Source organism: Ceratotherium simum, chromosome X (genome assembly GCF_057802395.1).
Source record: "Ceratotherium simum simum isolate JZ-2026a chromosome X, ASM5780239v1, whole genome shotgun sequence".
Taxonomy (NCBI): domain Eukaryota; kingdom Metazoa; phylum Chordata; class Mammalia; order Perissodactyla; family Rhinocerotidae; genus Ceratotherium; species Ceratotherium simum.
Window position 1 is genome coordinate 33,358,098 of NC_141940.1, and position 288,358 is coordinate 33,646,455.

General features: G+C 37.2%; 2 protein-coding genes, 1 non-coding gene and 1 pseudogene across 8 annotated transcripts; 2 read left to right on the top strand and 2 right to left on the bottom strand.

Annotated features, from left to right (window-relative positions):
- Window positions 1–34,115: 34,115 nt before the first annotated feature.
- LUZP4 (leucine zipper protein 4) lies at window positions 34,116–70,626 on the bottom strand. The gene is made up of 9 exons (XM_087426418.1): window positions 70,542–70,626; window positions 56,527–56,658; window positions 55,254–55,372; window positions 52,129–52,715; window positions 46,428–46,580; window positions 45,544–45,571; window positions 40,614–40,666; window positions 35,591–35,711; window positions 34,116–34,468 (listed from the first exon to the last, which is right to left on the bottom strand). Exons 1-9 carry the CDS (start codon window positions 70,624–70,626, stop codon window positions 34,373–34,375), a joined length of 1,374 nt encoding a protein of 457 aa, XP_087282544.1. The 3' UTR covers window positions 34,116–34,372.
- A 38,556-nt stretch (window positions 70,627–109,182) lies between these two features.
- LRCH2 (leucine rich repeats and calponin homology domain containing 2) lies at window positions 109,183–211,217 on the top strand. Of its 6 annotated transcripts, none has more exons than XM_087426456.1 (22): window positions 109,183–109,615; window positions 138,695–138,839; window positions 140,440–140,566; window positions 145,353–145,458; window positions 145,541–145,677; window positions 158,001–158,134; window positions 162,334–162,421; window positions 162,727–162,838; window positions 163,039–163,136; window positions 163,230–163,288; window positions 165,583–165,690; window positions 169,518–169,595; window positions 171,452–171,517; window positions 179,468–179,516; window positions 179,595–179,711; window positions 186,688–186,732; window positions 190,113–190,163; window positions 192,333–192,390; window positions 193,152–193,264; window positions 193,445–193,582; window positions 193,737–193,814; window positions 208,422–211,217. In XM_087426456.1, exons 1-22 carry the CDS (start codon window positions 109,198–109,200, stop codon window positions 208,539–208,541), a joined length of 2,445 nt encoding a protein of 814 aa, XP_087282582.1. In that variant the 5' UTR covers window positions 109,183–109,197; the 3' UTR covers window positions 208,542–211,217. The 6 variants fall into 6 exon arrangements, with proteins under 6 accessions (XP_087282582.1, XP_087282583.1, XP_087282584.1 ...); XM_087426457.1 differs by having other exon boundaries at window positions 169,539–169,595; XM_087426458.1 differs by lacking the exon at window positions 190,113–190,163.
- On the bottom strand, window positions 185,129–185,398 carry LOC101402227 (ATP synthase F(0) complex subunit f, mitochondrial pseudogene; annotated as a pseudogene).
- On the top strand, window positions 190,505–190,633 carry LOC147911810 (small nucleolar RNA SNORA35). The gene has a single exon (XR_015550762.1). It is a non-coding gene; the product is annotated as a small nucleolar RNA SNORA35 (small nucleolar RNA).
- Window positions 211,218–288,358: the final 77,141 nt, after the last annotated feature.

The window sequence follows — 288,358 nt, forward strand, 5'->3', positions numbered from 1 at the left end:
TTTCTTCTTCAGCATGAATAAATTGGTAGCTGTCCTAGAGAGCATGCTTCTGAAGCCAGGTGCCGCCACTTAGCTTAATGTTTCATGATGTGTCACCCAGCAAATTATGAGTTGTTTGAATTAATTTCCTCCAAACAGCTGAGCTACAGCTTTTGTTCTATTGATGTTTGTCTCAATTCCTGAATGTGTGTTGCTTCCAGACAGAGAAAAAATTGCATGTCTTATAAAGAAATGTCATTAACTCAAAGAGCCTAGCCTATAATTAGAAGGTTTGAGGGTATGTTTTTTTCATCCAGTGGAACTACTCTTGATGGTTTAAACTCTTTTGCCAGTTCTTAACTCTTTTCTACCTCCTTTGAATATAATATGCCATACTATTATCCTCATATCTGTAAAATCAGGTTATATTGAGTTTCAAAAATAAGGACTTCTTTTTACATTTGGTCATACAAATATTGACTGAGCACTTACCATGTGTCTCGGTTACACCCTTTAGGAAATAGAAGCAGCATAGATATTGGCCTGGCTCTCAGTGAGTTTCTAATCTTTCTGGGGATTCAAGATAAACATTTATAAAACAATTAGAGACCATCCTATGTTTTAATATATGTATTACATTGAATATAATCAAATGCCTCCCAAATAATGTTGACCTCTAGAGACTGCTCACTCTGCTAGTGAATAGAGTAACCGGTGAGGTGGATACTTTCCCTTCCATAAGAGCACAGGGGCTGTTCTGAGCAATCTTGGCCATCTGTCTGTCTTACAGTGCTCTGTTCAGTTTCATGTGGCTAGGTAAGAGGAGCCACAGGGCATTCTCATCTAGGAATTGTACACGAACTTCACCCCCACACACACACACACACACACACATACACACATCAATCTTGGCATTGGAGCTTATGAGTATGTATTTTTCTTCTATTATTTTTGCTTTTTTGTTGTTATGGCTTTTATTCTCTCTTTTTTAAAATTTTTCTTCTATTATTTCATCAGCATGTTTGACCTTTCCTCAATCGGAGTGTTAAGATTTAGAATGGGTTTTGGGATAGAAAGAGAAGTAAAATGGCCTTTTGCCCCCTCTGCTTTTTTTGGTTGTTTTGTTTTCTCATAGAAAGACAAGCTTTACTTCAAAGCAACCTCAAAAGGTAACAGTCATTAGCACCACAACTATAAACCAGTAGAAAAGAATAAACACTTACACATACGTATTTAATAAGACATCAGCACGAGTCACATCAATTCCTGTTATTTCTCCCACTCCCTGCTCAGCTTTCTTTTCTGTTTGAAGATGAAAAGGTAGACTTGAAATTGCCCGTGTCTTTTTAACTCAAACATGCACTAATTTCAAGAAAGGGAGCATCTGGTGGCCACTGTTTTACAGGATCAGCTACATTATTAAAATAAATTTCTTCATTACTATGCCAGTTAATTTAGTAACTTTCTTGATTTTTTTTTCACATTTTTAAACAGACTATAAAAGTTTCTTATGTTGAAAGTAATGGAGATGATAAAAGCCCCGCCTCCATTACTTAGGAGACATACTTTCAATTATTATTCACAATTGCCATGTGGAGGGATAGATCACCTGTTTTTGGAAGCACTGGCTAGGTGGGCATCAGTACTACAGGCCAAGAAAGTGGGAATTCTGGGCAGCTTATGTAGGTACTAGATGCACTGGGCAGCCAGGTGCTTGTTTTCTTACTTACTTATAAGTCTACCTTACTCCGCATACAGAGCTGCTAGAAAGTCTTCAGACTGCCCCGAAACCATTCTTGTAGGAATGCCGCTGTCATTTGCATGCAGCCGGGCAATTAAGCATTACTGGGTCCTTTCACCAAACGCCATATTAATCAACGCCAAATCCTCAACAGGTAACAAGTCTTGGGGGATGTAAGGAAGAAATATCAATGAGGTTTGGAATGAGTCAGCAAAGACTACTTGGAAGAGAAGAAGAGGCCTTAAAGCATCAGTAGGATTTGGCTGGAGAGAAGAGGTGGGCAGGGCAGTCTGCAAATGTGCTGGAATGGGTCAATGTGTTTGGTAACATAAAAGTCCATGCTCATTGCTAGGATACTACAGAGACTTGGTGCTCCTGTCTTTGTTGATATTGAAGTCGAGCCAAGGAAACTCAAGACTGTGTTTTCTACAGCTGAATTTTAACTTATTACTAGTGGAAAAGATGCAGACAGAAGTGACAGCGTTTCCAATAAAGAGAACAATGCCCAGGGTGCCTGCTTAAGGTCGTGCAGGCTGCACCCTGCACCAAAGGCGTTGGGTGGATGCGCAGGAGGTGGGGAAATCCCACTGGCCCAGGCACTTCTGGAAACTGTGCCATTTTGTAATTGATCCGCTAAGAGGGGACTTCCCTCCCCCCCCCCAGTTCGTCTGCCTACAGGAAGTGCCATTTTGTAAGTTGCCAGAAGCACTATATGTGCCAGTAGTGGCCCTGGCAATGCTATAGACTTGTAGAAGATTGCTTTAGAAAAGATTAATCTTGCCTGCTATCTTTAGGCAGAAAAATAAACCATCAGTAATTTTCTTCCCTATTAAAACTTTTTTGTAGAAGATCCTCTGGCTTTGTTGGACAACACATTTTAGTCTCTTAATATTTTTCTCCTCCTTTCATTCCATTGGGACTAATAATAACAATCATAATAATTAATAACTTATGCCATACTGGTGGAGAAATTAAAGCCAAAATGAAAACTAAGGAACATCCAACTAAAGTCAATTATGGTCTCAGTAGCTGGTTTCATATTTAGTAGTTGGACCTCTTATAGAAAGAAGGAAAATTCAAGTGGTACTACTTCTAGGAACTTGTCAGGTCATACGATGTCAAATCTAAGCAATGAAATATTTATTGCTGAAAAGAGATTCAGAAGATTTGATTTCTAGTCTCAATATTTACTAAGTGTTGTTCTTGGGCAACTCACTTTCTTTTTCTGTGCCTCAGTTTACTTGCCTGTAAAATAACTGGGTTATTTCTAATGTTCCTTCCAGCTCCAGAACTCTATTTTATTATTATACTGAATTCAGTTGATGCCATTAAATAGAACAGAAATAATAATCACCTGGTCTAACTGTCCTTCAATATATAAAATAAATGCATCCCTGGATTTTTTTTTTTTTTTTGGTAGAGCAACCTTGAACAAAAGGAATTCTGATTTGCTACTCTCTTACATCCCATAGCTGAAGATGTATTCCTGGGACATGACTTTTTCAGGTCACATTCCCAGCTTTGGAAAAAAGGTGGCCCAAAAAGAGCAGCTTGGCTTATAGCCTAGTTGCATAAAAATCCCAGATATCCTGGCAATCATGCTGGTTTCCCCTTCTGAAGATTCGGTTACATCATCCGAGGTGCAGATGATGGACCATTCCTCTTACCTGTAAAACCCTCAATTTTTGTACCTTTGCCGTGTCTAGGTAGAACTTTCCTCTGGTCAATACATAGTATCATCACCGTGGATGTCCCCAGTGCAAGCAAAATCCAACAATTCTCCTCCTTTTCCCATAAAACCAAGGAAGGAAGAAATAGAAGAAAGGAAGGAAAGGAGGGAGAATAACTGCAAATCTTTGTCCTGGGTTTCTTCTTTTCTCCCCATAACTGCCCCTCAGATCTCACCTGAGGACATAAGAGCCATGTATTCCCACTGCTATTCTGGAGTCTGTTTTTAGCTATACTTTTGACGGTACCAGTAGGCTGTGGGGCTTTGAAGAATTTTGAATCAGCAATTCTTCAATTAATGCATTTTATATTTATTCCCTACTTTATACACTATGCTATGGAAAAATGTGGTATTAAAGTTTTCTTATAATGAGGCCTAATTGTACCATCTGGAGTAGAGTGATAGTAAATGACTTGCTCAAGGTCAAAGAAGGTATGATTTGTCCAAAGAGAAGCCAGAAATAGAACTGAGGTCTGCTGACTTTCAGTTTAGTTTAGCATCCAACAAAGCATATTCTCTTTTCTCTGCACATTTTATCTCCAGTGGTTTGCCATGGGCACAGAAATTAGATAGCCTACAAATCTAAACAGTAGTAAAATGGTCAGAGGTAGTAAAATAGGCTCCATGGGGAACAAAACGTATATGTCATCATCAGTAACAAAACACAGCGATCAAGTTCACATTAGCAGCAGAGGCAGTCTACCTTTACCCTTCCTCAGGCATCTTTTTGTTACAGAGAGCACGATTTTCTGTTAGTTTCAGTCAAAAACGTATTTTGAATGAAAAAGTGGTATTGCCTTTATATTTGTGCCTGTGATTGAGGTAATGAAGTATGGAGTTCGTTTGTGAATGTTTTGAATGGCAACGTCTCCTTGAAATTATTTTTGCTGGGAACTCAAATGAACATTCTTTCAAAATAGTCACACTGTTGTAATTGGCAAACCTCTGAGACGGTATCTTGGGAGGGAAACAACATGTAGTTGGAAAGGAATATAAAATTCATAGACTTACAACCCGAATTATCCATTTCATCTACCATATTTTCATGTTAAAACCATCTCCAGATGGGAAGACAAGATCTTAAAATCTTTAATTGTGAAAAATATCTGTTAATCTTAGACACTGGAAGGACATTACAATTTTATTACATCTTTTGTTTGCCCATATCTTATTACCTGTTTATTCAAAATATGTCTCATTGTTTTTATCGTAAGACATACTTGACTATTTTTATAAGTTTCTTTAAAAGTCTTTTGGAGGAAATAATGGGTTAGTCCCCCACAGGATCATGACATACCTCTTGGTTGTAGATCAGGCCTCAAGTCTATTTAAGGATGGTTGCATTACTAAACCCTAAAATTGCTGCCTGATTCCTGATCAACTTCAGAGATTTTAAATAATTGATTTCAACAACTAGACTTATGCCTCATCTTCTAACAACAAATACACACCTCTGGGGATAATCTTTCCTAACGATAGAGAGAAGTCTTTCAGTTATGGAGGGTAGGGAAGGTGAGGTTTTCTTCTTAGAAGCACTGGCTGTGTTCAGAAAGATGAACTCTCTGAAAAGAACTTGATTCTAAAGTGTTCCGTCTTTGCAAACGCTTTTAGGAGTTTTTTTCCCCCCTCCTTTACAAAATGCCATCAGTTCCTCAGAAAATGGCTTTCTTCTAACCTCTGGAAATATACCATACTGGGATCCCACGGGTGATTGCCTGGGTCAAGCTAAGACAACCTAGAGGCCAAATGCTGCTGTGAGTTTTTCTAATCATGCAGGGCCGTAGGAAGAGAGCATGGTTACTTCCACTCAAAATCAAGTAATGGGGACACACAAAGCAAGTCCAATTTCATCGGAAAGTTAAATAGAAGGAGTTTGGTTTTTTCCAAATTAATTTTCCTAACCCAGACTACATGAATCAAAATGGGATGTGATGTTACCACAACAGCTCTAGTGTGTCAAAGACCATGAGACTGCTGTTTGCTCATGCTTCAGAGAAAATATTATCTCTATATTTCATATAAAACTCCGAAAACAACTTATTCTCAATAATGTGCTTGGTTTTCTTCTTTGAAAACTGAATTCAGTGGATAAGCTTCTCTCTTCCAAATTTTATTTTTGATGATTTATCTCTTCTGTTTCTAATAACACATTTCATCCCAAAACACCAACATATTTTTGGTCTGCCAGTCATCATAATATTAACTATGTAAAAAGAAAAAGGTACAAGGCTGGTCAAATACTTCATCCACTTTCAACAGTTTTAGAAAAGTTGATAGAAGAAAGAGTTATGAGTGAGATCATACAGTATTTGTCTTCCTCCCTCTGACTTGTATGTGGAGTATTAAAAAAAAAACACAAACAGACAAACACATAGATACAGAGGACAGATTGGTGGTTACCAAAGGGGAAGGGGGTGGGGGGAAGGTGAAATGGGTAAAGGGTGTGAATCGTATGGTGACAGATGAAAACTAGACTTTTGTGCACACTGTATATACAGAAGTTGAATTATAAATGTTGTATACTTGAAACTTATATAATGTTACAATCTAATGTCACCTCAATAAAAAAAAAGATTATGCTGTTTAGAAATATTGCTCTAAGTTGTTCTCTAAGTTGTTCTCATTTGGGCTAGTGGATCAAAAGAAAATTTGTTGAACTTAGCAAATAATAAATTGTGCTTGTGTTTACTCTCATGCTCCATGAACTGAATTTCAATAGGGCTATAATATTTAAAGATTCACTGATGAGAGAGTTTAATGACTAAGTTGAGATATGCCAACCAGAGAAGTCCTAGATTGTTAATTATCACTAGCTATTAGCTGGTGGTTGCTGACATTAGTTTATTGCCATATATATTTTGTTTTGTTTTGTTTTTTTTAATTATTTTCTTTTTTTTTTTTTAAAGATTTTATTTATTTTCCCCCCAAAGCCCCAGTAGATAGTTGTATGTCATAGCTGCACATCCTTCCAGTTGCTGTATGTGGGACGCGGCCTCAGCATGGCCGGAGAAGCGGTGCGTCGGTACGCGCCCAGGATCCGAACCCGGGCCGCCAGCAGCAGAGTGCGCACATTTAACCGCTAAGCCACGGGGCTGGCCCCTTGCCATATATATTTTGGAAGTGTATAAGATAATGTGTATTCTTCTCTTTTGATTTTTTTCCTTACAAGTCAAAATTACAACCAGATTTCATTTACATATTTTCCTACTCCCTCTTCTCTACCATCTTTAAATGCCCAGATATCTTGGGTCAACTTCTTCTTCAGGTATTCCAACTCACTTTGATTAGCAAAATCAACAAACACCATTAAGCATCTCCATGGGCCAGACACTGTGTTTGGCACTTTACATGCATTAGCTCATTTGATCTTCACAACAAACCTGCATAGCAGGTTCTGCAATTATCCTCGTTGCATAGTTGAGGAAACTGAGTTACAAGGATGTAAAGCAATAGGCCCAACGTTACATAACCAGTAAGTGGCAGAGTAGGTTTTAACCCCAGGTCTGACTGATTCTAAAGACAGATCTTTCCATAATCGTTGCAATGCTTCTCTTCTCTTACCTCCTAAGGTACCATCATTTGCGCTATGCAATTTTATACCAAATTGTTTTTTAAAAATCCACTGTATATTTACTCTTATCTCCCTTTGTTGTTAGTGCTGTCAAGTCAATTCCAGCTCCTAGTGATCCTGTATATGGCAGAGCGGAACCCTGCTGGGTCTTTTTGTGCCATCCTCTCACCTTCTGGCGCTATATCAGACAGTGCCCCGCTGCTATTCACAGGGTTTTCACGGCCAATTTTTTCTGAAGTGGATGGCCAGGTCCTTCTTCCCAGTCTGTCTTAGTCTGGAAGCTCTGCTGAAACCTGTCCACCACGGGTGACCCTGCTGGTATTTGAAATACTGGTGGCATAGCTTTCAGCATCACAGCAACATGCAGCCGCCACAGTATGACAATCGACAGCTGAGTGGTGTGGTTCCCTGACCGAACGAACCCAGGCAGGAGTATGTATGTAAGTATGTAAGTATGTAGTGAGATCACTACATACTTTATCTGTGCCTATTTCATGGTTCTTATGCCTGTCTGCCTTGTATTTCGGTCTTTTTGGTACATGCCTTCTGCTTTCTAGACTTATAATCTTCTCAGGGGCAAAAACTCATTTCTGGTTCATCTTTCTATTCCTTAAAGTGTCTTGCACCATGCCTACCATATTCAGCAACCATCAAAGATTTTTAAAATGAATAAATCAAATCTACCATCCCTTTGACAAATGTGGAAATAGATTCGCTGCAAGTATTTATATGACTCTAAGATCATACTGCTAGTGCCTGGCAAAACCAAGTCTAGAACCCTGTTATTCTGATTGCTATGCCAATGGTTTTTCCATGAGATCTTGTTTCCCAGCTTGTTAAAAATGAGTATGGGATTTCTCTGAGTGAGCACAATCCATCATTTGCCTTCAGCTGAAACTCGTGTTGACTCCCTATGGATCCGTTGGGAATATACCCACTGTGGGAACCAGTACAAAGAACAAACACAAAGCATAAAAAGAAGGGAGAATTATTCGCTCCCTCTTAGTATTCTTGGCTAGAATATTTAGTAGTGATAAGACAGCTTTAAGCTTAAACACTGAGAGGCAAGTCAAATCATAACAGTGTAGGTGTTTGGGATACATGGTAAGGAATAGGTCAACCTCTGCCAAAGCTTGACTTAACTCTATGTGAATGTGTGTACAATTATAGATAATATGAAATATTGTCCTGAAAATTAATGGTTACAAAGATTAAATCAAATAACTCGTAAGCCTTTAGCAAATGCAGAAATGTCTTCTGCAAATTTGATTATAGGACATTAAGTGAAAATATTTTAACATTATATTATAGAAAGTGATCATCAAAGAAACATTTGCTGAGTGCCTAATTTGTGCTAGGATATGCAAATTGAAAGACAAGAAGCTAAAGTCCCTGCCCTTATTAATTTATAATCTAGTGTCAGGAACAAGACATGTCCATAAACAGATGACTACAAAGGAGGACAGAGGAGATGACTGTGAAGTCAGCATAAGAATTTGGCCTTTAATCGTGGTCAGTGGGGAACATTAAATGCTTTTGAACAGATTTGTGACATATGTACGTACGGTGATCTTTTAGGAATATTAATCTGACATAGGTGTGCATTGATTGAAGGACGAGAAAATAGGTATAGAAATACCAATTAAGAGATTATTGTAGTAATCAATATGTGAGGTGAGGAGAATGCGGACTAAGCCGAGAATGAAGGGCAATATAAGTAAAGGGGCAGACCTGGGAGAGATTATAAAGCCATAATCTACATGACTTGATGATTAAATGGATCTAGAGAGCGAGATGTTAAAGTTGATGCCACAGAGAGAAGTTAGCTCTTTATGATTGACTTTATTATATTTGTTACCCTGATTGGTTTGAATCTGCTGTAAGGCAGAGACTTTCACTTATTATCTTTAAATTCCAATATTCTAGCACAAATTAGACAGTATTGATCATGTATTTTGATCTTCACAATAGGAAGTCCTTATTACAAAGAAAGGAAAATGGAAGACTTCATGATGGTAAAAGATTGTAAACGGAACTTGAACACCCAGGGATGTGTAGCACAGTGCTGAGTATGTAGTAGATGCTTAACAAGCACTTGAACTGAATTTAATTGTTGGTGTGGTAAAAAGATTAAAGTTCTGTTGATTTTATTTCTAGCTCAACCAAGAAATAGTCATGTGACTTTGGGAAAGTAATTTAACCTTTCTATATCTCCACATCCTGTTGGCATTAAGGACATGTAATAATCCTTCCAACTCTCATAGTCTATGACTTGATTCTAAATCTGATTTCGTCACTCACCAAATCCTTTTATGCACCTGTGCTTTACTTCCAGCCCCTACCTCATCCAGGACCTGGATCTGCAGTGAGCTACCGAGACTAGATTTCCCCTCTATTTCCCCATGCTCCAAAACACTCTCATCTCTCTTAATTTGACACCATCTCTCAATCCTCCCACCTCTTTAGTCAAAACTCTTTTTTCCTCAGTGCTAATCTCAAAAAGCAGAGCAACCTGATCCAACAATTTCATACTAAGATATGAAAGACTGATCACCTGGAAGGTCCTCACAGGTTCTCAAACTTTACAAAAGGGATCTTATTATTCTGAGATTTCAGGCAAAATGGCAAAATAAAATAATAAAGTTTAGGAGAGAGAGATTTAGCAAGACAGGCCTTTTAATCTTATTATATAAACCTGGCCCTGTCATACAGATGGGCTCAGATTCAGGAGTATAGAGTTTTATACAAATCATGGAAAGCAGAGTAGAAAGGTGACCATATTTCTAGTGTTCATTTTAGGCCACCCCTCTTCATTTAGGCCACCCAATCTTCATTTCTCCCACTGCCTGACTTCTATCAACAGTTTAACAAATGTTTATTTATCACCTATTCTATATCATACAGCATGTTGGTAGTGGTGTTTTAAATATGAGTAGAATATGGTCTCTTCCCTCAAGGACCTAACAGTATACTATGAATGACAGACATCTAAACAGGTAAGTACTTAGAAATATATCAGCGGACATTTTACCCAACTTGGGGAGTTCAGGGAGGGCTTTCCAGAGCTCAAGCCTCACCAACTTTTTTTTTAAAGATCTGTAAACCAGGGCCAGTACATATCTTCATAACTTCATATACAATCAGCGTTTCTGAAATGTATGTCCTGGACGCAAGGCATAGATACTTTACTTTTCCAAACCATACTGGTACATGTAACTTGCTGAAGATTATTTTAACAATGGTGTATATCACCAAAGCCAGTTACTTAATTGTTCTTACAATGAAGTGTGAAAGGATATGACTTCATTCTCTGTTTCACTGGGTATTTTTAAGAACCTGGCTCTGGATAAATAGTTCTGTACTATCCAGTTTGTCTCAAAAAGGCAAAACCATTAATTTCCATTAATTCTGGCCTTCTTTCCTGACCTTCTATAAACCCTGGCTTTAGTTCATTCAAACAGTACATCAGTCGAAGAATTAAAGAGATTTTATAGTCTAGCAGAAAAAATCCTGAAAGCCTTTTATTTGGTGGTTGTCTCCCAGTTAGGTGCAAAATAATCAGAATGAAAACATATGTCGTGCTGTCCTTCTGTTTAAGCGATTAAACTGAACTTCGTCTGTACAAAAGCTAGTCGAAGTTCAACTGAACTGTGATTATAAGAAAAGCCTTGGGTGTTTTTGGAGACTGCAAAATACATGGGAAAAACCCTCCAAGTTCAATGTATTCTGCAAGGGACTATCCAATTCCAAGGGCAAAATGTGGGAGCTGCATGTGCACAGAGAGCACGGTAGCCAAACCTGCTCCCGCAGCCACCACCGTCCTCTAGCCTAGCAAGCCTTGGGTCCAGGCCAAACAGACACTCATCGGGGAATAAATGGTCTGATCTGTGAACAGTTTGCACTATGTAACTGAACCTGTTGAAAGAGAAAGCCAGCAATGGACTTATCCTTCTTCCATCATTTTCATGAAAACTGCCAGTTACTGAAAGATTTCTATGTGCAAGTGTGTTCTTTAGATGCACATATGCACATAATCAAAGACACAAGCCTTTGGACCTCCATATTGATACCACTGCTCCTAGCCTCTCGAATTTTTTAAGTGCTAACTGGCTGTAATTGGTACCAGACACTTACAAATATAAGTATTTTATACTTGTCAGTGTTTCCTTTGCACTTAAACCGAGGCTACTTGCTGGTACTCTGACGCCTTGCTGGCTGGCTGTTGGTCACACGAGCAGCAAACATACAGATGAATATACCATGAAATGACTTGGGGGCACTGAAGCAGATGTGCCTGTGAGCATGAGTGACAGTACAGACAGCAGGGAGCAAAGCTGCTAGTAGGTGGGCTGACTCAGGCTGGAATGAAACTCTGCTTTCCCTGTGAGACATGATGTGCTCCAGAAGCTTTTAAGAGATTCTAGACACAATGCTAGACTCTCCCTGTCTCCCACCACCGCTTCTCAAAAGTTCCCTCCTCTTGCTTTCCATCCTCAGTCCCCACTCCCACCCAATATACATTCACATAATTGTTCTGTCTCTGTCTCTATCAACTTCTCTCTTTCTTTCTCTCTCCTCCAACTTCTCTCTCTTCATTCCCCCTTCTCTCCTCTCCCCTCTCTCTTTCACACATACACACACCTATGCACTAGGGTCTCCAGATACCTACTATGCTTCCCATAAATCTACCAACTTTGAAACCCTGCCAAAATCCCAAAATATTACCCATCAGCAAATTCTGGGAAGACAGTTCTTGGGTATAATTTCTCTAACCTGCCACCATGCCATACTGTGCAGTTGACTGAGGCCTGTGTCACCATAGGCTTTCCTAATACTCTTAGAGGAGCCTCAGTGATCTGATATTTTTACCATCATCATCATGATCCTTTGTCATGTATGGAGTGGTCTTGAGATGGAAAAGTTAAAGAGGAATAACAGCATTGCACCAGTGTTTTGAATGTGTACTTTGCTATCTACCAACACTGACAAGATTTTTATTAAATTCCACTGAATAATTTTTAAGAGGAGAGAAAAAGTATTGTGTTTGGTGGTCAAATGTCTCTTTGCCCCGTGGTGCTGCCACAGAAAACACTTGAAGCCCCGTATCTCATCGGGATTCCTCTTTTAGTCTGGAAAAGGGACTTAGTGGACTGCGACCATGGTGCCATCTATGGCTCTTCAGAGCACCTTTGTTTCATAGTTTACTGAGGCACAGTCACAAAAACGGTTGAAATGACTGATTCTAGACACAAGTCATCCTTTATTGACTGCAGCTCAGCAATGACTCAGGGAAATTGTAATTAACAATAACACTATTACTGCTTACTAGATGCCAGCACTGTTCTAAGTGGTGTACATGCATTATTTCATTTAATCCTTACAACGGCCCTATGAAATATATAGTAATTTTATCACCATTGTACAGATGAGGAAACTGAGGCATGGAAAGGTTAAGTGGCTTGCCCAAGGTTACACAGCTAATAATTGGCAGAGGGAGGATTCAAACTAGGCAATTTTGCTCTAGAGTAAAAAGACCCTACCTAAAAAAGACCTGAGACTCAAGTACATCTATCCTATTTACCTAGAGCAGCCCTCATGCCATGTTTGCAAAGTCCTTTTCTTTGACCATTGGCCATATGTCTCAGGGGCCAGTTTGCAAGATATCCTTATCTTCAAGGCTTCCTTTGATGTTCATTTGACTCCACCTTCACGTGGAAAGGGGATTTTGGAGGGACAGAGTTGGGGGAGCAAGTGTCCTTTGCCAAAGACAACATCTACTCTCTACTCCTTTGTCTCATCGTCCTCTGAAGAATATCCCTCCTGGTTTTCTTCTATTCCTATGTGAACCTTCAATTAAAAGATTATCCATAGAGATTTAAATGAAGTTTCTGAACAGCTCAGGGCTTGTGAATTCACCTTCATTTGAGGTATGGCCCAAAGACCACTTGTATCAGAAGCATTTGGGGACCTTGCTAAAAATGCAGATTCCACCTGTCCCAGACCTACTTTATTTCTAATGGTAGAATCTATAAATCTGCATTTGTGAAATTCTTCCTAGGTGGTTCTGATGGACCTAAAAATTTGAGAACCAGCACTCCAAACCAGCATGGTTTTGTGTATAAAAGGAGTAATGGCCTTAGGAACTGATGACCTAGTGGACCTGGCTTTATAACTAATTTCCTGTGTGACTTTGGGCAAATCAATTAATTTCTTTGGGCCTCAGTGTTCTCATCTGTAAAAAGGGACGGATCTCTTCTTCCCATCCTCTCAAAGTTGTACAGATCAAATATAAATGTGTGTGAAAGTTCTTCAGAGTTTTATAAAAATAACACACATTATTATTATTAATATGGGTGGGGTCAGGGAGAACAGACTGGAGAAGGAATGCTGTTGGCAAGGACTGAAGGGAGGAGAATCCAGTTTCTTTCTTTTCCCATCAGAGTCCAAACAATGGGTTATAGTATTGTGGAATTTCAAGGTTCTTTCCAAGTCGAAACCTCCCCTCCATCCTTCATGTGTTCGCAGTTTACTGTTAACAGTGAAGAAGGCTCCTCTCTTCTGCAATACTCCTTTAGGTGAAAAACCTGTCTTAGCAGGTTGAGGTCAGCTCCAGGTTCTGATCAGTGCCCAATGCGGCACTGTCAGTCGGAGGGACACTGCATCGTTCCCTTTACTTATGAGGGGCAAATGCAATTAAACAATAGTTATCTGTATAGTAGTAAAGATGGAGGAACAAAACTGATATTTTTGCTCTCATTCATGATTAGGCTTAGGAATAGTACACGCCACAGGTAGTCATCTTAAAAGACCCAGAAAGAATTGTTCATTCTTCATGCTTAATGAGTCCAGACATTTGTTTTGTTTCTGATATAAATAGGGGGATCTATTTATTTTCAAGGTGCATTATCCTACTGAGGCCCCCTTCCCTACCCCCCCACTCTCCGAAATTTTAGTCAAAGGATTTCAACACTTCTAAGATTCAAATTGGGTCTAGGGTTTGTTCCAAACATCTGGCTTTCAATTTCTGAATGCCTAGGTCATTCCTGCCTCTCGGAAAAGAATGTCTGCCCCTTCTTGTCCATTCCCTCAGTGCTCCATCTCAGTGACTTTCTTTTCTGCTATTTTGACTTTCCAACCAGAAAATGGATTTCATTAACTTTAGCTTGCAGAGCAGAGGCTGTACCTGAGGTGACCCCAAAAGTCATTCAAATATTCCAACCAAAGGCAGGCAAATGCTGTATGGGAAATCACAAAGAGGAGGAAAAAAGAGAGGAGAGATGAAATCAGGCTTTGACGAGCAGTTCAGCCAGGCCAGCCCCTTGGAAGGGAGCCAGCGTTGGTAAAGCAGCAGCAGCTCTGGGTTTCACAGTCAGTCTGGAATGCGCTTCAATACAACCCAGCCTCCATCTCGTTAGAGGCCTAGCGTTTGATGATTCAGCTGCTTCCCGGCTGCCAGGAGAGATTTGGCCAACTGTTTGAAAAACACTGTCTGCCCCAGACCACACTTGTTTTTATTCTCTGCCTGTTGTCAGGGGCCTCTTCTGAAATGGAACACCTCAGGAAATCAGACCCAAACTCTGAGGAGTTTATGCTGCCTCTTGTGCCCCCTTTTCAAAGGCAATTATACCAAAATAGAGATTGTTTGTAGCAAAGTGCTTTCCTAGTGATGTTGAAAGCAGACAACATGTTATCAGGAAATGATCTCTCATTAGATCTCCTTTAGATCAAATGAAAAACATAGTGTGCTAGTAGACTCATCAGACATTAAAGGCACAGCTGAGATCTGCCATTGCTGAACTCCCCATATATCAGTTTGTTCAAAGATGCAGGTTAAAGGGTAATGGAGACACGTATTTTGGGAAAGAGTTGAGCAAGAGCCTCGGCTGTAGGCTGGACTCTTGAACTCTACTGTTTGCTTCTGAGAAGTCCCTTAGAGCTGCAGGCCCAATTTTCTAACAAAGAAAGCTGATCCTCAAAATGGACTGGGTTGCCTCATGCAGAAATAAACATATTACCTTCAGTATAGCTTAGCGGTTAAGAGAATGGTCTTTGGTGTTAGACTGCCTGAATGTGTAGTTCACCTACGCCACTTATTAGTTCTGTGAATGTAGGAAATTTAATTCTGTATGCCTCACTTTTCTCATCTGTAGAATAATAGTACCTTCTTTATGGGGTTGTGAGATTTAAAGGGTAAACGAGTTGATACATGTAGAGTGTTTAGAATAGAGCCTAGCATATGATAAGCCCTCAATAATAGGGTTAACTATTAATGTTAGTAAGGCCCTGAAGGTATTCTAGCCAAGATACACTATATGGCACAGTGACTGAGAACACATTTTTAGTAAGACAATCTTGAGTTTGAATCCTAGTTCCACCACTTACTAGCTGTTTGGACTTGGGTAAGTTACCTAACCTCTGTAAGCCTCAGTTTCCCCATCTGTAAAACGGAGATAATAATTGTAGCATCATAGAGTTCTTGTGAGGGTTAATAAACTATGTAAAATGCTTAATGCAGTGGCTGGCCCATAGTAAGGTCCCAATAAATGATAAATAGTCATATAATATGCCTAAGACTCTTTGACTCTAGAAACACCATATCTGTTTTTATTTTTTAGTCTTGGCTCTATTTAAATACTGGATAATATTTTAAAGATTTAAGATTTTAAATATTTAAACATTTATTTAAGATTTAAATATTTATTTAAGATTTTAAATATTTATTTAATAGTTAAGATTTTAAAGATTCACTCTCTGCTAAGAGGTCCTTATATACAAGAAGCAGATTGAAAAGCTATTATCTTTCTCCATTAAAAAAATTAGTGATGATGCCTTTATTAGCTCCTTGCTCACGAGGAAGCAGAGTTACCCAAGTGAGTAGGAAATGGAAAATGGAACTCCTCTCTCCTCAACCCTCAGATGTTTTAATGGTCTCAGTAATCACTTGGGCCAGTCAACTGAAAAGGGAACCAGCTGGGAGCAAAACCAGGGTAAACTGACAATTACAAAATTCCTTCATTTTATGAAAATGCCTGGTTATTTGTCAGACTTTTGGCCCACTCAGTATCTCTCAATCTATCTTTTATTCCTCTTGAATGGTGAAAACCAGGGTGGGGAGGGGAGGGGAAGGAAAGCAAGGGAGAGAAATATATCCCTGGCCCTCAAACCTCACCTGTAGCTGGCATGGAAAGTGGACTTGCCTTTCCAGAGAAGATAGTGTGACCTTGCTGAGAAAAGAAGCCAGTCCAAACAGTTGCGATGATTCTGTACTTCTCTCGTGCTCTGGCGTGTTCCTCGGCTGGGCAGCATCATGCCTTAGAAGAAGAAAACACGATGCCTCCTTTCTCTTGCACCTGCTGTGTGAACATGCAGAAGGTCCCATATTCTCCCATGTTCTTCAAGCAATAGATACATTGAGTTTGGGGAGGACGGCATTGCTTTAGCTTCATCCTGGGGCATGAAAAGTAACCAGACCCAAATCGACAGATTCTCAAAGAATGATTTAATGTGTCACTGGAGAACTTGTCGCTACAGTATTGTAACCCGACTTTTTGCCTGAATCTAAAGAATTGCACATGTAAGTCCTGGCAAGGAACACCGTTGCATGTGGCTGTGGTTCTGCAAAGTCCAAATTAATTCTCTCCTCTCTTTTCCTTGATTTCTAGTGTGGTTTCAAAGCAGCTTCAAGAGAATTCCTGACGTCTGATTAACTTTGCCCTCATCAGGCCCTTAACTCTCTTGCCCCCACCCCCTTCATCTTTAGCATCATCACCAAGTCTGAGAAGACAGAGACACAGACAGTTAATCCCTTTTGGAAGCCTTGCCTTGCTTCTTACAGACAGTCTTTAACAACCACTTGTTTTAAGTTTCAAGAAGGAAACAAAAATATATGCAGGAGCCATTTTCTATTAATACATAAGAACAGTAAAATACTATAAAGTGGGTTCTCAGAATTTTAACAACAAAAAGCATTGAAGAATACTTTAATAGTCACTATAAGCAGCAGCCCACTGGACTGTAATTCTTTTTTATTTTTATTTTTTGGTGAGGAAGATTGGCCCTGAGCTAACATCCATTGCCAATCTTCCTCTTTGTGCTGAGGAAGATTGTCCCTGAGCTAACATCTGTGCCCATCTTCCTCTATTTAGTATGTGGGATGCCACCACAGCATGGCCTGATGAGCGGTGTACAGGTCTGCGCCTGGGATCCGAACCTGTGAACCCCAGGCTGCCGAAGCGGAGCGTGCCAACTTAATCACCAACTATGCCACCGGGCCAGGCCCTGGACTGTAATTCTTAATAGTTACTTATTGGGTACAACAGATTACAGAACAGAATATTCTGGTAGAGAAATTTCTACAAGAGTCAATTTCAAAAACCAATCTGGGGTGCAAAGTAAAGCTTGCTGGGCTCTCGTAGAAACAACATAAGCAGGTCCTGTTGGCAGTGGTTTAAAGAAGAGCGAGGCATGTATGGACAGAAGACTTATGGACAGCCACACTTGTCCACATGGGGTGGGAGAAGAGGAGATTGGTTCTCAAAGGTAAGGTGTCTTCCCTCTCAGCTCTGTGGGTCCAAAACCTTGAGAGTCAACTTACTCAAGAATGATTGTGACCCAATAACTGACTTATACCATTCCAAACCTGAACTGCATCAAAATCCAAGCCTGAACTGCCTATTTTCTGCATAGGATATCTCCTTGGTAGGGAGATCTATTCATAGAGACAATTTACTGGATAGATTTTATATCACAGTATAATTTAATGATATAAAATCAGAATAAAGAAACTAAGGTAGCTCTAAGAGATCTTGTCACCAGCCTAATGGAACAACCTCTACCACCTAAATATTTCTTGCCAGAGCTGTGCCCAGTTATCTGAAGTCAGAAAATCCTCTCCCTGGAAAGTGCTGGAGATACTTAATGTAAACAGACATATAGTAACCAAGCAAAGAGGGGTCCCTTTTTGAACTTATGCCTGTCTCACCTTGAGAAGTAGGCAAAGACGAAAGGACTAGTAGGGACTTGCAAAAGAGCAACAGCTTTATAAGTGGAGCTGGAAGTCCAGCCCATCTCAGTGCTGGGTATGCAACAGGTCTTTCTTTCACTTTGAGTGGACTGGTCAATTAGTTGACTTAGTAATTCCTTTTCTAAACCATTTCCACCCCAACCACACATTATTCATCACTTCTTCTCACACACCGCCCCCCCTTCCTTCCTTCCTCAGGTGCTTCTTGACGATAGTATTAGGCACTATTAGTTACTAAGTTGTGAATCCAGAAGTCTGCAAGCATCTTTTTTTCTTACTATTTCCAACTCTGTTTATATGATTTTAAGCCAATGCACACCCTGGGTCTGAAGCAGGCTCTTTTCCAAGAGACATCAATCTGTTCACATCACAGAGGGACCTTTTCCTCAAAGACCATTCAAGTGAACTCACTTGTACTCTACTACAGCTTCCCGAGATGTCTAAATTACTCTTCCAAAGTTCCTTAGAATAGTTAGTACGGCTACCTCAACATCATGGAAATGTGAATTTCAAATCATTGCAGTATAAAATTTATTACTCTGAAATGTCAAGACTTTAAAACAGCAGTATCAAATAGGAGCCAAATAAAATTATTAAATCAGGAAGACAAGCATAATTTATGTAATTCACGTGAGAGAGGAGCTGGATTCTTCTCCTTAAGTAGCCAAATGTGATGGAAAGAGGACTAACAGTAGGAGCAGGAAGGGAAACAGACATAAATATAATTCATTACATATCCATTATGTTCCATGTCATTTAATTTAATTTCCACATGAAGGCTGATATTTGGCTGTGCAGCAGCTATGTATATATCAATATAGTCAAACCAATTGTTTTCAGCAGGTGTTGTTCTTATTGGTCAGTGCCTGTGCTCTACCAGTTGTTAAATACTTGAAATATCATTTAAAACCACACCAAGCCTACAAAATAGGTATTAATTTTACAAAGTAGTTATTTTTGTCTACATTTCAAAGAAAGTCTCAGAGAAATTAAGTGAATCTACCGCAGGCAGTGGAGCTTTATGTGAACTATCTCATTTACCCCTTTTTGAATGCCCTGTGTGGGTTATTATCCCAATTTTACAGATGAGGAAGCTGAGGCTCAGAGAGATTAAGTAAATTGCCCCCACACTGCACAGGTGGAACAGCAAGAGCTCAAATTCAAGCCTAGATCTATCTGACTCAGAGGTCGTTTCATTTCATTATACCACGCTGCCTTCCAAGGTCTTTGTGCTAAATTGCCACTGAGCCAACTCTATGTCCATAGGTAAAATGTTCTGAGTTCCTAATTTTGTATTGTTGGTCTCAGTGACCAGCATAACCATCTATGCAAAGGTCTAAGTTAAGGTCTTTGTTTAAGGATTCAACAAGGCATTTGTGTACACTCTGGTCATTCTCATATGGAGAGTGCTATCTTTAGATGATCAATTGCAGCATTTTCCTTGAGAAGTTCTCCTTGTACAAAGAGAGGAGGAAGAGCTCAACAACTTTGACTGGGTACTCAAAAGTGTGGCTTCAGGAATTGAGCTTGTTGAACTTCCCAGGATGCCAAAGAATTTTTTGACTTCAGTGTCTATAGTGCCCAACATCGCTTCTGAAGACTTTTCTCTTCATTGTTTTGCACTAGAACCAAATTTTGAGAAGTGTTGTAATATATAGTGAAGTGGAGACTAGATAAGCAATCAACATCAGAAGACCTGAATTCCAGTCACTGTTCTTCCAGTCCCCAGCTGCAGGTGCTCAGGCAAGAGGTTCCCACTCTCTTCATCTCTCATTCTTTAACTCATTCTTTAACTCTCATAGGGTTATTTTAAGTATCAAATGAGAAGATGATGGCAAAGTTATTTTTAAGCTATTTTCATTTAGAAATACATTATTGCATTCAATATTTGACTAGTTACAGAATTCCTTGAAAACCATAGAATTGTAGCATGGAAATAAGTATTAGATATCTACTTCAGTGGTTATAAAAATATTTTATAAATAAAACACTTATTTCAATAGAAATCTTATTAGAAAGAGCAATAAATAAGAGATGGAAGCAGGATTCAGCTGCTCTGGTTGAAGCAAAGGTGGGTGTTCTCAATTCCCTGCCAATTCTGCTCTTCTTGACCCTCATAATGTCTCGTGAAGCCCCTGCTCAGAACCCTAGGTTCTCACAGAAATTCTGTTTGAAAATCACTTATATAATTCACACCCTCATGTTGAGATGGGCCTGAGATCCAGAGAAGGAAAGGGATTTGCCTAGTGCCATCCAACTCACAGAAGGGAGAGCTGGGACTAGGAAGCACATAACACACACATAATATGGCAATGTATTTTTCTTCTATAGTGGTAATTTCAATTAGGAGATAGGCAAGGATATGATGTTGGACATAAATTATCTGAATTAGGGTAAATACACTTTAAGTAGGTTGTTTTGATTCAGATATTTTGATGTGAAAGTATTTTGGTCATAAGAAGAAACAAACAAACAAAAACCTTTTCAGCTTAAATAAAATATTGTCGGGGCCGGCCCCATGGCTTAGCGGTTAAGTGTGCTCGCTCCGCTACTGGCAGCCCGGGTTTGGATCCTAGGCGTGCACCGACGCACCGCTTGTCTGGCCATGCTGAGGCCGCGTCCCACATACAGCAACTAAGAAGGATGTGCAAAACTATGACATAAAACTATCTACTGGGGCTCTGGGGAGAAAAAGGGAAAAAAGGGAGGAGGATTGGCAATAGATGTTAGCTCAGGGTCGGTCTTCCTCAGTAAAAAGAGGAGGATTGGCATGGATGTTAGCTCAGGGCTGATCTTCCTCACACACACACACAAAAATAAATAAATAAAATATTGTCAAGCAGCTTGCTCAATGTCTTTCCCACTCTATGTCCTCTTTCCCAAAGCTTACCTCATCCCAAACACTAGTCATATCAAATGGCTGGTCAAAAACCTTCAAAAGGTTCTCATTTTTTGAAGTCAGTTTCATATTTCATTAATTTTTCTATGAACTTTATCAAAGTAAGTTCAAAGTAATATATGCACACAATAACAAATGAAGGCATGTGCAAGTATTTGTAATGAAAAGCAAGTCTCCCTTCCCATTCCCCAGTGCCACTCTCTAGAAGCAACTAATTTTAACAGTTTCTATTTGTATTTCCTGAATGGAACCAAAGCCAGTTTCAAACTACCTTGGATCACAACATTCATTATGCACTGGAGTAGAAGGGCTTACAAGCAACAGTTGCCAGCTATAGTGTTCTTCCTGTTTACATCTCTCTCTGGTCCCCCAAGATTGAGAATCCTTAAGGTTAAAGCTATGGTCCTCTATAATACCCAAAGATGAGCCCCATCTTAATTCTTAGGAGACAACAGTTGAACTAGGCCCTAGACTGTCTTATTTATTCTTAGATTCCGAGGACTTAGCACATAGTAAGTACTCAATAATTGTTTGTTGAGGATTTAATTAATTAATTAGTTAACCAGCAAAGATCTTAGGAAGCTAGTACAATATCACCTCACTAAATTATTTGCCTCAATTCCATGACTGCAGCACTGTTGGCAAACACTGGGAGTGACCAAGACAGTCTACTCATATATTATCATTCCTATGGCCCTAAGCAACTAGCCTGGAAGGAAAGACACAGAAACCTGTGCATGGAGGTAGGTCCTGACACTGACCTTGGCTCAATCCAGGAATCAATTAACAAGTAATAGCTGCCATAACAACACTCATTTATTATCTAATATAGTACCTATAGGATCTGGGATAAGCACCTGACGTGTTATTGAGTCCTATCTACAACTCTATGAGATACGTACTATTATTATCCCCATCACTGATGAGAAAACTAGATGCAGAGAGAGAATGCATCCTGACCAAGGTAATATAGTAGTGTAAAGTGATGGAGGGTGGCGGGTGGGTTCAAGTCTAGACAGTCTGACTCCAGAGCCTATGTTCTTTATGTTTTAAAAGCATATACATGGTTTAAAAGCACATACTATAGTGTCTTTCACATAGCAGATGCTAAATATATGTTAATTCTCTTCTGGTCTTACTGGGAACAGGAAATATTGGGACAACCATAAGTCAGGGAAGTAAAGAAAGGAAAGGAACTCAAACACTTAAATACAGAATCAGATCTTATTGAGGGGCAAACATGGAGTTAATACTATTATTCTTAATCACCTTCCCCACGTCCCACTCTCTTTAGCATCTCCCCTCCCCCCTTGAAAGCCATCCAGTTTGATCTTCAAGTCAATGCACTAGAGCTGGCTGCCTTCCTGCCAGGACTTCATCCAAAACTACACCCACACAAGCCATGTGTCTGCTCCCTCCTGTATCTTATTAAAGGCCATGTTGATGATCCAAACAGAATGGGAAAATTATGTTTGGGGAGAAGACTGTATGCCTGGATACACTTGGCTAGGGCAAAACTTGCCTGTCTGTAGAAGTTTTCTGAGGCTCCCTCCAATAAAAGAGCGAATTTTGCTTCCTATCCTCTCAGGGTATTATCTGTAATAAACTTGCATTTTGTTGCACTTTATACTCTCCAAAGAACTTTTGCAGATGTTATTGCATGTGATCCTCACAACAAACTTGTGAGCTAGGCAGAACGTTCATTCAGTAAGTATTTAAGGCATCCTACTATGTGCCAGGCCTTGTGCTAGGCCTTGCCTTAAGCATATGAATAAGGTTAACTCCTCCTCATCCTTCCAGTCTCAATACAAATGTCATCTTTTCAGAGAAGACTTTGCCCCCCCCGCCATGATATCCTGCTTGTATCCATCATAGACTTATCAAAATTTAATTAAAGATGTATTTGTTTATTGTCCAGCTTCCCTACTTGCACTGTAAGCTTCAAGAGAGTTGAGACTTTGTCATGTTCCCCACTGAATCCCCACACATGGCACAGTGGGGAAGAGTTCACAGTCTGATAAAGGGAAACAGACTAATAGACACTAATAAGCATAATAAGCTAGTGCTGATACCTTGGAAAAAGTCTGTTTAGAGCAGGGGCCTAACCACAGGAGGAACAAATTCTACTTCTATGTGTCAGAAAAAGCTTCCCTGATGGAGTTACACTTGAACTGAATGCTGAAACATGATCAGGGAACAAAGATGGATAAATGCTCCCCCAAAGAGAAAGCAACATAAACAGTAACTTGGAAGCATAAAACAGCATGCCACATAGGAACTGCGGGTATTTTGGTAATTTCTAAAGCATGTAAGAGTGAAGTGAAGAGTGTGAGTTGGTGAGAGATGAGCTTGAAGAAGTAAGCAAGAGCCAGGTTAGCAAGAGGAGCTTGAATGCTGTACTACCCAGTTTGAACTTTATTCTGCTCACAATAACAACAGCTACCATTAATTGACTACTTCCATTCACAATAATAATAGCTACTATTTATTGAGTACTAACTTTGAGCTGAGTACTTTACATGCATTTCCTTCTTTAAAAAAACTCTTTATTATGGAAAATTTCACACGTATGTAAAAGTAGAAAGAGTGATATAATGAACTTCCATGTACCCATTACTGAACTTCAACAATTATCAACTCATGCCAATTGTTCTGGTTATCTATTGCTGCATTAAAAAACCACCCTCCAAACTTAGTGGCATAAAATAACAATGATTTTATTATATCCCATGATTTGGGGGGCCAGGAATTTGGGCAGGGCAATTCTGCTCCTTATAGCACTGACTGAGGCCACTCAGTATTACTCTGCTGGTGGATGTGCTGGCCTAGGGGTCCAAGACAGCTTCGCTCCTATGTTTGGTGGCTTGATGGGAATGGCTGGAGGGCTCAGATGAGCTAGAATGTGGACTAGAGTACATAAATGTCGCCTCTCTGGCATGGCGGTCTCAGAGTAGTTAGACTTCTTGCTGGGTTCTCCCTGAGCAAGTGTCCCAAAAAAACTAGGTGGAAGTTTCATGACCTTTTCTGAAGCTTCATGACCTTAGAAGTCACACAGCATCACTTCTGCCACATTGGTTATAAGGGAGTTATGAGGCTTGCTAAGATTCAAGGGAAGTGGAATTTGATTCAATCTCTTAAATGTTGCCTCTGACAACCAATCTGCTTTCTGTTTCTATGCTTTTACCTATTCTGGATATTTCACATAAATGGAATCAAGTGACCTTTTGTGTCTGGCTTCTTTCATTTACCATAATGTTTTCAAGATTCATCCATCTTGTAGCATACATCAGGCCTTCATTCCTTTTTATGGCTGAATAATATCCCATTGTGTGGATATACCATGTACCACATTCATCAGTTGATGAACATTTGAGTGTTTTTTTCCACTTTTTGGTTATTATGAATAATGCTACTATGAACATTCTTGTATAATTTTTTTGTAACCTTTTGTGTCTGACTTCTTTCACTTAGCATAATGTTTTCAAGATTCAAGAAGTGTTTGTTCAGGGTCTCATCTTAAAGTGGGGAGGCGCCAAGGTCACACTGTAGAAGAGCATATGAGATGGGAAATACTATTGCAGCCATATTTGGAAAACACGATCTGCCACACCAATCGTGTTTCATCTATGCCCCCCTCTCTACCCTCCCCACTGCCATGAACTATTTGGAACTAAATCCTAAACATCACATTTTCATCTGTAAAAATTTCTGTATATAAGGACTCATTTAATCCTCACTTTGCCCCTATGAGCTTAGACATTTTTGTTGCCATTTTATGAAGAAATTGAAACCAAGAGAAGTTTGATTCATTTGTGAAGAATCACAAAACTAGTAGGTGGTTCAGGCAAGACTTGAACCTAATATGTTTGAATCTAGTGCCTATGTTCTTTCCCTATTGCTAGTTCATAATAGGGAGCCCTGAGGGATTTTAAATGGGGAAGTAATATAATCAGCTTGGCCTATAGAAAAGATCTTCCTAGTCACACGTAGAAGGTAGATTGGAAGGGGCCACAGTTGAGAAAGAGAAACCAGCTAAGAGGCTGTAATTAGTCTAGGCCACCGCTTCTCAAATTTCAATGTACTTATGAGTCATCTAAAGATCTTGTTAAAATGCAGATTCTGTTTTGGTAAATTTGGAGTGGAGCCTGAGATTTTGCATCTCTAGCAAGCTGCTATTTGGCCACAGAGCATATTTTAAGTAGCAAGGGCCTAGGCTAAGGATGATGAGAGCCTGAACTAGGAGAAAAGGGGGTAGCAGAGAAAAGAAGAATCTATAGGTATCAACAGGTATACCACCCCCATTTTCCAGTTGATTCATAGGGAGGGTTAAGTTAACTCAAAAAGTATATATCTAGTTAGCAACTAAAGCTATGACCAGAACCCAAATCTGCCGATTTCTCATCCTACTTATTTGGCCACCAAGGGAAGTCACACAGTACAGCTAAAAAGCAGTAGTGTTGCGAGTAAAATTAAACAATGAAAGTCTTTTACCAATGCATTACACACATAATTTTATTCACATTTGCTCTATCTCAAATTTGTCTCCCTTAAAATGGTGTATTTAACTATATTAAGTTAAAATACAGCAGCATTTTATGGTGTTTAGTTAAGAGGACTATGATAGGGCCGGTCCCGTGGCTTAGAGGTTAAGTGCGCGCGCTCCGCTGCTGGCGGCCAGAGGTCCGGATCCCAGGCACGCACCGATGCACCGCTTGTCCAGCCATGCTGAGGCCGTGTCCCACATACAGCAACTAGAAGGATGTGCAGCTATGAGATACAACTATCTACTGGGGCTTTGGGGAAGAAGTAAATATACAATAAAAAAAAAAGAGTACTATGATGTACAAGAGTTACGCTGCTGAGTCACTGGGCACTTCTATCCTGAGTTTGACTGAGGGAAGACTTTATAGATATAGAGGGGGTGAGATTTGACCTGGATCTCACAGGATGGGAAGGATCTAGACACAATGAAGGAATGAGGAAGGCATTTGCAGAGGTAGAATGGTGGGAATAAGATCCAGAGGCAGGAAAATACATAACGTGAACTGCATATATGAGTTACATGGTAAGCCTCTGCTCACTCTTCCCAAAAATTCAGTTATCACAAAAAGAGGAACCACAGGTGGACTTTTCTGTACCAGTTGTTTGGGAGAGAATTCCTATTGCAATAGAATGCCTACCATTCGGGGAAGTGAGAGGTGGAAGTAGGGTTGGGGATAGGATGTGAAGTGACACCAAAGAGATGAATATCATATCCATATATCCATCTGTCTATCTGAATGGGCATGTTTTTAATGAGTGACTATCTCACCCCTGGGAGAGGAAGGAGGCTCTCTAGCTATTCTGTTCAGACCCTGACCCCCCTCCCCATGACCAGAAAACATTCACAAATGCAAGGGCTCTATGTTTAACTATTTGAGGAACTGCCAGATTGTTTTCCAAAGTATCTGTACCATTTTACAATCCCACCAGCAATGTATGAGGGTTCCCATTTCTCCACACCCTCACCAACACTTGTTATTGTCTGTCTTTTTGATTATACCCATCTTTGTGGGTGTGAAGTCGTATCTCATTGTGGTTTGGGTTTGCATTTCCCTGATGGCTAACGATGCTGAATATCTTGTCATGTGCTTATTTCCAACTGGCTCTTGAGAGCTGATTATCAGCATCTCTTCCCAACTCTGGTAACATAGAGTTACCATATGACCCAGCAATTCTACTCCTAGGTACATACCCAAGAGAATTGAAAACATGTTCACACACCCAAAATTATACAGGAATGTCCATGGTAGCATTATTCATAATAACCAAAAAGTGGAAACCCCTAAAATGTCCACCAACTGATGAATAGATAAACAAAATGTGGTTGATATATGGTATAGCCATACAATGGAATATTATTCAGCCATAAAAAGGAATGAAGTACTGATATACACTACAAGATGGATGAATCTTGAAAACATTATGGTAAGTGAAAGAAGCCAGACACAAAAGGTCACATGATTCCATTTATATGAAATCTCCAGAATAGGTAAAGCCATAGAAACAGAAAGCAGATTGGTGGTTGACAGTGACTAGGGGAAAGGTGAATGGGAAGTAACTGCTTAATGGATATGAGGTTTTATCTTAGAGTGATGGAAATGTTTTGGAACTGGATGCACGTCATTAAATCGTTCAGTTTAAAATGGTTAATTTTATATTAAGTTCACCTCAAGGAAAAAAACACAGAGCCTGCTGAGGCTGGCTCCAGCATACCACTGCCTGAAGACTTTCTCCCTCCAAAGTCAGGAAGATCCCACTGTTCATGCCTTATGATAGCCACATACCACCACTGAGGCAATGAGTACAGAAATGACTAGCAACTTGAATGGGAAGAGGGTGAACCCCTGGAGAGCAAAAGTTCAATAATATCTCAAATGTATTATTCCATCACCTCTGTCTACCTTCCTACTCAATTTATTATTATCTTACTTAATTCTCACAACAACTTTATATATGGGGAAATTGAGGGCCAGAAATAACCTAACCAAGATCACACACAGCTAGGAACTGGCAGAGATGGGATTTAAACTTTGTTCTACCACAGCCTGTGCTCCTCCATTCAAACAGAAGCCTAGGGTAGCCGTGGGAGTGGTACACAGCCATGTTCCTTGGGTACCCCCAGGCCATGGGGAGACCTCTACGATGAGTATGGCTGCCTGCCAAAGACTTCAGTCCTGTTCCAGAACTGGTGGCCTTGGGGCCTTCTGAGGAACTGTAGGGCTGTGGGGACTGCCTAGCTGTCAGAAATAATCTGATCAGGACCATGGGGCTTGCTCTGATCTGAGGCTTCCTTTGGCATTTTTTTTTCAGAAAATTCAAAGAGGAATTTAAATATTTCGGGGTGTTGTAGGGAACTGAGATACATATTGCTTCCAGGGACCTAAAAGATTTATCTTTTCTAAAGACCTCACTTACCAGATGAAGAAACTGAAGCTTATAGAAGGGAACTGACTTGCCTAAGATCACACAGTTGGTTCAGTCAAGAACAAAGATGAGATGAGGAAGTCACTGGAAGAAGTTTGTCCTCATCCTCAACCTCTCCATTTTCCACTCTTCCCTTTCTTATGTTCCTTCCTAAGTTCTCTAATCAGGATGTGCTTTAATAAGAGACAGTCTAGTATATTTATTCAAACCAACGTATAATAAGGTATACCCTTTGTTTGTTTGTTTGTTTTTGGTGAGGAAGATTAGCCCTGAGCTAACATCTGTTGCCAATACTCCTCTTTTTGCTGAGGAAGATTGGTCCTGGGGTAACATCTGTGCCCATCTTCCTCTACTTTATACGTGGGACGCCTGCCACACCATAGCTTGATGAGTGGTGCACAGGTCTGTGCCCGGGATCCGAACCAGTGAACCCCAGGCTGCCGACACAGAGTGCACAAACTTAACCACTATGCCACTGGGCCAGCCCCAAGGTATACTCATTTTTTTTTTTAAACCCTTTATTATAGAATTTTCATGTATATTACTTATTTATAAATTATATATAATTATATTTTACTTATTTATTTGTTTGTTTGTTTATTGCGGGAATATTTTAAAGTAAGTCCTAGACAGCAAGGTATATATTCTTAAAGAAAAGCAGTATGATATAGCAAAACACAAACAAACATAAAGCTTGCACTGTGCTGAAGGTAGGGGGCCTAGGCTTGCTTTACTTAGATCTGCTACTAACTAGCTATATATGGTCATGGGAAAGTTGTTTAAGCCCTGTCTCAGACTTCTTTCCCTAAGAGAGAAAAAAACTAAAGTTTATGACTTTATAACATTAAAATTCTGTGACTATTCGGATTCCTCTAGGGATAACCAAATTTTAAAAGGAGACAAGTGTTTAACGTACCTCAGTCATCTGGCAAAGAAAAGTGGTTTTGGGGAGCATTAGTTAGAGCTGTGGGGAAGGGAGAGTAATTGTTCAGAGGTCTTAAAAGTTACTCTTTGAAGGCAGCTGCCACAGAAGGCTGGCCTTGAGTACGACTACCAAGTGTGGCTCTGGGAAACACAAAATTATGCCATCATTCCTCTTTACCACTGGACTTTCAAGATTAGTTGTTTAAATAGCCTGAAGATCACCTGTCTGAATTAAACTGGGAAATTGTGCTGTATGGATAAAATGTTCTCCAGCTTCAAATGAACGTCTATTTTCAGAAGTATCCAAACACTTCACAACTTGTTTAACCATAAGGGTTTCTTCCTCCATTCCTCCTTCTCTCCCTCCCCTTTCCCTCCTTTCCTTCCTTCCTTCCCCGCTCTTTCCCTTCCCCTTCCTCCTCTCCTCTTCCCCCTCCCTCCCCCTCCCTTCCTTCCTCTCTTCCTTCCTTCCTTCCCTCTCTCTCTTTCTTTCTTTTAATGGGGTTTGCAGGTTAGTGAAAGGCTATATTTTAGAAGTTGAATGCTGCCATCTGCTGGTTGAGGGGCAGCACTCAGCTGGAGCAAGGAAAGATTTCTGCCAGACCCACAGCAAAAAACAAAGGAAAAAAACCACACAACTAAACGCACCAGATATACAAACCAAAAAGCAACTTAAACACCTTTAGGACTTATTATTTTACCCAAGAACGCATTTATTTTTTTCTGATATAAGTAAAATGTTATTATTTCAGAAAATTTGTAAAATCTGGAAAAGTGGATACGGGAAAACACCAATTTACTATTGATCCCAAATTCTAACATATGATGGGGCATCTTTCCCAACCTTTGTTTAATGCATTTTTTAAAATACTCATATTTTCATTCAAAATGTAATTTTTTTCATGACTCTGACTTTCATTCAACAAATATTTTTATTAACACCTTCTATATACCAGGTACTTTGTTAGGCACTGGAGATAAAACAGTGAGAAAAAAATTCAAGGAAGTCCCTGCTTTGTCTCTTGTGTTTACATTCAAGGGTAGGGGTGACAGTAAACAAATGAAGATACAATTAAACTTTAGATAACGATAAGTACTGTGAAGAAAAAGAAAGCATGATAAGGGGACAAAGTGACTGTAGTGCTATTTTGGATAGGGTGGTCATGGAAGGTCCCTCTGAGGTGGTGGAAGAAGTGACATTTGAGCAGAAGCCAGAATGACCAGAGGGAGGAAGCCACACAAATGTGTGGGGCTAAAGTCTTCTAAGGGTAAAAGTGTTCTAGGCTGATGGAAAAGCAAGTGCAAATGTTCTGAGGCAGGAGCAAATGCTCTGAGGCAGGAGCATGCCTACTGTGTTAGAGGCACGACAAGGAAGCTAGTGAGGCTGGAAAGGGGTGTGGAAGAAGAAAACAGGAAGGAAATAAGATAAGAGAGCATAGCCAGGGATCAAATAACAAAGAGGCCAAATCAGGTACAGACAACTGTTTAGTGTTTTCCCCCATTTAAACCCATTTAACATAAAAGAGCCGCAGCTTGAAGGATGGGTAGGATCCACAGCAAAGGAGCAAAAGAACATCGCAGAAAGAGACGACAATATTGAAGCAAAGACATGAATGCTATAGAGGCTAAGAGTATGGGCTCTGTAGAAATAAAACCACACACATATAGACAGCTAATCTTCAACAAAGGAGCTAAGAACATACAATGGAGAAAGGAAAGTCTCTTCAGTAAATGGTGTTGGGAAAACTGGACAGCCACATGCAAAAGAATGAAAGTAGACGATTATCTTACACCATACACAAAAATTAACTCAAAATGGATTAAAGACTTGAAGGTAAGATGTGAAACCATAAAACTCCTAGAAGAAAATATAGGCAGTACACTCTTTGACATAGGTCTTAGAAGGATCTTTTCGAATACCATAACTACTTGGGCAAGGGAAACAAAAGAAAAAATAAACAAATGGGACTTCATTAGACTAAAGAACTTCTGCAAGGCAAAGGAAACGATGAACAAAACAAAAAGACAACCCACCAACTGGGAGAAAATATTTGCAAATCATATATCAGACAAGGAGTTAATCTCCATAACATATAAAGAACTCATACAACTCAGCAACCAAAACACAACCAACCTGATCAAAAAATGGGTAGAGGACATGAACAGACATTTTTCTGAAGAAGATATACGGATGGCCAACAGGCATATGGAAAGATGTTTAACATCACTAATCATCAGGGAAATGCAAATCAAAACTACACTAAGATGTCACCTTACCCCCATTAGAATGGCTATAATTACCAGGACAAAAAACAACAAATATTGGAGAGGAAGTGGAGAAAAGGGAACCCTCATACAGTGTTGGTGGGAATGCAAACTGGTGCAGCCTCTATGGAAAACAGTATAGACATTTCTCAAAAAATTAAAAATAGAAATACCATATGACTCAGCTATTCCACTACTCGGTATTTATCCAAAGAACTTGAAATCAACAATTCAAAGAGACTTATGCACCCCTATGTTCATTGTAGCATTATTCACAATAGCCAAGACATGGAAGCAACCCAAGTGCCCATCAATGGATGAATGGATAAAGAAGATGTGGTATGTATATACAATGGAATACTACTCAGCCATAAAAAAGACAAAATTGTCCCACTTGCAACAACATGGATGGCACTTGAGGGTATTATGTTAAGTGAGACAAGCCAGACAGAAAGACAAAGACCATATGATTTCACTCATATGTGGAAGGTAAACAAATACATGGAGAAAGAGAACAGATTAGTGGTTACCAGAGGGGAAGGGGGTTGGGGAGTGGGCATAAGGGGTAAAGGGGCACATATATATGGTGACTGACAAATAATAATGCACAACTGAAATTTCACAATGTTATAAACTATTAAGACACCAATAAAAAAAAATTAGGAGATTAAAAAAGAGTATGGGCTCTGCAATTTGAGAGATCTGGGTTCAAATGCCAACTCTGCCATTTCTAGTTGTATCATGATCTCCTTCCCAATCAACAACAGACTGTAATCAGTTGGTACATGCCAGACTCTATCTCTAGGAAATCTAAGATCAGATGAGGGTGGTTGCATTGATAGAGTGCTGCAAATGCAGCCAAGCAGAGGGTCCTCCCACCATCCACTATTATATGCTGGATAGAGTATTAGAGTGGAAATGCAGTAGAGGGGAGAGGGAAGATGTTTGACGCGTAAAAAGTAAGAAGCAGATGGGGCTGGCCCAGTGGCGTAGTGATTAAGATCATGCGCTCCGCTTTGGCAGCCCAGGGTTCCCAGGTCCGGATCCCAGACACAGACCTACACACCTCTCATCAAGCCATGCTGTGGTGGTGTCCCACATACAAAATAGAGGAAGATTGCCACAGATGTTAGCTCAAGACTAATCTTCCTCAGCAAAAAGAGGAAGATTGGCAACGGATGTTAGCTCAGGGACAATCTTCCTCACCAAAAAAAAAAAAAAACAAAGCAGAAAGGCTGAAACAGATAAAGAGAAGGAGACGGTGGTAGGCTCTATAATCTTACCTGGTCTTGAGTAGGAATTTTACTTACCACTAAGGAGTAGTATACTGTATAATCTCAAACTTGAGCATGCATCACACAGATGGCTGGGACCCACAACCAGAGTTTCTGATTCAGTAGGTCTGGGGTTTGGCTTGAGAATTTGCAGGTTCCCAGGTGATGTTGATGATGCTGGTTTGAGAACCTCACTTTGAAAATTAACGCTATGATTGATGCCAAATTAGGCAAAATAGAAAATTCAGTCAGCCTGTTTCTTTGTTCATGTACTGACAAATTGGCTACAGTGTTTATCTCTTGGCATTGACCAAATTGGCTGTTCATGCTCCTGTACTTTTAATGTGATTCAAGGGAGAGAGGGAAAGAGTTGTGAGTTATATGGCTGCTGCTTAATATAGAAAAGAGACCATTTGGAGCTTGGAAAATACTGCTAGATTCATTGACTTATGCTGTTTCTTTTTACCCATTATTATCCATCAGCAAGCAAGACATTGAAAACAGTATATCTAGCCCATACTCTCTGTTGATGAGGATATGAGAAAACAAGCTTTTTCATATTCTGTACATATTCTGTACAGCAGTTTATCAACACGTGTAACATTCTAAATAAGCACTATTTTATCTAGCAAGTCTACTTCTAGAAAATGATCATATGGAATGAATCGGAGATGTACTGCAAAGATACAGGTACGTGGATGCTCGTCACAAGTTTAATTTACAAAAATTCAAATTACAATAGCCTAAATGTCTAGCAATGGGGAACTGGATAAATACTGTGGAAAGCTTTGCTATGGAAGAAATCTTACTGTCAAGAAAATAAATATAAAGTAGATATTATAGCTGTTATGTGTGTGATTTAGCATTTTGTATTTTCTAAAATTTCTTCAATAAACATATATTGTTTTTGAGATCAGAAGAAACAGTCTATCTCCAAATCACTTGATACAAATTACATTACAAAGCTTCATGGACATTGTCATTCTCTATATTCAAAATTAGGACTTTGCAGCAAAGCTACAGCAAAGTATACAGACCTTAAGCTAAACTGATGATTGTTTTGCTTTTCAACACTATGTTATTAGTAAGACAGTCTTTACCATCTGTTAATTTGGATTACAAAGCAATAGCACAAATGAACCAGACTAGAATCCAACTTTTCCTAAATTTCTATACTGTGTTTCATTTTCCTTGCACAAACAACTATTAAATGTGAGGACAGAACTTATTAAATTAGGCTAAAAACCACCAGCCTTATATGGAAGTACCAAATAAGTATAAATCAATATTTTCAGTGTACTATAACAACAGACTTAGCTGGACACAGTTGAGTTCCAAATTACACTTTAAAAATGTCTGTTTCAAGATCATTATTACTTTAGACCCCAAGTATCAATGGACAGGAAAAAAGTCACATTTATATTTAAACTTTATTAACGTAATATGTTCACAGAAAATGACAGAACAGTTTAAAATTCTTTTAAATTCATGTCAAAAATAAAAGCATAAATTCCTAAAAAAATGTAAAAGCTTGGATACAAATTTAGCATTTTAATAATCAAAGAGTAGATGCAATCTTACTGACTGACTTTTGAGGCACAGAATACTTAGTCATAAAAGATACTTATCAATTACCTCTCTCTACTGACAAAATAGAGTCTACTTAGGATTTCATATGTGGGTTCTAGAGCTCAAGGAACATCTTAAACCAGAGAAACAGATTCTCTAATGTTGAAAAGACATGTAATTCTGAAAACATAGCTGTTTTCCTAAAATCTCTTATTTTAAGTCACCTTCCCTCTTGCTCGCCTTTCTGTTCTTTTATGCAAACAAAGCTAAACATTTTTTTCTTTTATGTAAACACTTAGTTTTGACAGATTACTCACATCAAAGCTTACATAAGGAAAAATATATTAACGAAAGCAGTAAAAAGTTAAATATTGAAATATATATATGCTCTTGAATAAAACTCACTACAATACCCCTGTTAACAGCAAACCTTTAAGACCAAACTCTTTGGTCTCCAGAATTGACAATTGATCCCAGTCTTTTCTTCATTTTCAGCCTAGAGAATCTCTCATTGAGTGAAAGCTTAGTCTGTGAAGGAGAGAAAAGCTATGACTTCGAGGGGTTAACAATCTTACAAAATACTCATGAAACTTGATTACCAAAGGTAGACAGGGGATGGTTGGAGAAGACTGAGTAACAGGAGGAAGTCTGAGTTTGAAGAAACTGCACAGAGCTCTTCTCTGTGATCCTAGAAGCATGAAGTAGTTTGCCTGATCTATGGTATACCACTGAGGCCACCTGTTGGTTCTTACAGGCTAAATAGTGGCATCAAAGGGTTTTAATTGAAGAGGCGGGAAAGAAAGTAGACTATTACCCACAGAGTAAGTGGGTAAGCTTCCACAGTGGGGTGAGGGTCAGGTTTACTTCTATGGAGTGGAGATTATGCTTCAACTATGCTAACTTCCAATTGGTGCTATTAGTCTACAACCAGCTGGAACACCTCAAAGATCTCCCAAGGCATAACTTCCAGTTTCGTTCTTACATAGACTGCCACTGAGCCTAAGTTTCTTTATCCATCTTCAAAAAATACCCTTTTCAACACCACCCCAAAACTTAAATCAGAAACCAGATTGATACTGCTCTGAGGCACAGGTGGTCTATATCCATCATTATATATTGCCTATTTTCCACTTATATGTCAAATACTTTTATGCAGAACACAATTAATCAAAATATGGATGGAATAGGGTGCTCCGGTTAATTTAACCTGTTGCTATCTGAAGGTTGGCAGATAATTCTTTCAGTTTCAACCCCTGCTGTGAACATCTTTAAAAATACATTAGTGTATTTTTTTTTTTTGGCTTTAGTACATTGTCTGGTAAACACAGCTGTCTTCTTGGCAAGCGAGAACCATATTGAGCCTTAAGGCCACCACAGATGTAAACATATAGTAGATTGAATTAAATCCATGTTTAACTCAAGTTCATTTAAAAGATAAGTAATTAAGGTCGCCTTATTTTCTTGACCTTTGTGTCTTTCACAAAAGTGAAATACAGGGAAGAAATTTCCTGTGTATTAAGGTCTCCAAATAAGCTCTGGTTAACCACATTTTTTCCTATACGTAAAAGATACACTTGTATATACCTAAAATAGACATGAATTCTTTAACATCTCATGAACAAGCTTATTGTACAATTCTATTACATTTACCTGATTACCCATTGCTTGAAAGTTGTATTTCAGGTGTATTCCTCTGGGCTGGCACAGAGAACTCTTGGTTGTAGTATGTTTAGTCGTTAGGTGTAAAGCTTTAACCCCACATCTCATATATCTGTCAATTAAGCATAATATTCAATAAAAATATATTTGACAACCACTAATTAGATGAACATTGGGCCATTCAATTTAACCTCTTGAGGTCTCATTTCCACCAACTATAAAATGGAGAAGATATATTCAAGATTCTTCTTCAATGCAATCCCAATCAGAATCCCAATGACATTCTTCACAGAAATAGAAAAAAGAATACTAAAATTTATATAGGGCAACAAAAGACCCCGAATAGCTAAAGAAATACTAAGAAAAAAGAACAAAGCAGGAGGCATCACAATCCCTGACTTCAAAACATACTACAAAGCAATAGTAATCAAAACAGCATGGTACTGGTACAAAAACAGACACACAGATCAATGGAACAGAATTGAAAGCCCAGAAATAAAACCACACATATACGGACAGCTAATTTTTGACAAAGGTGCTAAGAACATACAATGGAGAAAGGAAAGTCTCTTCAATAAATGGTCCTGGGAAAACTGGACAGCCACATGCAAAAGAATGAAAGTGGACCATCTGCTATCACCATTCACAAAAATTAACTCAAAATGGATCAAAGACCTGAAGGTGAGACCTGAAACTATAAAACTCATAGAAGAAAATATAGGCAACACACTATTTGACGTTGGTTATAAAGGAATCTTTTCAGATGACATGCCTACCCAGACTAGGGAAACTAAAGAAAAAATAAACAAGTGGGACTTTATCACATTAAAGAGCTTCTATAAGACAAACGAAACCAGAATCAAGATGAACAGACAACCCACCAGCTGGGAGAGAATACTTGCAAAACATACATCTGACAAGGGGTTGATCTCCATAATATGTAAAGAACTCACACAATTGAACAACAAAAAAACAAACAACCCGATCAAACAATGGGCAGAGGACATGAACAGACACTTCTCCAAAGAAGATATACAGATGGCCAATAGGCACATGAAAAGATGTTCAACATCACTAATCATCAGGGAAATGCAAATCAAAACAACACTAAGATAGCACTTCACGCCCGTTAGAATGGCTATAATCACCAAGACAAAAAATAACAAGTGTTGGAGAGGATGTGGAGAAACAGGAACCCTCGTACACAGCTGGTGGGAATGCAAACTGATACAGCCTCTATGGAAAACGGTATGGAGATTCCTCAAAGCCTTAAAAATAGAGATGCTCTATGACCCAGCCATCCCATTACTGGGAATCTATCCAACGAACCTGAAATCAACCATCCAAAGAGGCTTATGCACCCCTATGTTCATTGCAGCATTATTCACCATAGCCAAGAAGTGGAAGCAACCTAAGTGTCCCTCGACTGATGATTGGATTAGGAAAATGTGGTGTATATATACAATGGACTACTACTCAGCCATAAAAAAAGACAAAATCGCCCCATTTGCAACAACATGGATGGGTCTGGAGCGTATTATGTTAAGTGAAATAAGCCAGAAAGAGAAAGACAAACACTGTATGATCTCACTCATATGTGGAATATAAACCAACACATGGACAGAGAAAACTGTACTGTGGTTACTAGGGGCAGTGGGGGTGGGCACAAGGGGTGAAGGGAGTCATATATATGGTGATGGACAAACAAAAATGTACAACCCAAAATTTCACAATGTTAGAAACCATTAAAACATCAATAAAAAAAAATAAAATAAAATAAATGAACCTTCAAGGTTCCTTTTAGTATTAAGATTCCAAGTACTGAATCTGGGAGTGTTTGTATAGCATTCAAGAGGATCACATGCATGCATTAATCTAGCCTTTTTTATACTGTCACTTCAAAGCCATTAGATGAGTTTCTTTACTGTTTAAATGCCAAAGCAGGTTTGCTATTATCTAAATATAGTCATGTCTATAAGCATTTTGGAACAAAAGTAGCCAGAGCCTCCAGATAAAGAGAAAACAAATTAGTAGTTGCTCAGGGCTGGGAGAGAGGGAGGAAGGGAGTGGACGGGGAGTGACCAGTAATGGGTATAAAGAGTCTTTTGGGGATAATGAAAATGTTCTAAAATTAGATTATATAGTAATAGTGACACAACTCTGTTAATATACTAATAGCCATTGAATTGTATATACTAATAGCCATTGAATTGTATACTTTAAATGGGTGAACTTTATAGTATGAAAATTATATTTCAATTAAGTTGTTACAAAAAAAAAGAGCACATGGATACAAAGGAATTAATACAAAAAGCACCCTGGCTATCCAAAATTTTCATTCTGCCATGTTGCAGGGATATCCTCTATATAGGGCCTCCTGAATGGCTGCTAGTGGGTCTGGTTCTTGCTTTGTCTTACTGTAATCACTCTTCATGTAAATAACAGTACAGAAGATTTTTAAAAAAATGGATGGCTATGGGCCGGCCCAGTAGTGTAGCAGTTAAGTTTGCATGCTCAGCTTCGGCAGCCCGGGGTTCGCAGGTTCGGATCCCGGGCGTAGGCCGATGTACTGCTTGTCAAGCCATGCTGTGATGGCGTCCCATATAAAGTAGAGGAAGATGGGCACAGATGTTAGCCTAGGGCCAATTTTTGTTGGTAAAAAGAGGAGGATTGGCAACGGATGTTAGGTCAGGGCTAATCTTCCTCACACACACACACAAAAATGGATGGCTAAATAATTCAAGGGAAAATGTTCACCACATGTAGTGTCTTAGTCCATTCAGGCTGCTATAACAAAATATCACAGACTGCGTGGCTTATGAACAGCAGAAATTTATTTCTCACAGTTCTAGAGGCTGGGAAGTCCATGATCAGGGTGCTGGCCTGGTTGGGTTCTGATGAATGCCCTCTTCTGACTGCAGATTGCCAACTTCTAGCTGGGTCCTCATGTGGTGGAAGGGGTAAGGGAGCTCTGTGGGGTCTCTTTTATAAAGGCACTATAATTCCTTTGGCTCCACCCTTATGACCTAGTCACCTCCCAAAGGTCCTACCTCATAACAGCATCACATCCAGCAATAGGATTTCAACGTATGAATTTTGGGGGGACACAAACATTCAGACCATACCATGTGGTCACACTTTATCAGAGGTAGAGAACGACAAAAGCCCAAATGCTGTGTGGTTATCTTAACATTTTGTCAGTTAAGTTGCTGTAGTCAGTGGTTTTAAATGTCAGGTATTTTTTCACTGTTTTTTTTTTCCCTGATTATAAATATTGTTCCTACTAGGACCCAACTGGATGAAAAACAGTGTTTAATTTGGAAAAAAGAAAGCGAGTGCTCTGAGTAATTAAATAAATATTGGTTTCCTAATTAACTTTTAGTCATAATTTCTCTTGCCCTTCTTTATTTTCTTTCATATCATAGAACATATACATGTCTTTTGGTTTATTGAACACAATATATTACATTCTTAATTTTAAAATCAGATAAGTGTAACATTCTAGATGTGGTAGTCAGAATTCTAAAAATGGCCCCCAAAGAGTTCCCTCAAGACTGTGAATATGATGAGATATCATACCCATGAATATATTACCTTACCTGGCAAAAGACACTTTGTAGATACAATTAAAGTTACTAATCAATTGACTTTAAAATAGGCAGATTATCCTGGATTATCTGGGTTGGCCTAATCTAATCACATAATTAAAGCAAAAGAAGGGGCAAAAGAGGAAGTCAGAATGATTTAAAGAGTGAGAAGGACATGACTTGCCACTGCTGCTTTGAAGATGGAGTGGGCCATGTGAGAGGGAACTCAGGCTGCCTCTAGAAGTAGAGGGGCCCCTGGCTGACAGCTGGCAAGGCAACAGGAACCTCATTCCCACAGTCTCAAGGAACTGAACTTCCCTAACAACTAAAATGAACTTGGAAGCAGATTCTTCCCCAGAGCCTCCAGATAAGATTGCAGCCCAGGCCCAGCACCTCGATTTCAGCTCCATAAGACCCTAGGTAGAGAATCAGCCAAGCACACCTGGACATCTAGACTACAGAACTATGAGATAATAAATGGGTGCTGTTTTAAACTGCTGTTTGTGGTAGTTCGTTTAAGCAGCAATAGAAAACTAATACACTAGGCTTTTAAAGATTTAACCTCGTCTTTACTTGTACTTGTGGAGAGACAATATGGTAGACAAGAAAGCCCACAGATTTTATAGCCACAAACAAAATTTGAATATAGCTTCTACCACTTATTAGTTGTATGACTTTCAGGAAGTTAATATATTCGATTGAGCGTATTTTATTCATCTGTAATATGGAAATGTTCATACCTACTTCACAGCATTGTTGGGGATTAAATTAAATCACAAATGTAAAAGTGCTCAGCACAGCGCCTAGCACATAGTAGGCACTCAGTAAATGCTAGCTATTATTATTAATCTGCTTCTATGTCCACAGTTCTTTCATCCCTTCCACAGATGCCTTTGCTTAGGCCCATTTTAAAGGGAGTATAACAGTATTCTTCCCTTTCCGGCTGTAGTTCTGAAAGGAAACACAGATGCTCCCGATAATCATCACCAGGCAAAGTCCTCCATGATTGAAGCTGAGATCATTTGGAACACTGAAGTTTACTTAGTATGTCTAGTATATATTATTATTAAAGTGCAGAAGAGTTTTAATCTTAAGATTGAAAATGAGGAAAAATCTTCATGGCACCAAATTCTTCAGAGTGACAATTCCTGCATGCTTTAAAGTAGAAAGGATACAACATCGAGACATTTACACTCACCATAGGAAAATGATGCATAGAAATCTCAAATGTAAAAATAAAATCAAGCCAGGCAGTTTTACTTATGAATTTTCTGGTTCTATATTTGGATTGTTTACAGAAATTGTTATGGATAGCTCAGAATCAGATTCTAGAGGCCCCCTACTGGAAGCTACGTTTATTCATTTTTGTTTCATTTTCGCCCTAAGAATAATTAAAGTTAGTTGTACAGATGTCTGTCTGCAATTACCTTTCAGATCTTCGATCGTTTTCATAGAAGCTGCGATCATTTTCTGGTGATATCTATGGGAAAGGTGGAAACAAATCACGCAAAAGCCTTCCTTACTTCCTTACTTCCTTACTCAGCACAAAGTGCTTATTTTCTACACTGTAAGTTGAATAACAATTTCAGTGACAATATTCTCTTTGTTTGATCCTTGGTCTAACATTCAATTTCAGATTTTTCTCCCCTATTCACAGATGCAAGAATGTCAAAGACAGTGGACCCTTAGAAATCAAGCAGTGCAATCCCCTCACATAACAAATAAGAAAATGGGGATTCAGAAAATTCAAATGACTTCCCCAAGGCCTTATAGCTAGTAGTGACCCAGAAGAAAACTCAAGATCTAGATGTGGCCTGGATCCACACACTGCTTGCCTGGATCAAGGGGAAAGATAATTGTAGATAAAATCCACAAAGGGTGTCCTTATGATCTTCATATAATAGGCCTGTGACCTTGACTGTATTCAAGATAGCTAAGTGAAATGGAGAACTATATTATCCTAATAACTTAATTTTAGAAAGTCTCACTTCTACCCTAATCAGACATTTCAGGTGAAAGTTAGGATTTTTTTTCAATAATTAACTTAAATCTCTTATTCACGTAATTACTTTGTAAGTGATAACATAGGTTACACCTACATGTGGTCAATGAAATAAAACAAACATAATCAAAACATTCCAGTCAAATGTTAATTGGCCTAGATCACTCCATAACTGAACTGGTTTCAGTGCATTCCAGCTATATGTAGCTGGTATTTGGTGGTCCAGCTGTTTTTATATAAAGTCCTAACTACAGTTATAGTTTGCAGGTGGATTTGGTATTAAGAGCCTTACAAATAATATAATAGCAGCCAAAAAAGCCATAGAACCAGTAGACTATTAAAACACAATAACACATGGAGGTATTCTTGAAAGTTAACATTTACAGATCAAATATTCTCTTATTGGAAAATTCACTTTTAAGTTGGAAGTACCTGTTAGTGTTTACAAGTAAACATGCTACTTGGGCCGGCTCCGTGGCTTAGCGGTTAAGTGCGCGCGCTCTGATGCTGGCGGCCCGGGTTCGGATCCCGGGAGCGCCCCGAGGCACCACTTCTCCGTCCAACGTGAGGCCGAGTCCCACGTACAGCAACTAGAAGGATGTGGACCTATGACATACAACTATCTACTGGGGCTTTGGGGGGGAAAAAAAAAAAAAAAACATGCTACTGAAGGCAGCCTTGAATTTGAGATGGCTGTGTGTCTAATAGCAATGACTCCATGAGTTAAACAGAGCCTCATGTACTCTCACCCCATACTCTACTGACAACACTAGTTAACAGGGTCCTTGCTAAGAACTAAAGAAAGATAAAGATACCACTAGAATGGAGGTAAAGTTTATATGGAACCAGGTGGCTATCATGACAGATTATCCAGGGGCTTAACGAGATGGTACAAAAGAAAAGTAGGAGAAATGAGAATAGGAGCCATAGAAATGGAGAAATAAGGGCAGGAACTAGAACTGGAAACTATTGGAAGAAAGGGATTTGATCTAATGTGATTATTTCTAAAATAAAGTGGTCAATGTCATTTCCTTCCTTAACGTCAATAGTTCTGCATTGTCCTCAATATAGAATCCATACTCTAACATGGCACACAGGCCCACCATGATCTGGCTCCTGACTCTCTATCTCTCCATGCTCACTTCTCAATAGTTCTGCCCACACACTTGACACTTGAGCTCAGTGATTTTCTAACCATTTTTTAAGTGGAAGAATCCCTAGTTCTAACAAAATCTTATTTGGTATTTCAGTATGCAAAATATTGAAAAGCAAAACTGCCCTCATTGGCCCCTGAGGCACCTCTTCACAACCCCTAGAACTCTGCAGTACACAGCTTGAAAACTAATGCAGTTTGACCAAACTAAGCTAATTACAGTTGTGGGGGATCAGAGTTTGCCACCCCAAAATGTGTCTCTCTCGCATGATCATTTTTTGGAACAAAAGACTCAGGAAGAAACTTCGACCTTCCTCCTAACTGCCCAAAAGAATTAAAGATAGAGGCCTGTCCCAGGGAGGAGTTATCGCCACAGATAACTCTAGATGTGGTAGACAGGAAGGCACTAGCAAGCCCATTTTTATCAAAGTTTACTTTCGGGTCTCATTGTCTATAAATGGCCCAGCAAACATTTGTTTACCAAATATTTGCTTTTCCAGCTCCATGTGAATCGCCTTCCTTCCCTTTGAAGTCCCAAACCATTACCCCCAACATCCTCCTTTGTCCTTAGCTGAAGATGGTATTTAAGGTAGTGGTTTCCGCCATTTTGGCGAGTTACTCAGTTTTCCTGGGTTCCTCCCATGTATACATGTCATTAAACTTTGTTAGATTTTCTCCTGTTATTCTGTCTCATGTCAATTTAATTCTTAGACCAGCCAGAAGGACCTAGAGGGTAGAGGAATAGTTCTTCCTCCCCTACACAGTTTACCAAATATGCCGTGCTTTCTCTCACTTCTATACCTCTACACACGATGTTTCCTCTGACTAGAATGCCTTTTCCACCTTTTCTGCTTTGCTTACTCCTACCCAGCCTCTAGGACTCAACTCAAACACTGTCTCCTCTAGGATGCTTTCCTTGACCTCCCTAACTGGTTTGGGATTCCCTCCCCTATGCTGCCATAGCACCTTGGGCATGCTTCTATCTAAGAATTTATGCTATGCCTTTTTCTTTCTTTCATTCTTTCTTTTTCTTTCTTTTTTTCTGGGAGTAAAGATTCTTTCTCAAGTACATAGCACATTTCTGGCATATAATAAGAGCTCAATAAGCGTTGAATGAATAAATAAAATACGACAGAGAAGTAGAGGAAGAAGGGGACTAAGAAAAGGCCATTGAATTTGACAACAAGGAAGTAATAAAAAAACTTTTGGCAGCTGGCCTGGTGGCGTGGCAGTTAAGTGCATGTGCTCTGCTTCGGCAGCCTGGGGTTTGCAGGTTCGGATCCCGGTCGCACACCGATGCACTGCTTGCCAGGCCATGCTGTGGCGGCATCCCATATAAAGTGGAGGAAGATGGGCACAGATGTTAGCCCAGGGCCAGTCTTCCTCAGGAAAAAGAGGAGGATTGGCATCGGATGTTAGCTCAGGGCTAATCTTCCTCACACAAAAAAATAAAGAAATAAATAAAACTTATGATAGCAAAATTTAGTAGAATGGTAGGAACTGAAGTCAGATTCAAGAAATGAATGGGCAAATAGAAACACCTGTGAGGTTTTAACTGTATCTGGAAGCCTATTAGAGATTTTGTTTCTATTTAAAGAATATTCATATTTGCCCCTATATTCCCATGGGATTTTTCACTTCACATTGAAAATCTCTTGAATATTGAATGAGCTTATATATATACGTATATGTGTGTATTTATGTATGTGTGTGTATGTATAATCTGAATCACATAAAATTAATTAGAATGTAAGAACTTTTAAAATGGCATGTATTTTCAAAGTAATCATGTCAATATGGCTATAATGAACATTTGGTGATAATGAATAATTTGATATAATCATTATCATAGTAATGACAAAATAATAAGAACTCCAATTTATAGAATGCTTACCACAATCTGATCTCTATCCTAAAGTGTTTACATATGTTTCAATTAGTCATCACAACAACCTAGGAGGTTGTGGGAGATCAGAATTGGCCACTTCAAAATATGTCTTTTTACCTTGGTTATTTTATTGATAGACTGGGAGGGTCCTTCCTAAGACCAAGCATTTACATTTACAAGGGAAATCTCCATTTGTAAAGGTATCTCCCTCTCTGTGCCAGGAAGAAGGGGGGATGACCTTATCTCTAGAAACTCTTATCAGTGCAGAAGATGAGGACTTAAATCTGCATACTCTTGTTCACTGTGCCTTTCTGGTAATCTCCCATAGCTGATATCCCCCACCCCTAACATCCTCCTTTGTCTTTAGCTGAAGGTAGTATTTAAGATAAGAACCTCTGCCATCTTGTCAAGAAACTCAGTTTCCCTGGTTTCTCCCATGTATACATGTTATAAAGCTTTCTTTGATTTTCTCCTGCTATTCGGTCTCATGTCAATTTAATTTGTAGCCCAGCCAGAAAGGACCCAGAGTGGGTAGAGGACTGTCTTCCTCCCCTTCAAGGTCAATATTATTCCTTTTTTATAGCTGAGAAAACAGGCTCAAAGGGACTTGCCCAAGGTGCCTCAGCTACCAAGTTTAATCAAATCTAAGACACTATGATTGTAAAATGCACTGTTATTTTATGTACCACTGAAAAGATTTTATTTTTATTTATTTATTTATTTTTTTAAATAATTTTATTTATTTATCTATTTTTCCCCCCAAAGCCCCAGTACGTAGTTGTATGTCATAGCTGCACATCCTTCCAGTTGCTGCATGTGGGACGCAGCCTCAGCATGGCCGGAGAAGCAGTGCGTCGGTGCGCGCCCGGGACTCGAACCCGGGCCGCCAGCAGCGGAGCGCACACACCCAACCGCTAAGCCACGGGGCCGGCCCATGAAAAGATTTTAAAAGTTTTCAACTTAATGATGATATACCATTGAATGTAATACACTTCCTGATTTCACAGATATCAAAACCTGAAAAAAACACGTGTCTTAGAGTTGATCAAATATGGTATTAAGTGGTAGAAAAATGATTCCATTCAAGTGTAAATCCAAAGCCCCTGTCATTAACCACTATACCATACTACTTAGATCTCTTTAGACATCTTATAGAGGGCCTTCATTCTAATCTCATTTACAGGAAAAGAAAATTAAGATTGAGAGCAGGGGAGGTGACTTGTTCAAGGTCATACACACAGCTAGTAAGTAAATTAGCCAGGAAGGGAAGCCAATGCTCTGAGACCCAAACTAGACCTCTTTACACTATGTTACATTGCCATTTAAGCTAGCCTGTCTTTTCCTGTAGGTAAAAAGGTACTGGAAAAAATACCAGAGTGTCATGTGTAGGAATAAGTATCAAGTGTTTCATATAGGAGCTACATCTACTCAACAAAACATTTCATCTAAATACTTATGTCAGACACGTGTTCTACATTAAAGATGAAAGTTTCCAGCAAAATGGACTTAATTGGTTTAATCAATATACTGTTCACTTCATTTCTTGTAATTGCTGTTCATACATCTTCAGTAAGTAAATAATAAAAAAAATAAAGACAATGTCTTGGAGATTCAATGGTTGTAAAAGATTGTTAAAAATAATACATGCTATTAATAAGTTTTATTTGTACCATCCTTTCTCACTTTTGTCTAATGCCCACTTAGAAGCTAAATAATTTAAGGTAGGATAGGGAGTAATAAAAGGGAAACAGGAACCTTTTGCAAGCAACTGTATTATAAGACTGGAAACACTTGACTCGTGTAGACATATATGACATATATGGCTTCTTCTTACATTGATGTTGGTAAACAGGTCTTAAAATGTATTAAAGTGAGGCCGGCCCTGTGGCATAGCGGTCAAGTGCGTGCGCTCCGCTGCTGGCGGCCCGGGTTTGGATCCCGGGCACTCACCAACGCACTGCTTATCAGGCTATGCTGTGGTGGCGTCCCATATAAAGTGGAGGAAGATGGGCACAGATCTTAGCCCAGGGCCAGTCTTCCTCAGCAAAAAGAGGAAGATTGGCATGGATGTTAGCTCAGGGCTGATCTTCCTTACAAAAAATAAATAAATAAATAAATAAAATATATTAAAGTAATTATCAATATAAGTAGATACCAAAACTAACTACTAGAAGAAATGAAGGCTGCAAAAAGAAAGCCTATTCAAATGAAAACAATACGTAAAAAGACACGGATTCTGTGCTATAAAGTTGAAAGTGCTGATACTTACCCCTCGATTCATGTTTATTTGATGATTTCTTTGCTGCATCCCTCTGTGGTAGTATTCATTCCTTTTTTTCATTTTAAAAGACCTGGTAAGAATCATAAATGGTGATACTTTAAAAAGCAATCTTTTATTTTGAAAGAAATTACTATTTAGAATATATGTCTTCAAGCAATGTTATTTTATTACACATATTTATATATCTGATTTAAGACTGGACACAAGATGCAATTAAAATCCAGAATAGCAGTTTGATAAATGATTTTCAGCTTAGGTGTGAATTATTACTTCCTTTATGCATAACAAAGATCAGAAGTTAACCAGGCATATGGTTGAATATTTTTATTTAAAATTTTTTTCAGGAGTGATGTCAGCAAAATGGCTGTTATGGACTAAATTTTTTTTTTTTTTGTGAGGAAGATCAGCCCTGAGCTCACATCCATGCCAATCCTCCTCTTTTTGCCGAGGAAGACTGGCCCTGAGCTAACATCTATTACCAATCCTCCTCCTTTTTTTTATTTTCCCCTTTTTCTCCCCAAAGTCCCAGTAGATAGTTGTATGTCATAGTTGCACATCCTTCTAGTTGCTGTATGTGGGATGCCACCTCAGCATGGCTGGACAAGCGGTGCATCGGTGCGCGCTCAGGATCCGAACCCGGGCCGCTAGTAGTGGAGTGCTCACACTTAACCGCTAAGCCACGGGGCCGGCCCCTGTACTGAATGTTTTTATTCCCCCAAAATTCATATGTTGAAGCCCCAACCCCCAACATGATGGTATTTGGAGATGGGGCCTTTGGGAGGTAACTAGGCTTAAACGAGGCCATGAGAGTGGGGCCCTCATGATGGGATTAGTGTCCTTATAAGAAGAGGAAGAGACCAGAGTTTGCTCTCTCTCTGCTAAGTGAAAACACAGAGAGAAGGCAGCCGTTTACAAGCCGAGAAGAAAGCTCTCACTAGAACCTGACCATGCTGGCACGCTGATCTCAGACTTCCCGCCTCCAGAACTGTGAGAAATAAATTCCTGTTGTTTAAGCCACCAGTCTGTGGTATTTTGTAATGGCAGCCCAAGCAGACTAAGACAATGGTGGACTAGAAAGCTACAGGCCCTCCTTCCCTGACAGAAACACTGAGTTGAAAAAATATACAGACTAGAATACCTCTGTGAGAACTCTAGAGACCAACTGAGAAGCTACAGCACCCAGGACACTGTATAACCACAAAGGGATTCCAGTGAATGGGGTAGGAATAGTCATGGCATTTAGTGCACCCACTTGTGTCCCTTCCCCTATGCAGCATAGCACGGAGCAACCGAGCGGAAATCCCCTTACTGGGGCTTCTCCCTTGAGATGGAAACTAAAGAGTGGACCATGCATCCAATGTTCTGGTTTCTCTAGCGGTTGCTTGAGAGGCTGGTTTCTGTCTCACGAAACTCAGAGCATTGATGGGACTGGGGCCAGAGTTTGGAAGCCATTGAAAACAGAGGCAAGCGCACATTAGAGCTGCAGTTCTGCAGACAGATGCCAAGGGGAGCAAGAAATCATAACCGGTTTGAGAGGTCTCAGAACTTCCAGATGGGCAGATTGGTGGTCTTCCCCTGCATGAAGCCAGTATGCAAAGACTGGGAAAGCTGTTTGTTCTTTCAAATACCCAAATCCCAGCAAAAAATTACAAGGCATACAAAGAAAGAGAAATTTCTTCCAATCAAAGGACCAAAATAAACTACAGAAACCAACTTCAAAGAAACACAGATCTATAAGCTGCCTGACAAAGAATTTAAAATAATGGTCATAAAGATGCTCAATGAGCTAAAAGAGAACACAGATGCACAACTAAACAAACTCAGGAAAATGATGCATGAACAAAATGAGAATATCAGAAAGAGATAGAAGCTATAAAAAAAGAACCAAACAAGGGCTGGCCCTGTGGCACAAGTGGTTAAGTGCTCGCACTCCGCTGCGGCGGCCCAGGGTTTGCTGGTTCGGATCCCGGACGCGCACTGATGCACCGCTTGTTGAGCCATGCTGTGGCGGCGTCCCATATAAAGTAGAGGAAGATGGGCACGGATGTTAGCCCAGGGCCAGTCTTCCTCAGCAAAAAAAAAGAGGAGGATTGGAAGATGTTAGCTCAGGGCCGATCTTCCTCACCAAAAAAAAAAAAAAAAAAAGAACCAAACAAATTCTGGAGGTGAAAAATACAGTAACTGAACCGAAAAATTCGTTAGAGGGGTTCGACTTGAAGACAGGTCATTTGAAATCATCGAGTCAGAGGAGCAAAAAGAAAACTGAATGAAAAAAAACGAAGAGAGCCTAAGGGACTTATGGGACATTAACAAGCAGGCCAATATATGCATTATGAGAATCCCATAAGGGGAAGAGAGAGAGAGGGGAGCAGAGAGCTTATTTGAAGAGGTGGAAGCAACCCAAATGTTGCAACCCAAATGTCCATCAATGGATGAATGGATAAACAAAATGTGGCACATACACACAATGGAATACCATTCAGCCTTAATAAAGAAGGAAATCCTGTCACATGCTGCAGCATGGATGAACTTGGAGGAGATTATGCTGAGGGAAATAAGCCAGTCCTAAAAAGGACAAATAATGTTGAATTCCACTTACAAGAGGTATCTAAAGTAGTCAAATTCATAGAAACAGAAAGTAGAATGGTGGTTTCCAGGGGTTGGGGTGAGGGAAAAACGGGCAGTTGTTATTTAATGGGTATAGAGTTTCAGTTTTGTGAGATGAGAAAGCTCTGAAGATCTGTTTCACAGCATTGTAAATATACTTAACACTACTGAAGTGTACAATTAAAATGGGTTAAGATAGTAAATTTTATGTTGTGTTTTTTACCACAATTAAAAAAATAAAAAAACAATATTCATTTTCATGAACTCATAAGACATTTTCAGTTGATATAGATCTTTAGCCATGTAGTCCCAATTTCTCCTTTCACATATTAGGAAATTGAGACCCAGAAATATTAAGTAACTTGTCCAATGTCACATACTTAGTGACAGAGTTGAGACATGAAGTCATGTCTTCATGTTCTTACGTTGCTTCCACTCACTCATGCTACTCCATTACAGGCCAATTTCTTAGAAAAACCCAGACCAGGTTCTCACCAGAATCTTCTTCCAAGAAATAAGAAAAACACTAACTGGGTAACAAATGGGGCTAGGGAAAAGTGAAGAATTTAGGGAAAAAATAGGGAAATCAAATAATCAGTCTGAAAAGACCTCTGCTTTCAGAGTGATATATAGTATATTAGGGATTTTAGACTCAAAGATCTGATTTGTCAATTATAATCAAGTTTGAATCTATTTCCAGAATTACTTGGAATGCTAGAGTGGTAATGAGATGTCAGTTGTCACTCTACAATGGAGTTTAAATGGCAAGCACTCCAAAACTAAGTACTTCATTTCCTCTGAAGCTATTGTCTGTGTTTAGAAAAGCTTTCAACAGGTAGACAGCCCGGCTAATGTAAAGATATGCAGATTTTCCCACTCATTTCATGTAAGTTACTCAGCCAAAGAAGGCATCTGACTGTGGATATAATTACCACATCAGGAAAAAGGAGCAAAAGCTGAAATTGTTATCAGGTATTTTGGGGGCTTCAAAAATCCAAATTCACAGCTTATTGACAATAAATCTTGTTTCGAGTTTTTGCGAATCATATTGGTTTTTCAAAATTGAAAAAAATTATTGTAAATCCTCATAAATAAACATTATTCTAAAAATGCTATCATATTTTATTCCAGGTGTTTGCCTAACTACCTGTCTTTTATTCAGACCACGGTAGGCTTCTACGCTGATGACTTGTTTAAGGCAGAAATGTACTTAGCGTTTCTGGTTTGTCTTTATCTTCTGGTGAAGCTGACCTAAGGGGAAAATTCTGTGCCAGGGCATGAAATTACTGAAGTCTTCATTTTATGCTTGGTGCAGAAGCCAACTCCAGGTCCGAAGGATATTATTAAACCTAACTGGTCAACTTATATATATTAGAATGGAAAGTTACGGAGTAGAAGAATTAATCTCCAAGGGATCAATTAGAAAAATATAATAATTTTCTGTACTTTGTGTTCTTTAGTTCTACAAGAGATAATTTTAACCTTAGCCAAGCAAGTACTACTTATTTGTGCTGAGAATACAAAAAAAATTATAACAATAGAAGATAAAGGAGAAAAAAACTGAACAGAATTTTTCATTATATTTGAAAATGTACTTGTAAAATAACAGAAATATGTCATTGAAAAACAATGTAAATGGAATTTCAGTGCCTTAGTGGAACTGTTATACCACTTGACAAACAAAAATTGATGTGTAAAATGAAGTAAAATGTGAAAATCCCTGATAAATGCAAAAATATGAATAGCTTGTCATCAATGTTAAACATATTTTAATTTTTTATAGCAAATTATTTGTATACTATTAATATAAGTAGAGTGGGGCTTTTAGCATTAAAATAGTGACTATATCAGGCACTGTCTATATACACAATAACCCACACATACATTTTGGAAATAATTTTTTAGCTGAAATCAGCCATTCTGTGCAGTTGATAATATGAGCTAAAATATCTGACTAGACATTTATAGGCAATGCAAACTGAAGGCAATTACTGAGAAATTCAAACTAAAAATAAATTTTTACTCAACTATCTAACCAATCACAATAACAATCTTATGGCTTTTAAAACTTTGACTATAATATAATAAGTATATTATATTCAAAAGATATTCAGAAGGTTAAGGTTGCATCTATACATAGAATAGCATCCTGTCCTATCGTGTGATTTGAGGAAAGCAGAGAAGTTCAGCTGTCCAAAGATACACCTATCATTTCTCTGCTGAGGAGTCTCTGAAGACTCTTTAGGAAGGAGATAGAGAAGGGAAACACAGAAGTTCATTATCAAAGATTATATATTATCAACCTAGCACAGTTTGTTGTTAGATTAGCTAGCCTAGCAGGTTGGAAGTTTCAAAGGGAATGGGACACTGAGTCAATATAGATATATATTTGGTTTTTTTTTTGTGAGGAAGATCAGCCCTGAACTAACATCCGTGCTAATCCTCCTCTTTTTGCTGAAGAAGACCTGCTCTGAGCTAACATCTATTGCCAATCCTCCTCCTTTTTTGTTTCCCCCAAAGCCCCAGTAGATAGTTGTATGTCATAGTTGCACATCCCTCTAGTTGCTGTATGTGGGACGCAGCCTCAGCATGGCCTGAGAAGCGGTGCGTCGGTGCGCGCCCAGGATCCGAACCTGGGCCGCCAGTAGCAGAGCACGCACACTTAACTACTAAGCCATGGGGCCGGCCCAGCCAATATATTTTTATTGTGGGGAAGGCTCTAGGAAAGGCTGAGTACATGGGGCTTTGCCAGGGAAAGCCAACCTAGATGGAACAGTTTAATTAGGGCACATTGGGAAACTGGATGATAGCTAGAGGACATTAGCAAGTTGAAAGAATATTGATGCCATGTACATATTACCTCCATTCTATTAATATTTTTGTCCCAATACAATGTCTGTTATAAAAAATACATATTTAGCCATCAAAATATAGATATATAAAGCATGCCTTTACATTTCCACGTCACTCAACACACTGTACTAATGATTAAGTATTCATTATGTTTTTACCTGTCAAATTCAGACTCAATTCTGGGTGATGTTTTGAATCTTCCTACTGGTGAGTGTCTTCGATATCTCCCTGATTGGCCATGAGATCTCTCTGACTGACCATGAGATCTCTCTGATAGGACATAAGATCTCTCTGATAGGACATGAGATCTCTCTGATAGGACATAAGATCTCTCTGATAGGACATGAGATCTCTTTGAGTGGTCATGATATCTCTCTGAGTGACCATGAAATCCCTCTGAGTGGCCACGAGATCTCTCTGAGTAGCCACGAGATCTCTCTGAGTAGCCATGAAATCTCCCTGATTGACCATGAAATTTCTCTGATTGGCCACAGGATCTTTCTGTGTGGCCACGAGATCGCTCTGATTGGCCACAAAATCTCTCTGATTGGCCATAAGATCTCTTTAATTGCCCTCGAGATCTCTTTGACTGACAATGAGATCTCTCTGAGTGGCCTTGAGATCTCTCTGAATGGTGTCGATTTTCTTCCCGTTGGCGTTGAGATCCTTCCGATTGATGCTGGTTCTTCTCTGATTGGCCTCCATTCCTCTCTGCTTGGGCCTTAGACTTGCCATTGCACTTATCCTGCAAAGAGCCGCAATTTTGTGAAACAAATGAAACATATACCCCATGATTTCATTGAATCATAATGATATTTTGTCAAGACCATTTCTATGGGCAACTATTTTTTTTAGAATACCACTGCCCCTACTTTTATAGACTAAACAGTTTTCAAAACTAATTTGCAGAAAGCTCTGATGTTTCATGTTGTTGGCATAAATAATATTATGCATATAAAACTTTAATAAAATGTTTAAAATATGGAAAATTAGTTGCTTTGCATATTTGAATATATTCCAAGGTCATGTTCTACTTATCATTTTCTGGATCTATGTTTTACCTAAAGGAACAATAGATTCTGTAACTTTATAGTTGAGGAGAGACAGAATATTTAATAATAATTTGCAGCACAAATCCTTAGAACAAAAGGAAAGTGTTCAAAGTCATACTATTTATTCTTCACCCTCTCAGGATCATTAAAAAGAAACTATCTCTTCAATATAAATTAATATTTAATTCTAGAGAGAAAGATAAATAAGTGAGGGGAAAGGTAGTTATAAAGAAAGCAGAAAGTTGTCTTAAAACTGTTCAAGTAAATTAGCCTGGCAAGAACTCAGCCTCTCTACCTTTTCAATTTTTAAACCAAAAGGGGAATGGAGTGAATAGCCAAATGGAAATAATGAAACCTTTGACAAATCTCTATGATGCTACATAAATGTAAGAGGATAAAGTCATATGAACTATGCTGAGAAATCAACCTTTCCACTAGTAAATATTGCCTGGCAAACAAAACATGCCCTAGATCTGGCATTGTGACTTTCTAGTATAACACTACCAGAAGCTGGAAGCAACTGTTAAAAGGCAGGGGAGGTATCTGCATAAAGAATATTATTCACATAAAACTTTAGTAAAATAAAAAATATGACAAACTTGTTGCTTTGCTAAAGCAAAAAACCCATAGTCACTGTCCAGCTTTTCTACTGTAAAACATAAATAAGAAGATTGGGTGGAAAGCACATGTACCTCTTCTTTTTTCTAAGTGACCAGTGTTGGGAGCATAGTGGTGAGTGAGCAGAAAGGATTGAGATTCATCTCCTAAAGACCCATATGCACCCAAGTACCTTTCTAAACGAGCTTGTAGTCTTTTTGCAAATGTTTATGTAAGAAATATTTTCATCAACTTAGATACTACAGATTTCTACCTTTAGAAAATGAAATACACATTAGTTTTCTTTCCTTATAAACAACAGAAACTCTCTATCAAAAAGAATTTTGTAGAATAAATACAATTGTGTCCTACTGATACTAAGATTAAATCTTGTGAAGTATAAAACTAGCTTATTAGGATTTAAAAGTATGATTGAAAATTGTTATTCAATTTATTGGTGAAATAATTATGCTTAAATTTTAATATATTTCTTTACTGCAGAGTATCTTTTTCTGGTGAATTCTGCCATAATGACAGTCTCAAAAGTCTCAAAAGTATGAGAGAAAGATGTTTTCAATTTGAAAATATTATTTTACAAAATTTTCAGTTCATTTATGCATCTCAGACTGTAGCAGACGTAAGCTCATGTCCTTCTTTCAAAACATTATCAAAAACCTCCTCACCCTACAGATTAAATGTTATCTCCCCCATCAAACTTTCTGAAGTCCCCCCAATCAGAATGAATTACTGCATCCCCACAATATATAACTCACACCCTATTAGAACATGCATTGCAACCTGCCTGGCATTAAATTTTTTCTTATCTTTCTCTACCATCACCATGTATAATATTTGAAGCATGGCTGTTCTAGTACCTTGCATAGTGCCAAGTGATTAAATAAAAATTTAATCAATATTTGCTAAATCAATTTAAATTAATTGTCTAAATATTTGAAAATGCAACATGTTCCCTTCCAAAAAAAAGATTTGCATTTACATAATTTGGCAAAAACGGTGTAAGCTCCCAGATCCACCATTTTTTACTAAATGACCACATAACACCTTAAGAAGAATCAGTTGATAGGCCAAGCTGAAACAGTAGCAGCAACGATAGCTTATGAATCTGGATATGAGCACTTCTCAAATTCCTATCCAGTGACTGGCTCGACTGTACAAGTTTAGAGGTGATGGATTTGTACAACTATAATATATCCCACATCTTGGTTCCAGAGTGTATTTCATAGCCTATATCATCTGACTTCTAGTTCTTACAATTCATTCACAAGGCTACTAAAACTGTTTCTATACTATTACTTAAGACCAAAGATTCTATATGAGGACAAAAATGAGAATAATTATACAAGACAAATCATGAAACCAATAATCTATTTTGGCATTTTATAAATTCAAAATTTCTAGTGATGATTGAAAGTAGCAAAAATTAAATGTTTATTAAAACAGTTACAGGGGAAAAACCAATTAACAAATATTGAACTCAAATTATGTTCAAGCCACCATGGGAGAATACTAAGAAACAATCCCTGCTCTCAATAAAATTTAAAATAATCCTTAATATTAAGAAATATATTAAATTTAGGACTTTTTATATTGGTTAATTCTTGGTATCTATTTACCTGCTTAATTAAAGCCTGCCTGTTTAAAGGGCTTTGTCCAGACTTGAATCCAGAAGATTCTTGGTATGGCTTTTTATCATGATTTCTTTCTTCAACCTCCTTTCTGAATTTTGAGCATCCTTTGGAAAATAATTATTTTCTGTATTTTCAGTCAGTACATTCAACATATCTTTCAGAAGTATTATCTGTGATCTCATTGTTTTAAAGCTATGCACTGGGTTTTGCAAAACTTTTGTTATTTCATTAATCTGATATTGTGTGAGAGTCTCACTGCATTCTAGAACAGTCTTTGCCATACTATTTCTATTTGCATACCTTAATATGGTAGTCTTCTCTGTATACAATACCTAAAATTTGGTTCCATATGCCACCAAAGCTGGGGCATATTATCTGAAATTAATTGAAAGAATACTCTAATAGAAAAAGGAGAAACAGAGAGAAACTCTCTGCTTTGTACTAATCATGTGAACATTTGCCTCAATCATATGTTTTGCTTTGGGTGTAAAGACAGCTTAAGAAATGATCAAAGAATACGGATCTCCAAAAGGCTCACAAAGTTCACTTTTATGTTTAGTTATAAACATGAGAATGGGCCACCTCACCATTCTTAGTAGCTCTGCCCCAATAATAACCGCAATTCTCCTTTTCTCAGAACCTGCTAAGCCACTGAAGGATTCAAACAAGGACTGTACTGAAGCTGGGTAGGCAACTGGCAGGAGCTTAGAGTATCCACAATGTCAAGAGGGTTCCAACCTGTTGACTAGACCATGGAGATCCTTAACTGTTGAAACTTCTCTACTATGGCAATCTGCAGTGCATTCATATTAAAATATGCACACTGCACTGACCAATGTGATTAGGGATACAAAAAACTTTCTTCATGTTCTTCTGCACTCCCTTTGCCCTACAGCACTCATTTTGTCAAAATGTGGATGCCATGGTGCCCAGATTATTAACCATGCCCTTAACCTTCCTGTATTGCCTCCCAAAAGTGGAATTGAACCAACCAGCCAGGGTGTGAACAAGTACAAGACATTTCTTATTCTCATCCTGCTCTCCCTTAAGGAAGTAACTCATATAAATTAAAAAAAATTTTTTTCATTTGTTATGGAATAAATTCTTACCAACTCTATATGCCTACATTTCCAAGAAAAATAAAACTAGCAACATAATGCAACTTTAGAACACATTCCAAGATTGTGAATTTGCTTGCCTAGTTACTCAAAAATATTTTAGAATCTTTTTACCACGTGTGATTTTTAGTATACTTTACCTTTCTGCCGGCGACGCCTACGAGCATTTGATCGCCCTCTTGAAACTGAGCTCTTTTCTCCACAGTTCTGTGTCTCATTCTTTCCTTCTTCAGTGCTTGTATCTTCTATCTTTCTAAGGATTATAATGTCATCTGTATTAGAAAACACATAAAAAATGAAAACAATGGAAAAAGCCGAATTACAACAGTGTGTCTCAAGTGAATAATCTATATTTACCTTATCATATTTCAGGACATTTTAAAAATCAGTAGCCCTGAAAAGTGATAACACTATAATAATAATGAACTTGTAAAACCATAACAAAGATCAAACAATGCAGACATTTTAGGATTAGTTTCCTGGAACAACAAAGAGAAAAATTCCTATTAAACATATTTATAGTAACTTGATTTATGCAAAAATAAAATACTTTCAGAGTAAAGTAGCTTAAGGGGGAAATCATTTAAATAAATGATTTTACTAAACATTATTTTAGTTTCAGAGAAATACAGAGCAATAGTGTCATCCCTGATTAAATGTAAGTAAATGTGGGCCCGGTGGCTTAGCAGTTAAGTGCCAGTGCTCCACTACTGGCAGCCCGGGTTCGGATCCCGGGCGTGCACCAATGCACCGCTTCTCCGGCCATGCTGAGGTGGCGTCCCACATACAGCAACTAGAGGGATGTGCAACTATGACATACAACTATCTACTGGGGCTTTGGGGAGAAAAAGGGAAAAAAAGGAAGAGGATTGGCAATAGATGTTAGCTCAGGGCTGACCTTCCTCACAAAAAAAAAAAAGTAAGTAAATGCTAGATCATTAGCTGCATTTATTTTCTCCAAAAATAAGAAAGGAAGCAATGATGACAGATGTTCACAAGAGATACCAAACACGCAAGGAACCAAGATTAGTGTAGCAGCAGGAAGCAATCAGACTTTACTTTGTAGTCAGGCATGTTCTTATGCACCCATGTAGAGAGCATTTACATGGCATGATTTGAAGCATGAGAGACAGGTACCACCTGCTCTAAAATATCTCTCCTAATATCTGGGATGGAAAGGTTTAAAGGTGGGATGTTCTATCAGTGGATGAAAGCTTGCTTAGGTCAAGGTATCTTTAGAAATAAGCACAAGCTAGGCATCTGGAAGGAGCTAGAGATATTAGAAGAAAGAGGGCAAGCTGAGAAGGGTGCAAAAGAGGAGGCAGTTGAATATCAAAGACTAACCACTCCTTTATTATTTTGCTTAGTACTAGTCCTGCCTCAGGTCTCCAAAAACGTGATTCTGATTTTCTTTGAAATGGCTGACATCTCCAAAGGTAAAAGTCAGGGTAAAGCTCAACAATCAATTGAGTATTATTTCTTGACAATCCCATCTTGAAAAGCTTTTTTTTTTTTTTTTTTAAGATTTTATTTATTTTATTTTTTTCCCCCCAAAGCCCCAGTAGATAGTTGTATGTCATAGCTGCACATCCTTCTAGTTGCTGTATGTGGGATTCGGCCTCAGGATGGACGGAGAAGTGGTGCCTCGATGCGCACCCAGGATCCGAACCCAGGCCACCAGCATTGCAGCGCACGCACTTAACCACCAAGCCACAGGGCCGGCCCTTGACAATCCCATCTTAAGCCTTTGTTCTATTTGCCTCTCAGCAGCCATTGGTTGTAAGATCTCCCACAGATATAGTCTTTAATTTTCTGTTCCTTGTATTCTTTATGTATTCCTTTTTTTGTGTGTGTGTGAGGAAGATGGGCCCTGAGCTAACATCTGCCAATCCTCCTCTTTTTGATGAGGAAGTCTGGCCCTGGGCTAACATCCATGCTCATCTTCCTCCACTTTATATGGGACGCCGCCACAGCATGGCTCAACAAGCGGTGCGTCGGTGCACGCCCGGGATCCAAACCGGCGAACCCCGGGCCGTCGCAGCGGAGTGCACGCACTTAACTGCTTGCGCCACTGGGCCGGCCCCTTTTCTTCTCAATTTTTTCTCTATTCTTTCCCCCGTAGTCTACATTTAAAGTCTGTACAAATCTCTGTACAGATTTTTTTCTTGTACAGTATAAAGGAGTGCACTAACAGAACATCAGGATACCACAGGAAGATTTTTTAATCTCCAAACCCTCCCCACCATCAGCCCTGAAACAATCACCACCCAGTTTACAGGGACCCAGTGAGAGGAGTGACTTCTTAAACAGGAGAGCAAAATTTCAGACAGGAGAAAGTGAAGAGCAAGATCCTTCCTGAGTTGCTGCCTTTCACAATGACATAAGGGAGTGCTCTGCGACCAGTCTGTCCTGTGGCACTCATACACAATTTGCAGTGACTTTTAATTTTTCCTGTCCTCAGAGTCACCAAAAATAATGGCAAGCTCTGTCTTCAAATCATATAAGGATTAAATAAAATAGAATATTTCTTGGGGCTCCTGCAGACCTGAGGTACAGTTGAGAAACATTTATCTAATGCTTTATGACAGGAATGGCTGAATGAATAGACTAAGTAGGTTAATAATAACACCTTTAAATTGAATAGTACTTTAAAGTCTGCAAAGCACTTCCACATAAAAGCTCTTGGCACAGTACCTGGCATATATGAGACACTCAATAAATGAAATGATAAATGAACACACATTTATTGAGTGTCTTGATACATGCCAGGTACTCTGCCCCCACCCTTAAAGTTCAGCAGAGATGATCCTCACTTTATAAAGAAGGAAACAGACTCAGGAAGATTATAGATAAGTCATATAATCAGGGCACAAAATTAATATGATAACAAGCTGGGACAGATTCTAAGTCCAAGATCCTTACCACTACATTACACTTCCTCCTTCAAAAGCTCAGCTGTCCCAAGAATTAGGACAGCATCACCCAGGCTAGTGACGATTCATTTGCATATGATATTCCTATTAAAATAGCATTTTCCTTTCAATTCTATTTGAAATTAATTGCACAAAGTCAAGTTTAGCATTTAAGTAGTATAACAGCAACCTCTAATCCAGTATTCAAGCATCCACTTTGCCCTGTCCTCTCGATTTCTTCATCCTAAGATTTGGTATGCAACAATTATTAGGCTTGTTCTGAACCACACGGTGCTATACAAGAAAGCTATGGCATGGCTTTAAATCCTGTTAGTGGCCTCATTTGCCCAAAAGGACTTAAGTCACTTGAAATTTCAGTCAAACCACCTGCGACTCACATAAACCTTTTCAACTCATGAATGAAATATATAAAATGGCTCCAGAAATACCTCGAGTCCTCTTCTCCCATAATCAAATCCTTCTCAGTTTACTTTTAAGCTTACACATAACATTATAAAGACTTCATTCTTAGTGTCATCTTGACAGTGCCACATTAATGTCACAGGATTTTTTGAATCCTTTCCTTTTGAATATATTACTATTTGGAAGCATTTTCCCATCTCACTCTGACCCAATCCAAATATCATATAACTCCCTAGTACTATGAATGAACAAACATCAGAGAAAGAATAGCAAATAGTAGTAGTATTACAGAAAGCAGAATGTTGTACATTCCATATAAGATGAGCTTTTTATAAAAATGTCATTCTCAAATAGGCTTTATAGAGATTGATTGTCACAGTTCACATTCAACAAGTTGGTATAAGTCTCATATCTGCTACCTGGCCAACAGCATCAAGATACTTTGACTTACAGTAGTTGTTCTAGAAGAGGGAAGACAGAAATATACTCTGGGGGCCGGCCCCGTGGCTTAGCGGTTAAGTGCGCGTGCTCCGCTGCTGGCAGCCCGGGTTCGGATCCCGGGCGCTCACCGACGCACCGCTTCTCCGGCCATGCTGAGGCCGCGTCCCACATACAGCAACTAGAAGGATGTGCAACTACGACATACAACTATCTACTGGGGCTTTGGGGGAAAAGAAATAAATAAATAAAATTATAAAAAAAAAAAAGAAATATACTCTGGTATCCATCCAAGTCTACAATAAAGAGACTCTCTGGGTCAATAATACATTATTTTCCCACTTATTTAGCCTTACTCTGAGGCTGTTCATTACCCTAGACTACAAAGGATTTTGTTATGGTGTTGACATTTAAGTTTTCTTAAAAATGGTTTCTTCTTTCACCACATTTAGACCCATAAGGGATAGCACTGGCTTCTCTTTAAACTATCAGCAGCCCTGTAATATGGGTTCAGGTTTAATGACTATACTCTCAGCCTCTATATACAATTCACTTAACTAATAGGAAATTCAATTTTATCTTTGGTATTTTTCCATTTTTGTTATATTTATCCCCAAATTGAATTTCATGTCAAGGGGTCACTTGTGCAAGGGAAGACAAGCACACCAAAGCAGAGTGCAGAAAAACAACCTATGTAATAGACAGCAGGAGTTTGTCCTGACAGTCAGTAACACAGGTAAATGAAACTCTGTTTAAAAGATGAAAAGGATATCATGGGTATATTTTAGACTTGAAAGTAATCATTCACACATTTGTTTCATTTAAACTGTCTCTTAAATCACTTTTCCTGAAATAAGACTAAAATATAATTACAAATGAGAGAACTAAGGCCCAGAGAGAGGAAGTGATATGCCCAAGGTTAGCTAATGGCAGAACTGGGATTAGAACATAAATCTCCTAACATGAAGAGTTTTGAAAGTCATGCTAAGATTTTCAAATGCTATTCTATGGTCAGTGGTTCTCTCTCCTGGCTGTTCATCAGAATTACCTGGGGAGATTTATTTTAAAACACAGAGTCCCTATCCAAGATTATGATTCAGTAAGACTGGATGTGGGATTAAGTATTTGTATTTTTTTAAAAAGTCCTCCAAGTAACTCTAATGTTTAGCCAAAATTGCAAACAACTGTTCTGAGCAACGGAGAATCTTCAAAGAGCATAGGAGTGAGATTATCAAATTGATGGTTTGGGGAAATATCAATTTGTGATTGCAGAATAGAGTGAGACTACAAAAAGAAAGACTAGTTATTTTGGGGTAAGCAGAGGGATGGCAATAGTCCAAGCATGAAGAGATAAAAGTGTATACTAGGGTGGTTTCAGGGAAAAAGTATAAGAAGAAGTAGTCCTCTCTCTATCCACCTCAGATGCAATGGGAACATTGACTACAGGGGCCTCCACAGTCTCATTCTCTTCTACCCATACCCTTACAAACACAAAGCTCTTCCCCTAGAGCTCACAATATTCTCACTAAATCACCAGTTATCAAAGACCTCCCCAGGTCACAAAAGAAATGAGGCCAAATTGAGACGGAGGAGGAACCCATAGAGAGATATTCTTAGAACTATAGCAGGAAAAAAAAAAAAAAGGCGGCGGTGGCAGAGAAACACCTCCCTGGAAGTACTTATTATATGCAATAGGAAAACAAAGGCAGTCATACTGTTCATTTCAGTATAATTCATTATTATGTGGTATAGTAATAAAAATATGAAAGCTAAAGCAGCTCTGCCTCTTACTAGTCAGACCTTGAGAGTCTATAAAAGGGAATAACTATTTAAATTACAAAGTTATCTTATATATTAAATAAAAATGCAAATGTAAAAAAAAAAAAGAACTATGGCAGGGGAGACAACTTCCTAGAATTCTCAATTTGACCCTGAAATACATTATTGTATAAAATATTATTATAAATGGCTGTTGCAATCCAAATATCAGTGCACCAAATCGACTTTTGTGCATTACCCTAGAAACCTATTCACCCTTTATATTGTTCCTACGGGGGGAAATTCTTTATGCATCCAACAGCTGGCATACAAATAAGATACTGGGATATAACAACACATTTGTCAGCTGGGAACTGCCTGTATATGATTAAGTACCAACTGAATAACATAGAGACTAAATGCTCCAGGATTGCAGAGAAAAGACAGACTACTGTGTACTGGGATGGCTGCAAAATCCTTGTGGCAAAGGTGGGTAAGATGGATTGGATTTGAATGAGGGGAATGATCTGGGCACTCCAAGAAAGAGAAACAACACAAGAAAAGACCTGGAGCCAGGAATTAATATAGTATGTTCAGGAAGAAGATCAGTTTGGCTAGAATGGAAGATTAGTGCTGGAGAATTATGGGGGAAAGATTAGACAGATAAGGTAGATGATAAAAAGCCTTGAGTGTCAAGAGCTAAGACACAAGTAGTGAGGGTTATGGATGGGGGTGAGGGTAGAATCCCCTCTAGCACAGTGCCATGTCAATCTACCAGATAACAAGCACTTACTGAGAGCATTCTATGTGCTTCGCAATATGCCAGGTATCACATGAAACTGGGTAATTGATCAATGCTTTTTAAATAATAGAGAATTTATATTGTCACTGCACAGCTATTTGAAAGGAAACTTCATCTTTTGAAAGGAAATCATCATCTTTTCTATCTAATAATTTTTTTTTTTAAGATTTTATTTATTTATTTTTTCCCCCCAAAGCCCCAGTAGATAGTTGTATGTCATAGCTGCACATCCTTCTAGTTGCTGTACGTGGGACTCGGCCTCAGGATGGACGGCGAAGTGGTGCCTCGGTGCGCGCCCGGGATCCGAACCCGGGCCACCAGCATCGGAGTGCGTGCACTTAACCACCAAGCCACAGGGCCGGCCCTATCTAATAATTTTTATTTCATTTGATTGTCTTTAGAAACTAAGTCCTTGTTTTAAAGGGAACTTGTTTTAGCAAAAACTGTAGAGCTGCCTAGACCACAAAAGGAGGATAGTCAAAGGAAACATGAATGATGGGTACATTTAATATAGCATTCAACCTTTAAAAGCAAATATGTTTGTTATTTTACAAGTCAAGTTCTGCATGGGTCTCAATAATACAAAAGAGCTTTGTATAGTACAGATCATTTATCTCACCTCTGGCCAAATGCTGACTATTTCATTTCTCTTTGCACTTAGAACACTGATATGGTGTCACCTCAGGAGAAGCCTGTATGGCATAGTACTCGTCTAAACTAATGCAGGGTTCAGACATCAGTATTTAAAATACCAACTGCATGGGCTGGCTCCATGGCTTAGCGGTTAAGTGCGCGCACTCCACTACTGGTGGCCAGGTTCAGAGCCTGGGCGCGCACCGACGCACCGCTTGTCCGGCCATGCTGAGGCGGCGTCCCACATACAGCAACTAGAAGGATGTGCAACTATGACATACAACTATCTACTGGGGCTTTGGGGAGAAAAAAAGGAGGAGGATTGGCAATAGGTGTTAGCTCAGAGCTGGTCTTCCTCAGCAAAAAGAGGAGGATTAGCGTGGATGTTAGCTCAGGGCTGATCTTCCTCACAAAAATAAATAAATTAATTAATTAATTAATTAAATTAAATACCAACTGTGATGAAAGTCAAGAGAGTAGGAAATTTTAACCTTGAAGGTGCTTCAGATGCAAAAGGGAGGAAAGTATGCTTCTGCTATATAATCTTGAACATCCATTCTATGCTAGATTTTCCAGAGATAAACTTAGTATTTGGGATTTCATAAATATTTCATATCAAATTCATAGATATTCAAACTGAAATATAATTGAAAAAATGGTATTAGAAAAAGATATCTATGCCCCCAACATAAAAATGTACCATGAGACTGAAAAAAGATCTTAGGTGTGGCCTAAGTCAAAGTAACAATGAATTTAGCAATGACATTCCTTTAATTCTTTTTATAAGTGGTTACTTATTTGACTGATAGGTAACAAGAGAGTCTCTATAGTCCCTTCCAGCTCGAAAATTCTATTAATAAGATTAGAAAATTTAAGAAAAAAACTGTGTAGTGTAAGAAGTATTTCTGCTTCATAGAAATTCTCTTAGATACATGGTGAATGTTTAATAAATACTTTAATTGAACTGATTTGGCACTTAATAGCTACTGACACTAAAAGATTTTCTCATGTGTATGCATGTGGCCTGTAAAAAGTACTTAATTTTTCTATTTTGAGTTTTTTTTTTCCTTTGAGTATACAGATGTATGTTAAGTGGATCAGGATTAATAGATGGTTTCACAGCAGAAAAAAACCCTGGGAAACACCAGAGCTCTTGATTTTTCAAACGTAATGGTTATTTACAATCTTATTTAAAAACTCAATTACTTTTTTAAAGTTTCAATTATTTATAACCTTAGAATGTGTTGCAGGGTTTTTTTAAGTGAAATCATACACAATTTTAATCCCTGGACTTTGTAATTCCAGAGACCACCATTTGACTTGTTGCATTGCAACGGAATTGTACAATAATACCTACAGCTAGAAATCAAAGATCTTATTAGCTATGATTTAGAGATGAAATCCAATTGCTGCTCAGCCTTTCCATAGAGAAGAGAAAACAAATCCTTTTGAACCCGGGTAAGATGTGTAAGGACTCTTTCAACATCGTCTATGAGGTTATGGAGAAGGTGTCCTTAATGCTTCGTTCATGCTACTCTCTGTAATGATATTCCTCACTGAAGCTATCTAGAGAACACTTAGGAGAACCATTTGGTCCAGGCCTCACCAAAGAGCCTCAAATTTGAATTCTTCACCTAAGTAAGATATACTTAATCTCATAAATATACTGTCAGAATTGAAGAAAGACAACATTCCTCATACAGTTTAAAACAGATCACACTGTTTGAGGTACCATATGAATAATTAAATTTTTATATAAATTATATAATTAATTTTCTTGTGAAAAGCATAATTATATTGCTGTGTATTTTAAAAAGTGTTGAAAGCACTATTTTATTATTTAGAAACATTTAAAATACAGCCCAATTTTTGTAAACACCTTTTTGAAATTTTTTAAAATACTTAAAATACTAGAAACCTCAAAAAATGTGACTTAGGTTCTTAACTTCTGAGAGACTCTGACTCTACATACTTCCAGAACACTTTAAACAACATATAATTGCACGTATTTACTTAGCTGCCTCTCCAACTAGATTATGAGCTACTTGAAAGGAGCCTATGGTTTATTTATCAGTATACTAAGTGCCTAGCACAGTGCTTAATACAGAGTGGATGCTTTATAAACATTTGTGGATCTATGATCCAATACATCTCACAAGCAGAAAGCGTTCCTCTCTTTCAAACTACAGTACTTTTGCCTTAGTCTCCTTTAGATAGAAGTGGTGAGGGGTCGGCCCCGTGGCTTAGCGGTTAAGTGCGCGCAGTCCGATGCTGGCGGCCCGGGTTCGGATCCCAGGCGTGCACCGACGCACCGCTTCTGAAGGCCGCGTCCCACATACAGCAACTAGAAGGATGTGCAACTATGACATACAACTATCTCCTGGGGCTTTGGGGGAAAAAAAATAAATAAATAAAATCTTTAAAAAAAAAAAAAAGAAGTGGTGAATAGGGCAGTGCAGTTCCCATTAAGTTCTTGCTGTTGCCAGTTCCAATTTTAGTCTTATTTTTGCCTTTTATTTCTAAAAGAAACCTATAATACTTTCTGCGAATGTTTACTAGGGACAAGAAGGAAAATAAATTTGTAGAGCCTTTTTCTATTTTAGTACATCTTATTACAATGGAAATAATAGCCATAATACATAAATAAATAATATAAAATTATATATGTAATATATAAAGAATATAAAATTGCTTTTCTAATGCATACGTGTTGTTATCCAAAGACAAAGATATGTATTGTCAAAAGTATTATTTTCACTTTAATAAGAACATGGAGAAATTTATTGGAAAAGTATGGATTTTTCATCAACTCATAGAAACATGTACTTGCTCTTTATGATGTATTTTTCTTGGCTTCAAACTGGAAGAGCTTTTAATGACTAATCAAAAGTTTTGCCTATTCCCCCTGAAAAGATCAAAACCTGTACTCCCATTTGTCTGAAACGGTATAAATAGGGATATGGAGAACCAATGTTTAAGAGCATGAAATAGTGACCTAAGATTTTTTGCAACCCTGTGATTACAAGATTTTACTCTCACACACAACCTCCTACTAACTTACCGTATTCAATTCAACATCTTTTCTCAGCATTTCAGCTATGATTTGAGCCAATCTTTTCCAAACCAGACTCTCCAACACCCTCCTAGCTATAATCATCTACTTAAATGACAGTGCCTCCTAAATCCCTTGAATCTGCTATTGTCCAAGTTACATCAAACAACCACCCCCCTCAGCCTCCCAGAGCTTGACGTTATCTATTGTTTAAACCCCATCTTTCAACCGGATGTGTGTTTTTTTTTTTTTGGTGAGGAAGATCAGCCCTGAGCTAACATCCATGCCAATCCTCCTCTTTTTTTTTGCTGAGGAAGACTGGGCTAACATCTGTGCCCATCTTCCTCCACTTTATATGGGACACCGCCACAGCATGGCCTGACAAGTGGTGTGTCGGTGTGCGCCTGGGATCTGAACCCAGGTCGCCAGCAGTGCAGTGCATGCACTTAACGGCTACGCCACGGGGCACCCCTCAACCCGATGTTTTTTCATCTCTCTCAAGTCTACTATATCTCTAAAGTTCCAAATCTAGAGAGAGAGGAGGTAACTACGCCAACAAGCCAAATTGCTAGCTACCCAAAAGTGAGGCCTTAGACCCACTTTCTGAAGGACATACAGCATACATTTACTCAACTTTTTCCATGTCAGGCACGGTACTTTGTGCACACTATCTGTATTATCTCATTTAATCCTCGACAACTCTATGATGCAGATACTACTCAACTGAGGAAACTCAGGCTCCAAAGGATAAAGCAACTTGCACAAGGTCACACAACCATTGAACTTTTGGGATCAGGCCACTCTGCAACTGTGGCCCCTATTTCTCTGCATTTTGAGAGAAACCAATTGCTTTAGTTATTTATCAATTTATATTTTTACCCCTATAAGCAGCTGCTAAAACACCAATCAGTGAAATCAACACAAAGAAAAGTGCAGGAGGGAGCGGCTCCATGGCCTAGTGGTTAAGTTCGGTGCACTCTGCTTTGGCAGCCTGGGTTGGGTTCCTGGGTGCGGACCTACACCACTCATTGGTGGCCAGGGTGTGGCGGCGATCCACATACAAAATAGAGGAAGATTGGCACGGATGTTAGCTCAGGGTGAATCTTCCTCAACAATAACAACAACAAAAAATAGGAAGTGCAGGGAGCATTAGGTTTTACCTCAGTGCTATAAATTCCCCTTAGTTTTGGGATTATCCCCCCATTCAGGGTCCCAGTGACAGGGCAGGGCCTAGAATAAGGCAAGTCAGGCACGCACCTCAAGCATAAAATTTAAGGAGGCTCCAAAAAACTCAGTATCTGAGATAAAAATAATATTTAACACAATATTTTCAAAAATAAAAATCAATGCAAGAACAATCCCTGAAGAACAAAATAGCAACAACAAAAAAAGACCAGATCAGACCCTGTACTTGTACAACCTTGTCTCACTTACCTCACTCTAATTCCTTTATTTATGAAAAAAAATTATTTACAAAAACAGGTGACCAGCCAGACAGCTGTAGTTTGTCCATTTGATTTTTAAAAATATTTCATTAAAATTTTATTTAACTCAATCACTGATTTTTGGTGCCTCCTTAAATTTTGCATCCTTGGCAAGTGCCTCACTTGCCTCACCATACTCCCAGCCCTGTCTAGTGACCAAATATTTTTTTTTTTTTTAAAGATTTTATTTATTTATTTTTCCCCCAAAGCCCCAGTACATAGTTGTCTGTCATAGTTGCACATCCTTCTAGTTGCTGTATGTGGGACGCGGCCTCAGCATGGCTGGAGGAGTGGTGCCTCGGTGCGCACCCGGGATCCGAACCCAGGCCGCCGGCAGCGGAGCGCACGCACTTAACCGCTAAGCCACGGGGCCGGCCCACCAAATATTATTTTTTAAAAGTCATTTTAATGCCACAAAATACTTTGGAGCTCATGTTGGAGCTGGGGGTGGGAGGTAAGCAGCAGTCTGGAATCCAAAAGGACTATGTCTTAGAACAGTAAAGCCTGCTGATACCAATCATGAAATAGATTGTTAACACCTTAAAAAAACAAAAACAAAAACAAGAAAATGTCTTAGGTGCTTTTCATGGCCATTCCCCCTCAAAGGTAAGGGGGGAGTGTAGGTAGCTTCCTCAACCTCATAAAAGGCATATATAAAGAACACACAGCTAAAATGATGATTAATGGTAAAAGACTGAAAGTTTTCCCCCTAAGATCAAAACAAGTCAAGGATGTTCGCTCTCACCACATTTATTTAACATTTCACTGGAAATTCTAGCCAGGGCAATTAGTCAAGAAAAAGAAATAAAAGGCAACCAGATTTGAAATAAAGAAGTAAAACTATCTCCATTCTCAAGTGCCATGATCTTGTATATAGAAAATCCTAAGGATACACACACAAAAATTAGAGCTAATAAACAAGTTCAGCAAGGTTGCAGTATACAAGATCCATACACCAAAATAAGTTCTATTTCTATACACTAGCAATAAACTATCTAAAAATGAAGTTAAGAAAGCAATTCCACCAAGAAGACCATTCAATTGGGGAAAGAATAGTTTTTTTAACAAATGATTTTTGAAACAACTGGATATCCACATGTGAAAGAAAAGTTGAATCCTACCTCACACCATACACAAAAAATTGACTCAAAATGAATCAAAGACGTAAATATAAAAGCTAAAACTGGAAAACTCTTAAAAGGAAACATAGGAATAAAGCTTCATAATTTCTTAGATATGATACCAAAGCATAACTGACAAAATAAAAAATAAATTGTACTTCATCAAAAATAAAAACTTCTGTGCTTCAAAGGATGCTATCAAGAAAGGGAAAAGACAATCCACAAGATGGGTAAAATATTTGTAAATTGTATATCTGAGGAGGGTCTAGTATCCACAATATACAAAGGACTCTGACAACTCAACAATAAAAAGACAAATAATTCCCTTTCATTTCAAAAGTCTACCCTCCCTGCTCTGCTGCCTCACCCTCATTTCTAAGGTCCACTCTGCTTGCTCCCTATCACTTCAGAGGTCCTCTCTGATTGCAATGCGCTGCTCATTTCTGAGGTCTGCCCTCACTATTTACTCTTCCACTCTCATTCCTAAGGTCCACTCTCCCTGCTCCTCCCTCTCCCCACTTCTAATAATTGTCCTCACTACTGTTCCTTATCTTATGTTGTAGGTCTGAACCCCTGCTCCTTCCTCCTCATTTCTAAATTCAGTCCTTCTTCTCTCTCCCCATTTCTAAGGTCAACCCTCCCTGCTCTGCGCCCTTCCATTTCTAAGTTTGGCCCTCCTTGCTCCTTCCCTCCATACTGGAGGTCCGCCCTCACTGCTCTGCTCCTCCCCCTCTCATTTCTAAAGTCGCCCTTGCTGTTTGCTCCTTCCTGCATTGCTAAGGTTTTCTCTTTCCCTGCTCCGCTGTCTCCCCACCCTACCCCCACCGCCGGCGTTTCTAAAGTCAGCCTCCCCCCTCTGCTCCCCCTCCCTCGTTTATGAAGCCTGCCATCCCTCCTCTCCTCCCCCTCCCCATTTCTAAAGTGGATGATAGCATGCAGAGGTCTGAGATAAAAGACTAGAGGGCGCCAGCAGAGGGAAATGGTGGTCTAGCGTGAATAAGCACCAACCAAAAAGCAAGCAAGCAAACACGCCAGCCCTTTGCCCAGTCTTGCTGCCGACTGTCACTCCTTGCAAACTAGCCTAAGGCTTGCTCCTCCTACCCCTGGAACCTAGTCACTTGTGACACGTGCCCAGACTGTGAGAGGGAATGTGGCCCATTGCCTGCAGTGTGTGGCCCCACGTGTGTGGGGGGTAGCTTACCCTCATTCCTTAGGAGAGTAAAATATACGGAGAGAGCCGGCTTTTTTCCCCCCTCCTGCCCCCTTCCAACAATCCTTAGTCCCCACTCAATTTCCGTCAGCCTCGGCCAGTTTCCCACCTAAGAAGAGAGGGTGGGAAACAGGGGAAAAGAGGAGCAGAGGGGAGGGGCAGGGCTTCATCTCAGTGGGGCGGTTGCTGAGCACCGAGGGGAAGCCACCCCACCCAGGGGTGTGTGCCTCGGAGTGACACTCCAAGCCTGCCCAATGGCGAGCTCTCCTGCTCAAAGCCAGCCAGTCCAGACTAGGGGGACAGGGATCCGGGATCTACATACCTAGAGACATATCTAGAAAGGTCATCTTTCCCCCATTTTGGGGGTCTGTCAGCACCTTTCCAGAAAGGTTGGAAACCGAAGCCATCTCCTCAGTGTAACTGCACCACACGCTGAGCTGGACTCTTGTAGTGCCCCTCACTGCCCGCTAGGGGTCCTGGTGAAACTCGTCCTCCAATCACAGTCTTTCTCTTCGCTGTTGCTAAGGCCTAAGGGGTGGAGCTTGGTATATACCCCTTCCCAGGTCTCCTATCAGGAACTTGGTTCACAAAAACAAAAAAGAAGACGACCCGCCAATTTCTTTCCCGCTCTTTCTACTGTCTCTTCTCTCGTGCATCTGCCGCTCAGTCAGCAACAGCTGTTTTTTTTCTGTGACCTCTTGACCTTTGCCTTTCATAGCTCTTAGAAGAACCCATTTCTCCTCTTTGCTGTTGGCATTCCTGGCAAATAAAACCTTGTGTTCTTCATGTGATGTACTGGTTCTCTGCTTCTCTCACATTTCAAGAGCTACCACGAATCTAGCAGTTAAAGTATGATAGGAAAAAAATGCTCTAAACCCTTTGCAGAATATAAAAGTCCCTCCATAATCTAATCTCTGCTGATCTCTTCAGACTCATCTTTCAGTACCCCACCACATGGAACGACTTGAACTTTCTAGAGTGTGCTGGTAGAGCTGCTTCCTCTGCCAGAAAATACCCTTCACACGTCTACAATTATTCCCTAATTTTTCAAGTCTTAAATGAATTTTTCTTGATAACTTAGGCGGATTTTCTCCATTAAGTCTTATATATATTTTGTAGATACTAGTATCCCAGAGCCTAACACAATAAGGAGCTCAGTATTTGTCGATGGACTGAATTATAGCACCAAAATTAATATTTTGCATGTATTTATTGTCTTCAGGCAACCATATGTGCCTTGAGAAAAAGATTTATTTATAGATCTTTAGGTCCCTGGTGTTAAGTAATGGTTTAACTACAACAAATAGTAAAATAATTTACATTTTAAAATCGCCTCAGACATTTATGATGTGATTTCCCTAACAACTTGAACAAGTTTTCAGCTCTCAAAATTTATTAATTTGATTTTTATTTCCTCTGAAGAACCAGTGACACATAGGATTCCCCTAACATTTAAAAATAGCATGTACTGAGGCATATATTTAGGAGACAGGAAGAACAATTATATTTTTTTTAAGAAATGTCACGGACACACCTTTAGGGAAGTCATCAAAAAGTATGTGGCATTGCAAAAAGTATGTGGATGCAATAAATATTTTTGAAGGAATAAATGTAAAGTCATTGGGGCTAAACACCCCTTTCTGTCTGTCTCTTCCTCTCTCTCCCTCTCTTGTTCTCTTTCTTTGAATACTTTCTCGTTCTCTGAATGTCAGCTGTCTTTGTTTATTTGTGTACAGAGGTTAAATGTGGTCATTCCTCCTTTACCCTATATTATCATGGTTCAAACGATGACAACTGAATGGCCCAGAATCTGATTGTCCCAGCTTAGGTGAGGGCATAGACTTTTTGACCAATTAACTGTGGCCAGGATCATACATAAAAACATAGCTGCAAGAACTCATTTGTGTGTGTGTGTGTGTGTGTGTGTGTGTGTGTAAGGGGAATTTTTCAGAAGGGGAGGTTGTGGGTTTCATAGATGTCTCAAGAAGTAACAACTACATTAGCAACCTGGCATAAGAGTAGTACATGTGGAAAAAACAGGTGATTTTGATGACTAGTTATTCATAGGAATCAGCAGTGGCATGTGGTTGTCAAAAAAATCAAATGATACTTCAGTTTTTGTAGTGGACTTTTGCTTTTACTTCACCTATTAAGAAAATGAAGCCTCTTTCTATTTTTGTGAAAATCTAGCCATTAGAATCTTATTAGGAGGTAGAGCCTGCCTCCCATTACAGACCAAGAAAATTTCAGAGAAACTAGACCAAAAACGTGTGACCTAGACTTGGCCAATCAGATACACTCACCCTACATGGAATCTGGCATTAGAACAACACAGAAGCAGGGGCAGTGTAGAATTCATTCTGGCCACAGCAGCCAGTTTCTAGGGGCAGCAATGACAGTGGTGCAAATTCCAGTATCTATGTATGGCAGTGGTGGCCTCATCAGATTAATTTTAAGGTGTGATTTTAGCTGCAATTCTGAATTTCTAGCCTCCCTTGGTTTCTGCCCTTTTTCTTGAACCTGGTTCTCTAGAGTCCCTGGCTATTCCTTGAGCTACCCAACTGACTTTCAATAAATTCCTTCCATGCTTAAGGCAACTAGAGTTCGTCATATTCAACTAAGAACTCTGTTCCTACTGACATCAATAGAAATATCCAGTATAAGGGAAATAATACATTGAGTTTTGCTTTGGTATTGGCCACCAAATATTAACTAATGAACTAGATTAAAATCAAGGAAAATAAACAAAATTGGTGAGGAGATTTAAATCATGTCAAGTGAAGCAGGATTGAAGAAATTGTGGATGTTTTAGCCTATAGAACAGAAATCTCAGGGGACCATAATTATTTTCAAATAATCCTATGGAAGAGCAGCGAATTTATTATTCGGTATAGCACTAGAGGGCAGCACTAGCCCAAGTGCATGGAAGTTACAGGAAAACTGATTTCTGCATTATACAGATACATTCTAATAATTAAAATTGCAATAACGGGTCAAAACTACAACAATGGAATAGCTGCCTTGAATTGAGGCACTTGACACTGGAAATATTAAAGCAGAAACTAGGTTACTGACTACTTCAACGGGTTAGATTCAGTGACCTCTGAGGTTCCTTTTAAGTCTGAGATTATGGAAAAAAGAAACACATAGTGACTTCTCTGGCCAATTATTTCAGTCACATGATTTAGAGACGATTATCAGTTGCTCAGTTTTTTAAAACAGTAAGTAGGCATGATAATGAAGGAACAAATAAGTAATCATTCCCACCTAGAGAGGTGATAGCAATACAGAAGATTTTATTTTTTATTTTTGTTATTTTTGTGAGGAAGATCTGCCCTGAGCTAACATCTGTGCCCATCTTACTCTGTTTTGTTTATGGGATGCCACCACAGCATGGCTTGATGAGTGGTGCCTAAGTCCACGCCCAGGATCCGAACCAGTGAACCCTGGGCCACCAAAGTGGAGCACGTGAACTTAACCACTATGCCACCAGGCTGGCCCCTGTAGAAGATTTTATGTACCCAGAATGGAGATTAAGCACTATGATATTGCACTAAAAAATTAGGTACTAATTTACATATACTTAACTATCCTTTCTTAGGCAGATTTCCCTGGTAGAGTACAATAACAAATTACCTTGATTTATTTATTTATTTTTTTTTTTTAAAGATTTTATTTATTTATTTTTTCCCTCAAAGCCCCAGTAGATAGTCGTATGTCATAGCTGCACATCCTTCTAGCTGCTGCATGTGGGACTCAGCCCCAGGATGGACGGAGAAGCGGTGCCTCGGTGCACGCCCGGGATCCGAACCCGGGCCGCCAGCATCGGAGCGTGTGCACTTAACCACCAAGCCACTGGGCCGGCCCAAATTACCTTGATTTAAAGGGTAAGTTCTTTAGGGAAAAAGCTCTGTTATATTGTTCTTAACAGATACTTTTAAGAATAAAATAATTCCTATTGCTAGGTTATATCTTTTTTAACATAAGCATAATTTATTATTTAGTTGGTAATTAGTTGATCCTTGCGTAACTAAATATATGTCCCTGCAATATTTATGGCAAGGTCCTATGTCTTCCTTTAACAAAATAAACTTTTGGGCACACCCTGCTTCCCCGGCCCAGTGTCGCAGGTCGGATCCCGGCTGCGGACCAAAGCAACGCACCACTTATCAAGCTACATGGCAGTGTCCCACATACAAAATAGAGGAAGATGGGCACAGATGTTAGCTCAGGGCCAACCTTTCTCACCAAAAAATAAATAAATTAATTAATTAAAAATAAATAAATAAACTTTTAAAATTGTACATTTATTTTTTTCCTCTTTTTTTTTTTTAATTTTATTTCATTTATTTTTTTGTGAGGAAGATCAACCCTGAGCTAGCATCCGATGCCAATCCTCTAATATATATATATAATATATATATAATTTTGGTTTTTGCTCATTCTCCTAAGATTTATAAGGGTTTGCTTATGTAACTAAAAAAATATTTACATGCATGGTTTTAAATGTCTGTCTAATATTGTTGATACTTAACCTAAGTGACACATCTTTAATTTTGTGATTATCGCTACAGCCCTAGCAGTTGACATTCTTTTGGGGGTAATTTTACCCAGCTTTTTAAAAACCATTTTGTGAAAGGTTTTTGCTTACCATCTATTGATATGTTCTTGTGATTTTTCTTCTTTAGCCTGTTGATGTGGTGGATTACATCAATTGATTTTTTAATCACCTGCTTTACTAGAACACAATTCAAACATCTTGTTTCCTTGGAATGATTTCTTTGAACTTAGGTGCTGAATTTTCTGCAAGAAAAAATGTGGATTATGATCTTGTAGAAGTTATGTTCTCATGTATATTTCAAACGTAAAGTTTCTGAGAAGACTTTCATTTAAAGAATAATATTTCTAAAAATATTATTAATTATACTGTTAGTTTTTTTATTGATGTCATAGTAGTTTATAACATTGTGAAATTTTAGTTGTACATTATTGTTTGTCAGTCACCATATAAATGTGTCCCTTCACCCCTTGTGCCCACGCCCCAATTCCCTTCCCCTGGTAACCACCAAACTATTCTCTCCGTCCGTGTGTTAGTTTATCTTCCACGTATGAGGGAAATCATATGATGTTTGTCTTTCTCTGTCTGGCTTATTTTGCTTAACATAATACCCTCAAGGTCCATTGATGTTGTTGCAAATGGGACGATTTTTGTCTGTTTTTATGGCTGAGTAGTATTCCATTGTATATTATACCGAATCTTCTTTATCCAATCATCAGTCGAGGGACACGGGTTGCTTTCACTTCTTGACTATAGTGAATAATGCTGCAATGAACATAGGGATGCATAAGGCTCTTTGGATTGTTGATTTCACGTTCTTTGGATAAATACCCAGTAGCAGGACAGTTGGGTCATGTGGTATTTCAATTTTTAATTTTTTGAGGAATCTCCATACTGTTTCCATAGAGGCTATATCAGTTTGCATTCCCACCAGCAGTGAATGAGGGTTCCCTTTTCTCCACAACCTCTCCAACATTTGTTATTTTTTGTCTTGGTGATTATAGCCATTCTAACGGATGTAAGGTGATATCTTAGTGTAGTTTTGATTTTCATTTCCCTGATGATTAGTGATGTTGAACATCTTTTCATCTGCCTATTGGCCATCCATATATCTTCCTTGGAAAAATGTCAGTTCATATCCTCTGACCTTTTTTTTTTTTTTTTTTTGTGAGGAAGATCAGCCCTGAGCTAACATCCATGCTAATCCTCCTCTTTTTGCTGAGGAAGACTGGCTCTAAGCTAACATCTATTGCCAATCTTCCTCCTTTTTTTCCCCAAAGCCCAGTAGATAGTTGTATGTCATAGACGCACATCCTTCTAGTTGCTGTATGTGGGACGCCACCTCAGCAAGGCTGGAGAAGCGGTTCATCGGTGCACGCCTGAGATCCAAACCCGGGCTGCCAGTAGCAGAGCACTCGCACTTAACCACTAAGCCACGGGGCCGGCCCTGCCCAGTTTTTGATCGGGTTGTTTGTTTTTTTGTTGTTGAGTTGTGTGAGTTCTTTATATATTATGGAGATTAACCCCTTGCTGGATATATGATTTGCAAATATTTTCTCCCAGCTGGTGGGTTGTCTTTTCATTTTGATCCTGATTTCCTTTGCCTTGCAGAAGCTCTTTAGTCTGATGAAGTCCCACTTGTTTATTTTTTCTTTTGTTTCCCTTGTCTGAGTAGACGTGGAATTCAAAAAGATCCCTCTAAGACTGATGTCAAAGAGCATACTGCCTATATTTTCTTCTAGAAGTTTTATAGTTTCAGGTCTTACCTTCAAGTCTTTGATCCATTTTGAGTTAATTTTTGTGTATGCTGTAAGATAATGGTCTACCTTCATTCTTTTGTGTGTGGCTGTCCAGTTTTCCCAGCAGCATTTATTGAAGAGACTTTCCTTTCTCCATTGTATGTTCTTAGCTCCTTTGTCAAAGATTAGCTGTCTGTAGGTATGTGGTTTTATTTCTGGGCTTTCACTTCTGTTCCATTGATCTGTGTGTCTGTTTTTGTACCAGTACCACGCTGTTTTGATAATAATAGCTTTTTTATTTATTTATTATTGTGGTAAAAAATGTTTAACATAAAATTTACCATCTTAGTCATTTTTAAGTACATTTTTAAGCTCAGTAGTGTTAAATATATTCACATTTGTGCAACAAATCTCCAGAACCTTTTCGTCTTGCAAATCTGAAACACTACGTCCATCAAACAACTCCATTTTTCCCTCTCTCCCCAGTCCCTGGTTATTACCATTCTATTTTCTGTCTCTATGAATTTGACTACTCTAGGTACCTCATATACGTGTAATCGTACAGTGTTTGTCTTTTTGTGATTAGTTTATTTCCCTTAGTATAATGTCCTCAAGGTTCATCCATGTTGTAGCATGTGACAGGACTTCTTTCCTTTTTAAAGTAGAATGATATCCCATTGTATGTACATACCACATTTTGTTTATCCATTTCCATTGATGGACATTTGGGTTGCTTCCACCTCTTGGCTCTTATGCATAATGCTGCTATGAATATGTATGTGCAAATATTTCTTTGAGACTCTGCTTTTAATTCTTTTGGGTCTATACACAGAAGTCAGATTACTGGATCATATGGTATTTCTATTTTTAATTTTGGGGGGAAACTCCATAGTTTTCCATAGCAGTTGCACCATTTTACAATCTTGCCAACAGTGCATAATTTCTACACCACCTCACCATTTGTTATTTTCATTTTTTTGATGGTAGCCATCCTAATGGATGTGAGGTGATATCTCATTGTGGTTTTGATTTGCATTTCTCTGATGATTGGTGATGTTGAGCATCTTCTGTGCTTGTTGGCTATTTATAAATCAGCCCCTTTATTTTTAACTCACCATTTTCAAACTCAATAGAATTATTGCAAAGCAATGGCATTGATTTTTTACTGGTATGCAGTAGAACTACAAGGCTTTTTCTACTGGTATGCAGATTTCAATAGTCAATTTACATATGAAATATTTTTTGCATCTAGTTTTAAAATTTATTTTGTTTAAACTTTAAAATTTCTATTGTATCTGATATAAACCCTTTGCAAGTAAACCGTCTGTCACATTAGAAAGTATATGTAAAATATAGGGTACAGTGTCTAGCGTGTAAAGAAATATAGTAAATATTATTACGCTACTAATCAGTATTTAACAAACTTATTTTTTCTTAGGGGATTTTTACAAAACATACCTAATTTTTCATGTGAATATTTTCCATGGTTGAAAATTTAAAATAGGGTTAGAAAAAGATTCTTGTCACAAATAAATATATAAGAAATTAAGATATTAATGAAGAAAATAAAGTTATGTAGGGGAGGGAAAGTTTTCCTTGACTCTCTTAGGGACCCTAGCTGGGTCTGAAAATTAAACTGACAAAGACAGATTAACAGGAGAAAAGCATACAAATTTATTTAATATAAGTTTTATAGACATGGGAGCCTTCATAAGGAAATGAAGACTCAAAGAAACAGTTAGATCTGAGTATTTTATACTTGGTTTGATGAAGAGTGGACAGTCATAGGAAAATACGGTAGGTTAAGGAGTATGAGGTGTTAAAAGATAGACTGAGGCATATTAAAAATCTTAAGAGTTCATTTAAGCATTTATCCATTTGAATCCAGCAGCACCAAACCACAAGTTGTTGGGAGCATTCAGCTGACAGGAGTCAGAGAAAAGATTCATATAGAGAAACAAAAAATGCAAATTATTTGATTGGCTATAGCTTAAAGCCTAGCTGGCTTTTTGAGATTGGTTGTCCTTAACATTTTGATTTCATAACCTTGAGGTATTTATAGGCTTAGACTTTGGTTTGCTTATGTAGGCCACCGGGGCATTAGAGCCACCTCAGTCTAACGGCCTCCTTGTTTAATTAATTTAACAGGAGTTAATTACAGTAAAGTGGGGGAAACTTAGCGAGGCTTGATTGTTAGGATTCTTCTTGGCATCCATTTGTCTTCAGAGATAAGGATGGGTCTTTCCTCCGTGTATAGAGAGGTATAGAGGAGGAAAACTTTTCCCTTCTCTTTTAGGTTCTTTGACTGGTCTAATAATTAAATTGATATAAGACAGATTAACAGGGAAAAAACAAACAAATTTTGTATGTATGGGAGCCCCATAAAAATATGAGATGCAGGGCTGGCCCCGTGGCCTAGTGGTTAAGTTTGGCGCACTCCACTTCGGTGGCCCCAGTTTGGCACGTGGATGCGGACCTACACCACTCATCGGCGGCCATGCTGTGGCAACAACCCGAATATAAAATAGAGGAAGACTGGCAACAGATGTTAGCTCAGGGCAAATCTTCCTCAGCAAAAAAAAAAAAAAAAAAGAAAAGAGAGAGACCCTAAGGGCAGCCAGGCAATTGAGGTTTACATAATATCCTGAGCTAAGGAAAGGGTAGGGTTCTGGAAATACAAAGGAAAGGAAGGCCATTCACAGGAAGGCTAGAGGAAATGTTTGGAAAACAAAGGTTGCCTTGTTATGCAGACAAGTTTCTTGGGTAAAAAGGTATCTCTGGTAATAGCTCTCTTCCTGGTACAGGCCCCCTTTCCAGTGTAAATTTAGTAGTTGAGGGGGAGGTAAAGAACTTTTCCTGAATCTGCTGGGTTTTGATTGCCTTTAGCTCAAACTAATCCTTATGCCAAAGGGACATATTTGGGGGTGGCAAAATTTGCTCCCCTTCAGAGGGCATGTTTCACATGAGGGTTTTATGACCTTTTGGGGGGAGGTTCAAAGTGCTCTTCCTGCTTCTGCCGCTTTTGAAACTGGGGGCCAACTTGCTTTAACTATATTCAGTTAGTTGTCTGCAAAAGTAGTTAGATAATGCATTACTAAAGCCCACCCTATAGATAACATCTCTGAGCTTGGGTCACCATGGTAACAGGTGGAGTGCTTAAGTTTTTCAGGAACTGAGAGTTGACTCCTTGTCTAGTTCAGGCTGGTTAAGACCACTGACTCATCAACTGGGCTTGCACGAATGACTGATAGGTGACCCTTTGACGCCAGGGAGCTGAAAACTCCACCCTCAGATCATGCTAACACCACTATTTTGTGAACATGCATCCTATGAGGAGCTATGAAGCTTGACTATGCTTATGCAGATCATCTATTACCTCACTTCTCCTTACGTCTAATCATCTATTCCCACACTCAGACCATCCTGCCCCTCTATCTCATAAGTATCCCTAATCCCCATTTTGGGGGAGGCGGATTTGAGACATGTTCTCCCATCTCCTCTCTTGGTTGCCTTGTGAACAAACCCTTTCTCTGCTGGAAATTCATCGTCTTGGTGATTGGCATACCGTGTGGTGGGCAAAATGAGCCTGGTTTCATAAGATTTTCTCAAATTCCTTCAGCTTAAAATATTCAATATGCCAAAGTGCAGTATTTGGGGGTAGTGTGTCTTGAATTCCATCAGTTATAGATATTCATTCACAAATACAAGTTTGCAAAATGGCATCTTTGTAAATTAGTTATAACATTGAGGTGTAACACATTTAAGACCAGCACTATATCTGAAATATATATTTTTGTGGTCAACATATGTAACACCATTTTTTGCCTCACTAAGATTATTTTAAAAATTGCCATAATGGCATATCCTGTGTACAGAATAGCAAAAGTAAGATTTTAGAGGTTACGCTATATTTTATTGAATCCAATTTGTATAGAAAACCATAGATTTTAAAGTTGAATTTTTAGAAAGTAACACTTCCTAGGGGGATACTTATAAGTTATTTTTCTCTATTTTTCAAAAGAAAATGTTTATTAAAATCTTGAAGATAATTTAATTAGGTTACTATTATTTCAATCAGATATGTTACTTTTATTATCTCCAATCTGATGTCAGAAAAATAATTTATTCAGTTTATTCATCTTGGCATTATCCGTTTTCATGATGGCAAAGGAGTATTTACTTTCAAACCCTGGAATTCCAGTCACATAAAGCATCAACTTGTTTTTAGATATCATAATGGCTTTTATACCGTGATACCAAAAAAATATATCCCACGGTAATAACTAAATATCACAACTGAACAGTATGGAATTTTCTTAGCATGTGTGACTTTGAAAATGCTCTTTTGCTAGGAATGTGAAAAAGCAAGTCTGCCTCAAATGGTGCTACTAATAAGCATCACATTTGCCATCTAAGTGTTTTTAATAGTGTTTTGTACGTGTAAAAGTAGTGACCTTTTAGTAAAAAGCTTAAAATTAATCTTCATCAAAATGGAGGTATTCTGAATATTATTAGTTGCATTACAAAATAATGTAATTATACACTGCACAGTGAAGGGAAGTTACAAGAAATTGTCTCTCTTATGTGCATTTGGATAATTCAAGCCTACATTTTTTTTCCTGGGTGGAATTGTAGCTCTTCTAACTCATTTTCTTCCAGATCTCTCTTTTGTTCTATACCAAGTAGGCCTAGCTTAAAAATAGGAATAATAATTTTTTTGAAATACAGAATTTTACAATGGAAAAAGAGCCCTGAGAATGGTCCAGTCCAACCCTGTCATTTTAGAGACAAAGAAACTTAGCTTCAGAGAGGTGAGCTATTTGTCCCACAATATATAGCTAGCAATTGGCAGAGCAAGACTAGAGAACTAGTTTTCTGAGTCACAATATATTGTCTATCAAGGTAATCATGATAGAGGAAGGTGGTGGGATATATATATATTTTTTTAAATTTTCAAAACATACATACAGCATCTTAAAATTTAGAAACTCACTAAGAAATTTAAATTTAGGGTGATAATTTTGCTGCCATTTTGAAATACCTACCCTTAAATAAATGGGAAGTGAAAATAAATGCATCCAAAATATGCAATTGGGCTAAGAATCAACTAAGCTTGTTCCCTTTCTTATCTTTTGTATTTTATTCTGTGGTATTATAAATATACATTTCATAATTATATTTGCTAGATCAATTCACAAATCTTCACAAAGTCATGGTAAGGTTTTTCATAGACAGCATGCTTCACATGTTCTCATCTGTTTAAAGCTATTGTTTGCTTCTTTTCTCTTTCCACTACATTGGGCACGGTGCCTCTCCTCCCCCAGCCCCAGCCTTTTTTTCTCATTAAGATTGCAGGTTCATGAGTTCCATTATTTAAGCTCAGATAGAGAGGAGAGATGTAATTGAGGTCCTTCCTAGAGTAGATCCCAGAAAAATATGCATTTCCTTTTTTTTTTTTTTTTTTTGGTCCCTCATCTTTCCCATGTGATGAATAGGAATAGTTTGTGGCATGTCCCCCTGTGCTCATACACTTTGATACACAGCTGGTGAATTGTTTAGCACTCTGCATGTAGCCTGACCTGTACCAACACCCAGAGCTGGGGCCAGGGCACATAGCATCTGTCATAGTTCCATGCAGAAAATGCACAAAGCTGAATTTGGAAAGTGACAAAAAGGATAAAAATGTCTAAGTATCAAATATTCAAATTCCTTTCTGTCAATCCACTTTCTATATATATGGGAAATCTTATATTCCCATTATCCACTTAACTACAACTTCTAATTGATTAATCAGGCTATTTTGCTGTCTTTCACTTGGAGAAAAAAATGAAACATCACAATAAACCTGTTCTTAAAGATTTTTTTCTATTTGTTGACAACACAAGTAAACAAATACACAAATTCACCTTCTATGCCTAGACTGCTGGAGAGTGATTATTGTTCAAAATGATAATCCCAAAATGTACCACATATCAAGCATAAAAAAGCTTAAGTTTTGTTTTTTAGTAATCCAATTCAATTGAATTTGGCTGTATTAATTCAAGAAAGAAAAACAATATTCTTTAAATATTTTTATTGAACAAAACTTTGAACAGAAATAAATTTAGCTACATTTCATCAGGAAATAAATTTGGTCAAGACATCCTATTTGGTTCAGGTTTCATACTTTAGTGTCTATCATCTCTGAAGCCACCTTTCAGACATGGTATTTAAAAAATTTCATTCCTATAAAGTTCAAAGAAAATATATTTTTTAAACAGGAAAAGAATTTTTCAGTTCTGCCATATTTTTCAACTGTGATGTCAAATATCTTATGTTTTGGGGGTAAAAGATTGCAATCACTAGGAGATCTATATCCCTCATTAATGTGACTGCTTCATTTTCTGGGCTGAATCCTGTCTGTTGCTCTCCTGCATTCAGATATTCAGATAAATTATCTACTTTCACAAGCTCAGTGAAGCATTACTAGCTGGATACTTAGGCATATTCAGCAACTCTGAAATTTTCTTAGGAATATATGAACTCTTTGTTTGTTAAGAATCTTCTTCAAATGAGTAGGAAGGAACATTTAGTGGTTTCTCTACTATTATACGAAATACCACATAATAATAATCACAATTATCTTCTTTGTTTCATTAAACATTCCACTGAAAATCCATTCCTGCTCAAGTACTTTTGTTAAGTAATATTCACCATTTGTTCTGATTTTTAATACAAAAAGGGTTTCCCATAATTGCAGCTTTACATACCAAACTGATGTTTTAAAATAGATGCAGCATCTTCTGGTTTTCGTATTTCAGAACACAGAAACAAGTAACAAATAAAGAAAGGCACTGCAACGCCTTTAAAAGTTATCAAATCAAAACTCAGCTTTACCTTTTGAATCTAACTTTAAGATCCCTTGGGTTAATTATTTGGTTTTGATAAGAGCCAATGCTCGCTTTTCAGATGTTGCTGTTGTTTTACTTTTGTGACTCATAATTCTGCAGTAGCACATGTAATGATTTTTGTGCACATACTTTGGCATTAGTACTATCTAGCTAGTAAATGATACTGTCCCTAGGACATAGCAAAATATTACCAACTCCCCCACCTGCAAAGGCTTCCTACAGGCCTTCCTCTTCCCCTAAAAACTGGTGGATTGTTTACAGCTACAGTAGGGAAGGAAAAATAATTTTATCCCTACCCTTCTGAGTTTTGGGCTGACACACCCTCTAATAAAAGACAAATGAACATGAGAAAAACAAACAGAACTTTATTAACATGTATACTTCATGTATACATAGGAGATAATCAGAAAAACTGAGTAACTCCCCAAGATGGCTCAAGCCACCACCTTAAAAACCATCTTCAGCTAAAGAGGAAAGATGTTGGGAGTGAGGGGAAACCAGTTATGGGAAGTTACCAGGTAAGCACAGGAAACAAGGGTAAGATTTGTTATGTAGATTTAAGTCAGAGCTTTCTCCACAGATAAGCTTCTCAAGTATTTTAGAGTCATCCTTCTCTTCCTGGTACAGAGAGGGAGACACCTTTACAAATGGAGATTTCCTTTATAAATGCAAATTTCCCTTACAAAAGGATAACTTCTACTCTGTTTTCAGAGCTTCTCCTAGATCTGCTGTTTCTCAAAATAGCCAGCTCAAAATAATCCTTATACCAAAGAGGTATATTTTAGGGTGGCATATTCTGCTACGCTTTACTACCTTAGTCCAGTTTGTGTGGGAGAATGCAAAGTATATTTAACTCCACGTGAGTTTGACTACTCTTTGTGAACCGTATATTCAATTTTAAATATGTTACTGTAAGTGTTCATCTGAACATTTTGTGTTCAAATGAAAAGCCTGTATACACATACACAATCACTAAATGTATACCAGGTTTTTCAGGGAAAAAAGAAAAAAAAAAAGTCAGTGATGGAACTGTACCCCCTGAACAGAAATTCAGCTCAGACCTCTCCAATGCTCTGCCTCTAGAGGTAACAGAGAGCAGGTTCTCTGGGTGTATACACTTCGGAATGAGAGGGAATCATTGGCACAGATTCCCCTGGATGCACAGTTGTAAAGCTACAATTGCACATTTTATTTAATTTGTTGTTATTAATACAGAAAGACAAAATACAGGACCACTTAGTTCTATAGAGACACAAATTAGCACCTTGGATTGTCATCGGAAACAAATATCTGAACTGAGTACATTATAGTTTACTGTTGTTAGATGCTCTACATTGTCAATGCCTAAAAGCAATCAAGCTACTGTGTCTGGTATTACTGGAAACTTTTGTATGATTTTCAGAAATATGCTTAAGAACCATGCCTATTGGTAGAGGGAAAGAAGAACCCAGAGAATGTTGTTTCCATATTAACACATACAGAAAGGAATGCTCTCAGCTGGAAGCATCATTTCATGTGCTTCATTCATTCATTCATTTATTCAACAAATACATATTGAGCTAGATACTGCTCTAGGTTGTGTGGATATAGCAGTGAATAAAGAACACAAAAATCTTTGCCCTCGTAGAGCTTACATTCTAGTGAGGGCAGATGGACCATAAGCAAAATAAGTAGGTAAAATAAACAGTATAGGTGATAAGTGCTGTAGAGAAAAAAAAAATGAAGGAGGATAGGAAGTTGTGTGTAGGGGGAGGTTATAATATTAAATAGGATGGTTAGGAAACACCTTGATGAGAAGTGACATTTGAGCAAAGGCCTGAAGATGAGGGCATCAGCTATGGAGAAATCTGGTGGAAAAGTGTCACAGGAAGAGGAAATAACCAAATGCAAAAGGCCTGAGGTCGGGAGAGTGGTTGATGTGGTAGGGGAACAGGTTAAAGTAGACTGAGTACAGTGAGAGAGAAGGAATAGAGGGACACAGTGTCAGAGTAGTAAGGGGGGAAAAAGGGAAAATTGTGCATGGCTGTGAAGAAGCCATCATAACATTTTTGGCTTTTTATGTGATTAAGCTGAGAAACCATTCGCAGGGTTTTGAACAGAGGAGTGAAGTAGTGATTTGACTTATGTTTTAAATATGAATCACTCTGATTGCTGTGTTAAGAAAAGACTGTAGGGGCCGAGAGTGGAAGCAGGAAATAGGGATACCAGTTATGTGCTCTTACAATAACCCAAGTGAGAGATGATGGTAGCTTAGAACAGGATAGTGCAAAGTGATAGGATTTGGAGTATATTTTGAAGGAGCAAAGTTGGATGTGGAGTGTGAGAGAAATGGAAATATCAAGATTGTCAAATGTTCTACATATTTTAAAGTTATTCTTCACTTTAAGTGTTAGAAACATTTCTTAAAAGTTGCATATGTAACTGATTCACATTTGAAATCTATCAGAGTAATTTATTATTTACAAGAAACACAGTGAATCTATTAAAAAAAGACTTTTTAAATAATTTATTCATTCTCTAATTTCTGTTTTTGGTGTCGTTGTTTATATATGTTATTGAGTTTTCTAAAAGCTGGATACACCTGATTTTGCATAAAATGTAAGGTCTATTTATTTATTTTATTTTTTCTAGCTTTAGTGAGATGTGATTGACAAAAAATTTTATATATTTATGTTGTGCAACATGATTTTTTTTAAAGATGTACAACACGATGATTTAATATGCATATACATTGTGAAATGATTACCACGATGAAGTTAATTAACACATCCATCACCTTACATAGTTACCTTTTTTGTGTGTGTATATGGTGAGAACACTTAAGATCTACTCTCTTAGGAAATTTCTGGTATAAAATATGGAAACTTGTTAACTATAGTCACCATACTCTACAACAGATCTCCATAAATTATTCATTTTATAACTGGAAGTTTGTACCCTTTGATCAACATCTCCCCATATCCTCCACCTTCCAGCCCCTGCCAACCACTGTTGTACTCTCTGGTTCCATGAGTTCAACTTTGTTAGTTCCACATATAAGTGAGATCATACAGTATTTGTCTTTCTGTGTCTGGCTTATTTCACTTAGCATAATGTCCTCCAGATTCATCCATGTTGTCACAAATGGCAGAATTTCCTTTCTTTTTATGGCTGAATAATATTCCGTTATATATGTGGATGGATACCACATACCACATTTTATTTATCCATTCATCTGTTGACAGACACTTAGGGTGTTTCCATATCTTGGCTATTGTGAATAATGCTTTAGTGAATATGGGTGTGCAGATATCTCTTTGAGATAGTGATTTCATTTCCTTTGGATATTTACCCAGAAGGGTGATTGCTGGATCTTACAGTAGTTCTATTTTTAATTTTTTGAAGATTTTCTTTAAATTGTTTTTGTAATGGCTGGACCAATGTAAGATACTTTTAATTTCTTCCATACCTTTTGAAAATAAGAAATACTTTTCTTGAATGGAATTATAGAAGTCCATTCTCAATGGCAGAGCATCAATTCAAGTATATTCATGTTTTACATAAGATGGCACAGAAAGAGTCTAGCTGGCTGCTTAGGCTGTATCTTACAGGATGTTTATACATGGTAAAAGGGGAGGGGAGGAGAGTCACAATGCATATAGAGTTTACTTATCAGGGACTTGCGAGGCAATGTTCATGATAAAAAACTTGCTGGATAAAAGTCTCCTTTGGTATAAAGGAAGCATGAAGGATTGAATTAGCTTAATGGGCTAGAGTAATCTAATTATAATAAGCAGATGCATCCATTGCTTCTACAGGGATCGAGCTGTCAAGAAGAATGGAATCCTCCTTCAATCCTCTCAATTGCTTGGCACTGGAGAGATGGACAAATTGCTATACTCTGAGTCCCTTACTTTATATATATCTCCTTATCTGTCATCTAAACTTTTTTTCCATTTCAATTTTTCCTCATGAAAGACATGTTTAAATGGCTTTAATTATAGTTCATTTTTATATTTAAAAATGACACTTTCTTTTAAAAGGAGTGCTTCTGACTTAGGGAACCCCTAGTCCAATTGTCAACATGTTCAGAAATCATCTCTTACATGAGCTATTTTCCTGGGAATGTTTCCCGGGTGATTAATTTTATTCATTTGGTTGTGATTCTTTTAATTTTTCCGTTCAGACTGTAACATTCCTGATCTCATCTAAAAATTTTCGGGGTATATTGTATTTGGAGCCTATAGTTCTATTGACCGAGTACAATTCACACAGAGCCATCTATTTTTTTAAATGTATATAATGCATTTCAAACCACTAAAAGAGTAAGACTTTCATATTCTTAATTTTAGCTAAATACATCCTGAGTTTCTGCCATGTCTTACCCACACTAAGGTATATTCAAAAGCTGTTCCTTCTGGGATTAGTCACATCTCACTGACTTCACTCACTGATTAACTAACTGGCTGGGTAAAGGGCAGTTGCTTTCAAGCAGGCCAATGAAGTATTTCCATGCATTTAACCAATTTCTCAAATTGTAATATGAAACCTGCCAAGGAAGGATTATAAGTTGAAATCAGGACAGATTTCTTTAGTTTCAACCCACTACATTAAATCTTGTCTTGCCTCAAATTAGTTAGCTTCTTCATGCTGAAAGGATAACCAAAAAATGTTAGAAGTTTCGAAGTTAAAAATATAACCACTTTATATTCCTCTAAAATAAAGAACACAAAACAAAATGGCCATTTGAGGACATCAATAGAAGTTCTTTCCCATTCTTTAATTAACATTTCTATGATTACAATTTATATATACTACTTAAATTTTGTGATACTATTTTAGATTACCAAATGCTGTCATGTTTTTACCTTTTCTGTACCAGAACCACTAGCTATACTTTCTAATACTTGAAAAATTATAATGCTGTGGATTAAAAAAAATTTGGCTAGTTTTTATATAGAGAGTCCTTTGATAATATGTTCCTAAAGGTAGAGAGTGGTTTAAACTCGTTTTGAAGTTCAGAAACTGAACATTACCTAAGTACTGTGGTTGACCCATTATATTTTAATGCACAAGCCTTTTAATGATGAATTTCCAAACCACTCTATGGGAGTTACCATGGACACTAAGAGGCACTCCACTGTCAAATCAGATGGATAGAAAAACATTTCTTTTAATATATTTCAGGTATCTGCAGACTTCCAGAACTGGTTCTGTCACAAATAAATGGGACTTACCCTTAATTTATCAGACATTTTCTGACAGCATTTCAGCTACACCTTTTTGTTTCATTCTTTTCTGCCCTCTACCTCAGTTCGTATTTTATCTTTCTGAAAAACCTTACAGTGAAGACACATGATAATTTCCTAAATGTTAGTTAGCTCTGACAATAAGGCCTGTATTCAGGATTAGACTGGCTCATCAAAAAAGGAGAGATTTGCTTAGTGTGTCTCCTCTATAGGGAGACCTATTCAACCTTGGGGAGAAAGACTTATTTCCGCCTACGCCCTTTCATTTGGTAAGTGTAAGCTGCATGCATTCTCCTTGTTGTATTTTATGATTGTTGCTATACATGCTCTAAAATAACAAATTTAAAATCTATTCATGTTCTTGAGAGGCTCTTTTCTGATAGGTATTCATTATGTAATTCATGTGACAGACTTATGAAGCCTATTCTTCTATGAAGAGGTTTGATACATTGATGGAATATCATTATTCTACTATTTTTACCATAACATGTATTTTGCTTTCTAAAATCTCTTTTAATTAAATGTTATGGAGTGAATTTGGGGCAAAATAGAGTTGGCTCTCTACTTATTACAGAATAATTAGACATTTTCATGTATTATCAAGTATTTCTCAAATATTTGAAAAAATTTATATTCACGTACTACAATTTTGCTTCTGTAATAGAGTTCTAAAGCTGATCTATGATGTTGAGCTAACTCAAGTACTGTCAAACGTTTATGTCTTTTCCTCATTCTAGTCATTTAATTATTTTTACCTTTGGACAAACTAAAATTTTCATTACTATTAGGCCTACACAAATTTAAATCCTATTTCTATGAACCACTCTATGTCTCTTTTTAGAGATTAAGCCATAAAATATACATAATTGAGCAAAGTGTTGTATAACTTTATTCTTTGTCTTACCATATCAATTACCTTTATTTGGACCACTTGTTCAGAATTTCACCTATATTGGCAAGACTATTGTTTGTTTTCATCTCTATAGCAAATGCCCAACAGATACATTAGGAAAATAGGCAGACAGCTGGTAAACAGACTCCTTCCCTGCCTGGGGGCTGACAAAGCAATTCACCAAATCCATCTTTCCCTAGTTCGTTTCACATCATCACTATTTATAAATTTTCTGCTTTTGCCCTCTAGGGATTTGAGCAAGTCCAATACATAAAAGAAGCTGAAACCCAACTTGTACTTCATCAGTTTTGATATTAGTTGACAGGGTTTTCCTTTACTAAATTCTGTAGCATGCTTCCTTGTTTTGGATTGGTTCATCTTCCTTTTATTTTTAATTATATCGTACAACTCCAATTTCAAAGATTATTATGAAGTTTGTAAACAATGTATTTCCTAATACGCTGAATTATACATTTTCAGCATTAATCTCAATACAATATTAGAGTTTTTAAAATGACATTTTTATTAATCTTTTTAGTTTGGATGAAATCAGAATCACAGTTACAGAAACACAAAGAATGTTGAAATCATTACCAAGTGTTGAGGTAAGTGGCAATCTCATGCAAAGGAGGACAAAAGCCAGGGTCAGTGATGTCTAGCCTGTAAATTACATTAGAGTAGGGAGATAAGGTGATGCTCCAGAGCCAAGAGCAACAAGGCATCATGATAATAATGACAGCCACTATTTGTGGACCCTGACTATGTCCCAGGCATTAGATTTGTTACATAGTTATCTGTTTTAGTACTAACACCAACAATAGGGTAGGTATGTGCCAGAGTCCCCATTTTATGGATTCGTTATTCAATCGACAAATATTAACTGAATAATAACGATGTGCCAGGCCCTAGGGATATTACAGTGAACAAGACTCTTGTCCTCACGGAGCTTATGATCTAGTGGTGATGAGCCACTTACTGAGTCTTAGAAAGGTTGTATAACTAGCTCAAGATCAGTCTGTGTGGCTCCACATCCACACATTTACCTTCTACTTTGTATTAATGATGGCTGTGAAGTGGTAATCAGAAAGCAGGTGGTAGTCACAGGAAACTGTGCCAGATATCAAAGCCAGTTGGACACTAGATAAGCAGGTAGGGTTCCAGAACATTGCTGCTGAAAGTCAGAGCAAGAGACTGTTCTGTGTACTCAGGAAATTATCAGAAAACCAAGTAGTCAAATGGGACAATGAGTGCATGTTAATGTATACCATATCGTTATTAGAGTTTAGTGGCTCACAAAAAGAGATATAAAACAATACAAACTAATGAAGAAAAAATCTGGACATTCGCAATGTTCTTTGCAGGCTCTTATTTCTCATCTAGTAGCTTAACTGTTAGTTTTCACAGGGATTTGTCCTAGATCCTCTTCTCACTTAATATACTCTCACTGGGTGATTCTATCTACTTACTTGGTTTCAAAAGCTGATGACTCTCAAACCTATCTCTCTGGCTCAGATCCCTCTCCTGCTTCACATACCCAGCTGCCTATTGCCTATCTCCATCTGGATATCTTATAGGCCGCTCAGATTCTTCGTGTTCAAAATTGACCCCATCGTGTCCATCTTCTCCACATAAAGCCTACTGTCTCTTCTTCCCTCTCGCGCTCAGCAGTGCTACCATCCATCCGGTTGCTCAGGCCATAAACCTGAGAGTCATCCTTGACTCCTGCCTCTCCTTAACCCTTACATCCAATCTATCACCAAGTCCTATCAATGATATCTTCTAATTATTTCCCGGGGCCAGCTGGGTGGTGTAGCGGTTAAGTGCGTGTGCTCTGCTGTGGTGGCCTGGGGTATGCAGGTTCGGATCCCAGGTGCACACTGCTTGTCAAGCCATGCTGTGGTGGCATCCCATATAAAGTAGAGGAAGATGGGCACGATGCCCATCTTCCTCAGCAAAAAGAGGAGGATTGGCATCGGATGTTAGCTCAGGGCTGCTCTTATGCACACAAAAATAAATAAATAAAAATAAAAAATAATTATTTCTCAAATAATTTACTTCTCTTCATCTCCAATACCCTTTCACTAGTCTAAGCACTATTGTCTTTCTTCTTAAAAGCCTTTTGTAACTGGTCTCCAGGCCTCTTGTCTTGCCTCTTCTCCAATACTTTCTTGGCACTGAAGAATGATTTTTTGTATACTGAAAGTTTGATCATATTATTTGCTTTTTTTTAAAAACCCTTCAATGGTTCCACATTGCCTTTGGATAAAAGCCAGACTCTTTATTATGATCTAGGTAGCCCAGAGAGATTTGGACCCTGTTATGCCATTTCAGTCTCATTCTGGGTCTTCCGGCACTTCACTGTAGCCATTCTGGACTACTTTCGTTTCCTTGAATGGGCATCCTGTCTCTTGCCTTTTGTCCTTTGCACAAACTCTTCCCTTTGTTTGCTAACTCCTGCTAATCGTTGAGTTCTCAGCTTAGATATTATCTCCTCCAGAAAGCATTCCTTGACTTCCAAGTCCGGTTAGTACCTCTTCTCTATGTTCCCTTAGCACCTTATGTTTCCTCCACCACAGCACTGACCACTCTATAATTGCACTTTTACCTTTTTCCCTCACTACACTATAAATTCCGTGAAGGCAGGAATATTGCTGCCTGTTAACCATTGTATTTCTATGAACTAACACAGTGTTCAGCACATAGTAGTTGCTTACAATGCTAAATAAAGGAAAGATCAAAGACATCAGGATTATTGACTTTGGAGGGCATGGCATAATCTTACTGGTTTGAAGCTTTTTATATAAACTCACCAAATGTATGAGCTAGAAGGGACTCAAAAAATCACTTTGTTCAACCTCCCACTGAATGTAAGAATCCCTATGACATCATCCCTTAAAGAGACTCTGTATTCTCTCTATATGAACACTTCCAGGGGTGGAGAATTCGCTATTTTGCAAGAAAGTTACTCCTATTGATGGCTATGACTAACTGATTAAAAAAAATCTTCCTCATATTTGAACACTTTCCTGCTCTAGCTTTCACCCATAGTTTAAGTTCTGCCTTCTTGTGCAACGCAAAACTAATCGTTTCCTTTCTTGAGCAACTCAAAATTAATCTTTTCCTTTTTCCGTATAAGAACGCTTCCAAATAGTTGAAGGTCATTATCATGTACTTTCTAAATCATTAATTCTCAAGCTTTAATGTGCAACAGAATTGCCTAGGGAGCATGTTGAAAATGTAGACCTCCTGGTCCCATTCCCAGAGACTCTGATTCACTAGGTCTGGGATGGACGTCAGGAATTTGAAATTTTAACAAGCATACCAGATAATTCTGATGCAGATAGTCCATAGACTACTTGTCAAGAAACACTGCCCAGAAAAATATATTTTTAAATTTTCCCAGTAGAAGGTATTTATAAGACTTGATGTTCAAAGTCATTGGATATTTGTGTCTATTCTCTTCAAGTATAGCCCCCATGCTGAAACTAAATATTCAGGTGTATTTTGTTTTATAATTTTTTTTTTCCCCCAAAGCCCCAGTAGATAGTTGTATGTCATAGCTGCACTTCCTTCTAGTTGCTGTATGTGGGACGCGGCTTCAGCATGGCCGGAGAAGCAGTGCGTCAGTGCGCGCCTGGGATCCGAACCTGGGCCGCCAGCAGCAGAGCACGAGCACTTAACCACTAAGCCACGGGGCCGGCCCTTCAGGTGTATTTTGACTAATAAAAAGTAGAGTGAAGATATTATCTCCTTTAACCTGATATATGTACTTCTGTTGAAATTGTACACAAGTGTCACCAATGTTTAGTAGATGTGTCACGTTATTGACTGTGATTTTGTTGTTAACTAAAACTTGTTAGGGCAGGAATGAATTATAAGGAATGGATGACCCAAAGGTCACAGATAAGAAACAAAGAAAGAGGGAATGGGATGAGATGACAGTAGATGAAGGCATATCCTGAAGAGAGGTAGCAATATATAGTATTCCCACCAAAGGTGGCACACAGACTTCTCAATAACTCCAGTTCCCTTCTCCCACAGCCCATGAGATTTCCCACTGCCAGCCATTTGCAAGAGCTGCTGCTCACTGTCAACTACTGATGCTCTCTCTGAAGTCAGCAGATTAACAATCTGCTTTGCCCTTTCTTAGAAAGCTGGTAGACCTGTTGTCCTTCCTCTTAACCCACAATAAGAATCAGCGTGTTGTAATCAGCCCTGCCACATCAGAAGGAGTTGGAACCTTGGCACATTTCTTTGGAAATAATTTTGATCTCTAACAGACTACTGAGGGTACCTTGGCATATTTGTGGAAGATGATCTAAACTCTAAAAATAGCTATAAGCACAATTCTCCCACATGCATACAATCTGAATAGGTCTGGCAAGATGCTTTTAAGCTCATAAAAGTGTCATAGAATGTTATAAATTGGCTTTACATGCTTCAATACACCCGGTGTACAGATTAGCACTTTCTGTTATGACACCCAGGCTCTGTGTCCTCTACTCCAAACAGCAGGAAAAATTTATGAGCCAGAAAACCTTTCTTGGTTTTGGCCTTAGGGCAGTAAGCAGTGGAATTTAGTTGCTCACAAGGCTGGAGGCCGAGGATCCCCGAAATCAGGGGGGCAGTCACATTGCGTGAAATGAGTTGCTAGTGTCTTCAGATGGAACTGTTAAGTCTGAGAAGGGACCCAGGGTTGCAAATAACAAAACTTCGAAACATGGCAGCTTTGTGTTGAATCCAAGAATAAGGAGATGATCCCAACTATGGTGTTGAGAGAGGCGAGTTTAGAATGTGATTCTGAGAGAAAGGATCATTCTATTGCAGATGTTAGGACTAAATGACTTCAATTCTCACGCACATGCATGTGTGCCTCAAAAGGAGTTGGGACCAGACTCTCTTAAGTGGTACCCGGAAGCCAAATGTAAAATAGTGATCCTGAGCCTTATATAGTAGTCACCTTTGCCTTCCTCTATTCATGGAGCAAATATTTTTGAGTACTTACTATGTGCCAGAACACAAATACTATGAATTTGACACTGCGCCTGCCTTTTAGGAGTTCACATGTAAGTGAGAGGAAACAGGGCAAAAAGGTGATAATATGTTGTATTAACTAATATGATAGAGATAAGCACAGAGTGTTTTGAGAACACAGTGAACTGGAGGGAAGCCAACTGATGAGAAGTTGAAGAAAGGCTTTTTGGAAAAGTGATGCCTGTACTGAATCCTGAAGGATGAGTAGGAGTTACCCAGAGGAAAGAGTTTGGGGAGGTCATTTCAGGCAAGAGGAGCAGCGTGGTATGTGGCAGGAAAGTACCAAGCAAGTAAGTGGTGAGAGATGAGACTGGAGAAATAGGCAAGAGCCAAATCATGAAAGGCCCTGTATGCTATGCTGAACTTTCTTCTGTAGGCAACAGGGAAACTGGTAAGTGACCATTTTTGTCAAGTCACACTGGCAGCAGCGTGGAGAATAGAAAGGACCAGAGGCAAGACCAGAAGCAGGGAGACTAGTTAGGAGGCTGTTGTAATAGTCCTGGAGAGAGATGACTAGGGTCTGAACAAAGAGGGTGCATTGGGAATGGCAGGAAGAGGATGGACTTAAGTTTGAGACTGTTGAGGAAGAGTTTTGTTGTTTTCCTTGTTTTGCTTTGCTTTGATCCAAGACCTAGTTTGACCTGGAGGTCAAAGTGGTTGATGTGGTGGCAGTAGAAAGACAGTAATGGATTGGTGTGATGTAGCATTATAAAAACTTATTTCAGATAAGATATTTGTAGAAAACTCATTCTGAAAATGCTCTTTTCAAAAGAATAGTCTTTTCTGCTCAGCTTGCAAGAATAACCATTTGCTGGAGATTGGTTGCTTAGCCTGTTGAGAGTTAATAACTCATGTGGTTTAGCCTGCTCTAGGCAATTGTACAGTGAGAATAAAGCAAGTTAGGGTCAGAGCAAGGGAGAAAGGCTCTGCCAGCTGTCTCTTTTTCTTCTCTCCAAAAGCACAAATATCCTCTAAGCAATTCCACAAAAAAAGAAGCTTTCTGTGCCAGAAATCTGTTTATTTTGCAAAGGAAGAGTCCAGAAGACCATATGGAATGCAATTGACGACGATATTCAGTTCAGAATGTACAAGAAGAGTACGAATTAACGAGAATAAACGTTAAATTATTAGGACATAATACCGAATCACAGAGATTAAGTTTAAAATACTAAAGAAAGTTTTAAAAATTACAGATCAATATATCCATTTAAAAATGAATCTTGTGTAAAAAGGAAATCAGAATAAACAGTGTGTCAGATTATGGAATGAGGTTAGAATAGAACACAATTATATGAAGTACATTAATGAAACTGAATTCAGAATGCTTAATACCGAATAAATTAATCAGGAGGAATTAGATGATATATTATGTTTGAATAAGAATAGAAAAGATACCAAGCTTAGATTACATAAATATGACTATGTAATTATTCTTAAATATGGATGTGAAAGGAGACTTAAATGTTAAATTAACACTAGATATCAATCAAATGTCAAGGAAACAAGGAATAGAATTAGCGATATGAGAGAAATAAATGTCTACTATGTCTCCAAGTCCTGTTGAGTCCTCTCAAAAAATCCCTCTTAAATTTATCTCCTAAACATTTCTTTTTCTTTTTTCTTTTTTTTTTTCAGTACTTCATTCTTTTTTTATTGACAAATAATATTCCACTGTATGGCTATACCACATTTAGTCACTATTTATTAATAGGCATACATTTATGTTGTTTCTATTTTTGTACTAATTTTGTATCTTCCTGTGAGTCTATAATTATTTTTAAATGAAAATTTAAAAAAAAAGCATATGATTGCAATATGCAGCGAGTGTTGGAAATCTCTGGCCTGGACTATTAACATTCAAATTTGCTAGGGCCAGCCCCGTGGCTTAGCGGTTAAGTGCGCGCGCTCCGCAGCTGGCGGCTCCGGTTCGGATCCTGGGCGCGCACCGATGCACCACTTCTCCGGCCATGCTGAGGCTGTGTCCCACGTGCAGCAACTAGAAGGATGTGCAGCTATGACATACAACTATCTAGTGCGGCTTTGGGGGAAAAAAATAAATAAATAAAAATTAAAAAACCATTCAAATTTGTTCAACATAAATAGAATAAAAGCAACATATAAAATCAAGGGAGTATCCCAAAGCTTGAATGCTATGGAATTTCAAGTCAATACCATTTACCATATTGTCTCTCACATATTTTCTGTTATTCCACATTATATCTCACATTATTTCTTGTTATGAGCTTTGCATCATTCTAGGGCTTAAACAGGACTATCGATTTTTGTTATTTTATTCTCTTCTTTACTTTGAGTTGGTGACATAAAGTTAATATGCTCAGATTCACTAGAAACCTATTTGGCTGTAATGTCTTTTTGAATTTTAAATATTACCCTGTTGCCTGCAATCTATAATTTTCTTTCATTTTTACATGGTTTTTGGTATCCTAACATTTAAAGTCTATCTTTAAAGCCTATATCTGTATTTTTTTTTTATTGATGTTTTAATGGTTTTTAACATTGTGAAGTTTTGGGTTGTGCATTTTTGTTTGTCCATCACCATATATATATATATAATGTTATTTATTTATTTTTTCCCCCAAAGCCCCAGTAGATAGTTGTATGTCATAGCTGCACATCCTTCTAGTTGCTGTATGTGGGACGTGGCCTCAGCATGGCCAAGAAGCGGTGCATCGGTGCGCGCAAGGGATTGAACCCAGGCCACCAGCAGCAGAGTGCGTGCACTTAACTGCTAAGCCACGGGGCCGGCCCCTAAACGTTTCTAATAGCACTACCTTAGTCTCAATTAATAACAGTTAATCTCCCCCACTCCAGTTTCCTTCTGCTTAAACTCACTGAGCATAATGACACCAGATTCTCTTTAAGAAATTCGTCTTATGAATCCAATCTAATCACCTCTTTCTGACTCTAAGACCTTCCTATACCAGTTCCATTCTACCTATGCAAGCTGATTTTCAATTAACCCCAGCATGTCCTCTATACTCTGTTGGTCAGGCCATGCTGCAGACTGTCCCTAAAACACTACATGATCATTTCTGTCTTTGTCCCTTCCTGAGGTATCATAGACTTTCTGCTCTGCCTGCCCCATCATCTTTCCAGGCTCAGATCAAGTTTCAATCCGCCTATAAAGATTTCCTTAACTCTCTGACTTCTTTGATTTCCCAATAGAATTATAAATAGAATCACATACTCTATAATTTATTATTTAACTATTTATTAAATGCAAGTCTCACTTCTTCAACTACACTGTCAATTCATCGAGGGGATATAATTCAATATTACCTCCATTATCCCAATTGGGGCTAGCCATTTTTATTCTAACATTTTGACCCATTTTGATACAGTAGATATTTGGACCCTCAGGACATATTGATTTCTTGCTTATGTGTACAAACATTTGATTCAGAGTTATATTTCACTGACTAATTTTGTTGAGAAAGCATATATTTTTTTAATAATTTTATTTATTTGTTTATTTATTTATTTTCCCCCAAAGCCCCAGTAGATAGTTGTATGTCATAGCTGCACATCCTTCTAGTTGCTGTACGTGGGACGTGGCCTCAGCATGGCCAGAGAAGCAGTGCGTCGGTGTGCGCCCGGGATCCGAACCCAGGCCGCCAGCAGCAGAGCACACGCACTTAACTGCTAAGCCATGGGGCCGGCAGAGAATATTAAGAGTGAACACAACTCACCCAATTTAATATCTTGATCAATTTTCTAAGTGCTATTAAAATATTTTAGTATTTTCTATATTAATTTTTATTTTACTGAAATTTTAATCTTAATCTTTTCCTGTTCCTTTTACAATGAATATTTATCAATTTTAACATTTTTATAGAGGTATATTGATATACAATAAACTGCACATATTGAAAGTGTACAATTTGGTAAGTTTTGGCATACGTACACACCTATGCAACCACCACCACAATTAAGATAGTAAATGTACCCACTACTTGCAAAAGTTTCCTTGTGCCTCTTTGTAATTCTCTCTCCCCATGTAATTTATGGAGATAATCTAATTTAATTTATCTTATTAAATGTATCTTTAATATATCTTATAAGATAATTTTAATTTATCTCTCCTCATGTAATTTTTCCCCCATGCTCCCACCCCTACATGCCCCTCAGGAAACCACTAATCTGCTTTTTATCTGTATAGATTAGTTTACATTTTTTAGAGTTTTATGTAAATGGAATCATACACTATATACCCTTTTTTCAGGCTTTTTTCACTCAGTATATTTATTTTGACATTCATCCACACTGTTATGTTGAATCAATAGTTCATTCCTTTTATTACTGAAAGGTATTCTATTGTATGGATATAATCTAATTTGTTTGTCCATTCTCCTATTGATGTACATTTGGGTTGTTTTCAGTTTTTGGCTATTCCAAATAAATATGTTATTAACACTCATGTGTAAATCTTTGTATGTACGTGAGCTTTCATTTCTCTTGAATAAATACCTAGGAGTGGAATAGCTGGATCATATGACGGGTGTATACTGAGCATTTTAAGAAACTGCCATACTGTTTTCCAAAGTGGTTTTACCATTTTGCGTTCCCAACATCAGTGTATGAAGGTTCCAGTTTCTCCACATCTTCATCAACACTTGGTAGAGTTAATCTTTTTAGTATTAGCCATTCTAATAGGTGTGTAGTAGTATCTCATTGTAGTTTTATTTTTCATTCATTAACGACTAAAGATGTTGAGCATCTTTTCATGTGCTTATCTGCCATCCATACGTTTTCTTTAGTTAAGTGTTCAAATCTTTGGCTCATTTTTTATTGGGTTGTTTGTTTTCTTATTATTACTTGTGACTCATTACTCTGGAGAGTTATATACATAGTGTAGATACAAGTCTTTATCATATATACGATTTGCAAATATTTTCTCTCATTCTGTGGTTTGTCTTTTCATTCCCTTAATAATGACTTTCAAAGAGCAGAGGTTTATAATTTTGATGGAAGTCCAATTTATCAATTTTTTTCTTTTATGGATTGTGCTAATGATGTCATATTTAAGAAATCTTTGCCTAAATCAAGGCCACAAATATTTCTTCCTATGTTTTATTTTAGGTTTTAGGTTTTAGGTTTTACCTTTTACATTTAAGTCTATGATGTGGGGCTGGCCCCATGGCTTAGCGGTTAAGTGCGTGTGCTCCGCTGCTGGTGGCCCGGGTTCGGATCCCAGGCGCGCACCGACGCACCGCTTCTCCCGCCATGCTGAGGCCTTGTCCCACATACAGCAACTAGAAGGATGTGCAACTACGACATACAACTATCTACTGGGGCTTTGGGGGTAAAATAAATTAAAAAAAAAAAATCTTAAGTCTATGATGCATTGCTGGTTAATTTTTGCATGTGATAAGAGGTATGAATCCAAGTTTGTCTTTTTTGCATATGGATATTCAATGGTGCTAGCAGCATTTGTTGAAACTGTCTTTTTTCCACTGATTTGTCCTTATACCTTTGTCAAAAGTCATTTGTCCATATGGACAGGTTTATTTCTGGACTTTCTATTCTGTGCCATTGACCTATCTCTCTTATCTTTACACCAGTACCACACTGTCTTGATTAGCGTACCTTTGTAGCAGGTCTTGAATTTTGGTAGTCTTAGTCTTCCTTGTTCTTCTTTTTCCAAATTGTTTCACTCTTCTAGATCCTTTGCATTTTCATATGAATTTGAAACTTAGCTTGCCAGATTCTACAAAAAATGCCTGCTGAGGCTTTGGAGAGAACTGACATCATAACAATATTGTCTTCCAACCCATGAAGATGATATATCTCTCCGTTTATTTATATCTTTAATTTCTTTTAGCAATGGTTTATAGTTTTCAGTGTACAGGTTTTGCACATCTTTGTCAGATTTTCTATCCTGCAACTTTGTCAAACTCACTTATTCATTCTTGCAGCTTTTTTGTAGATTCTATTGGATTTTCTGCATAGATGATCATATCATCTGTGAATAAAAACTTCCTTCCAATCTGGATACTTGCCTGCCTGCCTTTCTCCCTCCCTCGCTCCCTTCCTTCCTTCTTTCCTTTCCCTCTCCCCCCTCTTCCTTCCTCCTTCTCCTCTCACTCTCCTACCTCCTTTTTCTTCTTTTCTCTCCCTCCTTCCCTCCTTTCTTTCTTTCTCTCTTTGTCTTCTTACTCTGTCTGGAAACTTCAGTACAATGTTCAATGAGTTGGTGAGTGGACATCCTTGTCTTGTTCCTGATCTTAGAAAGCATTCAGTCTTCTACCACCAAGTTTATTGTTAGCTGTAGGTGTTTTATAGACCCTCTTTTTTCCAGTTGAGGGAGTTTCTGGAAACTCTCTCAAAGCACTAAAATTGGGCATTTGCACATATCACTTCATTTGTGTCTCATACCTCAGGGATTACTGTTTTTATTGACTGATGTTCAGTGTCTTGAAAATCATAGTTTCATATACTTTGTCCAAGTTTCTGGTTGTTTCAGGTGGGAGGGTAAATTGAGTCCCTTTAGGCTGTGTTGGCCTAAAGCAGAAGAATTAACACTCTTTTTCTGTCATATATAATATAGTAAAGATATTTAAAAACTGAACATTCCCAGTACTGCAAAAATATTCTTATGTATTGCTGTTGACAATGTAAATTGGTACAAACCTTTTGGGATGCTGCTTGGCAATATTTATTAAGAGACTTAAAATATTTCTGTCCTATGATTGAGTAACTGAGTTTCTTGGAATTTAGTGTAAGGAAATAATAAATTAAAAAATGCTTTATTAATAATAATCTTAATAGCGAGGTTATGCATAATAAAGGAATATTGGTAAGAACCTAAATATCCAATAACAGATGTGCAGATCAAGCAGCATATGGTTATATAATATAAAGTAATATATAATATATAGTATAAGTTATGATATCTGTAAAGAATATGTAATAATAAAGAAAAATGTTTATATGATTTTATAAAATAAATATTATAAATATTTATAAATAAAATAAATAATAAACAAAATAAAAATTTTTGCAGACAGGAAAACCTGGAAACAAATATGTAACAATCTTATCACCAGATACATACCTTTGGTTGTCTTTGTGAACTGGGACTGTGGGTAAATTTTTGTAATGAGAAAAAAATCTTTAAAAAGGCTGTTGTGATAATCTTGGGTTTATGGTATTTTTAAAAAGAAGCCAGTCAACACACGTCCAAATAAGAAAGTAAGTTGATTTGAAGCTCAATGGAAGTTGTTAATGAGTAATCTTAGCGATTTTATGTAAGTTAACCAGGCATCACTTAGCAACTGGTAATCACTATTTTATGGAGGCAGCTTGAAGGAGTTATGCAACTAAAATTTTTTGGACTGAGAAAAGACACTAATGTAGTTAGATTACTGCCAGAAGTTACAATGGTTAAGAGCCTGGGTTTAGAAGTCAGGCATGCTTCTGTTGGAATTTTTTCTTTGCTACTTCTCAGCTGAGACCTTGGACAAGTTACTTAGTTTCTCTGAACCATAGTTTCTTCACTTACAAAATGAGGATAATAATAATGCCTACCTCACAAGACTCTTGTGCAATTAAGAGAGATAATTTACCTTTTAGTGTTAGATATTACTAGCAAGCAGAGTATGTTAATGATAATGATAATGACAATGATACTAACTACTGTTCTTGGAGTACTTACCACATGCTAGATACTCTTCTAGGTGCTCTACATATATTAACTAATTCTAACCCTCACAATATCCCTATAAGGTGGGTATTATCATTCTTATTATTATTCATCTTTTCAGATGAAAAACAGAGGCAGAGAGAGGCTAAGGTACTTGCCCAAGGCCACATAATTATTAAGCCGTAGAGGAGTAGAAGCAGAAAGGCCAGGTTAGGAGGCTACTGTAGTAGTCCAAAGAAAACAGTGACTTGAATTAAGGTTATGGTAGTCGAGATGATGGCAGTGGTCAAACAGTATGATGAGTTTATGTCTTTAGTTTTGCCAACCTATCAAAAGACTATTGCCTATGACCAGTAGGAGAAGCCATCGCCAGCTAAGAAAATTTTAAAATCTTCTGGAACTTTATGTATGTGTCCTGGACAAAAAGGTTTTAATCTAAGTAGAGGTATTTAAGATGAAGATTTTATTAAGAAGTGTTTAAGATACACAAAATGGAAAAAGTAGATGAAGTCATCAAGGATAACCTAGTTGTTTACTAATTAGTACCTTAGAATTATCTACTCCATTATTTAATAACTATGATTAGCTGTTTTAATAAAGAGACTTCTAAAACCACGAGTGGGAAAGTATGTTAATTTCCTACATTAACTACACCTGTTAGAGCCGGGAAGTGGGAAACATGAAGTCATCACAACCAATATACTTTTTCCTACTTTGTGGAGCCATGCCATAATTGTAGACAAAGTACTTAAGCAGAAATAAATATCTTCTGGAGGGTTAGCACTGCAACCTAAACCTGTAATGTAAGTGAAAGTTGAAATTTCTGACTGCCTCACCAAAACAAAACACATCTAAAGTATCCTGCAATATTTGATCACACAATCTCTTGTTTAGGGAACAGACCTTTGACCCTTCCCTCTGACAACCTACAAATAGGCTGACTGGGGTCATGATCATGACTATGGTCAAGAAGAAACAATCTTGTTGCCATATAGAGAGAAAAATTGGATTTTACAGTCATGTATGACCCAGTTATCACTTTAGAGCTTTAAGTTTACAGATTCAGTCTTTAAAAGAAATTTCAGGGGCCAGCCCGGTGGCACAAGCGGTTAAGTGCGTGCACTCCAGTGTGGCGGCCCAGGGTTCACCGGTTTGGATCCCGGGCGCACACCAATGCACTGCTTGGCAAGCCATGCTGTGGCGGCGTCCCATATAAAGTGGAGGAAGATGGGCACGGATGTTAGCCCAGGGCCAGTCTTCCTCAGCAAAAAAAGAGGAGGATTGGCAGATGTTAGCACAGCGCTGATCTCCTCACACACAGAAAAAAATAAAAGAAAAGAAATTTCATCATCAATCAAAAAAAAAAAAAATCCAAAAAACCCTTGTAATTTGGGTACACCGCCACCAGGCCCACAGAGTCACTTCAGTCACAGTCCCACAGAGATTTATATTGTACATTTATTTCATTGAAAGAGAGAAACCAAAAAACATAAACCTGTATACCAGCCACACTTTAATGAAATAAATGCTATACATAATGATGAAGATTTGAAGTAAAATTTAAGGTAAACAAATATAATTAGACTTTGGTAGATGCCCAATTTGATTCTTCACCATTTCATCCCAACCTTCATTTTTTTTTTTTTTTAAGATTTTATTTATTTTAGTTTTTCCCCCCAAAGCCCCAGTGGATAGTTGTATGTCGTAGCTGCACATCCTTCTAGTTGCTGTATGCGGGACTCGGCCTCAGGATGAATGGAGAAGTGGTGCCTCGATGCGCACCCGGGATCCGAACCCGGGCCACCAGCATCGCAGCGCGCGCACTTAACCACCAAGCCACAGGGCCGGCCCCCAACCTTCATTTTACACACAGATTTTGACCCAAATGTTTCTCTCTCATTCTGTTTAAGGAAACACAGAATCTAAATCCTTCTGGGACTTATATTTCCTCCTAGAGTTTTAATCTAGCTTGATATCATAATTCCTTTAACATGCTTTACTGAAATGCCATTAACATCTGTTTTTCTCTCTCACAGATATAGCCTGCTTAAAGGTAGCATGATAGTTGCCTAGGTTTTCCTTTTAGGAATTTGGATTTTACTTGAAAAGGCCCTATTTCATCATTCTCTCTCACATACTGCAAGAAGAGGAAGATAATTATATAAGACAGGCTTGCCTAAAAGGCATATGGCATGTTTCCACACTTATATATAAAGAGGAGACTTTCCAATGTAATGCTAAAGAAGACTAAAAAATCTTCCTCAATCTTATGTTTTCTAACTGGACATAACAGGTTTAATAATTTTTGGCGATGTTTTATTTACTTTCTTTTGGCCAAGCTAAACTAGCAAAATTCAGCAATCTGTATCCTTTACATTCTACTCTGATAAGAAAGTTCATCAGGATTTTTAACAGACCTATGTCACTTTCACAAAGCAAAACATTTAAGATATATTTTTAAGGAGGATTTGAAACAGATATTTAAATGGATTTCGTGATATCAGGTTAACATACTAGAAACACAGAGGTCAAAATCTGGGATTGCATTAGAGACAGTAAGCAGGAGTTGGAATCAGGTTACCAGATCATAGTGAAAACACAAAAGTTAGGAGAGGCAGAAACTTGGGGTGAGTTAATAAGGATGTAACTTCAATGGCAGGCAGTACAGAGGAAAACATCTATTAGTGCTGGTAGCACAATAGTACAGAGGAATTTAAGAATTGCTGTGCTGATAATTCATGGTTCACTCAGCTCAGTGCTCTACTGGCAAAGTGAACCTAGAAAAAATATAATAACTATTATAATATACTAAGCGTTTTATATAATTATCTCATGTAATCTTCATTACAATCCTACGAGATAGCTAATAATGTTATGATTTCTGGTTTATAGATGAGGAATCTGAGACTTTGAGAAGTTAAATGACTTTTGTCCATCTCACATCTTGTAAATGTCATAGCAGGGATTCTAACTAAGATAGAACATAATAGTGCTCGTTGACATCAACGTTGAAGATTAGGTATGTAAGAGCTTCTTTTAAGTAATAGTGATCTTTCATACGTATGTCCAAATCCCTTTTGAGTTAATAAATATTCACTTTGGGATTAATGAGTTTGTTAGGATTGGTTAAAGCAGTGCAAATCTGCAAGGGTAGAACCAAGGACAGACAGGTGAAAGGAGGATCAGGGATGTCCTATATAGTGTGCTGTAAATTATGCTAAAATAAGTTAATATATAGTCCTCTGAAGGTCTCATGACAGAACAGGGTTTTTGGAAGGGACTGAAGATTAAGTTACTAGAGAGGAGGGCCAAATGAGTTTCCCCTTCCCCCATTTCTCTCATCATTGTAGGTGTACTTCTCGGGGCTTTCTCTAATTCGGGAGTTGTGCCGAGATTGGAGTGAGTAGAACTGCACATCTCATTCCAGCTGCAGCTGTGAAATAGCTCAGTGTGGGGTAAATTAATAGGTTTTTTTAGGGTTTCTGATATATATCTTGATGATATCCAACATATCATTGTTACTTTCCCCCTGAATTTAGCATTTAATTGAGCTGATGTTTTCAGGGAACAAACTGCAGAGACTCCCATGGCTCTTTCCTGGAGCCTGACCAGGATTTTAAAACAAATTTCACATTATAATTTGATCTATTTAATTTCCAAGTTCATTGCATTGTTCTAGATACAGAGATAAAACATATCTCACTTTTGATTTATTTACAGACTGGTAAGAACATTCTGTAGTCTATCCCAATAATATTGATCTCTAATAGAAGAATTTGGATCTTTGTACTGTGTCTTTCCTTCTCTATATTATTTATAAATGTTGGGTAACTACCAATTTGCTTGGAATAATGGTGACCATAAGCTGGCCTGGAATTTCAGAAGTCCCCTCCAGAGTTCTTTTCAATACAAATCACATTTGAAGTCTGCGAGCGCTTTATTTTATAGAGGCTTCATCTTTGTTCAAAACCCCTTGTGTTCCTTGTATGATCTTTGATATATGTCATCTAGTCCTGGTGATTCATCAACATTCATTTTGTAAGTTTGGCTTGGATAATTCTGAGTGTTGATTGTAATTTAACCAATTACCAACGTGTCCATATCAGTAACAACACTGAAGTGGTAATCACTATAAAATATCCTCTAGTAGAGACTGAAGCAAAAAATTAATGCAATATGTCAGATATCTCTTTGTCCACAATTATCAAAGATTTAACTGATTTCTCCCTTGGCTTCCTTCTTTGTATATTCTTTATTATTTTATTTTCTTTCTTGAGGCGGGCAGGGATGTAGTAAAGAGTTTAAAATTTATTAAGTACCTAATGTTATACTATTACTTGCACAGAGAATAGTTCCTGGCACAGAGTAATAAGCTCAATAAATATTTATTAAATCAATGAATGAATGACAAGTATTGTGGTGTCACTTTACATATGTGATCTTATTTATTCTTACAACAATCCTATGTGAGGTATATACTATATTTGATCATCCATAAAATGGAAAATAATAGTACTTATTTTATAAGATTGTTATGAGGATTGAATGATTTAGCATATGTAAAGCAATTAGAACAGTTCCTGGTAAATAGTAAGCACTATTTAAATATTATTATTATTATTATTAAGTATTATTGTTATTTTTCCAGTATTACCTATGAGGGAACGGAAGTACAGAGATTTTAAGTCACTTTTCCGAGTATTACACAGGCAGTTAAGAGGTTGGAACTAATTTCTAAATTTCATGCTCTTTCTTCTAAATCTTTTACTTTCTGTTAAATTAATTAAATAAGGAGGCCATTAGACTGAGGTGGCTCTAATACCATGGTGGCCTACATAAGCAAACCAAAATCTAAGCCTATGAATGTCTCCAGGTTAGGAAATCAAAATGCTAAAGACAACCAATCACAAATGGCCAACTAGGCTTTAAGCTATAGCCAATCAAATCATTTCCTTTTTTTGCTTCCTTACTTTCTCTATGTAAGTCTTTCCCTTGCTCTCTGTCAGTGGAGCCCTCATAACACTTCCGGTTTGGTGCTGTGCAATTCCAATAGAAGAATGCTCAAATAAATGCTGACAATTTTTAATATGCCTCAGTTTATCTTTTAACACTACTTACAGCTTTGGTGTTCTTGTCAAAGAGCTCTAGAATGTGTTATTTTGCCTGATTTTCATGTATACCTAGCTTACTTTGTAGGCTTCCCATTTTTCTTGCTTAGACTATCTTTTAATTCTTCGAAAGATTGTTTTCCTCTTAAATTTGCTGTACATGGCCCTTTTCACTTGACAGTTATCTTGATCCTGAGGACATATTTTTCCTAGAGTTCAATGTATTGTTTTATTTATTTATTTATTTATTTATTTATTTATTTATTTTTTTTAAGATTTTATTTATTTTTCCCCCAAAGCCCCAGTACATAGTTGTGTGTCATAGCTGCACATCCTTCTAGTTGCTGTATGTGGGACGCAGCCTCAGCATGGCCGGAGAAGCGGTGCGTCGGTGCGCGCCCAGGATCCGAACCCGGGCCGCCAGCAGCGGAGCGCGCGCACTTAACCGCTAAGCCATGGGGCCGGCCCCGATATTGTTTTAAATAATTGCAAAAATTCTTATCGGCTAATTATTAAAATAGTTCCTTCCTAATCTTTTCTCTACCTAATGAATTTAGTTTCCCTTCTCATCCCCCTCGATTCTGGAAGTTCTCAATTAATACTTGATTTGATTTGTGACATAAGGAAGATGAGATATAAGGTACAGCATTCCTTTCTGACACCAGTGGGTTTAAATAATCTGATTTCACTTGCTAATTCATTGTAGAGAGTCTGATTCTCAGTTCTGTTTATTCTGTGGTCATGAATATGGCAAATGTAATTTTTTGCAACATAATCATTTTAATTAACCTGTATGGCCACAAAGCAATTTAGACAGGCTGTAATTCTTTCCTGTATTTTTTCTTTTCCAAAGCAAAGCCTATGGCAGATAAACTTTTGTGGAGATTTCTCTAAGAAAATGAGACTGTTGACAGATTGCTCAAATTGAAATGGACATAAAGAGATGCATAGGACATTCAAATTAGTGATAACTGAATATGTCCAAGCATTCTGATAGTTTTCTTCGGTAACTTTACTATTAGTGAAAAAGCTTTGAATAACTCTGAGTGGGGGTGGACGGGTGGCAATGGCCTGAATGTTTGGGTTCAGGTTCTAAGAAAGAACTCCTAAAATCCAAGATTGATTAGCTTCATATCCCCAGTGTTAAACCTTCAGAAGTGCACCTAAACCCAAAACCTGTTTCAAAAATAAACTTTAAGGTTGTCTGATGATCAAAGAGTTTTCCATCAGCCACACCGACATGATCAGAAGAAACTCGAGATATTGGCACAACTTCAAAGAATGATAGAACAGAATGCAGAGAACTTTTCCAAGTTTTGGAAGGCAGCAGTTTGGCTAAGACCCACACACTAAACGAGAGGCTTCCTTGAAAACATTTGAAGTCTTTTCCTATTTTGGAATTCTAAGCTATGGCAAAATTCATGTATGCTGAAAACTCAATTCTGCACCAATTTCCCTCCGTGTTGACACTGGTAAACGATTCTTGAGGCATTTGCGGTAAGCGTTTCAATAAGGTGGCTGATAGTCCTTCTAAAGCTGTTTCAGTATATTCTGAAACGGATCCCTATCAGCTCTATTTAATATATTTGCCTTTGTTTTGCAGAACGAAAAAGGTGAAGCAGTTTAGAGATGTGGGGACATATCGCCAAATAACCTATAGTTAAGCTGGTGTCGCTTCGCAAGATTTTGGTACCCAAAGCAGCGGAACCGGGATTCAGCATCCTTCCTCTGATCATACATTTCTTAAAGCAAGCGTTCTGCACATTTGAACCTCGTCTCTTCTCTACGCAACACCTCCTCCTAGCCCGCCCCCTGGTTCCTTCCCACTCTCTACCTCGCCCCCCCACCCCCGCCCCCAGCCTGCGCATGCGTCCTAAGAACCCCCTACACTCGCGGCACAAGCTGAGAGTATTGTCGGGGGCTATTCTCTCTCCCAGGAACATGGCGGCGAGTCAGGGAGGTGGTGGTAACAGTGGGGGCGGCGGTTGTGGTGGAGGTGGAAGTGGCGGTGGCGCAGCCGGAGGGGGAGGTGGCGGAGCCGGAGGGGGAGGCGGCGGCGGTGGCGGGACGCTGGTGGTGCCCATCCCGGTGCCGACTCTTTTCGGTCAGCCGTTCCCCAACGGGCCGCAGTGGAACCCGGGGAGCCTGCAGCCTCAACACACGGTCAGGAGCCTGGACCGGGCCCTGGAGGAGGCGGGCAACTCCGGCATCCTCAGCCTCAGTGGTCGGAAACTCCGAGACTTCCCGGGCAGCGGCTACGACCTGACGGACACCACCCAAGCAGGTGACAGGACGGGGGGCGGGGAGGGGCAGCTGGGCTCAGAAGGAGGAGGTGGGGGGAGTGGGTGGCTGCGTGGCTGCGTTGTTGGACTCTGCTGGTCTAGGCGGGTGCGCGGGGGCGGCGAGACTGACAAAGTCGCAGCAGCCTGCCTCTGAATGTGAGGGGCAGAGAAAGGAATGGGGGTGTGTGTGCCGGGGGAATGCTGACTGAAGGATGTATGGAAACCGGGTGGGATGTGAGGGGTGAAAGAGCATTATTGTTAAGAGGAGTTTCCCCAGTAAGGGGTGGGGAGGGAGGTGTTGACACCTCTCTTAATGCCATTCCTCCAACTCTCTCTGGATCTTACCATCTTTCCCGGAGGAAAAAAAAAGACAATACATAAAATCATAATCTATACATATTTCTTAAAGGCATACGTGCCTGCAAGAATGGCATATCCCTTTTCATAGTATAGCAGTATTGCCACGGTTTTTCTGTGTTCTTATTTTGTCTCTGTGTTTTAATCCTAGAATGTTTTTGCCTTCTTGTCACGTATGCCTTTAAAGACAGATTTTTCGTTTTCCTGGTGTCGAGAAGGTAGTCGTGGTTATACTAGTATTTGCTGCAGTGGCAAATTAAATCATCAATCACTTGCGTGTCTGGTTACTAGGGGAAAGAATCCTTGTTTTGAGTTATGTTAGAGTCTTAATTTTTATAGCAGAAATAGCCAAAAATTTTAAGGGAGTTTTTGAGAAACAAAATTAACTCCGTTCTTTATGGAGTGGTGGGTTAATGGTTTATCATTTTGGATGAGAAATTGGCTATTGTAATGTTCTTCATACACTCTCTGGCACTCTTTGTTGTGGATGGCATTTTTTGTTATGAACACACTGTCTTTCCCCTCTGCCTTGTAAACCAATGCTGATTATTTTAGGTGTGTTTTGGTTTGATGAAAGGTTTTTTTGTTTTTCATAATCTTTAAATTTGTTATTTATGTGTCTGTTTTCATCTGCTTTGCTGAAGGAAATCATGGACAAAATTATTTTAATAGATGTGGTGATTTTAAAAGAATATAGTAAGTAAATTCACCCATAAGGAGAAGTAATAAAAGACCTCTTATTTTCAGAATAACACTATTTCAGTATATTCAGTTTCTAGATATTAAACCAAGGTCTGTGTTTGGAGGAGGGTGGAGAGAGGAGGAAAACCTAAAATTGAAACCTTCCACCCAATTATTCTCTTAGGAATTACCCTAAGAACTATGAATGCGTAATTGATCACTGATTTTATATTTTGGAAAGCATGTTTGAGTGTTTACTCCTTCACTCTGAACAGATTTCCTAAACAATATGTTCACATATTCATGAAGATATTTGCAAGATATACTACTTGGTATGTTCTTCAAACGCTTCAAGAAAAATGGTTTCAAACTGCATCATTATAGCGATATATTGTTTTAGTTATTGTTCTTTATAACCTAAAAAGGATCTTCCTATCTGTAGTGCAAGGTTTAAACATCCCACCTTGGCATTCAGGGCCTTCACTGTCAGGCTGCAGTTTGTTCTTGCAGCCTTACCTCCCCAGATGCTCCTACATAGAATCCTTGGTTTCAGCTGGGTCACCCCCGTGCCCCTCAAATATATGTTATGAATTTCTGCCTCATCTTTGTAGAGGGTCATCCACGTGCTTGGGATTTCCTTCTCTTCTCCACCTGTTTAATTTTGTTCAAGATTCAGCTTTTCCAAAAAGCTGTCTCCAACTCCGTTAGTCCACAGCTGTCCCCTATTTCTTTGAATTCCCCTGGTACTTATTGTCTTTACCACTTACGTGCTAGTGCTGGGTTTCTTTTCTTTTTGTGTTTGTGTCTTGCTGTCCCTGAGAAGATGGAGAGCTCCTTAGAGGCAGGTAATAAGTCACATACTTGTTCAGTCTTTTCATTATATATTGCTTATATTGTACTTGATAATATTTTTCGTAAATATGAATATCATCTTATGTGGTTATAACCTTTGGCTGTTAAGCCTTCAGTTGCTTGTCTGAGGCAAGCTTTAACAGAAACCAGAACCATATTTGTTCTTGGTAAACATTCATTCATCATCAAGTTTATCAGTGTCCACCGTAACACAGGACTTTTTGAGATAATCCCACCTCATTTTATTTATTTATTTTTTCAGTTGCGTGTATGTTCCTTGTGGGAACACTTCAAAATTTAAATGAGAAATCTGTAGGTGACTCATTTGCCATTCATTTTTGACAAAATTCAGCCATGGACTATTTAGGGGCAATATTTTTGTATGTAGAGACTAGTATCCGTTATGTATAAATGAAGGTAGGTACACTGGAACTGAGGAAAAATAGAGCATGTTTGAGATTATACATACATACACATACACACATGAACATACACATATATATATACACACACAATATATCCTGTTTGATGAAAACAGTTCCGTTTGTTGATATTGTTATACTTAAAATAACTCTCAGTGGGATAATGTTTCGGAACCAAACTGATTAGACAAGCATATAAAGGTTTATTGGATTGAGAAGAGACCGGAGGAAGGAAAATAGGTAGGAAGCTATTTTATTAATTTAGGTGTGAGGTGGTGAGAATCTGAGTTAAAACAAAATTGGTTAAGAAGGAGAAATTGATAAATTTCAAAGGAAGTGGGGAGGCTTTTTGCATTATTTTGCTGTTCTTCACATATAGGTAAGATGAAATAGACCAGCGGTTCTCCACCTTGGCTGCATATTATAATCTCAAGGGAGTGGTTTTTTTTTTAAACCTCTGCCTGTGCCCCACCCCATACCAATTAAATCAGAATCTCGAGGGCCAAGGGAGTTGTTTTTTTCTTTTAAGTCTTCCCAGGTGATTCTAATGCGCAGTCAGGGTTGAGAAACTCGAAAATAGCTCATTTTTTAGGCACTCAAGAAATACTTGTTTGAGTGAATGAAAGCATTGATAAAAGTTTAGTAACTAATCTAAAACCACTTGTCAAGAGGGTCAAAACCAAAACTAGGAACTAAGTGTTCAAGTTTTAGTTCAATATATTTTTTTAATAGGCTTGTGTGAAGCAGACTCATATTTTTTCATCATATTATGTCTCTAGTGAATAGATACTTGCTAGGAAGCTATAGTTTCTTTGGTTCCCATGAATAACTCTGGTTTACATTTAATACTGTTCAGTAAATTTGCGTTAATAAAGTAGTGCCCGCAAAACATGTAGCAGCAACATCTTGTTTTCTCTGTTAATAGTCTTGTTATGAGGGAAAATAGATAGTAGGTAGCTGTTGGCAAAGTTTCTCTTCATTGTCTCTTTTACCTCTCTGCATTTCTGGTGTCCGTTCTCCTACACCTGCCCCCTCCCCCCTGCTGCCCTCCTTGTTTCTTTTTCGCTCTTCAGCCTCATTCCTCTTACTTTGCTGGGTTGGAGCTCCAAGTTAACTAATTATGGCAGCCTTTCCAGGAGATTAACATTCAAAGGGGAGAGTTTGCTAATTTACTTGAATCTCCAGTTGGTGGTTTGTGCTCCTGGCCTTTTTGAATAGATCTGGCTTGCAGATACTTCCTGATTAAAATACTCACTCATATAAAGACATAAAAACAGGGATCAGAAAGTTGGTAACCCATTTCAGGAAAGTAGCTGTCGCTTGTTGTAATGTTTTGTCTTTGATGGTCTTTACATAGACTTGGCAAGACAAAGGGAAATTGCCTAGAACTTTTTAGTCTGTCTGGATACTGTGATAATTTGTTGACTTTAAGAGAGCTTGAAAATGATTTTAATGCCTACCCAAACAAATCCTGAAATTTTTCATATTTGACTTTGTCACCAGCGCTACAAATAAGTCTCAGCCTACTTGCAGCTGCTCGCTCTGCTTCTTCGTACCTCTTTATGTCCATAAACAATAGGTCTGTGAAACAGATTTAGGAATTCTTAAATACATTAGATTGTGCTGTGTCCTGGTTAATCACATGTTTTCCTGTAAACCTGCAGTCAACTCTAGTATTTCCTGCATGTGCTGGTTCACCTCTTCAACTGTGGGGCATGGTGCATTGATTGTATCAGGTTGTAAAATGGAGTCAGATAAACTTCATAGCATCTGATTTTGTTACATAGGTGAAGGCCCTCTCAGTGCATTCAGTGGAGTGAGCTTGTGATTGTGATTTTCTAGCCTGATTCAAATATCTGCCTTGCTTTATGTAATAAATGTCTTCCTGAAAAATTGAATGTGGAGCACATTTTTGACAGTTGACTCATATTTTAATTGCTCTAGATTGAATTTGAGTTGCTGGACCTTGTAGTGATTTATTTTATTCAGTGATGAATTCTATGGCATAAATAGTTGCCCTTTAATTTCTTTCTTTTGTAAGAAAGAAATTAATTTCACATTTTAAAATAAAATGTTATCTTAAATTGGAGGGTACGTTCATCATTAAAATAATACCCTTTATGCAGCTCTTTATAAATTTCTGAGTACTTTCATATATATTATCCTATTGTATCCCAATAACCCTGTGAGCTTGGCAGAGTACATGCTAATTACTCTTTGTCGTTGAGAGAGGTTAAGTGATTTGTCCAAAGTTAAATGGCTAGTGTATGGCAGAGTGTGGGTCAGAGCCTAGGTTTTCTAACTCTAGCACTCACTATTCCAGTGTTATTGCCATTGTAACACATTCTCTCCTTATAACAAAGCTATTATTAAACACTATGCTAATAAATAGTTTCTTTATTCTGAAAACTAAATGCTTATTTAACTTCATAGATTATATAGTTTTTGTTTGTGGTGCAGGGTGTTTTGTTTTGTGTATGGTATTTTCATGTCTTGTCTTCATCCCTATCTTTCTGATGGTTTTAGAATAGATTCATTAAGCAAGCATTTATTGAACTCCAGCTTTGGAAACATGATTATGGCCAATAGAAAAGAAAGAGACATGGTTCTTGTCCTTGAAGGGTTTATAAAATAGTTGAATGTGTACAGTAATATGTGTAACAATTAGACAAGAAGTGTAATATATAACAATATTCAAAACTGTATACGTTTATAAACTGTACAAATAAGTGATATAGAACTGTGGCATAAGGCTTAATTTTATTGGGGGTTAAGTTAGTTTGAGAAAGCTTCCCGTAAAGTTAGGTATTTGCTGAATTTTTGGGTAAATGATCAATATGGAATCAAGTTATGATTAGGCAGGAGGGACAGTTGCATAATTACAGGGGAGAAATTGCATGAATACAGAGTTGAGAATGACATTGTGTGTTAAGGGCAGATGTTAACTGAAGGTTTATTCTGTATTTTCTCAAACATACTTAGAGGCTGAGAGGAGGGAATCGGTGGAGAGTTTAGTGTTAAAATGCGAGAAGAGAAGGGAGGACCTTCATTTGAGGGTCAGGGAAGCAAGGACAGGTTGGGGAGCTGTTAGCCAGGGAAGGGAGGAGTAACCTGACTTGCTAAGGTGAAGGTGAAGGTAGATAGATGTCTGGCGACATTAATGTTTTAAATTTTAATCTTAAAGAAATGAGTCAGTGTCATCAGAGAAAACAGGATTGATGAACATAGGAAAAGATACTCAACAGAGCAAGATGCTTTAAGGAATCAGAATAGAGAATAAGCCACAGTTTAGAATTAGGATTGTGTAGTAAGCAGCTAAATTAGTTGCTTTTAGAAAATATGAGCTTATCATGTTTTCTGAAAAAAATTATCATATATACTGCATGACAGGTAAAAGAACAGAAGTGGCTGATTGGGATATTTTAGAATTGGGGTTATAGGGATACCTTGCTTAAAGTTTAAAATTTAATTTTTTTTTTTGTTGAGGAAGATTTGTCCTGAGCTAACATCTGTGCCAGTCTTAGTCTGTTTTGTATGTGGGTCACTGCCACAGCACGGCTGCTGACGAGTGGTGTAAGTCCGTGCCCAGGAACTGAACCCAGGCCACCGAAGTGGAGTGTGCCGAACTTAATCACTAGGCCACAGGGCCAGCCCCTAAAATTTCATATATATATATTTTTTGCTTTACTAAACCATTTTTTTTTATTGAGGTCAAAACAGTTTATAACATTGTGAAATTTCATTTGTGCATTATTATTTGTCAGTCACCATATAAATGTGCCCCTTTACCCCTTATGCCCACCCTCAAACCCCCTTCCCCTCTGGTAACCACTAATCAGTTCTCTTTGTCCATATGTTAGTTTATCTTCTGCATATGAGTGAAATCATACGGTGTTTGTCTTTCTCTGTCTGGCTTATTTCACTTATAATACCCTCAAGGTCCATCCATGTTGTTGAAGATGGCATGATTTTGTCTTTTTTATGGCTGAGTAGTATTCCATTGTGTGTATATACATATATATATATATATATGTATATACCACATCTTCTTTATCCATTCATCAGTCAATGGGCACTTGGGTTGCCTCCACTTCTTGGCTATAGTGAATAATGCTGCAATGAACATAGGACTGCCTAAGTCTCTTTGAATTGTTGATTTCAAGTTCTTTGGATAAATACCCAGTAGTGGGATAGCTGAGTCATATGGTATTTCTATTTTTAATTTTTTGAGAAATCTCCATACTGTTTTCCATAGTGGCTGCACCAGTTTGCATTCCCACCAGCAGTATATGAGGGTTCCCTTTTCTCCACATCCTTTCCAACATTTGTTATTTCTTGTCTTGGTAATTATAGGCATTCTAATGGGTGTAAGGTTATATCTCAGTGTAGTTTTGATTTGCATTTCTCTGATGATTAGTGATGTTGAACATGTTTTCATGTGCCCATTGGCCATCTGTATATCTTATTTGGAAAAATTTCTGTTCATATCCTCTGCCCATTTTTTGATCAGGTTGTTTGTTGTTTGTTGTTGAGTTGTGTGAGTTCTTTAGATATTTTGGAGATTAACACCTTGTCGGATATATGATTTGCAAATATTTTCTCCCAGTTGGTGGATTGTCTTTTTGTTTTGTCCTGATTTCCTTTGCCTTGCATAAGCTCTTTAGTCTGATGAAGTCCCATTTGTTTATTTTTTTTTTTTGTTTCCCTTGCTAAGTAGACATGGTATTCGAAAAGATATGGCTAAGACCTATGTCAAAGAGTGTACTGCCTATATTTTCGTCTAGGAGTTTCAGGTCTTATATTCAAGTCTTTAATCCATTTTGAATTAATTTTTGTGTATGGTGAAAGATAGTGGTCTACTTTCATTCTTTTGTGCTTAGCTGTCCGATTTTCCCAACACCATTTATTGGAGAGGCTTTCCTTTCTCTGTTGTATGTTCTTAGCTCCCTTGTTGAACATTAGCTGTCCGTTGATAATATGGTTTTATAAAATTTAATATATTGATTTAAATTCTTTGTAATGTAAATTCTGAAGCATTTATTTGTCATCAAAAGCATAAAGGTAGACAAGATCCAGAACCTTATTGACAAAATAAGATGATGCTCGGGATACTTTTCACAAATAAAAGTAATTGAGGACTTAGCAGCATTGATTCCCTGGGAGGTAGTATTTGTTTAAGTTCCAAGGCACACAGTGACACTTTGCAAAAGGGCCTATCCTCTCCTAGCCCATACTAGCAACCCACTCTAAGGGATACTTAAACTGTGTGATGCCCACCCTCATTCTACAGAGGCTGTTTATCATCATGACCTAGAAGGGGAAATCTTTTTTTTTTTTTTTTTTTTTAATTTATTTTTTGCCCCCAAAGCCCCAGTAGATAGTTGTATGTCACAGCTGCACACCCTTCTAGTTGCTGTATGTGGGACTCGGCCTCAGGATGGACAGAGAAGTGGTGCCTCGATGCGCACCTGGGATCCGAACCCGGGCCGCCAGCATCGCAGCGCGCGCACTTAACCACCAAGCCACAGGGCCGGCCCTAGAAGGGGAAATCTTTTAATTTTCTCTTTTTCTCTATGCTTTAGGTGTATTTGGGTACTTCTCAAAGCATTGTAATACTCTTATAATCAGTTCTCCAAAAGGTTTTAGAAACTTTTGTCTGCTTCCCTTTTATAGAAAAAAAATATGTTACGCCCCAGGGAACCATTTAATGTAATAAAAGAAAACTGTCCCATTCAGTTTTATAACAATAATTTAAGTTTGTGTTTAGTCTCACTTTAAACAAGTGCACTCAGTCTGCTAAAGGTCAAACTTTAACTTTTAATCTTTACCTTTCTCCTGTTTCAAATAAATTATAAATTGATAGCGTTCCACTTACAGAATGCTAGTCAAACGACTGTAATGGATAATTAAACAATGGATATTTTCTAATGTATTTTTTAAAATTTTTTTGAGGAAGATTAACCGTGAGCTAACATTTGTTGCCAGTCCTCCTCTTTTTTGCTGAGGAATATTGGCCCTCGGCTAACATCCATGCCCATCTTCCCCTACTGTATATGGGAGGCCGCCACAGCATGGCTTGATAAGGGTGCATAGGTCTGCCCCCGGGATCCGAACCTGTGAACCCTGGGCTGCCAAAGCAGAGTGCACGAACTTAACCGTTATGGCACTGGGCTGGCCCCCTAATGTATTTTCTGATATGAAATTTTTTAAAGAAAAGTTTTTTTCCCAAATAGGAAAGTAAATCGTTTGTTAATTTTGTGTACTCTTTTATAATTTGTGACAAAGTTTGTTGTCACTTTACTTTTAAATTACTTCAGTCTCTTTCAGTAGAATTTATGTGTAATATTAGGGATTCAAGGTGACAAGAGATAGAAATAAAAAGTGGTATAAACTTTTATTTGAACTCTATGGAAACGAACCAATTCTAGAACATTATTCTAGAACATTGTTTATGAGTTTGGATTTTACTCAAAAATGGCTTTGATAAATGATTATGCCCCTAAGAGACACTAGAATTTGCAGCCTAGAATTTTTCCCCTCTTAAACAAAGTAATTACAATATGTAAATCCTTAATACTTTGAGCTTGTTGGTTGGAGATGTCTGTGTCAATGGGAAATCAATTACTTTTAAAGACATTTATAAATTAAAAATAGTGAATTTGAACATAAATGTCTTTTTAACCTACCTTTTTTTTTTTTTTTAAAGATTTTATTTATTCATTTTTTTCCCCCCAAAGCCCCAGTAGATAGTTGTACGTCATAGGTCCGCATCCTTCCAGCCGCTGTACGTGGGACCCGGCCCGGGTTGGACGGAGAAGCGGTGCCTCGGGGCGCGCCCGGGATCCGAACCCGGGCCGCCAGCATCAGAGCGCGCGCACTTAACCGCTAAGCCACGGAGCCGGCCCTAACCTACCTTAATGAGTATATAAGAATGGATTTGTCATATCTATTTTATGTAAACAGAAAGGTTGTAAAGTTGCTGCCTTTAAGGAATTTATGATTTCATAATGGTATAAAATATGTACTCACATATCTATTATATATGCTAGATTAGTGGTTCTCAACTGGGGGAAGATTTGCCCCCAGGGGATATTTGGTAATGTCTGGAGAGGCCAGGGATGCTGCTAAGCATCCTGCAGTGAACAGGACTGCCCCATACAACAAAGACTTATCCGGTCCAAAATGTCAATGTTGCCAAGGTTGAGAAATGCTGGGCTAGAGTAAGATAAATGTCGTAAGTGAAAACAAAGTGCAATGCAGGTTCAGAGAGGGAGAGATGACATCTAATTGTGTTGGTAGAACATCAGAGAGAGCTTTAGAAAGGAGATGGAGGATAGGCCTTGAAGTGGGGGAAAAATCAGATTTTATAGTTTCTCATAAAGGGAGGAAACTTCATGAATATTGGCATCCCATATTCTCTTCAAACTCAAAGTATCAAAAAAAAATTGACTCTTATTATTGACCCTAGGCCCTCTCGTCACCCAGACCAGAAACTTGGGAATGATTCTCACTCTTCCCGTTCCTTTACCCTCTATATCTAGTTAGGAACTAAGGCCTGTGATCATAGCTCTTTGAATAGCTTTCAGATCTGTTTCCTTCCTGTCTATTCTCACTGCCATTGTTGTTGTTCAGGTCCTGCTCTCCTCACCTTTAACTGGACCTATGAACAGTTTTCCTGAATGATCTCTCTGCCTCCTGTTTGCTCAAGTTCAGTTAGTCCTTCACGCTGTAGCCAGAGTACTCTTTCTAATATGCAAATCTGATTGTCACTTGTAGCTACTAAAACACCTTGGAGCCAGTAAGCTAGCTCTTTAACAATACATTGCTTATTCCTTGTTTTGAACATTATTTAAAAAGTGTAGAGCCAGCCCTGGTAGCCTGGTGGTTAAAGTTCAGCGCTCACCGCTTTGGCGGCCCGGGTTCACTTCCTGGTCGTGGAACCACACCGCCCATCTAGCAGTTGCCATGCTGTGGTGGCAGCTCACATAGAAGAACTAGAAGGACTTACAACTAGGATATACAACCATGCACTGGGGCTTTGGGGAGGAAAAAGAAAAGAGGAAGATTGGCAGCAAATATTAGCTCAGGGGAATCTTTCCCTGCAAATAAATAAATAAATAAATAAAAGTGTAAAAAAAAAGCTAACACATACACTGTGCTTTATATAACTGGTAGTTTTTATCTTATATTACTTAATATTAGGTTGCTAAGATTCATCCAAATTGTTGTGTGAAGCTGTAGTTCATTCTTTTTGATGGCTGCATTATCTTTCATTGTATGACTGTACCACACTTTATCCACTTTCTCACTGATGACCATTTGGGTTGTTTCCACTTATGAACAGTGCTGCTATGAGCATTATTATACATGTCTCCTGTTGTACATGTGCAAGAATTTCTCTTGTGTATATACTTGGGAGAGGAATTGCTGGATTATATGGTATGTCCATGTTCAATTTAAGGAGATAATGCCAAACTGGTTTACAATTTACATTTCCAACTACATATATAAGAGATCCTTTGAATACATATCCCCTTCCAGGATATGTATCCTGTAAAAGGATAAAAATATCCTTTTACATTTTTTTTTTTTTGGGTTAGCCCTGAGCTAACATCCGTTGTCAATCTTCCTCTTTTTGCTGAGGAAGATTAACCCTGAGCTAACATCTGTGCCCATCTTCTTCTATTTTGTATGTGGGATGCCACCACAGTGTGGCTTGATCAGCGATGCGTAGGTCCGTGCCCAGGATCTGAACCCATGAATCCAAGGTCACCGAAGTGGAGCGCGCGAACTTAACCATTACACCAGCGGGCCGGCCCCGTTACCAAGAGTTTTAAAGGTTTGTTTTGGGTGTTTAAGTTCTTCATCACTATGGAATTGTTTTTTTTTTTTTTTTTTTTTTTTTTGGCGAGGAGGATTGGCCCTGAGCTAACATCTCTTGCCAACTTCCTCTCTTTTTTGCTGAAGAAGATGGGCTCTGAGCTAACATCTGTGCCGGTCTTCCTCTGTTTTGTATGTGGTATGCCACCACAGCATGGCTTGATGAGTGGTGCGTGGGTCTGCACCTGGGATTCAAATCTGCGAACTCCAGGCCGCCAAAGCGGAGCACACGAACTTAACCACTACGCCACTGGGCTGGCCCCTGGAATTGACTTTTATATATAGTGTGAGGTCCAATTTCATGTTTTAAACACAGATCATCTTTTTTCCAGATCCATCCTTGCCTTTAACATTTTATTGAGATTATAGTTCACATACCAAAAATTCACCCATTTAAGGTGTATAGTTTATTGGTTGTTAGTTGTGCACCTATTACAACAATCTAATTTTGGAATATTTTCATCACCCCAAAAAGAAATCCCGTACCCATTAGCAGTGCCTCCTCATTACCCCTCGTAGTTTACCCCTCTAGACTTAGGCAACCACTGATCTATTTTCTGTCTCTATACATTTGCCTATTTTGGACATTTCATATAAATAGATTCATAAAATATGTGGCCTTTTGTGATAGGCTTTTTTCATTTACCTTAATGTTTTCAAAGTTCATTTATGTTGTGGCATGTATCAGTACTTATTCCTTTCTATATCTGGATAATATTCCGTTGTACATTTTGTTTGTCCATTCATCACTTGATGGACATTTGGGTTGTTTCCACTCTTTGGCTATTATAAATAATGCTGCTATTGTCAGGGAGGGGAAAATCCCCTTTCTACCATTCTTGTGTTCTTATGGCTGGACTAATAATAAAATTGACACAAGACCAGGTTAACAGGAGGAAAACCCAGTTTAATGTGTACATTTTGGAGATCATAGAGAAATGATGCTCTGAGAGTAAATAAAGCAGGCAGTATATTTATCTTTTACATAAAGAAACAATAAATTTGTGAGGAATGACAGGCAAAGAAACTTACATTTGAGGTACATAATTAGTAAGGAATTTAAGCAGAGTTTAGGCTTGAGGGAGTAAATTAGCAAGGTTTGTTTATGCAGGCTTCTCGGCCCTGAATTCCCCCTAGCTCTGGTGATAAGGCTGCAGGGAGAGCACCTTTCACACGGGAGATTTATTTCCTGCTTTCAGGGTAACAGACAAGAGGGTCAGAATGTCGTTTTTGCTTCTCAAGTAACTTTAATTCAAAGTAATCAGTATGCTATTGTAGGATATTTTGGGGTGGTCTGACCTGGGCCCCAACACTATGAACATCCATGTACAAGTTTTTGTGTAGATGTATGTTTTCATTTCTCTTGTGTATACACATAGGAGTGGAATTGCTGGATCTTATGGTAATTCTATGTTTAACATTTTGGGGAAATGTTAAATTGTTTTCCAGAGTGGCTGCACCATTTTACATTCTCATTGACAGTGTGAGGATTTCAGTTTTTCCATATACTGGACGACACTTGGTATTATCTGTTTTTGTTTATAGTCATCCTAGTGTAATTTCATTATGGTTTTGATTTGCATTTCCCTAATGACTAATGATGTTGAGCATCTTTTCTTGTATTTATTGGCCATTTGTATATCTTCTTAAGGTAAATGTCTATTCAGACTCTTTGCCCATTTTCTAATTGGGTTGTCTTTTCATTACTGAGTTGTTAAGAGTTTTTTTTTTTTTTATTCTGTATTTGAAGTCCCTTATTAGATATATGGTTTGCAAATATTTTTCCTATTCTGTGGGTTCTCTGCTTTGAAGCACACTTTAAAATTTTGATGAAGCCCATTTTATTTATTTTTTCTTTTGTTGCTTATGCTTTTGGTGTCATATCTAAAAAAACATTGCCAAACCCAGGGTTATGAATATTTACTCTTATGTTCTCTTTTGAGTTTTATAGTTTTAGCTCTTGTATTTAGATGTATTATCCATTTTGAGTTGTGTATGGTGTGAGATCAGGGTCCAACTTCATTCTTGTGCACGTGGATATCCAGTTGTCTTAGCACCATTTCCTGAAAATATCATTCTTTCCTCATCCACTTGGCTTGTCACCCTTGTTGAAAATCAATTGACCATAAATGTAAATGTTTATTTCTGGACTCTTAATTCTATTCCATTGATCTATATGTCTAGTCTTATCCCAGTATCACACTATTTTGATTTCCATAGCTGTGTAGGAAGCCATGTATAAAGTTTTATAATCAGGGGGTGTGAGTCTTACAACATTGTTCTTTTTCAAGATTGCTTTGGCTATTCTGGGACCCTTGCATTCCCATATGAATTTTAGGATCAGCTTGTCACTTTCTTCAGAAAATGCAAGTTGGGATTTTGATGAATCTGTAGATCAATTTGGGGGAGTTTTGCCATCTTAAGAATATTAAATTGTCCAGTTGGTGAATATGGGATGTCTTTTGATTTATTTATATCTTTAATTTCTTTCAACAACATTTTGTAGTTTTCCTAAATTTTTAAATTTTTGATACTATTATAAGTGGATTTCTTTTCTTAATTTCAGTTTTGGATGTTCATTGCTAGTGTACAGAAATACAAGATTTTTATATAGTGATCTTTTATCTTGCAACCTTACTGAACTTGTTTCTTCATTCTGATAGTTTTTTAATGGTTCATTAGGATTTTCTGTATACAGGATCATGTCATCTTCGAATAGAGAGAGTTTAACTTCTTCCTTTCGAATCTGGATGCCTTTTATTTCTGTTTCTTGCCTAATTGTCCTGGCTAGAACTTCTAGTACAATGTTGAGTAGACGTGGTGAGAGTGGACATTCTTGTCTTGTTCCTAAATTTAGGAGGAATGCATTCAGTCTTTCACCATTAAATATGATATTAGCACTGTTTTTTTCTTAGATACCCTTTATCAGGTTGAAGAAATTCTGTTTTATACCTAGTTTTTTTTTTTCATAAAAGGGTGTTGGATTTTGTCAAATACTTTTTCCTTGTCTATTGAGATGATCATATGGGTTTTGTCCTTTATTGCATTAATTACATTGATTGGCTTTTGGATATTATATCCACCTTGCATTCCTGGCCTACCTGCTCTTCAGTTTAGTCTCATACTGTCCCCAAACTCTACGTTCCAACCTACCAAACTAAACTACATGCTGTTCCTTGAAAGTATCATGCTGTTCCATGTCTCCATGCTTCCCCCCCCTAGTGTTAATGTTCTTCTCCCTCTTTTCTACCTTATGAACTCCTATTGATCTTTTGTATCCCAGATCAGGCCTTTCTTGGTTATCTTTTCTTTTTCCTCATCCTCCATGTATAGTGATTACTCTATTCCTCTATTATAGCAGTTGTGATCCTTTATTGCAATTAATATATTTCCTCTATTATAGCATTCACCATCAATTTAATAACTTTTCCGGAATTAATATATTTCCTCTATTATAGCATTCACCATCAATTTAATAACTTTTCCGGAAAAAAAAAAAACTACCACGGTAAGCGCATACGTGGATTTCAGAACTGTTGACATTAGAAGAAAATGCGCCTTGTAAAAATCAAAGAAATGGTATTTGTTTACATTTCTCCTTCTGTTGATTTTGGAGTGCTTTGATTGTAGTTCCTTTGTTGTCACTTCAGCACTTAGTACAGTGTGTGGTGCATAGTAGGTGTTTAACACATTTGTTCAGTTAAGCTCACTTCTTAGAACCCTGGGTATCTTTTCAGGTCCCGCTACAATTTCTCTTTCCTTTTCCTCTGTGTTTCCCACTACTTCTCATGTGTGTACCCTTTCCTCCAGTCAGGTTGGACTTCTCATTGTGTCCCTGATTTTGTTTTTATTGCTTTGTTATATTATTTTAATTTTATTTATTTATTTATTTTCCCCCCAAAGTCCCAGTAGATAGTTGTATGTCATAGTTGCACATCCTTCTAGTTGCTGTATGTGGGATGTGGCCTCAGCATGGCCAGAGAAGCGGTGCGTCGGTGCGCGCCCGAGATCCGAACCCGGGCCGCCAGCAGCAGAGCGCGCAAACTTAACCACTAAGCCACAGGGCCGGCCCTGTTATATTATTTTAAAAATGAAAAACTATTAGAAAGAAAGAGGAAATGACAGCTTATTATTGCTTCATAAGCAAAGGTGTGATTATTATACTTGGTTGCAAATTAGCTATAGTTTTTGTATATTGTTATATTGCACCATTGGGTATGTTTTTATTTTAGAATAGTTGACTGCTTTTAAATATTTAGGTTAACTAATAAAATTGATTTGTAAGTAATGTTTATGACATTAAGTAATATGTTTGGCATTGAAAATATTAAATTATAAAATGTTTTGAGGATTAATATGTTATTTTAACAAATTCTATCTTGAAAATCATATTTGTAGATGAAGTCTGGGAAAAATTGGGAGATAAATGCACATTTTGTGGTTAGGTTTAACAATTTTTCCTATAGTGTAGCTCTAAATTGTTTTAAAATTGTGTTTTTGCATCTCTTGGTCTAGTTTTCTCTTCTTACATTGGTCTGCTGTCCTCTGTTTGCCATAGGCAAAGCTAAGATCATGGATCTACTACCTTCGAGTTGCAAAGTTTATCATCTTCAACAGGATCAGAGCTTAAAGGCCCTCACAAACAACTCTTCTGTATGTTCACTGCTTCTTGTCTTGTCAAAAACCTCATCACCTCATGACTGAATTTTCTCAATATTTATCTATGTAATGTTGTTGCCTTAAAAGTCTTCCCATTATGGTCTATTGTATACTCTTCTTCCAAACTGTTATTCCTGAGTTTTTCTTATGCCACTGTTCCATTGAAGAAAAATATATAAAGAACTCATACCTCTCAACAACAAAAAGCTAACAACCCAATTAAAAAATGGGCAAAAGACCAGAACAGACATTTCTCCAAAGAAGATACACAGATGGCCAATAGGCACATGAAAAGATGTTCAACATCACTAACTATCAGGGAAATGCAAATCAAAACTACAGTGAGATATCACCTCATGCCCATCAGAATGGCTATAATTAACAAGACAGGAAACAACAAGTGTTGGAGAGGATGTGGAGAGAGGGGAACTCTCATACACTGCTGGTGGGAGTGCAAACTGGTGCAGCCACTATGGAACACAGTATGGAGATTTCTCAAAAAATTAAGGATAGAACTACCATGTGATCCAGCTATTCCACTGCTGGGTATTTATCCAAAGAACATGAAAACACCAATGCGTAAAGATACATGCACTCCTGTGTTCATTGCAGCGTTATTCACAATAGCCAAGACTTGGAAGCAACCTAAGTGCCCATCAAGGGATGAATGGATGAAGAATATGTGGTATATATACACAATGGAATACTACTCAGACATAAGAAACGGTGAAATCCAGCCATTTGTGACAACATGGATGGACATTGAGGGTATTATGCTAAGTGAAATAAGTCAGAGGGAGGTCAAACACTGTATGATCTCACTCATTAAGTAGTAGATAACAACAATGACAAACAGGGGCCGGCCTGGTGGTGCAAGTGGTTAAGTGCGCGCGCTCTGCTGTGGTGGCGTGGGGTTCGCCAGTTCGGATCCTGGGCATGCACCGACGCACTGCTTGGCAAGCCATGCTGTGGTGGCGTCCCATATAAAGTGGAGGAAGATGGGCACGGATGTTAGCCCAGGGCCAGTCTTCCTCAGCAAAAAAAAAAAAAAAAAAAAAGAGGAGGATTGGAGGATGTTAGCACAGGGCTGATCTCGCAAAAAAAAAAAAAAAACGACAAACACATAGAGACAGAGACTGGATTGCTGGTTACCAGAGGGGAAATGGGGAGGGAGGAGGGTGAAAGGGATAAGTAGGCACGTGTGTGGTGATGGGTTGTAATTATTTGGGTGGTGAGCATGAGAACATGATGTAATCTATGCAGAAATAGAAGTATAATGATGTACACCTGAAATTTATACAATGTTATAAACCAATGTTACTGTAATTAAATAAATAAATAAATAAAAAAGAAAAAAAAATATATATATTTTTTTTTTTGTGAGGGAGATCAGTCCTGAGCTAACATCCGTGCTAATCTTCCTCTTTTTTTTGCTGAGGAAGACCGGCTCTGAGCTAACATCTATTGCCAATCCTCCTCCTTTTTTTTTTCCCCAAAGCCCCCCAGTAGATAGTTGTACGTCATAGTTGCACATCCTTCTAGTTGCTGTATGTGGGACACGACCTCAGCATGGCCAGAGAAGCAGTGCGTCAGTGCACGCCCGGGATCCGAACCCGGGCTGCCAGTAGCGGAGCGCGCGCACTTAACTGCTAAGCCACCAGGCCGGCCCAGAAAAATATTTTATAACATGATTTTTAAGGACTGCCTGATAGTCTGTAGTATGGATGTACCGCATTTTATTTAACCATTCTTCTACAGTTAGATCTTTAAGTTATTATTCAGTCTGGGTACACAGCCAGGTGCATTTGTGCTGTTAGCTTTATATTGCTTCCTCCAAGTGGAATTTAAACTCCTTGAGGGCAGATAATGCATTCTAAACAAAAGTTCCCTGTGGTGTTTGGTTCAATGCGGTGACTCTGCAACAGTTGATAGTAAACGTTTGTTAAAATTATGAGAAGGAGCATGGCGGTTTTATATACCAACTTCTTGTTGTACTTATGTGACTACAAACTAGTGGAATGGTTCTGCCATGGTACCTTGGTGATCTTGCACATTTCCACATAGTCCGCATATGCAAGGCTCAACCACAATCTGACTCAAATCTTGAGGGAAGACTCTGTGATCCTTCCTGGTACATGGCAAGATAGATGACATAAGGTCATTTCTTATCCACCTCCCTATCTTGTGGGAGGCTGCTCCAAGGCAGTTTTATCTCCTTCCCTCGTTCTGGTGAGACATGGGACATTCTTGCGCGTACAGCTGTGTGTATAAAATTACAAAGCTGCAATCTAGAGTTGACTCCTCAATAACAGAGCAACCCACTCTGCATGTTGTCTGTCATTTCGTTCCTCCCTCCAGTTTGATTTTGTCCTGTGGGACTAGGAACATGGAGAACTGATAGCATACTGATCATGCTTTCTCTGTGTTAGTAATAAACTGTCTGAATCCATTTCGTCTCACTGGTAGCTGCCAGTGTGCTGCTGTGTAGGGGCCACTTGACCACTTAACATAAGCTTATGGGATTTTCTTGGGCCTGGTTTGTGGAATTTGTCATTACTTTGTAATTAGTCAGTTTACTATAACTTGCTTTTAATTTCAGCATCCAATATTTAGTGCTTTGTTGTTAAACAGCTCAAGTAAGGATGATCCTTGCTCTCTAAATACAGTGTTTTTTTTTTTTTTAAGGAGCACATGATATACTGGCTGTAAAATTCGTCTTAATTTAGATACATCAAAGATTAAGCAGTTAGTTTTATTTAGCATGGTAGCTTGCACTTTGGTTTTTTTTTTACCCTCCTCAAGGACTACTTTTGTTTTGGATTTCAAAGCCTACTAGAATTATCCAACATGCAGAGTGGGAGTCAGTTTGATGCAGACTGTTCTTTTATTACATTAGGTTTTCCTTTCTCATGCAGTAGAAAGGTACTAAGGTGTTTATAAATTAGCAGAAGTGAAAAGTATACTGTATAAACAGATCCATTTGATTTTCAGTGGCTAGTTCATCTTGACCTAGGCAGAAAGAACATCAGCGTCAGGTTAATCATGCATCAATTCAGATGTCTTGGAGATGGTCAAGATGACGTTTTGCCATTGCTTACTTCATTAATCAGACTAATTATAACAATTCAGATTTTATAGTTTTTGTTTTTTGCTTTAAGAAAATAATTTACATGAAAGCATGATTTTGACATTAAAAGTTGCGTCCTGTCATGGTAATTTGCATTTTAAAAATTATAACATATAGTAGAATGGCAATATAACATGATTCAACACAGTGATGTTTGGTAGCAGACCAAGTTGTGCCCCATAAAAATAAAATGATTATATGAAATACCAACTTATAATTAGCTTGTAATGTATGCCTATATCATTCTTATGAATGGAATATATATGATTAGAATTCAATTTATTTTGTGAAATACAATATCTTTAAAATAGTATAATATTGTGTTTTTTCTTATAACAGGAGCACTGCTTGCTTATTGTAGAAAATTTGGAAAATAAAAGCATAGAGAAAAAAATACAAACCACTCCTCATTCCACCAACATTGAATGAATATTAACATTTTGGTATATTTCCTTTATACCCCTAGACTCATCACCTTGTACATAACTGTTGGTCTTTATATGTGTATATGTACATTTTTAAAGGAAACAATTAGTTCATACTGTGTATGTGCTTTTATATTTTAAGTGTTCTAGTTATTACCCTGTGAGCATTCTTATTTCCATATTAAGAAATCAAGTCTATAATATCATTTTTAAAGGCTGCAAGATATTCCATTTTAAGGACATACCATATTTTATGTAGCCTTTACCTATTGTTGGACGTTTAAGTTGTTTCTAATTTTTTACTATTTTAAATAATCTTGACATGTACATAATTTTTTATGCGTTTTTATTTGGTTTCAAAAATTGCTAGAGATTGAATTTTTGTATCAGTGGGTATGAACATTTTTTAAGGACTTTTATTTATATTGCCAAATTGCTTTCTAGATAGGTTACCTCATTTTGAATTCCCATCAGTGGTGTATGGAAAAAATTCAAAGTAACCTTGCCAACACTGAGGAATATCTTTAAAATCCTTTAAATTTGATGGGTGAATTATGCTATCTTATTCTTTACATACTTTTGGTTAATGGGAAGGTTGAACATATTTTCATATGTGTTTTAGTCATTGATAATTTCCATTTTTGAATCTGTTTATGTCTTTGGCCTAGGTTTTACCTATGAGTTGTTGGTATCATTTTGACTTTTGATAGACTGTGGTTTTCCTTTCTTTTTATATAGCTAAATCTAGAAATCTTTTCATTTGTGAATTACTCCTTTATTTGATGCTTTGAAAGCCCTTCCCCATTATAATATTAAGTGACTATTCACTAAAATGTTTTTCTAGTTTTTTATGGTTCATTTAGTGTTTATCTTTTTCCTCCATCTGGAATTTATTTCAGTAAAAGTTATATGATGAGGCTATAACATTTGTCTTTTGAAAATAAGAGTTTTTCAAGAACCATTTAACAAATAATACTACATGGATTCAAAATGCTAAATTTGTAGTACAATACATTTTATAAGGGTTGAAGTATAGTGCCATTCTTTTTTTTTTATTTTTATTTTTGGTGAGGAAGACCAGCCCTGAGCTAACATCCGATGCCAATCCTCCTCTTTTTTGCTGAAGAAGACTGGCCCTGGGCTAACATCCGTGCCCATCTTCCTCTACTTTATACGGGATGCAGCCACAGCGTGGCTTAACAAGCGGTGCGTTGGTGCGCGCCCAGGATCCGAACCGGCGAACTTGGGCCGCCGCAGCGGAGCGCGAGCACTTAACCGCTTGTACCATCAGGCCGGCCCCTATAGTGCCATTCTTAAATTTTTTTTTTTTTAATTTTTATTTATTTATTTTTCTCCCAAAGCCCCGGTAGATAGTTGTATGTCATAGCTGCACATCCTTCTAGTTGCTGTATGTGGGACGCGGCCTCAGCATGGCCAGAGAAGCAGTGTGTCGGTGCGCGCCCGGGATCCGAACCCCGGCCGCCAGTAGTGGAGCACGTGCACTTAACCGCTAAGCCATGGAGCCGGCCCTATAGTGCCATTCTTAAAACAGCACTTTGACCTTTGAATGTCAGTACACTGTTCATTAGTCATTATTTCTTGGTGAAACTGAAACACTTCGTAGAATTTCCTACAGACAACTGTGCACAGAGCTACCCTCTCAGTTTTCTTTCTTTTTTTTTTATTGAGGTCATAATAGTTTATAACTGTGAATTTCAGTTGTACATTATTTGTCCGTCACCATATATATGTGTCCCTTTACCGGTTATGTGCACCCCCCAACGCCCTTCCCCTCTGGTAACCACTAATCTGTTCTCTTTGTCCATGTATTTGTTTATCTTTTTTTTTTTTTTAATAAAGTCTTGTTCTTCCACGTGGCTTAATAGTTGTATGACTCACAGTTCTTTTCTCACTGAGCATGCATGTAATCTGCCCTCTGGTTAGCAGCTGTGGTTTCTCCTTGCAGCATCTGTTTTTGTTTGCACCCTTGCTTCTCAGTGTCTGTGCTCAAAAAGAGCCTTCCATTATTTGTTGCTGCAGGTCAGTAAGGTCTGCTTGTTATTATTTCTCATAATTGTTGGCTTTAAAGCATTTTTTTCTAATATGTACTTTACACTTTTTTTCTTTCCACTGTACTTATGGTTAATATTTTAACTCATCATGGAGTAGCTTAGAAATTCTGTGACCCATACGTCTTACTCATTCAACAAGGATTCAGTGTTATAGACTGACTTTTTGTTATCTTGTCCTGAATGACAGCACACACCCTTCTAGGGAATACTGAATCAAGAAATCACCTGTCTTTGCAGATGCCGGAGCCATAGGATTGTCGTTTCCCATCAGGCTCCAACATCAGAGTATGTAATACTTCAAAGACACTCTGTATTCTTGCATCGACAGACAGCTGTGGTGCCTCCTGTTTTCATGTTGCTTTTGTTTCTAGTCCTGACATTTCTTTTAGATGGAAAAATAGATAAGGAAACATTAATATTTGAGAGCATATTAATCAGATTTTACATACTGTAACTGCTCACATTTGAGTAATATCAGTTACTAAAGAGCACAGAAAATTTAATTTTTTCATTTTCATATTAGGAAATAAGTTTTTGAGTTGGTTGATTTTTGTGTACTCTCCTAAAGACATATAATTATGGTATATATATTCTGTGTCATAAGAACTGATTATAATAGTCAATTTCCATCATTTTATTTTGTATCTTTATGAACATTATGTATCATTATGTGCAAGTTGGTAATTTTCCCGTCATTTCTATTGTTTACTTCTAGGGGTTTTAGGTTGTTGCAGAATAGTTACTCATTTTCAATAGCTCTGAAATAGGGAGGAATAGTAATTAAGTGATTTTGGCAATGTTTTATGGGTAATCGGTAAAATCAGAATACAGTTCAGATCCAGTCTAGTGCTCACCTGCTAAATAACAGTTACCCCTCCTTTTTCATTCCGCAAAACTTGTGTGAACTTTGAGATATACACTAAGGATGATGCAGTATTGGTCCCACCACAAAAGCTTTGTAAAAATTACAATTTTAGTAGAACTAAGCGAGGGTGATTCTTTTTGCATAGTTCCTTTCACTGCAGTGTTGTTATTATCTAAGCAGACAATATTTGGTACTAGAGTGGAACAGTAATTGGGATTGCTTAGGGTTGGTGTCTAATTGGGCTTTTTACTTAACCCTAACACCTAGTGCCTAATTCATAGTGTTTAATGGAATTTTGTTTGAATAAATGGCACAGGCTGCAAGTCAAGTCAGGATGTTCCAGAGAAATAAGGAGAATGAGGCTTGGGAGGTGAGGATCAGTATTTGGCTGCCTATAGAGGATAGCTCAGACTCAAAGTGCATTTGATACTTAAGAGAGAATTTGATACTTAAGATATTTAATTATTTTATCTGTATATTCTCTGTGGTGAGGCTACAACTTCTAATCCCTGCTCAATAAGGAATATATATGGTACTATTGGGAGATAATTTTCCATGGGTCTCATGTTTCTGCATATCTTCCTAGTGAGGCACTAACTGCCTGTTGTTGTAGACTGTCTTTGGAAGAATGAGATAGTTTCTCTCTCCAGAGCAAAAGACAATCATGCTTACTGTCCAGTAAAATAAAAATAATGTCTCCCTTCAAATAAAGTGCAAGCATGCTTACTGTCTACTATAAAAGATTTGGGTTTCCTCAGCTCAGAGTTCCTCTTCTATAATGTGATGCACTGTGTGAAGGCATCCATCTGTATCTATCTGTGTTGTCCCTGTGGGATTTGGCAGGCAAGAGGAACTGATACAGATATGCTGCTCATGCCACTTGCTGTTTTGTGAGTAATAAAGTCCTTTGTCTCTCAACACAGGGGTCTCATGTCTTCTGCCAGCATCCATACAACTGTGTTAGGCTAACTTGTTGGCTTACAAGTAGGGTAAAGTCTTAGATTCTTCAGAGTTGTTGACAGGTACTCAGTATAATGGTTTTGCCTATAAGATGTTACCCCTCTTTTGAAGACACTTGTTTAATCAGTTTTCTTTAATCCTTGTTTATTAAATTGGTTAAAAGTATTGAAAAATTAGTAAGAGTCCACTCTTTAAGGAGCCAAGAAAGCTATGTGTTGGGTCAGACTAAACAGTTCTGAATTGGTAAATTAAAAACAGCTGAGAGCTTTATAATGGTGCTCATTATTTTCTTAACTAAAATTGGGACTTGAAATAAGATTTATGTTCTGCTTCCCAGTGTAAAAAGCAACCTACGATAGGAATGTGGTTAGGAGAGTTAGAATTTCTCTGACTCTGCTTTGTGGTTCCAGTGCAACAGAATATTTGAAGTCTGGGACAGGAGGTAACAGTATTGTGTTAGAGAAGTGGAAAAGCACACATAGAACATGGGCTTTGAAGTCACATCTGAGTTTGGAACCCCAGTGCTGTCATTTATTACTAGTTTGTTTAACATTGGGCATGCCATTCAATCTGTCTTTGCTTCGTATGTATAATGAGGAATAGTAGCTACCTGACAAGGTTGTTATGGGGGTTAGAAATAATTATGCAAAGCCTATAGCATTCTGATCTAGCATATGTTGGGGGAGGGGTGTGTATGTGATAGTTGCCTCAGTTCCACTTTGGTTATTGTTGATGTGAATTTAGAGTTTTGATTTCAAATTATTTTTTCACTTAACCCTCACATTTCTTTAAGCAGAAAATTCTATGATGATATCACTGTTAATGATGAGGATGTGTTCCAACAACATACTTCATTATTATAAGTTCTTCTAGAGGTAAAAATGTGTCAGATTTTCAAACATCTAGGATTTTTTTTAAATAAAAAGGACTATAGCAATCTATATTATTAAATATCACCTAAAGAAGACTCATATATCTTAGTTTGTTTTAACGGTTTGTGACAAAAACCATACTCCTTTTGTACACTGAATAAAACTGTAATTAGTATAATGAATATAGTATAATAGTATAATTTCTGAAAGTCGTTTTCTATACTTTGGCAGAAGTGCTAGCCAGTGGGCCAGGAATTGCACTGGGCGGCAGATGGACCCATCTGTGGCTCTTATGGCTGCAGCTTGAGGGGCACAAACAGATTTCCATTCTATCTGACTCCTCTCCTCCCTTCCCTGGCTTCCTTGACCTCTGAAGCTTGAGTGATACAGAACATAATTTAGATCAGATTAGTCAGAATGAGCTATTAACATCTTTAACAGGCTCCCAGCAGTTTTACAAGGAGTGTTTTGAAGAAAGGCAGGAAATAGTACACAGCAGTCTGTCTACTGTTGAGTTATTGCCAATACTGCTTGATATGATTTATGGTTAAAACCAACACAAAAGAAAAATAGTTCAGTGGTTATAAAGGTTCTCATCCCCAAGGATACTAATTAACTGAGAAATCACTTTACTGGTGGAGAAAAAAAAAATACACAGCTATATAATTTTTTTTTTAATTTTGCAGATGTTTTCTCATTAATTCTGATAAACTGTTTTTGAGAAGTATGTTAGTTTCCTGTGGCTGCTGTAACAAATTACCACAAACTTAGTGGTTTAAAACAACAGAAATTTATTCTCTTAGAGTTCTGGAGACCAGAAGTCTGAAATGAGTCTTAGGGGACACCCTCCAGAGGCTCTAGGTCTCGGAGAATCCATTCCTTGCCTCTTCCAGCTTCTGGTGAAGGCTGACATTCCTTGGCTGCATCACTCCAATGTCTGCCTCTATCTTCACATGGCCTTCTCTGTGTGTCTGTAATCTCCCTCTGTCTTCCTCTTATAAGGTTACATGTGATGGCAATTAAGGACCACTTGGATGATCCAGGATAATCTCCTCATTGTAAGATTCTTAAATTACATCTGCAAGAATTTTACCATATAAGCCAACATTCGCAGGTTCCGGGAATTAGGAACTGATATCTTTGAGGGCCACCATTCAGCTCACTACAGGAAGATAAGGAACAAATTTTAATTTCCTTTTTTTGTGGGAAAGGTGAAACATCTTTATAATTGTTTTTTCCCCAAGTTCTCCTTCATCCCTAAGAAGGCAGACTTTAAAGCTGTTGTGAAATGAATCTCCTCATAAGGAATAAATTAGCAGTTTGTTTTCCCATCTTTAAATGGAACCATATTAAATAAAATACCAATTTTGCACGTATTTCTTGGAGATAATATGTTCATCATTAGTCATATTATTCTAGTTGCCCTAGTGCACATGTTAATTAAATGATTTTTAATGTTATAAAAACGCCCTTATGATTTAATTGTACATCACAAGATAAAAAATTTAAATCAGAGTTTAAATTTTATCCATTATATCTGTAATAAAAGTTAATTTTCACTTTTTTGAGGGAAAATATGAGATGCTGTTAGTATGAGATAGTTCGAGAAATTAAGACACAAATTGTTCTGTATTTCCCATCTTGCCTTCCATATTATATTTTGGCGCTGTTATTCTGTTTACCCAATTCTTAGAAAGAATGTTCATACACATTTAAAATCTGAAAAACCCTATAACAAGATTTCCTTAATTAGAGGCTTTATAATAGCTTGAGTTTTAATTTTGACTTTATTATGCTTTATTTGATTTAACTCAATTAAATTAGAATAATGGTTAATTGTAATTTTAAGTGATGTTTACTAAATAAATATATTAGTTTATCCAGAAAATAGTTTATTAATGCAAATTTAATTAAATTCCCTAAGGGAATTCGTAATATTACTCTGTAATTTAATTAATCTTTTTTTGGAGAGGAAAGAACATAAAGCATCACACAATAATATGTAAGTTATTAAAATAGTATCTTGATATTTAAATTATTTTATTAAAATCCCTCTTGTTATTAATATTGATATTTTGGCTTTTTCTCCTGTCACTTCTTTGAACACTCTCTTTATATGGTTATTGTGTTTTCTCTTGACCATTATTTTCACTCTTTGCTTGCTGATTTTTTCTCTACTCAGCTTGTAATTGTTGGCCTTCCCGACGGCCCGTTCTTGAACTCTCTTTCTAACTCAGTACACGGATGTTAGGTGATGTTTTCCATTTCTATGATTTTATAGTACTACCATATTCCCATGACTTTCAATTTTATATATCCATCAGTTTTATATATCCATCCCAGACCTCACTTCCGACATCCAGCATCATCTAACCAACCATTTCACACACCCCCCATTGGATCTCTTTCAGAAATCTCAGTTTATACAAATATAAAATTGAACCCTTGATTCTAACCTCTGCCTCAGAAAACAAAACAAAACCCCCACCAGCAACAACAACAAAAATCCTGTTCTACCCCTACTCTTCTATTAAATATCATCATTCAGGTGCCTAGGCCAGAATCCTGGGTGCTGTCCTTTATTCTTACCTCTTATTTATCCCACATAGACAGTCACCTGCCCAATCCCTGTAAGTACTAGTATCAAAATATATTTCTGGGGCCGGCCCCGTGGTGTAGCGGTTAAGTGTGCGCGCTCCGCTGCTGGCGGCCCGGGTTCAGATCCCGGGCGCGCACCGACGCACTGCTTGTCAGGCCATGCTGTGGTGGCGTCCCATATAAAGTGGAGGAAGATGGGCACGGACATTAGCTCAGGGCCAGTCTTCCTCACACACACACAAACACACTAAAATATATATATATATATATATTTCAAATTCTATCTACTTTTCTTATCTCTATTCTTGAATCTTAATTCAAGCTACCATCATCTATCTCTAGGACCACTGTATTATTTATGAGTACTTAATACTAGGTATTATACAGGATAACAAACTGGGCATAATTTCAATTCCCAGGATTTTGAAGTTACAAGAATAAGAGGTAAAAGCCTAAATGTAAAGGAAACATCCTAAACTAAAAAAACAATGACTTAATTTTTCCCCCTCGATAGAACGGTGTGATTCTTGGGTATCCAGAGAAGGTAAGCCAGGATATTGAGACATTTCTATTTCAAGTTCAGATTTTGGTTTCTAGTAATTCTATCTTTTACTGTATTTAGTTATTCAAAATGTTATGGTGGGAGGAAGAAGAATCCAAATTAATTTTCATATTATATCATCGTAACTAATGTTTTCTTTTGTCAATTATAAGATTTTGCATTAGATGAGTGAGTATACACACACATACATATAAAACATTATATTAATACATATATATTAATGTTCTGAATAAGGAATTTACTATATTGCTGAGTAAATAGGTGTCATCCCTCAGAGTGAGGAATTTGAACATTGGGAGGAGGCTGTTCTTATGAGGCCAGGCAGACCAGATGCTAAATGAGGTACAGTGGGCTAAGCTACACCATATATATTCTCCCTGATGGAGGTAAATAATATTCTTATGTTTTTAACCAAATAAGTATAATGACCTACTGTAAGCAAAGTATTTTTCTATAATAAGGTAGCTAATTAGATAATTGTTCAGGCAGTGGTTCTCAACAGGGGTAGGGGAGTTTGCACCCCAGGGGACATTTTTTGGCTGACACGACTAGAGCATATTACTGGCATCTAATGGTTAGATGCCAGGGATGCTGCTAAATATCCTACAATGCCCAGGATAGTCCCATACAACAAATAGTTATGTAGCCCAAAAGGTTAGTAGTGCTTCGGTTGAGAAACTGTTTTAGGGTATTTTTTTCAACCTGCTATGTGATGTCCTAAATATTTTTTAAAATTTTATTTAACAAATAAACCTTTAATAGAGGTATAATAGTTATAATAATTCTATGATTTTATTTTTGTGAAAACTTGAATGAATGGATGTATATTTGTGTGTACTTGGAATAATTTAGGAGAGGAAGGAATCAAGGATGAATGCCAGGTTTCTGGCTTGAGCAACTCACCAGGAGGGTATTAGTTACGTTATCTGAGATGAGAAAAACAGATGTGTGGAAGATCTTCAGTTCAGATTTTAAGCTTGTAGAATTTGAGGTGCCTGAGAAATATCAAGAGGAAGTCCTGAAGATCAGAACATAGATGTTTGGACATATCTTTAATTTGAAATATGTCAGTATATGAATATAATTTGGCCCTGGGATTGGAGGAAATCACTCACTAGAGTGTATATATTAAGAAGGAAAGAGTACCATTTGTCACAGCCCTTAGGAACACCAGCATTCACAATTTGGGTAGAGGAGAATCTGGCAAGAGACTAAGAAGTAGCCAGAAAGATAATAGGAAGTGATCCAGAGGTGTTAGTCTTCCAAGCCAAGAGAAAAGAAATATTTCCAAGTGAATGAGTAGTTATTGATATGGAGGCTGTTGGTGACCTTGGTGGGCACTTCTCCCACTGGTTGAGAAGTCCATGGTAAGTAAGAAATTTAGTTGTGTTGTGTATTTATGTAACTTTGGCAGTGAAGGAGGAAGAGGTAGTTGGAAGGGGGTGTGGGATCAGGGGAGGTGTTTTTGTGGTTTTAAAGATCAGAGTGAATTCCTCATTGGTATTTTAAAAGATAAATTTTAAAAATATTGAAGCATATCAAGTATAATTTGTTAATAAACAGGCTTTCCATGAGTATATTTCTGTATGATATTTTTTTGCCTTCAAGGTTATGGTAGATAATATTTTATCATATTTTAAATAGTTGCTTGGATTCTAAGTGATTCAGCAAGTATGAAAATAGTTCTCGGGTTAATTACCATAGATATAGGTGTATGTTTGACACTCAAACGTTACTTTTGTTTTTCAGATCTTTCAAGAAATCGTTTTACAGAAATTCCTTCTGATGTCTGGTTATTTGCACCTCTTGAAACATTAAATTTGTATCATAATTGCATCAAAACCATTCCCGAAGCCATTAAAAACCTACAGATGTTAACGTACCTTAACATTAGGTAAGGCAACTTTTGTTTTTGGTCATTTTTGTTTTTTATTACAGTTCTAATCCTTTTTTAGTAGCAGAAGACTGTGTTTGGTTTGGCTATGTAGCCTCTATTTATCTCAACAGTATCTTATTTGTATTTTTATATGTCCACGCTACTTTTGGTCTTGTTCTTGAGAGCAGTGCTTCTCAAGCTTTAATGTGCACAGCAATCACCCGGCGACTAAAATGCAGATTCTGATTCCACAGGTCTACAGTGGAGCCTCCATTCTAACAAACCCCCTGGTAATGTGCTTGCCTGCTGGTCCTTAGATCACTTTGAGTAGCAAGACTTTAGATCAGAGATATTTTACTGAAATCATAGCACCACAATACAGATTTATTTGTATACATCCTCAGTTAAAGTGAAACATCATAAAGAAACAGTTCTTGAGTTATATTTTTCACACTTGTGACTTCTTGTTGCTACTTCAAGGATGGATAGATTTGGATGGGAGTGTTGGAACATTAGAAAGTGGATGACAGTTGATGTTAATACTGCTTAATAATAATTAGTGCCCTTTTATAAGGGCACTAATCCCATTCATGAGGACTCTGCCCTCATGACCTAATCACCTCCCAAAGGCCTCACCTCCAGATACCATCACTTTGGGGATTAGGTTTCAACATATGAATTTTGGGGGGGACACAAACATTCAGTCTATAGCAGGGACCGTTTGGGTCAGTCTGCATTGGTGTATAAATTTGACCACAGTTGTTTGAGGGCAAGGACCTGAGAGCCAGATTGCCTGGCTCTTGCTCCTGGCTCTTGCATTTACCAGCTATGTGACTTTGAGCAATTTACTTAATCTCTTTTTGACTGTTTCTTTATCTGTAAAATGGGCATTATGATAATAGTATCTATCTTCCTAAGTAGGTTGTTCTGAGGGTTAGTCAAGTTAATTCACGTGAGGTGCTCTGAACATGGCCTGACACATAGTAAGCACTCAATAAGTGTTAGTTGTTGTTATATTTAAATGTGTCCACAGAGATAGGAATGTTATATCAACTTTGAGCCGAGGTAAAGGTACTAGTGGGCTATTCTACTATAAACTGTAACAAAAGGTTAGGGTTACTATATGTTTTTGAAGATCTGATCCTATTCATTCTTTCATAAATTCGAACATAGTGCATGCAGATTTATCCTTGGAGCCTTTGCCTAGTTAGAGGCATGGAAGTACTGAATTTAGTGAAATTATACCAGTGAGCAAGGTTCTGGCATTCTTCAGCTCAGAAGAATGATTCTGAGTTTTTGAGAACTGGTGGTGTGTAGGATAATATCAACAGCACAGGCTTTGCAGTCGCCTGTGCCTGGGAAAGTCACTTAATGAGTTTTAACCTTTGTTTTCTTATTTGTATAATGGACATAATACTACCCATCTTGTGGGGCTAATGTGAGGATTAAATGAGATAGTGCATGTCAGAATTTTAGCCCGATACAAAGTAAGCATTCATTAAATGATAGTTATTATTTAGTGAAAGCTTATTTACTTTGAGGTGATTTGTTTTTTTTCAACATAACATATCAAGTTTCAGACATATTTCTCATAATGAGACTTTCTTATTCTTTTCAGTCGAAATCTTTTATCAACATTGCCAAAATACCTATTTGATCTTCCCCTTAAAGTTTTGGTCGTCAGTAATAATAAACTGGTATCCATTCCAGAAGAAATTGGAAAGTTAAAAGATTTAATGGAATTGGTGAGTAAAATAGTTGTATTGATTGTATATAATATGCTTAATACATGCCTTTATATTTTGAAAGATTACTCATCCCTTTATGGGATTTCACCGTACTGTTTTTAAAAAAGGAATAACTTGGTATATGCCTAAGTTCACTTGAGTAAAATTTTGAGATACCATTGCTTATGTCTGATTTTAGCTCACAGTCACAATAAAGACCTGGTTGTTCCTCAGTCCTAGTGAGGTCAGAAGGCTTGCTTACAAGTCTTAAGAAATGCTTTTCAAATGAGTAAGCATTTGTCTGTCCATTTTGTGGTCAGTAAAGGTCTTAGACCAGGAAAAGATAAGGTTTTTTTTTGTAAGGTTTTACAGGGCCACTATAAGAGCCTCAGAGAAAAGGGATAAAAGAAGAGAGTATAATGCCTGCAAACAGTAGAATGAACAAAATAACTCTTCCTCTCCTAATCCTCCTGTGATTTTATAACACTTTTGAGACCAGGATAAATGGAAAGAGGTCATTATATACAGTTGATTCTAGAAATATAGCAATAATTTAAATTACTTTGAACATAACATTTTAGATATTAAAGGGCATTGAACTCTGGGAGAAACATATCAGACCCTCAAAGCATTGAGCTGTTTTCACATCTTTCTGTCACTTCCACCTCACGCAATATACTATGCTGTTTATTTTTATTTTCTGTTTTGTCTTAAGTAATGCTTTCCCAATATATAGATATTTTAAAAGTATTCTTAAGTATGGCTTTATTATGTATAGAGGGCCAAAAGTTTTCTTTAGGAACTTATCTAGAGTTTTATAATGGGAAATTAATGCACAAATAGAATGTAATGAATAGGAATTTTAGGAGTGTCTTTCTTCATTGAGGAATACTTGCATGTACAATTATAATGCAAGGAGACTTCCTTGAACTTAGTCTTGTTATTTATTGATTGATTGATTGTGAGGAAGATCAGCCCTGAGCTAACATCCGTGCTAATCCTCCTCTTTTTGCTGAGGAAGAATGGCTCTGAGCTAACATCTATTGCCAATCCTCCTCCTTTTTTTTTCCTAAAGCCCCAGTAGATAGTTGTATGTCATAGTTGCACATCCTTCTAGTTGCTGTATGTGGGACGCGGCCTCAGCATGGCCGGAGAAGCAGTGCGTCGGTGTGCGCCCGGGATCCGAACCCGGGCCGCCCGTAGCGGAGCGTGCGCACTTAACCTCTAAGCCACGGGGCCGGCCCTGTCTTGTTATGTTTTAGAACCATGGAATTTTGAGGTTGTAAGAAATCTTATAAGCGATCAGCTATAACCACTTCCTAACGCAGGAATCCCTGACACATCTAGTTGTATATTTTCAATGGTGGACACATCTTTCTGTGTGTGTCTGAGGCAGCCCTAATTATCTTTTGCAAAACTCTGTTATCTTTCTTAGTTTGAACTAAAATACATGCCCCTATCACTTTCATCCAATGGTCCTGGGACTACCATGTGAAGAAGTATAGATAATGACAACTTCTCTTCCCTTCAGATATTTGTAATCTATTGTGTGTCTACTCTCCATTTTACGAAACTCTAAGACCTGTTTTTCTATAGCTTAAACATATTTATTACTTTTATTCCTTTCTATATTTTCTATATTTCTATTCTTTATTACTTTTACTTTTAGCTATTTCTATCCTGAAAATGTTCCCTTTTATTAAGGTCTCTTTTAATGTTGTACTTACAAATGAACAGAAGATTCCGGATGTGATCTAACAAATTCATGATAAAAGGGGACCATTACTTTCTTTGACCTGGATACTGTTAATCTTTTTAAAGATTTTATAAATGTTGTACTTTAAGATTCTATGGCTCTGTAATTTCTTTCTTTTTTTTATAATTCAGTTTTTGCTCTATGTTCTAAATTATATTACATGAGATAGTTTTTGGATAAATGAAATCTCAAAAATATTTTAGGATTTTTAGATTTATTCTAGTATTTTTATTTAAATAGAATATTTTAAAAATATTAAATACCAGGGGCCGGCCCCGTGGCTTAGTGGTTAAGTGCATGCGCTCTGCTACTGGCGGCCTGGGTTTGGATCCTAGGCGCGCACCGATGCACCGCTTGTCTGGCCATGCTGAGGTGGCATCCCGCATATAGCAACTAGAAGGATGTGCAACTATGACATACAACTATCTACTGGGGCTTTGGGGAGAAGAAGGGGAAAAAAAAAAAAAGGAGGAGGATTGGCAATAGATGTTAGCTCAGTGCCAGTCTTCCTCAGCAAAAAGAGGAGGATTGGCATGGATGTTAGCTCAGGGCTGATCTTCCTCACACACACACACACAAAAAATTAAATACCATTATTTTACTGGGCACTATAAAATTATTATGCTTTTTTTTGTTTTAAATTGATCTTCATTTTTTTTTTTTTAATTTTATTAATTTTTCCCCCAAAGCCCCAGTAGATAGTTGTATGTCATAGCTGCACTTCCTTCTAGTTGCTGTATGTGGGATGCGGCCTCAGCATGGCCGGAGAAGCGGTGCGTCGGTGCGCACCCGGGATCCGAACCCGGGCCGCCAGCAGTGGAGTGCGCGCACTTAACCGCTAAGCCACGGGGCCGGCCCAAAAAATTATTATGCTTTAAACACTTGAAATCAATAACAGTAGATAGATAGTATTAGGATGACTAATTGACAATTGTAAATCACATAATAAATTTGTGGGTATTACCTGTCGTTGGAAGATGTTCCCATGACACTGTTCCACAAGAATGTGGGAGCCAACTACACTGAAATTCTGTCATTAGAAACCTAGGAAGGGACATAGTGGTTAAGTTTGTGCACTCCGCTTTGGTGGCCCGGGGTTCACAGGTTCGGATCTCAGGTGCGGACGTATGCACCGCTCATCAAGCCATGCTGTGGTGGCATCCCACGTACAAAATAGAGGAAGATGGACACAGATGTTAGCTCAGGGCCAATCTTCCTCACCAAAAAAAAAAAAAAAAAAAAAAATAACCTAGGAAATACTCTCAGGTCTCCAGTCTCCAGCAGAGTGTTTTGTAGAGTACCCATTGGTGACTGGGTCAGTTTCCTATGCCTGGGTTTATTTTTTTCTGGGAAATGGCAGCTATCTATCGAATTTCTATATGGAAATTTTCAGTATTAGACACCCTTGGGTGGAAGCAATAATATTTACTTTAAAGGGCATTTTCCCAAAATTTTGTTATCCGTCATTTGGATAATAACCTATTCTCAACACAGCAGGTAAGGTGATCCTGTCAAAACATAAAAGTCGGATCATGTCATACCTCTGTTTAAAAGTTTCTAGTTCCTGCCCACGTCTCTGAGTAAAAGAGTAAAAGTCAAAGTCATACCCCTCCTCCCAGCCTAGTCTCCCCCTTAGCCACTTCCTTCTAGTTGCACTGGTTTCCTTGCTGTTCTTAGTACATGTCAGACGTGTTTTGCCTAAGAGCCTTTACATTTATTGTTCCTTCTGTCTGGAATATTCCTTTCTTATGTATTGGCATGGCTCATACTGTCCGCTCTGACAATATTGCTCAAATATCAGTTTCTGTATGAGACAATCTAAATTGCTAATATCCCCCCACACTACTAGCACTACCATTTTCCTTTACTCTGCTCTGTTGTTTTTTTTAATGGCACTTATCACCCTCTAGCATATTATATAATCTTCTCTTGCTAGAATGTAAGCTCCATAAGGAGCTATGAGGCAGGAATTTTTAATTTTATTCCTTGATGTATCTCTAGCACCTAGAACAGTGCCTAGTAAATAGTTGGTATTTGATAAATATTTGTTGTTGAATGAAGATGCCTTAGATATAGTTTGAAAGAAGTATGTAGGATACATTTTCTAATCATCTATAGCTTAATTGGATTCTTCCCTACGTAGTTTTAGGATTCTTTTGAATTCACCTTCCTGCCTTTTTTACTTTTGATAAAACTGAATATACGTGCCACTCCTCTCCCTTCAAGCCATTATCATTTCCAGTGAAAATTGGAAATTGGGGGCAGTTGCAGTAGAATATGAATTTCATTTGCAGTGTGTCTGGAATGACTGCTGTCTAGATCTTTTTGCAGATTTTTCTTCCCTTTTTGTTGATGTGGTAATAAGAAAGGGGAGGGAGAGGAGAGCATAGTTAACTTAAGCTGTTCTTTATCCTCTTATTATGGAAATGTGATGTTATTTACCTTTAAATCAGGGCTTGCATTTTAATTTAACCCTGAGACATTTCCAATTCAGATCTCCTAGAATGTCTTTGGGTTATGATGTGAGCCACAAAACTTTGAGTTTGTAACCCCTCATATTTTGTATCTCTTTGAGAAAGAGGTTTAGTTAAATTGATCCTGACCATTGTCCTTGATTCTTCAGCTCACATCTATAAATCCTTGACTTTCTCAGCTTCTGCTCAACCAAGTATCTCAAAAGTAGTATACTTGGCAGATTATCACAATGACTGATAGTTGTCTTTTATTTTACTTCCGAATGAAGAGCACTTGGATCATTCTTACTTCTTGTTTCAGTTGGTGAGAGTGGTCTTTAATTGAGATTTTCAAAAGGCTGACTTAAGTAGTATTAAATTATAACCTCAAATTTTTGCACAGAAAAATTGATATTAACTGTGCTGGGTTGACTTCATGATGTAATATAAATAGAAATCTGCCAGATAATCCACCTTTAGAAAAAGAACGTTAGAGGTAACTTTTGCTAGCCATTAGCCATGTGCTTTAATTTAAAAATTGAAATATATCTATATTTTTCAGTTTGTTATAATTTTATTTTCTTGTTTTCCTTAGGATATTAGCTGCAATGAAATTCAGGTCCTTCCCCAACAAATGGGAAAATTACATTCACTTAGAGAGCTAAATATAAGAAGAAATAATCTTCATGTGTTGCCAGATGGTAAGATGCTTACTGTTTTTACTGACGTGAATAAGAGAGCAACTATGTAAAATTTAATTTAATTATTTTCATTTCTGAACAGAATTAGGAGATCTTCCCTTAGTCAAGCTGGATTTCTCTTGTAATAAAGTGACCGAAATTCCAGTTTGCTACAGGAAGCTGCATCATTTACAAGTAATAATTTTGGATAACAATCCCTTGCAAGTACCACCAGCACAGGTTTGTAATAAAAATATGATATTTTTTTCTTCTATTTTTATTCGTAATTATATCTGTTATTGGTAAATCAAAAAGCATTGGAATTAGGAGTCAATTCGTTGTTGAGGTATTGTCTAAAGGAGTTTTTCTGAGAAGTGACTTTTTCACTTTGGTAGGAATTTCAGCTTAGTTTTTAGAGAATAGGATTTGGAAAATCCAGGTATCAACTTTCTGCTTGTGAATTGATAATTCTGGTTGTCAATGTTATTTTAAAAGGAGAGACTATGGAGTCTCTCTACCTTTGTCCTACTTAGGTATATATCTACTTGAAATTTGTTGTGTGATTGATTGGAGCACATCTTTAGCACTGATAGATGGAATCATAACGGAAAGAACAAGATACAAGTGGAAAAGTATTAATTCAGATTTTTAGTTTGAGGATTAAATCCATGTGGAATCCACTAAAATGATAGTCAAGGAATACATTAAGATATAAACCCCTAAGGACAAAGAATGAGAGAGAAATGGACAGCAGGAAAGAAGAGGACAACAGAATTTTGGGAAATGGAAAATAGGTGAAATAATGGTAACTAGGGTCTCTACTTATACTGCACAAGAGTATCTGGCTGAGGAGGCACATGGCAGTGAAATGCCAGCCTGCACTCTACTTTCACACCATGTGCCCTGGCACAGTGTTTGCATACATCCAGAAGAAGGATTGCCTTTTTCTTCCTACGAAGGTACATTCCACTCATTACAAAGGAGGTGCTTTTTCTAATTCAAATAAAGGCTGCCTGGGGTCTTGGTAGTAGCTGCCTTAGCAGGATGGGGAAAACTGAAACTTGTGTCTGCTATGGGAGAAGACAATAAGGAGCAAGTTGATTTACTGTGTTAAACCTGAGAATGGCTTGGGTATTGGAGGAAACATGTAACTCTGAATATAGATGTGAAAGACTGAAAATATGAAGGTCTGTAGAATGTCTAAGGCAGTGTTGTCCAGTAGAACGTTCTGAATGATGGGAATGTTCTGTAATCTGTGCTGACCAGTACCGTAGCCACTTGCCACATGTGGCTATTGAGTACTTGAAATATAGCTAGTGCCACTAAGGAACCAAATTTTTAAATTTAATTTAATTTTGATTAAATGTAAATAGCTTCATGTGACTAGTGGCTACTGTAGGGGAGGAAGAAATTTTCCTCTACCCTTCTAGTTTCTTCTAGCTTATCTAAGAATTAAATTGACATGAGACAGAATAACAGGAGAAAATCAAAGTTTAATAACATGTATACATGGGAGAAACTCAAGAAAACTTAGTAACTTGCCAAAAGTTACTGACTGAAGCCACCACCTTAAATACCATTTTCAGCTAAAGACAAAGCAGGATGTTGGGAATAGTGGTTTGGAACTTCAAAGGTGAGGAAGTCAATTCACATGGAGAGGGAAAAGCAAATGTTTGGTAAACAAATGTTTACCCATGCCTTGCAGAGACGATGGGACATGGAGAGGACTCTGATCAAATGGGCCTTGCTAGGTTCCTCTCTGTCCACCATACTTAGTTCATATTATACTGTAGATATCTATGGTGATAGCTCCTTCCTGGAATAGGCCTTCTATGTTAAATTCTAAATTTAGGCAGTTAGGGGGAAGTTCAAAGTTTCTTCCTGAGTCCTTTGTTCTCAAAAATAATCAAGCCAGAGATAACATTTTTGGGTTTCAAATTCTGCTCCCCTACAGTCATGCCTTTGAAACTTCTCCAAGAAATTTCACAGTCCAGAAGCTGAGTGGGTAGATTGTTCCATCTCATTGAACCAGTCTCTTAGTCCTGACAATAGGTCAGTCCAGTTAAATTCATTTCAGGAGGCAGTGAGGCAGGTGGGCTTCCAAAGTTAGGCCTACATTATGTAAAAAAGCAATCAGGTATTTAATAAGAAGCATTTCTATGGAAACAAAAGAAAGACAAAGATTAATGGTTAGAGCAAATTATAAATGAGTTTCTGAGCCCAGGGGACAGCCAGTCAAGAAGATTTCTAGATGTCAGGGTTGAAGCATCTTTTGCAGTTTGAAATGTCTCTGATAATGTCATCAGGTGTTCAGGTATCTTTTTGAGTGGCTTACACAGCAATAGGCATGAAGATTGTCTAAACATGGGCTATTGTGGTGATCTCTCTTAAGTTTATATCAAGTTGTTCAGCTTCAGTTTGCAGGGCTTCATGAAAAAGGGTCGTTTCAGTTCTCAATAATTCCAAATCAAAAGGAGGGAAAAAAATTGAAAACGTTAGTTTGGAGATTTGTGGCCAGATATTTGAGAAAACTAGAAGAATTCAGGATCCAGTCCAGTTTACAGGTAGAAAACAAAAACCTCAAAGGCAATTAACAGAACTAGAATCTAATATCCACAAAGGTGTGCTACTGAAACATAATTTTTCTCTCTAAAATCACTCTCATTTCTACCAAAGATCATCAAATTAAGGCTAATGTATTTGCAAAATAAGTCTAGTTTCAATAAACAGGTCCAAGATTTACACCCTCAGATTCTTGCACTTTGCTCCACAGCCACATGACTGCCTCTCACTTCCCTTAGCAGAAGCCTGGGGTTTACTCTGAGGAGTAGGTAGATTGTCTCAGATTCTCTCCCTCAGCTCAGCAGCCAAATGACTATCACTCCTTACCTCAGCAGAAGCCTGGAGTTTAGTGTTGATAGCAGTGCTGTCCATTAGGACTTTCTGTGGTGATGGAAATTTTCTGTATCTGCACTGTCCAATATGGTAGCCACAAGTGGCTGTTGAGCGCTTGAAAGTATGTCGTGTGACTGAAGAATTGAATTTTTAGCTTTATTTAGATTTAATTAATGTAAATTTAAATAGCCACCTGTGGCTAGTAGCTACTATATTGGACAGCACAATTATAAAGAGACAAAACCAGAGTCAGGGGCTCCAGGTACAGCAATGGGCAGGAGTACAATCTCATACTGAAAACAGTGAATGCTTGCATACTGAATGTTGGGACCCTCTGTTAGACTTCTCTTGCTTGCCTCCCAGAATGCTTGCAGCTTGTCTTATGTATCTCAGGCAGGATTGGTGGATTTCTCCCTTGGTAAACTGAACTAGGAGAAAAAGCCTATATACATACTGATCTTTAGGAGTCCCCTGATGACGTGGCCAGTCCCCACTAGACAGTGGGGCTCACCATTGGTAAACTTCTCTCTGCATACACAGAGCTTCCAGTTGTCTTCTTATTGTTTTACTGTTGAAAATGAACAGACAGCCACAGATCACTAGACATTGCAGGAATAATCTCTAACATGAAAGACAGAGACCAAAACACTGAAAGGCTTTCATTGAAACAAAATGGGTCACATTCATAGGAGTGGTAATCAGAATGATTTCTCAGCAGCAGCACAGGAAGCTAGAAGATGTTAGAATGATGGCTTCAGAGACTGAGGGAATATTTCCAACTTTCTATACTCAAACTATCAGTCAAGTGTGAGGTAGAAAAAAGACAATTTCAAACATGCAAGGTCTCAAAAATTTTAACTCTCATTCATCCTTTATTAGGAAGCTAGCAGAAGGTGTGCTATATCAAAATGAGGGAGTAAATTAAGAAAGAGGAATTCTTCATGTCCAAGATTGACAGGTATGCATAGGCCTAGAGAGTAATCAGTCAGTTTAGTATAGGGGGGTTGTCTCCAAAAAGAAGAAAGAAAAGAATGAAATAGATGACTTGATGTGTTGGTCAGTATGGAGAGATGTTTTACAGTTCTGTCAGAGAGTCAGGAATGAATTAGTAATAGGCATACAGAAAATTATGCAAAGGGAAAAATGGGTTCAGTTAAGTCACTGTAGGAAAAATGGAGAAAGGAAATGTACTTTATGTGGTTCATCTGTGAATATTTTCTTGGTCTTAATATTGTAAATACTGGATTTTGATTTAATGAGAAATTGTGACTTAGTTATAATAATAGCAAAGATTTATGTAGCACTTACTGTGCTCCAGGCACTGTGGAAAATGCTTTACATGCATTAACTCATTTAATTCTTATAGCAACCCTGTAAAACAGGTACTGTCATTATACCTCATTTTGTATTTGAGGAAACAGAGGCATAGAAGTTAAGTAACTTGTCCAAGATAACATGGCTAGTATGTGGTAGAGCCTGGTTTCAAACCAAGGCAGTCTGATTCCAGAGTCCATGCTCTACCTACTATACTATGTTTCTGAAGAGGGAGGAAATATGTTTATATGAATTGATGGGGATTAGAGATAGGAGGATGGTAGTGGTGGTGTTGATGATATGTGATAGTGGTGGAAATGGTAATGTAAGAAATCTAAGTCCTCGTCTTCCTTGGTAAAACCTCAATAAATAAAATCTATAATTGAAAAATACAAAAATACCAGTAGAATCATATTATTTATAAATATGAAGGTAAATAGCAGAAAACCAACTAAAAGAGTTGAATGTGAGGACTGGGTCATAGTGATTGAAAGGGGTAGAGTGGGGAATTAAGTTTTTGTTATCGGTTTTATAATTCTCTTTGATTTTTAAAACTATGTACATGAGTTAGTATGATAATTAAATTTAAAAAGAAAGTAATTCACCAGCATTTGGTAATGAAAGATAAGTTGTTGTTTTTTTTAGTTTGGACAGATAATAAAATACATTTTAATTTGTAATGTATTTATATTCGAATAGCTCAAAAGTTTTTTTTCTTTTTTTTTATAAAACCAACTTGGGGTGAGTTTACTATGAACCAATGTTTGAGGACCATATAACCCAGGAGAGTCCTTTCACAAAGAAATGGAGCACTCCAAAGAAGTGGGGTGTACAGCGTGGTTATATACCATCAAAGAGCATGTACCACATGTGATTGCAATGTCCCTTTTATAATAGCCACAACCTTGACCTGTCAGCACCTCCATTGATGGACACAGTGGGTATCAGGTCTGCTGTCTCCATGGGCGTGGCTGTTGTCTCGAGTTGGGTGATCACAGGATGAGCGCAGCAATCAAATTCTAGCCTAGGGAGAAATGATTATACTTAAGGAAATGCCAATGTGGGGGAAGTTGCATTTACACCTTAAGGGCATTGCTTTTGTCTTTGGGACAAGCTAATTGCTTAGGGCAGATATACAATTGATGAACGGAGGCTACAGGCCCCTTTTGGGGGAAAAAAAAAAAACATGTCAGGCCCAATTAGTTTTACACCAAATGGCTTCCTCATATGCTCCAATGTATCCTATTGCTGGCCATTTATTTATTTTTTTTTCCCATTTTTTTTTTTTTATTGATGTTTTAGTGGTTTCTAACATTGTGAAATTTTGGGTTGTACATTTTTGTTTGTCCATCACCATATATATGACTCCCTTCACCCCTTGTGCCCACCCCCACCCCCACTGCCCCTGGTAACCACAGTCCAGTTTTCTCTGTCCATGTGTCGGTTTATATTCCACATATGAGTGAGATCATACAGTGTTTGTCTTTCTGGCTTATTTCACTTAACATAATACGCTCCAGGCCCATCCATGTTGTTGCAAATGGGACGATTTTGTCTTTTTTTATGGCTGAGTAGTATTCCATTGTATATATATACCACATTTTCTTAATCCAATCGTCAGTCGAGGGACACTTAGGTTGCTTCCACTTCTTGGCTATGGTGAATAATGCTGCAGTGAACATAGAGGTGCATAAGCCTCTTTGGATTGTTGATTTCAGGTGCGTTGGATAAATTCCCAGTAGTGGGATGGCTGGATCATAGGGCATCTCTATTTTTAATTCTTTGAGGAATCTCCATACCGTTTTCCATAGAGGCTGCACCAATTTGCATTCCCACCAGCTGTGTATGAGGGTTCCTGTTTCTCCACATCCTCTCCAACATTTGTTGTTTTTTGTCTTGGTGATTATAGCCATTCTAATGGGCGTGAGGTGCTATCTTAGTGTTGTTTTGATTTGCATTTCCCTGATGATTAGTGATGTTGAGCATCTTTTCATGTGCCTATTGGCCATCTGTATATCTTCCTTGGAGAAGTGTCTGTTCATTTCCTCTGCCCATTTTTTGATTGGGTTGTTTGTTTTTTTGTTGTTCAGTTGTGTGAGTTCTTTATATATTATGGAGATCAACCCCTTGTCAGATGTATGTTTTGCAAATATTCTCTCCCAGCTGGTTGGTTGTCTGTTCATCTTGATTCTGGTTTCATTAGTCTTATAAAAGCTCTTTAATGTGATAAAGTCCCACTTGTTTGTTTTTTCTTTAGTTTCCCTAGTCTGGGTAGGCATGTCATCCGAAAAGATTCCTTTAAGACCAATGTCAAATAGTGTGTTGCCTATATTTTCTTCTATGAGTTTTATAGTTTCAGGTCTCACCTTCAGGTCTTTGATCCATTTTGAGTTAATTTTTGTGAATGACGATAGCACATGGTCCACTTTCATTCTTTTGCATGTGGCTGTCCAGTTTTCCCAACACCATTTATTGAAGAGACTTTCCTTTCTCCATTGCGTGTTCTTAGCACCTTTGTCGAAAATTAGCTGTCCGTATATGTGTGGTTTTATTTCTGGGCTTTCAATTCTGTTCCATTGATCTGTGTGTCTGTTTTTGTACCAGTACCATGCTGTTTTGATTACTATTGCTTTGTAGTATGTTTTGAAGTCAGGGATTGTGATGCCTCCTGCTTTGTTCTTTTTTCTTAGGATTTCTTTAGCTATTTGGGGTCTTTTGTTGCCCCATATAAATTTTAGTATTCTTTTTTCTATTTCTGTGAAGAATGTCATTGGGATTCTGATTGGGATTGCATTGAATCTGTAGATTGCTTTAGGTAATATAGACATTTTAACTATGTTTATTCTTCCAATCCACGTGCATGGGATATCTTTCCATTTCTTTATGTCATCATGGATTTCTTTCAATAATGTCTTGTAGTTCTCATTGTATAGGTCCTTCACCTCCTTGGTAAGATTTATTCCTAGGTATTTTATTCTTTTTGATGCAATTGTAAATGGTATTATCTTTTTGAGCTCTCTTTCTGTTAGTTCATTATTAGCATACAGAAATGCAACTGATTTTTGTAGATTGATTTTGTACCCTGCAACTTTGCTGTAGTTGTTGATTGTTTCTAATAGTTTTCCAACAGATTCTTTAGGGTTTTCTATATATACAATCATGTCATCTGCAAATAGTGAGAGTTTCACTTCTTCGTTACCTATTTGGATTCCTTTTATTCCTTTTTCTTGCCTAATTGCTCTGGCCAAAACCTCCAGTACTATGTTGAACAGGAGTGGTGAGAGTGGGCAGCCCTGCCTCATTCCTGTTCTCAGAGGAATGGCTTTCAGTCTTTCCCTGTTGAGTATGATGTTGGCTGTGGGTTTGTCATATATGGCCTTTATTATGTTGAGGTACTTTCCTTCTATTCCCATTTTATTGAGAGTTTTTATCATAAATGGATGTTGGATCTTGTCAAATGCCTTCTCTGCGTCTATTGAGATGGTCATGTGGTTTTTATTCTTTGTTTTGTTGATGTGATGTATCACGTTGATTGATTTGTGGATGTTGAACCATCCCTGCGTCCCTGGTATAAATCCCACTTGATCATGGTGTATGATCTTTTTAATGTATTGTTGTATTCGGTTTGCCAATATTTTGTTGAGGATTTTTGCATCAATGTTCATCAGCGATATTGGCCTGTAATTTTCTTTCTTTGTATTGTCTTTGTCTGGTTTTGGTATCAGGGTGATGTTGGCCTGGTAGAATGATTTAGGAAGTGTTCCATCTTCCTCTTTTTTTGGAATAGTTTGAGAAGGATGGGTATTAAATCTTCTTTGAATGTTTGGTAAAATTCACTGGAGAAGCCATCTGGTCATGGACTTTTATTTTTTGGGAGGTTTTTTGATTACTATTTCAATCTCTTTACTTGTTATTGGTCTATTCAGATTCTCCATTTCTTCTTGGTTCAATTTTGGGAGGTTGTATAAGTCTAAGAATTTATCCATTTCTTCTAGATTGTCCAATTTGTTGGCATATAATTTCTCATAGTATTCTCTTATAATCCTCTGTATTTCCATGGTATCTGTTGTAATTTCTCCTCTTTCATTTCTAATTTTATTTACTTGAGTCTTTTCTCTTTTTTTCTTAGTAAGCCTGGCTAAGGGTTTGTCGATTTTGTTTATCTTCTCGAAGAACCAACTCTTTGTTTCATTAATCCTTTCTACTGTTTTTTTGGTCTCAATTTCATTTATTACTGCTCTGAGTTTTATTATTTCTCTCCTTCTGCTGGCTTTGGGCTTTGTTTGTTCTTCTTTTTCTAGTTCTGTTAGGTGTAATTTAAGGTTGCCTATTAGGGCTTTTTCTTGTTTGTTAAGGTGGGCTTGTATCGCTATGAGTTTCCCTCTCAGGACCGCTTTTGCTGCATCCCATATGGTTTGATACGGCATGTTATCATTTTCGTTTGTTTCCAGATAGTTTTTGATTTCTCCTTTAATTTCATCAATTATCCATTGGTTGTTCAATAGCATGTTGTTTAATCTCCACATTTTTGTCACTTTCCCAGTTTTTTTTTCATGGTTCATTTCCAGTTTCATAGCCTTATGGTCTGAAAAGATGCTTGTTATGATTTCAGTCTTCTTAAATTTATTGAGGCTTGCTTTGTTTCCCAACATATGGTCTATCCTAGAGAATGTTCCATGCACGCTTGAGAAGAATGTGTAGTCAGCTGTTTTTGGATGGAGTGCTCTGTATATGTCTACTAGGTCCATCTCGTCCAGTTTTTCATTTAAGTCTACTATTTCTTTATTGACATTTTGTCTGGATGATCTATCCATTGCTGTAAGTGGGGTGTTAAGATCCCCTACTATTATTGTGTTGTTGTTGATTTCTCCTTTTACGTTTGTTAATAGTTGCTTTATGTAGATTGGTGCTCCTATGTTGGGTGCATATATATTTATAAGTGATATGTCTTCTTGATGGAGTGTCCCTTTTATCATTATATATTTCCCTTCTTTGTCTTTCTTAACCTGTTTTATCTTGAAGTCTACTTTGTCTGATATGAGTATGGCAACACCTGCTTTCTTTTGTTTGCCATTAGCTTGGAGTATTGTCTTCCAGCCTTTCACTCTGAGCCTGTGCTTGTCTTTAGTGCTAAGATGTGTTTCCTGAAGGCAGCATATTGTTGGGTCTTGCTTTTTAATCCATCCTGCTACTCTGTATCTTTTGATTGGAGAGTTCAATCCATTTATATTTAGGGTAATTGTTGATATATGAGGGCTTAATGTTGCTGTTTTGTCACTTATTTTCTGGTTCTTTTGCATTTCCTTTGTTTCTTGTCCCATTTGTTTTGGACTGCCAATTCAGTTTGATTGTTCTGTCTTATGACTCTTCTAGTTTTCTCTTTGTTTATCATATGTGGTTTTGTTTTGATTATTTGTTTAGTGGTTTCCTTGAGGTTTGGGCAAAAAATCTTGTGTATGAGATAGTCCATTATCTGATGGCCTCCTATTTCCTTATACTAAGTCAATTCAGTCACTTTCCTCTTCCCCTTCTAAGTTGTTCTTGTTATACCTTATTCTATCCTGTGTTGTGGCTGTGTGTTTACAGTGATGAGGTTAAATTTATTTTTGGTGAATTTCTTCCTTTGATCTTTGAATTTAGTATTTAAGTGGTTGCTAACCTATTCTGGTAAAGATCTACTATTTTTCTGAGTTTGTCTACCTACTTTCTCCTTGCTTCAAGCTTTGTGTTCCCTTTCTCTTCTTTTTTTCAGGCCTGAGGGCCTTCTTGAGTATTTCTTGTAGTGGGGGTCTCATGGCCATGAACTCCCTTAGCTTTTGTTTATCTGGGAGAGTTACTATTTCTCCATCATATTTGAAGGATATTTTTGCTGGATAGAGTATTCTTGACTGAAAGTTTTTGTCTTTCAGTATTTTGAATATATCATTCCAGTCTCTTCTAGCCTGTAAAGTTTCTGTTGAGAAATCTGCTGAGAGCCTGATGGGAGTTCCTTTGTACGTTATTTTTTGTTTTTGTCTAGCTGCCCTTAATATTGTTTCTTTGTCGTTGACCCTGGCTAGCCTTACCACTAGGTGTCGTGGTGAAGGCCTTTGTCTGTTAATATATATAGGTGTCCTGTTGGCTTCGCTTACTGGTATTTCCTGCTCCTTCCCCAGATTTGGGAAATTCTCAGCTATTGTTTCCTTGAATAGGCTCTCTGTTCCTCTTTCCCTCTCCTCTCCCTCAGGAATACCTATAATTCTTATGTTACATTTTCTAATAGAGTCAGATATTTCTCAGAGTCTTTCTTCATTTCTTTTTAGTCTTAGTTCTCTCTCCTCTTCCATCTGGAGTATATCTGTATTCCTATCCTCTAAAGTACTAATTCTTTCCTCCATATTGTCAGCTCTGTTCTTTAAAGATTCCACATTCTCCTTTATCTCCTCCATTGTGTTCTTCATCTCCATCAGCACTGATTGGTTTTTCTTTATGATTTCAATCTCTTTTGTGAAGAAACTCCTAATCTCATTGAATTGTTTGTCTGTGTTGTCTTGTATTTCGTTGAGTGTTTTTATGATAGCTATTTTGAAATCTCTGTCATTTAGTTTATGGATTTCTGTGTCTTCGGGGTTGATTTCTGGGTGCTTGTCATTTTGTTTCTGGTCTGGTGATTTCATATATTTTTGCATTGTGGTTCCTGTGTTGGTTTTGTTTTTCCTCATCTTGGAAATCTCTGGTTGCAATTTCCACCTGCCGCCACTGTCTGGTGGTAAAGGGCTGTGTAGTCTAAGTCCCCTGTGCTCTGCCCTGGTTTTTCTGCTGCGATCCGCAGTTTTTTTTTTTTTTTCCCCGCTGCGATCCACGGGTCCAGTCGTTTGGTCAGGTCTGCCGCGGATCGCTTGGTCTGGTCTGTCCCAGATCACTTGGTCTCGTCTGCCACAGATCGCTAGGTCTGGTCTGGTCGGTTGAGCTGCAGAGTCCGGTTTGCGGGGAGCAGGGAGCGCTCTCTTTTGGCCTCTGGGTCCCTGACGTGGGAGGCTTCTCGTTTGCCCCTCTTTATCCACTCTTTGGGGTGCTCAGATGTTGATGGTAGCCCTGTGGCTCCTCTGATTCCTCTGTGCGGGAGTTTCCCACTGGCTGAGAGAGTCCAAAGAGCCACGGTTTCCCTGCCGAGGTCCACCCCTCCCCCCTCTCTGGGAGCCACGCGGACCGGGATCGCTGATCTGATGGGGAGGGAGAGGAGTTCTCCTTACCTCTCCCCACTTCCTCCGGGGGCCCAGCACGTTCCGCTCTCAGATGTGCGGCAGTGTGGATCCCTCCGCTCTAGCTTTTCACTGTCTGGGATTCCGTTGTTGGTCTGTGACTGTTCCTTTTGTTGCATCTTGTCGGGGGAAGAGTTCACGGGAAAGCTCACTCTGCCATGATGCTAGCTCAAAAGTTTTAATTTTCATTTTTAATGAAATTTTTCAGTGGTCAGGTCGGATGTGGTATCTGTTAGAATTATTTAAGAAACATTCTTACTTTATACCTGGGATGATAATTACTTTTTAATATACTTTTCTTACTGTTTTCTTTGTTGATTATTTTTGCATGTATTGCTAGGTTGTATCCATAAAACAAAACATTTTTTATTATAATTTTTGAGAAATATTTATTTGATATCACTCATGGTGACTGCAGTTACGCTTTGTAAAGCTGACTTATTTCCTTACCACTCATTGTCTACCTTTTTTAGATCTAATACTTTTTTTCACATAGTATTTTACCCCTCATTATTTCTTTTCTCCATCAGCAATGAAAATAACTTTTCAGGATATTGTCTTGCTTGAATTGACCATTTAAAAAAATTATTTTATTCTAACTGGCCTACTATCGCACTTTTCAACAAGTTTATTTTTCCTATACTTACATTCTCTTGATTAGCTTTCTTCCAGTGTTTAGGCCAAATAACTTAGTGGATATGGTGAGATTACTTTAAAGAATTACATGGATTATTTTTTTCTGTTCTCACCACTACAATGAATGTATTTCTTTTCACTTTTTTTCTAATAAAGGCAACTTCCATGAATTATAAATTTTTATATTGTTTAGTAGTTTGTACGTTGGGCTTTTAACAAGAAAACTTTTAGTGAAATGCAGAAAAGTTAACTTATTTTTTCTAATAAGAACAGATGGTAACAGAATTTTAGTTGGCATCAGTGTTGTCAGATATTTTCACTTAGTTTCAGAAGTACAAATTAAATATGCAAGGTATCTATCATGACTGTGATATCTCAGCATAATTGAGATTATTAAAATGTATAAATAAATTGGTAGATGACATTTATATTTGGACCTATGTAATTAAATCTGCTTTCTCCGTTATTTATTGACAGATATGTTTAAAGGGTAAAGTACACATATTTAAATACTTAAATATCCAAGCATGTTGCAGAATGGATAAGAAGCCAGATTCTCTGGATCTTCCATCGTTGAGTAAAAGAATGCCCTCCCAGCCTCTCACAGACAGGTAATGTAATATTTTTACAGTCTCATTTCCTGATGATTGGTGTCTACTTTCGGTATAAAAGATATTTATTAATCTTGAGTATATTTGTTTAGACTGATTGGCCCAGTGTTAAAATCAATAATTGGCTGAAGTGAAATATCACCATCACAGAATGAACTTCTGGGATACTAGAATAAATTTGGGATTTTCACAAAAACTTAATTATCATTGAAGCTTTAGTAGTATAATGTAAATGTTTGACATTACAGTGCAGAAACACTAATTTCTCAGCACTTGACGACTGTTAATTTACTCCTGTGATCACTCTATTGTACATTTATAATAACAAATAGAATTTGACTTTGAACTGAGGTTAGTGGAAAAGCAAGACATTGGGGTAACTTTCTTCCTTTATTCATATTCTTTATATTCTTTATGTCTGGATCAAAGATGATTTATCATTGATGTTCTATATGATATTGATGTTCTGTATGATTTTCTCCTCATGAGATTTTGAAATGGTAGATTTGATATTCTGTTTTTAATTTATTCTTTCGAGATATAGATTGGTCTGAAAGATTTTAGAAAACATAGTTCCATCCAGAGACTATGCCCCTGCCTAAAATATTTAAAGGTTTGCTATTGTATTTATGACAAAGTTTAGACTACTTGGAATGGCAGTATAGTGCTGTTGTTAACAGTACAATTTCTTGAATTCCCAAATAGGACTTTTTCTTGAATATTTCTATTGTCTAAGTAGAATTAAATATCTAAACATTAAATTTAATTCCTAAAGATTATTTTGTTTGACATGAATGGTTGTACACCAAATAGGTCTACAAAAATTAGACTTAATTCATATCCTAATCCCTATTAGTCTGCTTTATATTTATTTAAAAATGAATTTACTGGGGCCGGCCCGGTGGTGCAAGCGGTTAAGTGCGCGCGCTCCGCTGCGGCGGCCCGGGGTTCGCTGGTTCGGATGCCGGGCGCGCACCGACGCACTGCTTGGCAAGCCATGCTGTGGCGGCGTCCCATATAAAGTGGAGGAAGATGGGCACAGATGTTAGCCCAGGGCCGTCTTCCTCAGCAAAAAAAGAGGAGGATTGGCGGATGTTAGCACAGGGCTGATCTCCTCACAAAAAAAAAAAAAAAAAAAAAAAATGAATTTACTTTAGTAACAGCATTCATTATATTAGTCATTTATTTCTTTTACAAATATTGAGTGCCTACTGGTAGGTTCTGGGTATATTTTGTTGAATGACATACACATTGTTCTCGGCCCTCATGGAACTCACAGTCTAGTGCAGGAGGAGTCAGTCAATAAACAAAGCAAGGAAATATAATACACACAGACACACATATAGTTTCAAGTTGTAGTGACTGCTATGAAGGAAAGGAACATGTTTCAGGAGTACGGTCAGGGAATGTATCTTTGGGAAGTTGAGGTTTTAAGTCAAGACCTTAAAGGAGAAAAGCTAGCTGTGTAAAGAGCGGGAGGAAGAGCATTTAAGGCAGAAAGAATGACATGTGCTAAGGCCTTAAATTAGGAAGAACTTGGTGTGTTAAGTGAAAGGCCAGTGTGGTTGGAGCAGAGTGGCTGAAGGGGAGAGTGGTGCAAGTTGATTTTGGAGAGAGGCAAGGCTCACGTCATGTGGGGGCTTTGGAGGCTGTGGTAAAGAGTTTGAGTTCAGTGGCAAGTTATTGGACATTTATAAGTAAGGGGATAACATGATCTAATTTATGTTAAAAAAAAAAACTATTTTGGCTCTTATAGGGAGAATAGATTGGAAGTAAACAAAAGGAGAAGCACAGGGACTAGTTAGTACTGCCTAGAGATCAACAGGTCTTGAATAGGGTGATTGCAGTAGAGATGAAAAGGAGTAGACAGAATTGAAATATATTTTGGAGATGGTCTCTAGCAGTGCCATCCAAGAGAAATGTAATGTAAGCCACATATGTAATTTTAAATTTTCTTGTAGTCCATTAAAAAAAAAAGTAAAAAATAAACAGGTGAAATTAATTTTAATAAGGTGTTATTTAACTCAGTATATCCAAAATACTATTTCAACATGTAATTAAATATAAAAATTTGTGAGTTATTTCACATTCTTTTTCTTCCTATTAAATCTTTGAAATCTGGTGTGTATTTTACATCTACAGCACGTCTCAATTTGGACTAGCACAGTTCAGGTGGTCAATAACCATATATGGCTAGTGGCTACTGTATTGGACAGTGCGGGTCAATAGAGTTTACTTAAGAGTTGGCTCTTGGGTGTGCTAATCTCTCCCTTGCAGCTGGTATTGAACTACTTAGAAACTTCTCGTATGTACTTTCCACTTATGCCCTTGGCTATATGATTCTTAATACCTAGGAAACCCTTCCATGCCTTGACTATTTTGTATACTCTTTATTCTACATAGATAGACATGACACTAGTTAAGTATATCACCTCTTGGAGTCAGACATATTATGCCCGTGAAGCCCTTCTCTGATTCTTAATAATTGCATGTCCTTGTGTCATAATGTCTTTGGTCTTCAGTTTTCTTATATGTGAAAAGGAAAATACTCGTATGGATGTTGTCAGGATTAAATGAAATAATGTATATACAATACTTAACAGAATGCCTTACCCATAATGATTCCTCAACAAATAGCTTATTATTATCGTTGTCATCTATTACAAGTACACGGATGTTTTGTAGTATAGTACATGATGTATTATTGGAGTCAGATGGATTTCGGCTCTAATCATGGTTTAATCTCTTAATTCCTCTGTTGCCTAAGTTATTTAATCTCTCTGAGCCTGTTTCTTTATTTAAAATGTTAACAATACCCATTTCATAAGCTTGTTCTGAGAATTAAATGTGTGCTTGGCAACTAGTTCAATAACTGATACTGAGTAAATGTTATAATTTTTCCCTTTGGCAAATTAACTTTTATAAGCTTTATTATAATCATTTATAAAAAGAGATAATAATGCATAAATTGAAGAATGTAAGGATTTTAAATAAAATATGAGGTGTACCTGGTACGGTACCTAACAGTTTAGACACTCAACAAATGCTAGCAATTATTGTCTTTGCATCCTTCAAGACTAAGCTCAAATGCCACTTTCTTGGGTGAGGTCTTTCCTAGGAGAATAAAGAAATCTCTCTTTTCTCATAGCACTTTATATTTACCTTTGTTAAAGACTTCAAAACATATAAACATACTCACTTCCCTCTGGGCTGAGAGCCCTTTGAGGTCATACATGTTTTAAGTCATCTCATCTGATTTCAGAAGTTCAGCATAGTACCTGACACTTGGTAATTGCTTCCCTAAGTTTATTGATATATTCCTGAAAAGTATAAAAATCAGTACTTAGGAAGAAAATATAGCATAGTGATTAAAATCAGGGAACTTTAGTGTTAGATAATCTTGGAATCAAATTTAGATTCCTATTTGCAAGTTGTGTGTCATTGGTAAGTTGTTCAATCCCTCCTGGCCTCAGTTTCCTCATTTCAGTCTCTTCAGTAAAATGATAAAACACCAACAACCTGCTAGAGTTTTCACAAGGAATGTATAAGGTATTGTTTTTAAAGCACTTAGCCCAATTTCTGGCACATAATAAGTCGTCAATGTAGAGTGTATGGTAATTTTGCAAATTAAAGTGAAAAATGCTTTGTAACCTGGGTGGTATGCTTTGTAATTCCGAAATTTGCAAGGACAGCTCTTTCCTTACACCAAAACAATTGTTTGTTGAATGCTTTGTAGACTTCTTTTTTTGCATTTCCTCTTTTCTTAATTATTAAATGGGCATTATTTATAAAGCTAAAGAATGTTTTTAAGAACTAATGAAGAAGAAACTGAATTAAAGTTAAAAAAATTTTAACGTTCTATGGTCAAATTTGTCAAATCAATGAGAAAAATGGAAAGGTCTTTTATCAAGATGATTTTCTAGCGGGGCTATCTGCTTTTCTGAATCTCTCAGGAGAAATAATAGGCTATTGTTAACAATTGACACTTTTCAACAGAGCTCATGAAGGAAAAATATTGCATGAAGAACATGAGTATAGCGTTTTGTAGGAAGATTTTTGATATTTTCCCCCTCATGTCCTTAAGGATCTTACACATCAAAAATATGTATTCTGTATTATCTAGGGAAATTTTAGGTCAAGTCTGTATTATCTATTTAAGAAGAAAACCCTAACTGCCCTTAGAATTTCTATTTCCATAGTATGGAAGATTTTTATCCAAATAAAAATCATGGCCCTGACTCTGGAATTGGAAGTGATAATGGCGAGAAACGATTATCTACAACAGAAGTGAGTCTTTTCCATTGCTGATCTATTTTATTTTAAAATTTCATTAGAGCTTTAAAATAGACACTTGCAGACACTTGATTTATTTTGCTTAAAAATATGATCATCATTGCAATTTATGACTTCAAATGAAAAAAGGACATGCACATTTTTAAAAGCAGAACAGTAAATCTTAGCATATTAACTTTTGGTTTGAAAACTAGAGATCTAAAGCAGATATCCTATACTTCATATGTGAAATTAAAGCTACTTAATCCTTATCATACATTTAAAATGCCTCATTTGTACTTTGTGCTTATTCCTTTCAGCCATCAGATGATGACACTATCAGCCTTCACTCTCAAGTCTCAGAATCAAATAGAGAGCAGGCATCAAGAAATGACAGTCACTCAATAGGAAGTAAACCTGATTCTCAGAAAGGTAATTCGTATGGTATCTGCTATTTTTATTTCATGTACATAGCCCTTATTAAAAATGGATCTTTTATTAAAAATCGGCTTTGAAAAATTATGGTATCTTTGGCCAACTCTTTTATTGAGAAAATATACTTCTAAGTGCTGCAGTGTCACAGCACACTGTTTGCTGTTCATATTTTCTAATAAATATTAATCTATACTTAGACCAGGAAGTGTATGATTTTATTGACCCCCACACAGAAGATGTAGCAGTCCATGAACAAGGAGATGCACATATTGGATCATTTGTCTCTTTCCTTAAGGTAAAGAAAACTTGAAACAAATACTAATAACATGTTCTCCTTGATCTCATAAAGATGAACCATACAATTTAAAATAACTTTCTTTTGTATAAGGGAAAAGAAAAAGGTCCTGAAAAATCTCAGAAAAATGAAGAATTAGGAGATGAAAAAAGGTAAGCCACACGAATTCTCAAATTGCAATGTTACTTATAAGTACATGAAATATTTGTTAGATATTCTTACCTGAAAGAGTACTTGAAAGAATGTAATATTTTTGTTCGTTTGCCTGTTATGTTCAAATAGTTAATTTGTAAATACTTCTGTCTGCATTTCTCAATTAAACTGAAAATTATAGTAAGAATTAAGTTGAGTGTAGTATATACACTGTTTTTTCCCCAAAAGTGTAATAATAATGTCTCCTATTATTCTTACTGAGGAGGACTGTACTTTCACATGCATTGCTTCATTTGAGCTATTTAACAACTCTTTAAAATAGATGATGTTGGGCCGGCCCCGTGGCTTAGTGGTTAAGTGCGCACGCTCCGCTACTGGCGGCCCGGGTTCGGATCCCGGGCGCACACTGACGCACCGCTTCTCCGGCCATGCTGAGGCCGTGTCCAACATACAGCAACTAGAAGGATGTGCAGCTATGACATACAACTATCTACTGGGGCTTTGGGGAAAAAAAGGAGGAGGATTGGCAATAGATGTTAGCTCAGAGCCAGTCTTCCTCAGCAAAAAGAGGAGGATTAGCATGGATGTTAGCTCAGGGCTGATCTTCCTCACACACACACACACACACACACACACACACACACACACACACACACACACACACACACAAAAGATTAAAATAGATGGTGTTGACGTCATTTGACCAATAAGGAAACTGAGACCTGAAGTTTCAAATGCCTGGAACTCAGGTGTTCTGACTCTTGGTCTAATACACTTTCCATTTCATCAGACTGGTTATGGTAATTTTAAGGGTATTTATTTCAGTATTTTTGTTAAAATAATTGTACTTTGGATCTTTTCTGTACCATTTATATTATGAAATCATGGAATATGACCCACCACATTTTTCAGTTACTCTTTCAAGTTGCTTCGTAGCTGCAGGAGGAAGGAAAGGAGCATTTGTTGAATACCTATCATGTACCAGGATCTGTGCTCCATGCTTTCCCATGTTTCTTATTTACTCTTCACTAAATCCTGCAGGGTAGATATTGTCCTCATTTTTACAGATGAGGAAGGTGAAGCTTAGAGACTCTAAAGTTTCTTGCCTAGAACCACTCCGATAGCGTCCACTAGAATCTAGAGTGTGAACCTAGCTCTCTCTGATCCCCAAGCTTTTCTCTTTTCTCTACATTGTGCTTCCTCCAAATGACTTCATTGGTAACTTTTTAAGCAGTCATTAATTAGTCATCTCTGGTACCCCATAAGGAGGTACATTGCTTTGTCTTGTACTCTTTATATTTCATTCTTCTCTTTCTTTCTCACCTTATCTCATGAGGACAGTTTCCTAAACTTGAGAGTCACCAGTGGCATGCAAGATAGGGTAAAGATACAAAGTATTAGGATTTGATACTGTTTTTTAAATATCTTTGGGATAAAATTATTCGAGTTTAGAGAACAATTTATTTTAAAATTTGTTTTCTTTGAATGATAAAAATTATATATTTTAATGAGTATTTTTCAGCAAATTTACCAATCTTATCTGAACCTATTTTGCATTTTCTCTTCTTAAACATTTTACATAGAGATTTTAAAAATCAAAATGAATAAATTGGTGGGGCCGGCCCGGTGGCGCAAGCGGTTAAGTACGCGCACTCTGCTGCGGCGGCCCAGGGTTCGCCGGTTCGGATCCCAGGCGCGCACCAACGCACCGCTTGTCAGGCCATGCTGTGGCGGGGTCCCATATAAAGTGGAGGAGGATGGGCATGGATGTTAGCCCGGGGCCAGTCTTCCTCAGCAAAAAGAGGAGGATTGGCAGATGTTAGCTCAGGGCTGGTCTCCCTCACAAAAAAAAAAAAAAAAGAATAAATTGGTAAAAGCAGAGTGGTTTAATAAAATGAGAAATTTTCATACCATTTTATAATTATTCATAGAAGCAGGCTATATAGAGCTCTGCAGTCCTCATTATACTCAAGACTGGGAGTCTGCATTGTTAAATTACTATGGCTATTACACATTTCAGAAATTACAAAATGATAATACAGTTCACTTTGTTAGCCATTAATTATATTAATATAGCCAATATGCCACATTTCCTATTGAATAGAGAGGATAGATATGTTTTTATGTTCCTTAAATATTCCTTATTTCTTATTTTAATGTTTTAAATACAAGAACATTAGGATTTTGGCTTTCACATGGAATTAAGAACAAAAAATGGTTTCTACTTCTGGAAACTGGCGTAAAATATCATCTGCCTTACTTTTTGGATAACTATGTTTGTGTCGCCTTTCAGACTTGGGAAAGAACAGTTACTTGCAGAGGAAGAGGATGGTGATTTGAAGGAAGTAACTGATTTGAGGAAAATAGCCGCTCAGTTATTGCAGCAAGAACAAAAGAACAGGTATCTTTTTCAGTAACGAGATTTAAATAGGCAAATTTTGTAATCATTAAATCTGGTTATTTAAAAATTATCAAATAAAGTATATGAAGTTTTCAGTAAACAAAAGGACCATCTTAAGATCTATTTCAAGAGATTAACTACTAAAAAACAATAGGAGATACTTAGGAGAGACATGTAAAGTTATATATACAATTAACAGAATACTTTATACTCATATAATCATTATATTTAACTATTGCTTAGGTATCTCCTTTTTATTCCTATGTGCTAAGTAATAATAACTGATTTATTTGTTGCTACTCATTTTAGCTCACAATAGCATTAGATACGTCATAGGCATTTTTTTCTGAGTACATGTTATAGGTATGTAGTGTGCTTTTTATCAGATTCCAAATTACTTGGGGTATGTGTAAACTCCTTAGAATTGAATTGAATTATATAAAGGTTGATTGAATCAGCGTGATGATTTGAGGGTCACAGGTTCACTTTGGTGTGTTTCTTGGTCAATGAGCATTTCTCCTTCTGGCGAGGCTTTCGAATGAATGTAAAAGCAGTGCCAGTCCATTTTTAGTACAGAGAAAGTTCCGTGTGCTGCTGAGGGTCAACTGTTATTGCCATCTTCATGTACTAAGAGTACTACATTTATAGTTTTGAAATAAAGAAGATCTGAGATGTTTTTTGTTTTGAGAAAATTAAAAGAATAATTTCGGTACATTTAATGTGGATAACTAATAAGTATTTTACTTCACTTATTCAAAACCATAAATATTTATGGATCACATGACCATGTTTTGGGATGTTTAAAATTTAAGTATACTGGCATTTGCTTAAATATACTTGGAAAAACAGTTACTTGTAAAACTTATCAAATGACAAATGTGTCGTTTTAGGGGCCAATATTTTTTTCTAAATAGTCACTAAATATCTTTTTTTTTCGCACAGCTACTACATTTATAGAATTAAAAACCATACTAGAAAATATCACTCATCTTTATCCCTTTATGTTCTAATGTATCCTCATTCCCAGTTCACATTTTTCTTCTACCATAACTTTCTGTCATCCTTTTCTGTGAAGTTTATCTTGTAATCTTTTCCTGTGATTCTTTTCTGATGGGCCTTTTTTTTAATTGGCTACTTAAGAGGTTGTGTGTATTTTTCCCCCTCCAATATAATCAAAATATTGATCGTCCCTATAGTGTAAGAGGTTTGAGGAAGCAAGCCACCACCCGCTCTGTGTAGTTTAAAAAATAGTAGAGTTTCTATGTCCTCTACCTGGCAGGTGAAAGAATTGTATTGATCATTATGAGCAGAGAATATTGATTTTGTAAGAACCCACAACAATATCCATTTCTCTCATTTTGTTAGGAATGGCATTTGAGTGCATAATTTTAGATTTTAGCATTGCCATGTATGATATTTCTATATTTTCAATTTTCTACTATTGTATTTGTTTTTCATCTATCTCTGTGACTGGAATTATTTTTTCTAGCCTAGATACAACATCAAATGATGTTTCATAGGTCTTGTTTTTGTGACAGTTTTGTAATCAGTACAAAAGAGCACCTAGCACTGTGCCTTATACATAGTAGGTACTCAGTAATACTGTCATTGGTTAATTGGTTGCCTAAAATGAGATCAACAAATTTTAAGCTAATAGGAGCCATTAATTTAGTTAATATGTTCTCTCTAAATAACTTTTGTTATTTTGTGAGATGTATGCAAAAGTAATTTCTTTCTCTGATGTTTCTCTTCTTTATCCTCCTTTTCAGATGTTAGTGCATATGAATATAAGATCTTTTTAGATTAAATATTAATATGCAGTGACATTAATGTAATAATTACGTGTAACTTTTGAAGGCATTAAAATACTTATGATATCTGGTCATAAAATAAGCACATTTTACTTTTAAAATTTATAATTTATAGACAATTTATATTAGATCCCTAGCCAGTTCTCTTAATGGCTGAACTTAAAATGATTTCAGAAATTTTTAATACTGAATCTAGTATTAAATGCTCTCTTCCCTCCTTCTAAAATATGCTGCTATCGCTCACATCTCTTAGATGTAGATAATTAACATTTTTTGTTTACTGTTACAATACTTGAAATTGAATGAGTCCAAAAAATCAAAGGTAATCTTGTATAAAAATATATCCTTTAGAGGATTTGATGTAATTTGTACCTTCTTTAGTTGTCGATTTTCCCTTTCACACTATACTGTGTTTTAGATTCCAACTTTTTAAATGAAGAATCTGAAATGCTATTTCAAATTGGAAGTCAACTAGGAGTTGTAACATTTCTTTTTAGGTTTTATCACAATCATTGTAATGTTTTTGTTTGTTCTTAGTCTTGATTTAAAATAATTTATCTGGAGTAAGATTACTCTTGCATATCAGGAGGTACTACCTAGGTCTTCTACTTTGATGGTATTTACTACTTAACTGTTCTTTAGCTAGCTACTAGCCAAAGGTAAATGCAGTGTTGGCTCTCAGCTAAAAGAAGCCATGCATGCACACCAAAATTAGAGGCAATTAAAAAACTACTTATGTTGAGTTCAGTGATGATTTTCTTAAAGCAGCTTTGCCACTTGTTTAGTTCATACCACTTTAAAAAATATCTTTGATTCTTTAGGAAATTTTATACTAGTACTTGGTGGATGAAACTCTCCTAGGAAAGTAGCAAGAGGATATTACACAGAATTAATAATCAAAGAGGGTGGGAAAAGAGATGAGCAAATAAACCATCAAGTAGATAACTCACAAGCGCTTAAAGTCTGAAGGCTAGTATTTAGAAGACTTCCCTCTCTTTGTCTGATTGAGATGCTTAGATTAAGCTACTTTCTATTGACAGTTTATTGTTGAATTTTTAAAAGCTAATCTGTATTCCCCTTGTCAAAATATTGGATTATTTCTACTCGTATTTGAGTGTATTAAGTCCCCCTGAATCAGTCAGTGACCTTGTCTGTATTAAAATAGCTATTCCACAAGTCCTAATTTTACCTTCACTATACTTTTGGAAATTAAAAAAAAAAAAACTATCATCTTAAAAAATCATTATCTTAAAAATAATGTTACTCTGTAAATTATTTAGCCAATTATTCAAATTTCTACCAACCTATCTATGTGTATGAGTATTAGAGAAGTGGCTACTGCTCTTTTTCTTCTACTTTCTTATTATGTGGCTTAATAAGTAGATATTTAGCTTCTTATTATGTGGCTTAATAAATAGATCTTTAGGTGGCTTCTTAAAATTTGTTTGGTTATCATCCTAAAGAAAGGATTACAATGTATGTGGGCTTTTGCAATGAATAGCTTCATTTGACTGGTTCCTATTGCATACTCATTCCTGCTGACTTATTCCATAGTATTTTCTATTATGACTTTCCTTTTAATAATTATTTTATTTGCTTATAGGTGTGTCCTGAAAGTTTTTACTTATTGTGGAAAGATGTGCTTCTGAGTACTATGTAATATAGCTAAATAAAAAAAAAACTAATTATGAAAAGATATTAAAGTATGGTTAAGGGTCATGGAAAGCAAAATCAGATTTGGAGAAGTTTATTATTTTGGTTTAGAATTATAGAAATTATCTACATTACCTGTTCCACGTGATTTTTTTTTTTTCTGATCATATGTACACTCTAATTTGAGGAGCATCATGTTAACCTCTAGCTTGTTATAACTAATTAGATAGTTCTCTCAACTCTTGGAATCTATCCATTTTTTTCTTTTCTGCTTGCTTTACTAATGACTTCCCTCTCGTCTCCCAAAACATCTTACTTCTCCCATCTTTTGGTTTGGTTGATGTACGTGAAATGTGAATACAGATGGAGGCCTTTATGTTATAGAGCATCATTCAGTGAAAGACTCTTCCAGAGGACCAGAGCAGCAGGACGTGCATCAAGGTATCTAGAGTTTGTAGAAGCCTTAAGTATTAAGGGGCAGGTTGATGTAGCTGAATTGTTTAGTCTTTTACTTAAAATGCAGTACTGGTAACTGGAATAGGGAAGTGTGTTAATAATCTAGAATAGATATTTAGATAAAACAGATGTTTATTTTGATTATCACAGAGTAAAACATTAAATATCAGCGTCCGCAGCAAAATTTGACAGGAAAATTCTCAGGTGCATAAAATATATTTTATAGATAAGTGGATCTCAACTTTTTTTCCTTTCTGCTCCAATATGACTCATACATATCAGTAATCACAATGCTAGTGAGAGTGGTATGGGGAGAATCCAGAATTTACTATAGAGTGTTGTAGTTTGACCAGCCCCCACCCTGGGAATAATTCTGACGTTCCCCCCCAGGATAGTACACACTGCTATGTCTCCTTTTTTTAAATCACTCTTTAGAGATGTATTTTTTCCTAATAGTCTTGGATATTTTATTACCTCAGTTCTTCTGCACTTGGGGATTCAGTGCAGTTTTAGTGTATGCCCATACAAAGAAGAATAAGGTGTCATTAATCTTGAAATTGTTTGGTGCAAAGCTACACTGCTTTGTCTATGATACTTGTCCTTTGCCCCTCACTGTGCCTTCGTCCTGGTGAGGCTCTACTAAATCCAAGGTAGTGAAGACACCGGGGTGATGGAAATTGGTTTCTTTATGTTAACCATCTTTCTGTAATTACCAGCTTATTTCATTATGTATTTTAGTAGTCAATATGTAGCTTTAATTTGAAATTATTTTCTATATTCTTCTGATAGTTGACATCTGAAGATTTTATTTTGAATAAAAGGCAGATATTTTACTCCTTATAAAACTAAACTTTAAAATTGAACATTAGGGGCCGGCCCCATGGCATAGCGGTTAAGTGTGCACATTCTGCTGCTGGTGACCCAGGTTTGGATCCTAGGCGCGCAGCGACGCACCACTTGTCAGGCCATGCTGTGGTGGCGTCCCACATAAAATGGAGGAAGATGGGCACAGATGTTAGCTCAGGGCCAGTCTTCCTTGGCAAAGAGAGGAGGATTGGCATGGATGTTAGGTCAGGGCTGATCTTTCTCACACACACACACAAAATAAATAAAAAATAAATAAAATAAAATAGAAAATTAAGTTACATTTCTATCTATAGTAAATAGATAAATACTAAGAACTCTTAAATATGTTAATTACTTATGTTAAAGAAAGATAGTTAATAATTCATTACTTTTGACTTTGAGATTAATACTTAGAATTATGTAAAATTATGGACAAATGGTTCTGTCATACAATGCTTTATCGTCCTTTATTTTTTCTTTTTTTGGTTTTCTTTGAATACTGTCTCACTTGGTTATTAAAACTTTAATAAACTTGTGTTTTTTTTTAAAGAATTGAACTTTAGCACTGGCTTTGCATTTAGAATTAAGGTTTATTATTTGGCTTTTGGCAAAATGATTATGTATTACATCAACATAACCCTATCATTTGCTGTGTTGGGAAAACTAAATCAGTCATGATGGTACCTAAACAATCTGCATCTCTTTATCTTCTGTCTCAGCAAAAGTTAGATATGCACAGGGCAATAGCATGGCTAGAAGATATCCAAACCTCGAGAAAGGGTTTATAAAAGAAGATGCGTGGAAGAGTTGGTGAGCTTCATTCCTTCATAATAGCCAGTGCACTTATGGGCACCTGATCTAAATAATATTTAAATATTGTTTTCTAGCAAGATCTTCATGGACCAGATGTAGTTTATTATGGAGATCTTTTATATCATGTGTATACACTATTCTCTTTAATATATTTTGGAATTAACGTGTTGATTTACTTCTAGGATTCTTAATCATTCAACTTCTGTCACAAGAAACAAGCCAAAACAAACTGTGGCATGCGAAAAGAGGTATAAAAATATCTTAGTCCTCATATTTAATATTTTATAATGAGACTTGATCCTCTGACAGTGATGTTCCCATATGTGGGCTTTAATTGAATAAATGGTATCGATTTAATATAACTAGATAATTTAAAGAAGAAATGTGTTACAGCACGAATTAAATTTACCTTTTATATAAACAAATCCAAAAATACCGATTTGATCTCTTTTTGTACTCATACCTGTATTTTGTCTTGATGATGTCATTATTTGTCATTTGATGTCATTAATTATTTGTCATTTATTAATTCAGCATTTATTGTATTGCTGTTACTGCCAGGAACAATGTGTTTCTTCATCATTTGTTTATTTTCTATGTTATTGTTCCCTTTTTTTTTTTGCTGAGGAAGATTCGCCCTGAGTGCTAACATCTGTTGCCAATCTTCCTCTTTTTTTGTTTGAGGAAGATTAACCCTGAGCTAATATCTGTGCCAGTCTTCTTCTACTTTGTATGTGGGTTGCTGCCACAGCATGGCTGACCAGTGGTGTAGGTCTGCGCCTGGGATCTGAACCTGCGAACCCGGGCTGGTAAAGTGAAGTGTGCTGAACTTAACCACTGTGTCACAGGGCTGGCCCCTTATTGTTCACCTTTTGATTTCTCTTCAGTTGGCTTTTACTAAAGTCATAGTTCTATATGAATACATGGTCTAAGTCCACATATATGAATTCCAGAGAACTAGAAGACCTTGAAAGTTTCTATTTATTTTTTTTTTGGTGGTTTGAAAATTTGCATCAGATTCAACTCCTGAGTCATTCCTATGGGAGTGTAAAGGTCCAAGGCTGCAGGGTGGGTACAGAAGTATACACAGAGAGATTTAACATTTATTGAATTCTTGTTATGTGCATACTGTTCTGAGTGATTTAAATGTATTATCTCATTTAATCCTCATAATAACGCAATGAAGTTGTTACTGTTGTCGTCCCCATTTTATAGATGAGAAAACTGAGGCTCAGAAATTACCATAACTTGCTCAGGGTCACACAGCTAGTAAGTGGTATAGTGAGGATTCAAACCCAGGTTGTCTGGCTCCAGAACTCCAAGTCTTAACATATGGTAACAAGAACACTTTGCTTCCTCCAGATCCACACATTCCACTGATGTCTTTTCCTCGACACCTCAGAGTCCAAACTGAACTTATTTTTCCCCAAACTTATTTCTTCTCCTATATAATTTCCCTGAGTGAATGTACCACTATTTATATAGTCACCCAAGGCAGCAACTTTGGAATCATCAGAAACTCCTCTCTTATTCACCCCTCCCAATCCAGTCAGTCACAGAAAATTATGGTTTCTTAGCATTGCTTGCATCTGTCCCAACCTCTTCATTCCTATTGCAGTGTGTTGGTTCAGACTTCATCTTTTTCTACCTGGATTATTGCAACAATCCCCAGACATAGCTCCTTTCTTCAGTTTTGCCTACCTTTAAATCTGTCTCCTGCACTGGTGTAAGAGTGATGGTTCTAACACAAGTCTGACTGTGTGACTCCCATTTGTTATCTTCTAATGGTTCTTTCTAACTTTTAGGATAAAGCTTAAAATATTTGGCTTAACCCGTAAGATTGAAGTGAGTTTCTGCCTACCTCGAGAGCCTCATCTCACGCACTCTTCCACTAGCACCTTTTGCGGCCAGGAACAGTACTGGTTTCACATCTCTGTGTTCTGTATCCTGGTCTCTGCTGGGATTGCCCTTTCTTCTTTTCTTTTTCACTTAGCCTTTCAGGATTCAGTTCACGTGTAAGATGACTTTTCATACTCAAGTCTAAAAACACTCATCTATCTCAAATTTCATTTAACCGGATTTAACTCTCTCTTTCTGAATGCTGATTCTGGTATCTTACATATTTGCTTCTCTTAAAGTTTCTGTTATTACTTTCCCTCCTAGTTCCTTTCATTCCCATCTTAAGCTTCCTCCCCAGGTTCCTAACATTCTCTTGAGAAAGCCCCATCTGCCCAAACCTCAAAACTGTGATATCCAATCCTGGCCTTTCCTTCACACAACTATTACTTCTACTCATTTTAAAACAGTCACCCAGTTCCTTCTTTAAAAACAAAACAAAAAATTTTTAAATTTTTTCCTGACTATAAGAGTAATGTAGCTTTAGTGTTGAAAAATAGAAACACAAAGGAAAAAATAAACAAATATCACCCATTGTCCTACTCCCCACAGATGATAAGCCATAGTATTTTGGTATTTTTCCCTTTAGACATTTTTTTCTATATGTGTGCATGAATATTTACATTTGCATGTGTGTATATGTGTACATATATATACTCTGCAGAGTTGTGTTACCTGTTGCCTACTCAACACCTCCACTTGGATGTGTGTAATAGGCGTATGAAACTTAACCTACCAAAACCACACTCTTAATCTCCCTCCTTGTACCTCTAAACTTGTTCTTGCATTTCCCCCCATTTCAGAAAATGTCAACTCCATCCTTCTAGTTGCTCAGCTCAAAATCTTCAGAATAATCTTTAACTTGTCACTTTCTTTCACACTCCATATCTAATTTATTAGCAAATCTTGTTGATTGTACCTTCAAAATATACCCAGAATCTGATAACATCTTACCACTTCTCCACCTACCACCCTAGCCCTGGCCATCTTGTACTTCGAGTATTACAACAGTCTCCTAACAGGTCTCCTTTCTGTCCTTGCTTTCCTTTAGTCTGTTTTTCAAAAAACATCAGATTGATACTTTTAAAACGTAAGTCAGATCATGTCATTCTTCAGAATTCTTTAATGACTTACCATCTCCTTTAGAATAAAAGCTAGAATCCTTAAGGACTTGTAAACCTCACCATTATTTGGCTTCCTACTGTCTTGCTCTCTTGCGTCACTCTGCGTGGTTAGTTCTTCTCCATGTATACTGGCCTCCTGTTGAATCTCAATACACCAGACATTTTTGCCCCCCTCATGGCTTTTGCCTCTGCCTGGAATGATTTTCCCTCAGATAACCATATAGCTTATTCCCTTGCCTTTAGGTTTCTGCTTAGATGTCACTTCATCAGCAAGGGGTTCCCTGGACAAATTATATGAAAGAGCAGGCCTCTCACACCCCTTTGTCCCTTTTCCCATACCTTGCTTTATTTTTCTCCACAGAATTTAATACTATCTGACATTCTAAACATATATTTTTTTGCCATCTGACATCCTGAATATATACTTCTTTATTGTTTGTCTGCACCACTCTGACATCCCCTGGGCACACTACAATGTCGATTTTATCAGTTATTAAGAGAAGACTGTTGAAATCTCCAAAACTAATTGTGGATTTGTCTTTCTTCTTAAAGTTCTATCATTTTTCCTTCATATATTCTGAAGCTGTTATTAGATACATAGATGTTTAGGATTGTAATGTCCTCTGGGTGAATTTACACCTTTGTCATTATGAAATGACTTTCTTTATATTCCCAATAATATTCTTTGCTCTAAAGTCTACTTTTCTGATATTAATATAGTCATCCCCGCTTTCTTTTGATTAGCGTTAACATGATATATCTTTCTCCAACCTTTTACTTTTAACTTATTTGTATCTTTTTGGAGAAAGTGGGTTTCTTATAGTTAGTGTATGGTAGCATCTTCCTTTTTTATTGAATCTAATAATCTGACTTCTAACTGCAGTGTTAAAATTGTTTATATTTAATATAATTATTATTTTTTTCCCCAAAGCCCCAGTAGATAGTTGTATGTCATAGTTGCACATCCTTCTAGTTGCTGTATGTGGGACACGGCCTCAGCACGGCTGGGGAAGCAGTGCGTCAGTGCACGCCTGGGATCCGAAACCGGGCCGCCAGTAGTGGAGCGCGTGCACTTAACCGCTAAGCCACGGGGCCGGCCCTATAATTATTGATATTAATCAGTTTAAATCTACTGTCTTGTTGTGTGTTTCCTTTTTGCCTTATCCTTTGTAGCCATCTTTCCTTTTTTTCTCCCATTTTTTGAATTATGTTTTAAAATGCCTATTTATCTCCTTTGTGGGCTTATTAACTGTAACTTTATGTTTGTTATATTAGTGGTTGTTTTAGGGTTTAATGTATAATATTTAACTTTTCATAGTCTACCTTCAAGCACTAGTATGCCATTTCATAGATTGTGTAAAAACCTTCAGTATACTTCTATTTCTTCCCTCTTGGCATTTGTGGTATTGTTGCTATACGTTTTACTTATATATATGTTATAAACACCACCGTACATTGTTGTTATTTTTGCTTTAAATAGTCAATTATTTCTTTAAAAATATTTAAATAACCAGAATAATGTCTTTTATCTTTACTCACTTAGTTACCATCTCCAGTGTCCTTTATTCCTTTGTGTAGATCCATATTTCCACGTGTATCATTTTCCTTCTACCTGAAAGAGCTACTTTAACATTACTTTTACTGCTGGTCTGCTGGTGTTGAATCCTTTCAGCTTCTGTATGTCTGAAAAAGTCTTTATTTTATTTATTTATTTTTTTGAGGAAGATCAGCCCTGAGCTAACATCCATGCTAATCCTCCTCTTTTTGCTGAGGAAGACCGGCTCTGAGCTAACATCTATTGCCAATCCTCCTCCCTTTTTTTTCCCCAAAGCCCCAGTAGATAGTTGTATGTCGTAGTTGCACTTCCTTCTAGTTGCTGTAGGTGGGACATGGCCTCAGCATGGCCGGAGAAGCGGTGCGTTCGTGCACGCCCGGGATCCGAACCCGGGCCGCCAGTAGCAGAGCGTGCGCACTTAACCACTAAGCCACGGGGCCGGCCCATGAAAAAGTCTTTATTTTTGAAAGATATCTTTGCAAGTACAAAATTCTAGGTTGACATTTTTGTTTTCTTTCAGTACCTTAAAGAGATTTCTCCACTGTCTTCTGGATTGCATTGGTTCCAATGAGAACTCTGTTGTCAATCTTTGTTTCACTGAGCCTAATGTGTCTTTTTTCCTTTGGCTACTTTTTACATTTTCTCTTTATTATTTGCTTTTAAGTAATTTGATTTTATTGTATCTTGGTATAGTTTTCTTCATGTTTCTTTTGCTTGGAGTTCATTGAGCTTCTCAAATTTGTGGATTTATTGTTTTCATGAAATTTGAAAATTTGGGGCCCTTATTTTTTCTGTCACCTGTCCTATTCTTCTGGAACTCTAATTATATGTGTATGAAGCCACTAATCTGTAGTTAAGCCCATCCAATTTACTTTTAATTTCAGATGTTATACTTTTTATCTCTTAAACTTTGATTTTTATCTGTTTTATGTCTATCATGTCTGTACTTACCATGTTTAGTCTTTTCCTCTAGCTTCCTGAACATTGCCTGGTTGAATTTTTGATTGAATGCCAGACGTTATAAACTTTACCTCCTTGGATGCTGCATATTGTAGTATTTTTATAAATATTCTTAAACTTTGTTCTGGGATTTGGTTAAATTATTTGGCAACAATTTGATATTTTTGGGACTTGGTTTTATGACTTGTTATGTGGGATCAATGTGGTTTAGTCTAGGACCAAATTTGCCCCCCTACGTAAGACCTTAGTACTCTACCTGATGACCCATGAACTATAAGGTTTTCCTGTCTGGCTAGTGGAAACTGGTACTACTCCTAATCCTCTGTAAGTCTGAGAATTACTCTCTAACATTTCTGGTGGTTCATTCTTTTGCCTAGGGTAGTTTTCTCACACATATGATCAGTGATCAGTACTCAGCTGAAAATTTGAAGGAAGCCTCTGCAGAGCTCTTAAGTTCTTTCTCTGTGCATTACTCTTTTCTTTGTTACTTTGTCCTGTTAACTCCATGTGTCTTTTGCTCCCTGGCTCCCAGCTCTGTCTCCTCAATTCAGGGAGCCCCCTCGGCCCTGCCTTGGTTACCCCTCTTTGGGCTGCGCCCTTGAAACTCTCTTTCTAAAACAATCTGACTCAATCGTGGGGTTTGCCTTGTTTGTTACCCATTTCTAAGGGATAAATGTCTTTTTTTTGCCTGATATTGAATGTCTCAGAAAGCGTAATTTTATATATTTTGTCTGTTCTTTTAGTGTTTTCAGTGAGGATGTAAATCTGGTCACTGGTATTCTATCTTTGCCAGATGCAAAGTCTAATTGTTACATTTTATGTGCTCTGTCAATATTTAGTTTTGATTGTTTCTTCCATATGCCCTCTCCACCTCAACATTTAAAAAATTACTGACCATATTTTTCAGATACTTATGTGATTTTATCTTTATTTATATTTAAATCTTTCAGTCCATTAATTTTGGTATTTGATATGAGGTAAGGAATCTAGTTTTTTCTCCCTCCTTCCATCTCTCCTTCTGTTTCTCACTCCCTCTCCTCCTCCCCCTCACTTTTTCTTTCTTTCTGTGTGTGTTTTACAATTAACCAGTTGTCTCAACACTATTTGTTATATAATCCATCATTTCCACAATGATTTTAAATTTCATTTTTATTATAAATTGTTATACTTGTGGTCTCGTACTCCTCTTCCACTGAAAAATCTATAGATTCTGGAGCGGGTACTATTTTATTAATGTAATTTAGTGGAATATATATAATTTCCTGGTAGGGAAGTCACATTTATTGTATAACTTTTCTCTTCTTGATCATCCATTCTTCCAAATTAACTTTGAAACTCCCTTATCAGATTTCTAAAACAAGCCCCAAAATACTTCTTGGTTTTTTTTTTAATTATGATTCATTTCAGTTATCAGTTATTTTGAAGGAGAAGTTATACCTGTAATACTTAATCTTTCTTTTTTTTTAAAGATTTTATTTATTTATTTTTCCCCCAAAGCCCCAGTAGATAGTTGTATGTCGTAGTTACACATCCATTCTAGTTGCTGTATGTGGGACGCGGCCTCTGCATGGCCGGAGAAGCGGTGCGTCGGTGCTCGCCCGGGATCCGAACCCGGGCCGCCAGCAGCGGAGCGCGAGCACTTAACCGCTAAGCCACGGGGCCGGCCCTACTTAATCTTTCTGACCAAGAACTTTCTAGTTATTCAAGTCCCTTACTAGACATTTGTAGTTTTTTCATGTAGGTCTTGTGCATGTCCAGTTAAGTCTTTTCCTAGGTATTTTTTACTTTTCCTTGCCTTTATGAATGAGATTTGTTTATAACTTGTTATAGTTGATATATAGGAAAGATATTAACTTTTGTATATTTTTCTATAACTGATAACCTTACTTCTCTTAATAATAGACTTTTTTTGTTTTTTTTTCCCTTGGGTAATCATGTTTCCTATAAATTTTGAAAATTTATTTCTTTCTCTCTAATTTTTAAATGTTGTTTCTTTTCTTACTCTACTGTAGAGAGGCTCCACAACAGTGTTGAATAATAGCACCGCTAGTGGTTATTTTGTTCATGTATTTTTTCTAAAGGAACTCCCTGTTCATATCTGTCAGCTAGCACAGCATGCATGGTGTACCTTACCCCACAAAAACTAGATGAAAAGAATTTCTACCATATCCCCTGTGTGTCAGAATGAAGGCTTAGAGGCTCATAATCAATAATTCAGTAGGCAAAAAGAATTATTCCCCTAAGCTCTGTGGCATTTAGACCAAAGAAATTTGTCTAAAGAAATTATTAATTGTTGGTTTTTTTTTTTTTTTTAAGTTTTTGGTAATGATTTTAATATAGTAAATATCCTGTCTGTTCTTTGACTATATTTTTGACTTTGACTATATTACATTTCTTTTGGCCTCTGAAAAGTCCTTAGAGTAGTCCTATGCATAGGGTGATATTAAATAAGCCTATTTTGGTGTTTTTTGAGGAATATAAGTGATTGGGAACTTAAATATGTTTTTGTGAACTTGAAGTTTTATGTTGTTAGTTCAAAGCATAGGCATGGGTACATTCTTTAGATTTCTGGAAGAAAAAAAGACAACTTTATAATGTTCAAAATGTATACCTAAGAGTAATTCTAAATATTTTAACATATTAAGGCATCTTTAATTTTTTAGTGTCTCAGCAGATGAAGTTAATTCACCGTTATCACCCCTCACATGGCAGGTAAGAAGAAATTAAATTACTATTATATCTAATATTTTGTTCTCATTTATGTAGTTAAAAGAAATTGTCTCATTACAGCCCTTGGAAAATCAGAAGGATCAAATAGATGAACAACAGTGGCCAGAATCTCAACCTATAATCTGGCAGAGTGAAGAAAGGAGACGGAGCAAACAGATTAGAAAAGACTATTTCAAGGTACCTAATTGTAAAATTTACTTTATAATTATTAGTTTTAATTTTATCAGTTTTGTTTTGTGTTAAGAAGATAGAATATAACTCTCTAGTTAAATATAGTAAATGTGTTATTTTATCTTGATTTCCCACATGTGTGTGGTACAGTTAATATGATTCAGTTATATCCATAAAATTTCAGTAATTCAGAATAATTAAGAATGAGTAGATCAATATGAATTGTGATTTACCAAATACTTTACAAGAAAGATGAATGTTTGCTACACTATTAGTTGTGGCAATATGTAGTAATGTGTTAAAAGAATTGCCCAGAAAAGGTCTTTCATTTGTTTGAATAAATAGTTGACACGTGTTTGCAATTAGCATTTAACTGTTTCTATGTAAATAAATGTTATTTACGTGGTTCTAAAAATACTTGAAAGCATTTTTCCCCCCATTTTCTTTTCTTATTACCTTAATAGATTTCTTTTTTTTTTTTTTTTTAAAGATTTTATTTATTTTTCCCCCAAAGCCCCAGTAGATAGTTGTCTGTCATAGCTGCACATCCTTCTAGTTGCTGTATGTGGGACGCGGCCTCAGCATGGCCAGAGGAGCGGTGCGTCGGTGCGCACCCGGGATCCGAACCCGGGCCGCTGGCAGCGGAGTGCGCACACTTAACCACTAAGCCACGGGGCCAGCCCCCTTAATAGATTTCTTAAGATGATCTTTTATCCTAGGTAAATTAAAAGCTCAGACCATCTGAATTTTCCCAAATTTCTGGTTAGCAGAGTTTTAACGAAATTTTACTGTGTACATCTTTTTAAATATTATAACATTATCTATTTGTGGTTAAAGTCTGCTATATTTGCCGACGCCAGTCACTGGAATTGGGATAATCTTCAGTACTAGTCAGAATCCATTATTGGAATTTCTGACTCAAATGAACAGTGCAAACAAGCTCCTGCTCCATGAATAGCAAATTCTGTTGTTTTTGTATACCTTTTCTGTTTTCCAAAGCCTAATTTTTATTTAATAATAATAAAATTTTATCTGAATACATAGTTCTAAGCTAAATTGTAGATAATTTGAAGTTAATATAACTAATAAATAGGATTATATTTCATGTTTTTCTCTGGTAGAAGTGGGACTCTGTGCACATTGATCTGTTTCCTTATATGGGAGTGTAACATGTATTTGGAAGTAGTATCCTACGAAAACAAAAATGTTATATATCTTAGCAAGTCTGTGATAAGTTTAATCCTTCAACAAATAATTACTGAATCCTTTTAATGAGCCTCATGTTACCTAACAATATGCGAGATAATGAAGAAATACAAGACATAGGGAAAAACGGAAGGACATTGTAAGCAGAACCCTGGTCATTAATGGTGAAAGTCTATTTATCCCCACCTTTACAGATCTGTAGTTATATTTACATTCTGCAGTTTATTTTAAAGCCCCCTGTTTTAGTTTAGGGGACCTTGAACAAAGACCTTTACTCAATAAAATTTGTTAATAAATAAAACTTGATGAATGACTGGTGATGTGGGGGAAATTTTAGTATTTCTAACTAATAAAAGAGATTTTGATATTTATTTGATCTACTAGTATATTAAAAGCATACAAATTCTATTTATCAAAACACTTGCATAGCACTTACTAAGTGCCAGGCACTGTTCTAAGTACGTACTTTACAAATATCAGCTCATTTAATTTTCATAACAACCCTATGAAGTAAGTACAATTATTATCATTCCTGTTTTACAGATGGAGAAATTGAGGCACAGAGAGGCTAAGTAATATGCTTTAGGTCACTTAGCTAATAAGCAGCTGAGTCAAGATTTGAACACAGAGCCTGTTTGAACCCAGAGAAGCTATGCTGCCTGTTTATCTACTGTGGATAGCCTAATATCAAATGAATAAATACTTTCAAATCAATAGTCTTATTGTTTTTTAAATATTTTACAGTAATTCAAGTGAACTTCTCAATAAAGTTTTAATAGAGGCCTCAGTGAACCTTTAAAAAATAGTTCTTTGATTTAATAGCATCGTTTGTTATAAGTATTTTATTTTTTATAGCTTAAACATACCTTCTATAATATTGCTGTTTTATAAGTTGCTAAGAGGTCAAATGAGATAATCTTTGAAGTGTCCATTACATAATCATCATTCAACAAATGTTAATTTCTTCCATACTTAATAAAGTAGGTGCAAAAGGTAAGCTTCAGTCACTGGGAAATGCTTTAAGGAGATATGTAGTTCTCTTCAATAGTCAGAAGATGTCAGTGTTAGGACACTGCAAAAAAATTGAATGTCAACCATTTTTCCCTAAGATGTGAAAAAAAAATAAAATCCAGATACTACTCTCTAAATTAAGTCAAAACCATTCTTCGGAATTGCCAGTATATTCATGCTTAAAACATCATCAATTTCTATGAAGCATCCTTCTTTCAATAAGAAAATTTCTCTATTTAATCACCTATCTCCGGGGAATCAAAAGGGTTATTCATAGGGTATATTACTGAACGTAATCTGGATTTATAGTTCATTAAACATTAAAATATACTACTCTAGAGACTTATATCAAATTATCACTGAAGTCGCTCAGTGATAGCTCCTTTAGCTTTGCTGTGTTATGAAACATACAGAGCTTTTGAGCAGCTTTATCCTAACACATATAAATGACTGAGCCATGGGATTTCTTTGTTTGTCCCCCATGGTAAATTATTCATGATGCCTTTATTCAGTATGTTTATTGAAAGTGTTTGTGTGTATGTTTGTGTATGTGTGTCTCTCCCTTATTGCTTCTTAGTTGCCAAGACTAATTTGGGGTAGTATGTTTTTCAGGTAACCCCTTGAAGCTAAGTAAAAAATGTTTCAACATATTGGCCAGATTATGTGAGCAAGAAGATAAATTGGGTCAGATTATATGACTAAGTAAATCACTATAGGAGGGTTACATTAACTCTTTTAGGCACTCAGTCCGCTCTTGTGTAGATTACTACTCTAGTAAATAAAATTTAATGTCCTTGTTGCCAAAATAAAATCACTGCATTTCTCAAAGTAAAGGTATCCTAGGAAATAACATTACTTTATTAAAAAATCATTTACAGAAATGTATTTATATTATTTTAATAGATATACAACAAAATATGAAAATCGAACTTTTTGTTGATAAATTGTTTAATGTAAATTATTAGCTTTAATTTCTTGTAAGAATGATAACACATGAATTTCTAAATGCATTTGATGGTTGATTTCTAAACAAAGTTAAAAGGCGTTAGAATAACTATTCCAAGTTGGTTTTAAGGGTTATTTGATTTATTGAAATGCCATATATATTTGTCTTCAAATGTAACTTATTACTATTGTGATAAAACATTATGACTCTTAAAATACATATTTGATTTCATAAATACAGTGCAATATTTTAATTTAAAAGCTAACCCCAAGGAAAATATTTTGTATGATCATGGTTAATTTTATACTGGAATACGGAAGCCAGCTGGGCTTGTGAAATAACCTGATTTGTTCTGAGTCAGAGTTTGTGCACAAGTCAACTGTCTCTCCTGTGAAATTTAATGTAAGCTTTAGAAATGAACTGACCTTTCTGTTTCTGAATAGGCCTTTATTGTAGTATTTGAATTTAGATATAATAATAAAGTTCAGTTATTCAGAACTGAATATTACTTGAGGACACCTGAGTTAAAAAGTTGGACCTACAGAATATTTTCAAATCTATGTATACATTAGGTTCTGGACCTTTAAATATGTGCAGTATTGCAAACTAAGTAGTATCTTTCTGAGTTTTCATGTATAATGGATATGTTTAATTAGAATAGTAGTCTAAAAACAATAATACAATTTTCATTATCTAAGTTCTTGACTGCATCATCATCTGTTTCTTTGGTTTGTCAATTATCTACTCACTCTTCTACATCCTTTCTATGACTTTACCTTCCGTCTTATCAAGGTTCTCAGACCTCTACCATTATCTCTGATTCGCCTTTCAGCTGTTGCCTTATGTCTTTGCTTTCTTTTAGGGCCAGACTTGCCATTTCTAGGCCTCCAGTTTCTGATCACTTCTTAACCCACGGCAGTCTGGCTTTCACCTCCATTTCTCCGTTGAAATAGCCCCTCACTAGAACTTAACATGTACCTACTAATGGCAAAATCCAGTGTGGCATTTGACAATGATGACCACATCTTTCTTCTTGAAACTGCTTTCTTGGTTTCTGCCTCATGTTTCTTCCCTGATTCTTTTTCATGTCCTTGTCTAACTTTTCTTCTGCTTGCTCTTAGGGTCTCATCCTCTTTTTATTACTCTAAAAACTCTCTCGGAAGCTTTTATGACTCCAGATGTCTCTCGTATTCTGCTGGGTCTAAATTTACATCCTGTAACTTTTTTCTGATGTCCACACCTGTGTTTCAAATTGCCTGGATGTCCTACATGTATTTCAAATTCAATAAGTCCCCCCTTCCCCCCACCACGGAACTTGCTCCTTCTCTCTATTCTTTATTTTAATTAATAGTAGAGGTATCTACAAAGTTGTCTAAGCTCTATATCTCAGTCCTCCTTGATCTTTCCCTCTTTTGTTCCCCTCACCTAATTGGTCACCAGGATGTTAGTTATACATTATTTCTCCAACTCATCGCCTCTTCTCCGTCCCTACTGCCCTGGCTTTTGTTGGAACCCTCATTCTTTCTTGTCTGGGCCGTTGTAACAACTTCTTAGTGGTTCCCCTTTCTCTAGTTTCACAGTCCTTAGAGAAATCCCTGGCTTAAATTTCTTTATTGGCTCCCCATTGTCAATAATATAAAGTTTAGACTTTTTAAAAACTTGATAGGCCATCTTTACCTACTTCTCTTAAGTTTTATTACCTGCCATAATGCACTCTCCTCACTAGCCACACTATACTCTTTGCTTTCTGCATGGGCTGAGCTTTTTTATTCCTTTGTGCTTTCCTTCTTTTGGGAGTGCCATGCCCATCCGCCCTTTATTCCCTACAAATTCCTACTAATCATTCAGGATTTAGAGATGGGAATATAGCATCGTGGTTAAGAGCCTGGGCTTCTAGAATCAAACCACTTGGGTTCCAGTCCTTACTTGAGATATCTACTGACTGTGTGACTCTGGCAAATTACCTAACCTTGCTGAGCTTAATTTCTTTTTATCTCAAATGACTCTAATAGTATCTTCCTTCACAGGATTGTTATAACTATTGAATTATTTTAAGGTGCTTAAAACAGCACTTGTCACAGAGTATGCACTTAATAAATATTAGCTTGTGATTCACTCAAATGTTATTCTTTTTTTTTGTACCAATCATCTTTTATCGGGTGTTAACTTTCCATTAGGATATGAAAGGATTCAGCAAAGATCAGGGGTGCTGGGCAAAGAAGGTCATGGTCAGGAATGTAGCCTCCAGACTGGGCCCTCTTCAGTAGTACTTGCATAGTTGCTCACATTTGAGTTCCTTGTAGGAAAGGCAGTAGTTGAAAAGCATGTAAGCTGCCAGCACTATAGAAACCCCAGCAATGCTCCCTTTCTTCACATTGACATATTTGTAATACCACTAGTAACCTCTTAGAAATGCTCCAACAGTGCCTTTAGGGATAAAATCCCGCATCAGTATCCAGCTTGGTAGCTCCCCTATTTAGACGTCCAAGAGTTTCTTCTCCTTCACTAGTATGACTGACGCCATCTTGGAGTCCTGGAGTCTGCTGTCCAAATGTCACTCTTTTTTTTTTAAAAGTGGAGTAAAACCAAGAATAAGTGACGTAAGTGAACATCATGCCTAGGGATAGCAAATAGGTTTATTCACACATGCCATCTCCATTCAGTGGCTATCTGGAACATTGGGTTGAAAATGTATTGAGACTATGTCTGGGATCAGCTGGAAAGAGCACCCTGGAAATTAGCGATAGATGTCTTAAGTCACAGGAGAGACAGTGGAGGACCTTAGGTCTTGTATTTGTAATCCCTAATACTGCTCACCCCCCAGTTTGTGGTTGAACTGTCAGGTAGGTTATCTATTTTTCCAGAGTTATGGAAGATAAAACTGCATAAGTAAAGGGAACCATTAAAGAGAACCTTGAATGCTAGGCAAAGAAATTTGGACATAATCCTAAAGTTAGTAGGTTTTTCAACAGGAGAGTCATGAGTTGCAAGTAGTGTTTTGAGAAGGTTAGTATTCCACTGATTTGCCACTGATTATTTGTGGTGAGGAGGAATCAGAAGTAAGAACTCTAGTGGCTGTTATATTGTATCTCCTTGAATCTAAAAAGCACTTTTTCACATACTAGCATTTTTTATATTGAGCATATTACCTCTATGCCTCAGTGTAAAGTAGAGATAATAGTATTTACCTCAGGGTTGTTATGAAGATTAAATGGGTTAATACTTGTAACACACTTAAATCAGCGCCTGGTGTATAGTAAGCACTAGTATAAGTGTTAGCTATTATCACTACTACTGTTATTATATAGTCAATATTTACCTTTAATGTAGTATTTTTTTTCCTGAAATCACTAGGTTTCTTAACAATAGATGACATTTTTGAATGGTCAGATTATAGACTAGATGTGAGATAAAGGGGGCCTAGGATAGGGTGGTAGTTGTGAGAATTCAGAAGAAGTAAGTCTGAGAGAGATAATAAAAAGAATTGACTTGATGACGTATTGAATATAGTGGATTAAGAAAAAGGAAGATTTAAGACAACCCTCAGCAAACCTGAATGAATGGGAAATGGGTTGGTTTAGGGAGGAAATGTTACTTGATATATGTAAAGTACTTAGAACAGTGCTTTGCACATAGAAAGTACTATACGTGCTTGCTATTAGCAAGTAGTAGGGCTATTTAAACTGGTTATGTAATTAAATTTAGTATCAGATAATTTAATAAAAGTACCAAAATATGAATAAACCTCACATATAATTTACTAGTAGTGAATTCATATGTTAAAGGAAAAATAAAGCATGTGCTTTAAATATTTTTCAGTATAAATCATCAAGGAAGAGTTCAAGTGGCAATGAAAACGATGAGGTGAGAAAAGAGGGTAATATTAGCAATTATATTTTTTTAATTTTTTGTTTATTGTAGTAACATTGGTTTATAACATTGTATAAGTTTCAGGTGTACATCATTATACTTCTATTTCTGCATAGATTACATCATGTTCACCACCCAAATACTAATTACAACCCATCACCACACACATGTGCGGAATTATCCCTTTCGCCCTCCTCCCTCCCCCCTTCCCCTCTGGTAACCACCAATCCAATCTCTGTGTCTATGTGTTTGTTTATTGTTGTTATTATCTACTACTTAATGAAGGAAATCATGGTATTTGACCTTCTCCCTCTGACTTATTTCACTTTGCGTAATACCCTCAGTGTCCATCCATGTTGTCACAAATGGCTGGATTTCATCGTTTCTTATGGCTGAGTAGTATTCCATTGTGTATATATACCACATCTTCCTTATCTATTCGTCCCTTGATGGGCACTTAGGTTGCTTCCAAGTCTTGGCTATCGTGAATAACGCTGCAGTGAACACAGGGGTGCATGTATCTTTATGCGTTGGTGTTTTCAAGTTCTTTGGATAAATACCCAGCAGTGGAATAGTTGGATCATATGGTAGTTCCATCCTTAATTTTTTGAGAAATCTCCATACTGTTTTCCATAGTGGCTGCACCAGTTTGCACTCCCACCAGCAGTGTATGAGAGTTCCCTTCTCTCCACATCCTCTCCAACACTTGTTGTTTCCTGTCTTGTTAATTATAGCCATTCTGATGGGCGTGAGGTGATATCTCATTGTAGTTTTGATTTGCATTTCCCTGATAGTTAATGATTTTGAACATCTTTTCATGTGCCTATTGGCCATCTGTATATCTTCTTTGGAGAAATGTCTGTTCAGGTGTTTTGCCCATTTTTTAATTGGGTTGTTAGTTTTTTTGTTGTTGAGATGCATGAGTTCTTTATATATTTTGGAGACTAAGCCCTTATCAGATGTATGGCTTGCAAATATCTTCTCCCAATTGTTAGGTTGTCTTTTCGTTTTGTTGATGGTTTCCTTTGCTGTGCAGAAGCTTTTTAGTTTGATGTAGTCCCATTTGTTTATTTTTTCTATTGTTTCTCTTGCCTGGTCAGACACGGTGCTTGAAAATATGTTGCTAAGACCTATGTCGAAGAGCGTACTGCCTATGTTTTCTTCTAGAATTTTCATGGTTTGAAGTCTTACATTCAAATCTTGAATCCATTTTGAGTTAATTTTTGTGTATGGTGTAAGGTAAGGGTCTACTTTCATTGTTTTGCATGTGGCTATCCAGTTTTCCCAACACCTTTTGTTGAGGAGACTTTCTTTTCTCCATTGTATGTTCAGCAATTATTTAAAATATTTACTTTTTGTACCTAGTTGGCTCAATCAGAATAAAATGTAACCCATCTTTCAGTTTCTTTGTTATTGATTTAATGCAGGGGTTTTCTCCAATAATAAAAACTCAGCATCATCGTACAATTATTAATTTAAGCATGTAATTGCCATATGTCCTTTATTTAAAATAGAATTTCTAATAGTTCAGTTTTAGAATTTTATTAACATTCATCTTGAAACTGTAATTCATGAATTTAAAATTTTTACATTTTCCCATCTTTTATCTTCCTAAATCAACCTGGTGGTCAATTGAGATTTCTTTGGAATTTATTAATTTCTTTCCATAAGTTCTGTGCCCTATTTTAACATTTGAAAGTAGATTTCTACAGTTTGTGCATTATTATAAATTTTTCCACCTCACCACTTTAAGCTATGCAGCAGCTTAGCATTTTTGAAATGATGCATTCTTATCACCATAAATACTTAAGCTTTGTGTATTGTTGTTTGGAGCGATTGGTAGTTAATTTGATGTTAGGTACTTGGCAGGGCTTCTGAAAACTCCTTTAATTTTAGGAAATGGAATCACACAGAAAACGTTGGCTGATCCCTGAACTAGAAGTTCAGCTTAGCTGCTGTCCCTGTCCCTTTATATTTTATACCTGCTTTGGTCCTGCCTGCCTCAATATCTAATCAGTTACCAAGACCTACTTTTTGTTTTAGTACTGAAATATTTTGAATACATTCCCCACCTGCATTTCTGCTATTTCTGCCCTCACACAGGCCCTCATCATTTCTTGCCTGGGCTACTGCGATAGAATCCTTGGTCTTCTCCCTTTCTCCAGTCCATTCTCCTCCCTAGCCACAATAATCATTTCAAAGAACACAAATATGATCAGACCATTCCCTTGCTTAGAAACCTTGAATGTCTCCTCATCACTTAGAAGGCAAATTCTAGGTCCTTCTTAATCAAGCCCCTGCTTACCACATCAGCCTCAACTCAACGATTTGTTCTCCTTTCAGTGTACTCTCCAGCAATATGGAACTGCTCAAAGGTTTTTTGCACTCATCCTTTCATTTATTGCTTCTGTGTCTTTGTCCTTGTGGAATGTTGTTCCCTTCCTTCTTTTTCTGTAAACACCTACTCAGTTTTTTACTTTCTCAGGAAACTTGCCTTTCTCCGCAACCCCCACCATTTCCCCAAGTGCCCTTTATCTGTGCCTCATAATGTGCCATGCATAGCTTTATCATTGTAGTGAGAAGGTTGTATTACTTGTATAAATGAACCTATTTTCCCCCTAGACTGAGAGATCCTTGAGTGGATGATATTTTTACTAAATTTCAGTATTCCCAGTGTCTAGCACAGTGTCTGACGTATAGTAGGTAGTCAGTAATTACTTGTTGAATGATGAATAAATGTCCTATGTGGTATGCATATTCAAGATTAAATGTTAAGATTTGTGTATTTGGTTGGTAGTAGTCATTCAGAAAACAGGGATCATTTAATGTTATTTTATGCAATTAAATTCTTTGTAATTATTTCTAAGCCTATATTAGATAGACATAATTTTCTAGGTAAGTGTCCTTATTTAGGGTGATGAAATTTTTGCATGCCTCCACTTACGTGTCTCAGATTGTAACATATTGTTGCCATTTCCCTTCAGGAATTAATCTTAACATGTGTATCTTTTCTAAGACACGAATAAGTTTTTAATTTGTGATATTTGAAGGAAATAAATTTATAAGAAAATATTTTATGTGAGTAGATAGTACTTTTAAAACTTTAAAGTGCTTATGAATCACCTGGGGATCTTATTGAAATAAGATTTTGATTCAGTAGGTCTTGGGTGGGTCCTGAGGTTCTGCATTTCTAACAAGCTCCCAGAGGATGCTGATGCTGCTGGTTCACAGATTTTGAGTGGCAAGGTGGTAGGTGGTATTCTTCAGATTCTTCCTTTAGCAGTTGATCAGAAATTTTCAGTTTTCCTTTTATATGTCTAAATCATCATTCGTATTTTAATTTCATCTTTCATCTTTTTATTTTTACATTTTAGCAAGACAGTGATAATGCTAATATGTCACCACAATCTCCAGTATCATCTGAGGTACAAGTTCTGTTTTTATATGTGTTTTCATAGGTTTCTTCCTTGTCTCTTCTCTCTAACCTCATCTTTCTTTCTTTTTTTTTTACGATGTAATTTATTCACCCATATTTAAAAATTCACAGTAGGTTAATTTGTACAAACCTAGCCTATAAAAAATTCTAAGAACACCATCTTTTTGTACAGATATTCATAATATGTGTCACTTAAATTGCTTATGGGAAAATGTGTATAAATCACAGACAAGAATTCACTTTATAGAATTTTTATGTTTTATAATTCAACCATATTTTGAAGTTATTGAGAAGAATCGTTTTAAAATTTTAAATTTGAAAGGAGTACTTTAGCATTGTGCAATGGCCTTTGGTTTTTCTCGTAACCAATTAGGTCTGAAAGCAATGCAAGAGAAACTTCCTTTTTCCACGAGAAACATCCCTGTAGTGGGTTGTTCCTATCGACAGGAGGGTACACATTACCTAGCATCTTAGATCTAAGTGGAGGCATAAGGAGAAGGGGTAGGTGAAAGTTCGAGTTTGTGAGATCACAGCCAAATACTCTGGGGTGTGTATGACTGATTCTTGTAATTTGGTTAAACCGATTGCTTTACAACAAGAGATAAATTTAAAAAAATCTAAGTAGTATCTCTTCTACTTCAGATTACCTTATTTAGTATTTTAAGTGTTTTGGTATTAGTAAATAAATGATTATGCATTCATTTCAGGACTTTGTCTAAATATTTGGATGATCCAAATTCACCATATAACTTTGGTTAGTTAGATGGTATTTCATTTTATATAGGTGGTGTTAATTTTTTTAAAAAAAAGCCAGGATTGTCTATTGTTTTGGGTGAGTTGCATTATAAAACTTTTAAATGGACTTGGACATTAGTTTTATTAACATGTTTCTAAATTATTTGTATGGCAGTTAAAATGGTTTACATTCTTTTAGAAAATGATTTAAATTAGGATATCCTAAAATTAGTCTTTGTCACATACTTTTGTAAATCCTTTCTTTTACTTTCAGTTATAACAAATGTATAAGAGACTACTTATATATAAATATTATAAATGTATAAGTGACTACTTCTTTGCCTAGTTCCTTTATGATTTTATGATCTATGCTACCAAATGTTAGTTTGGTAGCCCAACTAACATTCAACTTGAACTGCGTATCAGATGTTAATCAGCAGAAGATGCAGAGAATCAACAGAATTCTGATTGCTTCAATATCATCTGTGAAAGGAAAATGGTATAAATAATTAGTATAGTACTTTACTATTAATAAAGTGCTCACCTGTACATTTGAACCTAAGAGATGTCCTGTGAGCTGGGTATTATCCTCATCCTTTTACAGCTGAACAGACTGATAATTTTTCCCAAAGACCCCAGTCAATAAATGGTACAGAAGTGACTGAAGCCTAGACTCCAGCTACTTCGTAGTTGTTGCAGAGATTAAATAAGATGCTGCTAAAGTTACATTATCTTATGACTTTATAATTTACAAAGTGCTTCTTTTTAGGTTATCTCAGTTAATCTTCACAACACCTCATTTTAAAGATGAAGCAACAGTCACAGAGAAATTAAATGTTTTGCTCAAGACTTAGCCTAAGCTTTCCGAATCCAAGTTCAGATTTTTTAAATATACCACAATTCTTTCCACAGCACGTCACTGTGTGAAAGCAGTTTGAAACAATGTGCATTCAAATAGAAAAGATAATACTTTGTCATCTATAACTCTGCAGCCCCTATTAGTATGAAAGTGTAGATTTGCCTCAGGTTATCCACTAAGTGTCAAGTCCATAGTAGGTACTGAGTAAATGTTGCTAATTTCACTTATCTTTTTATTGAAGCTTACTTCATTTTTTGGGAGACTTTAGTCTGGTTCTTCATTCAGAAAATAATATCTATTTATTTTGTACATTTCACTAATTTTCTTTTTCATTTTCCTTATGAGAGAGAAGAATTTAAAGGCTTATTTAGTCAGGTCAATTAGGAAATATTTATAGACCTTTTTTTAAAAGTGAAATGTATCAATTTGAATTGAAATGCAGTTTACCTTTCTCTACTCCACTAATCATGGAAAAAATAAATACTTCTCAAAATTGGAATGGATCTGAATAACTGCCTTGATTATTTTGAAAGAAAAGAGGTTTTATTTGTTTTCTGTTTTTAGGAATATGATAGAACTGATGGTTTTTCACATGGTCCCTTTGGCTTGAAGCCTAGATCAGGTAAATATATATTCTGCAAATAAGATTTATTGGTTATGTATGAAACTAGAGTTTCCCAGCTTAAATGGGATTGATTCCATAGTTTTGAGTACACGTAGATTCTTTCCCCTCTCCTAAAAGTAATTTTCTCTTAACCTTATTTGTCTTTCCAATTCCCATTCCCCATTTCTTTCTTCCTCTTTACCTTCAAGCTCCTGAAACCTCAGCTTTTTGTCTTAGATATACTGCAGTCTTATTTCTACTCTACTGTGACTGCTATTAGAATGACCACTCTGCCAGCAGACCAAACACTGTTTGAAATTATAGCACTCCATTATATTGTGGTTTTAAAAAGGGATCTTTTCGCATTTGGCAAGCCCAAAAGAAAATGGATTCATGTTACTTGGCAAGGTATTGAATTATAGTTTTTATTCCTGAATAACTGTATTGACCTTCAAGAATAATTTCCTTTTTCTTTAAAGATAATAAAGGCTGATTTATGTTCAATAATAATTTTTAACCTGGATCATAAGTTTGTAATAACGTATGTTTAAGAACATGTATAGGTGGTAGAAATCGTTACACTTGTCTTCCCTGTTGCTTTCAATTATGCAGATAAGTAGATTTCAAGTATATTCTGTAAAAAATATTTAGAATGTATTAGTAAGTAATAGTGTTTTATGTAGTTTTGTACTGATTCTTTTTATTATGCCTCTTTCCCTGCCGATGGTTGATCCTTCCTATTAGCTTTGTAATAAGCTAGGAAATTTCTGTTTTTATAGCTTTTAGTCGCTCATCTCGGCAGGAATATGGGGCGGCAGATCCAGGATTTACAATGAGAAGAAAGATGGAACATCTACGGGAAGAACGAGAGCAAATACGACAACTTCGCAACGTAAGTTGGATTGACCTTTCAGATCTGCGTTTAGAAATGGGTTTTAACTTGGAAAATTAACAAGGTGTATGGATTTTATTTTCAGTGCTCTTTAAAAGTTTGGATTATATAACGATTAGTAATATATATGTATAGCATATATAGATAGAATATCTGTGATTTATACCCATTCCTTTGTAGAATCTTGAATCCAGGTTAAAAGTAATTTTGCCTGATGACATTGGAGCTGCACTGATGGATGGAGTTGTTCTTTGCCATTTAGCCAATCACATAAGGCCACGCTCTGTAGCTAGTATTCACGTGCCATCACCAGCAGTGGTAAGTTTTGTCTACAATTTGTTAGTTGTCTAAAGGAAGATAGAGCTTCTTGAAGCTTCTTTAAATAATATACCTCAATAAGTTCAATTTTCAGTTTTGATTAACTTCAGTATAAATATGCCTGAAAATATACCTTTTTTCCCTTGCTTTGCAGCCTAAACTGAGCATGGCAAAATGTCGAAGAAATGTGGAAAATTTTCTTGATGCCTGTAAAAAGTTGGGTGTCTCACAGGTAATTTTTATTTTTCTAACAGAATGATCATTTAAATATTAGTTTATTACATGCATACTGGGGTTCTTCTTCACAATAGGAATGAATAATGCTTTCTGAACATGAAAATGAATACCTTCCCTCAGTACCTTCGACTGAGTTCCAGCTTTAATTGGAACAGCTATCTAATGAATGTTTTTAAGCTGCTTTTAAAGTCATTTATAAGATAGCTACATAGATTGAAAAATTTACTAATAAAATACATCATTGAAGAAACAACTTAGTGGCCATATTACAAGTTGGTTGTGATGCCATCTCATTTTTCCTGCTGGATGACATTTGGTCTCCTTTGTAAATTCATGGATAGACTGTGATTGGAAGATTTGCATTCAGTGTGAACAGTGTTTTAAACTTTATTTAAAATGTCAAACTGGAAATCTTAGTAACATATGATAATATCTCACTGGACAAACTTTGAAATTTATAGGAATTGGCTTATGTTTCATGTAATAATTGCAGTACTATGAAATTAAAAATTAAAGCAATATTGTAAATGTATAATGAAAATGAGTAATCAAAATATTGCTTTTTTGGAAAACATTATAAGCCTAACATTAACATGACTGACTGTTGAGAGGATGTGACATTGTTAGCAGATCACAATCTAGTTCTGTTTTCTTTTTCCTTTTATTTTATTTTTTTAAAATTATTTTTATTGAGATATAATTGACATATAGCATAGTGTAAGTTTAAGATGTGCAATGTGTTGATTTGATACACTTATATATTGAGTTATGCTTGTTAAGCTCTCTTTTTTTGTCTCTGGTATGTGAGATTATGACTTTTTTTTTTATTGATGTCTTAATAGTTTATAACATTGTGAAATTTTGGTTGTACATTATTGTTTGTCAGTCACCATATAAATCCCTCCCTTCACTCCTTGTGCCCACCCCACAACCCCCTTGCCCCTGGTAACCACCATACAGTTCTCTCTGTTGGTGTGTTGGTTTATATTCCACATATGAGTGAAATCATGTGGTGTTTGTCTTTCTCTTTCTGGCTCATTTCACTTAACATAATACCCTCCAGGTCCATCCATGTTGTTGCAAATGGGACGATTTTGTCTTCTTTTATGGCTGAGTAGTATTCCATTGTATAAATATACCACATCTTCTTGATCCAGTCATTAGTTGAGGGACACTTGGGTTGCTTCCACTTCTTGGCTATAGTGAATAATGCTGCAATGAACATAGGGGTGCATAAGCCTCTTTGGATTGTTGATTTCAGGTTCATTGGATAGATTCCCAGTAATGGGATAGCTGGCTCATAGGATATTTCTATTTTGAGTTTTTTGAGGCATCTCCATACCGTTTTCCATAGAGGCTGCACCAGTTTGCATTCCCACCAGCAGTGAATGCGAGTTCCCGTTTCTCTACAACCTCTCCAACATTTGTTATTTTTTGTCTTGGTGATTATAGCCATTCCCATGGGTGTAAGGTGATATCTTAGTGTAGTTTTGATTTGCATTTCTCTGATGATTAGTGATGTTGAACATCTTTTCATGTGCCTATTGGCCATCTGTTTATCTTCTTTGCAGAAGTGTCTGTTCATTTCCTCTGCCCATTTTTTGATCAGGTTGTTTATTTTTCTGTTGTTCAGTTGTGTGAGTTCTTTATATATTATGGAGATTAACTCCTTGTTGGATATATGATTTGCAAATATTTTCTCCTAGCTGGTGTGTTGTCTATTCATTTTGATCCTGGTTTCATTTGCCTCGTAGAAGCTCTTTAATCTGATGAAATCCCACTTGTTTATTTTTTGTTCAGTTTTCCTTGTCCGAGTAGACTTGGTACCTGAAAAAATTCCTTTATGACCAATGTCAAATAGTGAATTGCCTATGTTTTCTTCTAGGAGTTTTATAGTTTCAGATCTCACCTTCAGGTCTTTGATCCATTTTGAGTTAATTTTTGTGAATGATAAAAGCAGATGGTCTACTTTCATTCTTTTGCATGTGGCTGTCCAGTTTTCCCAGCACCATTTATTGAAGAGACTTTCCTTTCTCCATTGTATGTTCTCAGCTCCCTTGTCGAAGATTAGCTGTCCGTAGGTGTGTAGTTTTATTTCTGGGCTTTCAGTTCTGTTCTTTTCATCTGTGTGTCTGTTTTTCTACCAGTACCATGCTGTTTTGATTACTATCGCTTTGTAGTAAAGCTCTCTTTTTAATAGTGTTGTAATAATCTGGTCTGCAGAGTCCACTTTAATCTCTTTCCTCAAGTGAATAAATGTAATTTATATAAAGAGTATCAATTGAATTACTGTGTAATTTGGAAACTACATGCTGTTCTTCTCTAATTACCTCTTCTCTATGCTTGACATGATGTTTTAAAAATTTGATTCTTAAACATTTTTTTTTTTTTTAAAGATTTTTATTTATTCATTTTTTTCCCCCCAAAGCCCCAGCAGATAGTTGTATGTCATAGGTTCACATCCTTCTAGTTGCTGTACGTGGGACTCGGCCTCGCGCTGGACGGAGAAGTGGTGCCTTGGGGCGCGCCCAGGATCCGAACCCGGGCCGCCAGCATCAGAGCGCACGCACTTGACCGCTAAGCCACGGAGCCGGCCCTGATTCTTAAACATTTTTATGTTAGTTCTTTCTTTCTTATACTTAGTCTCTTAGTGAGAAAATAGAAAAGTTGTTTTTCTAGTTATTATTGCATTATATACATTTTCCTGTTTTGCAATTTTTAAGAATTTTTTGCGAGGGTTTCTGAATAAATATTTATTGAATGAATGCACATTTCATAAATGAGGAAACTGAGGCACAGAGAGGTTAGGGGACTTATCCAAGGTCACGCCTTTAGTAAACAGTGGAGTCAAACTATGAACCCAGGTGTTTTAACTCCAGAACCTACCCTCTAACTTGGATACTTTCTATTTCTCGTCTTTTACATGAAAGAAAAAAGATAGTCTAACATACTCTAGACACCGTCTTGATACTGTAGTCTAACATACTCTAGACACCGTCTTGATACTGTAGGCAAGGAGGATAAATGGGAAGGTCCTTTGAAAACTATTCTACTTAGCATACTCTTCTCTCTCCAGCTTGTTTGAGGGCAGGGTTAGTGCCCCACCCATCCTCACTATAAAGGAGGCAATGGAGGGACCAATCATCAACTCCCATTTTCAAAACTCTCTAGCTACTGGCAGCAGGGGAAGAGTTATATTTTTAGCTTCAATTTGTTTTTCTCTGACTTGGAAATGGTAAGAGTTAGTTTTTTCATTTAACTTTTTTTTGGTTTTAAGATATTTTTGTGTTTTTACTAGCTTTATTGAGATGTAATTGCATACAATAAAGTGCATATATATAAAGCGTACAATTCCATAAGTATTACATATACAAACACCATGAAATCATCACCATAGTCAAGATAATGAACGTGTCTGTTACCTCCAAAGTTTCCTTGTGTCCCTTGCAATCCTTCCTTCCCCAGGCAAACACTAATCTGCTTTCTGTTATTATAGTTTAGTTTGCATTTTCTATCTGGAGTTGTAAATAAATGTAATGATACAATATATACTATTTTTTTTCTGGCTTCTTTCACTGAATATAATTGTTTTAAGATGCATCAGTTTTGTTCCATGTATAAATAGGTTATTCCTTTTTATTGTTAAGTAGTATTTCGTGGTATGAATATACCACAGTTTGTTGGTCCATTGACCTGTTGATGGCCATTTGGATTATTTCCAATTTTATTACAAATAAAGCTGCTATGACATTTATATACAAGTCTTTGGATATATGCATTCTTTAATTTTGGGTAGATACCTAGGAGAGGAATGACTGGAACATATGGTAGGTGTATGCTTAACATTATAAGAAAGTACAAAACTATTTTCCAAAGTGGTTGTACCATTTTGCAGTTCTCTCAGAAGTTTTTTTAAACATTTTTTACATGATTATTATAGAAAAGATTTTAAAATACAGAAAACTATAAAGAAGAAAAATATAATCACATGTAATACTACCTCCCAGAGATAAACACTGTTAACAAACATACCTTTTCTTTCTTTGTTTTCCCCCATTAGGATCATTCTGTATATAAGATTTTTTTGTTTTTTTTTATGTGGTTTTTTACCTAAAGTTATCCTCTGTGCATTTTCTTATCAGAATCTAAGAATATTTCTGGGCATTTTTTTATCAGAATATTCTTTTTTTTTATTTTGTATTTTTTTAATTTAATTATTTTATTGAAGTCATAATGGTTTATAACATTGTGTAATTTCAGGTGTACATTGTTATATATCAGTTTCTGCATAGACTGCATTGTGTTCACCCCCAATAGTCTAGTTTTTATCAGTCACCATACGTATGTGTGCCATTTACCCCTTTTGCCCACCCCCTGACACCCTTCCCTTCTGATAACCACTAATCTGTTCTCCTTATCCGTGTGTTTGTTTATCTTCTACATATGAGTGAAATCACATGGTGTTAGTCTTTCTCTGTCTGGCTTATTTGACATAACATAATACTCTCAGGGTCCATCCATGTTGTTGCAAATAGCACGATTTTGTCTTTTTTTATGACTGAGTAGTATTCCATTGTGTATATATATACCACATCTTCTTTATCCGTTCATCAGTTCATGGGCACTTGGGTTGCTTCCATGTCTTGGCTATTGTGAATAATGCTGTGATGAACATAGAGATGCATGAATCTCTTTGAATTGTTGATTTCATGTTCTTTGGATGAATACCCAGTAGTGGGATACCTGGATGGTATGGTATTTCTATTGTTAATTTTTTAAGAAATCTCCATACTGTTTTCCATAGTGGCTGCGCCATTGCATTCCCCCCAGCGGTGTATGAAAGTTCCCTTTTCTCCACACCCTTTCTGACATTTGTTATTTTTTGTCTTGTTAATTGCAGCCATTCTGAGGGGTGTAAGGTAATATCTCATTGTAGTTTTGATTTGCATTTCCCTAATAATTAGTGATGTTGGACATCTTTTCGTGTGTCTGTTGGCCATCTGTATATTTTATTTGGAAAAATGTCTGTTCATATCCTCTGCCCATTTTTTGATCGAGTTGTTTGTTTTCTTGTTGAGTTGTAAGAGTTCTTTATATATTTTGGAAATTAAGCCTTGTTGGATACGTGATTTGCAAATATTTTCTGCCAGTTGGTGGGTTGTCTTTTCCTTTTGTTGATGGTTTCCTTTGCCTTGCAGAAACTCTTTAGTCTGATGTAGTCTCATTTGTTTATTTTCTCTTTTGTGTCCCTTGCCTGAGTAGACATGGTATGTGAAAAGATACTGCTCAGACTGATGTCAGAGTGTACTGCCTATATTTTCTTCTAGGAGTGTTATGGTTTCGGGTCTTACATTCAAGTCTTTAATCCATTTTGAGTTAATTTTTGTGTATGCTGTAAGATAATGGTCTACTTTCATTCTTTTGCACGTGACTGTCCAGTTTTTACAACACTATTTATTGAAGAGATTTTCCTTTCTCCACTATATGTTCTTGGCTCCTTTGTTGAAGATTAGCTGTCCATAGATGTGTGGTTTTATTTCTGGGCTTTCAATTTTTCTTCCACTGATCTGTGTTTCTGTTTTTCTGCCAGTACCATCCATGCTGTTTTGATTACTATAGCTTTGTAGTCTATTTTGAAGTCAGGGATGGTGATGCCTCCAGCAGGTTTTTTATTTTTTCTCAGAATTGCTTTGGCTATTCAGAGTCTTTTGTTATTCCATATAAATTTTAGGATTTTTTGTTCTATTTCTGTGAAGAATGTCATTGGGATTCTGATTGGGATTGCATTGAATCTGTAGATTGCTTTAGGTAATAAAGACATTTTACTATGTTTATTCTTCTAATCCATGAGCTTGGAATATCTTTACGTGTCTTTATGTCTTCTTTGTTTTCTTTCAATAAAGTCTCATAGTTTTCATTGTGTAGATTTTTCACCTCCTTGGTTAAATTTATTCCTAGATAATTTATTCTTTTTGTTGTGATTGTAAATGGGATTGTATTCTTGAATTCTCTTTCTGCTAGTTTATTAGTGTATAGAAATGCAACTGATTTTTGTATGTTGATTTTGTACCCTGCAACTTTGCTGTAGTTGTTGATTATTTCTAATAGTTTTCTGGTGGATTCTTTAGGGTTTTCTATATATAGAATCATGTCATCTGCAAAAGTGAGAGTTTTACTTCTTCCTTTCCAATTTGGATCCCTTTGATTTCTTTTACTTGCCTAATTGCTCTGGCCAAAACCTCCAGTACTATGTTGAATAAGAGTAGTGAGAGTGGGCACCCTTGTCTTGTTCCTGTTCTCAGGGGATGACTTTTAGTTTTTCACCATTAAGTATGGTGTTGGCTGTAGGTTTGTCATACACGGCCTTTATGATGTTGAGATACTTTCCTTTTGTACCCATTTTATTGAGAGTTTTTATTATAAATGGATGTTGGGTCTTGTCAGATGCTTTCTCGGCATCTACTGAGATGATCATGTGATTTTTATTCCTCTTTTTTGAACGTGGTGTATCACAATGATTGATTTGTGGTTGTTGAACCATCCCTGCATCCCTGGTATAAATCCCGCTTGATCATGGTTTGATCCTTTTAATGTATTCTTGTATTTGATTTGCTAATATTTTGTTGAGGATTTTTGCATCTATGTTCATCAGTGATATTGGCCTGTAATTTTCCTTCTTTGTGTTGTCCTTGTCTGGTTTTGGTATCAGGGTAATGTTGGCCTTGTGCAATGAGTTAAGAAGCATCCCATCTTCTTCAATTTTTCAGAATAGTTTGAGAAGAATGGATAGTAAGTCTTCTTTCAATGTTGTGTAGAATCCTCCAGAGAAGCCATCTGGTCCTGGGCTTTTTGTTTTTTGTGAGGTTTTTGATTACTGTTTCAATGTCTTTACTTGTGATTGGTCTATTCAGATTCTCTATTTCTTCTTGATTCAGTTTTGGGAGGTTATGTGATTCTAAGAATTTATCCATTTCTTCTAGGTTATCTGATTTGTTGGCATATAGTTTTCCATAGTATTCTCTTATAATCCTTTGCATTTCTGTGGAATTCATCGTAATTTCTCCTCTCTCAGTTTTAATTTTATTTATTTGAGCCTTCCCTTGTTTTTTCTCAGTGAGTCTGGCTAAGGGTTTCCCAATTTTGTTTATCTTCTCAAAGAACCAGCTCTTAGTTTCATTGATCCTTTCTATTGTTTTTTTAGTCTCTCTTTCATTTATTTCTGCTCTGATTTTTATTATTTCCCTCCTTCTGCTGACTTAGGGCTTTGTTTGTTCTTCTTTTTCTAGTCCTGTTAGGTGTAGTTTAAGATTACTTATTTGAGATTTTCCTTATTCATTGAGATAGGCCTGTATTGCTATAAATGTCCCTCTTAGTACCACTTTTGCTGCATCCCATAAGAGTTGGTATGTTGTGTTTTCATTTTCGTTTGTCTTCAAGTATTTTTTGATTTCTACTCTGATTTGTGACTCTCCCTTCTTTTTTCTTGTAGTTGATTTCTAGTTTCATAGCATTATGGTCAGAAGAGATGCTTGATATGATTTCAGTCTTCTTAAATTTATTGAGATTTGCCTTGTTTCCCAACATATGGTCTGTCTTTGAGAATGTTCCATGTGCACTTGAGATGAATGTGTATTCTGCTGTTTTTGGACGGAATGTTCTATATGTATCTATTAAGTCCATCTGCTCAGGTGTTTCATTTAAGGCCACTGTGTTCTTGTTAACTTTCTGTCTGGATGATCTATCCATTGATGTAAGTGGGGTGTTGAGGTCACCTACTATTACTGTGTTGCTGTCAATTTCTCCCTTTAGAGCTGTTATTAGTTGCTTTATATACTTTGGTGCTCCTCTGTTAGGTGCATATGTATTAATAAGTGTTATATCTTCTCTGTGGAATGTCCCTTATGGCTTCTCTGTGGAATGTCCCTTTTATCATTATGTACTGCCCCTCTTTGTCTCTCATTGTCTTTTTTATCTTGTGGTCTGCTTTGTCTGATATAAGTGTGGCTACACCTGCTTTCTTTTGGTTGCCATTTGCTTGGAGTATCATCTTCCGTGCCTTCACTCTGAGCTTATATTTGTCTTTAGAGCTGAGATGTGTTTCCTGGAGGCAGCATATTGTTGGTTCTTCTTTTTTAAACCATCAAGCCACTCTGTGTCTTTTGATTTGAGAATTCAATCCATTTACATTTAGAGTGATTATTGATATATAAGTACTTAATACTTCCATTTTATCTTTTGTTTTCCACTTGTTCTATGTTTCCATTGTTTCTTTTCCCTTGTATTTCTGACTGCCATTTCAGTTTGGTGGTTTTCTGTGATGGTTTTCTCAGTTTTCTCTTTATTTATGAATTCTGACTCTGCTCTGATTTTTTGTTTAGTGATTACCATGTTTCTATAAAAGATCTCATAGGTGAGATAGTCCATTTTCTGATAGCCTCTTATCTCCATTAGCTTAAGCAGGTTCCATCCTTTTCTTCCCTTTCTGTGTTATTGATATCGCAAATTATTCTTTTTTGTGTTGTGAGTTGTGACTATATTGAAGTGTTTATACTTATTTTTGATGCTTTCCTTCCCTTTATCTTTTATGTTGTAATTAAGTGTTTACTAACCTATTCTGATAGAGAACTGCAATTTTCTGATTTTGTCTGTCTATTTATCTCCTTGCTCAAGGCTTTGTAAGCCTTTGCCTTTTTGTTTCAGGTAGGAGGGCTCCCATCATCATTTCTTGTAAGGCAGGTCTAGTGGTGATGCACTCCCTCAGCTTTTGTTTATTTTGGAAAGCTTTTATTTCTCTGTCATATCTGAAGCATAATTTTTCTGGCTAGAGTATTCTTGGCTGAAAGTTTTTGTCTTTCAATATTTTGAATATATCATTCCACTCTCTCCTAGCCTGTAAGTTTTCTGCTGAGAAATCCACTGAAAGCCTGATAGGATTCCTTTGTAGGTTATTTTCTTTTGCCTTGCTGCCCTTAATATTTTATTTATGTCATTGACTTTTGCCAGTTTTACTATTTTATGCCTTTGAGAAGGTCTTTTTGCATTGGTTTAGTTAGGAGTTCTATTGGCATCATGTACTTGTAAGTCCACTTCCTTCCTCAGGTTTAGAAAGTTCTCAGCTATTATTTCTTTGAACAAGCTCTCTGCTCCTTTCTCCCTCTTCTCCCTCTGGGATACCTATAATCCTTATGTTACTTTTCCTAATTGAGTCACATATTTCTTGAAGAATTTCTTCATTTTTATTTAAAATCTTAGTTCTCGCTCCTCCTCCACCTGAAGCATTTGTGTATTTCTATCTTCTAAGTCACTAAATCTATCCTCCATAAGATCTGCTCTATTTTTTATGCTTTGTACATTATTTTTTATCTCATTAATTGTGTTTTTCATATCCAGAATTTCTGTTTGGTCTTTTTTTAGAGCTTCCATCTCTTTGGTGAAGTATTCCTTCTGTTCATTAATTTTATTCCTGAGCTCATTGAACTGCCTTTCTGTGTTTTCTTGTAACTCCTTGAGTTTGTTTATGATAGCTATTTTGAGTTCTCTGTCATTTAGATTGTAATCTTCTGTGACTTCAGGTTTGGTTTCTGGAGACTTGTCAGTTTCCTTCTGTTCTGCAGTGTTACTGTAGTTCTTCATGGTGTTTGATGAGTTGATCCTCTGCTGGTGCATTTGAGGTAGTGTCAGGTTGTAGATTCCACCTACCACTGCTTGGGGAGAGGCAGGGGCTGTGTTTTCTGTTCCTGCCCCATCTGCTGGTAGTTGCTCTGGTTGGGCTGCTCTGCGTTCATTCGTGCTGGTCACAGCTGCTTGACAAGTTGCACTTACACTGGCAGGGCTGCTGTGCTTGGTGGGCAGGTCGCAACTGGACTGCTGCACTTGTTGGGTTGGGGTTCTTCATGTGGGTAGGTCTGAGTGAGCTGCTGTGCTAGGTGGGTTGGGTACCTTTGTGCAGACTGAGCTGCCACCACTCATTGGGGAGTGTTTACTCGGGTGAGGCTGCTTTGATAGGTGGGTCCTCCTACAGGCCACGCCACCACTCTGAGAGCGTTCACACATGGGCAGGCTGTCCCTGCCTCCACTCAAAGTCACACTGACTGCTGTGTGAGGATCCACCACCTGGATCACTGCCACCGGGGAGAGGAAGGGGTTCGCTCACCTAGTTGCGCGGCTTGCTGGGGATCCAATACGCCCACCTTCAGATGTATAGCTGTTTAGATCACTCAGGCATCCTATTGTGTTGTGTAGGGAATCCTCTGTTGGTTAATGGATGTCCATTTAGTTGCAAGTTAGAGGGGAGAGACAAAGGGAATAGTTCACTTTCCCATGTTGCTGATGTGACCTCCCAATCTGGTTTTAATTTGTGTTTCCCTGAAGACTAATGATGTTGATTATCTTTTCAAGGGCTTATTTGCTATTTATATGGCTTTTATGAAGTGTCTATTCTAATCTCTTGTCTATTTTTTAATTGGGTTGTTTTCTTATTGTTGAGTTTGTGATTTCTCTGTAAATTGTGGATAAATTCCTTTATCTGATGTGTGATTTACAAATATTGTATTTCAGTCTTCAGCTTGTCTTTTCATTCTCATGATAGTATTTTTCAAAAAGCAGAAGTTTTAAAATTATTGAGTTAAAATTTATCATCTTTTAAAATTGATTGTGCTTTTGGTGTCAAACCAAAGAAATCTTTACATAACTCAAGGTCACAAATATTTTTTCCTATGTTTATTTCTAGAAGTTTTATAATCTTAGGTTTTACGTTTAGATCTATGATCAAATTTTAGTTAATTTTGTATATGTTGAAAGGTATAGGTTGAAGGTCTCTTTTTTTAGGCCTGGGATTGGGTACATGCATTGGTTTTTTTCTTAGGCATTATTATTGAGATATAATTAACATACCGTAAAATTTACTGATTTAAAGCATATAAGTGAATGTTTTTTTGTATAGTCACAGAGTTCAACAACAATCACAACAATCCAAGTTTAGAATATTTTTATCACCCCAGAACGAAACCTCTTACCCATTAGCAGTCCCTCCGCTGTTCTGTCTCTATGGATTTGTCTATTCTGGACATTACATATGAATAAACTCATATAGTATGGGCTCTTTTGTGTCTGGCTTCTTTCACTTAGCATAATGTTTCCAAGGTTCATTCATGTTGTATCATAAAGCGGTACTTCATTTCTTTTTATGGCTAAATAATATTCTACTGTATGTATATACCACATTTTGTTTACCATTCATCAGTTGATGGACATTTGGGCTTTTTCCACTCATTGTTTATTATAAATAATGCTGCTATGAACGTTCATGAACAAATTTTTTTTTGAACACTTGTTTCAGTTCTCTTTGTTATATACCTAGGATTGGAGTTGGTAGGTTATATGGTAACTCTATGTTTATCTTTTTAAAGAACTGCCAAATTGTTTTACAATTTACATTCCCACTGGCAATGTATGAAGGTTCTAATTTCTCCACATCTTCACCAACAATGATTATTGTCTACCATTTGATTCTAGCCATTCTGGTGGGTGTGAAAGTGGTATCTCAGTGTGGTTTTAATTTGCATTTCCCTAATGGCTAATGATGTTGGGCATCTTTTCATGTCCTTATTGACTATTTGTATATATTCTTTGGAGAAATGTCTTTTTAAATCCTGTGCCCATTTGTTAATTGGATTGTTCACCTTTTTATTATTGAGTGGTAAGTGTTCTTTATATATTCCATATACAAGTCCCTTATGAGATATATGATTTGCAAATATTAGCTGTTGGTTTTTCATAGATGACTTGTATCAGGGTGAGGTAATTCCTTTCTATTCCTAGTTTACTGAGAGTTCTCAGGAATGGATGTTGAATTTTGCCAAATGCTTTTTCTACATCTACTGAGATAACAACATTTTTTTCTTTCACAATATTGTGAATAACATTGGTTTTTTTAAGATGTTAAGTCAAATCTGGAATCCTAGGATAAGCTCCACTTGGTCATGATGGATTTTGTTGTTGTTGTTTTTATGTTGTTGGATTCAATTTGCTAAAATTTTGTTTAGACTTTTTCTAATCCATATTCATGGGGACATTGGTCTTTAGTTTTCTTCTAATCTCGCTGTCTGGCTTTGGTGTTAAGGTAACCCTGACCTCATGGAACAGGTTAGGAAGTATTCCCTGCTCTTCACTTTTCTTGAAGATTTTGTGTAGGATAGATATTTTTTCTTTTTTAAATATTTAGTTAAATTCATTAATGAACCCATCTGGGACAGGGGTTTTCTTTCTTTTTTTTTTTTGTGAGGAAGATCAGCCCTGAGCTAACATCCATACCAATCCTCCTCTTTTTGCTGAGGAAGACTGGCCCTGGGCTAACATCCTGCCCATCTTCCTCCACTTTACATGAGACACTGCCACAGCATGACTTGACAGGCGGTGCATCCGTGCGTGCCCGAGATCTGAACCCCAGGCCGCCTCAGCGGAGTGCGTGCACTTAACCACTAGGCCACAGGGCCAGCCCCCAGGGGTTTTCTTTATGGGAAGGTTTTTAACTACAATTTCAATTGCTACACTTGATCTTAGCCAAAAGGCTGAGAAGTGATACAATTTCAATTTCTTTAATAGGTATTGGGCTATTCTGGTTTTCTGTTTCTTTTTGCATGAGCTTTGGTATACTGAGTCTTTCAAAGAGTTTTCCCATTTTGTCTAGTTTGTTAGACTTATAAAGTTGTTTATAATGTCCCCTTATTATCATTTTAGTATTTGTAGATCTCTTGTGATGTTACTTCTCTTATTCCTGAAATTGGTAATCCGTGTATTTTCTCTTTTTCCTGATTAACCTAGCTAGAGGTTTATGAATTTTTAAAAATCTTCTCAATGAACTAACGTTTGATTTCATTGATTTTGTTTTCTGTTATTTTCTGTTTTTTGTTTTATCGTTTTCCTTTCTCATCTTTATTATTTTCTTCTTTCTGCTTGCCATTGGTTTAATTTGCTCTTCTTTTTCTAGTTTCTAAGGTGGGAGCTGAGGTCATTGACTTGAAACGTTTTTTTCTTTTCTAATATATACTTCAGTGGTTATTTGAATCAATAAGCAAATTATTAGGAAGGCAACAAATGTTGCAGTGAAAATGGAGATGGGAAGATTGTTTTTGAGAACTCTCTTGATAAATGGGATATTATCAGTAGTATTTGGTGAATGGGTTATAGGGGTAAGGAAGAAAGAGAAGACTATTATGATTCACAGGTTTACCTTGAGAGAGAGTCAATAGTGTATTACTGACTGAGGAATAGAATACAGAAAGAAGGTCAAGCTAATTTAATGAGGAAGTAGTTCTATTGTGGATACAATGATTTTGATATGTCTGTTGGATATCCACTTGGCTGTATCAAGTTGACATTTGTATCTGGAGCCCAGTAGAGAGATCTTGGCAGAAAATAAAGATTTGAAAGTCGTCAGAATGAAAGGTATAGTTGTTACTATTCCAGAATAGGGGGCAAATCTTGCCAAAGCTTCCAGTGTTTCAAGAATCACTGGATTAAAAAAAAAAAAAAAAAAAGTAATAGTTCTAGATTTGTGAAACACTGTGCTAGCCACCTAAAACACAGTTATGGACTAGATGGGGCCTGTAGATGGTCTGTTTGCCACCCACTCTATCCATTACTAGCTTATTTTCCTGAAGTGAATGGGTGTCCCAACTGAAGCAGTGGACTGCATTGTTTCTTCAAAAATAGCTACCAAATTTATATGATGTTGTACACATGCACACAAACCTGCAGTTAACCCTTGCAGTTTTGATAAGGCTTTGAGAATACCAAGGAGAGGATATAGTATAAAAATAGAAGAAGGTAAAGACAGAACCCTTCGAAATATTAGGGATGTTAGAAGAGGATCAGTGAAGGCTAATGAAACCTAATGCAAAGTTGTCTCTAAACGTCTTTCTCATAGAGTTGTGAAGCTCAGGTGACACGTGTGATGTGCTTAGAAGAGGAGGCAGTTGTTATTTATCAATTTCTAGACTATTGGAACTAAGAAGCAACACAACATCACTAGAAGCTGGAGGGCAGTAACCTTAAGACAAAAAAAGTACTGAAGTGCTACATATATCAGAGACCATGGAACCTCAGAACTGGTAGAAGGAACCAGAGTAGCCAATTTTGTACAGGACTGAACAGTTGACAAGGCACTTCCACATATAGACTGTTCTGTTTGTTTCTCACACAGTCCCATCTTCAGGATGAAGAAACTGAGTCTCAGGGAATTTTGTACCTTTAGTACTTCATATTGTGTGGCCGTTAGATCTCTTGGCTGGAAATGTAGTGCTATTTCTACTCCAGGACAAGAGCTTAGGGAACATCTAGCATGACTGTCTCACTTTAAAATATTTGCTTACTGTGTGCATCAGGTCAACCTCAGATCAAAACACAGCCTGTTAAAATATAATCCCATACCATAAAAGTCTATTGAAACAGCCATTTTAGAATTAGAATTTAATTAGAATTGTGTACTTTTTTACTTTAAGTTTTATAGAAAACATGTTTTAAAAATCCAATTCTGGCTTATTTACGCTTTACTGCACTATTAAAAAACAAATGTTCAGATATCATTGGTTTTGTTTTTCAGGAAAGACTCTGTTTGCCTCATCATATTTTGGAAGAAAGAGGTCTTGTGAAAGTTGGTGTCACAGTTCAGGCTCTTCTTGAATTACCTACAACCAAGGCATCTCAGCTTTCTACAGCTTGATATAACATTTAAAAATCATAAGTGTATAGTTTCATTTATTCGAAGTGATTTCCAATATCTCAAAATGAATAAGAATGTCTAATCAAAAATAATTTTATTAGATCAAGCCTTAGGTTTTAAAAAAATTATGTTAAAACATCAAAATTAAATTTTGAATTGCCCAGAGTTTTTGGGGGGAAAAACTGGATTAACTTAATCAGAGTTTTTGGTAAATTCAAATTCTCTTTTTACTAAGTCAGTTGATAACCTTGATTATTTTTCAAAAATCAGGTTGATACTAAATTTAAAATGTGGTTTCAATTTAATAATCACATTAGGTTTAATTTTTTATATCATAGCATACTAGAACATCTGAATAAGGTAATCATTTTTTTACCGATTTAAAATGATTCTATATTTGAGTTATTTAATACACTTCTAATTCTAGTTTATACACAATTTCTTCAATCTTTGGTCTTAGTTTTCTAGAAAAAAATGAGTAGAAGGCACAGAATTCTGGCTTTATATTAAATTCTTTTAGTATCATAGGTTGGTGCCAAAATATTTTCAGTTGTACTGTAGATTGTTTACATGTGAAGTGCCTGTGTAATTGATGACTCTTATATGGTCTTAAGCATTTTTGCAGTTTCTTTTTATGTATTAATGGAATCAATGGAACTTTAAAATATTTTAGTAGATTTTGTAAGTTCAGTAATATGTGAGGATTTAAATGTGCCTCACATTGTGACATTTGTGGTTTTTTATTTAGTCCATTGCAGTTTTCCTTAAATTGGTTATTTCATGTTGTCAGAAAAACAATGTTAATATGCTTAATTTATGCTATTTAATTTTCCAAAACTTAATCATCTTTTAAATGTATTATTTGAAGAGTATTTTATTTCTGTATTAAAAATGTTACACAAAGCAGTAACGTTTTTGAGAACTAGCAAGGTACTAATTATCAGGGACATTTTGATAAAACTGCCAGAGTTTGGGTTTATGTCTTGACTTTTAGGAGCATTACATCAGTGTGCGGCCTTTAGTTATATTCAAATTCAGAGAGCAACAATTGAAGAATAGGTTTTTATTTGAAATCTGGCCATTTGTGGATCCTATAAATCTTATGATCCTCAATTAACATGATGTTGAAATAAACATAGACCATTCTATAAATATTTTCATAACTATACTATGACATGAAGTCCTTGTTTAATTTAGAGATGGATAAATTTATGTTGGTAGTAGTGCAGGAACTTTTCAAAAACATTACTGTAATGAATAACTCTGTTTCCTATAGAATAACTTTAGTATAATTACTTTTGTAGTAGCCAAGCAAGTATCATATCTTAAATACGTGATTATTTGCACTTGTTACCTCTTAATATGGATGCAACTTATTAAAAATTTTGGCCTGGGTATTTCAAAGGGTATATAGAAAAGGAAAATCTAGCGTGCCAAATGGTGTAGTAAGGATCAGTTTAGGAACAGCTCTACTTTTTTTGACCAGGTGGCATGAAGCCATGTAATTAAATTTTGGCTTTAGACTACAGATGTGTTCTTTACATTCCCCAAGGGTCAAATTGGAGCTTTTAAAGAATTAAAGCTTCTTATGACTATAAGGTTTAAAAAGTAAATTATTAGTAATTTATGACTTTAAATATTTGAGCTAATTAGTTATTTTTCAGTTGGATCTAAAAAACACCTCATTGACATAATCAATTTCCCTAGTGAAAACTTGGGTAATAAAGGTAGGAAATGGCAAATAAATACCTTCGTTATTACTTTTTAATGTAGTAATTTGACAATATTCCAAATAAAGTGACCATTAAAAGCTACAACAATCATTCATACTGCTTTCATAGTTATCATGCTATAGGATTCCTCTTATTAATCAATCTAGATATTAATTATTTTACAAGTATTTTCCTGTTTCATATTATTGAAATATTAGTGAAATTATAGGCCATTTCTTTATTGCATTTCACTTACTTGTCAATTAATTATTATTTTAAAGAGAAAATACACCAGAACCTCAGTGTAGCATTCTTTACTGCAAAGCAAAATTCCGTTTAATATGGGTCTATCTGAGGTCCATACCATGGCAGTTTATTTACTGTAGTGCCAAAGGCAACACCACCTCCAAGACAGTTTCACAGCATAGTCCCCAAGGACACATTATATCAAGGCTCTGACGTATTTCTTTTAGTAGTTTTTAAATAAGTGTAAAATTTATTCTAAATTGTTTTTATGGTTATTATATATTTACTTCAGCAGTTATTGAATTAAGAATGATTATCATTATTTGAATTGATTTGTGGTTTGAAGAGGGTTAAATAATCAAACTAAAATATTTTATTAGGCCCTAAAAATGCAGTGGATAGCTACTTCTGCTAAATTTTATTACTGTATGGCACAAGAAAGAAGTGATGTTGGATATGGTAGAAATTTCTTGAAATAAAGAGTAAAAATGCATTTCCATTTGTTTAGTAATTATCTTTACAGAATGCTAGTTTATTGACTTTTCTAACTGAATTTTTTGAAGAATTCAGAAATGTTTGTATTGGTCACAGATCTATCATGACTGATTTTTTGATGCATTTAAAAATAAATGGAACACTAAATGTATATTACCGATGCAAACTGTGGATAAAGTTGAACGAAAAAATTAAAGTCTGAAATTTCTTTTCTCCCTCTCTACCTCTTCTCTTAACATAACAGCATTCATTTTTTGTAGGTATTTGATAGCTCGTGTCTATGTTCTGTAGTATGGAAAAACAGACTCCAAGAGGATATTCAAATTAAGTTGTTTAACAGTCCAGATGCTCTTCATCATGTTATTTTCAATAGGTAATGTTTTCTTTAAAAAACAATAATTTCTTGGGATATCTTGACAAAATAATGTCATAAGATAGACTCTTTATATAACAAATGTCAGATAAACCTATACATATAATAAAAGGTCGGATAGGTCAAATTGTGATTATTTTTATTGTAGATTTTCGTGTGAGGTATATGATTGAATTATCCTTAAACTATTTGATAAAAAATGTAATCTTTAATTTTTAAGTAATTCTAATTTTTAAAAAATCCACATATTTTATTAAAATGGCTGTTATTTATTCATAATTGTTATCCCCAAAGTAAAAAGTTATTTGGGTAAATAGGGTTAAAGATAATATTGCCCCTGTTTTATAGTTACTCACACTAAAGTCTCAGATTTAAAGAAGTACTTAAGTAAGTAAATATTTGGCATAAGTTGTTTGAAAACTATTCTAATTTTATCACAGAATTTTGATATGTTTCTAGATAATGAGACTAAGCTTGTTATTTGCTTTAGTAAATTTTGGTATTCTACATGGAATGGTCCTAAGGTTCTCAGGAACCTATGCCGATGTCCAGAGAGCTCCAAGGGACTGGGTTCCCTTTGATGCATTACTGTCTATTAAATTAATTTGGAAATGCCCAGGTATCTTCTGTTCCTTAAAGTGTAGTCTTTTCTATTCCTGCATTTTAAAACATGAAAAAAAAAAATCTTTATGTTTATGGTGTTTAAATAGCTTAGATTTTCCACAGGGGTGTGTGCGTGTGTGTGTGTGTGTGTGTGTGTGTGTCTAATGCACGTCTCCAGCTGTTTTAGCAAAAGAGAGTCTTACTGCATTGGAAAGCCAGAGTTTAGAAGTAATGAGAATTTTGACATCAGTACAGTCATGTGTTGCTTAACCACATTTGGGTCAATGATGGACTGAATATACTACCGTAAGATTAGTACCATATAGCCTAGGTGAATAGTACGCTATACCATCTAGATTTGTGTAAGTACAGTCTATGATGTTCACACAACAACGAAATCACCTAGTGAGGCATTTCTCAGATGTATTTCTCAGAACATATCCCCAGCATTAAGCGACACATGACTGTAGTTTAGGATGGAAAGTTGCTGATCAAATCATTTAAAAGTTACCAAAATTTGTAAAAGGAGAAGATTCTTTAAAATGCGATCTTTTAAAAATTTTAAAGGAATTATTGTGTACTATTTTCTTGGATTCTCAAATACATAATTTTGATTACCCTGCTATTTAAGATTAGGAAATATAAATTCATTTTTACTGTAATCCATTAATATGCATCAAGTGCCTAACTAAATAGGTGAGAAATGTATTAGATATATACATATGTAAATACATAAATACAAATAGATTTTTCAGATAGCAAATTGAATTTTTTAAAACTTTGTTCGGATATCTCAGTCATTCTAATGCAAAGAAATACAAAGTAATACTGTATAATTTATGAAGTAGTAATTAAAATTATATATTAGGGCTGTGATTCTTACACTTTAATATGCATATGGATTCCTTGGGGATCTTATTAACCAAATACCAATCGATTCAATGGTTCAAGGATGAGGTTTGAGATTCTGCATTTCTAACAAGCTCCCAAGTGATGCTGGTCCAGTCACCAACTTGAGTAATAAGGCTTTATGGTCATGTAAACTTCATATTAATATCAGTTTATTGTACAATATTAGTTCGATATTTTAAATGATGCTTCAAGGTCTTTACAACAGATACTTAACATTTTTTAATAGGGTCTCTATTCTGACTTTATTAAGGACATTTGGATCTTTTATGGTTTTAAAAGATGTGCTTTATGCTCTGATTAATACTATTTCATATTTTTATTTTGTTTTAAAAACTATTTTAAACACAGGTGGCCATATAATTTTAAAGATAAAGGAAATTAGTCACATGAATAATAAGGTATGTGACGATAAAATGGTCATTTATATCCAAAGAAGTTAATTTGCTAAATTAGCAAATATTAATGCATAACACCTTCCTCTTTTGGAATGCTTAGAAAGCTACATTAATTTTTTCATGATTTCCGTGTCAGTCTATTTTCCTCTTGCTAGGCAGCAATTGTCCCTTTGGTTTTAAATTCAAAACATACTTGTTCTTTCAGGCTACCATGATAAATGTTAAATTTGGGCCATATACAAATATATATTCTAAATATTTATGATTTTTGATCAGAGCTCAAACTTTCAAGTACAGATTATCCCCCCCAACAAATGAGAAAAGGTATTTATTTCATTTCTTTTTTTTTTTTTGTAAATTTTATTGATTTAAAACATTTAAGTTATTTTAATGCCTTCCAAAGCACATGGTAAATTGTTAGTTTAAAAACAAATTAAAATCCAAATTAGCCTGAAATACCAAAGGCAGCCAAATGTCTTACATGGCAAAGTGACTTATTTACTTTGGTGAAAATATGGGAAGGTTAATAATTAAATATAAAAAAAGGAGAGGAAAATTATGTGAAGCATTGAACCAGATGCTTTTTTATAATTGAATTGTAAATAATGCAATTTATATATTTTTACTTATGTTTGTCTCATTCATAATCTTTAAAATCTAAGATTAACAACTCAGTAGAAATTACTATTATGCTGTAACCCAGATTATAAAACCATCCTTAATTGGATATAATCATGATTATTAGTGAATAAAATATATGTATAAAATATACATTTTAAAATATTGGTATAATTTGTTATTTTGTACCATCAGAATTTCCAGTTTTTCTATGTAGTATAAGAGATCATGAGGGCCGGCCCCGTGGCTTGGCGGTTGAGTGCTGTGAGCTCCGCTGCTGGAGGCCCGGCTTTGGATCCCTGGGGAGCACCGACACACCGCTTCTCCAGCCATGGTGAGGCCACGTCCCACGTGCAGCAACTAGAAGGATGTGCAACTATGACAACTATCTACTGGGGCTTTGGGGGGGAAAAAAAAAAAAAAGTTCATGATATACTCCTAGGTATAATCATAAGAGAATTTAATGCCATAAAAGGTTTTATTTTTTTTTATTTTTATAATTATTTAGTGTTTCCCCCAAAGCCCCAGTAGATAGTTGTATGTCTTAGCTGCACATCCTTCTAGTTGCTGTATGTGGGACGTGGCCTCAGCATGGCCGGACAAGCGGTGCATCGGTGTACGCCCGGGATCCGAACCCAGGCCACCAGTAGTGGAGCGCGTGCAGTTAACCGCTAAGCCATGGGGCCGGCCCCATAAAAGTTTTTAGAATTTGTGTATTGCCACTCTTTAATTCTTCAGACTAGGAAGCTAAGGCCCAGAATTATGGTTTGAACAAATACTTGAGCACTGGACTTCTTTGTAACCACCCCTGGATCATTTACTTACTGTACTAAGACTTACCTTGTATATATGATTTTATTTTTCTTCCAAGTCCTTTGGAAAATAAAATTATAAATTAGTTAATTTAAAACACTTTTTCAAGCACTTACTACATACCAGGTACTGGTATTGCAGGCGCTAGTGGTATGGAGATGATTAAGACATGGTCTTTTTGTTCAGAGCTTTATGAAGTAAATCTGTTGCTGGTTTCTGGCTGTTGCATTAAAATAGATATTTAATCTACATTCATAATGTTAAATTTTGCTATTGAAATTTATCATTCTTCATGCTCATATTTTTGCAAGCTAATTTTTAAAGTTTACCTCTCAGTACTACATTTGTCATTGAATATTCATTTCTGCTAGTTGGTCCCAACAATCATGTTTCTTTGAAAAATAATCCTGTTTAATTTTTTTTTTTTTTTTAATTTTTTGTTTATTGCAGTAACATTAGTTTATAACATTGTAAAAATTTCAGGTGTACATCATTGTACTTCTATTTCTGCATGGACCACATCATGTTCACCACCAAAATACTAATTACAACCCATCACCACACACATGCACCGAATTATCCCTTTCACCCTCCTCCCTCCCCCCTCCCCTCTGGCAACCACCAATCCAATCTCTGTCCCTATGTATCCGTCCACTGTTGTCACTATCTACTACTTAATGAAGGAAATCATACGGTATTTGACCTTCTCCCTCTGACTTATTTCACTTTGCATTATACCCTCAATGTCCATCCATGTTGTCACAAATGGCTGGATTTCGTCGTTTCTTATGGCTGAGTAGTATTCCATTGTGTATATATACCACAGCTTCTTTATCCATTCGTCCCTTGATGGGCACTTAGGTTGCTTCCAAGTCTTGGCTATCGTGAATAAGGCTGCAATGAACACAGGGGTGCATGTACCTTTGCAAATTGGTGTTTTCAAGTTCTTTGGATAAATACCCAACAGTGGAATAGCTGGATCATATGGTAGTTCTATCGTTGATTTTTGAGGAATCTCCATACTGTTTTCCATAGTGGCTGCACCAGTTTGCACTCCCACCAGCAGTGTATGAGAGTTCCCTTCTCTCCACATCCTCTCCAACACATGTTGTTTCCTGTCTTGTTAATTATAGCCATTCTGACGGGCGTGAGGTGATATCTCATTGTAGTTTTGATTTGCATTTCCCTGATAGTTAGTGATTTTGAACATCTTTTCATGTGTCTGTTGGCCATCTGTATATCTTCTTTGGAGAAATGTCTGTTCAGGTCTTTTGCCCATTTTTTAATTGGGTTGGTAGTTTTTTTGTTGTTGAGATGCATGAGTTCTTTATATATTTTGGAGATTAAGCCCTTATCAGATGTATGGTTTGCAAATATCTTCTCCCAATTGTTAGGTTGTCTTTTCGTTTTGTTGATGGTTTCCTTTGCTGTGCAGAAGCTTTTTAGTTTGATGTAGTCCCATTTGTTTATTTTTTCTATTGTTTCTCTTGCCCGGTCAGATGTGGTGTTTGAAAAGATGTTGCTAAGACCTATGTCGAAGAGCGTACTGCCTATGTTTTCTTCTAGAAGTTTCACAGTTTCAGGTCTTACATTCAAGTCTTTAATCCATTTGGAGTTAGTTTTTGTGTATGGTGTAAGGTAAGGATCTACTTTCATTTTTTTGCATATGGCTATCCAGTTTTCCCAACACCATTTGTTGAAGAGACTTTCTTTTCCCCATTGTATGTTCTTGGCTCCTTTGTCAAAGATTAGCTGTCCATAGATGTGTGGGTTTATTTCTGGGCTTTCGATTCTATTCCACTGATCTGTGTGTCTGTTTTTGTGCCAGTACCATGCTGTTTTGGTTACTATAGCTTTGTAGTATATTTTGAAGTCAGGAGTGTGATACCTCCAGCTTTGTTCTTTTTCTCAGGATTCCTTTAGCTATTCAGGGTCTTTTGTTGTTCCATATAAATTTTAGAATTCTTTGTTCTATTTCTGTGAAAAATGTTGTTGGAACTTTGATAGGGATTGCATTGAATCTATAGATGGCTTTAGGAAGTATGGACATCTTAACTATGTTAATTCTTCCAGTCCAAGAGCACGGAATATCTTTCCATTTCTTTGTGTCTTCTTCAATTTCTTTCAGAAATGTTTTATAGTTTTCGGTGTACAGATCTTTCACCTCTTTGGTTAAGTTTATTCCTAGGTATTTAATTCTTTTTGTTGCAATTGTAAATGGGATGGTATTCTTAATTTTTCTTTCTGCTACTTCGTTGTTAGTGTACAGAAATGCAACTGATTTTTGTATGTTGATTTTGTATCCTGCAACTTTACCATATTCGTTTATTACTTCTAAAAGTTTTCTGGTGGATTCTTTAGGGTTTTCTATATATAAAATCATGTCATCTGCAAATAGTGACAGTTTCACTTCTTCCTTTCCAATTTGGATCCCTTTTATTTCTTTCTCTTGCCTGATTGCTCTGGCTAGCACTTCCAATACTATGTTAAATAGGAGTGGTGACAGTGGGCATCCTTGTCTGGTTCCTGTTCTTAGAGGGATGGCTTTCAGTTTTTCACCATTGAGGATAATATTAGCTGTGGGTTTCTCATATATGGTCTTTATTATGTTGAGGTACTTTCCTTCTATACCCATTTTATTCACAGTGTTTATCATAAATGGATGCTGGATCTTGTCAAATGCTTTCTCTGCATCTATTGAGATGATCATGTGATTTTTGTTCTTCATTTTATTAATGTGGTGTATTACGTTGATTGATTTGCGAATGTTAAACCATCCCTGCATACCTGGAATAAATCCCACTTGATCATGGTGTATAATCTTTTTAACGTATTGTTGTATGCGATTTGCTAGTATTTTGTTGAGGATTTTCGCATCGATGTTCATCAGTGATATTGGCCTGTAATTTTCTTTTTTGTGTTGTCCTTGTCTGGTTTTGGTATCAGGGTAATGTCGGCTTCGTAGAATGAGTTAGGGAGCTTCCCCCCCTCCTCAAATTTGGAAGAGTTTGAGAAGGATAGGTATTAAGTCTTCTTTGAATGTTTGGTAGAATTCACCAGGGAAGCCGTCTGGTCCTGGACTTTTATTTTTGGGGAGGTTTTTGATTACTGTTTCGATCTCCTTACTGGTGATTGGTCTATTCAAATTCTCTACTTCTTCTTGATCCAGTTTTGGAAGGTTGTATGATTCTAAGAATTTATCCATTTCTTCCAGATTGTCGAATTGGTTGGCATATAGTTTTTCATAGTATTCTCTTATAATCTTTTGTATTTCTGAGGTGTCTGTTGTAACCTCTCCTCTTTCATTTCTGATTTTACTTATTTGTGCCTTCTCTCTTTTTTCTTGGTGAGTCTAGCTAAAGGTTTGTCTATTTTGTTGATCTTTTCAAAGAACCAGCTCTTGGTTTTATTAATTTTTCTATTGTTTTTTTGGTCTCCATTTCATTTATTTCTGCTCTGATTTTTATTATTTCCCTTCTTCTACTGATTTTGGGCTTTGTTTGTTCTTCTTTTGCAGTTCCTTTAGGTGCATTGTTAGATTGTTTATTTGAGATTTTTCTTGTTTGTTGAGATAGGCCTGTATTGCTATAAACTTCCCTCTTAGAACCGCTTTTGCTGTATCCCATAAATTCTGGCATGTCGTATTTTCATTTTCATTTGTCTCCAGGTATTTTTTGATTTCTTCTTTGATTTCTTCGTTAACCCAGTCGTTGTTCAGTAGCATTTTGTTTAATCTCCATGTATTTGTGGCTTTTCTGATTTTCTTCCTATAGTTGATTTCTAGTTTCATACCGTTGTGGTCAGAAAAGACGCTTGGTATTATTTCAATCTTCTTAAATTTATGGAGACTTGTTTTGTGGCCTAATATGTGATCAATCCTGGAGAATGTTCCATGTGCGTTTGAAAAGAACGTGTATTCTTCGGTTTTTGGATGGAATGCTCTGTATATATCTACTAGGTCCATCTGTTCTAGTGTGTCGTTTAAGGCCAATGTTTCCTTATTGGTCTTCTGTTTGGATGATCTATCCATTGGTGTAAGTGGAGTGTTAAAGTCCCCTACTATTATTGTGTTACTGTCTATTTCTGTTTTTATGTCTGTTAATAATTGCTTTATATATTTAGGTGCACCTACATTGGGTGCGTAGATATTTACAAGTGTTATATCCTCTTGTTGGATTGTTCCCTTGATCATTATGTAATGCCCTTCTTTGTCTCTTTTTACAGTTTTTGTTTTAAAGTCTATTTAGTCTGATATGAGTACTGCTACCCCAGCTTTCTTTTCATTGCCATTTGCATGGAGTATCTTTTTCCATCCCTTCATTTTCAGTTTGTGAGTGTCTTTAGGTCTGAAGTGTGTCTCTTGTATGCACCATATATATGGGTCTTGTTTTTTTATCCAGTCAGCCACCCTATGCCTTTTAATTGGAGCATTTAGTCCATTGACGTTTAAAGTAGCTATTGATAAGTATGTACTTACTGCCATTTTTTAACTTTATTTTTTTTTTTCCCCTCAGTGTTTTAGTAGTCCTTCTCTGTTCCTTACTTCTTCTATACAGAATTGATGGTCACTTTAGTTTGACCTCTGTCTGAAACCTGTACTCTTTAACTACCCTCCTCCCTCCTTTTATGTTTTTGATATCATATCTAACCTCTTTTTTGTGCATTTGTATCCATTACGTTCTAATCGTGGAAATAGATAATTTTTCCTATTTGTGGTCTTCTCTTTTCCCCTTAAATCAGTCCCTTTAACATTTCTTGTAACACTGGTTTCTTGGTGACAAACTCCTTTAATTTTTGGTTATCTGGGAAAATTTTGATCTCTCCTTCCATTTTGAACGATAACCTTGCTGGGTAGAGTATTCTTGGCTGTAAGTTTTTTCCTTTTGGCACTTTAAATATATCGTGCCATTCTCTTCTAGCCTGTAAGGTTTCTGCTGAGAAGTCAGCTGATAGCCTTATGGGGTTTCCTTTGTATGTAACTTGACATTCTCTTGCGGCTTTTAGGATTCTCTCTTTATCTTTAATTCTGGACATTTTGATTATGATGTGTCTTGGTGTGGGCCTCTTTGGGTTTATCTTGTTTGGGGCTCTCTGTGCCTCCTGTACCTGGATGTCTGTTTCCTTCCTTAGGTTAGGGAAGTTTTCATCTATTATTTCTTGAAATAGATTCTCTGCCCCCTTGTCTCGCTCTTCTCCTTCCGGGACACCTATAACACGGATGTTAGTGCGCTTGATGTTGTCCCAGAGGTCCCTTAGACTGTCCTCACTCTTTTTAATTCTTTTCTCTTTTACCTGTTCACCTTGGGTAATTTCTTCTAGTCTTTCTTCCAGCTCACAGATCCGTTCTTCTGTATCCTCTACTCTGCTTTTGAGTCCCTCTAATGAATTTTTCATTTCCAGTATTGTATTCGTCATTTCTGATTGGTTCTTTTTTATATCTTCCATTTCTTTGTTGACATTCTCCCTGAGTTCATCTATTCTTCTCCCCAGATCAGTGAGCATCCTTAACACTCTTAGTTTGAACTCTCTGTCAGGTAGGTTGCTCATTTCTGTTTCACTTAGCTCCTTTTCTGGGCTTTTGTCCTGTTCCCTTACTTGGAATGTATTCTTTTGCCTCCTCATTTTGCCTCTTTCCCTGTGCTTGTGTCTATGTATTAGGTAGGTCAGCTACGTCTCCTGCTCTTGGATAGGTGACCTTATGTAAGTGATGCCTTAGGAGGCTTCCAGTATGCTTCCCTCAGTTCTCAATGTTCCAGGGGTGGCCCCTATGTGGGCTACGTGTGTCCTTCTATTGTGGCCTATTAGCTCTCCCTATAGGCACCCAGGGAGGCTGAGTTATGCTCCTGGCCAGCTGTTGTAATGCTCAGCTGCTTGTAGTTGTTGTGGGTCCTTCAGTCTCTTTATCAGGTGTGGGGAGTCCCAGCACAGTTGGCTGTAAGTTCTAATACCACATTTGTGTTGCAATATTTCCTTTAAGTGAGTAGGCCCCCAGTGTGGCAGGTTGTTAGGCTCAGGGCCTTACAATTGCTGTAAACCTCTAGCCTATTAGGTCTCTTGTCAGCTCTCTGGGGATTGCAGCTGGGTGGGGCTGCCCTCAGGCACAGGAGCACCCAGTTGTTTCAGGCTTTGGAAGGTGGGGCAAACCTCCTATGTGGGTCTTTGAGAAGCACAAGTCTTCTGCAGCTGACAAGCCCTGATGCCCACAGGTCCACACACACAGTCAACACAGTCCTGCCCCGTGTGAGCGCCCCGACCTCCCCAAGCGGACCCAGTCTCTCCACGGCGGGAGCCCCACACACTCTGCCACCGCCCCACACTCTCCACCCGCTCCTTGTGCACACCCTGCCCTGCTCAAGTCAGCTCAGTTGCCAGGCTGCAGAGAATCCAGTCACCAATCTATGCAGGCCCACACGTTGCCTGAGGGCTTGTTGTTGGGTGGGGCCAGTCTCTAGGGTGGGCTGCCTGCCCTGGCTGAGCTGGATTAAATCGGTGCTCTAGCGGGTGGAGCAGACCCTGGCCTAGCAGGTCTCAGGGAGAACTCCAATGGCGTCTGTGTCAGCACGCTCACACCAGGCCACAACAATGGCCGCCGCCAATGTCCCAGTCCCTGGAGAGGTCTCACCCCTCACCGTGATGCACTCAGGGCCTATTAGGTGAGTCTCTTGTCACCGAAGCACTGTGTACCTTTCTTTCTGGTGATTTTAGGATGCTTTCTGGAACGGGTGAGTTTGTGCGCGGGCCCTTTAAGAGCCAGTTTTAGTTTCTTTGTGAACCGGGTTTTCTGGGGGTGCTCCCCAATGCTTTAGTAGCAGGCAAAGTCAGATATTATGCCACTGGTGTCGATTGTGCTGGGTCCACAAAATGCCCACAGCGGGGGCGCTCCCGGCTCAGGACCCCGCGCCTCCAGGGAGGCTGTGTACCTGTGAGCTGCTCCCGGCGGCCGTGAAGCTGGCGGCTTGTGAAGGCGGTGTTTTTCCTCTCCAGAAGGGAGTCTCTGCCTCTTCTACCCCAGTTAGGATTGTCCGTTGTTGCAGGAGTTCCTCTTATCCAGTTTTCAGTTCTGTCTCAGGGGTAATTTTCCCACGAGTGGTTGTAAATTGGCTGTGTCCACGGGAGGAGGTGAGTTCAGAGTCTGCCTACGCCGCCATCTTGACTCCGCCTCAATCCTGTTTAATTTGAATGAGTGTATATTACATTTGCATGGAGAAAATTAGTATACCCATTCCACAGATTTGTAGAATATTCTACATATAAAGTGTAATGTATTTCATAAAATTTTATATTTTCTGAGATAATTTGTTTATAAAGTAATTACCTTTGAAATCCTTCTCATTGTGAAGTTTTAGAATATTTCATGTTATTTTAAACGTAATGCTTTTATATTTATGGGTTCTATTGTAGGTACAACATGAATACAACTCTGAAGCTCTGGTAATTTTGGCCTATGGAAATGTTAATCAAAAGTATTTTTTTAAAACAAATTATAAAGTACTAGGAGAAATTTCACTATTTTCTGTACTTGTTTCTAGGTGCTTTTCATATGATTTGAGATTCATATTGGTAGGATTTATGTCAGTAAGGATCTAATTCTTTAATTGAACTTTTATTCATTTGACCTGTCAGTTATTTCCAAATTGTTTTTTCTTTCTTCCTATGGCAACATTGCAGATGATAAATGCAAATGGAAATGTTTTTCTTTCCCTAGATCTTTTCATAAACCAAGATGTCACTTTAAAGTTGCTTCTGTACTTTCATCCTAGTTAATCCACAGGAATGAAAGAAGGGAATACAGTCATGTGTCGCTTTATGATGGGGATGCGTTCTGAGAAATGAGTAGTTAGGCGATTTCATTGTTGTACAAACACAAACCTAGATGGTATAGCCTACTACACACCTAGGCTGTATGGTACTGATCTTACGGGAACACCGTGGTACATGGGGTCTGTCGTTGACTGAAATGTCATTATGCAGCACATGACTGTACCACAAATGATCTTGTTTTGCTCTGTGGCCTAGACCCAAGTGTTTTTCAGCCAGACTTGATAATATAAGATTTTGTGGATAAAAGGATGAGATGGGACTACTAAATAGCAAGAGCTAATATTTACTGAGTTCTTATTAGGTGCATAGCATCGTTCTGTATGTTTTCAAACATTATCTCATGTAATCCTCAGAATAGCCCTCTGAGATGGGTATTGTAATATAGTAAACTAATTAATATTAATTTTACTAATGAGGAAAATTAGGCCAGAGGTTAAATAATCTGCCCAAGTTTACTCATTTTATAGGTGGAAAATCTAGGATTCTAAGTCTATCCAACATCAAAGAATGTTTATTTTACCACATCACCTGTGGGAAACAAATTTCTTTGTTCCTACTAAGGAATTGTTATGCATCCTTCACTTATTTTTGCAGTTTAAACTGTATTTGCTGTGTGGCATATGTATGTGTCTGTTTTCTCTGTATACCTATACAGGACATTAGCCCTTTTACCTATTTGCATTTTAATTATTTTTCTTGTATTGAGAAATTTGATGAGTAACTTGAAATAATAAACATTAGGCACCACAGCATGTCTCAACACTCAAGTTGTAAATGATTCAGGAAATACAGAGTCCCTACTACATGCCAAACATTGTGTGAGTGCCAGTCATTCACTGGTGAACCAGACAGATATCTGTACCCCCAAGGGGCTCACAATCATTGCACTATTCCATATAGAGTGCATTGTTTAAGAGTTCTGCTTTTTAAGCCTTCTATGACTCTTAAAAATTTAAATACTTTACAGAGTTTATTACTTACTGTTTCATGTATATCTCACTTATGCTTAAAAATAATATGATGGGGGACTGGCCCCGTGGCTTAGTGGTTCGGTGCACACACTCCACTACTGGCGGCCCGGGTTCGGGTCCCGGGTATGCACCGACGCACCACTTGTCCGGCCATGCTGAGGCCGCGTCCCACATACAGCAACTAGAAGGATGTGCAACTATGACATACAACTATCTACTGGGGTTTCGGGGAGAAAAAGGGGAAAAAAAAAAAGGAGGAGGATTGGCAATAGATGTTAGCTTGGGCCGGTCTTCCTCAGCCAAAAGAGGAGGATTGGTGTGGATGTTAGCTCAGGGCTGATCTTCCTCACACACACACACAAAAACAACACAACAAACAAACAAAATAATGTGATGGTTTGCAACAAAAGTAGTGAATAAAATATCCTCATATATCCAGTTGATAAAGAATAAGAGCAAAGTAATGAATGGGTTGGGGGAACGATTATAGCAGAAAACCCAGATTCAGGTCAATTGCTACAGTTTTATTCAAAACTTAGCTCTGAGCCTCCTGCCAGATAAGGAATACATTAATACATCAAGATCACTGTTTCCCTAAGCTTTGGGGATCCTTCAGTATTGCAACCACTGAACTTTAAGTGCAATAATCTCTGTTATGTATTGTGTACAGAGAACAGGGTCTTTAGGACAAACCCTTTAATTCCCAATTCCTTTACTAGCTATGGAATTTTGTATGTGCTAGCTTCACCTGTTTATGTGGCTATAGTACCACATATAGTTTAGTAGATGAAATGTGAATTGTGTAGATTGCCTAGCATAGCACCTCATGCAAAATAAGTTTCCTCCATTTGGATATTAAACATGTAGATGGCCAGAGATATTTTGTTATGAAAATTATTATATCCTAACTCAGATGGAAACTTGATATTGGTTGGCCACAGGATTACTTGTAGGTGGGTACCCAACTTTTCTTTATGAACGAGTATCATCTGTTTAAAAGTCTAACAATTGCTGGGTTGAAATTCCAGATTTCCCCAATTATGCAGAAGAGATGGCTTTGAGCCCGAAGGTACTAATTATCTTCCTTAACAACGAAATACTAAGTCTAATATGGTTCCTGCAGAACACTTGAGTTTTGAGCTGGAATGCTATCTCAGTGGGCCAACCAGAAGTAATTTATACCCTTTCTTCAGATTCATCACTACATTCTCTCAGTTGATGAATTTGCTTTACACTTCATTGAGAAAATAGAAACCATAAATCAACTACCCTTACACCTATTGGATTGTTCAGTGCTTCCTCATCAAAAGGCCACATGTTCTCTGAAAAAAAAAAAAAGCCCTCCTATGTACTTCACATTTTTGGCTGATTATTCTTCCGGCATCTTTGATTCTTCCTCTCTACCTCGATCATTACCATCAACATAAAAGCATATGCTAGTGTTTCCCATTTGAAAACAACCACAAAACTCCTACAATACTTCCAGCTATTGACATGTTTTTCTGCTTACCTACAAATCCAAGTCTCTTAGAAGAGTACTCTATATATGTACACTATATATGGTGTTTCCGCTTCCTCACCCCCTACTTATTCTTCAACCCATCCTATTGTAGCTTCCTACTTCATCTCTTTACTGACATTGATTGCTCTTGTCAAAATCATCATGATCTCCATGTTGCCAGATATGGTCAATTCTTTGTTCTCATCTCTTTTGACCTCTCAGCAGCTTTCATCATAATTGACCCATCCCTCCTTGAAACATTGTCCCCTCTCAGCTCTTTATGACACTATGTGCTCCCAGTTTGCCTCCTTATCCTCCTGGCTACTCCTACCCTACTTCTAAATGAGTGGTTCTCAAACTTTAGTGTACATTAAAATCACTTTGAAAGCTTGTTAAAATGCAGATTCTTGGGTCTTATTCTCAGAAGTTCTGATTTAATAGTTCTGGATTAAGCCTAAGAGTCTGTATCTTTAACCAGTACCCCAAAAGACTATGATCTAGATGGCTCATGAATCTCAATTTTGAAACCTTTGCTTCTTAATTCTCATTGTTGTGCCTCCCCTTTCTCTACACTTTCTCCTTTGGAGAGCTCATCCATTTCTGTCTATGTCAGTGCTTCTCAGCCCTAGCTGCACAAAGAATCACCTAGGTAGCTTTTGAAAAATGGCAGTGCTCATTCCAGACCAATTAAATCAGAAACTCTAGGGATGGAACTTGGTCTTGAGTATTTTTAAAAGCTTCCCAGTTATTCCCATTTGTAGCCAGGGTTGAGAACCACTATTCTATGTACTTATAATTTTTGTCTTTAGCTCTATACTTGCCACAGAGTTTCAAACTTATGTATCCAGTTGCCTACTTAACAGCACATTGTTTCATCTCAGACATCTCAATCCTAAAATGGCCAGGAAAGAACTATTGATTTTGCACCTTGGCCTCAAACACTTTTATATCCATAGAAGTAAATGTTAATATCATCTATTTAGTTGCTCATCACAGGAAACAGGGAGTCATCTTGGATTTTTTAACTTTATTTTTCATATTCAAATCATTAACAAGACTTGTTACTTTCACTTTCAGAATATCTCTCAACTCTATCTCATTCTTTCCATCTCTACTGTCAGGACTCTAGCCCAAGCCACCATCATCTCTTGTCTGGACTGCTGTAATAGACTCCTAACTGGCCTTGCTCCTACACTTGCTTCTCCAATCCATATTCCACATGACAAACTCAGGTGACCTGTTAAAGCCAAAAATTATCTTGTCATCCCCCCTCTTAAAACATCTCACTTACAATAAACTTTGGCTTACCTCTCCAACTTCGACTCTACCACCTCTCTTCTTACAACTTACCATGTTCTAGCCTCGTAAGTCTTATTTCTGTTCACTGATCTCACCAATGTATCAGGGCCTTTGTATGCTTCCTAAAATGCAGTTCCCCCATGGCTGGCTTCTTATCATTCCACTTGGAAGTGTCCTCCTCAGAGAGTTCTCTCTTGTTGTTCTCATAACATCCTGTTTGTTTCTTTCATAATAGTTCTCAATGTGACAGTTTATATGTTTATCCTACTTCCATACTAGATTGTAAGATTCATTAGGGCAGAGATCTTAATATGTCTTGTTCATTACTGTTATCTTCAACAGGTAACACAGTGCCTGGCACCTAGGAGGAGCTCAATACCAATCTGAATTATGAGTTAATCAATTTAATTACTATCTCCTGATAACTAAATGAAATGACTCCCTGAGATTCCCCTCCCAACTCACGGAGCTCCAATTCATCGTTCAGGTGCAGGATTTCTCAGGGCTCCCTCTGCCACCTCCCCACATTAGTTTAAGCTGTCTTTTATACATTCTCATATGCTGTTGAAAAAATTATTTCCCTAGTATTTGCCCAATCAATTTATGATAGACCACAATAATCTAAGGCTATATTAAGTTACTTAGAAATGTCAGAGACAGGGTCATTCCTACGTATTCCAATTTCAAGATAGTATTACAATAAAGGCTGTGAAGAAATCGTAAACCTTGGGCACTGTATCTAGATCATTTAGTATAGCTTATAGATGGCTCCAATCTATTTTTTGCAGATCAGAAGTTTCTCTTAGGTTTTATAAAATTCTTACATAGTTATTAACTTCTGAATTGTGTGAAAATAGTTAAGTAATAGAAGGAGGCCATTTGTGTTTTTAAAAGAGCATTTTTGAGAGGAAAGGAGGGATGAAAAGGGGAGGGAGAGAGGAAGAAACAACAGAATTCTGAGATATTTAGAAAATTGATTAGTTGTAATCTTGGAGAGAAAGAGCATTAAGGAGAAGTCAAGATGGTGGCATAGGGAGACTCTGAACTCACCTCCTCCCGTGGACACAGCCAATTTACAACTACTCTTGGGAAAATTACCCCTGAGAGAGGACTGAAAACTGGATAAGAGGACCTCCTGCAACAAACAACAATCCTAATTGAGGGAGAAGAGACAGAAATTCCCTTCTGGAGAGAAACAATACCACCTTTACAAGCTGCAACGCTTCACGGCCTCCTGGGAGCAGCCCAAAGGTATGCAGCCCTCCCTGGAGGAGTGGGACCCTGAGCCGGGGAGCGTGCCCGCTATAGGCATTTTTTGGACCCAGCACAATCGAGATGAGTGGCATAATATCTGACTTTGCTTACTACTAAAACATTGGGGAGTACCCCCAGAAAAGCTGGTGCACAAAGAAATTAAAAGCAGATCTTAAAGGGCCCGCACAAAAAGTCACCCGTTTCAGAAAGCAACCTAAAATCAGCAGAAGGGTGCACAGCCCTTTGGGGAAAAGAGACTAACCTGGTAGGCTCTGAGTGAGTCTCAGTCAGAGGTGAGACCTCTCCAGGGACTGGGACATTGGCGGTGGCCATTGTTGTGGCCTGGTGTGGGTGTGCTGACACATACGCTGGCAGACACCATTGGAGTTCTCCCTGGGGGCCTGCCAGCCCAGGGTCTGCACCACCCACTAGAGCACCGATTTAATCCAGCTCAGCCAGAGCAGGCAGCCCACCCTAGGGACTGGCCCCACCCAACAACAAGCCCTTGGGCAACTTCCGGGACTGCTAGGGGAGCTGCCTGGATTCTCCACAGCCTGGCAACTGAGTCCGCCTCTGTAGGGCAGGGTGTGTGCAAGGAGCAGGTGGAGAGTGTAGGGCGGTGGTGGAGTGTGTGGGGCTCCCGCCTTGGAGAGACTGGGTCCACTTCAAGAGGTTGGGGCACACGCACAGGGCAGGACTGTGTTGACTGTGTGTGTGGACCTGTGGGCAGTGGCGCTTGTCAGCTGCAGAAGACTTGTGCTCGTCAAAGAGCCCATAGGGGGTTGGCCCCACCTTCCAAAGCCTGAAACAATTGGGTGCTCCTGTGCCTGAGGCCAGCCCCACCCAGCTGCAATCTTCAGAGAGTTGACAAGGGACCTAAAGGCTAGAGGCTTATAGCAATTGTAAGCCCCTGAGCCTAACAACCTGCCATGCTGGGGGCCTACTCGCTTAATAGAAATAAGGCATGAATGTGGTATTAGACCTTGCAGGCAACTGTCCTGGGACACCCCACACCCGATAAAGAGACTGAAGGGCCCACAGCAACTACACGCAGCTGAGCATTACAACAGCTGGCCAGAGGGATAGCTCAGCCTCCCAGGGCACCTACGGGAAGAGCAACCCGGCCTCAACAGAAGGACACACGTAGCCCACACAGGGGTCACTCCTGGAACATTTGCAACTGGAAAGGAGAGGGAAGCACACTGCCAGGCCTCCTAAGGCATCACACATATAAGGTCACCTCTCTGAGAGCAGGAGACGAGGCTGACCTATCTAATACGTAGACACAAACACAGGGAAACAGGCAAAATGAGGAGGCAAAGGAATATGTTCCAAGTAAGGGAACAGGACAAAACCCTAGAAAAGGAACTAAGCGAAACAGAAATGAGCAACCTACCCAACCGAGAGTTCAAACAAAGACTGTTAAGGATGCTCACTGATCTTGGGAGAAGAATGGATGAACTCAGTGAGAATGTCAACATAGAAATGGAAGATATAAAAAAGAACCAATCAGAAATGAAGAATACAATACTGGAAATGAAAAATTCACTAGAGGGACTCAAAAGCAGAGTAGAGGATACAGAAGAACGGATCTGTGAGCTGGACCAAAGACTAGAAGAAATCACCTAAGCTGAAGAGATAAAAGAAAAAATAATTAAAAAGAGTGGGGACAGTCTAAGGGGCCTCTGGGACAACATCAAGCGCACTAATATCCGTGTTCTAGGTGTCCCAGAAGGAGAAGAGTGAGACAAATGGGCAGAGAATCTATTTCAAGAAATAATAGCTGAAAACTTCCCTAATCTAAGGAAGGAAACAGACATCCAGATACAGGAAGCACAGAGAGCACCAAACAAGATAAACACAAAGAGGGCCATACCAAGACACATCATCATTAAAATGTCCAGAATTAAAGAGAGAATCCTAAAAGCCACAAGAGAAAGACAAGTTACATACAAAAGAAACTACATAAGACTATCAGCTGACTTGTCAGCAGAAACCTTACAGGCTAGAAGAGAGTGGCATGATATATTTAAAGTGCTAAAAGGAAAAAAACCTACAGCCAAGAATACTCTACCCAGCAAGGTTGTCATTCAAAGTGGAAGGAGAGAGAAAAAGTTTCCCAGAGAAACAAAAATTAAAGGAGTTTATCACCAAGAAACCAGTCTTACAAGAAGTGCTAAAGGGACTTATTTAAGGGGAAAAGAGAAGACCACAAATAGGAAAAATTATCTATTTCCATGATAAGAGGGTAATGGATACAAATGCACAAAAAAGAGGTTAGATATGATATCAAAAACATAAAGTATGGGAAGAAGGGAGTTAAAGAGTAGAGCTTGGGCCAGCCCCATGGGTTAGTGGTGAAGTGCGCATCCTTCACTACTGGCGGCCCAGGTTCGGATCCCAGGCTTGCACTGACGCACCGCTTCTCCAGGCATGCTGATGCCGCCTCCCACATACAGCAACTAGAAGGAGGTGCAACTATGACATACAACTATCTACTGGGGCTTTGGGGGAGAAAAAAAGAAGGAGGGTTGGCAATAGATGTTACCTCAGAGCCAGTCTTCCTCAGCAAAAAGAGGAGGATTAGCATGGATGCTAGCTCAGGGCTCATCTTCCTCACACACACACAAATATAAATAAATAAAACTTAAAAAACGTAGAGCTTTCAGACAGAGGTCAATCTAAAGAGACTATCAACTTAATATAGACTGCTATATACTTAGGTTGCTATATATGAACCTCAGGTAATCACAAACCAGAAACGTATAATAAATACACAAAAAACTAAGAGAAAGGAACCCATACATTATACTAAAGAAAGCCATCAAACCACAAGGGAAGAGAGCAAGAGAAGAAGAAAGGATCAGAGAAAAACTACTAAAACACCAAGAAAAAAAGTTAAAAAATGGCAGTAAGTACATACTTATCAATAGCTACTTTAAACGTCAATGGACTAAATGCACCAATTAAAAGGTATAGGGTGGCTAACTGGATAAACAAACAAGACCCATATATATGCTGCATACAAGAGACACACTTCAGACCTGAAGACACAAACTGAAAGTAAAGGGATGGAAAAAGATACTCCATGCCAATGACAATGATAAGAAAGCTGGGGTAGCACTATCCATATCAGACAAAATAGACTTTAAGACAAACACTGTAAAAAGAGACAAAGAAGGGCACTACATAATGCTCAAGGGAACAATCCAGCAAAAGGACATAACACTTGTAAATATCTATGCACCCAATGCAAGAGCACCTAAATATATAAAGCAATTATTAACAGACATAAAAAGAGGAATAGACAGTAACACAGTAATAGTAGGGGACTTTAACACTCCATTTACACCAATGGATAGATCATCCAAACAGAAGATCAATAAGGAAACACTGGCCTTAAATAATACACTAGAACAGATGGACTTAGTAGATATATACAGAACATTCCATCCAAAAACCGAAGAATACACATTCTTTTCAAATGCACATGGAACATTCTCCAGGATGGATCACGTATTAGGCCACAAAACAAGTCTCCATAAATTTAAGGAGACTGAAATAATACCACGCACCTTTTCTGACCACAGTGGTATGAAACTAGAAATCAACTCTAGGAAGAAAATCAGAAAAGCCACAAATACGTGGAGATTAAACAAAATGCTGCTTAGCAACGATTGGGTCAATGAAGAAATCGAAGGAGAAATAAAAAAATACTTGGAGACAAATGAAAATGAAAATATGACATTGCAGAGTTTATGGAATACAGGAAAAGTGGTTCTGAGAGGAAGTTTCTAGTAATACAGGCCTATCTCAACAAACTAGAAAAATCTCAAATAAACAATCTAGCAGCACACCTAAAGGAACTGCAAAAAGAAGAAGATACAAAGCCCCAAATGAGTAGAAGAAGGGAAGTAACAAAAATGAGAGCAGAAATAAATGAAATAGAGACTAAAAAACAATAGAAAAAATTAATAAAACCAAGAGCTGGTTCTTTGAAAAGATAAACAAAAGTGAGAAACCTTTAGCTAGACTCACCCAGGAAAAAAGAGAGAAGGCTCAAATAAGTAAAATCAGAAATGAAAGAGGAGAAATTACAACAGACACCTGAGAAATACAAAAGATTATAAGAGAATACTATGAAAAGCTATATGCCAACAAAATGCACAATCTAGAAGAAATGGATAAATTCCTAGAATCATACAACCTTCCAAAACAGGATCGAGAAGAAATAGAGAATTTGAATAGACCAATCACCAGTAAGGAGATCGAAACAGTAATCAAAAACCTCCCCAAAAATAAAAGTCCAGGACCAGACGGCTTCCCTGGTGAATTCTACCAAACATTCAAAGAACACTAAATTCTTATCATTCTCAAACTCTTCCAAGAAGTTGAGGAGGAGGGGAAGCTCCCTAATTCATTCTACGAAGCTGACATTACCCTGAAACCAAAACCAGACAAGGACAACACAAAAACAGAAAATTACAGGCCAATATCACTGATGAACATTGATGCAAAAATCCTCAACAAAATACTAGCAAATCGCCTATAACAATATATTAAAAAGATTATACACCATGACCAGGTGGGCTTTATTCCAGGGATGCAAGGATGGTTCAACAATCGCAAATGAATCAACGTGATACACCACATTAATAAAATGAAGAATAAAAATCACATGATCATCTCGATAGATGCAGAGAAAGCATTTGACAAGATATAGCGTCCATTTATGATAAAAACTCTGAATACAATGGGTATAGAAGGCAAGTACCTCAACATAATAAAGGCCATATATGACAAACCCACAGCTAATATCATCCTCAATGGTGAATAACTGAAAGCTATCCCTCTAAGAACAGGAACCAGACAAGGATGCCCACTGTCACCACTCCTATTTAACATAGTATTGGAAGTCTTAGCCAGAGCAATCGTGCAAGAAAAAGAAATAAAAAGGATCCAAATTGGAAAGGAAGAAGTGAAACTGTCACTATTTGCAGATGACATGATTTTATATATAGAAAACCCTAAAGAATCCACCAAAAAACTTTTAGAAGTAATAACTGAATATGGTAAAGTTGTAGGATACAAAATCAACATACAAAAATCAGTTGCATTTCTATACACTAACAACAAAGTAGCAGAAAGAGAAATTAAGAATACCATCCCATTTACAATTGCAACAAAAAGAATAAAATACCTAGGAATAAACTTAACCAAACAGGTGAAAGATCTGTACAGCAAAAACTATAAAACATTTCTGAAAGAAATTGAAGAAGACACAAAGAAATGGAAAGATATTCCGTGCCCTTGGATTGGAAGAATTAGCATAATTAAGATGTCCATACTTCCTAAAGCCATCTATAGATTCAATGCAATCCCTATCAAATTTCCAACAACATTTTTCACAGAAATAGAACAAAGAATCCTAAAATTTATATGGAACAAGAAAAGACCCCGAATAGCCAAAGGAGTCCTGAGAAAAAGAACAAAGCTGGAGGTATCACACTCCCTGATTTCAAATATACTACAAAGCTATAGTAACCAAAACAGCATGGTACTGGCACAAAAACAGACACACAGATCAATGGAATAGAATTGAAAGCCCGGAAATAAACCCACACATCTATGGACAGCTAATCTTTGACAAAGTTCCCAAGAACATACAATAGAGAAAGGATAGTCTCTTCAACAAATTGTCTTGGGAAAACTGGACAGCCACATGCAAAAGAATGAAAATAGACCCTTATCTTACACCATACAAAAAAATTAACTCAAAATGGATTAAAGACTTGAATGTAAGACCTGAAACCATGAAACTTCTAGAAGAAAACATAGGCAGTATGCTCTTCAACATCGGTTTTAGCAACATATTTTCAACCACCATGTCTGACCGGGCAAGAGAAACAATAGAAAAAATAAACAAATCGGAGTACATCAAACTAAAAAGCTTCTGCACAGCAAAGGAAACCATCAACAAAATGAAAGACAACCTAACAATTGGGAGAAGATATTTGCAAACCATACATCTGATAAGGGGTTAATCTCCAAAACATCTAAATAACTCATGCATCTCAACAACAGAAAAACTAACAACCCAATTAAAAGATGGGCAAAAGACCTGAACAGATGTTTTTCCAAAGAAGATCCACAGATGGCCAATAGGCACATGAAAAGATGTTCAGCATCATTAATTATCAGGGACATGGAAATCAAAACTACAGTGAGATATCACCTAACGCCCATCAGAATGGCTTCGATTAACAAGACAGGAAGCAACAAGTGTTGGAGAGCACGTGGAGAGAAGGGAACTCGCATACACTGCTGGTGGGAGTGCAAACTGGTGCAGCCACTATGGAAAACAGTATGGAGATTCCTCAAAATTTAAGGATAGAACTACTGTATGATCCAGCTATTCCACTGCTGCGTATTTATCCAAAGAACGTGAAAACACCAATGAGTAAAGATACATGCACCTCTGTGTTCATTGCAGCATTATTCTCAATAGCCAAGACTTGGAAGCAACCTACGTGCCCATGAAGGGAAGAATGGATAAAGAAAATGTGGTATTTATACGCAATGGAATACTACTCAGCCATAAGAAACGATGAAGTCCAGCCATTTGTGACCACATGGATGGACATTGAGGGTATTATGCAAAGTGAAATAAGTCAAAGCGAGAAGGTGGTTACCAGAGGGATCGGGGGAGGGAGGAGGGTGAAAGGGATAATTAGGCACATGTGTGTGGTGATGGATTGTAATTAGTATTTGAGTGGTGAACATGAAAACATGATGTAATCCATGCAGAAATAGAAGTATAATGATGTACACCTGAAATTTATACAATGTTATAAACCAATGTTTCTGCAATAAACAAACAAAAAGAGCATTGAGAAATTGAATGAACTGTACTTTGATTCCGTCCTACGTAAATTAGGCCGTAGAATTTAGAGTAAAATATTTTCCAAAAATTGTAATTTCCAATGATTTAAATAATTCTTAGTGACAGCAGATCTTCCTCAGAATTTTTAAATTTTAAACACAAAGTTTTAATGAACGATTCCAACTTTAAACTTAAAGTAGTTAATAAAATGAACTATAACTGATGGAATGATTAGTTTTCTGGTGGGGAGACTTCTGGAATCTGTAAAACATGGAGCTATAAAGCCAGGAGAAATAGCTCCAATCCTCCAATGGGCACTGGTGTCTGTCACTGAGTGAGATCAAGGGAAATGTAATCAAAGTAATGATAAGTAGAGGAGTAATTACTAATAATTTTTGTCATTTGATTAAAAATGTGAGCTCACCTCTTAATCTATTTCTCATGATCATTTAACAAGATTAAATTATGATTGGGCAGATATGATCAAGCATGCGTTTACTTTTTTTTTTTTAACTTGGAAGCTTGGTGAGCCATCAAAGAAGTTGTGTTTTCTTCACATTTTATTCATTAAAATAGTACATTCTACAAGCAATTGACAATAGATACTCTATTCAAAAATATTAACCACTGGTGGTAGAGTTTGCAGGTGCTGTGGTAAAAGTTGTGAGATTCCAAGGCGGTTGATTTGCTTATTGCAAAATAGTCGTGCCAGAGTAGAAATATTACTTGACCTTGTACTGTAGTTATGTTTAAAATGCCTTACATTTAACATGGTTTTTAAATGTGTTGTGGTTGGTCAAAATGGAATTCTCAGGCCTGCTTTTGATTACAGGGGCAAACTTGGGAGGCAGAGACTTTATAATTGCAACACAATGACAATAGTCATTTATTTTTCTTCATATAGAGAGTATGTTTTCTCAACACCACCTAATAAAGAATCTATTATTTTCCCTTTGATTTATGGTGCCACCTTTATCACATTCCAAATTCTCATATATATGTGTGTCTATTGCTGAGCTCTGTTCTATAGGTCTGTTGACTGTTGGAAAAATATCACAGTTTTTTTAAATGTAAAGAAAGTTATATGGCCCTTTCCTCATGTTTCTTAAGGTTGACATAGCAATTTGTGCACCTTTATTTTCCTGTGTATATTTTTATTACATTTATTTACTTTCTTAAAAAATCAACTTAAATTTTGGTTGAGATTACATTGAATTTTAATATTAATTTGGGAATAATTGATATATTTATAGTAAGTCATCCCATTCAAGTGCATGGAATGTATCTCTATTCATCTCATCTGTGTCCTCTATTAGAATTTATTATTTTCTCCGTAGAGGTCTTGGGTCTTCCTGATTAAGTTAATGCCCAGATATTTTATAATTTTAACACAATTGTGAATGATATCTTTTAAATTATATTTTTAATTGGTTATTGCTGGCATGGGAAAATGCTATTGATTTTGTATCTGGAAATCTTGCTTAACTCTTCTTAGTTTTAATGATTTGCTGATTCTACTGATTCTTTTATGTAAATGATCATATTTTCAAATAATGATGGTTTTAAGATCTCCCTTCTAATCCTTAAACCTCTCATTTATTTATAACATTGGCCAAGACCTGCAATACTATGTTAAACTGTGGTGATAATTGGCTGCTTTGTCCTTATTTTGGTCTTAACATAAATGTAAGTAATCTTATTCCATTAAGTATAATATTTTCTGTAAGTTTTTGAACACTTATCAAGTATCCTAGTTTTCCAAAATTTTAAAAATAATCATAAATAGATGTTGAACCTTATCAAATATTTTCCTGCATCAATTGTAATTTAATGCAATAGTCTATTGTACAGTGATTTACATTAATAGATTTTCTGATGTTGACTCAACTTTGTATGGATGGGATAAATCCTACTTGATAATGACTTTTTTAATACCTCATGTTTCATTTGGCTGCCCTGATAGCCCTATGGTCACATATACCTGCTCTCATTACTGTAGTGTAATGATTGTCTCAGGGAAATGCAGAGTAGGGGCAAAACCAAAACATAAACCTCTTTTTTCCTAACCATTCCTCTCCTCCAGCTAACTTCTGCACCAGACTCCAGCCTCCTGTCCCACTCCACATACATCAGTTTGTGTCTTCACAGGAGGTTTTCAAGGATTTTTTAAATTAGTTTTTGAGGTCTATGTTTCCTTCTATATTTTTTCTAGAATTAATTTTCGGGAGGAAGCTAGTAATTGTGCTAGTTTCCCATCATTGCCAGGATCTTTGGAAGTCTTGTTTGGGTATTTTATATATGAACTGCTATTGAGCCCGAGTCCCCTCTTCTGTATTTGTATAATTTAGTTTTTGAACCTTTATAGTTTTTCTCTATACATTTTACCTTGCTAGTTGTCAGACCTTTCCAAATATTTTTGAGTCTTGATTCTGCAATCTAGCATATTAGCAATTATCACCTCCAAATTTCATAAGCACATCTATGAATGCATTTATGTATTCATCTAAGTCTTTATACCTTGTGTTGTTCTGCATTTTATAAATGCAGTATTCTGGTTGAGGCCTTATTCACTCTTGACAGTAATCAACACTATGAATATAGTTTGTCAACCAGCCATGAACCTCCCCAAATCATCTAGGCCAGTGCTTCCCCAAATTTAATGTGCATACAAATTACCTGGGAATCTTGTTCAAATGCAGATTCTGATTTATTAGGTCTAAGGAGCAGCCTGAGATTTTGTATTTTTAAAAAGCTTTTATGTGGGGTTGATGCCAATGGTCCATGGAACACACTTTGAGTAGGGAGGACCTAGGCACATTTCTCAATCTCAACTAAAATAATCACGAGCAGCTTTATAAATAACTTATTCAAGAATAAGATACGTTAAGAATACAGCATTTTCCCTGATTTACCTTCCTGGTAAGACCAATAAAAACAAATTAAACTGTCTCTATAAACTGCCATAGCAAGCTGCCTGCTAATATCTCATATGTGGCACAAGCTCCTGAAAACACTGCTTTGAAGTTGCAATTTTTGGTAATAATGATATTAATAATGAATCCTATTTTGGGCCAGCTAGGTTTCTGCCAGATGTTCAACAAACTGAGATAAACTGACAAATTAGAACAAAATACTTTGAAATTCTCATTCACTTCTTTCCATCTATTTACCTGCATGTTTCTAGGCTCCTGGTTATGATGGAAATTTGGAGGAATGGTTGATATACAGATAAGATTGATTAAAAATCATCTAGATAATGGTAAGTAGGTGCTTCTAAAGTGTTTTAGGGTACTTGTAAACAGTTTCCACATATTTTAGACATTCCATGAAGGGCTACTTTTACTTAGCTTAATTCATTTCAATTATTTGTGAAATAATATCTGTAAAGCCAGAATAAAACAATCAAAATTTTGTCTGGAAAATTGGTATCAGTGCAATCCAAATATTTTAATGATATTTCAATGTTTAGAACAGTGATTCAAGATATCTGTTTCCTATGTTCTTATAAAGGAAGTAACATGAGAAACACTCACTTCCTGAAAGTAATTGAGAATGTTGGATTAAAGCATATATATTGCTGAAGACATTGCTCTGCTAATAAGGAATACTTAGATGCAAATTAGTCTGTGGATTTCTGAAAAAATTTGTGTTTTGATAGTTGCAAAGGACTTGGAGACAGGAGATAAAACCTGAAATTTTTTAAAGTTAGCAGTCTAAAAGAATGTGACATGAAGCTTGGACTTCAAAGGGTTGGATGATCTACAAAAGAGGACAAGGAAACTTGCCTTGCTTGACTTTGACATTGAGTGGAAAGAAAAAAAATCTCCCATAAGTATTTATAACCTCAAAGTAACCATCTCCAGCATGGGCTTGTGACTCATTACACATTTTTTGTGTATATGCCAAAAGCCTCAAGCATATAATTTAATTAAAGTGTCCCCAGATTGGTAGCGTTTCCAAGGTGAGTGAACAAAGGAAAAGCATATCTCCTCTGGAGGAGTGCATCTTCAACTTCAAATTCTGACAGATAGGGTTTTATAGAATATGAGCCTACAATCAAATTTCAAAAACAACCCACAAGAAATCAGGGGTTCAGCAGAGATAAAAGAAAACATACTAAGACATGAGAAGACTTTAGGTATTGGAAATATTGGGCTCAGAATATAAAATAAGATTTTTGAAAGTGTTTAAAGAAATTAAAAATGGAAATTGACAGTAAGAGTAAAGGACAAGAGATTATAAGAAGGACCAAGCAGATTTTTAAAAATCATCAAAATGATATAGAAATTAAAGTTAGAATCACTAAATTTAAAAACTCAGTGAACAGATTTTGGAGCATATTGGAGTCAGCTGAAGAGAGAATTAATGAAGAAGAAATTACCTGGAATTAATCATAGTGAGACACAGTGAAATTAAGGCATGGAAGATAAAAGGGAGAAGGTCTAATCTTTGTGTAATGGGATTTCTAAAAGGAGAGGTGAAAGAAAGTGGGTGAGAGGAAACATTTGAATAGATGAAAACTGAAATTTTCCAAAATGGAAGACGGACAACAATTCTTAGATTAAAGAGCACCAAAATCTCAAGTCAAATAAATAAAAAGAGATCAACACTTACAAACCTTGTGATAAAATATGGAACACCAGAGGAAAAGCAAAAGACAAAACACCTAGCGTGAATAGAGCTGCAAAGCATCAGTGATTAGGCTGATTGCTTATTTCTCCAAAACAACAATGAAAGCTAGAAGATAGTACAATAATATCCTCAGTATCTGATAGAAAATCATTATCAACCTAGAATTGTATAGTCAATGAGACCCTTTTTTAAAAACTAGGACAAAATAATTCTTTTAGACACTTAACGAGGAAAATTGTTTACCACCCATAGAGTCGTATTAATGAAAATTCTAAGGGAAGCACTTTTGACAGAAGGAAAATAACCTGAGGTCATCTGAGATTCAAGAACAAATGACAAATAAGGATAGAGGTAAATACATGGGTAAATCGAAACAAACATTGACTGTATTATGTGATAACAACAATGGTTAACTTAAAGAAAATATAAGATAAAACTAAAATACCAGGCCATATGCCATATGTGCATACCTATGAGGAAGGTGTGATCTGAGTTAACGTTCTTTGATGCTTGTCTTTTCAGGAGGAGGTAATATGTTGTTTAACTTTAGACTTTAAGCATGCATGGGAAAATACCTAGGGTAACCACTAAAAGATTAAAGAAAAAGTATTCTAAATAAGAAGGGGAAAATGGTATGAGAAAAAAAGTCGCTCAAAATGGAAGGATGATGAGAGAAGCACTTCCACATTGATGGAGTAAGGACTTATAAAAACCCATTCCTTCATAAAGGAAATGAGAACACTATCAAAAATTGTCAAAATTAACTTTTTCACAACTCTGAAAATTTACCAGAGGCTTGCAACAATCTGAGGAGCATTTATTTAAGAAAAATGGCTATATCTCAGTAAAACTGAGCATTATGAAGTTTTAACTTGCCCTATTCCCATCCTACTCTCCTGATCCTTGGGGTAGCCTTGAAAACTGACAGCCTCAGGACCATGTGTAGCTGTGAATAGCCGCAGCTTAGCAGACATGTAAGGGGAAAGAATGGGTTTGGAGCTCCCAAATAGCCTCATCCCTAGAGAAATGTCACTGACATTTTTGGCAGTACCCTGGAAAATCCTCATTATCAGGACTGGCCCTTATTTGGCCTGACTAATTGCTTGCTCAGTGAGGACAACCCTATCCTCAGGACAGTTTTCATTAAAAAAAAAATTAGAGGCAGTTGTTTAACATCATAACTTCCTGAGGTGGCAATAACAGTTGGGGCAAATAAGCATCAAGCGAAAAAACTTAAAAATCTGGGAAATGAAATATTCATAGGGATCTTTGAAAAGTTCTGATGTATTCCTAGTGATCTAGATGACCATGAACATGTGCATGGCTGAGCACATCCAAGAGGGATCTAAGAAGACCCTAGTCTCTTACCTCTGGCTGACCTTGAAGCTTTGAACAAGAAGGAAATGAAAGCTAAGTTAGAGTTGTAAACTGGCAGAGTGTTGAAGGCATTCCTCAATGAACAGAACACCCGAGCAAAGGGTGAGAAGCTTACTAGTTTGAGGCATTTGAAGTAATCTCTGATCAGTCATTAGTTGACCACTAAGCTATCTGAGGAGAGACTTCAATGGCCACAAAAGCCAAAGAATATAAACTCTAAAGAATTAGTTCAAGGAAGTCACTAAACAAACAACAACCACAATAGACAGTGACAACAACAAACACTGGGGAGGGGAGATCTGATTTCCACAGTTGCCACATTATATTACATAAAATGTCTAGTTTTTAACAAAAAAAGTACAAGACACATGAAGCAACAGTAAAGTATGATGTATACACAGAAAAAAAAGAGGAATCAATAGAAACTATCCCTGAGGAAGACTTGATGTTTGATAGACTACACAACGACTATAAATAAACAATTATAAATATGTTCAAAGATCTAAAAAAAACACATATCTCAAGAATTAAAGGAAGTATGAGAATGGTGTTCACCAAATAGAAAATATGAATAAAGAAAGAGAATTTATAAGACAGAACCAAATAGAAATTTTGCATTTGAAAAGTGTAATTTGTTAGGAGGAGCCTCAAAAGCAGATTTGATCTGGCAGAAGAAATAATCAGTGAACTTGAAGGTAGGACAATTGAGATTAGCCATTCTGAGGAATTGAAAGAAAAAGATGAAAAACAATGAACAGAGACTTATAGGACACTGACAACCGTACTGACTTAGACATAATGTAATTTCTAGAGGGAAAGGAAAGGGAGAGCTAGTAAGCAATTTTGAAGAAATAATGGCTGAAAACTTCCCAAATTTGATGAAAATAATCTACATCCAAGAAGCTCAATAACATCCAAGTAGGATAAATTCACAGAGATCTACTCCAAGACAAATCATAGTCAAACTGTCAAAAGACAATGAGCAAAACTTGAGAATGGCAAGAGAAAAATGACAGATCATGTATGTACAAGGGATCCTTACTAAGATTAACTTCTGATTTCTCATCTGAAAGAATGGAAGTCAGAAGGCAGTGGGATGACAAAGTGCTGAAACATTCAACTAAAAATTCTATACCTAGCAAAAGTATTTTTCCAAAGTGAAGGAGAAATTAAGATATTCTGAGATAAAAAACAGAATTAATCACTAGCTGACCTTCCCGACAAGAAATACTAAAACCTGAAATGAAGAGACACTAGACAGGAGATTGAGTCCACGTGAAGAGATAAAGAGCACTCTTAAAGGTAACTACATAGATAAATATAAAATCAGTGTAAATGAAATTTTGTTTGTAACTCTTTTCTTCCCCTATCTGATTTAAAACTCTTGCATAAAGCAATAATTAGAAAATTGCACTGATGGGCTTATAATGTATAAAGATGTAATTTGTATGACAATGAAAGAACAAAATGTGGGGGTGGGGATAGAACAATATTGGAGCAAAGTTTTTGAATACTATTGAAATTAGGTTGGTATTAATCTGAACTAGATTGATTTAAAGTTGGATGTTAATTGTAACTCCCATCACAAACACTAAGAAAATAATTAAAAATAAAATAGATTAAAAGCAATAAAGGAATTTAAATGGTTTACTAGAAAATATCTATTTAACAGAAAAGAAGGCAGTAATTGAGGAATAGAGGAACTAAAAAGACATAAGCCATGTAGAAAACATTACATTTACATTCCTAAATACAAAAGCACAGTAAGATACCACTTCGTACCCACTAGGATGGGTATAATCAAAAAGACAATAACAAGTGTTGGTGCAATGTGGAGAAATTGGAACCCTTGTATATTGCTGGTGGGAACATCTAATAGTGCAGATGCTTTGGAAAACCAGTCTGACAGTTCCTCAAATAGCTAAACATAGAATTACTATATGACCCAGCAATTCCACTCCTAAGTATATACTTAAGAAATGAAAACATATCTTCACACAAAACATTGTACATAGATGTTTATAGTGGCATTATTTATAATAACCATACAGCAGGAACAACACAGATGTCCATGAAATCGTGAGTGAATAAGCAAAAAGTTGTACATCGATATAGTGGAATGTTATTAGGCAATGAAAAGGAATGATGAACTGATACATGCCACAGCATGGGTAAACCTTGAAAACATGCCAAGAAGGTAGTCACAAAAGACCAAACATATGATTCCAATTATATGAAATGTCCAGAATAGGCAACTCGATAGAGACAGAACACAGATTAGTGGTTTCCTAGGGTTGACAGGGTGGAGGTGGGTGGGTGGGGGTGCATGCTAATGTGTATGAAGTTTCCTTTTGTGGTGAAAATATTTTAAAATTGATAGTATTGATGGTTGCACAACTCTGTATCTATATTAAAATCTATTATATTGTACACTTTAAAAGGGTGAATTTTAACATTCTCAAAAGTAGACCATATGTTGGGAAACAAAGCAAGCCTCAATAAATATAATAAGATTGAAATCATATCAAGCATCTTTTCCAGCCATAGTGCTATAAAACTAGAAATCGACTATAAGAAAAAAGCTGGGAAAGTCACAAATATGTGGAGACCAAACACCATGCTACTGAAGAACCATTGGATCAAGAAAGAAATCAAAGGAGAAATCAAAAAGTACCTGGAGACAAATGAAAATGAAAATAAAACATACCAACTCTTATGGGATGCAGCAAAAGCAATCCTAAGAGGGAAATTTATAGCAATACAGGCCTACCTCAAGAAAAAAGAAAAATCTCAAATGAGTAATCTTAAGCTAAGTTTAAAAGAAATAGAAAAAGAAGAATAAAGCCCAAAGTCAGCAGAAGGAGGGAAATAATAAAAATCAGAGCAGAAATAAATGAAAGAGAGACTAAAAAAACAATAGAAAGTATCAATGAAACTAAGAGCTGGTTCTTTGAGAAGATAAACAAAATTGGCAAACCCTTAGCCAGACTCACTGAGAAAAAAAAGGGAAGGCTCAAATAAATAAAATTAAAACTGAAAGAGGAGAAATTACGATGGGTATCACAGAAATGAGAAGGATTATAAGAGAATACTATGAAAAAATATATGCCAACAAATAGGATAACCTAGAAGAAATGGATAAATTCTTAGAATCATACAATCTCCCAAAACTGAATCCAGAAGAAATAGACAATCTTTTTTTTTTAATTAATTTTTTATTGTGGTAAGATTGGTTTATAACATTGTATAAATTTCAGGCGTACATCATTATACTGCTATTTCTGCATAGATTACATCATTTTCACCACCCAAATACTAATTACAATGCATCACCACACACATGTGCCTAATCATCCCTTTCACCCTCCCCTCGCCCTCCAGTAATCACCAATCCAATCTCTGTCTCTATGTGGGTTTTTTTTTAATCTTCTACTTATGAGTGAGATCATACGGTATTTGACCTTTTCCCTGTGACTTATTTCGCTTAGCATAATACCCTCAATGTCCATCCATGTTGTCACAAATGGCTGGATTTCATCATTTCTTATGGCTGAGCAGTATTCCATTGTGTATGTATACCACATCTTCTTCATCCATTCATCCCTTGATGGGCACTTAGGTTGCTTCTAAGTCTTGGCTATTGAGAATAACGCTGCAATGAACACAGGGATGCATGTATGTTTATGCATTGGTATTTTCATATTCTTTGGATAAACTCCCAGCAGTGGAATAGCTGGATCGTATGGTAGTTCTAGCCTTGATTTTTTGAGGAATCTCCATACTGTTTTCCATAGTGGCTGCACCAGTTTGCACTCCCACCAGCAGTATATGAGAGTTCCCTTCTCTCCACATCCTCTCCAACACTTGTTGTTTCCTGTCTTGTTAATTATAGCCATTCTGACAGGAGTGAGTTGAATATCTCATTGTAGTTTTGATTTGTATTTCTCTGATAGTTAAAGATGTTGAACATCTTTTCATGTGCCTGTTGGCCATCTGTATATCTTCTTTGGAGAAATGTCTCTTCAGATCTTTTGCCCATTTTTTAATTGAGTTGTTAAGTTTTTGTTTTTGAGATGTATGAGTTATTTATATGTTTTGGAAATTAAGCCCTTATCAGATGTATGGCTTGCAAATATCTTCTCCCAATTGTTAGGTTGTCTTTTCGTTTTGTTGATGGTTTCCTTTGCTGTGCAGAAGCTTTTTAGTTTGATGTAGTCCCATTTGTTTATTTTTTCTATTGTTTCTCTTTCCCGCTCAGACATGGTGCTTGAAAATATGTTGCTTACACCAATTTTGAAGAGCATACTTCCTATGTTTTCTTCTAGAAGTTTCATGGTTTCAGGTCTTACATTCAAATCTTTAATCCACTTTGAGTTAATTTTTGTGTATGGTATAAAATAATGGTCTATTTTCATTTTTTTGCATGTGGCTGTCCAGTTTTCCCAAGACCATTTGTTGAAGAGACTTTCCTTTCTCCATTGTATGTTCTTGGCTCCTTTGTCAAAAATTAGCTGTCCATAGATGTATGTGTTTATTTCTGGGCTCTCGATTCTGTTCCATTGATCTGTTTGTCTGTTTTTGTGCCAGTACCATGGTGTTTTGGTTACTATAGCTTTGTAGTATATTTTGAAGTCAGGGAATGTGATACCTCCAGCTTTGTTCTTTTTTCTCAGAATTCCTTTGGCTATTTGGGGTCTTTTGTTGTTCCATATGAATTTTAGGATTCTTTGTTCTATTTCTGTGTAAAACGTTGTTGTAACTTTGATAGGGATTGAATTCAATCTGTAGATTGCTTTAGGAAGCATGGACATGTTAGCTATGTTAATTCTTCTAATCCAAGAGCATGGAATATCTTTCTATTTCTGTCTTCTTCAATTTCTATCATCAACGTTTTATTGTTTTCAGTGTACAGATCTTTCACCTCTTTAGTTAAGTTTATTCGTAGGTATTTTATTCTTTTTGTTGCAATTGTAAATGGGATTGTATTCTTTTTTGTGTGTGTGTGAGGAAGAGTGGTCCTGAGCAAACATCTATTGCCAGTCTTCCTCTTTATCTTGAGGAAGATTGTCCCTGAACTAACATCTGTGCCAGTCTTCCTCTATTTTGTATATGGGACACTGCCACAGCATGGCTTGAGGAGCGGTGCATAGGTCTGAGCCCAGGATCCGAACCAGGGAACCCCGGGCCACCGAAGCTGAGTGTTGGAACTTAACCACTACTTCACCGGGCCGGCCCCTGGGATTATATCCTTAATTTCTCTTTCTGCTGCTTCGTTATTAGTGTATAGAAACGCAACTGATTTTTGTATGTTGATTTTGTATCCTGCGATTTTACTGTATTCATTTATTACTTCTAAAAGTTTTTTGGTGGATTCTTTAGGGTTTTCTATATGTAAAATCATGTCATCTGAAAATAGTGACAGTTTCACTTCTTCCTTTCCAATTTGGATCCTTTTTATTTCTTTTTCTTGCCTGATTGCTCTGGCTAGGACTTCCAATACTATGTTAAATAGGAGTGGTGAGAGTGGGCATCCTTGTCTGGTTCCTATTCTTAGAGGGATAGCTTTCAGTTTTTCACCATTGAGGATGACATTAGCTGTGGGTTTGTCATATATGGCCTTTATTATGTTGAGGTACTTTCCTTCTATACCCATTTTATTCAGAGTTTTTATCATAAATGGATGCTGTATCTTGCCAAATGTTTTCTCTGTATCTATTGAGATGATGGTGGGATTTGTATTCTTCATTTTATTAATGTGGTGTATCATGTTGATTGATTTGCGAATGTTGAACCATCCCTGCATCCCTGGAATAAATCCCACCTGATCATGGTGTATAATCTTTTTAATGTATTGTTGTATGCGATTTGCTAGTATTTTGTTGAGGATTTTTGCATCGATGTTCATCAGTGATATTGGCCTGTAATTTTCTTTTTTTGTGTTGTCCTTATCTGGTTTTGGTATCAGGATAGTGTCGGCTTCGTAGAATGAGTTAAGGATCTTCCCCTCATCCATAATTTTTTGGAAGAGTTTGAGAAGGATAGGTATTAAGTCTTTTTTGAATGTTTGATAGAATTCACTGGGGAAGCCATCTGGTCCCAGACTTTTATTTTTGGGGAAGTTTTTGATTACTGTTTCTATCTCCTTACTGGTGATTGGTCTATTCAAATTCTCTTTTTCTTCTTGATTCAGTTTCAGAAGGTTGTATGATTCTAAGAATTTATCCATTTCTTCCAGATTGTCGAATTTGTTGGCATATAGCTTTTCATAGTATTCTCTTATAAGCTTTTGTATTTCTGAGGTGTCCATTGTAATTTCTCCTCTTTCATTTCTGATTTTACTTATTTGAGCCTTCTCTCTTTTTTTTGTGGTTAGTCGAGCTAAAGGTTTGTCAATTTTGTTTATCTTTTCAAAGAACCAGCTCTTGGTTTTATTATTTTTTTCTATTGTGTTTTTTAGTTTCTATTTCATTTATTTCTGCTCTCATTTTTATTATTTCCCTTCAACTACTGATTTTGGGTTTTGTTTGCTCTTCTTTTTCCAGTTCCTTTTGGTGCACTTTCAGATTGTTTATTTGAGACTTTTCTTATTTGTTGAGATACGCCTGCATTGCTATAAACTTCCCTCTTGGAACTGCTTTCACTGTATCCTATAAGTTCTTGCATGTCGTATTTTCATTTTCATTTGTCTCCCGGTATTTTTTTATTTCTCCTTTGATTTATTCATTGACCCAATCGTTGTTCAGTAGCATTTTTTTTAATCTCCACATATTTGTGGCTTTTCTGATTTTCTTCCTAGTGTTGATTTCTAGTTTCATACCATTGTGGTCAGAAAAGATGCTTGGTATTATTTCAGTCTTCTTAAATTTATGGAGACTTGTTTTGTGGCCTAATACGTGATCCATCCTGGAGAATGTTCCATGTGCATTTGAAAAGAATGTGTATTCTTCGGTTTTTGGATCGAATGCTCTGTATATATCTACTAGGTCCATCTGTTCTAGTGTATCATTTACAGTGTATCATTGCAGTTCTAGTGTATCATTGGATGATCTATCCATTGGTGTACGAGGAGTGTCAAAGTCCCCTACCATTATTGTGTTACTGTCTATTTCTCCTTTTATGTCTGTTAATAATTGCTTTATATATTTAGGTGCTCCTCCGGTGCATGCATAGATATTTACAAGCATTGTATCCTCTTGTTGGATTGTTCCCTTGATCATTATGTAGTGCCCTTCTTTGTCTCATTACAGTTTTTGTTTTAAAGTCTATTTTGTGTAATATGAGTATTGCTACCCCAGCATTCTTTTCATTGCCATTTGCATGGAGTATCTTTTTCCATCCCTTCACTTTCAGTTTGTGAGTGTCTTTAGGTCTGAAGTGTGTCTCTTGTATGCAGCATATATATGGGTCTTGTTTTTTTATCCAATCAGCCACGCTATGCCTTTTAATTGGAGCATTTAGTCCGTTGATGTTTAAAGTAGCTATCGATAAGTATGTACTTACTGCCATTTTTTAACCTTGTTTTTCTTGGTGTTTTAGTAGTTTTTGTCTGTTCTTTTCTTCTTCTCTTGCTCTCTTCCCTTGTGATTTGATGGCTTTCTTTCTTTCTTTTTCTTTTTTGTGAGGAAGATCGGCCCTGAGCTAACATCTGGCAATCCTCCTCTTTTTGCTGAGGAAGACTGGCCCTGGGCTAACATCCATGCCTGTCTTCCTCCACTTTATATGGGATGCCACCACAGCATGGCTTGCTTGGCGGTGCGTTGGTGCGTGCCCAGGATCCAAACCGGTGCACCCCGGGCCGCCGCAGTGGAGCGCGCGCACTTAACTGCTTGTGCCACTGGGCCGGCCCCTTGATCGCTTTGTTTAGTATTATGTTTGGGTTCCTTTCTCTTAGTTTTGTGTGTATTTATTATAGATTTTTGGTTTGTGATTATCATGGGGTCTATATGCAGTAACCTACATATGTAGCAGTCTATATTAAGTGGATGGTCTCTTTAGTTTGAGCTCTATCTGAAAGCTCTACTCTTTAACTCTCCTCCTCCCGCATTTTATGTTTTGTATATCATATCTAACCTCTTTTTTGTGCATTTGTATCCATTACCCTCTTATCATGGACATAGATAATTTTTCCTATTTGTGCTCTTCTCTTTCCCCCTTAGATTTGTGCTCTTCTCTTTCCCCTTTTAGCATTTCTTGTAGAAATGGTTTCTTGGTGACAAACTCCTTTAATTTTTGCTTGTCTGAGAAACTTTTTCTCTCTCTTTCCATTTTGACTGATAACCTTGCTGGGTAGAGTATTCTTGGCTGTAGGCTTTTTCCTTTTAGCACTTTAAATATATCATAACACTCTCTTCTAGCCTGTAAGGTTTCTACTGAGAAGTTAGCTGATAGCCTTATGGGGTTCCCTTTGTATGTAACTTGTTGTCTTTCTCTTGCGACTTTTAGGATTCTCTCTTTATCTTTAATTCTGGACACTTTAATTATGATGTGTCTTGGTATGGGCCTCTTTGGGTTTATCATGTTTGGTGCTCTTTGTGCTTCCTGTACCTGGATGTCTGTTTCCTTCTTTAGAGAAGTTTTCAGCTATTATTTCTTCAAATAGGTTCTCTGCCCCTTTGTCTCTCTTCTCCTCCTGAGACACCTATAACATGGATGGTAGTGCGCTTGATGTTGTCCCAGAGGTCCCTTAGACGGTCCTCACTGTTTTTAATTCTTTTTTCTTCTACCTGTTCAGCTTGGGTGATTTCTTCTAATCTTTCATCCAGATCACTGATCTGTTCTTCTGTATCCTCTATTCTGCTTTTGAGTCCCTCTAGTGAATTTTTCATTTCCAGTATTGTATTCTTCATTTCTGATTGGTTCTTTTTTATATCTTCCATTTCTATGTTGACATTCTCACTGAGTTCATCCATTCTTCTCCCAAGATCAGTGAGCATCCTTAACACTCTTTGTTTGAACTCTCTGTCGGGTAGGTTGTTCATTTCTGTTTCATTTAGTTCCTTTTCTGGGGTTTCATCCTGTTCACTTACTTGAAACATATTCTTTTGCCTCCTCGTTTTGCTCCTTTCCCTGTGCTTGTGTCTAAGTATTAGGTAGGTATGTCTCCTGCTCTTGGAGAGGTGACCTTATATAAGTGATGCCTTATGAGGCCTGGCAGTGTGCTTCCCTCTTGTCACCAGTTCCAAATGTCCCAAGAGTGACCCCTGTGTGGGCTACATGTGTCCCTCTGTTGTGGTGGGGTTGCTCTTACCGTAGGTTCCCAGGGAGGCTGAGCTGTCCCCCTGTCCAGCTGATTGTAATGCTGAGCTGCGTGTAGTTGTTGTGGGTCCTTCAGTCTCTTTACTGGGCCTGAGGAGCCCCAGCACTGTTTGCTGCAAGATCTAATAGCACATTCCTGTTTCAGTTTTCTATTAAATGAGTAGGCCCCCAGCATGGCTGGTTGTTAGGCTCAGGGGCTTACAATTGCTGTAAGCCTCCGACCTCTAAGGCTCTTGTCAGGGGCCAGCCCCATGGTGTAGTGGTCAAGTGCCCGTGCTGCACTGTTGCCGGCATGTGTTCAGATACTGGGCGCATACATACACCGCTTGTCAGGCCATGCTGTGGCAGTGTCCCATGTAAAGTGGAGGAAGATGGGCACGGATTTTATCCCAGGGCCAGTCTTCCTCAGCAAAAAGAGGAGGATTGGCATCAGATGTTAGCTCAGGGCTGATCTTCCTCCCAAAATAAAAGGCTCTTGTCAGTTCTCTGAGGATTGCAGGTGGGTGGGGCTGGCCTCAGGCACAGGAACACTCAATTGTTTCAGGCTTTGGAAAGTAGGGCAAACCCCCTATGTGGGTCTTTGAGAAGAACAAGTCTTCTACAGCTGACAAGCCCCGTCCCCCACAACTCCACACACACAGCAACACAGTCCTGCCCCACATGCGCACCCCCCACCCCCTAAAGTGGACCCAGTTTCTCCAAGGCAGGAGCCCCACACACTCCACCAATGCCGCACACTCTCCACCCTCTTCTTGTGCATGCCCTGCAGACCCACTTGCCAGGCTGGGGAGAAGCCAGTCACCAATCTATGCAGGCCAGCAAGTTGCCTGAGGGCTTGCTGTTGGGGGGGCCAGTCCCTGGCTGAGCTGGATTAAACAGCTGCCCTGGTGGGTGGGGCAGACCCTGGACTAGCAGGCCCCAGGGAGAACTCCAATGGCGTCTGCATCAGCACGCTCACAGCAGGCCATAACAATGGCTGTCACCAATGTCCTGGTCCCTGGAGAGGTGTCACCTCTCACCGAGATGCACTCAGAGCCTAGCAGGTGAGTCTCTTTTCACCAAAGGACTGTGCACCTTTCTTTCTGGTGGTTTTAGGTTGCTCTCTGAGATGGGTGAATTTGTGCGTGGGCCCTTTAAGAGCCAGCTTTAATTTCTTTGTAAACCAGCTTTTCTGTGGGTATTCCCCAGTGTTGTTAGTAGTAAGCAAAGTCGGATATTATGACACTTGGCTCCATTCTGCTGGCTCCCAAAAATGCCTATAGTGGTCACACTGCCTGGCTCATGTCCCTCACTCCTCCAGGGAAGGCTGTGTACCTTTGGGTTGCTCCAGGGCAGCCATGACACATTGTGACTTGTGAAGGTAGTGTTTTATCTCTCCATAAGGGAATTTCTGCCTCTTCCACCTCAACTGGGATTGCCGTTTGTTGCAAGGCTTCCTCTTATCCAGTTTTCAGTCCTCTCTCAGGGGTAATTTTTCCAAGAGTAGTTGTAAATTGGCTGTGTCTGCAGTAGGAGGTGAGTTCAGAGTTCATCTACACTGCCATCTTGACTTCTTTCTGAAATAGAGAATCTGAATAGACCAGTCACAAGAGATTGAAACAGTAATCAAAACCTCGCAAAAAACAAAATCCCAGTATCAGATCGCTTCTCTGGAGGATTCTACAAAGCATTCAAAGAAGACTTAATACCTATCCTTCTCAAATTATTCTGAACACTGAAGACGACAGGCCTCTTCTTAAGTCATTCTACAGGGCCAACATTACCCTGATACCAAAACCAGACGAGGACAACACAAAGAATGAAAATTACAGGCCAATATCACTGATGAACATAGATGCAAAAATCCTCAACAAAATATTAGCAAATCAAATGCAAGAATATATTAAAAGGATCATAAACTATGATCAAGTGGGATTTATTCCAAGGATGCAGGTATGGTTGAACATCCACAAATCAATTAATGTGATACACCACATTAATAAAAGGACTAAAAATCACATGATTATCTCAATAGATGCAGAGAAAGCATTTGACAAGATCTAACATCCTTTTATGATAAAAACTCTTAATAAAATAGGTATAGAAGGAATGTATCTCAACATAATACAGGCCATGTATGGCAAACCCACAGCCAACACCATACTTAATGGTGAAAAACTAAAAGCTATTCCTCTGAGAAGAGGAACAAGACAGGGGTGCCCACTCTTACCACTCTTATTCAATATAGCATTAAAGGTTTGGTCCAGAGCAATTAGGCAAGAAAAAGAAATAAAAAGGATCCAAATTGGAAAAGCAGAAGTACAACTCTCACTTTTGTGGGTGGCCTGATTCTATATATAGAAAACCCTAAAGAATCCACCAGAAAACTATTAGAAATAATCACCAACAATAGCAAAGTCGCAGGGTACAAAATCAACATACCAAAATCAGTTGCATTTCTATACACTAATAATGAACTAGCAGAAAGAGAAGTCAAGAATACAATCTCATTTACAGTTGCAACAAAAAGAATAAAATATCTAGGAATAAATTTAACCAATGAGGTGAAAGACCTATACACTGAAAACTCTAAGACATTATTTAAAGAAATCAAAGAAGATATAAAGAAATGGAAAGATATTGCAAGCTCATGGATTGGAAGAATAAACATAGTTAAAATGTCCATATACCTAAAGCAATCTACAGATTCAATGCAATCTCAGTCAGAATCCCAATGACATTCTTTACGGAAATAGAATGAAGATTCCTAAAATTTATATGGAAGAAGAAAAGACCCTTAAAAAGCAAAGCAATCTGAGATAAAAGAACAAAGCTGGAGGCATCGCAATCCCGAACTTCAAAATATACTACAGCGTTATAGTGATCAAAACAGCATGGTACTGGCAGAAAAACAGACACACAGATCAATGGAACAGAATTGAAAGCCCAGAAATAAAACCATCTATGGACAGTTAATCTTTCACAAAGGAGCCAAGAACATACAATGGAGAAAGGAAAGTCTCTTCAATAAATGGTGTTGTGAAAACTGGACAGCCACATGCAAAAGAATGAAAATAGACCATTATCTTACACCATGCACCAAAATTAACTCAAAGTGGATTAAAGACTTGAATGTAAGACCTGAAACCATAAAACTCCTAGAAGAAAATATAGACAGTACCTCTTTGACGTCAGTCTTAGCAGTATCTTTTTGAATACCATGTCTACTCAGGCAAGAGAGACAAAAGAAAAAGTAAACAAATGGGACTACATCAGAGTAAAAAGCTTCTGCAAAGCAAAGGAAACCATCAACAAATTGAAAAGACAACTCACCAACTGGGAGAAAATACTTGCAAATCATATATCCAACAAGGGGTTAATTTCCAAAATATATCAAGAACTCATACAATTCAACAACAAGAAAACAACCTGATCAAAAAATGGGCAGAGAATGTGAAAAGACATTTTGAAGAAGATATACTGATGGCCAACAAGTACATGAAAAGATCCACGTCACTAATTACTAGGGAAACACAAATCAAGGTACAATGAAATTTCAGAATCGCTATAATTAACGAGACAAGAAATAACAAATGGAGAGAATGTGGAGAAAAGAGAACCCTCATATACTGCTGGTGGGAATGCAAACTGGTGCAGCCACTATGGAAAACAGTATGGAGATTCCTCAAAAAAGTAACAATAGAAATACCATATGATCCAGCTATACCACTACTGGGTTTTATCCAAAGAACATAAAATCAACAATTTAAAGAGATTTATGCACCCCTATGTTCATTGCAGCATTATTCACAATAGCCAAGATGTGGAAGCAACCCAAGTGCCCATCAATGGATGAATAGATAAAGAAGATGTGGTATGTATATGCAATAAAATACTACTCAGCTATAAAAAAGACAAAATCGTGCCCTTTGCGACAACATGGACAGACCTTGAGGGTTTTATGCTAAGCAAAATGTCATACAAAGGCAAATACCATATAATTTCACTTATATGTGGAAGATAAACAAACACATAGATAAGGAGAACAGATTGGTTGATGCCAGAGGAGAAGGGGGTGGGGGGAGGGCAAAAAGAGTAAAGGAGCACAAGTGTATGGTGATGGATAAAAACTAGAATATTGGTGGTGAACATGATGCAGTCTATACGGAAACTGATATGTAATGATGTACACCTGAAATTTACACAATGTGATAAGCCAATATGACCTCAATAAAATGGATAAAAAAATAAAAGGTTGAATTTTATATGTGAATTATATTTCAATAAAGCTGTTAAATTAAAAAGATAATAAAAATATAGAGAAAAGCAAGACAAAAAGTGTAAAATAACTTTAGACAATAAATGTAAATAGAGCTAAATTTCCAGTTAAAGACACAGATTGTCAGACTGAATCAATATATAAAAGACAAAAGTATACAAGTATATGCTGCTTATAGGATACACTGAAATGTTGAATATAAAATCATAGTAAAGTTAGCAGGCAAATTTTAACAATAAAGAACCTATGTATTATACTGAAGCAGAATAGGCAATAAGATTGACAAGTTCCTAGAAACAGTTACCCCATAATAAAAGTTTCAACTCATCATGAAGATATAATGAGTCCAAACTTGTGTATACGCAGTATATGTAAAGCAAAATCTACAGATCGAAAATCAAAAATTAAGAGATCTAGCATCATAGATTTAATTAACATATCTTTCTCAGTCTTTGATTCATCAAGAAGACCAAAAAAAAAAAAATGATAAAGAATATTTTAACAGCACAATTAACGTATCTGATTAAATACACTTTTCTATAGAACAGTGCACCAAGCAAGTATTAGGCCACAAAACATGGGAGTTGAGGATACTGGCAACAGAGGAGTGAAGTGATAGACATGAAATCTAAATTTGATAGGGAAGAAAAGCAAAGACAAAGGGACGTTTATGTGGATGAAGTAGATGGGTCTGTGAGATGGTGGTTGAAGAACTGAGATTGGTAGAGTAAGAATCCTGAAAATACTGTCAAATGACCTAGTGACCAAATTTATTTCAGAGTTAATTAGTCCTGAGTGACTACAAGGTCCAGAGTGTTGCCATGGAAGTGTGTCACTGAAATGGGGTAGATTAAGGTACTGAAATTCCAGAATGATGGATAAGTTGTTAACATAGATTTGAAATACCCTAGGATGTCAAGACTTTCAGTGGAAAAGAATACTGAACTAACCATGAGTCAAATCTTCATTGAATGGAGGAATATTAGCAGGTTTTGGAGTTCCACAACCAAAGAATATGTGGTTAGAGCTGGATGGCATAAACCAGGGTTTTCACAGGCAACTAGAGGTGTGAGGATCTAAAAATAGTATGAAATGAAGAGAACACTCATCCCCTCGCTTGACCCAGAGCTAAATTGAATGTGGGACAAAGAGCAGCATCTACTTGATGGTATGGCAAGAGAAGTGTTATCCAGAGATAAACCATTTAAATTAAGGTCAGAAAAGAAAGTTACAGTCAGTTAGGGAGCTTAAATTGTAGCCCAGTTTGGTAAAATGTAATGGAGGTTAAAAGGTATAATGGAGGGGTAAGAGATCAGTGGTAGATTCAGTCAGGGGAAAAGAAATAATAGTTAGAGGGAGAATAGACAGCTGCGTGAATTTATATTCTGGGGGGTGATCAAGGATGACAGGAATGTGTGGATTAAGCTGCTTGACAAGAAATCCTGGCTTCCCCCTAGTGGATGGCAGTGAACAGGTGTAGGTCCATTATACTTCTGAAAGGATTTGAGTCTTTGCTGGATTCAAGGGAGTGAGTTTTTAGGGCTTGAATTCTAAGAGGTCTGGATCATAGATCTAAAGATTCACAGAGTAGGTATGAAGTTCCCATTACCTCCTTTGTGTTCATTTCATTGAGTCTTTTAAAGAGTCCAGGCTAGATGTTCTGCAGAATGTCCCACAGTCTGGATTATTTGAATGCAGATGATTACCTTCAGATGAAACATACCTAGCAAGAAGATTACATGAGCACTGTGTATAATTCCCACAGCCTCACATTAGGAGGCACATCATGTCAAGCCATTCCACTATTGTTGAGGTCAAGCTTGACCACTTGGTTAATGTGGTGACCATCAGATCTGTCCATTGTCAAGAACTATTTCCCCTTGGGTCCAATTAGCCGTATCTTGAGGGTGAACAGGGTTATTTGGCATAGACCATGGGGATACATACTCAGCAAGGATGTGAAAAACAAGCAATAAGCCATGACTAGTATACACATATAATCCATGTATGATATAAATTGATAAGAGCTGTAAGAGAAGTGCTTATAGGAACATGCATGAAGAAGCAATTATTTCTGTGTGCCTAGAGTGGGGATGGTGGTTGTGGAAGAAATGAAGGGAAAGCTTTGGAGCAAAGGTGATATTTGAGAGTTGGATCTTTCAAGATGAGTTAGAGTTTATTAGTGGTTGAAGGTTATGATGGCACCCCAGGCAGAGACAAAAAGCATGAGGAAAGAAAAACACAGAGGCCTGGAATTGCATGGTTCAGCTGGAAGAAAAATAAAAATGAAAAAAGACATACTGAGTGCTGGCATATAAGATGCATGGAAATGAGTGACTGGAGATGAGGTTGGAAAGCTAGAGTCTAGGATAGGTTGTAAGAAACCCTGAACTCTGTGCTAAGGAATTTAGCCATAATTCTTTAAGTAATGAATGCTAATGAAGATTTCTAAGCAAAGGAATATTCAGATTTGGCTTTTAGAGAGAGGTGTGGATGTCAGTGTGGCAGATAGGATAAGAGAGAAGATTGGCAAGAAGTCAGAGAGGTTTTTGTGAGAAATGATGAGGGCACACATTAATTAGGTCTGTGGCAGTGAGGTAGGAGAGGAAGGCACTGATAAAAGAGATTTTTTAGGAGTGAAATCAACAGTACTTGATGAGTGGCTACATGTGGGCATTGGAGGAGAAGTCAAGAATATTCTAAGCTTTCTGACTTGAATCATATTGATAGTGATGCCATTACCAATATAAGGAAGGGAGAAGCAGATTTGGAATAGGGAAGATAAAATCGATGTATATTGAATTTGAGTTACCTAAAATATACAATTTTCTATTGTACTTTCAGTTGATTTTTTCTTCTTTTTTATGAAGCTTTTTTCTTCCATTTTATTCCATATTCCCAGTTGGATCACAGAGAGTAAACTGAAGTGATATGAACAACACAATTTCCAGGTAGGCAAAATATGCCCTTTTACCTAAAGATAACCAGGAAGAAATCAATCGTTTCATGGGCTATACATTGGCAGTCTGTCTTTGTGATATCTGAACAAACTTAGATTAAAAATCTACAGAAGAACTGTTCTCAAAGGATTTGTGTACCTGCTCATTGACGTGCTTTATGAAGTGACTTGAGCCATTTAATTTCTCAGTCAAATGAGAAAAATCAACCCACAGATTGACTCTTAACTTTTAAAGATTTGCAAGGGCTAATTGGATAAAATGTTTCTCTTTCCTTAGAAGCTAAAGGTTTGTAATACTAGTCCCAACCAAGATAAATCAAGTATTTTATTTTTCTTGAATTTCTTTGTTTTTCTGACAAAGCTGTTTTTATTTATTATATCCAATTCCACTGAACTCTCTAGTTTCAGTAGATGCTAAAAATAAATCCCCTAGAGGAGAAAAAGTCATGAACAAAGAGAGAAAATAGGCCAACAACATGACATGGAGCTGCATGCACAGCTGGCTACTCACTAATAAACAACATCCAAGAAGATCGAGTTCTTAAGAATATTTCCTTAATTATGGTCATGATCTGTGCCTTCTAAGAATAATATAGTATGTGCAGTATTTTAACAAGGGTAGAGAAGACATTGGTAACAAGATCTCTATTTTCAGTAGAGATTTTCAGGTCATGACATGTAAACAAAGATGTCTATCTTATATATTCCTAGAGAAATTGGATAAGAAATCTTAAAGCTAAAAAAGGTTGACAATTTTGAAAATAGTTTTAAATGGAAATGATAGATTTATGAAACTTTAAATGAAACCTCAAGATTTCTAGAATGCTCAAGAGCTTCAAGGCGTGGGTGTTTTATTACTTCCAAAGCAAATTACTTCTTTTGGAAATTCCACTGCCAATTTCCTCTTTGTTTAATTTAGATTATATTGTGTAATGGGCAGGGTTTATAACTCAATCTTCCCAGATGTATTTTGTTTTAACCTTTTCTCTCTGGACTTTCTTCTAGTTTTTTCTAGTCTGGGGATTGTCTCATATAATTTTGATTCTGAATGTTAGCTGGAGTGAGAAAACAAACTGAGAAACTCTAATAGGAAAAAGAGAAAGAATCATAATACCTATTTAGTACCTATTTAAATACCTATTATTTAATACCTATTTAAATACCTATTTTAATACCTATTTAATACTATTTCCCTCTACTTCATATTTTCTTGCTTATAACTTGGCTTTCTACTCTTGTGTACTTCCTCTATTTGTGCCCAGAAATTTCACGCTCATTCTTTATCTTCCGATCTGCTAGATCAACCAAGTCTGAATTAGGAATTAAAGAACAGAGATTAGGAAATGAAGTATAAAATAGAGTGAGGAATCTGCAGGGGAAAAAAAGACAAAAAAACAGAGAGGGAACCAGAAGATCTGGAGATGGATCTAATCAAATTTATGAAGCAAACAAACACTTATCTTCGGTACCTTCTATTCTCCTTGTTCAGCCACTCTTTGAACAATCTTCGCCACCCTACTTATGCTCTTTCATCCCCTTCCTGCCTAGCCTGATTTTTCTTTCTATAGGGCTTTGCCCTTTGCTAGCTTGTCAGCTATTTCCTCTAAGACGTTAGTAGACACATCTAAAAGTATCCTTCCCACAGGCGTTTGCATTTTACTAAAAGTCTATTACAGACCAGAGTTTTTTCTAGGCCCAAAAATGAATTCCTAATGGTTTAATGGGATTGGCTTTACCATTTGTATATGGGTGTTCTTTGTGCTCCTGCTTCCATACTTCTCACTTTAATATTTGCTTCGCTCCCAAACCTCCTTCTTCCAGCTATTTTAGTCTGACCAGGCTTTGTACATGTTCAATTCCCAGAAGATACTACTACTTTCACCAGGACGGTCAAAGTGAAGTGTCGTGGATGTGTGTATGAGAAGGAGAGTGGGAAATACCTAAATACACACACACCCAGACATATATGCAGGGACAGGTTTGCAAACTTTACTAAGAGCTATAATTTCAGTCTCTGAGAAATGAAGACTCTTCCAATCAATCCAAACAACAAACAACAACATAAGAACCTTTCTCACAGGGGACATTTCCTTGACCACTGCATTCAGGAAAAGATGATTTTATCTATTTCAGGAAACTCTTGTATCTACGATTACTTAGTTGCTAGCTTATTCTTGGATTGTTTTCCAGTGAAGTATGATTATCAGATCTGTGCTACAGGCTTGAAAATAAGCTTTTTCTAGTTACTCAGAAACTAACTATTTAGCAAATCTCTCTGTCTCTGTCCCTGTGTGTGTGTGTGTGTGTGTGTGTCTGCATTCCCTTTTTTTTTTTTTTTGGGAGGAAGATCAGCCCTGAGCTAACATCCATGCTAATCCTCCTCTTTTTTGTTGAGGAGGAGCCGGCTCTGAGCTAACATCCACTGCCAAACCTCCTATCTTTTTTTCCCAAAGCCCCAGCAGATAGTTGTACGTCATAGTTGCACATCCTTCTAGTTGCTGTATGTGGGACGCAGCCTCAGCATGGCCGGAGAAGCGGTGCATCGGTGCGCGCCCAGGATCTGAACCCAGGCCGCCAGTAGCGGAGTGCGCGCACTTAACCACTAAGCCACGGGGCCGGCCCCCTGCATTCCCTTTGAATTAGCTTTTCTCCTCTTTTCTAGAGGAACAGTATGTATCTGCAAGGGCAGATACTTATGCCCTATTGCTCTAGGGAACTAAAGGAGGCAGCCAAGATGGCCTTGGGGAATATGAGAGAGAAAAGAGAACACATAGAGGCTTAATTCTTTTTAAGGCCACCCTGATCTTAAAGATGGACTGGGGAAAAAAAAGAGAAAAAGAAAATATAAACCTTGTCAGGCCATGAGGAAATCATCTGCTTTAGTATGATGTTCTTTTACGATCCCTTTGGAAAAGAACAGTTTAAATAAAGGTACAGATGGGACTATAATAAATTGGAAGATACGTAAACACAGTAATCTGGTTGTTAACTTTTTCTCCAATAGCAGGAATGTGAATATGTTCCCCCAGCCTTTCTATAAACTGTGATTCCTTATGCATATGAACAGAGTCTTGCTTACGTCTTTTCAAAAATCAACTGCAGACATAACTGCCTATCAATCTTTGTTCTCCCCTTCTTCCTGTGCACACAGCTAGGCTACATTTCCCAGCTTCCCTTGCAGTTAGGTTAGGCCATCCGACTGAGTTCTTTCCAATAGAATGGGAACAGAAGTTACATATGTCAATTCCTGGAGTTGCCCATAGAACCTCCAGACATGAACTTCCAAGCTTTATTTGCCTCCCCATGGGAAGGAATGGTGGCAACTAAAGCAACATCTGAAACCACGTGTTGAAAGTAGAAAGGCTGCCTAGTGACCTGAATACCCCCTCTGGATTGTTACATGAACAAAAATAAAGCCTCTGTTGCATTTGAACCATTACATGTTTGTGTTTATTTGTTAACAGCAGTTTAACTTACCCTACTACATTGTAGTAGGAGGACACTGTATCCCCCACAAAATGTGGCACAATGCTGAGCATAGAGTAGGTACTCAATAAATAATTGCTGAGCGAATGAGCCACTACACTAGTCCATTTGTGAAAGAGCTCCCAGAAGGTACAATGATCATGGAACACTAAGCTGCAAAATTCTCTCATTTGCACATAATTTAATTCCTTTTAAGTGATAATTGATATTCAGGAATTGAGCGCTTACTGAACGCCATGTTTTACTTGCAAAAAATCCTGATGAGCAGGGAAATGCAAATCAAAACTACACTAGGATATCACCTTACACTCGTGAGAATGGCTATAATCACCAAGACAAAAAATAACAAGTGTTGGAGAGGTTGTGGAGAAAAGGGAACCCTCATTCACTGCTGGTGGGAATGCAAACTGGTGCAGCCTCTATGGAAAACAGTATGGAGATATCCCAAAAAATTAAAAATACAAATACCTTATGATCCAGCTATCCCACTTCTGGGTATTTATCCAAAGAACTTGAAATCAACAATCCAAAGAGGCTTATGCACCCCTATGTTCATTGCAGCATTATTCACTATAGCCAAGATGTGGAAGCAACCCAAGCGTCCATCAACAGATGATTGGATAAAGTGGATGTGGTATATTTATACAATGGAATACCACTCAGCCATAAAAGAAGACAAAATCGTCCCATTTGCAACAACATGGATGGACCTGGAGGGTATTATGTTAAGTGAAATAAGCCAGACAGAGAAAGACAAACACTGTATGACCACTCTCGTATGTGGAATATCAACTAACACACGGACAGAGAGAACAGTTTGGTGGTTACCGGGGGGAAGCGAGTTGGGGGGTGGGCATAAGGGGTGAAGGGGCACATTTATATGGTGATTGACAAATAATAATGTACAACTGGAATCTCACAATGTTATAAACTTTTATGACATCAATAAAAAAAAATTGAAGTCCAGATAATAAAGGTAACTGAAATGAAAAAAAAAATCCTGGGGGCTGGCCTGGTGGCGCAAGTGGTTAAGTGTGCGCGCTCCACTGCGGCGGCCTGGGTTCGCCAGTTTGGATCCTGGGTTTGGATCCTGGGTACAAACGACACACCGCTAGTCAAGCCATGCTGTGGCGGCGTCCCATATAAAGTGGAGGAAGATGGGCATGGATGTTAGCCCAGGGCCAGTCTTCCTCAGCAAAAAGAGGAGGATTGGCAGATGTTAGCACAGGGCCGATCTTCCTCAAAAAATAAATAAATTAAAAAATCCTGATAAGATGATATTACCTCCATTTAACACACGAGGAAACTGAGGTTCAGAGAATTAAGCCTCTTTCCCAAGGCCACACAGCTCCTAAATGGTTGAGCTAGCGTTGAAATTCAAGCCATCTGTCTTTCCTTGCATCGTGCTTCCTTAAATATGTGTTTGGCTTAATACACCATGTTTGTTGTTTAGAGTTGTAATCTTGAGAATATAATATGATTCAGAGCAAAGTGTAATCACTCGGAACTTAGTAAATTTCTCAATAAAGTAATAACACACGATATATTAATCTTAGCCAATTAATAGAACCATTTAATTAGTCTGGTCTACAGCTTATGACCATCTCTTACACTCTTTCTTCCTAAGTGATCTTTAGAATTATAGAGGAAATGTAGTAAAAACTCAGCTAGAAGGCATGGGGATTGAATTGTAAACACCATGGCTAGACAATTTTCTGGTTAGAGATCAGAAGGGAACAGAAAAAATTTTTTAGACTTTTTTTTTGCTTACTGATCCCTGCTTTCTGATCCTTACTTTTTGAAAAATCTTTCAAAATTGAAAAATTTGTTTTCTGATCATTGAACAGACTGGTGCAGTGGTATCTCAAACTAGAGAAATGTACTCTAGGGGTTCTTTTAGATGGGCGTTGGGGTTGAGTATACATAAATGAATGTCTATTTATATTTAATAAAAAATAATAAACCTGGGGGCTGGCCCGGTGGCGCAAGAGGTTAAGTGTGCGCACTCCGCTGCAGAGGCCCGCAGTTCACCGGTTCAGATCCCGGGCGCAAACCGATGCACCACTTGGCAAGCCATGCTGTGGTGGCGTCCCATGTAAAGTGGAGGAAGATGGGCATGGATGTTAGCCCAGGGCCAGTCTTCCTTGGCAAAAAGAGGAGGATTGGCAGATGTTAGCTCAGGACCGATCTTCCTCACACACACAAAAAAATAATAATAAACCTGTTTTATTATTTTATATATAATAACAAAATAATATATAAAATTACATACATACATATGAAAACCATGTTATCACTACTTAGTCTGTTTGACAACAGAGGATCACATGTGACGTCATATAATGTTTATGAGGTATCCTGGAAAAAAACTGTGGAGGAGTTGACAGAAACACTCATTTATTAGTTTAATTAAACCATATTGCAAGATATTGCCGTTTACATGTTCCCAATTAGATTTCTCAATCACATTATCAAGTTTTAAATAAACTAACCCTCACAAAGTGACTCTAATAAAAGATTCTTGCAGAGCCGGCCGGGTGGCACAGCGGTTAAGTTTGCGCATTCTGCTTCGGTGGCCTGGAGTTCACCGGGTCGGATCCTGGGCATGGACCTACTCACCACTCATCAGGCCATGCTGAGGTGGCGACCTGCATAGAAGAGCTACAACTTTACAACTGTGATGCACAACTATGTACAGCGACTTTGGGAGAAAAAAGAAAAAAAAGAGAAATATTGGCAACAGATGTTAGCGCAGGGCAATTGTTCCTAAAAATAAAAAAATAATAAAAAAAACAATCTTGCAAAGGATATTGACGATATTACTAATAATGTAAGCACAAATGAACAAGAAATTGACAACATTGTTTGTCAATTACTTTATTAGTTTAAATACAAAACAAAACAAATCCAAAAATGGATTATGATCTAGTTAGATCTGCTGAAATGTTGGCCTACAAACTTCAAAATTAACAAGAAGACTTTGCTTTATGAATTTATATCCTGTATAGTAACAGTAAACTTCACCCTAAATATGTTTTGTGCCTTAAGATATCAGCTAATTATGACATTGCATGTGTAAAATTTATAAATAAATATACATCTATTGAGAGGATGTGTTCAAAATAAGAAAACACAGTGGAGTTCATCATCTACAAAGTTTGGAGACCACTGTCTTAATACAACCCCTTATTTTACTGTATTGGCAATTTTATTTACATATCTGTTTTCTATACTAAATACTAATTTCCATGAAGAGAGAGGGACTGTGTCTTCTGTTAGTATCTAGAGTATGTAGCTCTTGGTTTTGCAGCAGTAGGTGTGCAATTAATATCTACTAAATGGAAGTAGAAGTTTATAATCAACACTAAAAGCCAGAAAGGATTAAAGATTTTTTTTTTTTTAATTCATTTTTTTCCCCCCAAAGCCCCATAGATAGTTGTATGTCATAGGTTCACATCCTTCTAGTTGCTGCACGTGGGACTCGGCCCCGGGTTGCATGGAGAAGTGGTGCCTTGGGGCGTGCCCAGGATCCGAACCCGGGCCGCCAGCATCAGAGTGCACACACTTAACCGCTAAGCCACAGAGCTGGCCCCCAGAAAGGATTAAAACAGCCTGATTTCTATTGTCATATAGACAATTTTTGGTTATGTGATCTTGAAAAATGCACTTTTATTTTCTTCATCTAGAAAATGGGGTGAATACTCTCTGTTCTAACTATCTTAACGGTTTCTTATGAAACTCACATGTAAAAATAAATAAATTTCAAGCCATGTACATCTTTGATGCATTCATATTATTTTTCAAATATAAACTACTTTAGAAGCTTAGAATCATGAAAAGCTAAGAAAAGAAAATGATAGAGGAGAAAAATGTTAACTACATCCTGAAAATTAAAATTAATGCCTTTTAATGTGTTTAGCCTTTGGAATGCTCTCACTTTCTTCCAATTGTTCAAACAAATTGTTTCAATGAACATGCTGTAAATGTTACAGGATTTTTTGAAAAAGAGGGAGAAGGAGATGTAGACATTGCTTACCATTTCCAAATGCCTCCAAGTGGTGTCAGCATTCCGTTTGTTCTTGTTTTACTTAATTCTACTTAAAAAGAACTCATTTCAAGATAAGAAATGAAAATGGAAAGCACAAAAAGGAAAGCAATGGGACAGCTTCCCTGTTCTGCTTGAGAACTCATTTCCTAAGAATGTGAAGGCTTACAGTCACATGAGAAGGCAAGTCTAATACTTCATTTCTATTTTGTTAACTAAGGTAACTGAATACCTTTGTTTTGTTTTTGTTTTTTTTGAGTGTGAGGAAATACACTATAGCAATTTATTGAAGCCAGGGAGATGTGGCACCTTGGGAGAAAGGAGTTTGGTGTTAAAAATCTCAGTTTTTTAATAGATAGAGATCCCAGGAGCAGGAATAAAAGGAGTGAGTTTTATGTGAAGTGAGGCTGACCTACCTGATCAAAGTTAAGATTCATGAGAGATCCAGGTGAGATATTTCATGATTATACTCTGACCCCTCGATTTTTTTCCTAAACACTTTTGTACTCTCTTCAGCTCCCCACAAACCACTTGCTGTCCTTCCACTTCACAATTCAGCCCATGGTTGTCTCCATTTTATTTTCACTTTCCTTCTGCTATTCTCCTTCTTTACTCCTTTTGCTTTTTGCACGTATGCCCTTGTCTGAGTGTTTATAAATAATACATATTGATTGTGTATATGAATAGATATATCTATATAAATGATGATGAAGTGCAACTTGTAAGCACTGAATAAGTGTTTTGAAAGAAACAACATCCAATAATAATTTGCAATTGGATGAATTATACTTACTATTTCTGTTTCAACTTAATGATTTAACTGATGATTGATGCCTTCACTAGTATATCAAAATAGAGCATGTCACAGTGCCAATCTGTATATTAGCCATCCGTCATAAGGATCATTCAACTCACTCATTCATTTAGAACATATTTTTTGAGCACTTAATGTGTGTTGGGTACTATTTTAGGTATTTGGACATCATCAGTGAACAAAGTAGACAAAAATACCTGCTGTGTAGAGCTTATAGTCTAGAGGAGGAAGACAGGCAATAAATGACAAAATAACCAATTAAGTAATTAACTAATTAAGTGATATTGTATGTTAGAAGGAAATACGTGCTTTGAAAAATATAGAAATAGTAGGTGTGCTGTGGGTGGGGGGAGGTGGGGGGGGATTGGTACAGGTTGCAGTTCTAAATAGAGTGGCCACAGTGTAGGTCTTACTGAGGAGTTACTTGAGACCCCAAAGGAGCAAGTCAGGTATTGAACCAGACTGATCTTTTAGGGCTCCTCAGATCTCACTACCAAGGTGATGCCTATCCTGCCTGTGTGTAGAGTTGGTCCCAATTGTAAGCCATGACAGGGTTAAATCCAGAGGGCACCATTCCTTTCTCTTGCTGAAAGTCTGATTCAGCAATAGAAGATAGAAGTTTTAGAGACACGTTAGTTCTCGTGCTATTGTGTAATATATAGGAAGACAGCTTCATACATTCCAAAAGTTCAAATTTCAAATATATAACTTACAGCAATTAGACCATAAAAATGCACCTTGGAATATACTATGTAATTCTCCAAAGAATCTAACTTCATAAGATGAAGTGATCTGGAAATGAGGACGAGTATCTAGTGCTTAGCCAAAATATTTCTCTGGTGACATAAGAATTGAGGAGCCAGGAACCGCATCACCCACTTCAGATTTCTGGATTCCTCCCAAGGAGTCTAAACATTTGTTTCCTGAGAAATACCACTTGAATAATTTCTTGGCCTCTGGACAGGATACCACAAAGCTAAAATTGCATTGCCCTTATTTTATGTTGTGAGCTGGAGTCAGGACTTTAAAATTTTTTTAATTTGTATTTTTTTGTACTGTGGTAATGCAGCTATATTTTGGATAATCTGGGCAATATTGCTTAATATTATTCTGGAAGATAAAATCTTAGGGAAGAATCAGATTCTATAGACCCCATGGAAATTCTAAATATATTCTAATGAGTTTTAGAGTGTAAAACATCAAAGGAAAAACTCAAATCCAGGCAGATCTTACCAGATCCTGAAACAAGCCATTTACCTAGAGAAATAAGATAAGTCACAGGATATAAGAGATGTGCTCTGAGGGGAATGTTGAAAGAACAGTATTCATTAACCCAGAAGAAGAGAAGCCTGAGGGATAATTTAGTAATTGCCTTAAAATATCAATGACTCAGATGCAGAGGATAGTCAATAAATAGTCTCTTTATTCTTAGATGATTACATAGACTTAAAAAAGGCCATGGGAGATTTTGGTTAGACTTAAGGAAGAATCGTGATTGTGAAACATTGGAAATGGTTCTTGAGGAAAGCTGTGGAATCTTCTCTAGTGGGGTTTATAAATAGGAGGATATCTCATCTGTCTGTGGTAGTTTGAGTGTAGCAATAAGATCTAGTGACTCTGAGGTTTCTTCTGTAGTACTCTATTTGGTATACCAGCTCTTTTGGAATCTTGTTGTCTTTTATAATGTTGGAGTATACAGGCATGATTTGTATTAAACTATTGGTTAAGTGATATTTTTAAAAATATATCTTCTGTAAACAAATTATAACCTTTAGTAGTTTCCTCTCATTTCCAACATAATATCATGACAGTCTGAGTAATATCTCAGTGTTTCTTTACTGTGTCGGTAATAATTATTTCATTCATGATGATTAGTATTAACATTACCCATTCTTCTTGGAAGGAGGGAAAATAATGTGAACTACGCCAGTCCATACAAGTTCTGTTACCTTAAGCATTTTGTAAAAGAAAATAGTACTTATTTGGATAATTTCCTTTCCACAGATATCATCAGGAGGTTAGCACACTTAATGTTCTTTTCCTATACGTTCATTTGCTTTTAACCCACATTATTCTCCTTACATAGGGCTTGTAGAGACAATTCACAAGAAGTGGCTGGATCTCACACATTTGGAAAGGTAAGTTTTAATTTTCATAAAATTTATAATAAAATTGTATAAAATAAATGTATTTGTAATAAAGCAAAATTTGTTTAAGGTATTTTTTGGAGAATAATTAGAACTGGATATGACTTTGAAGGTCATCAAACTTATTTTACTGTTGAGGAAATTGAGGTCCAGAAAGGAAGTTTGTATCCAATGTAATAGTGGTAGCATTAGGGCCAAAACTCACGTTTCCTAACTAACAGTCTAGTGCTCTTTACAACACACAGCACTAAATATTTCCCTGTTTCGGTAGTTATTTGTCTGGTGTGGTGGCATGAGTATGTACGTGTCTGTTAGGGCTAAGATCTGTTGGTCCATAGAAGTGTGACAGCCATACGAAAGTGAGAGAAGATTCAGAACAGTATATTCTTTAAAGAAGAGAGACACAGGAAGGGTTCCACGGCAGAGGACTCATACAGAAGATATTTCTTTTTTTTTTATAATTTTATTTATTTATTTATTTTTCCCCCAAAGCCCCAGTAGATAGTTGTATGTCATAGCTGCACATCCTTCTAGTTGCTGTATGTGGGACGCGGCCTCAGCATGGCGGGAGAAGCAGTGCGTCGGTGCGCACCCAGGATCCGAACCCGGGCTGCCAGCAGCGGAGCGCGCACACTTAACCGCTAAGCCATGGGGCCGGCCCAGAAGATATTTATGACTTTAGAGATGACCTTTTTCATTTGGGACTCTTCTAGAATAAGGGGTGGGAAGGAGAAGGGGGAGATACTAATTTACCATGAATGGAAATACAAACAAATGGTTGGTATCATGGGAATTTGCCTTATATTAAATAACATAGACAATAGTTAAGAAATTAACTGTGGCATATATTGGCCACGACAAAATCGCACCAAACCTTATGAAAAAGGATGTTCACAGCGGTTGAATTTTTCTCTAAGGTGTCCATAGTATGCAGTGTCTATGTAGCTTGGAATTAGAGTCTGTTTGTGTCGTTAACTATGTGGGTGACGTAGCAAATGAGAATTGTCAAGCAATGTGGCACTCGAAGAGGCTCATGGTAATGTGGAAGGCCAATATCACTGATTACATTAAATGAAGGAAAAAGTAGGTAGCGCAAATTTGCACACAATCAAGCTACCTCATCCTAAACAAAAACCCTGTTTGCTGGATCCGTCTCAAGTTCTGCCTTCCTAGACAACTCAAGTCCTCCTTCATGTTTTTCTTCCCTCTGACCCATCTCCTCTGGTCCACTAGACATACACTGTGTGTTAAGACTCCAAGAACTCAAAAATGAATAAGAATATAGTTCCTTCCCTCAAGAAGCTCACAATCCAGTACAGGAAAGTAGAAAGGTAAAGAGACAATTATGAGGCAATCTACTAAATACTATGATAGCAGGAAGCATTTTTCCATATGGCTCTATGGAAACCCAGGCTATGGGTTTCAGCAAGGGGATGGTGTCTGAGTGGAGTTGTGAATGATAAATAGGAAGATCTCACTATCTTCTCTCGGATTATTGAAAGTATTCCCTAACTGGACTTCTTGCCAACATGCTTGCCTGCTACACTTTGAGGGAGCTTCCAGTTCAAAGGCAATGAAGCATAAGAAATTCATCGGATATTTGGGGAAATGCCAAATGTTTGGCACGAATTTATTAAGGAGTGAAGAGATCCAAGTAAAGAAGATAAGCAGAGGCTAAATCATGAGGTGTCTTGTATACCATGAACCCTGTCTTGTCGAAATTGAAGAGCAGTAGAATATGTTGTAAGTGGAAGACTAACCCAGTCCAGCTTGCGTTTTGATCTTGTGGCTGCTAAGAGGAGAATGGGTTGGAGGAGGGTAAGCGTGATGGCAGGAAGCCCAATTAAGAGGCATCATGAAGAAGATGATGACATCCTCAGCTAGGGCAGTGGTGATGGGAATAGAGAGAGGTAGACAAATTCAAGAGGTAATTAGGAATTAGTGTTGACAGGACTTGGTACTGGATTGATTGCAGTGGATGAAATGAAAGGAGAGAAGAAGGATTATTTTATCTGGCTTGAGCAACTAGACAGCAGTGCCATTCTCTGAAGTTTGGAACACAGGAGGAGGACCAGTTCTGGGAGGGGAAGGAAGATGATGAATTCAGATTTGGACAAGTTGAGTTTGACTTGCCTGTGAGACATTCAGGTGAAAATTTCTAGTGAGCAATTTGATATAATGGTCTGGAGCTCAGGAGGGTAGTATGTACTCTCCTTTCTTTGCATCTTCTGCATGCCCTTAGAATCCATCCTTAACAACTTAGCCCTTGATTCCATACTGTCCTGGACTGGTCCTTTATTTTCCCTTGTTTCCTTCTACTTCCTAGAGGCATACATTGTATACCCATCTGTACCTTTTGCAATGCTTACCTGACTTGTGGGCATGAGTGAGGACTTTGTAAAGGCTTCTGAAGATTTGCATTTGGCTACCTCACTACTGAGGTCATTCGGGAAAAAAATGACACTTTAATACTTATTAAAAGGTGCAAAGGATATTGAAGGCTTTATAAATAGCTACTAATATCACAAATCAGGTTTACACATGTGACCAATTTTACTTGAAATATTTGTAGGATATTCTTCATTATCCCTTTCCCCTAATTTAGGTTTTCCAAACTTTGGGGAGAAGTGGAAATGATAACTACTTTTCTACACTGGCTTCCTCGCAATCCTTTATTCTGTCTTCTGGGCCCTTGAGATTCTATAACCCACTCTGGCATATGGAATTGATAAACCAGGGAAGGGATCTCGTCATTGTTATTTAACGTTTGGAGACTTAAAAATTATCTGTGGATGTTGTAACCTGAGACACTCTCTGCTTCATTTTCTTCAAAGGAGGGGCCTCTTTTGTATCAACAGTGGAACTTGAGAGATTTCTGTTAAGCATTTACAGAAAATGGTTCCTCTTACAAAAAAAAAAAAAAAATGCAGGAGCCTTAGGCACAGCTGCCAAGTGTGGGAATGAGGTCTTTGGTGGTTTAGCAATTCTTGCTTTCCCATCTCCCTCCCTTTGATACTTGTCATTATGTTTACCCTCCCTCTTCTAGGATTTTTTATTTCGTTTATGCATGCATCCATGTATTTACACTTTCATTCCTTACACATCACTAAAATTTACCAGTCCTAGTCTCTGTACTTTGCAAAGTACTCAAGATAAGAATTAGTCATGCTGTGCGAACGTGAAAGACTAACACATACTTGCTTCTTTCCCAAACAGACCTCTTGAGTACTTTACGTGAATATCAGTGGGTTTTTTAGAGAAAATAATTCCTGCTTTGGGAGCTCCTCACAAAAGAGTGATGCCTATGTTAGGACTTATAAACCCAGTAGGTGGCAAGAGATAAATCTTGGCAAGTAAATGGACAGGTGGAGCTTTATTTCATTCACCAGCACCGCCCCCCCCCCGCCCACCCTTCCGATCAAAACTTTCCATCACCTAATTCACACATAGGCTTACTGTGTGCCAGGCACATAGTAGGTGCTTTACACATATTAATTCATTTAATTCTCACTACATTCCTGTGAAGTAAGCCCTATTACTATCCCCATTCTAAAGATGAGGAAACTGAGGCATAGAGATGGCTAGTACACTCTCTAGGGTCATACAGCTGGTAAATGGTGATGCTGAGATTCAAACCCAGGCAATCTGACTCCAGCTTTAATGCTCTTAGACACTATACTAGGATATGAAACTAGTATGATCATTTCAGTATGTATGTCTGCATTTCTCTCAGCTCTTCTGTGTCTTCTTCTACATGTGTGTCACATGTGTATGCTAGAGAGCAGCTCAGAACCAAAGAAAATGGTGTACAACTTTGCTCTCAACATCTAAACACAGTGCACAAGGATTAATGGGGAATCTACCAAAAACATCAACTGAAACTGGTAGTAACAGGAAATCAGTGCAACAACTGGTGACACAAGAAAGAAGGAATATTTCTTTAAAAAATTATTTTTAACAGCTTAATGAAGTATAATTGATATACAAAGAACTACACATATTTAATATGTATAATTTGATGAGTTTGGAGAATTTTTTTAAAGTGTCTTTTGAGTCCTGAAATTATGAGTCTTTGAACAGCTTTCTCTTCATGGAAATCTTCAATTATCGCCCCCTAGTTGTCACATAAGCACAAATTTTTTAAATTGGTCTTCAAACTTGAGGAGAAAAGGAAGAGAATGAGATGTCTATTTTTATTTTTATTTTTTTCAATTACTTTATCGAGGTCATAACGGTTTATAACATTGTGTAATTTTGGGTGTACATTATTATTTATCAGTTTCTGTATAGACTGCATCGTGCTCATCACCAATAGTCTAATTTTTATCTGTCACCATACATATGTGCCCCTTTACCACTTTTGCCCACCCTCCCACCCCCTTCCCCTCTGGGAACCATTAATCTGTTCTCTTTATTCATGTGGTTTTTTATCTTCCACATACGAGTGAAATCATGCAGTGTTTGTCTTTCACTCTCTGGCTTATTTCACTTATATAATATGCTCAAGGTCTATCCGTGTTGTTGCAAATGGGACGATTTTGTCTTTTTTATGGATGAGTAGTATTCCATTGTGTATATATACATATATGTATATATACCACATCTTCTTTATCCATTCGTCAGTTGAAGGGCACTTGGGTTGCTTCCACATCTTGGCTATTGTGAATAATGCTGCCATGAACATAGGGGAGCATAAATCTCTTTGAATTGTTGATTTCCAGTTCTTAGGGTAGATACCCAGTAGTGGGATAGCTGGATTGTATGGTATTTCTATTTTTAATAGACTGAGTGACTAAACGAATGAATCACTAAATGATAGTAACCTAGGGAGAAAGTAGGTCATAGTTTGAGGAAAGAAATAAAACATTTCTTCAAAGATATGCTGCCAATCTAAAATATAGTTCACAAGATCATCTCAATATTAGTGTAAAAGATCCAGCTGTTCTCTTTACAGGTGATACAACCACTTTGAAGTCAAATGTTAATATGCAGTGAATATGATCCATAAAATCTGTGGTTTTCTTCTAAATTAAATGTAAAGATTAATAGATGAGATGGTTTTGAAATCCTCTTTAGTAACCCGTTTAAGCATTTTAAAACCCATATGCCAATAATATAATGACAACTTGAGAAAATATGTATTGTTGATCTTTATTTTTCCTGAAATTATAGTGTGTCCTGGCTGTTGGGAATTTTCTGCTGGTTGTCCGGTCTCCAGCTGGGGCTTAACTTCCTAATTTTATTAAGGCTTAATCCAAGGACACACATGTGTGTACTCTGGTTTCCTGTTAATGGTTCATTAACAAGTTCATTATGTGTTTGTTCCTGTCTCAGCATTATCAAGAGACAAATCGGGAAAGATCACGGTGTTACGGTAAAATTCTATATGATTGTTTCTCTGAACTCTTTTGATTGAAGAACTATTTATTTTATAATACAGTTAAATGTTAAAGAAATAAATGGGAGAGTTGTTTTGTAACTTGTACTTTTGGAAAAAAATTTAGGTAGAAAAGACTCATATCTGGAGAATAGTCTAGTCTGTTTTAATGAATTTATGGAAAAAAGGCTTTTACCGTATTTCATCAATTATTTTCAAAGGATTCAAATAAAGAGTGTTTAATACTAAACAGCAGTGTGATATAGTGGAAACCGATTCTTATGTATGCTGTTACTAACTAAATGACCTTGATTAGATCATCTCCTCATTCAGAGCCTTGGCTTCCTTGGCTGTAAAAAGGTGTTAGACTAGAGTTTTTAGATTTGTTTCAGCATCACCAGTTTAAGATTCTGTGAACATGATACTTCCTGATCTTTGAGGTAGAAATATCAGTTCTCATGATATGATTAATAAATATTTTATCTTCACAATATGAAGATGAACTGTTGAATAATAATTGTTCAATCTTATAATAATTGTTGAATCTAGATAATGGGTACATACGGTTTTGTTGTCCTAGTTCTACTTTTATGTATGTTTGAATATTCTTTTTTTTTTTTTCAAATGGGAACGTTGACGAAGTCTCCAGTCTGCTCCTCTCCCCTTTCTGACTGCTATCCCTTTTTTATTTTGGGGAAGATTGGCCCTGCACTAACATCTGTTGCCAATCTTCGTCTTTCTTTTTTCTCCCCAAAGCCCCAGTACATAGTTCTGTATCATAGTTGTAGTTGTAGCTCTTCTATATGGGATGCCACCTCAGCATGGCTTGATGAGTGGAGAGCAGGTCTGCGCCCAGGATCCCAACTGGCGAACCCCTGGCCACTGACGCAGAATGCGCGAACTTAACTCCTCCGCCACCAGGCTGGCCCTGAAGATTCTTATACAATAGGCAATTTAGAAATATAATCGATTAATAAAATGCTTGATAGCAAATAATATACTACATTCAAACTGATCTAGTGAAGTCTATTTCATGTCTCTGCTGTTTTCTTCCATTGTCTTTTTTTTTTTTTTTTTGGTGAGGAAGATTGGCCCTGATCTAACATCTGTGCCCATCTTCCTCTATTTTGTATGTGGGTCACTGCCACAGCGTGGCTTGATGAGCAGTGTAGGTCTGTGCCTGGGATCTGAACCTGTGAACCCCGGGCCGCTGAAGCAGAGTGTGCCGAACTTAACCACTACACCGCTGGGCTGGCCCCTTCCATTGTCTTTTGAAATATTTATACTAAATAGCAGTCCCTCTTATGATCATTCCAGGGCAGTTTTCTTCAGTTTTTAGGTAACTGTGCCAAGGGTCAGACCAGATTAAAAAATTTCTCTGTGTACAGATATTCATTGATCAGGAAACTAACAAATGTTTCTTACAAGCATGATATAATTTATGTTGATTTGGCTCACAACATGTAATTTAGATTGGCTTAATCATCTGAAGCTTATTCTTAAACTCAAGCTGATTTTTCCCCTTGTCACCCTACACAGTGCTAGGCCATTTCTGGAAGATAATGTGACAGACTACATTGTAGCTAAGAAAGTGTCTTTGATGTTAAGCAATCCTGGGTTTAAATACCTATTTCAACTGTTTCCTAAATGTGAGACCTTGGGAAAGTTTTTTAATTTCTCTGAGCCTCAGTTATCTTTTCTGTAAAATGGGAATGTCAATAGTAGTATCTACATCATGGGGTTATTGTTAGGACTAAAGAACATGGATAATCATTAAACATATTGCCTGACAAGCAGTTTAAACCAACAATGTCAGCCTAGTCTGTCATTACTATTTTTGTCATTTAGTTATTTGCATTATTAGAATAAAAGTTGTGGGCAGAGGAATTAAAAAAAAAGCAAGGGAGGAAATATAGCTGTTTTGGTTACCTTCACTAGAAGCATTCAATACATATTTATTGAACATCTGCCATATTCTAGGAACTGGATTTATAGAGGTAAGGCACACTTCCTGTTCTTAAGAAAATCACATGCTAAGGGAAGAAACAGACATGTGAGAGCTAAGAGTCAAGGCTGAACTTAAAGGAGTGACAGAGTAGACAATTGCTGGTATCCTGAGATTTAAAGGGAGGTAAAAACAAAACAAAACCAAAAACAAGAACCTCTGGCTTGTCACCAGGTCTGAAACACCATTACCATATTTTTTCTTTGGACTTATACATTCTTTGAGTTTTGGATTCCATGTGCAAACGCCTTTGGGAAGAGTAACACATTAAGTAATATCAATTGCACTTTAGTGAAGATTTATTTCTATATTATTTAGGGTACAAAGTAAATTGCTGTAATCAAGAGACCTCAAAATATTACGGCTCAAGGAACAGACCAAAGGTGGGCAGGCAACATTGCTGCAGGAGGTCATCCAAGGCCTAGGGTCCTTCTACTTTGTTGCTTTGCTGTCTCCTAGTATGTTGACTTTGTCTATGTGGTCAAATATGACTCCTACTATCATGTCTGTGCTATAGCCTGCTGATTGAGTGAGGGGAGAGAAAGAAGAGGACAAGAGATTTTCCTGTCAAAACATGATCCAAAGGTTGCACACATCACTGCTGCTTGCATATCATTGTCTAAATTTCCATCATATCTTCATACCAAACCGCAAAGGAGTCTGGAAAATATAGCCTCTGGCTGAGAGGCCATGTACACAGCTAAAACTTATTATTGAAAGGAAAATTAGGAGAATGTATACTGGGAAACAATTAGCAATCTCTGCCACAGTTTATCAGACAATTTTATTTTGATAAGCTTCCTGAAAGACCTAGGCCTTTCCAAATAAGTAGGCAATATGACTCATAAAGAAATGGTTAGAAAGAAGGTTGACTTATCTGCGGTGTTTTCTGACATCAACCAATTATCCAGTCTCAGATTCTCTGACCCCAACTGAGTATCCTACCATTTGATTCAATTCTGATATTAACTATCTGTAGTTAGCAAAGACCCCACAGGTTTAAGGTCTCAGTCCCACAGGACTGTCCCCATTTCAGATGCCAGTCGAAAGTCCTAGTACTTCTGACCAACCAGCTATAAAATCAGGAGTTCCCATGACCCTCTCAGGTTCTATAATTTACTAGAATGACTCACAGAACACAGGAAAACACTTTATAGTACTTACTATTCCTGGTTTATTACAAAGGATACAACTCGGGAACAGCCAAATGGAAGAGATGCATGGGACAAGATGTGTGTTTGTGTTGGGGTGGGGGGGTAACGTAGCTAGAGGAGTTTCCATTCTTTCTCCAGGTATGTCACCTTCCTGTTACTTCCGTGTGTTTACTAACCTGGGAGCTCTCTGCACCCAGTTGTTTAGGGGTTTTTATGGGAGTTTCATTACAAAGCATGATTGATTAAACGATTGGTCATTGGTGATTGAACTCAACTTCCAGTTCCTCTCCCCTCCCTGGAGGTCAGGGGGTGGGGCTGATAGTTCTGACTATGTCTAATTGCATGGTTGGTTCCTCTGGCAACCAGCCCTCGTCCTGAAACTATCTAGGGGCTCACCAGTAGTCACCTCATTAGCATAAAACTCAGGTATGGTTGAAAGGGACTCATTATGAATAACAAAAGACACTTCTATCACTCAGGAATTTCCAAGGGTTTGAGGAGCTCTGTGCCAGGAACTGGGGACAAAGATCAAATATATTTTTTTATTATACCACAACTTGATATTATCAGGAGCAGGGGTGGCCTCCCAAACCATCTCTGCCTGAAGATGCTCACCCTTTTCACCACAGGTAGAATGAGTTCTTCTCTCCTCTGAGCTCCCTTAGCTGCTAATGACTCTATTATAGTGTACTGTTATCACACTGTACTGTGGTTTTTCACCAATTTTTAGTTTCTATCCCTCCAGCTAGAATGTGAGCTACATGAGCTAGTATCTAACTCACCTTTGTACTTCCAGCATCTAACTCAGTGCTTGGCACATTGTTGCTCTGTAAAGCGTTGTGTGAATGTGAGTGAATAGAAAGCAGAGTCTGGTACTATTGACCTCTGCAGTCTCTGGGTCTGTGTTTAAGCCTGTTTGGTGTTATAATCTGGGGACTGGATCATGATGTTGCTAATTGTATTTCCCAGCTCATGTGGGTTTCCTGAGAATCTCAGCTCTGGTGTCCTTCAGTTGAATCTGTGGTTGTCTGGAGGGGAATTCAGAGTTCCTAAGTTAGTTGGTTTCAGAATAATAAAAACTAGATTTCAGGGAAAACAGGCAGTCTAGATGCCCTCTGTTTCCCAGAGTGTGTTTTTTACAGGACACTGCTTTTCTGTATGATATGCCAACTTTACCAAATAACTTTTCAAGTCAGTTTTTTGGGGGTGTTAAGATTGAAAAAAAGCCCTCAGAACCTTAGAAGTTTGACATTTGCCTGAATTTTTAAAAACTGTTCTCAAATCTAGAGAATTTTATTAAGAACTGTGGGTGTTTGTATACATATAAACTAAACAGTCAATGTTTATTTTTATTTTTTATATTTATTTTTCTTGTTTTTTCTTATTTAATATCCTTTAACCTTACAAAGGAAATAACACTTTGGGGCATTAAATACTGCCTTTGCTGATTGCCTCACTTGAACAGCAGTTCAGGAATACCCATTTCTTGTTTTGATGGTCCATATAATAGGAGTTATAGAGCTTTACACAGTGAAAGAGATATCATGATCCCTGCCAGTCAACTATTTTAGCTACTGAGGTATCAGAAGGAATCCCAACAGTAGTGTGACTCTGCAGGAAGAGCACTGGACTAGATGTCAGGCCCACCTAGACTTTATTTCTTCTGAATTTTTGACTTCTGGAAAGTAACTTAACCTATTGAAACTAGAGTGATATCCGTTTGTAAAACTGAAACAGTATCGACTTAGTTATCTCAGGGTGACAATGGATAAAATAAAGTAATATCTATGTGTCTGTTAGAGAGGCCAGGGAGAGTACTTGTCTACCCTAGGCCTCTCCTAGCTTCACTTCATGGTGTCAGCCTACGAAGTCTCAGTTCTGACACCGGATGACAACCATTCTCTTTTAGCAGGTAGAAGTCTGGAAATAGCCTAGCATGCATGCCTCTGGAATCAATTTGGGCCCCAGGGCAATTTTGTAAGCCTCAGGCTTTAGCTTTTATCTCTTACCCCACCATCTGCTGTTGGCTGTTTAATTGGACTTTGGTTCCCATCTGCAAACTCAATTCTTCCTCTGCATCTCTATTGTAATTGGAGCCCAGGCCTAAATCCTTTTGCCTAGTTTCTGCTGGTCCCCTTCCAGGGACTGACTGTTGACTGCTTGCAGAATCATTTGTATCATCTCACCCAGTTCTCTCAGAAGAATGACTTGATCCCAACTGTCCTGAAGAACTTTTCCACCTTGAGGCTTTGATGTACCTCTTCATTCCACACCCCTTGGTGACGCTGACCCTGGCCTGCATCAAATGTGGGTTTATACCCTTTCCCGACTTTGGTGTAGAACAGCTTCCAGCTAGAGAGGGACTTCTCCAACTAGTCTTATCCAGCCTCCTTTCTCTGCACCAATCAGGTTTACTCCCAAATTCTTTTTCTTAGTTGTAACATGCCTTGTATCTGGGGCAGAGTAATGAGTGCTAAGATACAAGTATCATTGACAATTTCTATTGCTGTCACTAGAAATCCATCAAACAGGACTTTTAGCGTATTAAAATGAGTTATCTTTTTAGTGTCTTTCTCTTCACACCAAGAAGCAAAGCTTAGCCTATGCTTTTACTGATTAAGTTATCAAATCAGGATGAAAGTTCATATCTAATCAACTTTAACATCTGAGGCATGGTGCATTATTGTTTCCAACTGCATTTTACTAACTATATTTAACTTATGGTTTGCATGTCTACAAATAAATTCATTGTATCATTCCAAGGTATTATACTTCTATTTTTTGAATTGTACCTCTCCGTTATACTATATAGTATTATGAAATATTTCCAAGGGCCAGAAGATTTGGGGGAAACAGGAAACTTGAAGAAAACTTCATGAAGAGTTTTTTGTTTTGTTTTGTTTTTTAATAGCAGAAGATAAATGAGTTCATTGGAATTGCAATCACAGGAAGAGGAAAGAAGATTTTGAATCTAGGTCGCCTTTTTCTTAGCATCATGTCAGCAAATTCTGATTATAAACTTCCTCACATAGGCCTGATAAATAATTTCTGACAAAAATGATTGTGAAAGAGCCTAACTAGCTGACATTTGAAAAGCAGATACCAAAGTCCCTAAACAATTCTCAGTTTCTTTCCACATTCCAAACTCAATTTAAGTTGAAGCATTAACTATACAAATGAATAAAAGAGAAAAAAATTTTGGGGGTAAAACATAAAGTTAGTAATGGAGAGAAGATTGCATCCATGATCCCCTCTTCATTCAGACTCTTTGCTTTTTGTTTGTTTATTTACATATTTAGTGTAAAATATATCTTTGATATCTGAAAGAAGTTATCAAGTCTGAACCTGTGTTCCAAAGCAAGGAAGATACTTTTTCTTCATTGGAATATTAGGTGGTATATAGCTTGGAACCAATCTCAATTCATTTCTGTTTTGTAATAAATCACTGACATCATTTCATCTACTTTAGAAAAGCATCAAAAGTATTCTGGCTTCTTATGACTTTGCATAGTTCCTGGACATGGAGATTAAATCAGGGGTGGATAAAAACTTAGTGGAGACTTGAAGGGTGAGGGACAATTTGGTGGTGATCTGAGTTTCTTTATTTAATTTTACCCGAGCTGAAATAAAATCTTGTTTGGTTGTGTAAAGAAATATTTGATGAACTTTCAGTGGAAAAAAAATATACATGACACTTATTGAATTTTATTTACAACACCAAGGATTTTGGAAACCAGAGAAACCTTAGATATCATTGAGTTCTAACTGCTAATTTTACATATGTGAAACTGACCATTTCTTAGGGAAAATGCAGAGGGAATTTTTATTTGGAATTGAAGCTTAGACTAGATGACTTCTGAGGTTCCATTCAATAAATTTTTTGAAACTGAAGCCCAAAGATGTTAAGGAAATTGCCCAAGGTCACCTAGCTGATTGTGGGAGGGAGAGCCTAGAGTAGAATCCAGGTTTCCGGATTCCATGTCCATTTATGACTCTTTTCATACTTAAAGATATTTGACCCTCAAAACAGTAGAGTACTTTGGATAGTGCAATATAGGAAACAATTTAGACCTGGCAGTCACATACTTACCTTTGGATTATCTTTTAATTTCCAATGTGGTGAGTCACATAGTGAAATAACATTGGCATCATGCAGTATCATGAAAATGAAATACCCTATCAGGAACTAAATAAAAGGGAAAGAAAATCGCTCAGATGAACTCTGTGATTTCCTCTGAATCTTTTGACAAATGTAACCTTGAATGCTGACCTGCTTTGAATGCAAATTTTCTCATGACAGTTGGTACATTTGGTGGATAAAGCAGAGCTCCTCCTACAAAAAGACTTCAGTTCTAAGGTCTTTTGAAATCCATTAAGCTAAGAAGCTGTTCATTGAGAGAGATTTCAATGGTATTGCAGAAGAATTTGATTATAACTGGACACATTATTCACTTATAGTAAGTCTGGAACTTAAATTTGGGGAAGAGAGTGTGGGGATGAGAGGTAACTTGTTTTGAATAATTATTTATTTCACTTTATTCACCTTTTTAAAAATGGGCTCATAAAACTTTTTCGTGGCAAAAATAGTTTAACTTGACATAATATTAATTTGAGGAAATATTGCTTTTTTTTGCATGAAGCTAATTAATAGGTGCTGGATAATCAGTATAAATAACACTATTGCCTTTAATTTTTATTGTTGTTTTCTTATTAGCCTTTATTTTCTATAAAAATCATACCTCTTATAAGCAAAGCTGGTCCCTTGGAACTGGTAAGACAGTTGCATTTTAGAGTTAAGAGTTCTGAGATTATTTTCTGTGTGATTTTTTTCTGTAAATGAAAATCCTCTATTTTGCAGTAACTTTTTTCTCTTAAGCTCAGAAATAACCATAGAGCTTCTCTAAAATGAATGATTTAGTTTATATCATGTTTGATTTAATTTATGGAATCATGCATATCCTCTATATGTGGTAATTTCATTTATTTGTATAATTATGGTTACATATCTAGTTTTGGTTGTTGGTGCTGTGGAGACGATTCCGACTCCTAGCGACCCTGTGTACAGCAGAGAGGACCCCTGCCCAACCTTTGTGCATTATCCTCTCACCTTCAGGCGGTGTATCAGACAATGCTCTGTTGCTATTCACAGGGTTTTCATGGCAAACTTTTTTGTAGATGGGTGGCTAGTTCCTTCTTCCTAGTCGATCTTAGTCTGGAAGCTCCGCTGAAACCTGCCCACCATGGATGACCCTGCTGGTATTTGAAATACTGGTGGCATAGCTTTCAGCATCCCAGAAGCACGCAGCCACCACAGCATGAAAACTGACCAATGAGTGGTGTAGTTCCCTGACTGGGAAGTGAACCCGGGCCATGGTGGTGTGAGCCTGAATCTTAACCACTAGACCACCTGGGCTGGCTACATATATAGTAGGGTTATTAAAATAAAAGTTCCAATTTTTGCTGCTTTTGCTCTGAAATGAACTAGCATCTATACATTTGATGCTTGTTTTCCTCTAAAAGAATACATAGTTAACACCTAAATCTGACCATCCCTTTTACACGTTGCACTCCCTTTGGATGGTTCCAGATTAGTTTTTTTTTTAATATGTGAAAGGGTATATCAAACCAAGACTGAATACAAAAGATTTACCAGCTGTTTTTGATAAAAAATTTATTAAAATATAGAATGTTTTAAAGAGCTCAAGACTTAAGTAAATTGCATGGATTTGTTGTTGTTGTTATTAATATTAAAGAATGATAAAGGAAGAACTAAGAGATCTGGTTTTCAGTTCTATATCTCCCCTATATAGCTCTGTGGTCTTGGGCTGGGCATCCCACTCTCTCTCTATCTTAATTTCTTCATCTGTAAAACAACCCAGACGTCCTGACTCTGCCTGATGTAATGAAAGGCAATAGAAATGATTATTTAAACAGTAGGATTAAACAAAGGAGAAGCAGAACAACTATTGGATTCTTTTAATTTTTTTTAATGTTAAGATCTTGTAAATGAGAAGCTGCTTTCAGGGTATTTTTTGAAAATCAGAGAATTATCACTTATATTTGCTACAACTTGGAGGGATGGGAGGTGGAGTGGGTTGCTTGTTTCTTTTGCTGTATTTTTCAGTGTCCTCAAGGAATTGATAGGAGGTGGCTCCTGGATATTGGAGAAGTGGAAGGCAACTAATAACAATTGAGTTATTGTGCCCACTATGCTGCAGATATTTTATATGCAGTACCCCATTTACTCATTTCCTAAACCCCAAGTATTATTGCCTTCATTTTGTAAATAAGAAAATTGAGGTATAGAGAGCTGAAGTGCCTTGCCCAGATCTGTGTGGCTGCAATATCTGTAGGCTTTCCATTATTCCGTGCTGCTCCTAGGGTCATGCTGAGGCAATGCTGAGGAGATAAACTCTTTAGAATTATGTCTTCTATTCTCTCTGTGGGAGTAAGACTTATGCTGGGAAGATGGATAATGTACAGAGTCATAGAGTAGGTTGGCAGGTGCCTACATGGTATGATTTGGGAGTTGACAGGTGCCTGCCCACAAATATTATCTTCATTGGCTTGTCACAGTCACCTTGCCTGAGATTTTACCACTAAAATCATTACTTTGCTTGTGTTGTTTTTCTTTGCCGGTGGGGAGGTTGGGAGGACTTTCAAATACACATACTTCTAGGATGGCTTATATATTTTTCTTTATTTTTTATTGATATTTTTATTTTATTGCAGTCACATTGGTTTATATCATTGTATAAATTTCAGGTGTACATCATTATTCTTCTATTTCTGCATAGATTACATCATGTTCACCACCCAAATACTAATTACAACCCATCACCACACACATGTGCCTAATCATCCCTTTCACCCTCCTCCCTCCCCCCTTCCCCTCTGGTAACCACCGATCCAATCTCTGTCTCTGTGTGTTTGTCTGTTGTTGTTGTTATATTCTACTTATGAGTGAGATCATACAGTATTTGACCTTCTCCCTCTGACTTATTTTGCTTAGCATAATACCCTACGGGGGCTTATATATTAAATCTTTTATCACTTAATACCTTAGAGGCAGCGTGGAATTGGAGACAGAGCTCAGATTTTGGAGCCGGGAAGACTTGGAATTGAATTCTGATTCCACCACATCCTAGCTGTTTAACTTGCATGTGATAATCTCTTAGAGCTTTGCTTTCTTCTTGAGTAAAACAAAGATAATAATTCATATGCATAGGCTCTTATTATAATAACCATAACATGTTGAGCAGCTGGTATGGATAGTTGTGGTAGAGTGGGAAGAGCACTGAATGGAATTCAGGAGATTTGGTGTCCTGCCATATCAGTTTCATTTATCCAGGTAAATATTTATTGAGCGTCTACTATGTGTTATGCACTATGCCAGGCACTGGGGATACAAAGGTGAACAATTTGAAATCCCTGCTTTCTTATATTTAAATTCTAGTTGGGTGCTAATCTAACTATATCCATATCCTAGTCATGTAGAGAAGGATTAATGGTCTTCACATTTTAGAGATGGGAAATTAAGGGTTAAACGATACAGTGGTGAGCAAAATAAGTATGATCCCTGACCTCAGTGAGTTTATATCTAATGGAGTAGAAATTAATCAGATAATCTGACAAATTTATATAAGATTAAAACCATTGTAAGTCTTTAAAAGGGAAGGTGGTCAGTGCTCTAAAATTAGCATGTAAACGGGGCTTCACTTCAGCTTCTCTGAGCAAGTGACATCTGAGCTAAGATCTGAAAAATGAATAGGCACTAACCAAGTCATCCTTCTACATGTCCTTAGTCAGATTCTTCTGGATTTCCTTCAGTTCTTTTTACACGCTCTTTGGTGGCCATTGCAAATTTTCTCCTCTCTTTTTAAGCCTCCTACTCAACTACTACACATTTTTTCTCAGGAGATAGGTTTGTCTCCTCTTTCACACAGAAAATAAAAGCCATCAGGTGTACCTGAACCTTTTATCCAGCCACCTCACTGTCTTTTATACACACATTGAATTGCATCTTCATCCATACTTTTGTCTTGTCTCGTAGGAAAAGCCAGCCCTCTATCTATCCAAGTTCAATCTCTCTTCCTTTGTTTTAGAGTCCATGTTGTCTTTTTGCTTTTTCAGGGATCTCTTTACATAATTATCCCCTTTCTTTTCTGTATTTTTAACCTCTTCCTCTCTATGAGTTCTTTTCTCAGCAAAGAAAACCTAAAAAAAAATAACAAAAAACAGGACACCTTTTCTTGACCCTTCCCTGTACAACCAAGACCTGTACAACCTATAAAACCAAGCTTCAGGTCTTACATTCAAGTCTTTAATCTATTTTGAGTTAATTTTTGTGTGTGCTGTAAGGTAATGGTCTACTTTCATTCTTTTGCATGTGGCTGTCCAGTTTTCCCAATACCATTTATTGAAGAGACTTTCCATTCTCCATTGTATATTCTTGGCTCCTTTGTCGAAGATTAGCTGTCCGTAGATGTGTGGGTTTATTTCTGGGCTTTCAATTCTGTTCCATTGATCTGTGAGTCTGTTTTTGTGCCAGTACCATGCTGTTTTGATTACTATAGCTTTGTAGTATATTTTGAAGTCAGGGATTGTGATGCCTTCAGCTTAGCCAGACAAAGACAAACACTGCATGATTTCACTCATATGTGGAAGATAAACAACCATACGGATAAAGAGAACAGATTGGTGGTTGAAACAGGCAGTGGGTGAAAGAGGTAAAGGGGCGCGTATGTATAAAAAATTAGAATATTGGTGGTGAGCACGATGCAGTCGATACAGAAACTGATAAATAATAATGTACACCTGAAATTACACAATGCTATAAACTATTATGAACTCAATAAAATAATTAGAAAAAAACTCCAAGCTTCAATAAAAAGTGGTCCACATATATAATAACTGCCTTTACTAAGGTCACTCATTTACTTATTTCCAAATACAACAGTCACTTTGCGGTTCTTGTCTTACTTTCCCCCACACCTTCCCTTTTTTAGCATGTAAGGCACTGACTTGTGAATAATTTTTCCTTGAAGTCTTCTGCTTCATTAGTTTCTGTGATACCACTTCCTCCTGTCAATACCACCTATTACCCTCAGGATTAAGTCCAAAGTCTTTTAACATGACTCAGAAGGCATGCCTATGTACATCTTACTCTGCAGCCAAAACAAACGACTTGTGGATCCCTGAATTTATTAAGCTTTCTCACTTCCCTACTTTTGCTTAATCAATTGCTATAGAGGAGAAATCCTTCCTCCGAATTCCCCCTTGTCCCCTTAGCAAACTCCTACTCCTTATTTTTGTAATAGTTTAAGTACTACTTCCTTTAAGGACTCTTACTTTGCCACCACCACTCCCAAAACCAGATTAGGTACCTGTCTTCTGTGCTTCGAAGTGCTTGCCTCTCTTGGAACTTAAACACCTTATTATAATTAAGTTAGTATGAAATCAATCCACAGGGCCGGCCCTGTGGCTTGGTGGTTAAGTGCGCGCGCTGCGATGCTGGTGGCCCGGGTTCGGATCCCGGGTGCGCATCGAGGCACCACTTCTCCGTCCATCCTGAGGCCGAGTCCCACATACAGCAACTAGAAGGATGTGCAGCTATGACATACAACTATCTACTGGGGCTTTGGGGGGAAAAAATAAAATAAATAAAATCTTTAAAAAAAAAAAAAAAAAAGAAATCAATCCACAAACTTGGGTACAAAAGAAATTTTGCATTTTAAAATGTTCTTTAAGCTACCTTGTATTCAGCATTCTGCCAGGAAAGTAAGATATGCAATTTCGGTCAATACTAGAGCCTCCTACTGGAATGTGCAAATATTCTGAGGCCTTATGTAACACTAAAATACTGGGGAGGCCCTTTTTGTCATTGATCATTAATTTTCCGTCAACCCTCTGATATAGTCTCTGATACACTGTTGTTTTATGAGTGCTCCTTTTTGGGCATTCTTTTTTTTTTTTTTTTTTTTTGCTGAGGAAGATTATCCCTGAGCTAACATCTGTTGCCAATCTTCCTTTTTTTTTGTTCATGTGAGCTGCTACCACAGCATGACCACTAACAGACGAGTGGTGTGGTTCCTCTCCCAGGAGCTGAACCTGGGCCACTGAAGCGGAGCGTGCCGAACTTTAACCACTAGGCCATCGGGGCTGGCCCTCTGATATACTATTTTGTCTCAACCTGGAATAGTCCTTTCAGGTTTGCTGCTGCTGCTTCTGTGCCATGCTTTGGGGGCTGGATCATTGCTGAGATTCGGTGCCCTGTGTCTTACGTCCCACCACAGTCACTGAAACTCCTCTGAACTTTTGCCCCCTTCCTAGGCTGCTTCCATCAAATGTTGAGCTGTTCTCCCTGCCACCTCTAACCCCTACCAGACTCTTGACTTCTTTTTGTCTATAATATATGTCCCTTTCCCTCCTCAAAGGAACTTCGTCTGTTCTCTTGAGACCCTCCTTGGCACTCCCAAGCATAATCTCTTCCATGAGCTTGGGTTCGGAGGCTACAAAAGCCAGGAAGGTAAGTCTCTGTGGACAGCTTCTGCTTTTGATCCTGGCAACAGGGGAGGAGGGATCCCCTTGGATGAGGTAAGGAAGACTAAAAAGACCTGGCTATCTTCTTGAAATGGGAGGGAGAAGTGAAAAAACTTAGGGCAAAACACAAATAATTATCTCAAAATATGTTGCCACATACTTGTCTGTTTATGAGACTCTCCTCTTCACTAAATTGTGTCTTTTAATATACTGCAGAATTTCATTCCCTAATGTTTTAGTAGAGAGTACAGAGGAAACTCACAGAATCTAGTCTGGGAGAGGGAGGACAGAAAGCATATAGAAGGAAGTGCTACCTGAGCTAAATCTCAGTGACCAGGGGTAATCAATGACTAGGCTAGGTAAAGCAGGATTGGTACCAGGGGACCTGCATGGACAAAAGCCTAGAAATAAAAGAAAGCCCTACTTTTCAAGATCTATAGGTAGGAAATGAGACTGAAAGTGTTCATAAGGGCCAGAATGGAAAGTGTTCATTGCCATGCTAAAGAGTTTGTACTTTATTTTATGAGAGGTGATACAGCATAGAGGTTAGGGCACAAAGTCTGGAAAGACACTTGACTGGCTTTGAATCTGGCTCCATCACTGACTAGATATGACACCCTGGGATAATCATGTAGCTTCTCCATTTCTCACTTTCCTTATTAGTAGAAAGGGATTACAACAGTACCTATCTCCTAATGCTGTTGTGAGGATTAAGTGAATTAATACAGTGAAGGGCTTATAAAAGCACTGGCACACCATGAGCACACTGAATTGTGAGCTATTATTGTAAATTATTCTGTAGAGCAATGGGAAGCCAGTGAAGGAGTTTGAATGGACATATTTGTGTTTTGAAAAGGTCAGACTTACTACAGCATGGAAAAATGGCCTGAATCTGGCTTATAGTAAGGTGGAAGTACATCAGGAGGTTATTGCAGTTGATCAGTCAAGAGATGGTGATGGCTAGGATTGGGGTCGTGGTAGTGAAGATGGATGGAGTGATACGGATGGATCCTAAAGGCATTTAGAGAATGGAATCTTTATAATGTGTGTGTGTGTATGAAATGGTGATTGAAGATAAATGACAGAAAGAAATCTAGGATGACTCTCATGTTTCTGTTTTAGGACACTGCTTGGGAGGTCATGTTAGTATTTGGTACTGGAAATAGAGGAAAGGAAGATTATGATAAGTTGCATTAATGTTTTAAGTATTTATAATTCCCATATGTATTTATGTTCTTTGAAACAGAGAAAACTGAATTACATCATCCATCAGTGTTTTGAAATCATGTATTGAAGGATTATCTGGATATTTTAAGATAATCTGCATAAGTGGAATGTATCATTGTTCCAGGGAAGATATACTTTCTTCTCGATGCCTTTCTTTGATAAGCACAAGTTTGTTGTTTACATAGCTTAAAAATATTACAGTAGTCCCCCCTTACCCGTGGTTTCACTTTCTGCAGTTTCAGTTACCCACTGTCAGCCACGGTCCAAAAATATTAAATGGAAAATTCCAGAAATAAACAATTCATAAGTTTTAAATTACAAGCTGTTCTGAGTAGTGTGATGAAATCTTGCACTGCCCGACTCTGCCCTGCCCAGGATGTAAATTATCCCTTTGTCCGGCGTATCCATGCTGTATACACTAACCACCCCGTTAGTCACTTAGTGGCGGTCTCAGTTATCTGATTGACTATTGCTGTATCACAGTGCTTGTGTTCAAGTAATCCTTATTTTACTTAATAATGGCCCCAAAGTGCAAGAGCAGTGATGCTGGCAATTCGTATGTGCCAAGGAGAAGCCATAAAGTGCTTCCCTTAAGTGAAAAGGTTAAAGTTCTCGACTTAATAAGGAAAGAAAAAAAATCGTA

Bases quoted from the DNA above. Each gene is read 5' to 3' on its own strand.
- LUZP4 (XM_087426418.1), bottom strand. From the start codon at position 70,626: ATGGCTTCGGTTTCCAACCTTTCTGGAAAGGTGCTGACAGACCCCCAA. The intron at 55,373-56,526 runs GTAAAGTATACT...TATTTTCCAAAG, and splicing joins TAGGCGTCGCCGGCAGAAAG to GATGCTCAAAATTCAGAAAG. The intron at 35,712-40,613 runs GTAATTGCAGAC...CTTAATTGACAG, and splicing joins AACGATCGAAGATCTGAAAG to ATATATGAGATGTGGGGTTA.
- LRCH2 (XM_087426456.1), top strand. From the start codon at position 109,198: ATGCGTCCTAAGAACCCCCTACACTCGCGGCACAAGCTGAGAGTATTG. The intron at 109,616-138,694 runs GTGACAGGACGG...TTTGTTTTTCAG, and splicing joins GACGGACACCACCCAAGCAG to ATCTTTCAAGAAATCGTTTT. The intron at 138,840-140,439 runs GTAAGGCAACTT...TATTCTTTTCAG, and splicing joins TTAACGTACCTTAACATTAG to TCGAAATCTTTTATCAACAT.